This window comes from Colletotrichum higginsianum, chromosome 9 (genome assembly GCF_001672515.1).
Source record: "Colletotrichum higginsianum IMI 349063 chromosome 9, whole genome shotgun sequence".
Classification (NCBI taxonomy): Eukaryota; Fungi; Ascomycota; class Sordariomycetes; order Glomerellales; family Glomerellaceae; genus Colletotrichum; species Colletotrichum higginsianum.
This window is the reverse complement of record NC_030961.1, coordinates 210,662-481,941: the sequence shown is the minus strand read 5'-3', so window position 1 is coordinate 481,941 and position 271,280 is coordinate 210,662. Positions and strand designations below refer to the sequence as shown.

General features: G+C 55.4%; 66 protein-coding genes across 66 annotated transcripts; 28 read left to right on the top strand and 38 right to left on the bottom strand.

Moving 5' to 3' along the window:
• Positions 1–725: 725 nt before the first annotated feature.
• CH63R_12397 (CHCH domain-containing protein) lies at positions 726–1,158 on the bottom strand (the record flags this gene model as incomplete). The annotated part of the gene is made up of 2 exons (XM_018307371.1): positions 726–892; positions 1,053–1,158. The coding sequence occupies 2 exons, from the start codon at positions 1,156–1,158 to the stop codon at positions 726–728; spliced, it is 273 nt and encodes a 90-aa protein (XP_018151788.1).
• A 1,094-nt stretch (positions 1,159–2,252) lies between these two features.
• On the top strand, positions 2,253–6,117 carry CH63R_12396 (uncharacterized protein; the record flags this gene model as incomplete). Its single annotated transcript, XM_018307370.1, has 2 exons — positions 2,253–3,115; positions 3,174–6,117. The coding sequence occupies 2 exons, from the start codon at positions 2,253–2,255 to the stop codon at positions 6,115–6,117; spliced, it is 3,807 nt and encodes a 1,268-aa protein (XP_018151787.1).
• Positions 6,118–7,179: 1,062 nt separating this feature from the next.
• Positions 7,180–8,816, top strand: CH63R_12395 (Methyltransferase; the record flags this gene model as incomplete). The annotated part of the gene is made up of 7 exons (XM_018307369.1): positions 7,180–7,355; positions 7,416–7,501; positions 7,591–7,743; positions 7,786–7,850; positions 7,942–7,979; positions 8,045–8,182; positions 8,276–8,816. The coding sequence occupies 7 exons, from the start codon at positions 7,180–7,182 to the stop codon at positions 8,814–8,816; spliced, it is 1,197 nt and encodes a 398-aa protein (XP_018151786.1).
• A 1,157-nt stretch (positions 8,817–9,973) lies between these two features.
• Positions 9,974–11,424, top strand: CH63R_12394 (WW domain-containing protein; the record flags this gene model as incomplete). Its single annotated transcript, XM_018307368.1, has 3 exons — positions 9,974–10,064; positions 10,177–11,157; positions 11,243–11,424. The coding sequence occupies 3 exons, from the start codon at positions 9,974–9,976 to the stop codon at positions 11,422–11,424; spliced, it is 1,254 nt and encodes a 417-aa protein (XP_018151785.1).
• Positions 11,425–12,590: 1,166 nt separating this feature from the next.
• Positions 12,591–14,117, top strand: CH63R_12393 (DUF563 domain-containing protein; the record flags this gene model as incomplete). Its single annotated transcript, XM_018307367.1, has 1 exon — positions 12,591–14,117. The coding sequence occupies one exon, from the start codon at positions 12,591–12,593 to the stop codon at positions 14,115–14,117; it is 1,527 nt and encodes a 508-aa protein (XP_018151784.1).
• A 601-nt stretch (positions 14,118–14,718) lies between these two features.
• Positions 14,719–15,194, bottom strand: CH63R_12392 (uncharacterized protein; the record flags this gene model as incomplete). The annotated part of the gene is made up of 4 exons (XM_018307366.1): positions 14,719–14,768; positions 14,836–14,911; positions 15,025–15,055; positions 15,118–15,194. 4 exons carry the CDS (start codon positions 15,192–15,194, stop codon positions 14,719–14,721), a joined length of 234 nt encoding a protein of 77 aa, XP_018151783.1.
• Positions 15,195–15,245: 51 nt separating this feature from the next.
• CH63R_12391 (uncharacterized protein) lies at positions 15,246–15,749 on the bottom strand (the record flags this gene model as incomplete). The annotated part of the gene is made up of 2 exons (XM_018307365.1): positions 15,246–15,415; positions 15,488–15,749. 2 exons carry the CDS (start codon positions 15,747–15,749, stop codon positions 15,246–15,248), a joined length of 432 nt encoding a protein of 143 aa, XP_018151782.1.
• Positions 15,750–16,690: 941 nt separating this feature from the next.
• On the top strand, positions 16,691–17,443 carry CH63R_12390 (Major facilitator superfamily transporter; the record flags this gene model as incomplete). Its single annotated transcript, XM_018307364.1, has 1 exon — positions 16,691–17,443. One exon carries the CDS (start codon positions 16,691–16,693, stop codon positions 17,441–17,443), a length of 753 nt encoding a protein of 250 aa, XP_018151781.1.
• A 509-nt stretch (positions 17,444–17,952) lies between these two features.
• On the bottom strand, positions 17,953–20,340 carry CH63R_12389 (2OG-Fe(II) oxygenase; the record flags this gene model as incomplete). The annotated part of the gene is made up of 6 exons (XM_018307363.1): positions 17,953–18,249; positions 18,328–18,425; positions 18,485–18,550; positions 18,606–18,910; positions 19,553–20,068; positions 20,123–20,340. The coding sequence occupies 6 exons, from the start codon at positions 20,338–20,340 to the stop codon at positions 17,953–17,955; spliced, it is 1,500 nt and encodes a 499-aa protein (XP_018151780.1).
• Positions 20,341–20,976: 636 nt separating this feature from the next.
• On the top strand, positions 20,977–21,320 carry CH63R_12388 (uncharacterized protein; the record flags this gene model as incomplete). The annotated part of the gene is given in 2 exon segments (XM_018307362.1): positions 20,977–21,283; positions 21,289–21,320. Coding segments are annotated over 2 exon segments (339 nt in total).
• Positions 21,321–24,178: 2,858 nt separating this feature from the next.
• On the bottom strand, positions 24,179–25,132 carry CH63R_12387 (uncharacterized protein; the record flags this gene model as incomplete). The annotated part of the gene is made up of 2 exons (XM_018307361.1): positions 24,179–24,514; positions 24,584–25,132. 2 exons carry the CDS (start codon positions 25,130–25,132, stop codon positions 24,179–24,181), a joined length of 885 nt encoding a protein of 294 aa, XP_018151778.1.
• A 1,877-nt stretch (positions 25,133–27,009) lies between these two features.
• On the top strand, positions 27,010–28,273 carry CH63R_12386 (Tyrosinase central domain protein; the record flags this gene model as incomplete). Its single annotated transcript, XM_018307360.1, has 4 exons — positions 27,010–27,137; positions 27,191–27,353; positions 27,461–27,944; positions 28,014–28,273. 4 exons carry the CDS (start codon positions 27,010–27,012, stop codon positions 28,271–28,273), a joined length of 1,035 nt encoding a protein of 344 aa, XP_018151777.1.
• A 202-nt stretch (positions 28,274–28,475) lies between these two features.
• Positions 28,476–29,841, bottom strand: CH63R_12385 (LipA and NB-ARC domain-containing protein; the record flags this gene model as incomplete). The annotated part of the gene is made up of 4 exons (XM_018307359.1): positions 28,476–28,901; positions 28,969–29,578; positions 29,638–29,700; positions 29,762–29,841. 4 exons carry the CDS (start codon positions 29,839–29,841, stop codon positions 28,476–28,478), a joined length of 1,179 nt encoding a protein of 392 aa, XP_018151776.1.
• Positions 29,842–31,175: 1,334 nt separating this feature from the next.
• CH63R_12384 (NACHT and Ankyrin domain-containing protein) lies at positions 31,176–34,644 on the top strand (the record flags this gene model as incomplete). Its single annotated transcript, XM_018307358.1, has 3 exons — positions 31,176–33,319; positions 33,383–34,052; positions 34,117–34,644. 3 exons carry the CDS (start codon positions 31,176–31,178, stop codon positions 34,642–34,644), a joined length of 3,342 nt encoding a protein of 1,113 aa, XP_018151775.1.
• Positions 34,645–36,731: 2,087 nt separating this feature from the next.
• Positions 36,732–38,156, top strand: CH63R_12383 (Aspartic protease; the record flags this gene model as incomplete). Its single annotated transcript, XM_018307357.1, has 2 exons — positions 36,732–37,374; positions 37,462–38,156. 2 exons carry the CDS (start codon positions 36,732–36,734, stop codon positions 38,154–38,156), a joined length of 1,338 nt encoding a protein of 445 aa, XP_018151774.1.
• A 717-nt stretch (positions 38,157–38,873) lies between these two features.
• On the bottom strand, positions 38,874–39,082 carry CH63R_12382 (uncharacterized protein; the record flags this gene model as incomplete). The annotated part of the gene is given in 2 exon segments (XM_018307356.1): positions 38,874–38,986; positions 38,995–39,082. Coding segments are annotated over 2 exon segments (201 nt in total).
• Positions 39,083–41,859: 2,777 nt separating this feature from the next.
• On the top strand, positions 41,860–42,638 carry CH63R_12381 (CFEM domain-containing protein; the record flags this gene model as incomplete). Its single annotated transcript, XM_018307355.1, has 3 exons — positions 41,860–41,932; positions 42,029–42,171; positions 42,231–42,638. The coding sequence occupies 3 exons, from the start codon at positions 41,860–41,862 to the stop codon at positions 42,636–42,638; spliced, it is 624 nt and encodes a 207-aa protein (XP_018151772.1).
• A 3,099-nt stretch (positions 42,639–45,737) lies between these two features.
• On the bottom strand, positions 45,738–46,266 carry CH63R_12380 (Endoribonuclease L-PSP; the record flags this gene model as incomplete). The annotated part of the gene is made up of 2 exons (XM_018307354.1): positions 45,738–46,036; positions 46,098–46,266. The coding sequence occupies 2 exons, from the start codon at positions 46,264–46,266 to the stop codon at positions 45,738–45,740; spliced, it is 468 nt and encodes a 155-aa protein (XP_018151771.1).
• Positions 46,267–46,936: 670 nt separating this feature from the next.
• CH63R_12379 (Pfs domain-containing protein) lies at positions 46,937–50,037 on the bottom strand (the record flags this gene model as incomplete). Its single annotated transcript, XM_018307353.1, has 3 exons — positions 46,937–47,563; positions 47,629–47,950; positions 48,029–50,037. 3 exons carry the CDS (start codon positions 50,035–50,037, stop codon positions 46,937–46,939), a joined length of 2,958 nt encoding a protein of 985 aa, XP_018151770.1.
• Positions 50,038–50,390: 353 nt separating this feature from the next.
• On the top strand, positions 50,391–53,271 carry CH63R_12378 (Serine/threonine protein phosphatase; the record flags this gene model as incomplete). The annotated part of the gene is made up of 3 exons (XM_018307352.1): positions 50,391–50,697; positions 50,767–51,688; positions 51,789–53,271. The coding sequence occupies 3 exons, from the start codon at positions 50,391–50,393 to the stop codon at positions 53,269–53,271; spliced, it is 2,712 nt and encodes a 903-aa protein (XP_018151769.1).
• A 7,448-nt stretch (positions 53,272–60,719) lies between these two features.
• CH63R_12377 (uncharacterized protein) lies at positions 60,720–61,324 on the top strand (the record flags this gene model as incomplete). The annotated part of the gene is made up of 2 exons (XM_018307351.1): positions 60,720–61,012; positions 61,057–61,324. The coding sequence occupies 2 exons, from the start codon at positions 60,720–60,722 to the stop codon at positions 61,322–61,324; spliced, it is 561 nt and encodes a 186-aa protein (XP_018151768.1).
• A 2,260-nt stretch (positions 61,325–63,584) lies between these two features.
• On the bottom strand, positions 63,585–63,816 carry CH63R_12376 (uncharacterized protein; the record flags this gene model as incomplete). Its single annotated transcript, XM_018307350.1, has 2 exons — positions 63,585–63,658; positions 63,699–63,816. 2 exons carry the CDS (start codon positions 63,814–63,816, stop codon positions 63,585–63,587), a joined length of 192 nt encoding a protein of 63 aa, XP_018151767.1.
• An 8,525-nt stretch (positions 63,817–72,341) lies between these two features.
• Positions 72,342–72,683, bottom strand: CH63R_12375 (uncharacterized protein; the record flags this gene model as incomplete). The annotated part of the gene is made up of 1 exon (XM_018307349.1): positions 72,342–72,683. One exon carries the CDS (start codon positions 72,681–72,683, stop codon positions 72,342–72,344), a length of 342 nt encoding a protein of 113 aa, XP_018151766.1.
• A 507-nt stretch (positions 72,684–73,190) lies between these two features.
• CH63R_12374 (uncharacterized protein) lies at positions 73,191–74,120 on the bottom strand (the record flags this gene model as incomplete). The annotated part of the gene is made up of 3 exons (XM_018307348.1): positions 73,191–73,627; positions 73,782–73,922; positions 74,006–74,120. 3 exons carry the CDS (start codon positions 74,118–74,120, stop codon positions 73,191–73,193), a joined length of 693 nt encoding a protein of 230 aa, XP_018151765.1.
• Positions 74,121–75,666: 1,546 nt separating this feature from the next.
• Positions 75,667–77,609, top strand: CH63R_12373 (uncharacterized protein; the record flags this gene model as incomplete). The annotated part of the gene is made up of 3 exons (XM_018307347.1): positions 75,667–76,494; positions 76,540–76,887; positions 76,941–77,609. 3 exons carry the CDS (start codon positions 75,667–75,669, stop codon positions 77,607–77,609), a joined length of 1,845 nt encoding a protein of 614 aa, XP_018151764.1.
• Positions 77,610–78,806: 1,197 nt separating this feature from the next.
• On the bottom strand, positions 78,807–80,426 carry CH63R_12372 (Aldehyde dehydrogenase; the record flags this gene model as incomplete). Its single annotated transcript, XM_018307346.1, has 3 exons — positions 78,807–79,397; positions 79,459–79,852; positions 79,945–80,426. 3 exons carry the CDS (start codon positions 80,424–80,426, stop codon positions 78,807–78,809), a joined length of 1,467 nt encoding a protein of 488 aa, XP_018151763.1.
• A 616-nt stretch (positions 80,427–81,042) lies between these two features.
• CH63R_12371 (Tna1 protein) lies at positions 81,043–82,669 on the bottom strand (the record flags this gene model as incomplete). The annotated part of the gene is made up of 3 exons (XM_018307345.1): positions 81,043–81,621; positions 81,678–82,238; positions 82,304–82,669. The coding sequence occupies 3 exons, from the start codon at positions 82,667–82,669 to the stop codon at positions 81,043–81,045; spliced, it is 1,506 nt and encodes a 501-aa protein (XP_018151762.1).
• A 2,036-nt stretch (positions 82,670–84,705) lies between these two features.
• On the top strand, positions 84,706–85,668 carry CH63R_12370 (Quinone oxidoreductase; the record flags this gene model as incomplete). Its single annotated transcript, XM_018307344.1, has 1 exon — positions 84,706–85,668. One exon carries the CDS (start codon positions 84,706–84,708, stop codon positions 85,666–85,668), a length of 963 nt encoding a protein of 320 aa, XP_018151761.1.
• Positions 85,669–86,020: 352 nt separating this feature from the next.
• Positions 86,021–87,518, bottom strand: CH63R_12369 (Fungal cellulose binding domain-containing protein; the record flags this gene model as incomplete). The annotated part of the gene is made up of 4 exons (XM_018307343.1): positions 86,021–86,397; positions 86,529–86,995; positions 87,095–87,299; positions 87,362–87,518. The coding sequence occupies 4 exons, from the start codon at positions 87,516–87,518 to the stop codon at positions 86,021–86,023; spliced, it is 1,206 nt and encodes a 401-aa protein (XP_018151760.1).
• A 1,233-nt stretch (positions 87,519–88,751) lies between these two features.
• CH63R_12368 (Beta-ketoacyl synthase) lies at positions 88,752–96,466 on the bottom strand (the record flags this gene model as incomplete). Its single annotated transcript, XM_018307342.1, has 2 exons — positions 88,752–88,801; positions 88,873–96,466. 2 exons carry the CDS (start codon positions 96,464–96,466, stop codon positions 88,752–88,754), a joined length of 7,644 nt encoding a protein of 2,547 aa, XP_018151759.1.
• Positions 96,467–98,033: 1,567 nt separating this feature from the next.
• CH63R_12367 (uncharacterized protein) lies at positions 98,034–99,834 on the bottom strand (the record flags this gene model as incomplete). The annotated part of the gene is made up of 2 exons (XM_018307341.1): positions 98,034–99,382; positions 99,516–99,834. 2 exons carry the CDS (start codon positions 99,832–99,834, stop codon positions 98,034–98,036), a joined length of 1,668 nt encoding a protein of 555 aa, XP_018151758.1.
• A 7,650-nt stretch (positions 99,835–107,484) lies between these two features.
• CH63R_12366 (Globin) lies at positions 107,485–108,771 on the bottom strand (the record flags this gene model as incomplete). The annotated part of the gene is made up of 1 exon (XM_018307340.1): positions 107,485–108,771. One exon carries the CDS (start codon positions 108,769–108,771, stop codon positions 107,485–107,487), a length of 1,287 nt encoding a protein of 428 aa, XP_018151757.1.
• A 4,220-nt stretch (positions 108,772–112,991) lies between these two features.
• Positions 112,992–114,854, bottom strand: CH63R_12365 (uncharacterized protein; the record flags this gene model as incomplete). The annotated part of the gene is made up of 1 exon (XM_018307339.1): positions 112,992–114,854. The coding sequence occupies one exon, from the start codon at positions 114,852–114,854 to the stop codon at positions 112,992–112,994; it is 1,863 nt and encodes a 620-aa protein (XP_018151756.1).
• Positions 114,855–115,704: 850 nt separating this feature from the next.
• CH63R_12364 (Glycosyl transferase group 1) lies at positions 115,705–118,994 on the bottom strand (the record flags this gene model as incomplete). Its single annotated transcript, XM_018307338.1, has 6 exons — positions 115,705–116,859; positions 117,102–117,304; positions 117,365–117,645; positions 117,722–118,107; positions 118,312–118,745; positions 118,946–118,994. The coding sequence occupies 6 exons, from the start codon at positions 118,992–118,994 to the stop codon at positions 115,705–115,707; spliced, it is 2,508 nt and encodes an 835-aa protein (XP_018151755.1).
• Positions 118,995–134,144: 15,150 nt separating this feature from the next.
• CH63R_12363 (TAM domain methyltransferase) lies at positions 134,145–135,471 on the bottom strand (the record flags this gene model as incomplete). Its single annotated transcript, XM_018307337.1, has 3 exons — positions 134,145–134,610; positions 134,665–134,869; positions 134,949–135,471. The coding sequence occupies 3 exons, from the start codon at positions 135,469–135,471 to the stop codon at positions 134,145–134,147; spliced, it is 1,194 nt and encodes a 397-aa protein (XP_018151754.1).
• Positions 135,472–135,992: 521 nt separating this feature from the next.
• Positions 135,993–136,955, top strand: CH63R_12362 (Alpha beta hydrolase fold protein; the record flags this gene model as incomplete). The annotated part of the gene is made up of 1 exon (XM_018307336.1): positions 135,993–136,955. One exon carries the CDS (start codon positions 135,993–135,995, stop codon positions 136,953–136,955), a length of 963 nt encoding a protein of 320 aa, XP_018151753.1.
• Positions 136,956–138,106: 1,151 nt separating this feature from the next.
• CH63R_12361 (SET domain-containing protein) lies at positions 138,107–139,525 on the top strand (the record flags this gene model as incomplete). The annotated part of the gene is made up of 1 exon (XM_018307335.1): positions 138,107–139,525. One exon carries the CDS (start codon positions 138,107–138,109, stop codon positions 139,523–139,525), a length of 1,419 nt encoding a protein of 472 aa, XP_018151752.1.
• Positions 139,526–139,637: 112 nt separating this feature from the next.
• On the bottom strand, positions 139,638–140,973 carry CH63R_12360 (Beta-lactamase; the record flags this gene model as incomplete). The annotated part of the gene is made up of 3 exons (XM_018307334.1): positions 139,638–140,457; positions 140,535–140,799; positions 140,868–140,973. 3 exons carry the CDS (start codon positions 140,971–140,973, stop codon positions 139,638–139,640), a joined length of 1,191 nt encoding a protein of 396 aa, XP_018151751.1.
• A 3,046-nt stretch (positions 140,974–144,019) lies between these two features.
• On the bottom strand, positions 144,020–144,292 carry CH63R_12359 (uncharacterized protein; the record flags this gene model as incomplete). The annotated part of the gene is made up of 1 exon (XM_018307333.1): positions 144,020–144,292. The coding sequence occupies one exon, from the start codon at positions 144,290–144,292 to the stop codon at positions 144,020–144,022; it is 273 nt and encodes a 90-aa protein (XP_018151750.1).
• A 927-nt stretch (positions 144,293–145,219) lies between these two features.
• Positions 145,220–146,089, top strand: CH63R_12358 (Ser/Thr protein phosphatase; the record flags this gene model as incomplete). Its single annotated transcript, XM_018307332.1, has 1 exon — positions 145,220–146,089. The coding sequence occupies one exon, from the start codon at positions 145,220–145,222 to the stop codon at positions 146,087–146,089; it is 870 nt and encodes a 289-aa protein (XP_018151749.1).
• Positions 146,090–146,924: 835 nt separating this feature from the next.
• CH63R_12357 (carboxylesterase) lies at positions 146,925–148,667 on the top strand (the record flags this gene model as incomplete). Its single annotated transcript, XM_018307331.1, has 2 exons — positions 146,925–148,517; positions 148,608–148,667. 2 exons carry the CDS (start codon positions 146,925–146,927, stop codon positions 148,665–148,667), a joined length of 1,653 nt encoding a protein of 550 aa, XP_018151748.1.
• A 1,960-nt stretch (positions 148,668–150,627) lies between these two features.
• CH63R_12356 (Ethyl tert-butyl ether degradation) lies at positions 150,628–151,238 on the bottom strand (the record flags this gene model as incomplete). Its single annotated transcript, XM_018307330.1, has 2 exons — positions 150,628–150,948; positions 151,026–151,238. 2 exons carry the CDS (start codon positions 151,236–151,238, stop codon positions 150,628–150,630), a joined length of 534 nt encoding a protein of 177 aa, XP_018151747.1.
• Positions 151,239–152,188: 950 nt separating this feature from the next.
• Positions 152,189–162,729, bottom strand: CH63R_12355 (AMP-binding enzyme; the record flags this gene model as incomplete). Its single annotated transcript, XM_018307329.1, has 5 exons — positions 152,189–152,551; positions 152,937–153,210; positions 153,460–153,767; positions 153,981–158,124; positions 158,279–162,729. The coding sequence occupies 5 exons, from the start codon at positions 162,727–162,729 to the stop codon at positions 152,189–152,191; spliced, it is 9,540 nt and encodes a 3,179-aa protein (XP_018151746.1).
• Positions 162,730–169,241: 6,512 nt separating this feature from the next.
• Positions 169,242–170,528, bottom strand: CH63R_12354 (Alpha/beta hydrolase fold protein; the record flags this gene model as incomplete). Its single annotated transcript, XM_018307328.1, has 2 exons — positions 169,242–170,181; positions 170,302–170,528. 2 exons carry the CDS (start codon positions 170,526–170,528, stop codon positions 169,242–169,244), a joined length of 1,167 nt encoding a protein of 388 aa, XP_018151745.1.
• Positions 170,529–172,252: 1,724 nt separating this feature from the next.
• On the bottom strand, positions 172,253–172,927 carry CH63R_12353 (SIT4 phosphatase-associated protein; the record flags this gene model as incomplete). Its single annotated transcript, XM_018307327.1, has 1 exon — positions 172,253–172,927. The coding sequence occupies one exon, from the start codon at positions 172,925–172,927 to the stop codon at positions 172,253–172,255; it is 675 nt and encodes a 224-aa protein (XP_018151744.1).
• A 782-nt stretch (positions 172,928–173,709) lies between these two features.
• On the bottom strand, positions 173,710–177,018 carry CH63R_12352 (SIT4 phosphatase-associated protein; the record flags this gene model as incomplete). Its single annotated transcript, XM_018307326.1, has 3 exons — positions 173,710–174,501; positions 174,584–176,263; positions 176,350–177,018. The coding sequence occupies 3 exons, from the start codon at positions 177,016–177,018 to the stop codon at positions 173,710–173,712; spliced, it is 3,141 nt and encodes a 1,046-aa protein (XP_018151743.1).
• Positions 177,019–181,764: 4,746 nt separating this feature from the next.
• CH63R_12351 (NAD dependent epimerase/dehydratase) lies at positions 181,765–183,101 on the top strand (the record flags this gene model as incomplete). The annotated part of the gene is made up of 5 exons (XM_018307325.1): positions 181,765–182,028; positions 182,100–182,280; positions 182,402–182,574; positions 182,641–182,740; positions 182,800–183,101. 5 exons carry the CDS (start codon positions 181,765–181,767, stop codon positions 183,099–183,101), a joined length of 1,020 nt encoding a protein of 339 aa, XP_018151742.1.
• A 551-nt stretch (positions 183,102–183,652) lies between these two features.
• Positions 183,653–186,046, top strand: CH63R_12350 (Tuftelin interacting protein 11; the record flags this gene model as incomplete). Its single annotated transcript, XM_018307324.1, has 1 exon — positions 183,653–186,046. The coding sequence occupies one exon, from the start codon at positions 183,653–183,655 to the stop codon at positions 186,044–186,046; it is 2,394 nt and encodes a 797-aa protein (XP_018151741.1).
• A 2,993-nt stretch (positions 186,047–189,039) lies between these two features.
• CH63R_12349 (Sulfite reductase flavoprotein alpha-component) lies at positions 189,040–194,152 on the top strand (the record flags this gene model as incomplete). Its single annotated transcript, XM_018307323.1, has 2 exons — positions 189,040–189,835; positions 190,101–194,152. 2 exons carry the CDS (start codon positions 189,040–189,042, stop codon positions 194,150–194,152), a joined length of 4,848 nt encoding a protein of 1,615 aa, XP_018151740.1.
• A 1,317-nt stretch (positions 194,153–195,469) lies between these two features.
• Positions 195,470–196,136, top strand: CH63R_12348 (LITAF-like zinc finger protein; the record flags this gene model as incomplete). Its single annotated transcript, XM_018307322.1, has 2 exons — positions 195,470–195,949; positions 196,062–196,136. 2 exons carry the CDS (start codon positions 195,470–195,472, stop codon positions 196,134–196,136), a joined length of 555 nt encoding a protein of 184 aa, XP_018151739.1.
• A 376-nt stretch (positions 196,137–196,512) lies between these two features.
• On the bottom strand, positions 196,513–196,847 carry CH63R_12347 (uncharacterized protein; the record flags this gene model as incomplete). Its single annotated transcript, XM_018307321.1, has 2 exons — positions 196,513–196,749; positions 196,800–196,847. 2 exons carry the CDS (start codon positions 196,845–196,847, stop codon positions 196,513–196,515), a joined length of 285 nt encoding a protein of 94 aa, XP_018151738.1.
• A 166-nt stretch (positions 196,848–197,013) lies between these two features.
• CH63R_12346 (Nuclear distribution protein PAC1) lies at positions 197,014–198,548 on the bottom strand (the record flags this gene model as incomplete). The annotated part of the gene is made up of 3 exons (XM_018307320.1): positions 197,014–198,192; positions 198,275–198,440; positions 198,511–198,548. The coding sequence occupies 3 exons, from the start codon at positions 198,546–198,548 to the stop codon at positions 197,014–197,016; spliced, it is 1,383 nt and encodes a 460-aa protein (XP_018151737.1).
• Positions 198,549–201,474: 2,926 nt separating this feature from the next.
• Positions 201,475–204,409, top strand: CH63R_12345 (Spindle pole body component alp14; the record flags this gene model as incomplete). Its single annotated transcript, XM_018307319.1, has 4 exons — positions 201,475–201,531; positions 201,651–203,856; positions 203,932–204,314; positions 204,383–204,409. 4 exons carry the CDS (start codon positions 201,475–201,477, stop codon positions 204,407–204,409), a joined length of 2,673 nt encoding a protein of 890 aa, XP_018151736.1.
• An 831-nt stretch (positions 204,410–205,240) lies between these two features.
• On the bottom strand, positions 205,241–205,795 carry CH63R_12344 (uncharacterized protein; the record flags this gene model as incomplete). The annotated part of the gene is made up of 1 exon (XM_018307318.1): positions 205,241–205,795. The coding sequence occupies one exon, from the start codon at positions 205,793–205,795 to the stop codon at positions 205,241–205,243; it is 555 nt and encodes a 184-aa protein (XP_018151735.1).
• A 2,120-nt stretch (positions 205,796–207,915) lies between these two features.
• Positions 207,916–209,375, bottom strand: CH63R_12343 (TdiB protein; the record flags this gene model as incomplete). Its single annotated transcript, XM_018307317.1, has 2 exons — positions 207,916–208,021; positions 208,105–209,375. 2 exons carry the CDS (start codon positions 209,373–209,375, stop codon positions 207,916–207,918), a joined length of 1,377 nt encoding a protein of 458 aa, XP_018151734.1.
• A 977-nt stretch (positions 209,376–210,352) lies between these two features.
• CH63R_12342 (AflN protein) lies at positions 210,353–212,396 on the bottom strand (the record flags this gene model as incomplete). Its single annotated transcript, XM_018307316.1, has 6 exons — positions 210,353–210,709; positions 210,791–211,262; positions 211,376–211,709; positions 211,793–211,832; positions 211,928–212,145; positions 212,207–212,396. 6 exons carry the CDS (start codon positions 212,394–212,396, stop codon positions 210,353–210,355), a joined length of 1,611 nt encoding a protein of 536 aa, XP_018151733.1.
• A 563-nt stretch (positions 212,397–212,959) lies between these two features.
• CH63R_12341 (Peptide synthetase) lies at positions 212,960–230,908 on the top strand (the record flags this gene model as incomplete). The annotated part of the gene is made up of 8 exons (XM_018307315.1): positions 212,960–214,660; positions 214,718–215,795; positions 215,908–217,232; positions 217,320–218,589; positions 218,714–219,114; positions 219,204–219,436; positions 219,496–221,162; positions 221,283–230,908. 8 exons carry the CDS (start codon positions 212,960–212,962, stop codon positions 230,906–230,908), a joined length of 17,301 nt encoding a protein of 5,766 aa, XP_018151732.1.
• Positions 230,909–231,450: 542 nt separating this feature from the next.
• On the bottom strand, positions 231,451–232,708 carry CH63R_12340 (uncharacterized protein; the record flags this gene model as incomplete). The annotated part of the gene is made up of 3 exons (XM_018307314.1): positions 231,451–231,796; positions 231,891–232,378; positions 232,457–232,708. 3 exons carry the CDS (start codon positions 232,706–232,708, stop codon positions 231,451–231,453), a joined length of 1,086 nt encoding a protein of 361 aa, XP_018151731.1.
• Positions 232,709–235,616: 2,908 nt separating this feature from the next.
• On the bottom strand, positions 235,617–236,930 carry CH63R_12339 (BZIP transcription factor; the record flags this gene model as incomplete). Its single annotated transcript, XM_018307313.1, has 1 exon — positions 235,617–236,930. One exon carries the CDS (start codon positions 236,928–236,930, stop codon positions 235,617–235,619), a length of 1,314 nt encoding a protein of 437 aa, XP_018151730.1.
• A 3,325-nt stretch (positions 236,931–240,255) lies between these two features.
• On the bottom strand, positions 240,256–241,874 carry CH63R_12338 (FAD/FMN-containing dehydrogenase; the record flags this gene model as incomplete). The annotated part of the gene is made up of 2 exons (XM_018307312.1): positions 240,256–240,743; positions 240,914–241,874. The coding sequence occupies 2 exons, from the start codon at positions 241,872–241,874 to the stop codon at positions 240,256–240,258; spliced, it is 1,449 nt and encodes a 482-aa protein (XP_018151729.1).
• A 1,609-nt stretch (positions 241,875–243,483) lies between these two features.
• On the bottom strand, positions 243,484–245,197 carry CH63R_12337 (Citrate synthase; the record flags this gene model as incomplete). Its single annotated transcript, XM_018307311.1, has 3 exons — positions 243,484–244,297; positions 244,377–244,782; positions 244,861–245,197. The coding sequence occupies 3 exons, from the start codon at positions 245,195–245,197 to the stop codon at positions 243,484–243,486; spliced, it is 1,557 nt and encodes a 518-aa protein (XP_018151728.1).
• A 1,180-nt stretch (positions 245,198–246,377) lies between these two features.
• CH63R_12336 (Short-chain dehydrogenase) lies at positions 246,378–247,469 on the top strand (the record flags this gene model as incomplete). Its single annotated transcript, XM_018307310.1, has 2 exons — positions 246,378–247,279; positions 247,340–247,469. The coding sequence occupies 2 exons, from the start codon at positions 246,378–246,380 to the stop codon at positions 247,467–247,469; spliced, it is 1,032 nt and encodes a 343-aa protein (XP_018151727.1).
• A 5,463-nt stretch (positions 247,470–252,932) lies between these two features.
• CH63R_12335 (OPT oligopeptide transporter) lies at positions 252,933–256,086 on the top strand (the record flags this gene model as incomplete). The annotated part of the gene is made up of 5 exons (XM_018307309.1): positions 252,933–253,019; positions 253,123–253,778; positions 253,897–254,325; positions 254,429–254,862; positions 255,035–256,086. 5 exons carry the CDS (start codon positions 252,933–252,935, stop codon positions 256,084–256,086), a joined length of 2,658 nt encoding a protein of 885 aa, XP_018151726.1.
• A 1,662-nt stretch (positions 256,087–257,748) lies between these two features.
• On the top strand, positions 257,749–258,454 carry CH63R_12334 (uncharacterized protein; the record flags this gene model as incomplete). Its single annotated transcript, XM_018307308.1, has 3 exons — positions 257,749–257,786; positions 257,837–258,088; positions 258,142–258,454. The coding sequence occupies 3 exons, from the start codon at positions 257,749–257,751 to the stop codon at positions 258,452–258,454; spliced, it is 603 nt and encodes a 200-aa protein (XP_018151725.1).
• Positions 258,455–264,892: 6,438 nt separating this feature from the next.
• CH63R_12333 (amino acid permease) lies at positions 264,893–266,893 on the top strand (the record flags this gene model as incomplete). Its single annotated transcript, XM_018307307.1, has 4 exons — positions 264,893–265,186; positions 265,283–265,340; positions 265,399–266,540; positions 266,636–266,893. The coding sequence occupies 4 exons, from the start codon at positions 264,893–264,895 to the stop codon at positions 266,891–266,893; spliced, it is 1,752 nt and encodes a 583-aa protein (XP_018151724.1).
• A 2,286-nt stretch (positions 266,894–269,179) lies between these two features.
• CH63R_12332 (uncharacterized protein) lies at positions 269,180–269,677 on the bottom strand (the record flags this gene model as incomplete). The annotated part of the gene is made up of 1 exon (XM_018307306.1): positions 269,180–269,677. The coding sequence occupies one exon, from the start codon at positions 269,675–269,677 to the stop codon at positions 269,180–269,182; it is 498 nt and encodes a 165-aa protein (XP_018151723.1).
• Between the last annotated feature and the right edge of the window lie 1,603 nt (positions 269,678–271,280).

Sequence of the window (271,280 nt, the reverse complement as noted above, 5' to 3'; positions counted from 1 at the left end):
TTCTGCGTCTCGTGGGGTTTCCGGGCGCTAGAAACTCTCTGCGTGTAAAGCTTCGATACACGCCGAAACAAGCCAGCTCCTCATGACGTAACATAGCAGGGCGTGGTCGGATCACTCCTCTTGCCATGTTGGGTACTATGGCTCTCTCCGCGTGGGATGGCCGAAATTACGGGCTTGCATCTGGTTGATGATGAAAGCCGTGGAAGGAATCGCGTCCCGCGACTAGAACTCATCTCCCAGGGTCGATAAATCAACCGCCCTTGTTCCACGCTGACCGTCAAACGAACAGCCCGCCCCTATCGCGAAAGGCAAAAGGGAGCCCCAGGGATCTGACACGGTCAAAGAAGTCTGACGCGACGGCCCAGCAGATGTGGTCCACTACCGCTTTATCTTGGTTATATTGTGGCAAGCACTGGGCTGCCGGATATGATACATAGTATACAACACCCGTCCTCTTGAACGCCTCGTCCCGTGTATAATGATATAGCTGTACATTCATCTCGACACGCGGCCCCCCGAGTCGATCTCCAGATTGGAACCTTGTGCAGCGGGTTCTCGATCTGCCGTCCGTTACGCCACTTGATTTGGTCCTCCTCTGACGTCCTGGCAGCCATGCTTCAGGTTCGACGAGATCTCGTGATCGATGCATTGGGTATCGGGGTCGTCGCCTGGAATCTTCCATCCCTCGTCTCGAGATTCGCACTCCCTCCACTTTTTGGCTTCGTTTACTTGCCCTTGGAGTGAGGTATCACCTTGTCGTACATGCGGCCGAGGTGGTAGTTGATGGTGGACGAGGGCTTCTTGGGCTGCTTGGGCTGGTCCATACAGTTGCGCAGGGCGTTCTCGAGAGTGGCGCAGCCGGCGGTGTTGTAGCCCGCGGAGGCCCAGCATGCTGGAGGGGATGTCAGTGGATGATGGATGGTTCAAGGCGGGGGGAAAGGCACTGGTGCACGGAAGGGAGTAGGTGAGAGGCTTCACGTGTTGCGAGATCGCATCACGACATGAAAAGGCTCTCAAACGGTAGAAAGAATAACAGGGGGAGAGAGATATACCGAGGACAGTGGTCATGACCTGGATGCACGGGTTGGCCTCGGGCTTGTTGGGCTGGCGGACGCGGAGGTTCTTGACGGGCGGCAAGCGCTTCGGTTTTGAAGGCATGATGGGCGACTGAAGATTTGTTCTTAGGCGGTCTACAATCTTTAAAATATATCGTCGGAAGTCTTGGGGATGCCTTCGTTTCTAGAGCTCGTTGTCGTCGCCGTCGTTGTCGTCGTTGTCGCCGTCGTCGATGTCGGCCAACAAACCTCCAAATTGCCCGTCGACCTGTCGAAGCATCGCATGACATCGCGAAAGCTTTGATGCGTCCCCGAACAACTTTTTTTTGGACCAATCACGTGGCCTTAGCCTCGCGCAGCATGCCTGAGTAGCATGATTGGCTAAAAGCATGCAGTGGCTTGCGCGTGGTGGGGCAAGACACGGTGCCGAAGGGGACAACTGCACGGGTCTGGGACCCTCACTCCTCACTGTGTACGCCTAGGTACGGCCTGGGTACGTCTCCTGGTACGTACCGGAGCAAGCAGTATTTGGGTGCCTTGGGCAAAAGCTTCGGGAGCTGCCGATTGGCTGGCTAAGCCTAGAGAGTAAACAAAGCCCGTTGCACAGGCGCCGGGGAAGCAGAGAGCCTTCCCAGCCCACCACACCAAATTTCTCGCCTTCCAGCAAGTACCTTGGAAGGCCTTTCTTCCCCCGACCACGCACCACACTCACACACATACCCCCCAATCTCCGCGTCCGCGACAAATCACATAACACGCCCGACATCTGGCCGTTTGACGCCGCAATTCAGTTAAGGTAATTCAAAAGGTACCTATCTACCTACGTTACCCTGAGTTGATCACGACCGTCTTTCTTGCGACGCTTGCAGACGCATTTCCTCCTTCTCGTGCTCTCTCCCGGAGCACGTTCAGTTCTCTTTCTTTGCCGCCAGTGTTCCCACTCTCTTCCGCGTGCGGCTGCGCGCTTTGTTTACTTTTCCGCACTTTTTTCGCCCCCAACTCAACTGGCCATCGCACGCATCGCGCGCGCCGCCCATATTCTTCTCCGCGAACCACGTCCGAGAGCATCTCTCCGCGCCGCGTCGCATCAGAGCACCACCACCCACCGCCATAGCTTCTCACGCTATTGTTGCCATCTCCCCTCCCGTTGGGTCAACCCACTCTTGTCATCCGACCAATGTTTCGCCCCTGGACGCGATGAACATTCCTCGTTTGACCTTTAACCCGCCTTCGGGCGACGCCATCACGCCCCCGTCCTTGCGCACAGTCGACCGCGCCAGCCCTAAGGTGGCCTTGGCCGCCTTCTCCGCGCTCGAGCTTGCGCCTCAGCCCAACGGCAGCATGGCCTCCGGCCTGTCATCCCTCTCCATCGATTTCACCACGCCAACCAAGACTGCTGCCTCGCCCCAGTCCAAGTCCACCACCAAGAAGCAGCAGGCTCCCAAGTTCGCCTCGCTGTCTCTCGCCTCGCCTTTCAACAAGTTCAGCACGGCAGAGACGCCCAGACCGAACAAGAGCAGTTTCTCCACGCACTGGAACGTCACATCCTGGGGCTCGTCGAGCACCAGAACGCCCTCGCCCAAGAAGGTCTCCTTCGCCGACGAAAGTTTCACCCCTTTGAGCGCCTCCACCCCGAAGCAGCACTTGAGTGCCTCGACGCCAAAGCTTGCGCGCGCGCTCTCACCAAAGTCCAGCCCTTCAAAGCCGGCACTTTCCGACTTCTCGGTCATGTCAATTGTCTCACCCGCGACACCCCAGATTTCTGACCATCACTCCCATTCGAACCAGGGGCAGCTCGAGACTCCCACCGCCCTCCAGTCGCTCTCCGATTCCACTTACGACGAAGAGTCCTCAAACCTGAGCAACCTGTTTGGCCCGTCTCCCTCGAGATTTGCTGAACAGGGGCGCGATACTGATTTTGCGTCCGGATCCCCTTTGAAGGCCGACACTACCATGCATGACATTACCATGATGTCTGACTTTACCGTCGCTTCGCCCAGAAAGATTCGGGGCAATGACTTTGCCTCTATTGAGCTTTCAGAAACGGCGAAGAACCTCTGGTTTGTTTCCCCTCATGGCCTACCCTGCACCTTGGCGTTCCTTCGCTAACCCCTTTAGTGGCCCTTTCGATTCCGAATCGTTCGAGGGCATCGACTTCACCTCCACATTTTCCCCTGTTCCTGACTTCCCCCGCCGAGCAGCACGCATTCCGCGTACAAAACAGAACAAGCAACGACGGAAGACAAGAGGTTTGATCTTCGAAAAGGTCATTGTCAGGCGGGTCGCCGAGTCGCTCGCCGTCCAGGAGCTGGACGCTGCCGTTCAGTTCCGGCATATCGCCGTCAAGGGTGAACTGGCGTATGCCCTATGCCCTCGCAAGCGGCAAAGGGTGGCAGAGGCGTGCGACGAAGACTACTCGGAACCGTACTGGCTTGATGAGGAAGTGGAGGAGAGACCCGTGATTAACATGATCGAGGCTCGCCGCGTCCTCCGCAACGACCTCTTCGCCCTACCAGCCGGCCCAAGTGTCCGAGAGCAGCGTCGGCAGTACAAGGCGGACATGGAGAAGTACGGTGAGGTCATGACCTCAACAAGAGGCAAGAGGAATTATGACGGCGAGCCCAAACGGGCTTATAACAACGGCCTGTTGACGCACGCCATCATGAAGCCTCTGCTTGCTTTCCCCATGCCCGACCTGAGTTTCGAATGGGTCCTCGAGACGGCGATCCGCGATTCGAACAAGGCCCACGGGCGCGAGCAACCCAAGCACCGCAACGTCCGCCAGCCCATCGCCGTCTTTGGAGAGTCAGACTTTTCTGTCATCGAGGAGGAGGACGAGCCACAAAGCCCGACGGCCAAGCTCCCCCACTTCCCCTCGAGCGCCACCTATCATTCTCGCGCCAGCAGGAAGAGCCGTTTGGAGCACGGTCTCGATTCGTTGCGGTCCAAACTTGCTGCCTTTGCCACTCAAGAACCCGAGGCCGCGCCATCGTCGCCTCTGTCTTCTCCCATCGGACCCGGTTTCACATTTGAGGTGCCTTCCTTCATCTCCTCGCCCAGCATCATTCACAACAATGTCGACGAAGCCGAAGAGGCGCTTGACGAGAATTTTGAGGCCGCCGCGAGTCCCATCGTTTACTTCAAGGACCGCAGCCAGACGTCACCGTTCAAGAAGCGAAAGTCACTCCCTGCGACGCGCCGGCCCTCTCTCACATCCCTTCTTCGCAGGGCGTCTCTCCCCATCGCCCTCCCCACTGCCGACTCCGACCAGGCTCCCGCGGTGCAGGATCTTCAAGATCCAGCATCCGGTTCGCTGGTGGGTGCTCCCGATTCGTCGGTCGAGCTCCTCGCGGTGCAGAATCCCTTCGTGGTCGATTCAGCATCAGCGGTGGCTGTCGGGGCATCGCCGGCCTCCGCCAGCGGGGCGTCACCATCATCGGCTTTGGCGTTGGCCTCTCCTACGGGGTCGGCGTCTCCTTCGCCCGTTGTCGTCGACGTTAGGGAGAACCCCGACATCTTTGGCTCGTTCCAAGATCGCCCCGGCTCTCCTGTTCAGACCCTCGCCTCCCTGGCCCGTGTACTCGAAGAGGCCAAGGAGACGATGGACGCTAAGGTTCTTGTAAGTAGGGAAGGTGGCCGCCTGATCGTGCGCTTTAAGGTTTCGGACGAGCATTTGGCCCTCTTTGCCGCCGCGGAGGCTTCTGAGAAAGCATCGGAGGAGGCACCTACGGAGGATGACATCGTTGACACCATCACTCCTGCCGAGACCGCTGCCCCTATGTCACCTTTCGCCCAGGCCACCCAGAAGGAGGAGCAGAAGGAGCAGCAGGAGAAGGAATCGAAGAATATGGAGGAGGAAGTGCTGCAGATGCTTGACCAGGCGCCTGCCACGACCTTTGACGACGAAGACTCGGATCTCATCATGCTTAGAGAGTTCATGAGCCGTCACGCCGCCCGCAAGGCCGCCAAGGCTACCGAGCCAACCGAGCCCTTCAAATCCGCCAACCGAGCCCTTTCTCCCGTTTCCGTTCCGGCCCATGCCCTCTCGCCAACAGCCTTTCCTTCGGCCCCGATCATGGCTACCTTTGCGCCCACGCCAGAGCGCGCCCAGAGTATCTGGGCTGATACGCCCGCGTTCTCGGTAAACTCACCGGCGGAGCGTCCTCTCTCTGCCCGACGGGAGTCTTCTCGCCGACCTCTCGGAGCGTTGGATGTCAACAGCCCGAGTCCTAGAAAGGCCAAAAGGAAGGGCGAAGAGCTCCAGGAGCGGGATACATCACCGGAGAAGAACGCTCATCCACCGAAGCGCCAACGTAGAGACAAGACGGGCAAGTCAGGCAACGACGAGAACGAGAAGCCGGAGGACGAGGAGAAGGCGAAACCCATGGAAGACGCGAAGCCCAAAGAGGACGATGGCCCCGTTGCCGGCGTCAGGACGCGGGCCCAGCGCGCCGCCGAGCGCGGAGAGGCGCCTCCCGTGACTAAGATTCCGGTTAGGCACCAGAGATACGCCAAAGTTAGGGGTGGAGACGGAGAAAAGGACCTGGCCGTCGTGACCCGCCAGAACACTCGCGCCAATAAGGGAAGTGCAATGTCGGCGGATGAGATGCTGGAGTACTTGAAGACGGCGCCCGCCGCAGAGGAGACTGGAGGCGCTGTTGTGACAGCCCGCAAGGACGGTAAGAGCGTCCAGTGGGCCGAGCAGCTGGCCACGAGCCAGGCCGAGGAACAGCTGCTTGCGCCTCTGAGTCCCGTCGAGGAGAAGCAGGTGGGTAAGGCGAGGGGCAGACCCAAGGGTTCTTCGAGCAAGACGGCGGGCTCGACCAAGGCGTCGACCAAGACTACGACCAAGACTACGACCAAGACTTCGAACGGCACCCCGAGCTCGACCGCCACGGCGACCAAGTCAACGAAGTCGCGCCAGGCTGGGATTCCCGGACCGAAGACGGATGGGGCCAAGGTCAGCAAGCCGAAGAAGGTGACTGCGGCGGCGAAGAAGGAACTGGGCCTGAGCGCCAACGGCACGCCTGCCAAGCGCAGTGCCCGGATTGCTCAGAAATGAAGGCACCCACGAACAAGAGAGAGTCGTGATGGGTTGATGGAAAATGAAGATGCCTGAAGGTTCACGGATGGCAAAAGGACAACGGAGGGTTGCGGAGGAAACATTGCATATTCCAAACATTGCATCGCATGGCTGGACAGGAGGGAGGCGGGGAATGAAGAAGAAAAAGCACAAGCATAACTGGTATGGCGTTTCGGGAACTGGAGGAAGTTGTCCTTTTGAGCTCTGTTTTATATAGCTGTGAGCTCGGCTCTGGCTTGTTTTGTCTACGCTGTTCGATTTGGAGGGTTTTGCATTCTCGCCCGGCGAGGCGTGTGTCCCGTTTCCCCCCTGTCCTTCGTTTCTTAGGCGACTTCACAGCTCTATACCCCCTACTTTACATTGCTCTTTCTCGGCCATGGAGAAGACGGATAGAGACTTCTTACGAATGATGATGACGAGATTACATCGAGGGAATATTCGCCTCCATTGAGCATGTGAGGATGGCGAAAGTATGAAGAACATAGAGTGAGCCCACTTGGTGGTGTTTTGACATGATGTGAATGACGGGTGGCGTGGGGAGGGACCACAGGGTGCCTAGGCGCGGACAGATATCCATTCACGGGTATCATTGATTTTGTTTAGCCATCACCCCGGCCGAAGTAGACGGGCAGTTTGGCTGTTTTTGGCTTGGCTTTGTTGGTGTCAATCTCGCCAGGATCTCTGGCCCCAGGACGGCGGTTAGAGAGGCGCTGCGTCTCGACCAACTTCTAATCCCAGCCCTCTCGCGCCAACGAGCGCCTCCAATTCGTCACTCAGTGGTACAAAAACTGGAGCGTGTGACCTCCCTCGCCGCCCCCCCCCGGTTCGTCTTGGGAGATTAGAACCTGCGGGTGGGTGTAATTCATCTTCCCGGATGCTGTTTGTTGGGTTGGTTGCCAGCCTTTGGGAGACTACACCGCGGGAATCGTCGGAGAAGGATACTCTACGGGCCACTCACCCCGCCGAAGCAAAAAGCTGACAAACATCATCTACTCGAAGACTGTCCTCGTCGTTACCTTACGTTACCCTAGGTCCGCAAGCATGGCCGATACCCCGGGCATGGCGGCGCTCCATCCCGGCGAGCTGGATGAGGCCGTCGAGGTCGACGAGGGATTTGTTGTTGGTCAAACCCAGACTGCTTACACGGACGAGTCCCAGCTGACAATGGCATCTCCAAGTCGGACGATGGGTCTACTATGGATGATCAAATGTACCGTGTAACCCGTGGCCCTCCTATTCACTTGCCGTCCTGAGATTGATGTTTTTGGGTTTATTAGTGCGAGGTACACTTTGTCGCTCTCCTCGAGCGTCGTCGACTACCCGGAAGAGTACGGCCGGCGCTACCACGCCTTCCGGCCCGGGAGTGAGTTACCGTCCCGACGCGTCCGCTTCTCGACCGACACGCGTGGAGCCGAGACACAGCTACTAATACCTACCGCCACTCCTGGTTAGCCTACGCGTTCCCCAACGACGAAGTCGAGTTGACCCGTCTCGACATGGCACACGCCCTGATGGTTCGGGCGATGGGGAACAGGTTGTACCTGGCGCCTCTGGAAAGGGACAAGGTGCACAGGATCCTCGATATCGGGACGGGCACCGGTATCTGTGAGTGATGTGGTGTTCGACGAGATCATCGATACCCCGCAGTGCTGATGATTGTCGTGTTTTTCCAAGGGGCCATTGAGATGGGTGACATTTTCCAGAACGCAGAGGTAACGAAGGGTTCTTGACTGACCCTTATTTGGAGGCCTTTCTGTTTGGGCTGTGTGGCGTAGTAGGAGTAGGCGTTGACGGCATGAGCAGGTTATCGGCAACGACTTGAGCGCCATCCAGCCCGAGTGGTGAGCGTAGCTAAGCTTGCTTGCATTTGGATTTTGGAGGCCAGGGCTGATTTTAGGTGATGCAGGGTCCCCTCGAACGTCAAGTTCGAGATCGACGACGTCGAGAGCCCCTGGGTCGGGCACAAGAAGTTCGACTACATCATGTGCCGGTACATGGCCTGCTCGATCGGGGACTGGCCGAGTCTGATTGAGACGATATACGAGTGAGTAATATGCCCCCCCCCCTTCCTCCTCCACATGCCCGAGCCCCAATCTCATGCTCGGATTCCCCGCTCGCGCTGACGAGAAGGCCCAAGCCACCTGAACCCCGGCGGGTGGGCCGAGTTCCAGGACATGAGCACCGAGTACTACTCGGACGACGGGACGTACACGGCGCGGCACGCCACGTACGCCTGGAACCAGACCTTTGTGCGGACGCTCCGGGCGGTCGGGCGCGACCCTTGCCCCGGCCCGCAGCTCGAGGGCTGGGTGCGCGCCCACGGCGGCTTCGGCCGGGTGTCGCACCACCGGTTCAAGACGCCCATCGGGCCCTGGGCCAGGGACGCGCACTTCCGGGGCCAGGGCATGCTGAACCTGGCGCAGATCCTCGAGGGCCTCGAGGGCTTCTCGATGAAGCTGTTCTGCGGCGTGCTGGGGTGGCCCGAGGACAAGGTGCACGCGCATCTGGCCGCCGTGCGGCACGAGCTGAAGTGCGGCGCGTTCCACGCGATGCTGGATCTGTGGATGATCCCCCTCCCCCTTTTTTCCCGTGGGGGTGTTGTGTGGCTAATCGCTCGGCGCAGGCATACCGTCTATGGGCAAAAGCCTCCCAGGCCGGATTCACCCGCAGATGATTGAGTGCGTACTTTTGATGCAACAATTAGGGTGTCGTACACGAACGACATAGCGACGGGCAAAAGACACGTCGCGACTCACTCGCAATGGGACGATCCGGCATTGAGAAGATAATCATCCCAAGATATAATCAGTAATAATAATACTACCTTGGCCCCCATGACGATCCGCTCCCTGGACCTACTTGGAAAAAAAAAGAAGAAAAAAACTATCCATCTTCCGTGGTGCATTGTATAACGAGAATAGAATTGAGACAATAGCTAAACCATGGTGGGAGGAGAAAGAGATTCTTCCATCCTCACTCATTCACTGTCACACTCACTCGCTCAATCATCGCCGCTCACTTTAAACGACAACTGAGATGACTCAGATGAGCGCGGCACAGCCCTCAGCCCTACGAGTTGGACGGGTCGTCCCGCGGGCCAAGCTGGGAAAATGGCAGCCGGAACATGGGGGGGTCCCCGTAGATCACTGAGGGCTGAGGGTGCATGTATGCAAAATCGAGGACTTCGTGTGGGATGGATGGACGAGATGAGATGAGATGCATGAGATGGCGACTCAGGCATGGGAGAGTGAGTGGGAGCCATTGCGCTTGCCTCCCTCCAGCCAGTTAGGGCAACAACAAACAAACAAAAAACGAAAAAAAAGAGGGAAGAGAAGCCCATTAAAATGACGGAAACACCTAAATTGCCCGCCTCGAAGACGCGCATCTCACTGCGGCGTCTTCAATATCCCCATAAGACAAGACACACCGACACACCGACATCGACCCTGATCCCCCCGAGGGCCAATCTGGCGTGCAGCCGCTTCTGCAGCCCAAGAAGCCGCATTACGAATCCTCCGGCACGTCGGCGTCGGACGCGGGACCCTGAGCTTGGCCACGTCTGATTTTCTCTCATTCTGCCCCTCGTCGTCCCAGCTTCTGTCTCACTCATCACTCGTCCCCCGTCACCCGTCACTCGTCACTTGACCCCGCGACACGTCTCCGGGAAAAGGGAAAAAAAAAAAAAGATCAGGAAGAAAAAAGTGACTAAAGAAATCCATCCACCCCCAAACCGTCCACATTGCAACCCCCCCGACTGTCGCTATCGCAAGAAGGAAAGACGCCGAAAGAGGCAGAAGGAAGACAACAAAACCTCCCAAATAAAATAAAGGCTACCATGTCGTTCTTCGACAACTTCGACGTTGCCAAGCTGGCGTCGCAGCTGGGCAACTTCAGCATCCCCGATGACCCCGAGATCATCAACAAAGGTGAGTGAGTTAATGAGCGAGCGAGCGAGCGACACGCTTTGCTGCTTGCCTTTGCACCTCGCCCCGCCCCGCCTCGCCTCGCCTCGCCTCTGATCCTGACCGCCGATCGTAGGCCACGCCGACTACGGCTACACCAACCACGGCGCTCACCCCGACGGCTACGACGGCCGGCCGCCCGACGGATACGCCGGCGGTCCCCAGAACGGCGCCGTCGAGTACCGCCGCGACCACCCCGCCGCTTTCGGCTCCAGCGACCCGACACGCTCCGCCTACTCCGACCCCGTCTCCGAGGGCGCCGCCATGACCTCGCTGGCCGCCGGTGTCGCCGCCAGTGCCGCGGCTGGCGCCTACGGATCCCAGCCTCAGTATCCCTCGCCCCAGCCGGGACGCTACGGCGACTCTGGCGGTGACGCGTCCAGTCCCTACCCGCAGTATCAGCATCAGCAGCAGCAAGACGCCCACGGTCGACCGCCGTCGCCGGGGTACGGGCGGCCTCCGTCGCCGCGCCTGCCGGAAGGGTGGGTGAAGCGCTGGGATGAGAACAGTCGGCGGTGGTACTACGTCAACCAGGCCACCGGCACCTCGCAGTGGGAGGCGCCGGCTGCACCTTCGCCCGTGGTGTCGCCCCCGCCCATGTCGCCTGGGTATGGGGGACACGGCGACGCGTCGAGGTACGGTGGCCACTCGCCACAACCGCCCTACTCACCACAGCCCGGATACGGGGGCCCTTCACACCAGCCATCATACGGCGGTCACTCGCCTCAGCCGGGGTACGGCGGTCACTCTCCGCAGCCACCGTATGGGGAGTACGCCGCCGGCGCCGCCGCTGGGGCCGGCGCGGGGTACTACGCCGGTCAGCACTACGGCCAGAGTCAGCAGCACGGCTACGAGCAGCCGCAACCCTACGGCCAACCACACGGACAGCCCTACGGCCAGCCTCACCCCCAACAACCGTACGGCCAGCCCTACGAGCACGGCTACGGCGAGGAGAAGAAGAAAAAGAAGAAGGGCGGTAACGGAAACATGTTGCTGGGTGTGGCGGGCGGCCTCGCAGTCGGCGCTATCGGAGGCGCCCTCATCGCCAACGCTCTGGGTACCTTTCCCCTCTTGAACCCCTTCCCCTCCCTTCCCCAACCCAGGTCCGCGCGGGGGCATCCAGCTAACCGCCTTGCGCACAGACTCCGGCTCCGAATCCGGCTCCGAGCACGAACACCACCACCACGAGCGCCGGTCGTCGTCCGGGTCCGAGGACCACTACCGCGAGCGCTACGAACGCGACGAGAGCGACAGGGGGTCCTCGCACGGTTCGGACGGTAGCGGAAGCGACCGCGGGGAGTCGGACGAGTATTATGACGACTGAGGTGCTTTCCACTGGAACTGTCTTTTGATTCCCTTTTGCTGTAAACCTTTTCTTTTTTTTCGGAGGGGAGGGGAAGGTTTGTAGTTGGCTAGTGGTTGGGACTGGAGTTTGATGAGCAAAGAAGCCTTGGTGGCACATTGAGAACAGACGATGTCGCAAACCAACTGGGAGGCAATCCGTATCGACACTTGGATAGGTTGTGCAGAATCCCCGTCCTAAACACAGTTCAACGTACATCCGCTACTGGACATGGTTTCCACCCCTCCCTCCCTCCCTCCCTCATCAAAGCATCTAAGAAGTCAGAAGTACCCGGACGAGTTTAATAACGTCTTGCGGCTGTATACGAACTCGCTTGCTGGTGCTGAGGCATTGCTTCCCCGCCGCAGCCTATACGAGCGCTGGTTCTGCCTCTCGGCTTACACGACCCGGCCGATCGGAGCGTTGTTTCCGCCCCTCGGCTTTTACAACCAGCCCGGTTAAGGAAATTTTCCGTCGTCTCGGCTTCTACAACCGACCCGATCGATCAGAGAACTCGACATCGCTTCCGCCCTTCCAAGAACACCACAAACGGATCCCAGCATGTTTGTTTCTCTGCAATCCTAGCCTCTATTTTAATCTTCACAGGGAGTGTGTTTTCTCACGGCGGGAAGGGGTCCACACGCATAACAATAAGAAGGTAGATCCTCAGGGCAAATGTGCAGCCTTACTTTAAAACAATTAGAAATGTTCAAACAGATCTAGGTGGATAAAGCTAAGAAAGCGGATGTGAATAACACTGCCGCCGCAGGCAGCAATAAAGGTCCCCTACCTATCACTTCGGTGGTTTCCGGCAAGGTTATGAAGCCAGTATGCCCTAAGATTTCTAATTCAAAGATTGCCAAGTCTGCAAAAAGCAGATCATAGTTCTGCTAACATGCGTCCATCACCAATATAGTTGGCGGCGTTGTTTCTACGCAGATGCTACGCAATCCAAGCAAAACACACAGAGAGCATCACAATTCTTTTGCCAGGGTCCAAATTGAATAGTGGCTGGGTGAGTGACAGACAAGAATGCTCTTCCCTACCTTATTTTCCTGTATTTCTCTCTAACCAACCAAAACAGGGCCATCCTGCCTTCACTCTAGCTACCAGCACGCACCTCTGGCACGATTTCCTCCCCCTTCAACATGCACTCGCACCTTCGACCTATTACCAAGCGGGTTAGACTATCTGTTTTTCTTGCCTTACTCCTGCTGCTTGCCTTCTTCGCATTGTTGAACCCGCCTGCCGCAGTTGGGCTGCAAGAACCCTTCCGATACAACAAGCCCCAGCAAGAATCCGAGGTGTTGACTGAGTTGCCTGAGCTTGCCGCCTCCGGCAGGCCGGAGCAACAAGGACCGGAGCCCGAGTTCTGCACCCAACGCTTCGGCCCCGACTATCTCTACGGCCTCCGCGACCGCGTCATCCAATACTGCTCGCCGACGTCGACATCTTTGGCCGCGGCTGCAAATCTGACTTGCTTCCACAGCCGTACCCAGAACCGAGACGATGCCTTCTGTTTCGCCCAGGGTGCGTTGCTAGACCCCCGGACGAAAACTTTCAACCTTGATTGCGACGTGCGCCGTCCTACCACCAGTGAATCCTCCCGTGGCATTATCCCCTTTACCGGCATCAAAGGCTACTGGTATGATACCGGCCCGGGCGTCTTGTTCCAAAAGTACATCAAGGTGGCACATCGCTCTTCGGCCTCCTCTACGTCAGCACAGATCCAGCCCAGGCCATCTCAAGCCCGACCCATCATCTCTATCCTCTTGAAGCGCGAAGGTGCCTTGAACATCTGGCACTCCCTTATGGAGCTGTGGTCTATGACATTGTCCCTTGACGTACTGCGCCTGACCCCTGACCCCGCCGACCCCACAAAGCCTTTCTTTCATATTCCTGCCGACGCCCCTAGAACCCAAGTCGTCTTCTTGGACGATCATCCTGAAGGGCCGCTGTACCCGTTATGGGGCATGTTTGCAGGGCGTGAGCCCGTCCGTCTCGCCAACATCTTGGAGGATCCCGCCCGGTCCCAAGCCTTTGCCGAGACACCCCAGAACCTCGTCATCCCGCTTGCAGGCTCAAGCAACCCTACCTGGCAGAACGACTGGGAGGAGCGGGATTGCAGAGATGCGCCTCTGCTGAGGGTCTTCACCCGGCGCATCATGCAACACTTTGGCCTCCTCCAGGAGACCGGACGACGGCCGACAGAGGTCCTCAACGTCACCCTCATCGACCGAAGGGGCTCCCGCAAGCTCCTGGACCAAGACGCCCTGCTGGGCGCCGCCCGAGCCAAGTTCCCTGGCGTCAACTTCCAGGCCTTTGACTTTGGCGCGCTGTCGTTCCCCGACCAGCTCCGCGTGGTGCAGTCCACCGACGTCCTGGTCGGCGTCCACGGCGCCGGCTTGACGCACACCATGTTCCTCCGCGAGGGCGGCGCCGCGGTCGTCGAGATCCAGCCGTCCACCATGTCCTACAAGGGGTTCCGCAACATGGCGCAGATGCTGGGTCAGGCGTACGTGAGCGCCCACGCCGAAATGGTCGGGGCCGAGGATCGGAGACGAAATCTTGCAAAGCGGGACCGATGGCACTGGGCCGACGTCCGTCTTGGGGAGGACCAGTTCCTTGAGTTGATTACTGAAGCCATCGAGTCCGTGCGCAGTCGAGGGGCATGAGGGATGCGTTGGGAGGGGGGGTGGATGAGCCATGCCATGAGATATCAAAGTTAATCCCGCATGAGACCAATGTCCATGGGAAACTGTAGCAACCCAATCACAGAATCTTGTTTTTCGCGTACTTCAATTGCCAATCAACATTCTAACTTGATAGTGCGGTGATATAAATAGTATTTTCCTCCTAACCGCCCAGTCAGGGCAGTCCTTCGATGCGCATTTGTTTGCAGCCATGCCGTTCACCACAATGTCGCTTACGACATTGTCGTTAGAATTGAGTGTTGGAATGCTAACTAGATTATTAATAAGAAAATAAAGATAATAGCCTAGCTAGGCTAATTAGATGGCAAGATCCACCTCTATTAAAGCAGGTTTATCTAGCTAGCTATATTACAGCCTTTGTTAACTACTGTCGCACGCCTCCCCGGGGCACGTGCCGTCGGCCTGACTCCGCCCTTAATTCCTCTAATTAGGATAGCTTTCAGCAACTTAAGGAGGTATCTTATATTACCTTAGTAGGTAGGAGGAGTGTTTCTTTCTAGACTACTGTACTACTTTAGACTTTTCTACGCTGCACTCTTTTACTACTTTCTCTCTTTTTTTACTAGAAATATCTCGGAAGGCATGTCTGCCTGAGATAGTCGAGGCAGTGGTCTGTGTCTCTCAGTCAGCGATGCCCGGGTTTTCCTCATGGAGTGGGTGTGCAGGTTGTGGTGCTTACCGACGTGCATCCTATGGATCCTGGGGCTCTCTGATTCATGGTAGTACTCCGGGTCCAGGGCCTTTCTGATTTTGTTCTGTGTCCGCTATTAGATCATGATGATTACAGTTCGGTTTGACGGAAAGGTTGGGATCAGGGTCAACAACAATAACAACAACAGCAATCGTCGAGGAATGAATTGACACCTACCACACAATGAAGGGTGTGCATCACATCTAGGCTTTAGCAGCGTCAGCTTCTGTGCAAAAACACGTGAACAAAGGATGAGATTCGAAAACATACGCTACTTCGTAGTTGCCACTGTCATCTTTCCAAGTTCGTCCTACCATGGTGGAGGCTTCGTTGCCATTAAGATTCATGTATTGCCCTGTGACCGCGTCAGACCCGCTCAAACGCCCGACTGCACGCGCTCACTTGCCTTTTAGCAATGTGTCCCACGCCAAGTCAACCTCGGGCGAGGGCGCCCCGACATATTGAGGCTCGCCGGCGATCGTCTCCCGGTACAGGGTTCCGTTTGGGTGGTAATGAAGACCGCCCGTGAACCGAACCGTCTCGCTGGCCAAGACGCTCTTGACTGGGTCTTTGACACAGTGCCTCTGTCAGCTGCTACAAGTTTCAAAGAATCGTCTAGAGAAGGCTGGGCCAGACATACCCAGCTCGGTAGGGAAGCCTTGAAGGAAGCCGCTGTCGATGCGTCCGGCCTCAAGTTTCCCGTGAAGGAGGACGATGGCGATGGCGAGAATGGGAAATATCACAAACAAGAGCAGAGATGTGAAGTAGAACGCTCTCGAGACAGTCACAACGGCCGGGGAGGAGGTGTTGCGTCGCCAGGAAAGGTGGTCCTCACTTTCACTGTCTGGGCCATCTTCGGCCGTGTCGTATTTCGTCGTCTTGTCGGCCACAAAGGGATTCATGGTCGCGTCGGGGGGGAGAAAAAGACAGCATGTACGAGAAAAAGATACGAGTCCTAAGCCTTTGGTGCGGGGGGAGTTGGGCCAGATGACTTGTCGACGGCGTTGCCCTTGATTATTAGCCTTGCAAACATCCACCGGACTCTTGCATGAATCAGGCTTCCGAAGAAACAGTGTTGATCAACAGACATGACTCCTTGCCAGCCCATTTGGTCTTTGTGTCGGAGGTAATGAGATAGGAGGCGAGGGGAGAGTCGTTACTGGTCTAACTGAGAGAGGAAGCTCCGTGAACTTCGAGTCTTCGGAAGCCGCTAGACGTCTGTTCGAAGCTTCTCATAGCCGAAACGGAAACTAGAGCGGACCCATTAGACTGAGATCGGGTATATGACTCGGCCAAGTTGAAAGTAACTGAGTCGATCATCGATGTGGCAACTTTTGTCATGTTTACGCCCGGGGCGGGTGGGTTCGCTTTACCCTCCGGAGCAGAATTTCTCTGCGATGACGGATCGTCTAAGTGCAGTGTGATAGTTATGTGAGTCGCATGGAGGTGGTTTGCGTTAGTTTAAACTAAGAACGGAAAACTGAGTTTGAAAGCAAGACCGAAACCCCAACCAGTGTGTCAGGCGATTGGAGACAAAGCTTGATTCCGACCTGCAGCGACATGAGTCGAGTTGACCCGGACTGATAGCCTTGAGTTGAGTGACGACTGGAGATAGGATTAACAACTCGAAGCCGCAGCCGAGGCTAATTCACGTGTCGAAGTAAGGGGGGTCAAGGATGTGAGATTCAGTGAGTGCTGTCAGGTAAGCCGGGAACCTCCCAAGCCTTCGCCCACTTACATCCACATCATCTGCGTAGAGGACATCGACAGCCAGGCAAAAGCTCTTCTCTCATGCACGCATTTCTCTACATTGATCTTTACTCCACCAATAGCTGTCGCAGTAATGTCTTTTTACGATTCTGAAGACGCCACTCGCCCCATGCTCGGTGAGGGGGAGGAAGACGAAAAGGCGCTCGATCTATCGCCTATACAACAACAACGACAACGACAACAACAACAACAACAACAACAACAACAACAACAACAACAGCAACAGCGGCGCAGCCAACGCAAAATACTGTCTAGTCTTCTCGTCGGCCTCGCACTGAGCATCGTCTTTGCATTCTCCGTCACCTGGACCTTCCAGTTCATCGTCACCCCTCCCCGCACCAACGCCGAGGGGGTCATCGTGAGCCCTTGCGGCAGCACGTCCAGTGAGGCAAGGGCTCGCGGCTGCCACTTCGACGTGCTCTCGTTCTGCTGGGTCCCGGAGGAGTGCTTCGACAGGGAGCTTACCGACGAGTTCCGTAGAGCCGGGCCGTGGGTGTTTTACACCGATCGGAACAAGACCGCCTCGGTCACGGAAGAGGAGTTCGGCGCCGACGTGCGGCCAGTCTACCTCACCAACAGGCTGCACAAGACGCACTGCGCCTACAACATCCTACGGTTCCACAAGGCGCTGACCGAGGGCCGCATGGTGCACAAGGAGGACGTCTTGACGCACACGAAGCACTGTACGCAGGTCTTGACGCGGGCCAACGAGCCGGACGACATTGAAGTCAGGGCGAAGATTCAGTATCCTGACTGCGGCCATTTCTCAAAGGATTTCCCCGGAAAGGCGAAGGACGATGTCCGCAGCCACCATCATCATGTATGATAGTCAAAGGAGTGGCGTAGTAGTAGTTGCAGTCTGAGCGTTTTTTAGACGCACGCCGCATGTTAAGCTTATCCAAAGATTTGGGTTCTATCACCTTCCCGTGGGAATATCCTCGACCCAAGATGGTGCATTAAGTACCTGAGCTGCTGCTGTGGAGATGCGCATAATTCCTGTTTGTAAAGTTTTGACTTCATGCGAGCTCACATACTCCAATTAGATTGCGTGGAATGTGAATCCCAAAAAATAAGAATAAAAAGAAAGAACCGACTTCGTTAGAAAAACACGAGGAGGTATGAATGGAAAACGACTGTATCACTCGAGCAAATCATCAAGCTTGACATCGGAAACTCGTTCAAATTTCAGTTCGTACATGTAGAAAAGAAAAAACAAGAAGAAGATAAAGAATTGGACCAAAAGCAAAGCCTTTCCCCGCCTGAGCCAAGCTTTTCGCAACTTGACAGCAGCATCCTATACATATCCCGTCCCATGGAACACAGTCAACCGATGCCTTAATCCGTGATCCTCCAGTCACTGGGTAGCGCTCGTTCTGGCTGCCGTGACCATGCCAGCAGCGAGTCAAAATCATTGCAGACGTGCATAACACCACGGTCTGCTACGCGATGGGGGTCCTTGTCCATGTGGCCCTCGGCGGTGGAGTCGGCAAAGCACATCAGAGCTTGCCGGACGTAGTTGAAGCAGTGCGCCTTGTGCTCCTCCCAGGTGAGCGTGACGCCGCTGGAGTAGCCAGGCAGCTGGTTTTTGGGCACACCGGCGGCAAGGAGACCAAAGTCTTCTAGGATGGATTTCTGGATTTCGCCGGCAGTCAGTCAGTGAGGTCTGTCATACGGGACAACGAGAGGAGGCGTAAGGGGGGGTGACCTTACCAGACAGTGTATTTGATGAAAGGCGGCGATTTCAAATAGACCTCCTGCAAAGGGCTTCTGGGCCCCGCTACCGTCATAGGGCGTGGCGCGGACAAATCCTTTGAATTCGTCAGGGAAAACGTGCGACGCACGAAATAGATTGTCGTGGCATACCTACCATGGGAGAGCGTCTGCCAAGACGCGAGTGTCTGATTCAACGTTCCAAGATCGTGGAAAGCCTCGGCTGTAACCTGGTAGGCATCGGGGCCTGATGGTTTCGGGACCCCCCTTGAGCTGACATCTGCTCTGAACGTCAGTTGAAATCCCGTACACAACCTTTGCGAGCTTGGCATCGATACCATGGGGCACGAAATGATTATAATCGCTCCCGGCGCGGAAGACATGAGGGTCCAAGACCTGATTCCTCTGGCTGCTCTCTCTGAGAAGGACAGCAAACGTGGCAGCGAGGAGGATAATGAGCAAGAGTTCCATAGAGCATCGCAAGATCTGAGCCCGAGTGAAGCTGGATTTCCGGCCTACTCTGCCCACGAATTCTTCCATGCATCTCGCATCGCCGCCTAACGAAGAAGGGCCAAGTAGCTTCCTGTTCTCCATAGAAACGAGTTATCAGATAGAAACAAGAAAATGAATATGAAAGTCCGGCCTCGTGTTGATGGGAGAGAGCAACAGGCTGAACAGAACGTCTTGGAAAAGTATAGGGGCGAACAGAAGACAGGCAATTCTAGGCAAGTTCCCTAAGATTTCGCAGATCGATCCATGTAAAACTTTCATAGACCCTTGTTGCGAGGCGATAGTTACATCATGCCTGTACTTTGCAAAACAAAATAGAATTTGAAGCCGTGGTCTATCCCATTGGTTCCAGTGCCGACTGTGCCGCGATCCCAACATGAAACGACAGCGGCGAGCAATGCTCCGCAGTGTAATTCTAGTTGGACATGCAACTGATTCAACTGGTCGAGAAGCTTTCCAAGCAGTCTGAATACCAACTGCCCACGAGAGTGAGTCATTTGCACTTCTCACAGGCTACGAGAGTGATTCCGAAAGAAGATCGACACAGATGTGGAGTGAAGCCATGGAATATAAGGTTATGGTTTAGACACACACCACTAAGTAGTTCTCGGGTCCCATTCGGGCGCGCCGATGACATCTTTGAATACCGAGACCCGCCGAATAACGTGTAAGGGGTTCGGCAAACTAAATCTCCCGACGGGTCCAGATGTTTAACCCGATCTTCTTGCCTCCCACCGCAGGTAATCCGGCATGCAACGTTCGCAAGTCACCGGCTCCGTCGGCGTGAAGGTTGCGCCAAAAGACAGCACTTCCGGGAACCGCCCGCACGGTCAGCGCCGTAGAAGCCGCGCAATCAACGAACTCGCACCACTTCGGGTCTTCGAGGCCCCAGTCGACCGAGATTTTGGGGAACCTGGTCCCGCAGCTGACGCAGTCGACATCGAGGACGGCAAAGAAAGTTGTTTCCCGGTTTGTCGTCTGGTTTCTCGCGGCAGGGTTGGCTGCCCAGTCATAGTGATTCGTGTACTGTTGTCCCTCCAGATACCGCGTGACTTGGAGGTCTTCCATCATGCCAGTATCCACGTATCCCTGGAACTCGGAAGCCCTGGACGTGATACATTGAACGACAGGGTCGTCTGGCGGCAGGTATGCGGTGGAGCTCGTCCTCTCTTGGGCGGCCACAGATCGCCCGTCCGTTCTGATGGCAAGAGACCGCTCAAACCTAGGTTGCCTGCCGAGTCATTAGCAACAGGCGTACGGTCCCCCGAATGAGTCTTTGGCTTACGCAATGGCGACCAAGTGTCGAGATTCTTGGGGTGTGATGAAGTTTTCGAGATGTTGGATGAGTGGGTCGTAAGACAATGTCCGGACCGTATAAGGCGGGCGTTTACAAGGGTTGTCGAGGGGAGCTTTCGGGATGTTTGCGAATCGAGAACTAGCCGAGTACACAACCGCAAGAAGAGCAACGATCAATGAGGTGTACAGAAGTTTCTGGACAGCCATTGTGGGGACAAAGAATATCATCAGAAGGAGGGATATGGAGAGGGAAACTAGAAGCACTGTTCATGCGCAAGGGATTGAAACGTCAATGCAGTACGACAGAAGAGTGGTCTTATATGCTCGAAGGAAGAAACGTCATAGTGTAGAATTTTGCGAGAGTCAGACACTGAGCCTTCGGACTGCCGATCTTCAAGTCCCCGAGTACACTCAAGGTTTGGTCTAGTGTAGGCTTTCCAGTCCATGGTAGACAAGGGTAGCTGCAATGATTCAACATGTCATGACAATCTACAACGGCGCAAGGGTGTTGTGTCGTGAAGTGGATCTCATGCATCCGTGGGAGGATGGCTTCACGCTCGACAGGACACTTTCGGAAAAGAGACGCCAACAGTCAACAGAGGAGGGGAAAACTGGCCGTCTACGATGTCCTGATGGCTTTCCTATCGACATGGCACTGTCACAAAAGAGAAAACGACAGTCAAGAGGCTACGCTGTCTCAATATGCCACCAGTGTCAGTACATAAACGCGGTTCTCGCCCGGTTGTCAAGACCAATGGAACAATCCAACTCACACATCATTTTCATTGCCTACAAATCTACTTACAAATTCGATCATCAGACTTCAAGCCCATACCAGTCATTATGCAACTCATCAAGGCTACCGCAATTCTTGCCCTCGCCGCCAGCTTGGCCGCTGCAGCCCCGGGTTCAAAGGCTAGTAGCGCGGAAAAGCGCCAGACCACCGAATTTGGCCCTTATCCCGAGGACAAGTATTCTGAGAAGAAGCGTCAGACGACGGAGTTTGGTCCTTATCCCGAGGATAAATACACCGAGAAGAAGCGTCAGACTACGGAGTTTGGTCCTTATCCTGAGGACAAGTACACTGAGAAGAAGCGTCAGACGACGGAGTTTGGTCCTTATCCTGAGGACAAGTACACTGAGAAGAAGCGTCAGACGACGGAGTTTGGTCCTTATCCCGAGGATAAATACACTGAGAAGAAGCGTCAGACTACGGAGTTTGGTCCTTATCCTGAGGATAAGTAAGTCAAAGCACCCACTTTTGGGCCACCCCCACATATGGGCCACCCAAAAATGCCTCATCACCAACCTCCTCCTTCATCCTCCTCCAACTTCAAACTATCACATCTTTTTCCAACCTTATGCAAATGGCCTCATCTTTTTAGGGCACCTTATTCTAGGCATTATGAGCCAGTATACAGAAAATGAAGTCAATCAAGCGCTTGAGGCCATTTCGAACGGTCAGAGTGTCAGGAAGGCTGCCCAGCAGTATGGTGTGCCAAGGTCTACCCTTCAGCATCGTCTTCAAGGCACCCAGGCAAGGGCAGCAGCATTTTCTGACCTGCAGAGGCTCACAGTGAGCCAGGAGGCCAAGTTGGCTGAATGGGTGCGAATCCAGCATGCCCTTGGGCTTCCTCCAACCCATCAACAAGTGAAGCATTTTGCAGAAAGAATCCTTCATGCCATAGGGGATACCCAACCTATAGGGAGAGGCTGGGTCCAGGCCTTTATAAGGAGGAATCCATCAGTCAAGGTCAAGAGAAGTTGCCCTATTGATTCAAGACGTGTTAATGGGGCATCTACTGAGGTCATCAGGGACTGGTTCAAGCATCTCGCCATACCAGAGATCATCAGCATCAAACCAGCCAACAGATATAACATGGATGAGACTGGTATCCTTGAGGGCCAGGGATCTAATGGGCTGGTGCTGGGGATGTCTGAGGCGAAGTCTATCCGCAAGAAACAGCCTGGATCAAGGGCATGGGTGTCTATTATTGAATGCATCTCTGCCCTAGGCCACAGACTTCATCCCCTTATTATATATAAGGGTAAGACAGTCCAGCAGCAGTGGTTTCCTCTAGATCTTAGCCCTTATGAAGGCTGGCAATTCACAGCAACTGAAAATGGCTGGACAACAGATGCTACTGCAGTTGAATGGCTGCAGAAGGTGTTTATCCCTCAGACTGTCCCTCAGGGCAAGGGGGATAAGGAGGAGGCTAGACTATTGATCCTGGATGGGCATGGGAGCCACACAACGACTGACTTTATGTGGTTGTGCTATATAAACAACATCCATCTATTGTTCTTACCGCCACACACCTCCCATGTCCTCCAGCCACTTGATCAAGCAGTCTTCAGCCCTCTTAAGGCAGCCTATAGGAAGGAGCTTGGATACCTTAGTCTATGGAATGACTCTACTATTGTAGGCAAGAGGAACTTCCTAGGCTGTTATTATAAGGCTGCCCTTGCAGGTATGACGATGCAGAACATCAGAAGTGGTTGGAAATGGACAGGGTTATGGCCTGTCTCTATGGCGAAGCCTCTGATGAGCTCCCTCCTACTCCCAACAACACCAAAGCCATCAGCATCGTCAGATCAGGTCAGCAAAGGGCAGTCTAGGGGCAAGGAAGCTGAAGGATGGGCATCTGCGTCGTCTGCAGTAGCATGGTCGACGCCAAGGAAGATGAAGGATCTGTCTGGCCAACTGAAGCTATTCACAGAGTTGGATAATGATGCGCATACCCAACGCCTCCTTTTCATGAAGGTGAAAAAAGGCTTCAGCGAGCAGGCCTATGAGCTGGCCACTGCCCAGCATAAGCTGGAGCTTCTGCAGGCCCAAGTTACCAACACTGCAGTAAGGAAAAGGAAGGCAGTTCAGATCAACCCAAACACTAAGTTCGCCAACATCAAAGACATCCAGAAGGCTCAGGTTGAGGCTGGCGATAAAGAGGATATCACAGATGAGTCCAGCGAGGCTGATTTACCTAGTGAGGCTGAAAGCTGTATTGTGGTGGCATCTAGGTGCAGTCAATAGTTAATTGAACATACTGGTGTCGATGGGAATACCCTCATTTTTGGGTGGCCCATATGTGGGGGTGGCCCAAAAGTGGGTGCTTTGACTTACACCGAGAAGCACTGAAGTAAGACCACCACTCTGAGTTTTCCTTTCGATTGGAACTGAGTTCTGACTCGTTTCAGCAGATGACGGTATACAAACCACGGCCGCGACATGAGGATTGATCAAGGCAGCAAAGCTCGGGAGTAACTTCAGATTGTTTCTACTGGAACAAATAAACACCGAGAATCGAGGATTGAGTCTCAATCTCTTAAGTAGCAGCTTACATCTAAGCTATGAATACTTAGTTCACATTGGTGTGGCAGACCAGGTGTACGCCGACTAGATTGACGAAACGTGGCTCTAGCGGGCACTTGAATCAACAATACCACAAACAATTCAGCATGACCTTGGCTTCATTCACTCAGTCAATGACAGAGGCGGCCTTTTGCCAGTAGTTGCCGCCCTTCGTTTCCATGGTATTCTGAAACACGCGCAAGTGTCCCGGATGTCCTGACTCTTGTTGCAGGAAGACTGAGTGGCTGAGCAATGACCGCAGGATGGGCCTTCCAAGGAGTATAGTACTCATCCACTCATTAGAATCCTCTTTCCTAGAGTCCTTACAATGCAACCGCACATTGTGCCTATTTCTGTGCGTCTGCCCGCAATAACATCATATTCAGGGGTAGAAAGCTATTGTAACTTTGCTCTGAGGCTGCAGTGATAGTTTGTCCATGTCATGAGACAGGTCCAGACCAGATTGAGAACTATTGGAAAAAAGGGCAAGAAGACCGTCACGTCCTCGCCGTTTTGAAAGCAGTATTCTGGTTACCACTTCGGTGGCCGTGAAGATGAGAATGAGCTTGCTTGTGTCCTAGATTATTCCAGCCAGTCCATGGGAGATCCGATTCTAATCGACTCTACGGACAACTGACTGAACGACCTGCCGAATGAAGCCTTCCTATTAGCTGGTTGGACCACAAGATCTGGCTAGATGGCCGCCCCAGACGGACTAGGAGAATTCCTAATGGCAGAGTTCCATTCTCGCTGGCGAAGAAGCGCGTAGAGAGCATACACATTGTCTCTGTTAAGTTCTAGGCCGCAACGGGACCGTATGCGCTCTTCCATGGCAAACTCTCGCTTGTCCCACGCCTCCCAGGTCAAGAAACTGTACGGCAGCCAGCTGGCGTGCTCAAAGTCGATGATGATGATCCTTCCTGATGGGTCCTCGGCGTCCTCCAACAAGAAGTTGTCAAAGTTGAGGTCGCAGTAGCAAAGCCTCAAGCCCTCGTGCACGAATCTGGCGTGCGGCAGATCTGGGAATGTCTTCGCACTCCATGTCAGTCTTCCCAGATGTTTCCAGTTAAAAAGAAAAAGAAAAAAAGGAGAAAGTACCTCGGATATCTTTTCGTTGACGTAGGTCTCGAGGTGCTCTACGTCTGAAAACTCATGCGGCGCGTCGGATTCGTCCCTTCCAAAAGTCCAATGCTTGATGCGCCCACCGCCAGCGGGTCCGGGGCGGGTATCTGGCGGCTTAGGAAGTGACAGTAAGAAGCAAATGGCATCCGCAACTCGATTCTTGAGCGGTAGAAGTTCTCCATCCAAGATGCGCTTCTGTTCGTCTTCCTTGTTGTTCTGCTGGTCGTTTTTTGGATGCTCTTCACACGTCTCCTGGGCATCTTCCACGTCCTGCCTCTCGCCATGCTCCTGCTCTTGCGGTGGCTGGGCCAGCGGGTTTTCAGTCGTTTCCTGACCTCCTTGTTGGGTCTCGGATGTCATCTTGTTGTGACGCCCTTGCTGGTGCTCTTGTTCCTGGTGCTGCTGCAGGCTGTCGTCAGATGCCGAGCCTTCCACGAGGCTAACCCCTCGCTCCATTTGCTCAGCATTTTGCCTGCGAATGTCCCTCAGGACTCCGCTAACCGGTACGCCTGTAACATACTCCATGACGAGTATTTCGTATGGCAGTTCGTCGATTTCTGCCTCGAAAAAGTCAAAGACCTTTGGCACTCAGTACATTCGCCTCATGGCGTCGTCCATCTTGGATATCTCGTTGTGTACAAAGTACTGAGTGTTTGCTTCGCACCTTAGAGGCTCGCCCCCAAAACTGTGCTTGACCCAAACGAAGTCGTCGTCGGGTACATCCCTGGGGGAAAACCGAAAGCGTCGAAGGTTCTCGTAAAACGGCCTTTGACTACGCTCCAGAAGGTCTTTTGCGGTCGATTCTTTTCCTCCTAATTCTCAATAGATCGTCATGCTCTTTGTGAAGTGAACATAATTAAGTTAGTTGCCACGGGTCGTTAATGCAGTGTGCCCACAAAGTCACATTGTGGGCGCCTAATTTGGCCTGTGTCGACTGTGTACTTTTAAATGACAAAAACGAGCATGTCTTTGTGCAATCCAGCCTTTTGTTTTCCTGCACCTCCTGTCCCCATCCAGATCCCATCTCTTCGGACAGTTCGGGGGGAAATATCTTGGCGAGCCATAATAAACCCGCGCAGAAATTATGCATCAAAATGGACATGGAAGCTCTGGCTCAGAGATGTTACTGATCCGAGCCCACCTAATTTGAATTGTGTATACGCGGCTCCAAAGGGTCTTGTTTGCAGAGATATTGGTGATGAGCACCATACGTCTAGGAAATGGAGAAGAAACAGTAGTCAATCTTTCTAAGATCTATTCTAAGATCTACTCTACATGAGAGTTCGGGTTGAAATACGCTTGAGAATGGTTACGTGACATCTTCGTGTGGCTTGTGCCATACTACGTGATCTACGAAGCGGTTCTGTCACGACAATATGGCATTTGTGCACAGGCTCGACAGAACAATCAGAGAGGCCTGAACTAGAGAATCCTACTTTTGGCTGGGATCATTAGACAAGAACGGCCTGCCCCAAATGTGAACCGTACGATGTACTTACCTGTATGCTACGCTCCCACTTATTTAGGTTCAATTTCTCCTCTCCCGCTTACTACCAATAAGCCTTCACGCTACAGGGTATCTGCAAGAAGGTTGCCTCTGGTGGCTTAGATACTTGTTAGCTCTCGTGCTTGTGGAGTGGGCTGTGTACACAATATTAATGATCCAAGGCGGCCGCTCTCATTTAGTGCAGGGACCAGTGGATCCTTGGCGTTTCTGTCTGTAGCTGAATCAGAATACCAATTTTGTTCTATGTACAGGAGTAGATTAATGAGTCATGTGTTTGATTTATGGCGTGTGTGCTTCACTGCTTCTCTGGCTGGGCGGTCTCGGCGTTTTACAAAGTCGACCCATGCTCTTGCAGCAACCGACGGGAAACTCCGGACCAAATCGCTAAGGATGCGTGGATCCCAAAGTATGACATGTCATTCACTTCAGTATCGACACGGCGATGTCGGGCTTCTTGGTGACCCGTGATCATGCCCTGCAACTCCAACACTTCGTCCATCACCAACGTCTTGCCAGCCAAGACATCACTGTTCGTCCAAACGCTTCCAAAGCAGCCAGGATTCTGATTGGAAACCCTGCAATATCCTCGTATTCGGCGGCTTGAAGTTATTAATGACAGCAACCAGCATTTACTCGTATCTGATCGCCCCAACTACAATCAAGCGTGCCACTGAACTGCAGTGGATTGAGTCTTGGCGTTTTGTGTGTTGGAAGGCTCTGTATACTCCAATATCTCATGAGTTTTTGATCGGGTGCTGCAAAGGTGAAGATCTAGAACACATTTATATACCTACTCTGCTGCTCTGCGTTTCAAGTTTGAACTACACTACCAACAACAAGAATCATTCCGCCAAAATATCCCATTTCACAGTCTTCCATCTTCCAAATACCCATAATGAAGCGTGGAGTTCGAGCTTTCCTACTCTCGGGCCTTTGTTGCTTTGGGGCTTGTCTTCCTGGAAGCGAGCAGCAACAACAAAAAAGGACAGTGTCATGCGAGGACCCCGTCGTTCGGAAGGAATGGTAAGTCTGCGCTCAACACTCAAGTTTTAATGTACTAAAAGGCATGAAATTAGGCGGTCGCTCTCCGAGGTAGAGCGAAGGTCGTACTTGGATGCTGTCAAGTGTATGATGGAAAAGCCTGCGTGGACGTCTACCTCGGACCTTCCCGGCGTGGCGAACCATTTTGAAGATTTCTTGGGTGACCACATTCTCCAGGCAGACACGATGCATTTCGTGGTATGAAAAACGAGAAGATGAATGGTTCTAAGTTCTCTAGCTGACATGAAGCATCTAGGGCTCTTTTTTTCCCCTGGCATCGACTGCTGTTGTCAGTCTACGAGAAGGAGATTCGCGAATGCGGGTTTCAAGGAGGCCAACCATACTGGGACTGGACTCTTGACGCCGACTCCTTGGATGGGTTCCTCGCCTCCCCAATCTTCGACCCCGAAACTGGCTTCGGGGGCAATGGTGAATGGGTTCCAGGGACTGTCGATAACCCTGAGCCTGGCATGGCTGTACACGTTACATCAGCTTTCACCATGTCTTTCGACGACCGTTCGGGAGGAGGCTGCATTCCAAACGGACCGTTTGCGAACATGACGATTCACATGGGTCCCGGTGTCAGCGTTGAGCCCACCGAGTATTGCGTTCGACGCGATTTCACCCCTTCAGCGTTCATGACGCTCGGAAACAGCGCTGTCGTTTCTGAAATGATGGAAACCCCCGATTTTGGCCATTTCACGGACCAAAGTGAGAAGACCATTCACTCTGCAGGACATCCAGGGGTTGGGGGCATCTACGGAACCCTGACAGACCTCTACTGTAGTCGTAAGTTCCACTCACCGGACTGCAATTCGGCTTTATCTTTAGGCCTGTTCTAAGTTGAACTCAATTTAGCGGGTGATCCCTTGTTTTTCCTCCATCATGCCAACATGGACCGTGCTTGGTGGTCCTGGCAGTCCCGGGACTTGGAAACCCGCCTGACTGATATATCGGGGCCGATTGTGCCTTATGACAAGGAGAATAGACTGGGAGGTAACTACACGCTAGATCATACTGTCCGGGCTGGGACAACGAGCAATGTAACAGTTGCTATCAGATCTTTGATGGACATTGAGGCTGAGGTTTTGTGTTACACCTATAACACAATCTACTAAATAGCTTAGCTATTATTGCTAAGACAGTTAGTTAACAACATGGAAGCGAGGTTTGTACATTTATTCTCAAGTAGATGTTATGTATTATAGCTCTCTCTCTCTCTCTCCCTCTCTCTCTCTCCCTCTAGTATTACATTCTTACTCCCTTTCCCACAGCAGCCTTCAATCCAAATTCCTGCCCCTTAAAGCCCTTGTCTGCCTGTCAAAAGGAAGTCGGCCCCTGAAAAGTATTCCCGGTAACAAACTTTCCATTGCCATGGTTGTTGATGCTGCCAGATATCACGGTGTCCCCTTGGGAATAGGAAGCACCTGACGGGTACCATTGTGCATTTGACCCGTATCCCAGAGGCAGGTGACTGTTTCCTGGCGGAAGATACGCCCCCGTAGCCCCTTGAGATGAAGCAGGGGCTCCGAGCCCCGGCGATGGCATCGTCTGGCTGGAGGCGGTTGGAGCGGCTGCTGCCGATCGCTGGGCCTTCTGGATCGCCCGAACCCATCGTAGAATCTCTGTCGATACTGAAAGATAGCCCGGATCCTCGGCGCTCGAGAACTTGGTCATGTCCATGTGGTTCTTGTGAATACCGATGGAGTTGTACGCTGGCAGAATGGCCGAGTGTTTAGGAACGATCTGTGGCGACTGGGTGTAAGTAGATCTCCCAACACCAACTTTGACGCCTCCAGGGTCAAGTGCTCACCTCGCCAGCGCCCTTGACGGGGAGCTCCTCGTAGAAACAAGTCATCTTGAGGGGCGGGCGGCCTTGATCGGCTCGGTTCCTCAACATGGTGTGGAAGTCGCCCTGGATCAGCGCGAGGACCTCGGACTCGGGCTCGAGCACCTTGAGGATGCTCGTGTTGGTCTTCTTCACGACCGTGGCGATCTGCCCGAAGACGGTTGCCCATCCCGCAAGGGTCGACCCGCAGTGCGGCGTGCCCATGAAACAGACCCCGGCCGTGCTGTCGTAGACGCTCCGGATGTGCGCTTCGGCGCTGTTTCGCGACGCCAGCATGGCGTCCTCAAAGATGAGGCCGCCGAGGCTGTGGACGACGAAGATGACGGGCCGGTCCTCGGTGTCTGTTCGCTCACGAAGCTGCGATATCGCGTTGATGAGGTTAACGGCGTGGTTGCGGACTCTGTTCTGCGAAGCGGCCGCCCAGAAGTGCACCACGTCGGCGTCGTAGCCGAATGTGACTATCCTGGTTCTGGGGACTTCGTCTTTCAGGAGATGAGCAGGCCAAAAGACGCCGGTCGACTTGTCAGTCCATGTAGTTTCGCGATTCCCCGTCAGTCCATGGACGAAAACAATGCTAAGCACGTATTCTTTAGTCCGCTTCGTCATGAATTTTAAACGGGATCAACCGCTCACTCTGCGACTGCGTCTTCGGCGTCGTGGCACTTTTTCAGCCCATACGTTCCTTTGGTAGAATATCTGCGGCTACGTGAGCATCTCATTTGTGGAGGAAGTCATATCTTTTACTCAAGAAACATACCTCGCTTCTCCGGCTGAACCGCCGCTGCCTCCGTCTTCATCGTCGCCAGACCGGTCCTTTGCAGAGAACCGGGTGAGCATGTTGCGCGTTTCTGAGCACTTCGCCTACAGTCAATCAGCGATGGTCAAAATCCTCCTCAGAAGGACGGAAAACGCAGTTTTACTCAAAAGCAAACGCGCCAATTTGTTGAGGGGGGAGGGAGAGGGAAACGAACAGGGGCTGGAAGGATGGATGCATGGGATGCATGCCAGCCCAGCTCCGACAGCCTTCATGGCTCATCATTGGGTCAAAGCCTGTTCTTTGTTCACACCTTTCCACATCCAGCCTCATTTGTTCTATTTCAAGAAAAGGCTGAGACCATCTCAATGTATCAATCACTTGTCGGCCGTGTCGTTCAATGTGGTAGAAGAGCTTAGCAGGCGCTTGTTGATCGCAGTTATTCGCCGCCACCAGCTGGCAGTCGTGTGAGGATCCATCTGACGCCAACCAGGCACTACCAAAGCCTCAGACAAGCGGTAGTTTTCGTTGACTCCTCAGCTTTTGCATGAAGTGTCCTACAATGTGGACGTCCACACTCAAGGGTCTTGAAATTGGGTTGGAGGGGCTGAATGCATGTGCCGCTCCCGGACCTCATGACCATCGTGGGCGTATTTCTTAGCGCCCACTTCTCAACATGTGTAAGTGCTTACCATCTGCAGTCAGACTGTCACGGTAGGATTTCAATTGGACTCGGCCTGCAGCTTGTATCCCAGCCTGCAGATGACCCCGGCCCCCTTGGCCAACCCTTGACAAGGTCCTCGCCACAGCCTTATTCACGCTGGCGTTGTTTAGATTTCCTCACCTTGCCCAAAATCTTGAGATTTTCTCAACCGTCCTTTTTTCATTCTCCGTGCCGATGCGTACGGAAGACCAGTGTCCTCTCAACCTGCGTCTTTGTCGGCCATCGAGCAGTCTTTTGAGCAGTTGAAGTTAGTTACATCGGATTCCCGAACCAAAGTCTGAAGATGGCCAGAAACTTCCACTCCGCGTCGAGCATTATCTCGGGGACGCTTCACAACCATGATTTATCGTTGACCGGAAACAGCTTCCAGGGTAGCCACCTGCATTTCAGTTCGTAAAGAAGCCGTCTCCCATATCGACTATGCCAAAGGAAAACATGGTCAATGGCTATTAACCAAAGTGCTCTGAACCAGACAACAGCAGCGGAGCCAATACGGAGTTGGACTGCAGGAAAGCCCTCTTCCTCACAAACCCGGTCGACGACCATCACGAAGTCGAATCGGAAAAGCCTAGCCTGGTTCGAAAAGCCTGCGAATGGATTCTTAACAACGCCAGCTTCCAATCATGGTTCCACCACGACACGGAGCCACAGCTCCTATGGATATCTGGAGGCTCTGGTATGGGGAAGACGATGATGGCCCTGTTTCTGCTCGACGAGCTGGAGAAGAACGAGGCGTTGCGGGGCGCACCGAACGATGTTCTGTTGTTTTACTTCCTCGACACGAGGAACGAGAAGCGTAATACCGCTGTGACGCTTCTTCGAGGCCTGATCTATCTGTTGCTCCAAGCTCGTCCGGCGCTGCTGAGCCATATTCTACCCGACTTCGAGATCCAGAAGGAGGGCTTGTTTGCACAGACGTCCTTCGAAGCGCTGTGGAGGATATTTGCAAGCATGTTGCGGGACCCGGCCATCGGGACCGTACGCTGCCTGATCGACGGGCTCGACGAGTGCCAAGAAGCCAGTCTGGTCCGCCTCTTGCGAAAGATCACGATCTTGTTTGGACAAGAGCAGCATGCTCACCGGAAGTCTCGTATGGAAGGCGCCCATCTGAAGATGATCCTCATCAGCCGCGAGGCGCCGGCTTGTATCCTTAACAATCTCGCCAGCTTCCCACGCATCGATATTTCCACTGCGCCTACCGGCGGCAAATTTCGGAAGACCATCGTCAACCAGGAAAAGGGGCCGACTGTGACGACGACGACGACGACTTCGCTTGGGGACTCTTCCCAACCCAAAAGAAGGTTGGCACACATAATCAGGTTGGCCATGCAAGAGAGGCAAGCCAGTTTGGAGGCCGAAACAGCCAACGCGCAGAGAATTGACGGCCATAACAAACCCCAGCCCGCGCTTGAACACGGGTTTGCGAGTCTATCCCTGGAGGAGTCTGCTTCACCTCCGCCGCTGAACCACACAGGTCACGGGGCTGCCAGTCAGCAGACCGCGGCGGACCAGTATACGTTCGACCCGCCTGTAGAGGATGAAGACACAGATGAGTCTCAAGACCCATTTGCTGACCCGTCCAACGACCAGGAGTCGGAGACCCATGCTCAGTGGGTTATCCAAGCCCACGTCGAGGCGCAAGACGACGAGGAAGAAATAGAGACCGGACAGGGTTCTCTGGAACACTACATTGATGCTAGGGTTGCCGAACTGTCACGGGAGATGGGATATGACGAGTCCGTTTCCGCCATGGTCGATGCTGGGCTTCGTAGCAGGGGTGACGGCACGTTCCTCTGGGTCAATCTCGCTGTCGATGAGATCAAGCGGCACCCTGTTTCCCAGCTAGAGGATGTCGTGGACCAACTGCTGCCGGGCATCGACAACATGTACTGCCGCGCGCTGCTTCAGATTCCTCCCAGTCTCGTTCCTTTGGCAGCGGCTCTTCTCCGGTGGGTCATCGCTGCTCAGCGGCCCATGTATCTGAGCGAGCTATCGACCGCCCTCACCCTCATGGGCTTCCACTCCTCCGACCCTCCCGAGATGGTCAGGCAGGGTATCGCAGCGTGCGGAGCTTTGCTGTCTCTGACAGAAGACGAGACAGTGCAGATACCTCATCTGTCGGTCGAGGATTTCCTGACGGCGAGAAGCGGTCCACTTTGGAGCGATGCCAACCTCTCCCAGTTCTACGTCGACACAGCTCAGGTGGATGGTGAGATCGCATCTCTCTGTATACGCTACCTTGAGCAAGGGTGTCTCAATGCCGGATGGGTATCGGGCGAAGTCGATGATCAAGCCAAGGCACAGCGGCGAGTTGCCGAGTTTCCACTTCTTGTGTATGCCGTAATGTTTTGGCCGGACCATTTGCGGACGGCATCGCATCCCCAGGTCGACCTCTCCTCGCTCTTCTTCCAGAGTAACTCGGCTATCAGGAAGAGTTGGTGGTTGACATACTACAACTGGACCTCGAAGAAGAGCTTTTATTGGGTGCCTCACAACTTCAACCTCCTCCATCTGGCCGCCTACGTCAACATACCCTACATTGCGCGGCAAATGGAACTCGCTGGCACTCTGGCCCCGCGCCTCGACAGCAAAGATAGTGATGGATACTCGCCTTTGGCCATTGCCGCCTCTGCAGGCAACACGGAGATATTTGCCTATCTATCCGAGCGAGGAGCCAGCCAAGAGTGTCCGGGGGGCGAAGACGTTTTCCGGTTGGCTTGTGAGAAAGGACAGGCCCAGATCGTAAATTACCTGCTGGACGAGGGGTACGATGTCAACAAAATATACGATCCCAGCGGCAAGGATTTGTTCAAGGCCGTTCTTAGTTTTGCTCGCCGGTAAGAGAATTTGATGGTTCCTGCTCGCTGTAATGAGATTGTTACTGACCTGGTGTGCCCAAGGCCCCTCGGTTTCGTCAAGGAATTTAAGACCCTTGAGAGAGACCACTTGTCTCTGTTAACCAGTAACTCCGACTGCGGTAACACGGGCTTGGATCTGGCCTGCGTTTTTGGTCACGCGTCAGTCGCGGAGCTGTTTCTTCGCAGGGGTGCCGACATTTCCATCGCAAGCGAAACCGGCTGGACCGCCCTTCATGCCGCCGCGTGGACGGGGCAACTTGAATGCGTCGTGCTTCTTCTGCAACACGGCGCGGACGTTCTCGTGGCCACTGACGGCGGACTCAATGCCCTCCACTGCGCCGCGTCTCGAGGGAAGACATCGGTGGTCTCTCTCGTCCTTGAGCAAGGGGTGGAGGTCGATGGTCTCACGATAAAGGAGAAGACAGCGCTGCATCTTGCCGCAGCTACCGGGGGCTCCGAGACAGTCAAGGTGCTTGTTGCCGCCGGCGCCTCTACCGAAGCCCTGTCCCAAAAAGGAGAGACGCCTTTGCACGTGGCGGCGCGCAAGGGAAACCCAAAGGCCGTCGAGGCGTTGCTCGCGATGGGAGCAGATCCACACGCTATCAACATGGAAGGAAAATCCCCGGGCGAGATGTTGAAGGGCATCAAAAGCTTGACGGAAGAACAAAAGGAAGCGTTGAGGATAATAGAAACGTTTGGCACGACCGGCAGTGTAAGCCTGGGCACTCGCTCCGTTCGAAACTATTGTTGGTGCTGATGCTAATCACGACTTTCAGATGACGAGCGAGTCGTACCAGGAGGCATCCGAAGCCCCAGCGGCCACAACAATGAGCCCAACCACAGGAGCAGGAAGCCCTTCTCCTGGCCTTTTATCACCGACCTCCACTCTCACATCTTCCTCTCCTTCCAACTCGCTACCAGGCTATTCCACATCTGCCAACCAGGGCCATTCATCACCGCATGAGAGTTGGCAAAACCCTCACCAATCTTACTCTGGTTCATCGGCATACAGCCCCGGCGCGTATTCGTCACCCCCATCGCAGTTCGCGGCAGGTCCGCGACTGTACGAGCCTGCTCTGGCAACAGTCTACCAGTATCCCGGTCAACAGCAAACCCAGCAGCACTACGGACAAGTGTTACCGCCACCGTTTAGCTACACGCCTGGGATGGGTGGGCAACAGGGAAATGCCGCCATGGGGACGTATCTGCAACCACCGTCACAAGTGCCGTCAACCGTCCAAAAGAGAAAGAGTTTACTGAGCTTAAGGGGCTTATCGGAGAGGGCGGAGAGGCTTCTCAAGTAAGCCATGAACCGGCTCTGAGATGCATTCCGCATATGTGTTGTCGCGGAGCGGCTTGTGGTACAATGTCGTTGTGTACGATGTCATTCGAGATGAAGCCGATCCCAGTAACCAGCTCTGGGTATCGGCGGACTGAAAGGTAGCTCCGCTACTCTCTAGCTCAAGGGAAGCGTGCTGTACATCGTAGACTCTTGCTCATGAGTCAGATGAGTTGACTGTGAGACCAATCACAGTCAAGGTAACAATTATTGAAACAGACGCATTTTGCAAAAGCATCTAACAAAACTAGGTTGTCCCCTCCGCCCATTTCGTACGTGCTGGCCGGCGGCGGCTATTGTTTGACGTACTAGCCCTCGATTTCACACATGCTCCAAGCAACTACAACAATGTAAGGTATTTCGAAAAGGAATTATCATGAAAATTTGAAGAAGAGGACATTGGAACTAGCAAGAATCTATAGAACCGTCTCATCTCCTATAATAATACTTTCAGAATTCATGTGCCGAACTCAGGGCTTGTCAATAGTTTAGGCACATCTTCAGGGCATGTCTCTAAACCTGGAAAAGATTTTTGGATACAGCGCCCAAATCAGGAAAACATAATGTTTTGCACACAGGACGTCTTAGACGTCGTAGTCGGCTCTCGCGACAAGCGCTTATCTACACTCCCAATCCCGAACAGAGCAACTGATCGGATACGCCAGACAGATCTGATAATTGTTCCCGTGATGCCCGTCTGTCATAAAGCTCTCGGAGACTTTCTGAAACGCATCAATACCGGAGCAGCTGCCCCGCGATACGCTGCCACATGAGCACTTGTATTCGAGCTGTCTCCCCACTTGCTGTTCTTGTGTTGCTACAGACTTTTGCCGCGATTTCCCAAACACATGATGACACCACAGCGGCAAGCGTTGGATGCCTAAATCCCTATTGTCCATTTTGCTCCGTGTTATGGTCTTGTTCTGTAGCTGGGGCTATGTGATGTACTGTATGTTACTATCACCTAATGAAACAGTCGCGTACAGCCTTTAACCTTGCTTGTTATAGACACTAGCGCGCTCCAATGCGGCGGAACCTCACAACCCAGTTTCAGAGACAGGTGTGTGTCACGGATGAGACGAGCAAGGAACACATTGACAGAGGCCCGCGATTACCGGCAACTACCGAGTCACTGGGCGGCAACACATGATTCAGGCTGCGAGTCACGGCCGCGGCCAACCAGCTTAGACGCGGAAAAAATAATGCGTTGAGCAGGCCGATGCCTGTCAACCCCGGGACAAGCCGGCAAAAGAAGACAAAAGAAGGCACAAGAGCCGCCAATGGACCAAGTAAACTGTAGTGTAGGACCTCAACGTTAGAAGTTGTAGCACAAAGATACAGAGTCAAGAGATTGATACTAGAAGAATGGGTAAAGTAGTAATGAAATTAACTTCTAGCATAGTCTCCAAAAGGAGCTCGCTCTACACCCAGTTCAGACTGATGTTGGAAAGAGACATTGTTAGTTTTACAATAGTAATGATGCGGCAGGATTTTCTTTGCTTTTGATACCCCTAACCAGGACCTTCAAACCTTGTATCCCTTCCCACAGTAATTCTGACACCTCCCCAAACTGCTCGACCCATTTCAACTGACACCCAACTTCGCGTGTAAGCTGTGGATATCTTCTGTACAGAAACTCTATTGCCGCCAGGGGGATCCATCGTCTCGGGATCTGCCATACGAACATCGTCCCATGTTCCCATCTGTATCAGATTGTCTACGGCGGCTGCTGCCTGTACGATGTAACTTGTAAGACAGGAGGCAAAAAAGGGACGTGACTCCTACGAGGATGTTTTCCATGATCCACTTTCTGCAGGCCGAACATCTGTCGTGTTTTGAAGTCACATTTCCACGGAATAATTGTTGAACAGACCGCCCCCTCCTACAGCATTTATATAAGTCGGTGATGGAGTTGGTTGAGATTCGTCTTAGCAATCTGCATCTGCTGTCGCCTTGTCTTTGTTGCTGCTTGGTCTCTATTTCGAACGCTGGAATCGTCTTTATAATACTCGTTCAGAGATTTGGTCTTCTTTTTGTTGCACGCTCTCCCCAATGGCGGATATCCGACGCCCGTTGGCGCTGCTTGTCGGCGCCCTGCTCTCCTCCCAGTGTCTCTCTGCACCCGCCGGCGGGGCGGCTCCGGCGCCGGCCGCAAAGGGACCGGCCGGAGTGGTCCAGATGCCCATCATCCACTTTGACAGTGAGGCGACGGGCATCCTCCCCCTGGTCGACGTGGGCATCGGTAACCCTCCGCAAATGGTGCGGATGATCATCGACACCGGCAGCAGCGACCTGATCGCCGCCGAGACCGGCAGCGCCGTCTGCAAGGACCCGGAGCAGCAGTGCACCAAGGGCAAGTCCGGCCTCACCCTCGGCTCCTTCGACCCGAAGCAGTCCAAGGGGTTCCAGAAGGTGGCCGGGCAGACCCTCGACACCAGCTTCGGCACGGGGGAGTCCTACCAGGGTCCGATGGTCAAGGACGCGCTGACGCTCGGGGGCGCGCAGGTGCCGGCCGCCCAGATCGGGTTGATGGAGACGGGGAAGATCCCGCCAAAGACGCCGTCCTTTTCGGTCTTTGGAGTCGGCCCCGTGGGAAACGAGGGCGCCTCTACGCCATACGTGAACGTCCCGGCTCGTATGAAAGAGGCCGGGGTCGTCAGCAAGAATGCCTACGGTGTATATCTCAACGACTTTAGTAAGCAACTCTCCGATCCGGCTGGCTGTGCGACCTTCATTCGAGAACCCTTGAGTAGGCACGGGAGCTGACGTTTTATCAACTTAGAGGGCTCGGATGGCTCCATCACCTTCGGCGGCATGGACACCGCCAAGTTTGACGGCAAGCTCCAGGACGTACCTCTCATCCCAGATGATCAAGGCAACTTCGGGAAGTTCGTGGTGAGCTTCAGTTCCATGTCAGTAAGCGGGCAAGCCGGTGCCGGCACCCAGGGCGGCAACGGCACGGACAAGAGTAAAGGAAAAAGAAAGGGGGCCCGGGCGGCCAAGAAGGGCGGCGCCCCGGCCGCCAACCTCATCTCCCAGCCATCCCCGGCTCTTTTAGACACCGGCAACCCGGCGCTCAACCTCCCGCTCGAGGCCGTTACGGGCATGGCGAAGGCGCTTGGTATCAAGACCGAGAAAGACGGCGACGCGACCCTTCTCGGCCCGATGCCCTGCAGCTTAGGCAGCGCCGGCATGAACCTCGTTTTCGGCTTCGACGGGGACGCCGTCAAGATGAACGTGCCGCTCGGCATCCTCATGTTTCCCGACACTGGGAATGGCAGCGGCGGCGGCGGCGCGGCGGGCCAATGCCGCATGCCGCAGGTCGTCGGCTTGGAGGGCGGCTTGGCCAACGGGCTCACGAGCCTCGGCGCGCCGTTCTTGCAGGCCATGTACGCCGTCTTTGACACGGACTTGAATAAGATCTCGCTGGCGCAGGCCAAGATGAACGTGACGGAGTCCAAGGTGGTGCCGTTCTGAGGCCTGTTTCTGCTTGGAGTTGTGCGAGATTCTGTGCGAGGTTCGGGTCGAACGGCGTCAGGCACGCAAAGACGCAACTTGATAGCGAGCGGTCATTTTTCAATTGATTTCTGGGCAAATCCTCTCAAGCATGTGGCATCGGTTTCAATTGCTCCCATAAGAGGGGCCAACGGGCGGTTGATCAGACATATGCTCAGTATGGTACTCCCGATCTATGTGAAAAGAGCAGCTTGGCCAGACCGGCTTCTTGTCGAATAGATCAGACTCTGTAAGCTTCTCGACAGTGCTTATGGTCGTGGCTCTCGACGTGTCGTCCTCATGCGTGACGTCGCTTAGCGCAAGTTGATCAAGGACATAGGAGTTGTGCTCGGCAAGTTCCCTCCTGTCTGGGTCTTAGACCTCGCCGTCGAATGGTGTCATGGATCTCTTTCATGTCCTTGATTGCTGCCGTGGCTATGGCCTGGCTGTCTAAGATGTTCTTGGTGTTCGGATCCAGCTGTAGGGAGAAGATGAAGCAGCACAACCCGTTACGCATTAGTATAATCTGCTCAAAGTACAGTTATAACCCAAGCTAGCTGAAGATGACTGAAGGTTTCTGCTGAAATTTCTTGGAGAGCTTCGTTCGGTCGTTTTCTGGTCGGCGGTGGAACTAAGTACATTCACTGAGAGCGAATGCTCGAGTAACTGCTCGACGGCAACAAAAGCAAACCGACCCGTCTAATCCCACTCATTGCGTCCGATGCACTTGCTCAGGTCATCGCTGTGTTTGGCATCGAAAATATAGACGACGTGCTCTTTGAAATACTCAAAGAAGAGCAGCTTCAACATAGCTTCGTACATTTGGGGTTATAAAGGGCCGTGATCGCGCAGAAGACTGAGTGGCTCTTCTCCATGTCGCGGCAGAGCTCTCCCGTGGCATTCACCATAATGGCGGAGGGTTCCGGGGGAAGGCGGACTTGTCGTGGCAATTAGTGTCCGCACCGGTACTCGCAGGTCCGGTTGCGGCCGGCGCGGAAGTCCTCAAAGAAGAGGTGAGTCAACAAATAGTAATCCAGTCAGTCCTCATCGTTATCACAAGCCTCGTTATCACAAGCCTCGTTGACGGAGAGCCGGTCTAGTCATCTGGCGCCGGCCGTGCTGGTGCTGGTCACGGGTTTTGCCTTCTTTACCACAAATTTTGAACTTGTGTGGTCTTTTCAACTTTTTTGCCGCCTTTTCCCTTCGCGTTATTCTTCCTCGGTGCCACGACTTCTCGCGGGACCAAGACCGGGTCCCACGTGACCTTCTCTCACCGGCTTGCCGTGAGTGACAACGATCTCGGCGAGACTTTAGGGCCCGATGGGGCGAACCTTGTCAGATCCCGAGTCCGGATTTAGCTTCTTGATCTTGGGACGGGCTGTTGCTCGCCGGGGGTGGGGATGGAGGGGTTCAAAGGTTTAAAGTTGATCGCTGTCTGCTTCAGCCAGTCGATGAAACGGGCTTGGCAGAGCTTGCAGAGCGTTCAATTTCTACGTTGGAACTGAAATGAAGCTTTGACCAGATAAGGTGGCGAGCTATGGTGTGGCGAGCTGCCGATGGAATGAAATTGTGATGACAACGCAAAAGTTAACCTGCAGTTACTACCGCAGCAACTGTTGCCTTCCTGTATGTAGGCTTTGTAACACAGCCCCCTTCCCGTCAGACGATACGTTAGGTTGCAAACCTTCTGATCGGGCACATTTGACCGAAGTCTATCGGCTTCAATCCCGATTCAAGGTTCGGCTTCAGGCGTTTACTGTCTGACTCAGTTGGCATCTTTCACTCACGTCCTATGTATTCAGTCACAGCATACCTCACAACAGGTAAAACTAGGCTTGTAATCGAGACGATGGCACGAAACTAGGCACGCAGTTATTGGCATCACGACAGATCACAAGTCAGGAACAGCACCACGACTCTACGCGATTTTGCTAATAGCCTTTTCGGTTACTACTATTTTTGACAAGTTTTTTGTACGGAGTTCTGTCGGTTGATTGATTCTGTGGTTTCACTTGGTAGTGTAGTGTGCGGAGCTGATCTGTCCTCTCAACTAGTTGCTGTCACTCTCATCGCCAAGACTCTGGGTTTCCCGTCTGTTGGAGTGGATGAGAGAAAGTCGCTTTTGAAAACCCCCGATTGATCAAACCCGAACTTACACCGTACTGCGGCTACATTACATCGTACCCTTTGGTTTGCAAGATCGGCCGAGCCGGGTGGGCCAGAGCAGTTACTTAGAAAAGGAGGTATGTTAGTTGTTATGACGGGAGCTAGGTAAAAAACTGTGGTTCAGTCGTTCGCCATTCACGTCGTCAAAGCCTTTGTCATCGAATCAAAAAGTTTTCTCTCGACCGCATCCACGACGGCGTCGCAGACTAATCATAAAAAGGCTGAGGGAAGGAAAACATCAAATGCTTCGTCACATACCCCCCAAATCCTGCGAGTCCCGCTGCAGCCCCGTATTTGTACCATGGATAGTACACTACGGCAAAACTGAAATTCATGTTCAGCAGTAATAGAACTTTGATCCTCCGATTAGGTTAAACCCAGATCGGGACTGTAGTCTAGGTATCCCCGCACGTATCAAAGTTACCAAATCGAGGTGTGTCGGATTCGGGTTCCGATGTACTGTGGCTGTTTATTTATCCTTGCCAGGTAGACTGGAGATTTGCAACCACAGAGCCCACACTTAGCTTAGCAACAGTACATTTAACTCACTACACACTCAGTTCTGCTTTGCTGGTCCGTCTGACAAGGGCGGGGGGGGTTAGCTGGCCTAGGGGTAAAACTCACTGCAAAGCATGTTGGTAGAATCGCTTCGTTCTTCTCTTTGATAGGTCGTTCATGCTGGTTGTGGCGTTGGAGCCTTCCTGGATGAACGTTTGGTGCTTATCTCCAACGAAGAGCCGATTTTTGCTGCTGTTGTGCAATTGTGGTTGAGATCCGTTCAGGCGCCGACAGCTCGGTGATGTCGTCCGTGCTCTGAATCCCATAGTCTGTGCTGCGAACTTGAATCAAGAAGTTAGTTACAACGAATGGCCCAGTTGGTTTGCGGAGCTATGGAACCCAAACCTTCACAAGTTTCCAATAGCCGGAATCTTCTTTGTACTCTAAAAACAACATTTGCAGACGCATGCAATGTATGCAGATAACTGAGTCAGTCACATAGACTTGGACCACCAAACTCCCAACATCATAAGCTTTTGGTAGAGCAAATGATCCTTACCAAAAGGTAGCAGTGTGATTGTCCCTCCCTACCTCGCAGAAGGAGAGAAGCAAATCGCATTTAAATACCCCCCATGTTCAGGTTCGTTCGACAGATGTGTGTGTGTGTGTGTGCGCGACGACCCCGACCAATACATTCCCAAGCCTCAACGAAGAGCGGCAAAGCCAATGATTGCGGTCACGGCAGTGACGGCAGTGACGAGAACAACGACGACATGGGCGAATAAGCGGGCGTACCTCACAGAGGACACGAACAACACGAACATCAGCTTTTTCAACTTCGCCACATACGAACTGCTGTACGTCGTCGTGTCTCTCATGACCTTCCTTGATCTGTTGACGCTGTCCTTACGACTTGCGTCTCTGCGGGATCGTCGGGCACGACCCCAAGCCGATGATTATTCGGCAATGCTGGCTTCTGTAAGCGTCTCAAAACAGCCAACAAAGGCCACCGTTTCGCCCAATGGCCGAGTTTTCCACTAATAGGCTCTCTGGAAAGTTGTTTGCCACTGCGACAGGAGTCATTGTTTTGTACGGTGCGTGGAAGCCCAATACCCTTTGGAAATGTGGTTTCGCAAGCATTTCACCGGGCTCTCGAGATTCATACTGAATTGTTCCATCAAAAAAAACAGGAGCCGTCAAGCGTGTCACCGGTCGACACGATTGGGACCCATGGCCTCTGCCAGAAGGACCCTGGCCGAAGAGCGACTACTCGTGGGATACCAAGGACACCGACCATCCAGTGTTCGGCTGGCTATTCCAAATCCACCTCAAGGTACGGTTTCAATCCTCACTCAAAATCTCCTCATGGGACAGACTCATGTGGTACAATAGGTCAACTATGCCCTCAACTGCATTGAAGGTGTCGGCATAGGTGTCGTTCGACTTGCCTTCTTGTTCCTCTTCCGCAAGCTCTTTAGGCACCAAGGGCGCCGATACATAATCCTGATAGATGTCCTTATTGCATTTGTGGCGGCCTTCATGCTAGTATATACACTGGTCGCTATCTTTATGTGCGGCATACATTTTGAGGCGCAGTGGACCAACCACGACACGTCAAAGCAGTACTGCTTCACGTCGATCACTTACAGCTTTTGGGTCTCTGTTGTAACGGCTATCCTCGACATGACCGTTTTCCTGGTACCAATGTACCCACTGTCCAAAATCACATCAACGTGTACGCACCAAGCTGAGAAGGGCGTCCAATCTTGGGGGGATGTTACTGACCCTTCCGCGCTCTAGTGACCAACGAAATGAGGACTTACGTGTTGATTGTCTTTGCATTTGGCTTCTTGTATGTCCTAACTGGATTTCCCTCATCCATCGTATTTTTTTTCTTTCTATTTCTCTCCAATCTCGTTTCTTCAGCCAGAGCTCACGCTAGTTGTCCTAGAGCTGTGATATCGTCAATTTTCACATTAATCATTTACACCCCATGGTACATTTTCCCAAGTAAGTTACCAAATGCCTAGAAAGAGACCTCTAAACTAATTTTACTAGTCGATTACATTTACATCTGGCTACGTGAGCATGGGGCGGGTGACGGTGATGCATTTGGTATGCACAAGAAAACAAACCTTGCCCTCTTGATTTCGTATCACTTTTTCCCCTACCAAGCAAGCCTGCTCTAGCAATACCAGCTATTTTACTGACTGGGAACATTGCGTCTACCACGACAGGCTGGTCCGGAACCACAACGCTTTGGTCCTACACGGAGCTGTCTATTGGCGCTGCCGTGTGCAACTTACCGGTTATATCCCGTTTTCTCATGCGAAGGTGGTGGGGCGCGTCCAGGCAGGCCATAGCACATACTATGAGCCAGGTCGTCACGAGGAACCGGAGAGTGGTACGCCGGGAAAACGACCTCGAGTCGTTTGCACTGGAGAGCGGTACTCTGGATATAGCCGCCGGGACGAGAGGGTCCGTAAACGCGACGAACGACAAGCCAGGACAAGGTGCCATTACCGTGAGGGAGTGCGCACAAAAGAGTGGCTCCAGCAGAGATAATTGTAGTTCTGAAGGCACTGGTCACACCCAAAGCCAGGACAGGACTAACACACAAAGTAATGCGTAAGTCAACATACCCACATCTGGCCCCCCCCCCACATCTGGCCCCCCCAAAAATGCCTCATCACCATCACCAGCCTCCTATTTTCACCAACTTCACCACATCACAACATTTACAGTTCTTAACCAAATGACTTCATTTTTTCTACATAACCTTTTATAGTCCTTATGGGCAAATACACCGAGTATGAGGTCAAACAGGCCTTAGATGCCGTCGCCAATGGCCAGTCTATTCACAAGGCATCATCTGAATGGGGGATCCCAAGGTCAACACTTCGTCATCGACTCCAAGGTGTCTAAGCAAGGACAGCTGCTTTCTGTGACCTCCAGAGGTTATCCCCAGATCAGGAGGCTAAGCTGGCTGAATGGGTGCGAATCCAGCATGCCCTTGGCCTTGCCCCAACTCATCAACAAGTGAGGGTATTCGCAGGAAGGATCCTTCATGCTATAGGGGACACAGAGCCTATAGGAAAGGGATGGATCCAAGCCTTCTTGAAGAGAAATCCATCAGTCAAGGTGCAGAGAAGTCGCCCTATAGATTCAAGACGTATTAATGGGGCATCTACTGAGGTCATCAGGGACTGGTTCAAACTCCTCGCCATACCAGAGATCAAGGGCATTAAACCAGCCAATAGATACAACATGGATGAGACTGGTATCCTTGAGGGCCAAGGATCTAATGGGCTAGTGCTAGGCATGTCTGAGACGAAGTCTGTCCGCAAGAAACAGCCTGGATCAAGGGCATGGGTATCCATCATCGAATGCATCTCTGCCCTGGGCCATGCCCTTGATCCCCTCATCATATATAAGGGCAAGACAGTCCAGCAGCAGTGGTTTCCTCTAGACCTTGGCCCTTATAAAGGATGGCAGTTCACTGCAACAGAGAATGGATGGACTACAGACGACACTGCAGTTGAATGGCTGCAGAAGGTCTTCATCCCTCAGACTGTCTCCCAGGGCAAGGAGGGCAAGGAGGAGGCCAGACTGCTTGTTGTTGATGGCCATGGGAGTCACACAACGACGGAATTTATGTGGCTCTGCTATATTAATAACATCCACCTATTGTTCTTGCCACCACACACCTCCCATGTCCTCCAGCCACTTGACCAGTCAGTCTTCAGCCCTGTAAAGGCAGCCTATAGGAAGGAGCTTGGATACCTCAGTCAGTGGAATGACTCTACTATTGTAGGCAAGAGGAACTTTATAGGCTGTTATCAGAAGGCTCGTCTGGCAGGCCTGACAATGCAGAACATCAAGAGTGGATGGAAATGGACTGGACTATGGCCTGTCTCTATGGCGAAGCCTCTTATGAGCTCATTACTGCTCCCATCAACACCAGGGCCATTAGATCAGGCCTGCAAAGGGCAGTCTGGAGGCAAGGAAGCTGAGGGATGGGCATCTGCGTCATCTGCAGTGGTGTGGTCGACGCCAAGGAAGATGAAGGATCTGGCTGGCCAACTGAAGCTATTCACAGAGCTGGATAATGACGCCAGTACTCAACGCCTCCTTTTCATGAAGGTGAAAAAAGGGTTCAGTGAAAAGGCATATGAGCTGGCAACTGCCCAGCACAAGCTGGAGCTTCTGCAGGCCCAAGTGGCCAATACTGCAGTGAGGAAAAGGAAGGCAGTCCAGCTGGATCCTAACACTAAGTTTGCCACTATCTCAGACGTGCAGAAGGCGCAGGTTGAGGCTGGTGAAAAAGAGGATACTGCAGGTGAATCCAGCGAGTCTGATTTACCTAGTGAAGCTGAAGACTGTATTGTAGTGGCATCTAGAAGAGGGCAGTAATTAAGTGAAAATGGTGGTGATGTTGGAGATGGCTTCATTTTTGGGGGGGCCAGATGTGGGGGGGGGCCAGATGTGGGTATGTTGACTTAACAGCAATGTAACGGTTAACGAGTGTAACGGCCTTCACGTGTGGTGGTCATAATTGAAGTGTAAAATACAACAGGATAAAACAATTGGCAGATTCTGTTCCCAGCCTCAAGATCTAAGCCTGAACTGGGGAATCAAGCAGTAGAGAGTGAGACAGCTTCACTCAGTGCGTTTCGACGCAAGAACCCGTGTCAGAGGTTGTGAATCTGAGAGTGTCCGTATATTTGGCTTATAAGAATAGTCGTTAGACATCTTCTTCACGTCTTACTAACTAGGAAAATGCTTTACTGTCGTTCAGTTCTGTGAGTTGTTTGTGGGTGACGATGTCTGTCGTTGAAATATTTGTAAAACGTCCGCATTGACAGCCAACAGATTTCACGCTCGAGAACATGTTGAGCGTTAGGGGGCCAGAAAAGTCCCCTCCACCTCCACAATATCGTCATCGTTTAGCCTCTGCACTTCGATGATTGTCCTGGGTGGGTGTCTGTTAGGATCGTTGCCCCAGAACTCCGTCTGTGCCTGGTTGCACAGCGGCCTGTAACGATACATGTCCGTCGTGTAGACTACCAAGCGCACTGCCGAGAAACGGTCCGTCCCAGCCAGCTCGGCAAGCTGAATCATGTTGGCGTAGGCCTGGCGGATCCGGTCGATGCCGACCGGCGCAAGAGTGTCGTTGGATGGGTAGATGCCTCGCATGCCTATCATTGTCACTCATTTAGCAACTAAATGCCCGGTTGTCTTGGACCCGGAGCTCCTTACCAGCAATGTAGACAGTGTTGCCTGCCTTTGACATCAGGCTCCATGGTCCAGTGGGTGTGAACAGTGTTGAGGGGTTGTAGATTTCAACGCCCGCAGGGGAAGTATAGTTAGGTTCTAGAGCGAGCGAACTTGCCGCAGACAATAGTGAAAAGATACCAAGGAGTTTCATGTTGGCCTGAGTAGGTCTGCCAATGAACAGACAAGCAATTCCGACATACGAAAAGCAAACCACGATATTCGATGAAGCAGTTATATGCGCGATTATTCCAGAGCGGCCTGCTGTGTTTCCTGCGGCACGTGACATCATACCAAGACTTACTAGCAGGCTCAAGGTCGCGTACGCCTTGATTTTAGTGAGTCCCAGTCTTGGCATTCGTACCATGACTTGTCTTTGCATCTCCTCTAATGCCAACCCCTGATGGCGCTACACTCAACACAACAAATTACAAATACCTAACAGCCAGTATCGTTCATAAAATCAAAAGCACTTTTCGAGAGTTTCGTCTCACAATCAAGTTCTTTGTTCGCTAATTGTTCTACATCTAAGCTGGTTGTAAACCTGGCTTGATGCTGGTTTTTTTTTTATACACACCGAAGAAAAGGGAAACAGAGAGCGAAAAGCCTACGGAAGAGAAACTCGCGAATGACGTATAGACAATTAGCACGGTTAGGTGCCCCAGTTGGAATGAAACAATGTTGTAAGGGATAAAGGGCGTGAATGACTGCCTGTAATTAACAGCGTTTGATTTTACGGCAGACATTAGAGTCTCGGGTTGTCTGTTTGATGGATTGGAATGTTCTCATCCGGTGTCAAGTTACCGGACACCGCTGGGTATCATCTACGTGCTTTTCAGGATGTCCTTGATAGTCCCGTCGATGAAGCTCTTCCCTTTGCCAAAGAGGTTATCGGAGTACAAGCTCAGGTTGACGAAATGATAATCATCACGGAGCTTGCAGCCCGTTCCCTTGTCCGCCAGCCTTCTCAGCAACGCCTTGACGGCCTTCTGCTTCTTCAGGGCGTGTGACTGTTGCGGGAGATGGATTCTCGCATACATCATCAGGAATGCCGTCATGCCCGCCATGATGGGGGTCGCGTACGACGTGCCTGACTTGTTCTTGACGTACTTGGTGTCGTCCTCGCATAATACCACAGGCCATGCCGACTCGACTGCTTCGCCGACAGTAGCCAGGTTGATGTCGTAGTCCGTGGCAGTCGGACTGAAGTGGGAACGGTTGCCATTGGCGTCGGTGGCGTGCACGGCAATGACCTCGGGCTCGCGTGCCGGAAAAGAGCGTCCGAGTTTGCCGCCACTGTTCGAGGCGGCAGCAAAAAGGACCACGTTATTTGCGTAGGCGTTCTGCAGCGCGTTTTCCAACTCGATGTAGCCTTCAATGTCGCGGTCTGGGAACCCAAAGGACATGGAGATGATGTCCACCTTCCATTCAGTGACTGCCCAGTTAATCGCCTACAACACCTCAGGTTAGAGAACTGGTATACTAGGAGAGGTTGCAAAGGACTCCGAATACTCACCTTAGCAATGACACTTGGGTTGGAAGGGTCCTTCTCGGCAATCTTGGCAACGTACAACTCAACGTCGGGGGCGTAGTCGAGAATGAGACATGCTGTGAATGTGCCATGTCCGTTTCGGTCATGCACTTTGCTCTGATGCCTGTCGGTCAACGAGTTGAATGTCCCCTTGACTCTTTCGACGCGAGCTTCCACGTCCGGATGTGTCATATCGATGCCTGTGTCGAGAACGGCGACTCTGACTGGCGTGATGTCCAGCTCGTCTGGAATGAACTTGTCGTAGACAGCCATGTAGTCCGATTTCCACTTCTCGTAACTATAGAATCTGTCGATCATGTCAGTAGGCAGTTGCGCTTACGGTAGTCCAATATTCATGAGCACTGATCTGGTTGTGTGAACGTACGCTTCGCTGCTGACGGCCTCAGGGATGGCCTCGTCGTCAAAGAATTTGAAAGACTTGTAATCGCCGCTCATCGGCGAAGGATTTGATAAAACGGGAAGGACAGTGTCAGAGCCTCTGTTTTGATAAATCAAGATGGGCGGGCTTGGACTGTAGTGATGAGTTCGAGGGTCTAGAGCGCGTGGGCGTGGCGGATAAAGCAAAGGCACCGCCCCAGGAGATGGGGTGTTACTCGGTCGGCCGAGCTGGTCGTCTGCCACCGTGTCATATGCGGACTGCTGGTTGAAGTCCTGTACCGGCTGGTCCCAGCTCGCAAAGTCCAGACTCTGCGCGAACCTGTCGAGATCGTCGATTGGTATTGAACTGTATGCTTGGCTTAGTTCGACCTCGAGAGGCCGGACTATCTCCTCGTAAATTCGTACTCTCAACGTCTCGCTGTCCAATCTATCGCCGTTGTCATCCTCCCAGATTTCTGGGTCCAGACATTTCTCAACGGCCTGGTGAAAGTGGGTATCCTCCGGGAGGTCGTCTTTACAAGCTTGGAATACCAGGTTTGCGTTGATATGTCGGATAAGGTCCGGCTGGGTTTCATCTTCATCCAAAATCACGCCAAAGTTTCTGGCGAGAAGATCGAATGGGGTGACGAAATACACCTCCATCAAAATGATTGCCAACGTGACGAGAGTCGGACAGTGGTGTTGTGCCTGGTAAATCAGATCGTCGAAATCAGTGTCGTCCGGATCGATATCATCTGGGTCGAAGCTGTCTGACCTATTAGTGTCGTTGTCATTGGATCCATCTAATTTAGCGGCATAATGAGGACACGCTTCGAGACTTGAGAGTTTCGTCTGGAGGAAAGGCCGAAGGGGGATAGCCGAAGACGATGTGCGGAAGAACAGAACATCCGAGGAACTCCACGTGGATTTGAGCCACGGTGTATCGTGTAAGTGAAGGACCGCCGAACTCAAAATCACGGCGAGGATTCGCCTCGTTCTTTCGGTCAAGGACCGCGACCCGCTCTTAAGAAAGTATTCCAACGGGACGGGATCCGTCGCCCTGTCAACCAAAGACTCACTCTTCTCTGGTTTCAGTATGAACAGCTTTTCCCGCATGACCTTCAGTTCGAGCCGGTAAGCTCTCATAGTCATGATCTTGGTAATGGGTTCGCAAAGACTTTTGACCTTGGATGGCTGAACCTTTGGTCTGATGATCTTCCTCTGGAGCTGAACTGGCCCGTCACCGAATCGAACGACTGATTCCTTAGGCATGTGGACCCGGGCCTCGTGCCAGTCTTTCTTCATGGACAGAAACATGTTGAAGTCTTGGCCGGCGTCTATAGCCATGTCGCAGGCAGTACCAGCCGGTTGTCGATAGGTTCCCAAACGAAGCCGGGCCCCAAACTCGTGAGCAGGTTCACATGGGCAGTTGTTGCAAGATACCAAAGCGTTGAACATAGACTGCGCGGCTTTCCATACCGCGTAGGATGGTTCTTTGATCTTCTTTTGGGGGGCGAAGTCTTCTGCCATCCACGCCGATGAATTCTCAGGGTACCGCGTTGCTAGTTCCTCTTCGCATGTGGCAAGTGACAGGAGGAAGTTGTTGCATTCTTCGGCAGTCTTTCCGAAACTTAGGCAGGGCTGTATGAGATGAAGCTTCGCGGTGGTGTCTTGCAGCTTACGAACATCTCCCCAACGTCGAATGAGTGTCCGTATCCTTTCACCCGTCGAAGCCTCGGCGGTCGAAGGGTCCAGCACGATGGTCGAGTCCAGGAGACAGAGAGTCCGCTTGGTGAGTTCATCGTCGGACCCAACAGATGCCTGGCCGATGCGGCTTGTGTGGTTTCGTATGATGACACAGTAGGCCGTAAGGCTGGCGTAAAAGATCTTAAGTTGGACATCCTTCTCGCTAGTCCGCAGAACTTGAGCGATTTCTTGGAATGTTGTGTATGCCGCCGACGCCAGGCGTACATCATCGATATCAAGGTCTCTGGGAGACTCCAAACTCTTCGCCATTTCGTTCTTGTGGAATTGCCATGGGTTAGACGCTGGTTTTACGTGATGCCGGGTCGAGTCGAGAGCGCAGATGATGAATCAGGCTGAATAGCCGACATCAAACATGACGCTGGCGCATAGGAGCGGGGAAGTGGCATGATCTTTCCAGCCTATGGAAGCAAACCTCAAAAGATTCAACGCTGACAAAGCAGCTGAGGCCGTGGATCAATCACTCAGTCAATCAGAAGGGCGAGTCTTGTCGAGCTGCATCATCTCATCTGCATGATGGATCTGTCCCCTGAGCCCTCGACAACCAACCCCGCCTCCATCAATCCTCCTCGACCAACATTCCAAAGCCATGCAGTTTGTTAAGAATGGAGGCCTTTGAGAAGAAAGAACAATCGGCACCGACAGAGACGACACCAGCATCGCCGACGATTGCAGACCTCGCCCGGTCGTGTCTAGAGCGGTTTCAAAAATGCCTCAACAAAGCCGCAGACGTCCATCCGCGAGAGCTGACTCTGGTAGAAAACCAGGTCGCCAGGTTCTCGGTCTGGGCGGCGAACATTGGCGTTTTTGCCCCCGGTCGAGGGTCCTTGGACCATCGCTTGCGTGAGGCACCCGACGTCCAAGACGCCGTTGGCGGGCTTTTGGAAGCCTTGGGACTAAGGGCTCTAAGCTGTGTGTATAAACGGTGTCTTTTCGGATGAGGTTAGTAGAAGTGTCATCTGGCTGACCATATCCATTCAGGTCTCGAGATCTTGACTTCACTCAGCCTGAAGGTCTCTGAGCAGTCGCTGGAAGCGGTAGATCCCAGTTTTGACCATGTTCTCGAGGGTGTTTCCAAAGACATCAGCCTTTTGCACAGGTTGTCAAACACTGGCCGTCGAGCCAGCAAAGACATGCACAAGAAAAAGGTAGCGAGCGCATTTCGGATCCGAGACGAGCAAGGCAATGACGTCGAAAGCTTTCTGGAGGCGCTCTTTGCTCACAATGTTCGCGACCAATTCCCTGGCACCAGCGAGGCCATCCAGCAACGCCTCGCTAAGACGATGCTATTGAGAAGGAAAACGATCCTGTATCGAAGGTCTCGTTACGGCAAGACACCGACCCGGACCCGAGAGAAACCTGTACAGCCCGTTGCATCGCAACCCAGAGTCCGATGTCAGCCAGGACAGAACCTACCTCAAGTTACAACAACCGCACAAGAGGCAGAGGCTCCAGACGAAACGGCCAAAAGCGTCGCGAGGTCCGCAGCAGTAACTGCCACAACACTGGCACCTGATCACTTCAAAAAGGCGTCCACCCCATCGGTGGTTTCGCGGTCGAAGACCGTGGCGCTGAGCAGCCATGCTGATTTGCGCTTTCCCCCGGCTCCATGCGGAGCTCTTACACGGAAGCATAATAAATTCAAAGCCAAGAGAGAAGCTAATCTCGCAATTGTTGTCAAGGAGATTGAGGCCAAGGGGGAGCAAGTTGACGGGGCTTCAAGGGGCGTCGAAACGAGAATTGGGAAATCCGGCTTCAACACCGTTGCTGATGCCGAGGCAGCTCATAGAGAAGCATTGAAAGCGCATTGGGAAGAATGTCTCAAAGAATTGGAAGAAATTGTCTGTCCCTTTTGCTTCTGCACGCTGCCCGTTTCTGAAGTCGTCGACGAAAAGAAGTGGAGGTATGTACACAAACATTCAGCCCATCCTAAGCACCTCATCAGGCTGATGCCAGATGAAGCTATCGATTGCTTGTGAGTCACCGTGTACTGATTATTCTAGGGAACATGTCAAAAGTGACCTCGACCCTTACGTTTGCCTGTTTGAAGAGTGCGACTCGGGCGAGGAGCTGTACGCCCATAGCCGCCCCTGGCTCAAGCATATGCGCGAACACACTCTGAGATGGAGTTGCAAGTCAAAGTCTCACGGGCCTTTCACGGCTTCGTCGAGGGCGGACTACCTGAACCATATGCAGGAGTCTCACGCCGGAAAGTTCACTGAAGCCCAGCTTGGAGTCCTTGCTGATAGAAATGGCCGGGCGACTGGGACTCTGTTCCAGACCTGCCCTCTCTGCGGAACGGACGAGGTCGGCAATTTGGATGATCACATCATCGGCCACATGCGAGCCCTTGCTCTCAAGTCTCTTCCCAGTTACGAGGAAGATGACGAGGCCCATTATCATTCAGAGAGCCAACAGAGCAGCGGCTCTTCTGCCAAAGCACCCAGCAGAAGCACCCTGAAGAATGATGGCTGGGACGTATGGTCGTCAACCGACGATACCACAACTCCGAATGGCGAACAGCCCGATACTTTCGCTTCGACAACTCAGGACCAAGTATCTCCAGACAGCCCGGACCCGGAATTGCCTACTTTGTTCCATCAGGACGAGGCTCGCGGAGTTCTCCCGATGGCCGATTACTCGAGAATATTCTCCGGGATACCACGCAACGATCACCGACTCTTTGAGTGGGGCTTCATCGCTGCCATTCGAGGTTCGCCAATCGACCCAGAGAACGATCCAATCATGTATGCATTTCGCAGACAACGATATGCCCTACCGTCATGGCTGGGCATAGACCCTGACTGCGCCGTCTGCGGCGCACCAGCAGGTTTGATGTGTGATTGCGAGGCCAGAGCATTGGATGAATCTGTAGTGCAAGCGGAAAATAGGATGATGTTTCCTATTTACAGCGACATCCGATCGTGGGTGCGAGGCAAGTCACAAGATTACGTTCTCAGGACGTTTAACCGATCTTGTGGGATCGAACAAGATCTGCCAGGGGCCGAACGGAAGGTTCCGCCAGCGGAAGGCGAGACTCCCAGCTTGAGTCAGAGCATGGGAGATGCTCTTTTGCAACCGAGAGGGGAGGAAGATGTTACGCCCGGCGAACTGAATCATATCAAGGCCTCCCCATCGGACAATCAATCCTTTTCACGAGTTGTCCAGGAGCGGCATCTGAGACCAAGGCTGGAGGGGAAAAGTCGTAATGAAGTCTCAGATCAAAGCCAACCGCCCAGGGCCGCCATAACATTGCAGAAGCACGAAGTTGATCAAAGGTGGCAAGAGGTCTGGCAGAGGTTCCCCGAGGTACTGGAATATCATTTTTCGCTTTTGGAGGTCCATTTGCCACCCGACGACGACCCAAACGTCAGCGATCCGCCATTAACTACAATCCCAAAAGAGTCGCGAGATCAAAAGAAAGCCAACTACGCTGGGATTTGGGGAAAGGCGTCCACGGGAGACAAATTTCAACCTTTTAGCTGAATTGCCTCAAGCAAAACGGCAGATGGCAACTGTGTCGGGATGAGGGATGCATAGCGAGATTAGATACCCAACTTTGGCTTTCGGGCATGGATGGCTTTATGGGTATCGTAGTATCGATGCTTTAATTTGCCAATGAGTTCCACTATCGACAGAGTTGTTAGGTGACTCATAGGTGGTAACGACGAGCCTAGCTTCCTAAGTCGACGCCCCCTCGCTTCTCACGATTGGGAAAGTATCCCACCATGTAGTCATTTAGCTGTGTGTTGATGATCCTTTGGTGTCAACACACTCCTCGTATTCCAATCATAACAACGGCAGAGGTGAGATGCGTCGTTCTCGTTTCTGGAAGAAGAACCCCAATGTAGTAGCAGCAATGCGTTGGCAAAAAAATAAAAAGCCTGGCTCCCCTCATTTGGAACTCGTGGGTAGCGCGCAATGTTGGTGGGAACCAACCTTGATCTCATCATTCGGGAAACGTCGTGAACAATACTCTCTTACCCGCGCAAGTATCTTGGCTCATGTTCAGGTAGACACGAGGTATCATATCATTCTTTCGTCAACAAAGGGCCCATGGAGGATGCACGTCAGTCGTTGGCGAAGTGCATTCAACCCTCGTTCGTGAGAGGTCCACGATTGAGAGGGCGTGGGCTACCAAGACTGACAAACGCCCGCTATCTGTCACTTCCGTGGAAATACAGGTTTGGCGATTTAACAAGCCAAGGCAGTTGGCATCAGCTCATGATTTAGCCAAACAGTCAGGACATTACGCCAACAGCATACAACCCAGGGGCCTGGGAAATGGTCCAGACCACATCATTGGGTGAACCAAGGTATGATGGACTTGGCCTTGGAGGGAGATCCACATCGTTTTAATCCATTGCAGGAAGATTGGCTGGGATCTTGTTGCGTTGGCCGTTGGTTGTGATGTTGGTTGTCGAAGATGACTCCAACAAGCTGGTCAATGGCCCACCCCCCCGTGAAAAGTAGCATGGAGAGGCGCATAAAGGCCCGAATCTTTTCGGATTGGCTTTTCTAACTGATCATTTCCCCCCCTCAATTTGGAGATTCCGTACCGTCTCGTTGGGATCTTGGCTTGGTTGTTTGGTTGACGGATTGGAGCAAACTCCATAACCAGCAACTGGCCGCATCCACTTCTACCAAGATAGGGTGTTTGTTTACATGTGGGCGCGTGTGAAAGAGGCGTGCTTGCAACTTGTCATTCCAAGTACGTGCCGCAAGGCAAGCCTGCAGGACTGGCAGTCATCGCATAGTGGAGAGGGCAGCCTGAGTGATAGGCCCCGACGATCTCCAACAGAAGGACAACGTCTCTGCCAAGAGACGCAAGATCGGAGACTATGTGACCGACCTGGCAGACGCAGTTTGCTGAGCGAACAAGCCAATCCCACCAGGCGATGCCCGCCAACGTGGTGTGGGACCTTCATGCACCCGTATCGTGCGGCACAGCTTCGTATTGAATACCTTCCTGTCGCCTAGTCCACCAGCTGCTCTCCACTCGGGTCAAGATTATTGTGTCTTATTGCTTGGCCGTGGTGTTTGCTACTTTGATCACCCCATTACAGGGATGAGAGATGAAGATGGCCTCTCTGATGGTGCAAACTCAAGAGGGTTCTACTCCCCAATCTGTATGTATCACTTCGGTCAGGAAGTGGACTCCCCCTCCCCCCTTGTGTTTGCTCACCGGTGGGATACCTTTGGAGCAGCTGACGGTCCACGCCAGTGCGTAAACCCACGTGTTGGATGGATTTTGTTGCAACGCTAGATTCGCTCGTATGTGACATGACGCCTCCTCATCCGCCCACTTTAAAGCGCCATCGTGTCTCGACGAGGGCAGGAGAACGTGTTGTTCCATTCCGAATTGTACAGGGTGGGCTGCGCCGGGCGGTCCGGCTCGAGACCCGGTCAAAGTCAAATCTTTTGACTTTGAACTGTCAGAACTTCGCCCGGGATGTGGGATATCTCAATCGTCTGTCTACCTACAGTCGTCCGTGGGAGACAGACAGATGCCGAGAATTGTGGAGAGGGGTCAGTAATATGGTGTCGCTTCTTGTTGTCTGACACCTGAGCGGTAAGACGTTCTAGAAATTGGTCAATCTATCCCTCGCAGCGTCGTCTCCAGTCCCGGACAACTGTGCAAGGGGCAATTTCCCCCCTCCAGAGTGCCGCCGATAAGGGACTGATGATGGCCATGTCCGTACAGAGCATTCTGGTCTGAATGGCGAACGATGGAAACGAATGAGTGGCGGGCTTGACGCCCAACGCCCACATTGGGCTGTCCATACTCAAGCAAACCCTTGCCGGGGCTCGTCACATGAGCATTGCCGTCTGCAAGTTGTTTGCGGAGACGGTTGTGTGGTGTAACCCGGTGAGGGAGAGAGAACCGGGCTTTGTTTGTCTCTGTTGCATTCGGAGCGGCCTTGCCTGAACCTCCCTGGACCTTCCCTCCCCCCCCCCCCCCCCTGTCGCACCTGTAGCACCTGTAGCAGAGGCAGGATCGGCATAACTGAGCATGGTGCTTGGCGGGTCAGACGGGGATTTTGAGTCGCATCAGGGCGTTTGTGGCCCCTCCTGACAGCTGCAAGACATCAATTTCGAGGGGCAGTCGAGGTCCCCTAATCCAAGGGTGCTCCGGAGGTCATAGCGATTCATAACGGAGGCACAGAGCGTTTTCCTGGAACTTCGTGGCTGGGAAGCAGGGAACATTACGCTCGGGCACGCCTTGTGAAATGAGGTTGAAGGGGGGGCCACCACGGCATTTTGCCGACTGGCACTGTTTATGCTGGAAATATTTTATGAATCTTGAGTACGACGTCCCCGGCACCTCCGGCACCAGAATCTCAAAGAGAGGCCGGCACCTGCGGTCAGGGTTCGAAGTGGTGCTATTCCGGGTGGAGCTGCGTGCGCATTGTGCTCGACGTCGCATTGCCGAATACCGACGGGGGCCGGCTATAAGTGAGGGTTTTGACTTTGTCGAGAAGGGAACGAGGGTCATTAGATCAGTGGGAGACTTTGGTGTCGCATTGAATGGACATACGCTGAACCAACCAAGCCAAAGGCTGGGTGGTGGTGATGATGAACAAGATGATGATGGTGGTGTTTTGGTTGGAGGAGGATTCAATATGGAGCCTGGTGCCGGTTAAGCAAGTAAGCGTTCAGTGATTGTTCATCAGCACGATTGCATATGGTGACTGCTTATTGCAGTGACAAGTACTTATCACAGATGCACATACTGCGCAATGTACCAATACGGTAGTTTGTAATTATTGGGGAAACTGGGGGTAGCAATATCAACATCGAGAGCCTTCACCGCCAATGTAGAAGGCGCAGCTCAGAGTTTCTTGACTCATATTGTCTGTCCCATGAACAATCCCTTAAGACATCACGCGTAGTCCGATTTCCACTTCCTCATATGGAAGACACGCCATTTCCCTCACCGACACTTTCACTGCCGTCCTGCGTAGTAGGTCTAGGTGCTCCCTCATCTACTGCTGCGCCATGGGGAGAGCTGGAGTATGGGGGCCAAAAGCGGAATTCGTGGCAAAAGCGAACATCTATTCACCAGCATCATATCATGGCCCTTGAGGAAGGAGACAACTACAGCCCGCCACCCCTGTCGACGCCTCTCAGCCCGACCTGGTCGACCGCTTCTCACCGAAACACTGTCAGAACTGACGCGCTCGCTGCACGCCTGTCAGACTTCTAAATCCTCCCGAGCATGGGGCCTTGTCGATCCGACTCAACCGGTGGCAACTCGAACCGAACCTTTCCGGCTTATGGGTACGTCTGGAAAGTGTACGCCGCGAAACCTTCCGAGACTGGTCGGACGCTGTGCTCATATTGGCACCAATGGCATCATCGCGACCGAAACACGTTTGTTGATGCCAACTGTTCTGCTGTGATGAGGACGAAGGGAGGACCCAAGGTCAATAGCCAGGTAGGTAATGAGGCGGTGGCAGATGACGCACACATCACAACGGCAGCGTATTCGCACTTGTCCGAATGTATCGTTGCCGACTCCGAAATTAACGATCCTTCCTCAACCCGTCAAACCGGGTAATTGGGAGGATGGCTACACCATCGCGCGCCAGGCAGTGCACATCTGCCCTTTCGCCCTTTTCCACGGCGGCATACCTCTAAAGGGGTCAGTCGCTCCAAGCGAACCCGGAATTTGGGTCATTGGCACGTCAGCTATGGACGATCCGCGTCGCTCTGAACGCTCGCCAAGTGCACAATGGGAGGGTCTTTATCGTCCCGGCGCGACTGACCTTCCAGACCCGGAACCTCGGTGAGCCAAGTCGGTGGAGATGCTCCGGCCTCTTTTCACGTAGAAGAACTAGGGGGGGGAGTTAGAGCGTGATCCTCTGACGGCGACCCGCTGGACCGGGTGGCCGGTGGATGAAAAACCAAAGTCCCTCGGCGGTCGTTCCAGCTGAAGCAGGTCGGAAACAAGCCCTGGGCCGACCCTGGAACTCACGCCGGCGCAGACGAGTGATAACGACACAGGAGCCCGGGGGTTGGGGGAGGATGTCTGTCGACTCTACCGCATACGTAAACGGCCGTGTCCGTAGAACTAACTGCTTTGCAACCTGCTCACTTTTGCCCCTCCTCCTCCTCGCCAAGATGGCAGGTCGGATAATTGCCGCAGCATTTGGGGGCGCTCCCATTTAGTCGGTAACTGTGGACCTGGTGTTCGGGTACAACAAACATTTGGGGAAGCTCGGCACGACGCCATGGCATGACAAAAGGACACCCGGTGGACCCAATACAGGATCGTCGGCACACTGGCGAACAATGCTTGCGGTGACAATAGAGAGCCATTGCCGTGCGGAGCGGTCTGGAAGTTTGTCCACGCCATCTTTGTCTCGAATGGGCTGCAACCGCGTCTGTCCTTCGTACAGAGTAGAGTGTACGGATGCTGGCCCGATACACGGGTGGTGGTTCAAGGAGGCCCCGCACCGGTCAATCAAACGGGGCCTCTCGGGGGGGAGGGGAGGGGACGTGAGGGAAAAGGTCAGGAGACGTGAACAAGGAGCGGCAAAATAACTTGTCGCGTGATATGCCTCGGAGAAGCTTTGTTGAGTTCGACGGCGCAGCCAAAGTCAATCAGGGTAACGACGAGCTTGAAGAGACGATTTCAATGGGAGGGATATCCCGCATAACCACGGCTTGTAAGTCAAGGACTGCTGCCCCCCCTAAACCTCCCCCCACACCACTCTTATCGGCTGGTGTGTGTGATGATGAAGAGCGGCCGAAGAGGGCGGTCATCCCAAGGCTCAGTGATAATGATATCCCGGCTCCTACTTGTCTTATCGCAGCTATCTGGCCTGGCTTGCGTGTCCGGAGAAAGCTCACTCCTCACACCATCAGAGGTTCGTTCGCCCTTCGAGAAGGTCCCAGGGAACGCTGGGTGGGCGGGCAGATAAGCAGGCGGTAGATCTGCAACGGGGACGGATATGATATGTGACGGGGCCACCACCGGCGGCGCGCGGTATGGGGGCTGGCTGCTATCGCTCAGTTGGCACGTCGTTTCGATTTTTCGAGGCCCTTCACCGGCCGGTCACCTCGCCAGTTCAGTATCACTCTGGCCGACGAGAAGGATGGGCTTCCGTTGACGAGACCGGACGTCCCTCCCGCCTGGGCGGGCTATCCCGCCCCCCGCGACATGTTTTGGGAACCCTTGCCAGCGGAAGATTCTGACGAGAGAATGACAGACAACCTTTGGCAAACATCTGTTGGTCGACTACTACCCGCTTCGACCTGGAGCTGGGCGTGACGACTTGCAGAGAATGGGCCATAGCTCCCTGCAGCTGCGTCCACTCACATGGTTTGTTGTTGAAGGGTGATTTTTGATTAACGCCAGGAAACCCCCCCCTCTTCAACGGCATGGTGCAGGGTCAACTGGAAAGTCAGTCGAGCGTCATTTGAGTCTGTGCTAGACACGCAATGCACCGCAAATCCGGAGCAACAAAAGCAACGGTGCAGCGCCGAGCATCCAGCCCTACCCAGACGTGTCACTCATGTCCGTCCCCTCCCCCTTCCATCTCTTTACCCCCCCGGGGATGCCTCGGTGCGGGCGGGGATCGTTTTTCCTTGCCAGCAAAGTCCCCAATACAGTGCTGCACATGTTGGTGGCTGACATGCTGCTCATGTCCGTTTGACGACGGGATTCACTCCCCCGAGGCCAGCTTGGCGAGCCCAAAAACCAGTTCGTTCGGTCGACAGTCGGCCAGTCGGCCAGTCAGTCAGTCAGTCAGTCAGTCAGTCAGTTTGCACATGCAAAGTTTGTGGGGGGGGGGGGGGGATCGGATCCACAACCTCACCGGTCGTCCAAGTCGAGCCAAGCTGCGAAATGATGGCCCGCTTGCGTTGCTGCAGCAGGACGAAGCTAGCCAAGTGGTAGGTAGTGTAGAGCTGCAGTGCCGCACCCGTCATTGTCAACGTCGCTTGGCCTACTACATGCAGGAGAGCGAGAGCGGCATGATTACGAAGATCTGGTAGGCCACGTTGGTGCCCATTCCCATTTCAGGCGGGGAGCAGGGCGGTCGTCAGTCACATTTTGTGAGAGTCAGTCAGCCCGACTTACACCATCTTACATGCGTCGTCCATGAAGCAGACAGACAGACAGTAATCGTGTGTGTCGAGTAAGCCCCAATACCCGACTCTGATGTGGCTCGGCCATCACCCAGCCGCCGTCGACCGCCCTGTAAAAGGAGGCACCCCCGGACAGACAGACAGACAGACACGACATTTACCGTACCGTTACCGTACCAGCGCCCGAAAAGGCACGCCAATAAGCGTCCCCTCGTGCCTGACCTGACGTCCACGTCTCCAAGGCATCGCTGCCGGACGAGGCTTCCCAATATCTCATGTGCGTTGCTGGCGCTGGACGATGCCCGACTTGTCCCTCCACCAGCGCATCTCGACTGCCTGCCAGCCACCGAGATTGTCTCGTGTGTCTGTGTGTATGTGTGTATGTGCCGTCGTCCATTCCCCGGACAGCCAACCATGGACAGCCAGCCCGGCCATCCAACCCTAGCCCGTAATCACCACCAGTATCAATCACTTACACCACCCCACGACAACCCATCCCCCACCTCTACCTATCACGGCTCGACCGGGACGCGGACGGGGAGGTGAACAAACAGTCAAAAAACTTCAGATGACCAACTCCTTCGCACGCGCTAGAAGGGCACTAGCCCCCACCTTCTACCACTCACTTCACTTCTCCGTATCCCCTCCCACGTTGAGGACCTCCCACGTTGGGCTGGCGTTCCCTCCCCCCCCCTCCTAATGTTCGAGACACGGCGCCACTGTAGAAAGGGGGCACGCGTGGTGGCTTGCGGAACGGGCAGCCTCAAGACCTCTCGAAGCCTAACCGGACGGGTTCTCGTGCTGGTAAGGGGCAACATTAGTAGCATTAGGAGAGCGAGATGCTTGGGTGGTCTCACTTTGGCTCTCTTTCACACACACACACACACACACACACCTTGACCGTTGCTCTACCCCACGCCAGCACCCACTCTCTCGGTGTCGGTGCCGCGAACGGGACCACCTCTCCAGAGCTCTTGTGCCAGGGGACCGGCCCCCTGCGCTTCGGCGGTCCACACCTAATTCCTCACCGAGCTCACCATGGCGTCGTCTTGTTCCCCGTCCGTCGTCTACAATGTAGTTGGGGACCACCGGGGGTGGGCGGCAATGGCACGCGAAAGATGGTCGATGGCCCGTCAGCGTGTCTTCATTGCATCTAATCGCTGCTAAAACGTACAGACACGAGGCAGTGAACAACACGTTTGAGTACCGTACAGCTCAGTGCCAGCTCGAGAGCCTTGAGATGCCCGATGTCACCACAACTGTCACTTCTCAACAAAGCCGTTCCGCCTCCCCCAACCGTACGGCGCCCGATCACAGCACGCCATATCCTCACCGGCCAGTTCCCTCCTTACGTCTTCAACCTGCTGATGCTGCTGCTGATGCTGCTGCTGCTGCTGATCTGCCAGTGTACAACTGCTACCCCTGTCCGCCAATGCGACCCTAATCCCTATCCACACCGCGTCGCCAGTGCTGTGCGTTAAGCCGTCAAGCAGCAACCCTGTGAGGCGCCTGGTGGGTGACAAACTCAGCAGCAGCACGACTAACACATACATATACACGGCACTTTGGACACATCTCCTGGGGCGTGCATGTGGCACCGGTACCGGCTGCGAGGCTAAAGGTTATCGTGTACGGATATGCAGGCTTGTGAAACTGCTCAATGCAGAAAAAGACCACCATTGCAGAAGAACTGACTCTCCGTACAGGTACCACGCCCTTCGTCAGGAATTATTACCGACCCGAGGCAGGGGGTTGAGGAGAGGAAAGGAAGAGTCAACGTAGCAATATGGTGATTCGAGTTTTGGTAGGTGTACAATGTACGGAGCATCTGAATTGTCTCTTTTCTCCTTCCAAGTATTGGTTTGGACGCACTGGCGCCGATTCTAACTGTACTCTGATATGACGAGGTGTGGGGTGTCTACTTGATATTTGACAGAAACCTGTTTGCTCCTCAGCTCTCTTCCTTGCCGCCCTCCCCATCCACCCACCCACCACCGCAACGCGACACAGCGCCCTCTTCCATCAGCCTGGGTTAGGTTGGTCCGGATGTTGGATAAGAGGGGGACGTTCAGGAGAACAAAGGATGGAAAACCGGATGCTTGAACTAGGTATATACGATGTACACTTGGGGGAGGAGTGAAAACTCCGCAAAACTTTGATGGAAACCCCCCCTCCCTGTGCCGGTGTGGGCAAGACTGCTGCTATGTGTGCTAGTAACCCAAACTCCTGGTCCCCGCGCACCCTGTTCCCCAACGCCCCCGATTTCAAACGGTGTTCTTCTTGTTTTGAACACTTAAAGGCTTTTTTTATTTGGCTAGTTTGAAAAAGAAAAAAAAAGGGGAAAACAAAAACTAGAAGAAGACTGCTGCAACAGTCCTCGCCTTGGTGTGGATGTCGACATCTGTACTGTAGATGTGTTGGGTGCGTTGTGTGTACGGTGTACGATGTATGTGTGTGAGAGAGGGAGATCATGGTGGTGGCAGAACGGTCCAGAACCGAGCCTGACGCGGGCCATGTCGGCCAACGTTGGGCGGTGTAAATAGGGATGGGATGGGTTGTCTTCGTCGTCGTCGTCGTCGTCGCCGTCGCCGTCCATTAACTGTTATGATGACGGTGGTGGTGGTGGTGGTGGTGGTGGGAAAGGCTATCCCATCTTCCTTGGACCGGGGAGCGCCGTCCTTGGCCCGGCACCATCCTCGGCGGAAAGCCCCCGAACCAGGTGGACTAACATGTCGATTAAAAGTCCGTCCCTCCAGTCCTCGCTCCATTGCCTCGCGGCTCTTCCCGTCTGGGCCCGTTTCGCTGTGGCGAAAATGTTCCGTCGTGGTTTGTGCGTCCTTTTCGCGTACAATGTACAACCCCCCCAAACTCGCTGGTTGTCGCTGTTTCTTCTGGTTTGTTGCCCGGTTCTTTTGAATGGTGAAAATGCTCGATTCCCCTTTGTTGCGCCGTAAACACCCCTCTCCATGATGATGCTTTGCCCGAAAAACTCCCCCTTGCTGAAGAGAGATGGGGGGAAAAGTTGTGAGAAAAAAAAAAAGACCACTTAAAACGCCCCCCCGTTGGTGGAGATGCAGGTTTGGCATCTCCCTCCCCATAGTTTGTTGCGCTGTTCGTCTTTTCTTTTTTTTTTTAAAAAAACCGAAAGAGCCGGTTTCCGTGTCCCTCCTCTTTCCTGGTCAACACTCTGGTAGTTCAACCTCTCAGGTATTCACCCTTGTCGTCCAGTGTGTCCTATTCGTGGCCGGTATGGTATGTTTGAGTGAGTCGCCTGTTAGACACCCCTCACGGAACGCTACGTTAGTGCGATGCAGCTCCGTTGACAAGGCCAGGGTTAGGCCGTTCCGCAGCCAAGGAATGTTGGTCCTGATGGTGGTGTTGCGTGGTTTGACCGGTGTGGAAACCCTCTTCTCCCGCCCAAGTCTCGGTTATAATAGTTCTGTGGGCTGTGACGAAGTGCGTCCTTCTTGTTCCCAATCTCTTTCCCCCCCGGTGAAGAAAGAGTGGGTTGGGTGGGAAAGACGGAAATATGAGCGAGATGACATTTTTCTCCATGTGCGTGGTCCCGGGAGGCCGGAGGGTCGGTGGGCAGAGATGCGAGATGTGATAGAAGCAGACCCCGAGTGCAGGTTCGTCGTGAGTGAGCGCGGGTTTTCGAGAACACACATTTCCTCGCTGTCACACTCCATCTCTCTCGTGTTTATCTAGAGGCCGACGGGCGTGTTGTTGCGCTTGATCATGCTCTCCCAGACAATGGGTGCTGAGGGCTTGCATTCGCCTGTGGTTGGAGGTTTGTGTCAGTCGTCCGTCATTAGAACAAGGCCGCATCCTCTGCCACATCAGGGCGCGCGGGCTGCTGTCTCTGCCGCTGTCTCTGCCGCTATTGGTGGCAACAAAGTTTGCCGGCCAAATCTCGCTGGCCACTCCTCCTCCCATGCTGGTCCCAATCCCCAATCCCAGGTGTTTGGAGTTGGGTGGAGCGTGCTGAAGGGGGAGGGGAGGGGTCCTTTTCCGTGGCACCATAGAGCAGACAGAAGACCCCTGTCGGCCTTGGGAAGATGAGAGGGCAGAGCGAGAATCAAACGTGGCAGAGACTAGGCCAGTCTGCAGAGGGCAAAAGATGGAAGAAAGTAGGGGGAAGACATACCACAGACTTCGTTTCCTCTGTTGAATCACACAAGTCAGTTACTGTTTGGCAAGACGACAGATAACACTAGGCAAGTCGTCTAAGACGAAGGGGGGGGAGGGGAGGGGATGGATATCGGGACAACCCGACGTACCTGTACTCGCAGTGGGTGACGTGAGGAGGGCAGCGTCGTTGTGTGCGGGCGTAGAGCGGACACCAGCGAGACACGATCCAGCGAACGTGGTTGCAGCGGAATTCTCTCTGGAAACAAACCGCAAAAAGGGCAAAAGTCAGCCTCGTTTCCCGCGAGATGCGAAGCCGAATCTTTGGACACACATACTTGTGTATAGTTGCACATGTTCAGTTGTTCGAGATTTGTAGTTTTTTGATCGGGGGGGGGACTGCAGGACGGGTGTCTGGTTCGACAGCGGGGACTTGCGGGTGTAAGTCGGCGTTCGAGTAAAGGAACGGCGGTGGGAACCCGAATATCGTACAGTTCGTACGGACGGGAAATGTTTGGATAAAAGTAGTGGTGACAAGTGAAATGGTAAAATGGTCCGACTTGTCGACGCGTAGCTGAGGACACGAATAACAAATAATAACAATAATAATAATGCTAAAGACAAGATAAAAAAGGCTGTGGATGAGGTCGTCGTGAGGCAAGCTGGGCCAGATGAGGAGGGGCGGGCGGGCGCGTTCTGTATTTGAAGACGAGCGTTCGTGGTGTGGATTTCAGCGGGATGGGCGAGGCGGTTTGCTGTTCTGTATATAGATAGCCCAAGGCGGCTTGGAGACCTTGAGAATAGGTAGGTAGAAAGGATGGGGGGTCGCCGGGTCGGTCAGTGGACAGCGCTCAGGGAACCCACGCAAGAGAAAGAATCCCTGGGTGGTGCAAGGTTTAGGTCGACAGGTACTCGGAGGTGTAGGATGAATGTCGAGGTCAACGGGGGGGAGAGACTGAGAGTGTGTGTCAAAGGCCAGACCAGACTGGCGGGCCAGTGGGCTTCGACCAGCAAGCATCATGAGCAAACCCCCCCCCCCCCTTGAACCCAGAACCCAGAAGCATGAATGCCCCTTGTCGCTTGCTTGCCGGGCTCCAGCACGTACATCGTGGAACCTAGTCCGGCTCCTTTTGCCCACTGACAAGAACTAAGACTGCCAGGCGGGTCGGGCAGAAAAACGGGTGTGTGTTTGTGCACGAGAGCCTTCATCAGGCTTGTTCGCTCCTGGGTGATCCCTTGGCTCTCAGGCCGGATCCAAGGGGGGTGTGCGTAGGTTTTGCCGTATTAGAGAGTGTGTGCCTTCATCCAAGTCGAGAAAGACAAATCTGCACAGCAAGTAGTAGTGTCATGGACACAGCCAGCGAGCTGACAAGCCGGTCAGACATACGATGTACATCGTATGGACCAGACGGGATGGAGAGAGGGAGTGGCCAAAGAGCCCGAGAGCCCAAGTGGCGTGCGTGGCGTAGAGTGGTTCGGGAGAGCCCTCGTCCAGTGGCCTCTGGTTCACCTTCTCAGGTACGAATCCAAAACCCCGGCACCCTTCGTCTGGCCGTTCTCCTTCTCATCGGTTACTCGGTCAGGGAGGTCTGGTCTGGTCTGGTCTGGATTGGGTGCTGTCCGGTCTCTTCTCGCGCCCGGTCTGCTTCGCAATTCTGCCTCTCAGGTCAGGAACAAAAACCATACGTGGCGTCACTATGTGTACAAGTAGAGTACGGATACCGTGAAGGCTCCGAGCGTTCTGCTCCTGTCACGACCTATCTCGACCCCCCGAGTCCTGACGATGCTCCCCGCGCCAGATGTCCATGGCTTGCATACGATGTACAGGCATGGATGGCTCTACCGTCCATAGGGCAGTTGTCTTACAGGTACTCCCAAAATTGGCTCTGGACGCCAGCCCGCGCGCCCGGGGTGTCGCAGAGATGGCGAAACAGGCCCCGTCCTTTGTAATGTGTGCCTTGGTGATTGATGTATTTGTGTACCCCGTATATACTTACAAGCACTACTGTTTACCGCTTCTTCTGCTCCGTCTGGAAGTCTACCATAGTACACTAAGAGAGGGGGGGGGAGGGCAGACCGACCACGCAAAATCGGCCGGTGACAACATGAATGCCGCTGTATGGTGACAATCCCTGGCCCAAAGGGGGGGAGTCTGCGCTAGACCTCGAACCATGCCGGAAGAGGATGTGCAGAGAAAAGAGAGTTTTCTCCAAGTAGGAGGCTAACCCCTCTTTGGAGATTTGGCCTGGACGTTTGGCGCGTTTCCCATCTCTCATTGGAGCCTGCTTGCTCTTGTTGTTCTCTCTCCCTCTCTCCCTCTCTCATTTGCAGCTTTACCTGCGATGAATATGACCAGTCAACAACAGCGGCCCCTTCCACAGCACATGACTGTTCGGTTTCCTGCAGGGCCTGCAGGGATCGTGGAAGCAGAGAACGTGTGCTCGCTGGGTGGAGGGGCCTGGGTGTGTGTACAAGGTATGAATCTTCAAGTGGCCCTCGACCGACAGGGAAAGCCGAGAGAACGAGACGATCAAGGAGAAAGGAGGAGCAGGCTCCGAGAGAGAGAGGGGGGGAGAGAAGCAATGATGGAAGTGAATTATGCCGACTGAGGGGCGGCAGGTCTTGCGCCCATGCCTGGAGCAAAGGTAAAAAAGAATTGGAGACAGTTGTGCATGGCTCTGCCGACTACACTACTAACAACACGGTACGTGATGAATACTAAACCTCCCGCACCTGCGTCGGGATGGGGATGGGAGACGTTGTAAAGATACTTGCATATTACACTGGAGAGACGCTCAGCAGTGGGACAAGGGTACAATAGATAGTGAAGGTAGGGTTTTGCAGTGTACAACACCGACTCAGCGCTTGGCTTCACCTCGATAAACACGACCAATTGCATAAACACACATACACACATGTATGCATACATACATTCATTCATACATACGGTATAGCACCATACTGCCCGGCAGATGCCGTCCTCGGGCCAAGTTCAGATGGAGAGGCCCCCCCCCCCCCCCCCCCCCCCTTGCTAGCACACTGCCGTCCTTCTTCGTGGCGTTGCTGCTGCCGTCTCTCGTAACAACGCCCGCATGCGCGCGGGGGGGCCCGAGTCAAGCGGGTAATTCCCACGCCTAACGAGTCGCTGGAAAATGAGGTCTCTCCGGGGAAACGAGTCTCGTGAAGAAGATGAGGTACAACATTACAGACAAGTCAACTTCAAATAAACTTTGGCCCGTCCTTTGACTGAGTTTTGCGCATCATGAACAGAAAATGAAGAAAATAAAAATCTCCGATTAATGTAACCAAACCAAAACAGAGGCAAGCAAAAGAGGGCAGAAGAAAGAAGAAAAAAAAGTGTCTGCCCAGTCTTGGATCTCACGCCCGTTGTATACAAGCTAGCTGCATGTCTCGGGTCCAGATTTATGCATGCCTCATGCGTCACGCCCGCCTTGCAGGGCCCCGGTACAGACAGTCCAGCCCAGGGCTGTCTGTGTTTTATTTACTTACGATGTATTCTTCAACCGAATCGATGGGGCTGCGAAGGTTTTCTGACATAGTCACACGGCACGTGGCTTGGCCCCTGTCTCTTCTCCCCCTCCCCCCGACGATCACCAGGCAGAAGAGGTCTGTCAAGGCGAAACAATGGACAGCCCGTACGGTTGGCGCACTTGTCCATCTCGCGCCCCTGGTGGTGGCCCTGTCGGCGGTTTGAAGATGCTCTCAAGGTGCCGGCGCTAGTATGTCTTTGGCAGTTTGGTCATCCCTCCTCCTCCTCTTCAATCCTTTCCCCCCCTGCGCGAGAAACATCCGCCGGGGAATAGCATCATCTCCGAAGGAGATTGATAAGGTCACCGCAACTTTGGCGCCTGACGACATCTTCCCAGCGCACTGGGGGTGCCGTTGATGAGCCTCCCGTATTTGCTGGGGTAAGAGGAGGTCCAAATCCCAATCCCCCTCCCACGAGAACCAGCTTTACCGTTCACACAGAGCCATTGACCGTGTCACCAAAAGCACGTTGTCCCATCTTCGGCACCGTTTCACATCCGCCTTGTCTTGTCTCTCTCTCTCTCTCTCTCTCTCTCTCTCCTTCCCCCTCTCTCTCTCGAGCGCGCGCGAATCCGCTCCGCAAGCTCCGCCAGCTGGCTGGCTAGCTCTCTGTCCGACGGGGCTATCCCTCCACCACGTGGAAACGTCATCCATCTGTCGCCGAACGGGTGACAACGGATGCCATATTACTGTTTATTTGTTGACGGCGGTCCCCAGCAGGACGTGCCAACCCTTTTCCGTGCGCCCCGGCGGCTTGCCGACCGGCCCCGTAGCGGTAGCACCGCGGATGGATGGATCATGGATGGATGGATGGAGGTGTGGTTCGTCCTCAACAGGGAGGACGCCCGTCGGTTTCGTAATGGGCCCGTCTCGTCGACACTCGGGAGAAGGATAAGGAGATGGAGGAGGAAGAGGAGGTGGGAGGGAAGCCTGGATGCTTTTTCCTCGAACCAGAAGAAACCACCCCTTGGCTCCCGGAATCGCTTTCAAAGAGTCTCGACTCTTGCTGTGCTTGACTCAACAAGCCTGCACGGGAGCGTGCCGGCTCTTGATGAAGGCCAAATTAGCCCGCCTGCCACAGCCCCCCCATCGCCCCCATAGCCCTCCCATGTCCCCCGTCCCTTTGTCAAGACTGAGACTATTTGTAAGTAGGCACGACGTGCAACGATCAAATTCCCTCCCCCCCTACCCTCCCTCATAAACGAAAAAGCTTGAGCCCCAGTGACTTAAACCTCTTTTCGATCTTGCCTTAGCCCTTGTTCTTTTATGGTTTCTTCGGCGATCTCGCCGATGCCGCGAGAACGAAGAGACAAGTAGCGTAATCATGTTACAACGCTCGCCTCCTAAACGTCTTCCAGGGCTGCAGATTGCCGCCAAGCGTCAAGGGAAGGGGGAGGGGGCGTTAACTCACGATGTTGACTTTCGGCGGGCAGCGGCCGGTGTCCGTGACTGCAGCACCCTGCTTCTACGCACTTTGGGGGATCGCATCTTGTCCGAAATTGTATTGTTGTAGGCGCACCAGGCTGGTTGGTGACCATAGCCACCGCTTCCTCAGCGCTTGCGTCCCCCAGCGGAGCCGACGTCGGCCTTCCGCCCCGACAAACGACGACGACGTCCCTCGATCGTACGTTGTAGGCGTCGTAGGCGCCTCGCTCGCTTCGAAACGAACGTTTATCGGGATCGGCAGGCGGTGCTTCGCGTGAGAGGGAAAAGGGTTGCATTGCGCCCTGAGAAAACCGCCGCTATGGCCAGCGGAAATGCTTTCTCTCTCTCTCTCTCTCTCTGCTGCCACGATGCCTGCGAGTTCGTCTCTGCGCGCGCGCGTGTGTCAGCGCTTTGATGGCGAACCGAACGGAGCCCGCATCCCATCCCCTTCATGTGCTTCGGCCCGGACCCGAGCAACCAACCGTGTGTGGGAGAGGGAAGCAGGCGGCCTGTTCTGGCGGCACATACCGGACACATACATCATGGTCTCATGTCGTTCGTTGCCCCAGAGGATGGAGGATTCCGCTGGCGCCATCCATACCGACAAGGTGTATCCATAGGTAGTGTGCCGTTGTAATCAAAATAGAGTCGACAACAGTCTTTCCGATGCTCACGCAACTAACACCATCAATGGTCTCCCATACGCCCGAGCAGACAGGGCATTGGTGTATCTCGTACGCCGCATGTGTATCCGTAGAAACCCGCAGAAACCTCGACAGCCAGGTCATGTTCTCCCCCCCGGTCCTAGACTGTTTAAACTTTCCAAGGGGCCTCGGTGGTGCGGGCGTCATGTAAATCCTCCTTGGCCACAAGGAGATGTCGATGAGTGTTCCCTTCTCCACACCGGTCAAGCTGCGTCCAGGGCTTTAGGGGCTTGGGCCCCGCCATCAACTGTCACGAGTGGCATGCAGGGTCGCGAGATTGACCGCTGGCGAGTCAGGCCGAAGAGACCCCTTGGCTAACCAGCACCCGGGGTTTCCAACTTCTTCAGTGGTTGATTGGGTTTCTAGCTCGCTTCTAGCGGGAGAGTTGAAGAACGGGTTGAAGAACATGCCCCCCCTCTCGACGGCACTTGGTTCTGTCCCCCCTGTCAAGGCTATTCCTGTGATGCTGATGCAGAGATACTGTTCGTCAGAACGCCAGACAGGGCGGCTTAGTAGCATAGCATAGTTGATGAGCTGTCAACCGGACTTTTGATAGCTCTGAAACAGATTTCCGCAGTCGAGCGCGCCAAGCGACCTCACGATCATCGGCTGGTGCATGGCCTCATCGGTGGCCTCCTCTCATCCTTATCGTCAACCTCCTCCTCCTCTTCTTCTTCTTCTTCCTCCTCCGCCTCCTCCCCCTTCTTATTATCAACCTCGTACTTTTCCCTTTCTTTCCTCTACCGTCGATAGTTCCCACCGGCCTCGGTAGGGCTATTCGTCTCCTGCTTTGATCCATACTCCAAAGAAATCCGAGAACGAATGGCCGTGGCACTTTTGGATGGCGTGCAATTTCGGGCAACCCTGCCCTGCGCGTGGATTTCGCTTACATAGCGCCGTGGATCTTGACCGGCCGTTCCGTTCCTCTGGAGCAGGCAGCGACGGGGTCTTTCAATTTTTTCATCCATTTATTCACTTCTTGTCGATTTTTATTCTTCCGCTTTCCACTTTCCTCTTTCTCTTTTATCAATACCAGCAGGGTAATGATTAAGAGGACAGGGTGTGAATCATTCCTCATCGTCCTTCATGCCACAACGCTTGTGAACCCTATGCCGGGTTGAACATCCTCCTGGCTCCCCCCCCCCCCCCCCCCCGGCTAGCCAACGGGGCAGTCTCTATCACAGAGACCCAACAGCCTGGCTCGGGGTGGCTCGGGTTGGCATGCATGGGCTGGCGCCATTATTGTTGCGTACCAGGTCGCCGAGGGGGGTGGCAGGTTTGATCCAATCATCTCGAGTAAATCGAGTCCCGGTTGACCATCTCGGCGTTCCCAATGGCATGGATCCGGAATCTGATTTCGTAAAGGGATTGCAGGCGATATTTCCGATATGGGCCTCCTCCTTTTCCTCTCTGGGGCGGTCTTCATTAAACACCGCGGCAAGGCCCCCCCGTCTCCGTCCGGTCGCTGTAACGTAAGTTGACGAGGCGTGGACATTGCCTTCATCTCCATTTTGCTCCCGAAGTGGCGAGTGGTTAGAAACGTGTGGTGTATTAGCGATGGGTGGTGGTGCAGTCGATCGTCAATCACCACCCCGCTCAACCCTTCGGTTTCGTGATTCTTGTACATGTACAGATACGAACTTACATGTATACATGCCTTTCATGAAAACACGACGTGTGTCTCCGAAGACGCGGTAACTTGTCGGAGCTGATATGGCCCTGGTCGCCGATCCCGTCACATGATCCGTTCAAGTGCTCATTGTCATCACGCGAGGTTAGTCCATGGAACGTTCAGTCGTGATAGCTTCTTCATATTCGCTTTGGGGATGAACGTCAGCCAGTGGTGAGATATCCGACGGCGAATCAGGTGCGCGAGACGGCCATCACGAATACTCCGAATTTCCGTCGACTGAGTCATTGCCCAGCATACAGGAATATGAGAGAAAGAAGGCGTGGCTGCTTATTGATTTGCGTTCCCTTCCCTTCGTGCCGACGCGCTGGGCCGTCTTCCACCCGCTGCCGCCGCTCACGCATCTGGCCGCCTCCGGCCACATCCATGCCTGCGTCTGCATCGGTGAGAAGTGACACCGGCTGGCGGGTTCATTGCCCCAGATTTGCCCATTTTGCCTGGTATGGATACGGACATCTTACAGGCTCTTGAAACGGCGCTGTCGTACCGAGTCCTGCGAGCAGAGGCGGAGACCTCCCCTCCATCGGCAGTGTACACTAATGACATAACATACCCCAGGCTGACTCTGTTGATTGGTAATTGAGAAATCCACAGATACCTATCGGGACCTTCTAGGCCGAATTGTCGAGGCTGATTGGTGTGGCTGTCTTTTTACACCGAAATTGGCGGTGGCGATGGCGTCGGTGACTGGCTTTGTTCAAAGACCGGCGGTGGATCAGTGGTCAAGGATCGCGAAATCATGCGTACGGGGTTGACTGACAGTTGTGCATTATGCAGACACAGGCCCCAAATAAGGCAGTCGGTTGCTGTTTGGGAGACCAAAGGGGATTCTTCACGTAGTCCACCATGATGATATTGAAATCTCGTACAAGCCAAAGGAGCCACAGTTGTTTGAGAGGTTCAACGCCCTCCCCCCTGTGTCATCTATCCTTCGTTCATGTACCGGTACTCACTTTGTACGGCAGTCAGGGGCTCTCGAGAGCTTCTCGAAGGGCATCCTCTGCCGTCTCTCTCCCTGGCTCGTGAGATCGACCCACGCTACCGTTCTTTTGGGTCGCCGCCCCATATTGAAGTCTGAAGAGGATGGGGATTGCCGATACGCGGCCCAGGTGAGCCTCTGACCTGCGGAAACTGAGCCGAAGTCGCCGTTCGTGGCGAACAGTTCCTGGCGATCTTTTTTGGGGGGTGTTGCTAGCCAGGCCCATGGAAGTTTGGGGTATCAAGACCGTTGATGCCCAACTCCAGCGGCCGGCCAGAGTAGTCAAGCTAAAGAGGGTCACGGGACACTTTGAGATTAAAAGGCCCATTTTGGAGGCGAACTGGTTGATTTCGTGGCGAAACCCATACAGACCCTGAGGAGCGCAATGAACCGGTGGCTAGGAATCAGTGGTTAGGTGCATCTCAATGCTCGGCCAAGAGTCACCCTCAAAATAGTCCAGGTGCTTCCCCGATACACGCATACTTCCAAGACAGATCGATATCGCACTTGTTCTCATGGGACTTGTCAAGTGGTCCGCCATATTTGCCCACGATATGGGGCCAATGCTCCATCTTCGAAAAAGCTATGAAGTTTCAACCGGCCGGTACACGAGGCAGATTGATTCTAATGGAGGGCCTATCCGCTGTTGAGACTCGGGAATGGGACGAGGCTCCACGTTGAAGTCGTTGAATTGGAGAGGGGACTTTGACTGGCGCTCGAACACGTGGAGAATGGAATTGAAACCCTTTTCTACATGAACAAAGGTAGCCTAACTGGCAGAGGACGCAAGGAAGAACCCGCAACAATTCTGTCAAACTCCAACACGCGAAGATGACTACAGTTTCTTCAAGGTGTATTGCGTCGCGAATTCCGTTGGACTACAAACACCCAACACCCTCTCACTCGAGCTGGATCCCCATCCCCGTGGGACACTGCACGCCTTCAGGCCGACACTCGGCGTCCGCAAATAGTAGATGGTGGCGAACCCGTTCGAGTTGCAGACATTCAGCGTCTTTCTCGTCGAGCTGAAGGTGAACCCGCTCGGGACCGAGCACGCCTCGATCTTGTCAGCCGGCTTCCGCAGCGTGTATATGGGCGCGAAGCCGTTGGTGCTGCACACATTGAGCGTGGACCGCACCGAGGAGAAGACAAAGTCGCTCGGGACCGAGCATGCCTCGATCTTGTCAGCCGGCTTCCGCAGCCTGTACCGCTTGACGAACCCGGTGGACCCGCACACGTTCAGGACGTTCTCGACGGAATCATGCGTGAAGCCTGCGTACCTGTTAAAATGATTGCTCTGTTTTCGTTGGAAGAGCCAGGATACCGTGCAATTACATAGGGGAGAAGGCTGTCGACAGGAAGATGACGGGGCGAGCTGTGAAAAGGGACGAGGACGGGGACGGTTACTTGCCTGCTGCTAGCTGACAAGAGAGAAGATTGTCGCGGGGGTTAATGACAAAATACTGCTTCTTGAAACCGGAGCCGCACTCGTTCAGCACGTCCTGCCCCCTGGTGTAAACTGCACCGTTGGGTATGGTGCAGGACCAGTAGCCAGTGGTGAGTGATCCTACTCCGCAATGTTAGGTTGTTTGTTCTTCAAGCTCAATAGATGGAGCACATGGCCAAGGCAGGAAATCGTTTCGGACGTACCAGCTCCTGCTCGTTTTCCAATCTCCTGGTCTTTGGGATCAACTGGGCTTGAGTTTGATGGAGTGGGAGTGCACAGGGACAGAGTAGCAAGACCAAGGATCAAGAGGGACTTCATGGTGACAGCGTATTGATAGAGACTTTGACCATCTGTAGCTTGTTGGAAGCTTGGAGCCCATTTGAAATAATCTTACGCCGTGGAAAATACTGGGCCTTATATCTTCCATCTCGTACCCGGCGTATGCAGAAGCTGAAAAAGACCATTTTAGATCGAAGCCGTCTCAGCTTTGTTAGTGTACGTGTGGAGGCTAGTCTCGAATTCTGACCTACATCCTCGAAGCCACCTAGGCTAGCTAGGATTTTTGCGCCAATGCTGTTCCCGTCGAGCTACGAATCATGCTTCCCTAACGCATCGGTGATAACCTCAACGACCCAGGTTTGGGTTTTTGAGGCGGTGTACCTATGCGAGATGGATGCGGCAAGCCACAAACAGCCGTGTGAATAAAGTTAACCTCAGCTGACGCTTGATGAGGACCTGTGGCGGGTGGCAGAACGCACATGATGAGAAGAGTGCGGGGTAAGGCATGTCCTAGCTTGTTCAGCTCATGTAGTAGAATCAACTTTGGCAAACGTGGAGGGTTGAATTTTGATTTCAACCCTAGAAGCGTGTCTCCAGAGGCAAAGAAAGGTAGTTGACCTAAACGTAACAAGTTTCTAAAGACGCCCTAAGGATAACCTTGATACTTTTACCATATTTTGATAAGAAGTTGAACAACCTTATTAATACAGTCAACGTCTTAGCTACTACCTAACTCAAGATTATTGAAGAAAAGTCTTTATACTCTAGTAGTATGTAATTTATCTTAGCTACTCATGTATAACACTAATACTATTGATACTTTCCATGCCGCGGGACCTAAATCTAGAAATTGACAGAGAGGATGCACGGGTGGGAGACTCATCTTTCGGGCCGACATATATCCGCCCACCTGGGCTGATCAGGCGTCAATTGAGGGCATTTAAATACATAGCGTAAGGGTATCTCATCACGTGGACTTAGCCCAACCCCGCTCTCGGATTATGGTACTACCGATATGCTACTATTTGACTAAGCAGATAGCCCAACCCCCTAACCGTCTCCTTTCAGGAAGGATACTGAACACTCCTCCATCAATAAAACATTCTGTCTCTATTGCCAGCTTGTGCCCATTTTCAACACGTCAATGCGACAAACACAACGTGGGTAAATGTCCTGCAGCTAAGGGGGCCAATCCGTCATGTAGATAGAGTAGGCCTTAAGTGTGACATATTGCTCGGGAAATGGGCCCTTGCTCAAGTTCACCGGTCGGGGTGGGGTGGGCCGTCATTGCCGGCGCCGTGACAGCGGGGTTGCGTGGGTGGCTAGCGGAGAGGTGGGTCCCCGTAACCCCCCGTAGCCAACAATAGCCACACCGGCAATCAACCACAGCGCCCTCACACGCCCTTTGATTCAGTAAGGTAGGTACTTTGAGTACCTTCTTAGCAGCCTGAGACACACTACCTACTGGTGCTTGGACACTAACAATTCCCTCCCTAGCTAGCAGACCAGTACGCTTTAAAAATGTAGCCTGTCCCCACTTCGATCCTTTCTTTGCTCACTCACTTTTCATTTCAGTCACCCCACGATGGCCTTAGCCTGTGTCCCGTCGCGATGTGGCCTATGCGGCTTCGAGTTTGAATGTGCCGACTGGATGGTTGTTAGTAGGTTGCACTCACCACACCTTTCCGCGATTTGCTTATTGACCTATGTGTATGTAGTGAAAGATGACGGACAACAATCAAGAGTAATGTACCATGCTATACTTTGGTCGAACATACAGGACGCAATTTTCAAGCCATGCCGTTGGAAATGCTCTCATTCGGGCGGGCGAGCAAAAGGCTGCCATGCCAAGTGTGCCAACCAAGTCCCCTCAACATCACTCGCGGTGCTCCTGAAGGCTTTGGCATACCAACACGAACCTTTACCCTTCGAAATTGCGAGACGCATCAGATGGATCTGTCTACAGTATGCGTCAAGAGCACCAGTGTTGAAGCACGCAAAGCCACACTTGCCCCAGGAACTTCGTTTCCAGATCGCAAGGCACCTTCTTCAGGGCCCAACCCTGCACCGATACGCTGCGGAATGCACCCAAACCCTGCTGAAGTACCAAGGGAGTGGCAGCTCTCGCATTTGCCTCTCAGCCGAAATCTGGGCCCGATTCATCCATTTCGAGGGAGGACGGTATATTTCATCCCTCCGCAACTCACGCGATGATGACCACACAGAGTCCATCTTTACCCCTGACCTCACCCAGTCCATCGATTCCGTCTTCATCGCGGAGAATTATCTTGGCGTGACGAAGATCCTGTTTTGCAGCTCTTTCCAGGCTCCGTCTATCAAGGCACGTGACGGTCTTTGGTGGAGGGTTATTCGGCTGTGTGACCATGACCAAACGCTGATCACCCAAACGGACGTAAGTGCTTGCTCCCTTATCATGTACAGAATTAACGAGTTACAGGGCTTTAAGCTACGTACCATCGCACTAGACAACGAGGAGACTGAGTCTCGTGCGAATCATCCTTTGTGGTCCGTTCCTGCTCTGGGACCCGTTCGATCGGTTCAACTAGGAATAGGCCCGCCACCGGCTAAGCTGTCAATGCTGGTATGTAATGAACCAGACGTCATCGCCTATTCGGCGTTTTGGACTGTTGGGATCATGTCTTTGCATGCCCATACCACAGGAGGAGATCTCGCACCCTACAATCGCCATGAAGAGGGAATCTGGTTATATTTTCCTCTCGAGAAGGGAGAAAAGATATCCGAAATCTGGAATCTCTCCCAGTTCCTCGAAGGGTCAGCTCTGATCGTAAGAAAGCCTGCAATCATCCCAAAAGAAACTCTACTTATGTTTTTCTCCAGTTCAAGACAACCCATGGCCGTCTTGCTATTTTTGGACCTCGGTTCATACCAAGAACAAAACCATTGCCTCAGTCAACCTTGCTTGATCTTCCACACCAAGAGAGGGGCAGCCGAATTTTCTATGAACACTCTCCAAGAATGGTGTTCCATCTAGCTTTCGAAACGGCTAAACCAGTGCCTCCTTCACGTTCAATCACTCTCAACCAACCCTTGTCTCAAAATCCAATATCGTCCCTTTCCAAGCCTTACTTCTATTCTGCAGCCAGTCTTGACTGTGTTGATACGATTGTACCCTGTCAGCGGTACATAGACGGCAGACGGCATATCATCGGGCTGCTTCTTAAGTTTCCCGAGGGCCGTCAGTCGTGCGTTGGTCAGATTCGTTTGGATAGCTTGGGTAATCCTATTCAAGCGTACAGCATTCAAAATCTGTGGATTGGCTTCTCTTTGTACCGCCGCAGGCTGTTCGTGTCTGCCTTGACACTTTCAGAACCAAACCTTACTGAGGGCCTCTCGTGGCTAAAGGTACAACTTCATGGCACCTTGGAATGGTGGTTTTCCTCGACGCAATGCCAATTGCATCACATGGGGAAATCAAGCCCAGAACCTAGGCACTACTCGTGCCGCGGTGGTGGAGATTCAGGCAACCTGTCAGGGAGCGATGACTAAGGGGCACATGGGGGGGCACTGGTGGCCCTGTATGCAGGGATCAGCCGGCATATCCATAGTCTGGCGAGGCATTTAAGGACCTCCAGTGAAGCTAGGGGGATAAAGGAGGTTAGATTGGAATAGTTACCCTTACCTATACCTACTTTTCAGTCTATTGAGGGCATTATTATTAACTCTTTTACTCTGTGCGAACCCAGCCTCTGACACAACCCCTCACCCGCGTAAGCAGGTGCTTACAGCCTATTTACAACCACTACCTATTTGCAACTATCAAAGCTATTTAGAGTATCAAAATCAATGCAGTTAATGAGGCGCCTTATTAGTCTTATATATAACTGCTGCAGGCAGTCTTTTGTTAATATACTACTTTCTAGTCTTTTTTTGCAGCCTTAGAAAATACCTTCCTAACAGCCCTATACATCTTTCTATCTGCCACGATCAGTTTCAGTGCTCTGGGGCCAGTATCCGCGTCTTTACAATGACGGACATCGCTCGTCGTGCCACTGACTGACGAGGGAATTGTCCGGGCGTGATGGGCTATTTTTTCCAGAAGGGGCGAGCCTGTTGACACACTAGACACATTCAAAAAGGCACATTCAAAAGGGAAACACAACATCAAAAAAAGTAGAGCTTGTTCTCAAGTCAGACGTCGTTTCGTTCCATGCCTCCAAAAAGCAAAAGACATACAACACCAGGTATTCGCTGATCGTCACCGACTCAACTACTAATCCGGCCCTCACTGGCTTATCTATGGGAGAGCGGACGGGATCCCGAGTTTTCCAGTGGGTATGGTCGTATGTGGTGGAATCATGGGACAACAATATCTATAAAAGCATGGTGGGTGACGATGGGGTAGGATGCATGCACGCCGAGTCGGACGGATCCCATCCCGAAGTTCCCTGTGGATGTACAGGAATAGCCCAGCGTAATTTCTAACCTCAATAAATTTGTGTATAACATAGTGACCTTCACCGGCAAGACTTTTGTGGGTGACATCGGTAAGACCTAATCAAGCTGCTCGTCTTGTCTTGACTTGGCAGGGGGCCGTCAAAAGATTGTAGAAGTATGCTCAAACAAGCAGATGATTATTATACTGCACATGTTGCCGACCTCTCGAATTCCATTGAGGTGAACATGACAAACAGACGTCGGCTGCTTCCTCTTGCGCCGTGTTTTCCTCTTACGGCTCTATCATGCCTACTCCATCCAGGTCACCGACTTGCAGTAGAGAAACTCCTCCAAGCCCTTCGTCCCGTTGAACCTCCCGAAGCCGCTCTTCTTCACACCTCCGTGAGGCAGGGCAAACTCGTCGTGAACCGTCATGGAGTTGATATGGACAGCGCCAGACTCAAGCCTGTCCGCGATTCGGAACGCCGCCCGGAGGTCTTCCGAGTAGATGGAGGCAGCCAGCCCGTACTCCGTGTCATTGGCAAGCTCGACCATGTCATCCTCCGTCTCAAACGTGTAAATGGAGACGCTGGGCCCGAACGACTCGCCGCCGTAGAGGTCCATCGTCGGGTTCACGTTGGTGAGAATGACGGGGCGCATCTGAGTCGGGACTTTCCCTTGGTCCAGCTCGGGTGAGAGACCCAGTGTCTTGGCACCCTTTGACACGGCATCCTGCACGAGGGCTTGGTTGCGAGTGACCGACCCGGCAGTGATGAGCATGGGCGTGTCCGGGGCGGAGCCGAATATCTTGTCCACCGACGCCTTGAAAGCGGACTCGAACTGTTCCGCGACCGAGGAATGAACCAAGATGCGCTCCGTCGACATGCATATCTGACCGGCCTGCTTTATTTGTCAGTTCACCGGGCACACATCTTCAAAGTCCGACGAAGTAGGGACGCACGTTTATGAAAGCTCCGACGGCGCAATGGAGGGCGGCCTTTTCGAGGTCCGCGTCCGCCAGGACCACGGCGTTCGACTTGCCTCCGAGCTCCATGAGCACCGGCTTCAGGTGGCGGCCCGCCTCCGCGGAGACGATGCTGCCGACGCGACTGCTTCCGGTAAAGTTGATCTTCCTGACCGCCGGGTGGGCGATGAGCGTGTTCGTGATGGCGGATGCGTCCTCCGGGCGGTGGAGGACGAGGTTCAGGCAGCCGTCGGGCAGGCCGGCCTCGCGGAAGACATCGACCATGGCCCAGTAGCACTTGGGGAGGAGTTCTGACCCCTTCAGCACGGTGGTGTTGCCCGCCGCCAGTGCGAAGGTCACGGCTCGGAGACCGAGATGGTAGGCTGCGTTCCTGCGATGCATTAGAATCCCTGCCCTGAGGCTAGCGAAAGGGGAGGGGAGGGGAGGGAAGGCTGTGGCGTTTCCAAGCTTCGTGGGACTTACCAGGGCGCGATGCCCAGAACGACGCCGTACGGGCGTTTGTACACGATGGCCCGCATGCCGTCGTGGATCGAGTCGGGGACGCTGCCCGTGCAGGCATCCGCGATCTTCCCCGCGGTGTCCTTCAGGCCCTCGATGGCCAGGCCCAGGATGAAGTCCTGGTAGCCCTGGTTCGCGCCGACCTCTTGGCGCATGTACTCGCCGAGCTCGACGCGCCGCTTGTCCATGATGTCGGCCGCGCGGAGGAAGATGTCACGGCGGCGTGACGGCTTCGTCTTGGACCATGCCGGGAACGCGGCCTGCGCCGCGTCGGCGGCGGCGATGGCGTCCGCTTCGGAGGCGGCCGACGCGGTCCAGATCTGTTTGTTCTCGAGGGGTCCGACCTTTGGAAACGTCGTCTCCGTCACGACATCCTTTCCGTTGATGACGAGGGGGATGGGGCCCTGAGCCGCGTCTGTACCGGATGATTCGCTTGGGGAGCCCATCGTCGGAGCCGAGAGATATCATGAGAAATGGATGCTGCAACTGCGTAGTATTGGAGTAAAAGGCAACGGGCGGCGATCTGGTCAAATCGGGGGTTAAATACCTCAACGTCAAGGGTAGCCTAGCGCTTACTTATGTATGCATCTCCATCAAACTTGGCAGCTCGACCCTTGTGCCTGGACACATTTCCCGCCAACGAATACGTCTCGCGTCTAGTTGTTACACGTACACAACGCAACATCATGGTCGAAGCGAGAGTATCGTACAGGCAAAGGGTTCGCAAGAAGATCATTTTCCTCTGGTTGACTGCGGGGTCGATTTATGGTATCTCAGTTGATAATCTGTTGTTATATGTACATCCTTTCGCAGTGGTTCCCAAGATTGATCTACCGTAACACATTCAGTCAGACCTCTGACATGACAGCCGAAATGCTTCACTGTCTTTGCTGTCTCTATCAAGCTGGCCATATCGAAGAAGCCATCGACTGGCGAGGCGATGGCGTCAACCTTCCCTTTCCCATAGCTGTTGGTGTGGATTAGCTGCAAGGGGTTTCACTAAGGGTCTAACAAGTCCTCGGCGTGACCTTTTAGCGAGACAAAAAATATCTCCCCGTCGCCTTAAAGCCTCCAGCGAAAAGAAGGATGTTTCCATTCAAGCTGCTCCGCCTCCTTCGAGTTCAAAGAAGCGAGCTCGGCGTCGGCGTTCTTCTGATCCCGCCTGCTGTTGTCCCGGCGCATCCATACCCACGCTCCGGCAGCGGTAATCATGATGAGCGTGGACGTCGCAAAGTTCAGACCGCAGCCGATGGGGTAGTTGGGAGCGTCGTTGGGTAAGAAGGACCACGTGGAGACCAGGCTGCCGACGTTGCCAAAGAACATGCAGATCGCGATGGACATGTTCCTGGCCGTGTCGGAGCTGACGTTGGCGCTGGCCTGCGCATGACAGAGGGGTCCGAGAATGAAGGACGTGCTCGCCATGAGGAATACGGCCGCGTACCGAGCCGTTGTCTGCGTGTGATCGGTACACAGGAATATGAGATAGCCAATCATCATGGGCGGCGCGCAGGAGACCATGAAGACCTGGCGTCTGTTGAGCTTCCAGCTGGCGAAGCACATGGACAAGAGGCAGACGGCTCCGAAGGCGTACGGAGGGACAGTCAATAGCTGCTGACGAGTGACACTGGCCTGTATCCATGACTGTTTAGACACCAGATATGGGGGGGATGGGGGTTTCTTAAAAGGGCAAGACGTACATCAGGGTAGATGGACCTGACAATCGTCGGGGCGAAGAGAGCGAGACCCTGGATCGAAAGACTGCAGAACATGAAGCAGATGGACGTGGTGGCCGTGACCGGGTTGATGGCTCCCTTGATCATCTTCGTCTTGCTGATCTTGTCCAAGATGACGGTAGTGCCGATTCTCTCTTCTTTCAAGCGGTTGGCGGCGATCTCACGCTCCTCGGGACTCAGAAAGCGGGCCGTCTCGGGTCTATCAGTCAAGAGGACTAGCGAGAGCAAACCCACGGCGACCGTCAAGATGCCTTCCACGGCAAATATGGCGCGCCAGGATCCCGCAGGAATCCGGGCACCGAAACCTTGGAGTCGTAGAATGGCGGACGCCAGAAGACCGCCGAAAGCACCGGCGAGGGGCCCCATGACGATGTAGAGCGAGAGGCGAAAGGTGAGCTCCGAGTGCGTGTAGAAACGGGAGAGATAGTACGACAGGCCCGGCATGATGCCAGACTCTGCAATGCCGAGGAGGAACCGGCAGGCGGCCAGTTGCGAGTAATTGTTGACATAGGCGCTGGCAACGGTCTCGAGAAGAACTTAGTGTTTGCCACCAAACACAGCAAGCAGACATTCTTGAGGACCAGACTTACAAAGAGGCCAAAGAGAACGGTGAGCCCCGGGAGGTACCAGCCGGGGCCGACGATCTTGCAGAGGACGTTGGAAGGGATCTCGAAGACGATGTACGAGACGTAGAAGACGGTGTTCACCGAGTTGAAGTCGTAGCCGACGAGGCCGAGATCCCTTTCCAGCCCCGCCAGGCGAGCGTTGCCAATGTTGGACCGGTCGATGAAGCAGAACATGAAGATGAGGGCAGCCAGTGGAATGACGCAGAGATCGGTCTTGAGACGGATCCTGCTTTCCACCTTGTGGTCGCCACCATCAGTCGAGATGGCAGAGCCGTGGCTGACCACTTCGATGGTGCTCTCTTTCGTGGAATTGTCCATCTTGGCGGACATGGCGATGGAAGGATAATGATTCGTTGCAAAGCTTTTTATCGATCTTTTTCAAAATGAGTCTTGCGGAAGGAAAAGAAAACGGGGGGGATTCGCCTGCTTTTGGGCACGGAGATGTAAGCATGATATCACAGAAGCATGCAACCGAGACACGCATGATCGGGGATGCAGTGCTACCAATACTCGGCCCGCTGCGCTTTGAGCTCCATGTGAGCTCGGAACTGTCGAGGGGAAGTCTCACTCTTCGGGACCTGACAAGGCGCGGCGATGGATGACCTCTGGAGCAAAGCATAACCGCACGCCGGTGCAACGGTGCCTTGCAATGTTGCGTTTGCAGTAATTACTGCTTACAGTCTTGCCTCGCCACCCCCGCAAGACAAGGAAGGGTTCGGTTGGCCCCAGTGGTGTTTGAGTTAGTTATTGCAAACAGACGCAAGCTGCATGGAATAGGCAAACATGTTTGCTGCTTGCTGTTTGTGGCTTTCTTCGGGTCGTCACTGAGACATGGGGTAGAAGGTTCACAGGCGAGATGCAGTAATCTTCCACATGAAGCCACTCTCAACATGAGTTTGCCCTACCGCGTCGTGTGCGTAGCCATCCATGCAGCTGGCAAAAATACAATACTACCAGTCCAAGGGGATGGCGTCTAAAGCCACAGCGTACAAACACATCAGCAAGCCCCTAGTCTAGCCTGTTGTAGCTGGAGGCACTTTTAATAAGGTAAGGTAAGTCTACCCCTACCGCTGCTCCGCATAGATAGACAACTTGTCGTGTAACCAACCCGCAGCCAGGGCGCGTCTTGATCACACCGTGGTTTTGCGTCGAATGTGGGTGCGCTAGTACCCTATGCCGAAAGAACTTCCCTTTCTTGATTCCCATCTTGACCGCCAACCTTTTGGTCCGGGGTCTGACAAGTTTGGGATACCTAGGCGACGTTCACCTGTCAGTCGTTTGAGTAACACGAACGACAGCATGTGCAACACGGCACGGAAGGCTGCCAGCCCTTAACAGCTGGTGACCAATGTTTCTGTTGCTTTGGAGATAACAACATCACGGCTTGTTTGATGAAGGGCTTTTGGGCACCCTAAACTCACTTGCTCCTTCTAATACTACCGCTCGTGTTTGGGAAATCATATGAAGCCGGGTTGGAACTCGTAGCAAGCGGCATCGGATTAAACATTGCCTAGGATGTTTCCTGTGGATGTGACCCCAAATGACTCTAGAAATGATGCGGGATAGAACGCAGCTACCTACAACGTAATCTCCCATTCTTACGAGGTTCGTGATGCATGAATGACATCTTATCGTCGATGTCTGTGGGCCATCAAGACCGACAGCAGTCGTCAAAGGCTGCCGGCGGTCCACCTCCGATGCTTCGTGCGGACCCCGAAAGGCAGCTCGGTCTTCGGCCCCAAGGAGAATCGCTGCCTTCGGAAACGGAGAATTCCTGGCTCTCAAAAAACGCCGGCGGACAGTTCGTTCTCTGTGCCGACATCCGGTGACGCATAATCTTATTCCACCCAAGCCCACTATTCGGCCTCAACTTGAAGTAGTATTTTGCTCCATCATCACACGTCATTCCGTCTGACGATGCCTTCTTTCACCCTTGGAAAAAGCTTGTTGCGGAAAGGAGGCCTGTTCGTGTCGGTCTCGCCACCGGAGCAACAAACGAATCCAACCAGTCTTTGTTCAATCAACAAAAAGGTACATCCTCGGGACTACAGATTAAAGCCGAGTGAGCGGTTGCTATCAATGTATGCGCGCTCAGCAACCCGCAGCGACCCCACGATAAATGCGTGTCTTCTCGAGGGGGGGGGGGGGGGGACTTACTCATCCACCGGTGACCAAGAGCGCCACTGCACAGTCCTTACTCACCATGGACTAGTATTAGTATATAAACTCAGAGACGCCCTGATATATGCACACCGTTTTGGGCTTTAGTTATGAAAAGGTCCGTCCGTCTGATTACGTGCTTCTACCCGACGTTACTGTCCTCCTCAGCCCATCTCGACCTCATCCTTCCCGGTACCCGCGGCATCATGCACGCGGCCCTCGTCAACTCGTGGGGATCTCCCCCAACCTACACGACCACCGCCGACCTCCCGCTGCCGTCTCCGACCCAGATCCGCCTGCGCGTCCTCGCGGCCGGCGTCCACCGCCTGGTCCTCTCCCGCGCCGCCGGGAAGCACTACACATCGACCACGCTGCCGCACCTCCCCGGCGCCGACGGCGTCGGCGAGGATCCGACGACGGGGCAACGCTACTACTTCTCCGCGCTCGCCACGGGCTCCTTTGCCGAGTTCGTCAACATCGAGCGCGACATGCTGGCCCCCTTGCCCGAGACCGCCGACGCCGTCGCCGTCGCGGCCTACACGAACCCCGTCATGAGCAGCTGGATGGCCTTCGCAGCGCGCGCCGCCGCGGCGACGGCGGTGCGGGAGCCCGGGTTCTCGGTGGCGATCCTGGGCGTCACGAGCGCGAGCGGGAGGGTCGCGGTGGACGTCGCGCGCTCCAAGGGCGCCGGGAGGGTCGTTGGGATCGCGCGGAACGCGGCGGCCATGGCGGAGATGGAGCTTGACGAGCGGATTGTCCTCCGCGCGGGAGGGGAGACGGACTGGTCGAGGCTGGGGGAGGTGGACGTTGTGTTGGATTACGTCTACGGTCCCCCCGTCGTGGATCTGCTCAAGGCGCTGCCCGCCTCGGAGAGGGAGGTGCAGTTCGTCCATGTTGGCTCCGTGTCTGGCGACGGGGACATCAGTCTTCCCGGGGCCATTCTGAGGGGTAAGAGGGTTGCGATCCGGGGAGCCGGTCCGGGGAGCTGGACGATGGCGGAGTATGCGAAGGAGCTTGGGGGGATGGTGGGTGTGAGCTCGGGGTTGAAGGGGGACAACGTTACTGTGATTGGGTTCAAGGATGTTGAGAAGGGCTGGAAAGAAGCCGGGATCGGAAAGAATAGGGTTGTGTTTGTGAGTGAAGATCTTTTGAGTCGTGATAAGATCTAATAGTACGGACTCTGGAGGTTGGGTTTCAGTGATAGTTCAAGAGGCAGATAAACAATCTCGCTTTGTCTTGGAAGACGTCCATTCGTCTCATTTTGAATCTTCTCATAAGTCGAGGGCCTATATCTGAGCTATCGAAACGTTTGAGATGGCGTTGGATAATACTCCTAAAGGCCCTCTCTGGACATGATTTATGACTGAAGGGCATTTCTCCCTGGCAGTTGACAAGTGGACGATGCGCTGAAAATTACACGGGTCTTGCTCAAGCTTGAAACTATAAAGATCACATATGGAGTTTTATTCATAGCCAAACTATATCAAACCAACACAAGTTACACTACGCTATCAAGCAAAGTCAGTAACTTGACATCTTCGTCCCCTTCATCAACAGAATCAACTCACCGGTAAACCACGGCGCGCCGACGGCCTGTGCGACGGCCTGCCCGACGAGACGCTGGATCTGCACGCCCGGGTGGTAGTCGTTGAACCACAGGCAGCTGACGCCGTCGGCGTTGAAGCAGGTGGCGTCGGGTGCGCCGTAGGCCGTCGGGTTGGCGATGGCCTTGTCGAAGGCGGCGGCGGTATCGACGATCCAGGACGTGACCCCGGCGTTCTTAGTCTTGAAGGCGGCGAGGTTGCTGGCGATGAGGTCGTTGTACTGCTTGATGGCGGCCGCGAGCTGGGCGTTGGAGTCGGCACCGTTGGCGAGCATGAGGGGGGTCTTTTGAGTTGCTTTGAGTAGTGTTAGTCCTTTGGTGTCGTCGTCGACTCTTGCGGCGGGGGGGAGGGCATCGACTGCATCTTTCCCACGAGGAGGAGAAGAGGAATCCCGGACGAGAAAGCGAAGTGGAAAGAGAACTCACGTGGCACGCTGAGGAGGACAAACTTCCTGACGCCGGCGTCGTACAGAATCTGCAGCTGCTCAAAGTACTTGGTGAGAACCTGGACGAGCAGCGCCTCGCGGTTCGACGACCAGAACGCGTTGCCGACGTCGTTGACGCCCATCCACACCCCGACCAGCGTGTTGTCGGCGGTCCACGGCGCCCAGGCGGGTCGCGGGGCCAGGCTGCGCGAGAACTCGGCGACCTGGTCGATGAAGCTGAGGACGGTGCTGGTGTAAGGGTCGATGAGGCTGGCGTCGGTGGTGGCGCCGCCGTAGGCGAGGTTGTAGGAGTAAGTCAGGGAGGCGTTGAACTGCGTCACCATGAAGCCGACCCAGTCGAGGCCGCCGCTGGCGGTCCAGCCGGGCAGAGCCGGGTTGCCGAGCGGGTTCTGAGGGTTGGGCTTTGTCGAGTTGATGTTGAAGCCCGTCTGGGAGTATGAGTCGCCGCTGGGAAGGGTTTAGTAATAGTCGCTTGCCTGGTGGGTGAACGGTCGAAGGGGATGACAAGGTGGATAGAGAAAGGGCTCGAGAAGGGGGTTTGCTTACAAGGTAATGAAGTACTTGGGGCCGGACGGGACCGGTACGGGGCCGGACGTCGACGACGGGGCGCGGGAGGACGAGCTTGAGCGCACAGAGGCGGCGGTGGTTGTCAAGGCGGTGGTCGTCACGGCGCGGCTTGTGGTGGTTGAGGCCGGGACGCTGGTGACCCTGGTCGAGGACGCCGCCGGCGTGGTTCCGGGGACGCATTGGTCTGGAAGCAGTCAGCATCATCACCCACCATCTCGGTCGTCTTGATTCATGAGAGTTACTCACAATACCAGGGATTCTGCGAGGAACAGTACGATCCAGCGGCGCAGCTGGTCGAGCCGCCCCAGCCGTTACCGCCGCATTGTCCCCAGACGGGAGCTTGAGCGTTGGCCGTAAGCGCCAAGCTGGCGGTGAAAAGGACGGAAGCCGTGATGCGAGCCATTGTTGATGGAAGACGGAGTGACGCGAGAGAGAGACCAACAGGGGGAAACTAGAGAGCAAGAGCATACATCATGGTGAGCCGTGTGGTTATATAGATATCCCTGACCAGTTCGTTGCCCCTCTCTCTCTCCCTCCCCTGACCTCCGTCGGCCCATCTGCATGCGGAAGAGAGCTCCATTCTGCAAACCCAGACCAAAGCGGGAAGCTGGCAACCTGAACGGGGGCGGGCTCCGAAGCCTGTAGTGGTCATTGCAGCTCCGGGGGATGGCGGGGCAGCCACTCCGTCATTGGCGGGAAAAGGATCGACGGTGGCCCATGGAATCAAGCATCGGGTGCGGAGATTCGTGCCCAGAGTTGAGTTCCTGGCGGGATGGGGTGGGTGGATGGGAGCAGGCGGTCTCGAAAGACCCAGGTCCCCGGATTGCTTTTGGTAGCGAATGGTGTGGCCTGGCCTAAAAAGAGAAAGAAGAGAGGAGAGAGAGTTGGCATAGGAGAAGCGAGACGGGTATCCAGCTGGAGGGGAGGGAATGCTGGGAGGACAGGGTGGGAACGTGGTGCGATGCGGGGACGCGGAGGGAGGGCATCCCCAGTCCGAAAAGAGCAACGGTTCTCCACATCCGTCACCGGATGAGCGGGATCTTGTCTTGGTTCTTGAGCTGCTTTGGGGCTGGGAGATGGAACCGCTTGGCCACGTATCTCGATTTCCATGGCTCAAATCCAAGGACGTCATTTGAGTCTCTTGTGAGCAGGGCAGAAGAACTGAGGATTCTTCTGGGGGAGTCTAATTACCAGACGTTGAATAGTTTCACGAAGAAGACGCAAGTTTCCAAATAGAAGAACAAGCTGCTTACTGATAACTAACGACGCCAACTGAGTATGATAAGATATGTAGAGACCGTGGTATATCGTAGCAAAGACCCTCCAACCCATACGAACAACTCCAGAATGTAGGAAAACAGCACAGAACAAACAGACAGACAACCCTGGAAGACTGGTAGAGAGTCCCAAAACAGGCAGACAACTCCGAGCACGCGTAAACAAAACCCCAAGTCAATCCCAACCACCAAGCCGGCCTTTTCCAGTCCAGTTCGAAGCGCCGTGACTCAACCTCCCATCAGACACAAAGGACCTACTCATCCATACCTTGCGCCTGAAAAAGAACAATCAAACAGGATAAAGAAAACCCCCCAACCGCGTCTTTCTGCCGACCTCTGGGAGTCCGTCCCAAAGCATTTTATGCCTTGCTCTTCTCGTTGACATAGCCCTCAGCAACCTCGTGGCACACTACTCAAAAGTCAGTCTCGAGTCTCGGGGGAACAAAAACAAGAGTTATCAGAAGAGGGGGAGCCACTTACACTTCGCGACGCTTGCGCTGCCGAGGATCTTCATCACCGAGACGTCCCTCTCGACGACCTTCCAGAACCAGCCCCTCACCTCGACGGCGACGAGCGAGTCCATGCCCAGCTCGCCGACGCTGTGCTCGCCCTTGACGCTGCCCTCGCCCTGTCCGAGGACGACCTCGAGGTACCGCGCGAAGCCCTCGGTCAAGACGCGCGCCACCTCGTCGACGCCGCCCTCGACGACGACGGCCCTGATGGCGTCCTTCAGGCTGACCTTGCCCTCGTTCCCTCCCTCGCCGCCGGCTTCTTCGCCATCGTCAAAGGTAAAGTGCGAAAAGCGCGCGTCCCTCTGCCAGTGCAGCAGGTCCTCGCGGTTGACGGCGTACCGGCTCAGCCCCGTCGTGATGTCGTACACCTGGCCCTCGACCGGGCGACCCGCGACGATGGCCTCGAGGAACATGTGGTGGATATCGCGCTCCGAGATGGGCGGGTAGCCGTCCCGCTCGAGGAACGCGTAGATGTCGTTGCGCTCGCGGTGCAGCAGGCCCAGGCCGTAGACGACGCCCATGTTGAGCACCGAGCCCGCGAGGCCGCGGAGGCGCCGGTTCGCCGCGAGCCCGTTCATGTACATGTTGGCCGCCGCGTAGTTGCTCTGGCCGCCGTGGCCGCCGGGGGCCGCGAAGGAGGACGTCATGATGAAGAACTCCATGTCCGCCTCGCAGAAGACGGCGTCGAGGTTGCTGGACCCCACCGTCTTGGGACGCAGCACGCGGTCCCAGGTGTCGACGTCCATCTGGGCGAAGACGCGGTCGTCGAGCACCATGGCGCCGTTGACGATGCCGGCGACGGGGGGCATGCCGCAGCCGCCGTCCTCGGCGGCGGGAGAGGCCAGGCGCTGCTTGAAGGCCCGGACGCTGTCGACGCTCGTGACGTCGAGCCGCTCCATGCGGACCTGGCACCCCTTGGCGGCGAGGTCGGCGATCCATCGCGGCTCCATGTTGGGGTTGCGGCTCGCGAGCACGAGGTGGCGGGCGCCGTGCTCGAAGAAGAGGTTGCACAGGCTCTGGCCCATGTCGCGCGTGAGGCCGACGAGGACGTACGTCTTGTAGGGCCGGAGGAGCTGCGTGCCGAAGAGGGGTTTCGCGACGTGCTGCACCTTACGCTCGGCGCGCCAGTCGAGCATCTGGAAGGGCTTGCTGCTTGCCGTGTGGTGGTCCAGCAGCTGCGGCACCGAGATGGTCTCGAGATCCGGGAGGGCAATCTGAGCCCCCCTGGCGCTCCTGACGTTGGTGATGGCCTTGCCGATGGCCATCTCCCAGAGGTGCTCAATGTCCATCGAGTCCCCGAGGGCGACGACGTGCTCCGAGGTCAGCAGGGAGAAGCGGGAGTGGTACTCGCAGTTCTCGGGGAGGCAGTCGAGGATGGCCTCGGAGAGCTCGCTGCCCTCTGGGAGGAAGTCGATGATGGCGGCGCCGGCGGCCGGGAAGAGGGCCTTGAGCTCGCGGTTGCTGGCATAAGGATGGATATACCGTTGGCCGAAGCCCTTGGTCTTCGCAGATGAGGTGGTCGTGCAGGCGACGACGGTGGCGCCCTTGGCCTCGAAGACCTCCCTCATGCACTCGAGGAGCGCGGCGTCCGGCTCCAGGAGGAGAACGGTCTGCTCCATCATGTCCTCGGCGACGGACAGGGCGACGATGTAGCGCAGGACGAGGCCCAGGAGCAGCTTGGGGTCGATGTTGCTGCTGCTCAGCTGGAAGACGCACGAGTCGGGCACCGTGACGTAGGACGAGTTGGACTTGGCCATGGCGAGGCACAGCTCGCCCGAGGTGACCTCCTTACCGATGCAGACGTGGGAGGCGTACTTGAGACCGAAGTTGACGACCTCGACGGAGCTGTAGGCGACCTGGATGACGCTCTGCTCGGGGATCGCCATGCCGCCGACGCCGCCGATACTACCTTCATCCATGTCCGTCTCCTCGACGATGTTGGTCGTGTAAGCGGCCGAGCCATCACCGGACTGAGACGAGACGACCTCGACGCACTGCCGGAGCGTGTTGACCTCGTCCGAGACCAGTCGCCGCGGGCAGTTGACGCGGTCATTGCCCTCCTTCCAGGGCAGCATGCGCGGCACGAGGCGGCGGCCGTGCTCCATGAAGATCTCGTTCTCGTGGCTCCAGAGGAGCTCGCCGTCGGCGGCGGCAGCGCGGAGGTCCCGCATGCCGAGGCGGAGGAAGGTCTCGGCGACGATGCCACCCGCGTCCCGGCGCGAGTCGAGGTCGAGCATCTGCAGCTTCAGGCTGGGGATCTCGGCGAGCATGGAGCGGGCGAAGCCAAAGGTCGCCGCGTGCTCCGGGTTGCCGGCGCGGGAGTTCATCGTGACCCAGAGGACGACCTTCTCGGGCGCCATGAGGGCGCGGAAGAGGTCGAGGCGCGCCGGGGTCATGGTGCTCATCATGGGCTCGTCCAGGTCGGCGAGGAAGACGACGGAGGAGATCTCGTTGAAGACGGCCGGCTGGAGCGCGTCGATGTCGGCGATGACGTCGATGCTGTCGCACAGGGGGGCCAGCTTCTCGTGGATCTCCGTGGACAGCTCGGCCGTGTTCTCGGCCGCGCCGATGATGACGGTGTGTCCGGCCACCCGGGGGTGTCCCACTACGGAGCCGGGGCGACCGGAAGATAAAAGTGGAGCAAGTGCCGTCTGCTTGAGGTCCGACTCGGCCTGCCGGACGATGAGAGAAAAGTCCGGCGCGAAGAACTGCTCGGCGTTCTTGGAGACCCGCGCGAAGCCGCACTCGTCCAGAAGGTCCGGCCATTCGGGCGGTGTCAGGGGCTCCTCGGCCAGTCTCTTGACGCCGAACGCACGCCGGAGTCGGTCCCGGAGGGGGCTCATGGACTCGTGTATGAGGATGAGGTAGCCCCCGGGCTTCATGAGGCTCCGGACCTGCTTGAGCCTGTCACGCTGCTCGGCACCCTTTATCACGGACGTCGTCAGCACGACCAGATCAAAGGGCTGGAGGGACGAGTTGTTGTTATTGTTGTTGTTGTTGTTGTCGTCCTCGCCGTCGTTCTCCAGGATCCGGGTGTGCTTCTCCGTGTCAATCTTCCTCCGGACGGCCTCGGAAGAAAACCGCGCAAGCAGGTTCTTGTCCGTCTCGGTGCCGACGGTGTACGATACGAACGAGGTGCCGAGGCCGTCGATGACGTGCTCTGTGAGGGCCGTCTCGGGGTCCGTGAGACCCAGCACGCGCATGCGCGGGTAGCGGTGGGCAAGCTGGGAGACGACACGGCTGACGTGGGACCGGAAGCGGTACAGCTGCTTGGCCTCCTGGATGATGGTCGACAACATGGCCGGGAGGACGTCCGGGATGTTCTCGCCCAGCAGGCGGATGAAGCTGAGAGCGTGCTGGAAGGGGGACTGCGCGATGTAGGCGTCGAGGGTCTCGGGCGTGTCCTGCGGCCAGGGACTGGCAGTCGTCTCGGTCGGCGCAGAAGAGGCGGAGGAGAAAGAAGAGACGGCTTTCGTAGGAGAGTGAGGCGTCGCGGGAGGGGTGAAGAAGGTGGGAGACGACGACGACATGGCGATGTCCTTGAGGGAGGCCTCGTCATGGACGTAGAACCGCGCGACCCTCTCGCAGGCCTCGAGCAGCACGCGCTCCGTGGCGACGTCCTCCTGGCTGAGGTCGGCCGTGACCATCTCGTGCTCCGGGTCGAGGTCCATGACGGTCGTCAGGTAGAGCTCCTTGTCGTCTTCGGGCCTCGAGTTGGCGAACGACGCGACCATGAGGCCTTCGACCTGGATCTCCATCTCGCCGCGGGCGTTGTAGATGCCCATGTCGCCCACGAACTTGGTCGTCGCCGTCTTGGTGCGCGGGATCTCCTGCGTGATGACCGAGTCGACTACTAGAGAAGAAGACGAAGCACCCTGCTCGCCACGCTTTGTATCGCAGAGGGCCAGGTTGAAGCGGATCTTGTCGATGCTCCTCGGCAAAAAGGACGTCCAGAGCGACTTGTCGCCAGGCGAGGCCACGGCGGCGAAGACGGAGTGGAAGCAGCTGTCGAGCGTCGCCGGGCTGACGCCGAGGCCCGTGGTGTCGGCCTCGTGGAACCTCTGGAGCGTTGCCGAGCAGAAGTTGTAGCGCCGGTCGATGTCCTCGAGAGCCCGGAAAGGCCCCGTGTAGTCGAGCCCGATCTCCGACATCATCTGGTAGAACGAGTCCGTGTCGGCCGGCAGCGTCTCGGCTGTGGCCGGGTCTCGTGTCGGGAGAGCATCCTCGGAAGGCTCGCCGAGGTAGATGCGCAGGTTGCCCGTGAAGTTCTTCTGCATCGGCGTGACACCGTCTGCGTAGCACGAGGTAATGGTGAAGGCTCCATCGATGACCTTGCCGGCCAGGCGGCCCCCTCCCTTGGTAGAGGAGGAGGAAGGCTGGATGCTCAGGGACACGAGCGTCTCGACTCCGTAGGTATTGGACTCGAGGGAGATGCCGCTCATGAATTCGAGGTCCGTGAGCTCGACAACGGCGGCCGGGCGGCCGTTGAGGACGGCCCTCGCGGCATCAAGGGCCAACACGCAGTACGCAGACGCCGGGAGCAGAGCCTGGCCCTGGAACTTGTGGTGCTGGATCCACGGCACCGTCTCGAGCTTGAGGATGTTGCGCCATCTCAGCTCGAACTCGGTGTCGTCGCGGGTGCGGACGCCGAGCAGCTCATGGGGTCCTTGCTGGCGGAACTGGTACTGGTGGGCGACGCGGGACTCGCGGAAGTGCATCTGGCTGTGGTCCCAGGGGTACGACGGCAGCCCCATCCTCGAGCCGAGGAGGTTGGGCTGGGACGAGTTCGAGACCAGGGGCTTCCAGTCGATGGCGTCGGTGCCGAAGTAGTTCCAAGTGAAGCCGAGGAACTCGGCAAACGCGTGTCTGTCATCCTTCTTGCGGTCGAGGACGCCAGCGTACGAGAGGACACCACCGGTGACTGCCTTGACGGTCTGCTGGACGGGGCCCTTGAGAGCGGGATGAGGTCCGACCTCAACTGCGCTGGCAAACGGCCCCCGAGAGGTGAGAGCAAGTTCGATGGCCTCGTAGAAGGAGACGGGCTTGACCATGTTGTCCCTCCAGTAGCTGCCCTTGAGCTCCTCGATGCTCGGCTCCGTGCCGTCGGCGTAGACACTAGACACCCAGACGGTTGTCGAGTTCCGCTCTCTCGGCTCGATGCCGCAGCCCGCCAGATCCTTCATGTACTGCGCTGCCGGCCGCTCCATGTGCGCCGAGTGGTACGCCGTATCGACAACGAGGAGCCTGGCGAACTTCTTGTCCTCCGTCAACTCGGCCTGAAGCGCCTTGACGGCGTCGACGTCGCCCGAGAGCGTGACGCTGGACGGCGCATTGCTGGCGGCGACCCAGACGCGGCCCCGGACACCGTCCCGCTCGCAGAGGGCCGAGGCCTCGGCGCGGGTCATGCCCACGGCCATCATCATACCCTTGCCGCCATCTTGGCCGCCGGCGAGGTGGGCGGACTTGCCGCGGTAGTAGGAGATGAGCATGGCGTCGCGGGCACTAAGCACGCCTGCGGCATACGCGGCCGCGATCTCGCCAGAGGAGTGGCCGACGACGGTGTGGAACGAGACGCCGAGGCTCGCGAGAAGGTCGATGAGGGCGATCTGGACGGCCGTGCAGAGGGGCTGGGACAGCGCGGCGATGTTGATGCGCGTGGCGTCCTCCTGGTGGATGAGCTCGTCTACGAGGGACCATGTGGGAGGATGGGGGCAGCTCCGGAGGACCTTCTCGAGAGACTCGATGGTGGTGCGGTAGACGGCGTTGGAGTGGAAGAGCTGGCGGCCCATGCCGGACCACTGGGCCCCTTGGCCGGTGAAGATGCCGAGCGTCTTGACCTCGCCGCCGTCCAGCTTGGCCCGGACGCCGAGCTCCGGGTTCGACGACGACGACCCGGCCTTGGCGAGGAGTCCGTCGAGGCTGGCGATGATCCCTTCACGAGAGTCGCTGCTGACGGAGGTGCGGTACGTCAGCGCTGAGCGGTGGGCGTATAGGTTCCAGGCGATCTCGTCGGCCGACTTGTCGGTGTGAGTCCCCATGAAGTCGCGTAGAGACCGGACAACGGCGACAAGGGACTTTTGCGACTTGGCCGAGAGCAGCAACGGGAGTCCAACGGAGGGTGCCTCCAGATCATACGCAGGGGTGGCTCGGATAGCAGCAGACACCTCCTCCAAGGCCGGGGCGAAGTGCCTCGCGACCTGATCGTGGATGCTCGGCTCGTACCGCTCGATGATGGCGTGCGAGTTGGTGCCGCCGAAGCCGAACGAGTTGACGCTCCCGCGGAGCGGCTGACCGGCCGGGGCCCGGGGCCATGGGACAATGTCGACGGGGACGTGGAGGTGGCCGTAGAACGGTCTCACGCTGGGGTTCAGCGTCTCCAGGTGCAGGTTGGGCGGGATCGAGCGGTTGATCATGGCATGGACAACCTTCAGCAGACCGGCGAGGCCCGCGGCACCCTCGGTGTGGCCGATGACCGTCTTGACGGAACCAACGACGAGCTTCTGTTCATCGTCGTCTGCCGCGGCCGATGCCTCGTCGCCGAAGAAGGCCGTCGAGATGGCCTGCGCCTCTCTCGGGTCGCCCGCCTGCGTCCCCGTGCCGTGGGCCTCGAAGTACTGGCACCGGTCTGTCGGGCTCAGGGCGTCCAGACCGGACCGGCGGTACGTGTCCCGGATCAACTCGGCCTGGGCCAGGGGACTCGGCATCGTGATCCCCTGGGTGCGGCCGTCCGAGTTGACGCCCGTCTCGCGGATGATGCTGATGACCGAGTCGCCATCCCGGAGAGCCTGGGACAGGGGCTTGACAAACAGCGCCGCGAAGCCCTCGCCGCGGGCGTAGCCGTCGGCGGACACGTCCCACATCCTCGACTTGCCCGTCGGGCTGAGCATGTGCAGGCTGGCCTCGCTGATGAACTGCTCCGGCGTGATCATCAGGTTGGCGCCCGCCACGCAGGCCATCTCGCACTCGCCGGACCGCAGGCTCAGGACGGCCTGGTGCAGCGCCACGAGGCTCGACGAGCAGGCCGTGTCGATGGTCATGGACGGGCCGCGGAAGTTGAAGAAGTAGGATATCCGGTTCGAGAGGATCGCCCGCGAGTTGCCCGTGGCGAAGTACTGGTTCGACGTGATGTCGTCGCGCTGGCATAGCGTGTCGTAGTCGGCCGTCATGAGCCCGGCGAACACGGCCACCTTGCGGCCGGCGTACTTCTCGATATTGTACCCGGCAGACTCGAGCGCCTCGTAGACAACCTCGAGGATGATGCGCTGCTGCGGGTCAATGGCCTCGGCCTCCTTTGGCGTAATGTTGAAGAAGCCGGCGTCCCAGACGCGGTGGTCCTGCTCGAGGAAGTAGCCCTGCGTGGCGTTTGTTGCGCCGTGGTACTCGCCGTCGGCATGGTAGAAGCCCTGGGCGTGAAACCGGCTTGAGGGCACCTCTTGCGAGAGGTCTCTAGGGTTTGTGAGGAGGTCCCATAGCTTTGAGGGGGAGGTGACGTCGCCAGCAAACCGACACCCCGTGCCGACAATGGCAATGGGCTCGGATTGGGGTCTCTTGTATGTAGACATGTCTGTCTTGGAAGGGAGGTGGTGGGTATTTATATGGATGTATTATGAATTATGAAGAGAGAGAGAGACAGTATGAGTAGAGGCGGATCGCGGGATGGGGGAGGGGGTATAGTCCCGTGAGGCTCGTGTAAGCCCAGCCAGTAACACTTGGACTATGGAATCCAACTGTGTATGTGTGTATGTGTGTCTCTCTCTGTGTGTGTGTGTGTATGTGGGAAGATGTGTGTGGGCGTGTTTTTTGTTTGTGGTAGGGTGGACTTTAAAGAGGAATAGGAATAATAATAGAGAAGAATGGGAAGGGGAACGTGATGATGGATGCTCTCTGGAAGGGAGAGAGTCATTCATGGTGAACGGTGCGAAGCGAAGGGATATATAGAAAACCACCTCTCACTGCAGCGACAGCATCATCATCATCTTCGACGTGCGAGCGACGTGCCGGCCTCCCTGTCAGACAGTGCCGACACTCGATGGGGAAGGGGGCGTGTGTGTCCGTACCCTATTCCCTCCCCTCCCCCATGCCGAAAGAAGAAGAAGAAGAAAAAGCAAGGGAGAAGGGCCCACCGTGCTGTCTGCACAAGCCACGTTCTTCCAAGGTCCGGGGGGGGGGGAGGGGGAGTGTGCCGAAGGAGGGTGTGTGTGTGTGTATGTGTGTGTGCGAATGTCTGTGTGTATGACAGGGTTGAAGGGTTCGGTGTTCATGCTAGTAGAGCAAAGGAGAGAAAAGAGAAGAAAGGGGGTGCGAAGTAGCCGTCGTGGTGGTGGTGGTGGTGGTGGTTCGGAGTTCCATCGCCGAATGTCTCGAACGGCCACCGGCATCGGCGTTGACTAGCCCGGCTAACGGATGAGGACGACGACATAAACGACGACGTCCGACCTATTTAGCCCGCTTCTCATCACCAAACTTGTTCGAGCTTTTTCGAGCTGGCGTCGCTGGCGGCCCCGGGTGGCTTGACATTACAAGTCTCCTTCTTCCTCTTTCGACCACATGGACTGATGGACGACGCCGACAACGTGTCGTGGTGTTTGCTTCGGCGATGGGAGCACCCGAAGCCAGCCGGAAGGCAACCAGAGATAACGACGAAAACGGGGGCTGGGCTTGGGCTTTTGCCTTTCAAGGATATGGCATGTGGAAGGGCGATCCGTTCCGCAACCTTCTCGACTCAGTCAACTGGGTATCATTTGCCTCGCGGATAGAGCATCGGATAAAATATTATAGTCGGTAGTATGGGGAATGGGGAGGAGGAGGGGTACTTGCACATGAAAGACGTCCGTCCTCTTTGTCTCGCTTACTTCCCTTCGGCTTCGAGACCGCTACAGAAACTTCCTCATATGTCTTGAGTCTTTGAGTCTCTAAATCTCCGTGTCTCGAGATATGGCTGGCTCCATCCTTAACTCCAGAAAACTCCGTTTCCTTAAACAAACCACCTCCATCCGTCGTTCACTTTGCCGCTAGGCACATAGATAGAAACCTGTCAAGTAAGAGACAACAACTTGCAGCTTGCAGCTTGCAGCTTGAGCTTGAGCTACGTGACACATGACACATGTCGCCCACCCTCGCCGCCCGTCCTCATCCGTCGAGGAAGACATCCATCGCCTTGCGTAGATCCCTTAGCTCCCTGCCCAGGCTCTCTTCTTGCCTCTTCAGGGCTTGGAATGAGACATCCACCACCCCCGAGAACATCGAGGCCGCCGCGTCCAACACCGCCGCCTTGCCCGAGGAGGCCGGCGGGCCGCCGCTCCCGTCCGCTCGCAGAGCTGGATCGAGAGACGCCGCCGCCCGCCGCATCTGTAACAGAAACTCCTCGGCCAGCTGGATCGTCAGAGACATCTGCAGCGACGGCGTCGAGTCCACTGTGAAGGAACCCACTGTAACGCCGGGAAGCTTCCATGACTGAAACAGAGGGTTCCTTGTCGTTGTCGTCGTCGTCGTCATCGTCACCGCCGTGCTCAGTTGCCCCAGCTGGCCTAGCTCCGAGTGAATGCAGCGGAAGACCTTCTGGTACATGTCCAGGAGCCGGACGTACGTCGACAGCACCAAGAGACAGGTCGCCGGATCCGACATGGAGTTGAGTCGTCTAGCGAGCTGCTGCGAGGCCCCGTCATCGCTTGCGGGAGAGCCCACCGCCTCCGTCACCGGCGGGGACAACTCCGCAAGGAGGTCGGCAAAGTGACGCGAGAGCTGGAACATCTCGTCGATGGGGAAAGGCGTCGTCGTCATCGTCGTAGTGCACAACGAGGAGCCGCCTCCGTCTTCGTCTTCTTCGGGTGTCGACACCATGCTGCTGCTGGATCGACCGGGCTCCTCGGGCGACTGAGACTGGGACTGAGACCCCGCCTGGAAGGGCAGATCCGACGAGAGCTGCAAGAGCCGCGAGTTGACTTCGGTGATGCGAGTCATCCACCCTTCCGGAGACGAGCCCTGCCCGCCAGCGTACGGCCGCAGCGTGATCTGCCGTGCTCTATGCCTCGTGATCCGTTTCTTGGACTTGCGTTGTGGGGTCGTCGAGCCGTGTGGCTTGCTCGGTTTGGGTATCTGCCTGCGTAACGAAGGGCTTCTGGGGTAGATTCCAGAGCCGACCTGGCCCATTTCCGGGGCCATGGGGGATGTGAATGCTGAATCCGAGGTAACGGAGTGGACAGGACTCCACGAGTGGACAATGGCCTCTCCGTGGTCCGTCATCAAGCCATCCATGTTGCCGGTGAAGGTCTGGGGCACTGGCTGCTGCTGCTGAAGTTGGTGCTGGTGCTGCTGCTGGTGATGTCCCTGGCTTGGCCCCGGTTGATAGAGGCTTGCAGAGTGGCCGAAGCCAAAGTCGAAGTCGACCATGTCCAACATGGCATCAGGTGAAACGACAGCATTGTCTTCGAATGCTGCGTTATCACAGATGGACCCAACAGACTGGGTCTTGACAATAGCTACATTGAGGAATGTCGTCAGTAAGGGAGACAGACAGACAGACAGACAAATAGGCTCCTAGACACACAAAAAACAAACAAACGCGCACACATGCACACACACACACACACACACACACAGAAGAAGACTCACATAGGTCGGCGTGGTGTGCGAAAGGGCTCCCGCCGTCGGTCCGTTGCCGCTTGGGTGACGGAACAGCTTGTCTCCGTACATGGTCTCGGGACGTATTCGAGCCGTGGTACTGGTGCTGATGTTGATGCTGGTGCTGATGCTGGTGCTGTTGCTGTAGGTGTTGCTTCCGATAACGCAGGGACGGGCTCGAGGTGCACTCCTCCTTGAGCCGAATACACCGCTCGCATGCCTCGTCGGCGACGCGTTTACAGCTGAGCTTCTGCCTGTGGCAACGGTCGCAGGCCTTCCGGATCGGACCGTCAGACATTGTTACTGCCATGGTTCGGCGTTTGCACAAAAGAGACAGGAACAAGAAACAAGAAGCAAATTTGCGAGGGAATTCCAGAGAGTAGGTATGTCGGGGGTGAGAGAGAGAGGGGGGGGGAGGCGTGTCGTCAAATAGGTCTGGATCCCTATCCGACAGGAAAGTGGGCTCGATCCCTGAACATTAAGACAAGTTTGCAATCAATGCTTTTCTCTCGACAGGGGAGACAAGTACCGAGGGCGAGGTACATGCGAGGGGGGGCCAGGGGAGGGGCGCGGAGGGAGTGAGACGAAGTGAGCAGCGAGAGAGAGAGAGAGAGAGTGAGAGTAAGTGAGAGAGAGAGACGGCACATAGAGACGAACAGACTGACACAGAAGAGGAACCCAAGGAAGATCCATTCCTCGCCGCAACCATAAGCCGAGTGAGAGGAAAAGAGCTCTCTCGACTGCCGGATCACCTGTCATTGGACCGACGTCTGGCTAGCCTTGGGGCGAGATAGTAAAACATGACCATGCGTGGATGAGGGTGCTGGACCTTGTCCCCATCAGACCTTCAACGAGATAGCATCTGGACTAACCGGCCTTCCTTTCCCATGACGATGGAATCAGGTTGGAATTGGGGGACAGACAGATGGATGGACTCTCTGGAAGGGGGGTGGGGGAAGTATCGAGTGTGTGTTCACTATCGACGCTTGCTCGCCGGGGATGGACAGCCAATGGGCACCCTCCCCGGCGGCCCAGCGAGACGGTAAACAGGGCCTGCGTGACTGCTCCTGTTCTTCGATCTGAGTACATCTAGGTCGGGAGGAGGACGACGATGCCTGAAAGAAGAAAACCGAAAACCCACACCCCCCCCTTTCCCCTTACAACTAGTGTAAGCTGGAGGGCAGATGCGCATCCCATCTCCCAGATCCAGAATCGAGTCTCTCTTCTGCACTGCACGCACTGCACTAGACAGCCCAGGGGTCGGGGTTGCAAGGGGGGGAGGGGGGTTCGAACGAGATCGACCGGGGCCCCTGTCTGTGGAGACGATGAAACATGGAAAACGAAAATGTCGGGAGGGCTGAACACCTGATGTAGTGGTGTATCGGGAACGACAAAGAAAAGCTTCTCAAGAGAAGGTGATAGTGGAAGTGAGAGTTAGATTGAGAGTGAGAGTGAGAGTGAGAATGATAGTGAAAAGTGAGAGGAAACATAAGAGACGTCTCCCATCATGCCGGGGGGGCCACATCCGCCAGGCGTGGCGTATATGTCTGACCATCCTACCCGCCGTCGAGGCTTTGCCCCCACCACCCTTCACTCACCACCGCGCGGCATGACCTGTGCGGTCGACAGGAACCACCGGGCAGGCATGCAGAAAGTGGCTGAAAGAGCAGTCGTCAAGGGCTGCGTGTGAGTGCCAAGGAATGGCTAAGGGGGGACAAGTGGTGATCCTGGCTCGAACGGCGTGGCAGATGGATCACGGCCATGCCACTTTTTTCCACCACCGTTCTTCTTCAGGAGACGATGCCGCCCTTGATGCTGTCAGTCAGTCCTCCTCTCTCACCGCACCAAACTTCATATTCCAACACCCCCCTCCCCCTCCCGCTCAGCAAGCTCTGGTGGTCTAGGGCCGGGTTTGGAGAAGTAGACGGATGGCTTGCTTCGCGTCAGAACATGGTCGGCGTGACAAGAGATACACGAAAAAGCGCCGCCATGCCATGTCCGCCTCTCCCCACCATGTCCATCAAGGTCCTATAAGCAGGCTCTCTAGGCCATGCCACAAGGGCTCATCGACGGCTTCACCTAGTCTCCCCATAGTCACCGCGGAACTCGCGTCACGGCCAATGAAGAAGACTCGTCTTGGCCGAAGAGCGCGGTCCAGAACCTCATTCCGTACGTCTCAAGTGATAAGGCTTCGGAGACTGAAGGGCTGGGGCTAGCTAGCTAGCTAGCGACCATCGGGGCAGAGAAAAGACGTTGGGGCCGAGTCGACGTTGGGCGGCCGGCTAGCAGAGGTCGAGCAGGGGGAAAGAAGGGGGAGGGAACCGCCGTCAGAAATTGGTCCTGAAATCAAGTCCGATCGATCTATCGAGTCCTCTCTTACCAAGATGCGACGAGACGTTCGCCGATCGCTGTGAGCGTTGTCAGTTTGCTTGGACCTTTGTTTGCTTGATAATTGTTTGACAAGCAGCCCCGAGCCAACGCGAAAGAAAACAAAGAGACTAGAAATGTTTGCTGCCTGCAATGGTCCCGGCAGGCTGGTTTAATCGACAGGGGACCCTGTGTTGCTGCGTGTCTACGGCCAAAATTGCGTCAGAGATTGCCCGCGGTACTTGTGATGAAATGGGGCGATGAAGCATGCTCAATGACCTCAGATCGATTTAGACGATCTGTCTTCCTGGGCTGGCGCGACAGGGGCACGTGTGCCCCTGCTCGAGTCGGTGAAGTCGGCGACGGAGAGTGCCAGTAGTACATCACTTAGAGAGAGAGAGAGATACCATCGCCGAAGTGGTCAAACGAGATGAGGCGTGAGATGAACATCTTCATCGGAGGGGGAAAGAAGAAAGCAGGGCCATGGAGGAGGATTCGGAACCGCGGTGGGAAGTCGTCATAGACTAAGGAGGCAGCCTTGCAACCAAAGGCCGTTGAATAAGGGCCCGTTGTGGGCTCGGGCAGCTTAGGCCGGTAAGGATACGGCCGAGAAAGGTGGCAGGAAGGCGCCGTCTCTTTGTTGCGCGGGAAGACCAAGTAAGCGCAGTAGGCGGGCGCGCGGCGGTTGACAGCGAGATGACAAGGTGAGGGAGGAGGAGGAGGAGGTGGTGGACGCGGAAGAGGACGCGGAAGACGAGAAAGGAGTCATGGAGGCGCGCGCCGCGAGGAGGTTTGGCTCGGTTCGAAACGCCACGGCCAGTGAGGAACGTGTATTCCCTTGGAGCTTGCGCCGCCGGATGGGGAAGAATGCAGCCCTAGCGCGATTTCTATCGAGGAGCTGGGGGGAAGAGGGGGGGGAAGCAATAGAGCTCGTTGGGTGCCCGTAAAGGTCAAGCTTACGGCTTTGCTAGCAAGGATCTTGGGCACGCTACCCCTCGAGCCGGACCCTTGCAGGCTTGCGGCATCCGCCAGCCCATGATCGAATCCGGATGTCTGATGGGCGGAAGCCAGCTTCGATGGGAGCTAGCGAGCGCTGGGCCGGCGTCATGTTTGGCTGCCGAGGCCTTGCAACATTCGGGTTTGGGCGTTTGATAGGAGGAAGAAAGAGAGAAAGAAAGAAAGGCTGGCCGACACTATTGAAAGTCGCTTGGGGGGAGGAGAGGAGAGAGCTTGGATCCAAAAGCAATGGCAATGCTGAGTGAGTCAAGGGGTATTGCCAGAGAGAGAGAGAGAGAGAGAGAGAGAGAGAGACAAGACACAGCGGAAGAACAGGTACGAGAGTCAAGTCTCGATGCAGAGACTCAAAACTCGTGGCAGCCCGCCGTCTCCTTTCCATGGGCCGTCAGATCGCCCAACAACAATGCATCTCTACAGCCGGTGCTGCCGCAACCCGTTCCGTGCGGTTGAACAGGAGCACAAAGGCGGAGAAAAGACTTGGCAGGTCGCATCATCACCTGGGGTAACGTTAAAGATGCGTTTTATTGGGAAGGCCGTCCGAAGCATAACGCCTTTTCCTTTTTGGGGGCGGCCCGCGTTTCCCGATTGTCGTTTGATGTTTCTCAATTTTTTTTAATTTTTTTGACGGGAGACGGGGAAATCCCTTTGTTATGAAGCATGTGGTTTGGTTCCGTCGAGGGTCGAGGGATGAGGGGAGGGGGCCATTGACGAGGCGATAGCGGCCGAAACGTAAAGTGGCCACGCGCGTTTGAATGAATCGAGCGAGTCAGTGTTGAGAGTAAAAGCAGTTGCGCGAATGCGGGCCGTCCCACGGAATGAAGCTTCAGATGATGCGCTTGTCCATGCTGGCGAGGCATGCGTCCATCTATCTCTCCACGGCTGCTCCCATGCCACGGCCTATGGTCTGTTCCATGGCTCCTTGGCCGTCTGCTTGGCTCAGTCGGCAGCCAGCCGTGGATGGCTTTTGGTGTTGATGCGGTGCGGGTGCGGTGCGGCGCGGTGCGGTGCGGTGCGGTGCGGTGAGGATATGCACACGCTTCCTTGCATCATGACAGCCGCCCTCCACCTCCCCCTCCCTTGGGTGCATCGGGCCCCCAATTGATGGAACCATGGGTCATTCTTCAGCTCCGTGTCCACGAAGGTGGGATCCCAAGGCCAATGCACTGCGACATCAGGTGAGCCGACCCGTATTGGGGGCCAACAAATTGCCATTAGTGACGGGGAAAACTCCCGAAAAGGATGTTCGGGGGGGCGGGTTGCGACGGTGGCACGATGCACCCACCCGTGACCCGAGGGATTGGAAGGGCGCCGAAGGATCTACTTCTCCTCCTCTCTATGGGTGGTGGGGGGAGGGTCTCCCATCTCACCGTCAACCTGGGTTGAAGCTCGTCAGTCATCAGTCGGCCTGGAGCGGCATCTCGGCAGTTCTGAATCGCGACGACACTTGCCCCCGTCCCCACATGTGCCGTTGTGCAAATGATGTGCTGGGGCATGCGAGGGGGGGGGGGGGGGGGGGGGGGGGTGGCCGGCTGAGAAAGAAGTCAGCTAGGCCGGTATGCGAATAGCCTCAAGGTTTTCCGCTGGGTCTTGTCTGGTGATACGATGCACGGATAGAGTTTGAGCACCAGCATTCCACGGTTGCCGGCCCCTTGATAAAAGAAAAAAAAAGAGGCAATGGGCGTCGGAATGCAACTGACCCTTCCAGAACTCTCGCCCACTTGCCCTTTGCTGGGCGCACTTGGCGAGTAGAGAGGTTGCTCGGCTACTTGGAATGGTCATGATGAATTGTGACCAAAGAAGTGTGTGTGTGTGTGTGTATAAGTGTGTGAGATCATCTGGCAGGGGTCCGGCAGATCCCGGGATCTGATCCGGAGATCCATCGAGCAGAAACGCCCTCCGATGTGAGAAGCCAGATGTGACGGCATGCCACGAGCGGCAACTTGAAGAGGCTTCATTCAGCTAGGTAGGCAGGCGGCTGCTCACTGATGACCATCATCGCCGCTTGGATTCGCAGCATGGAGCCCAAACGAGTTAAAAAGGAAGTGGAAGGGGAAAGGGGTGTGCGAGTAAATGAAGAAAAAAGCAAAAAGACTGAGAGAGACTGAGAGTGAAGAAATCAGTAGATCCGGATTGATGAGGGCAACGGCCCCCCCCCCCCCCTCCCCCCCGTCCCCTGTCGCGTCTGTGAACCCCTGTCTTGACGCGAGGAAGGAAAAATGTAGGTGGGGAGAGACATTGAGGTAGGTAGGGGCTAGGTGAACGGGAACTATGCGTGGCCAGCTTTGTGCAGCTCTCAGTGCAAGTGAGCTGCTGAACATTCCTGAGGGAGAACAGCCCTGATGGGAAAACATGTTTGCGGGAGATGACGATGGCAGCGTGGTGGAAGAAGGGCAAAAAGCAGGGTCTCCCGGACATTCCGGGGTTTTCACGGCGAAGATACGTACCTGGCCCCGAAAGAGCGGGTCCAGATGCGGCGGCGGCCGGGTCCGTGCGGATCCCGGTCCACTTGGATCCGGGTGCATACTATGTAGGTATCGCATCTGGAAACACTATAACAAACAAAATAGTCGCATCGTTGGCGTAACGCAAATCAATGTCAGGCGCTGTTTCTCTGCCATGGAGCAACTGTCTTTCAGCCCCTGTCCCTACGAACCCTGTCCGCATCTCGCCCGCCCGCCTGCCGGTCCCGGTCTTGGTTTCTCGTCTTGACTGTTTCGCTCGTAGGCTGTAGCGTGAGTCCGGCACCGAAGCCCCGGCTTCCCGGCTCCCCCCGGACACGTGGTCTCATCAGCCCCGGTCGACGTGTAATCCCTGGGATGATCTAGTCTTTGCAAATTCGATCCAATTCCGCCATTGGCCGGCGGGGACCCTTGCTGCTCGTGATCTCTCTCACACATGTCGAGCTTGCGCGCGAACATCCCCCTCCTCCCCGTCCGCCATGCACACGAAGAAAGTCAGACAGACATCTTGACTCTACCACCGCCAGCAACCTGGCATCAACATGATCCCTGCCTTGCCCCCCGGCCTCGAGGGCTCTTTTGTTCATACACCACTCCCTTCATGTTCCGCCGTGCATTAGTCTGCCTCTTTCTAACCCCCCTTCCCGCCCCTGCGTCGGGGCCGTCGCCCCATCGCATATCATATTGGATGCGGGTTCCAGTCCAGCCCAGACCCGACAGACGGGGAGGCCCGCCTTGACGATTCTCAGATTCTCATGACGATCCGATGCGCTATGGGTCTATGCCGGCTGCCTCACTTGCATCGCTGGATCGCCGGGTCGCGGATCGTGCATCGTGGATCGTCTGAACCCATACGCGCGCCTCCAGCGATCATCCTCTCCTCGCCTCCCCCCCCCATCGCGATGCCCCTGCCGGAAGCGACCCGCACCCGCGCAAGCTCCCGCTCGGGGAACGAAGCCGCCATCTGCAAGCGAAGTCGTATCGTGACGCCCTGGCCCCGGGGCATCGATCGTCATCACAACCGACGACTTACAACACTCGCCACAGCCAAGTTTTCGGGTCCCCCTCCTTTCCTGTCCTGTGCTGGGAAAAAGCAATGTTGTTGAGCATGAACTGCCCCTAGTTTGAGTTTTTCTGCATCACCCAACCTAGTTTATTTTTGGCCCGCGGGTCGTCGTCCCAATCCTCGCGGACGCCATCCTGTCTCGTCCCCCCCCTTCCCGCCAAATGTGCCTCATCCGGTCATTGAGTGAACATGACAGCTCAACGGCCCCCATAAGTGGCGCGATATACCATATCATATAGAGAAACTCCTGGGCCCCAACACGGTCCCGGTCTTCGACACAAAAAACGGACGGACCGTTCCGTTCATCGCACTCATGCCCAAACGGTTGACGTTCTCGGCGCTATCTCGCCCATTCTTCACGGAGCGATGGCCAACGCCAATTTGTCAAGGCTCGTCAACGTGACACATCCCAAGATCCGAGCCTGCGTCTGGGAAACCTTCATTTTCCCAAGATATGAACTGCATCCCACGAGGGTGGGGGAAGGTCTACACAATCACAGAAAGGCTTTTTCCTTCGCAAAGCCAGTCAGCCTCAAAACGAAGGGGGGGGGGGGGGGGGGGGGGGGGGGAACCCCCAACCGAGGGGGAAAAAGCAACGAGAGGCAAACGCTCAGCTCGGGCCACCCCTGAGGACGATCAGGTCTCGCAGAAAGGGGATACCCAAACCAAAAAGTAAACACAACTTTCCCCCCCGACCTCTTTGGTTGTTTTTCCTTCGTCAGCTACGTGGATGGCTTTTCTTTCCATCGAGGCAGGGGGAAAGCGACAGGACGACAACCTGGGAACGAAATTTGTCAAAGATTTGTACAGTCTTGAGAGGTATCTATCTATCAGTCATCCAACTGAAGCAAGGCGTGCGAGAGAAAAAGAAGAACCGAAAACCATAAAAAATAAAAATTCGAAAAAAGACCTCGCCCCGCCGTGTATCATCCCTTCGCAAGATCCCAGTCCTACTCGGTTAGATCATATCATTTTCTTCTCTTTCTTCCCCCCCCCCCCCCCTTCGTGTCTAAAGTCCCCAGTGCGCAAAAAGAACTGCTCGCTTGTCGACTCACTGCTCGACGTCACCCGTCGCAAACAGCTCCAGCTTCACCCTCTCCCTCTCGACGCCCAGGCCCTCGAGCACCAGCCGGACCTTGAGCATCCAGTCCCGCGGCCCGCAGACGTAGTACTCGGTCCTCGCGTCGCCGAGGCCGAGCTCCTCGCGCGGCAGCTTCGTCAGGTCGAGGTGCTGCTCGTAGTCGTACTCGCGGCCCTTCTCGTCGCCCGGCTGCACCTCGCCGAGGAAGATGTGCGCGCTGAGGTTGGCCCGCTCGCGCGTCAGCCCGCGGACGTGCTTGGCGAAGACGAGGCTGCCGCTGTTGCGCGCCGCGTGCACCCACTTCACCGGCCGGTCCGGCGTGTCGGACTCCGGGCCGAGCACCGTGTTGAGGATGGCCATGAGCGGCGTGGCGCCGACGCCGGCCGAGAGCAGCACGAGCGGCGCGTCGGCCTTGTCGGCGCGCGCCTGCGCCGTGTCGAGGAAGAAGTCGCCCTGCGGGTGCGACACCTCGACCTCGTCGCCGACTCGGTAGTCGTTGTGCAGCAGGTTCGATACGAGGCCCGGGACGAGGCCCTTGCTGACGTCGTCCTGGGGCGCGTCGACGACCGTCGCCTCGCGCTTGACGCTGATGCGGTAGTACTCGCCCGCCGTCGAGGCGGCGGCGTCGCTGAGGCTGTACTGCCGCGGCTGGGTGATGCCGCCGAGCTGGGGCACGGGGACCTGCACGGAGATGTATTGGCCCGGGAGGTACTTGGGCAGCGGCAGCTTGCCGTCCGAGGGGGCGAGGTGGAAGCTGGTGACGGAGTCGGACTCGTCGATGCGGCGGACGATCTTGAACTTGCGCCAGTCGGTCCAGGGCCCAGCCTCGCGGTACATCTCGGCCTCGCGGCCGATGAAGACCTGGGCGAGCTGGGCGTAGGCGGCGGTCCAGGCGGCGGCGATGTCCGGGGTCAGGGCTTCGCCGAGGACGGTGCCGATGGCCTTCATGAGGTAGGTGCCGACGATGTCGTACTGCTCCGGGCGGATGTACAGCGAGGCGTGCTTGTGGGCGATGCGCTCGACGGCGGCCTTGAGCTTGGGCAGGTCGTCAATGTAGGTGGCGTAGGCGAGGACGGACCGGGCGAGGGCGCGCGGCTGCTCGCCCGAGGCCATGTTGCGCATGCTGAAGATGTTCTTGAGCTCCGGGTGCGAGTCGATCATGTCCTTGTAGAAGAGCGTCGTGATGGTCTCGCCGTGCACCTTGAGCACGGGCGCCGTCGACTTGACGATGTTGATCTGGTCTTGCGTGAGGCCCATTCTGGCGGTGGACGTGGTGAAATATCGGCCGATGCGGTGGACGGGACGGGCCAAAGTCGGTAGCAGACGGGATGTCTTGGAGGGAAAGGCGAACATCTACCAAGGGAAGTGGATGGTGGCGTTGATGATATTAGGGATGATGATGATTATGATGATGATGATGATGATGATGATGATGATATGCTGCAGGAAAGTTATTCAGCAGTCTGAAGTCTGATGTTTGTTATCGTCCGTGTGTATGTTACACGGGGAAAGGGAATGGCCGGTAAGAAGAAGTCTTGTTGTTGTCTGATGTCTGGATAACCAACTACAGAAGTTTCTCTTTTTATCGTTTCAGATGATGGATGTGGAGGGATGCCCGGCGGTATTTAATCGAGGAACAAAAGAGACAAACGATTGCGAGTTGCACAATGGAGGCGTGTTGTCCGTCGCCCCATGTCGATAATCCACGGCGCGGACGTCGTCGCTCCATTGACAAATATCCATCACCTCAATGGTCATGTCATGGTCCGCGGCGATTATCCCACCGCACCGTCGACGCAGCCCATCCCATGTGATGTGTGCGCGTTGTTTCTGTCCCTCTGTCCCTCTGTAAACCTGCGGGCCTCCACAAAAAAAGTTCTGGGAATTCCCGTATCATGCTTCTCCAGCAGGGTGGCCTGACATCGGGGATGCCCACACACGTATTGTCGAATCTTGCATCTCCGCGGGCGGGCGGCGCGTGCAGCACGATGGTCGGCGGGACGGGATGGGACGGGATGGGATGGAATGGATCATGGGATACCCCTGACGTCTGGCTGCCGGCGGAATCTTCGGCGGATCGGCCGCCTTGGAGTAATAGGAGAGTGAAGAAGGGTGGGTGGACTGCCGATTTAGTTCCGAGTGAGAGAGTTTACAAGAGTTCTCGAGAGGAGAACCAAGAGGAGAACCAAGAGGAGAGCGAGCGAGAGAGTGAGAGACAGACAGAAGAGCCTGAAGAAAGATGGTTTGGTTTACTGGGTAATGAATGGGACGGATTTGCGTCACTTTCAGGGGGTGTAACCGTATCCTTTGCATCTCCATCCAGCTGCTCTTATCGGCACTGAATCGCTCATGTTGCAGTGCGGTCCACTGGACTGGTGCCAGACTTGAGGACAAACAAGCCTTGACGCGTCACATGTCACCATCGTCATATGTATCATTGCTGCTCTGAGCGCCTGGAAGACTGGGACGCACGCTGCATCACCACACTAAGGACCTCGCATTCGCAGTCTGAGGGTGCATAACACCACCCGCAACAAAAAAACCTGCGGTGTGTATCCGTTATTACCGATGCCAGACACCGCTCGACCCCAAATAGGATGCTGAGGACCGCCGTTAAGCTTACCCGCGTCGTGGCGCCGGCGGTTCCTGACACCACCAGGCACACACACACCAGTGACACCCTAAACCTATGTTGTCTATCAAAGCCTAATCCGTCCATCCTAAAGGCTTGGAGTGGTTCGGGTTGCGCACCTTGGTTCCCCTTTAGGACGGACAGAGAGACAGAGAGACAGAGAGAGAGACGAAGATAGTACGCGCAGACGACTCTGTCTGGGTTGGGTTGTCAAACATCTGGCAGATTGGGGCCAAGGGACGGTGGAACATGTGGTGAGGCGTTTCGGGGAACGATGCCACCCCAAGCCCCCTTTTGCGAAAGAGGAGAGAAAAGGCGATGATGCAAGTCTGAGGAGGCAAATGAGACTGAAGAGACAAATGTCGCACCGCCACTCCCGCCAGCATCTCTCTTGGCCATTGGTTTTCTGTCCCAGTGTGTCCCAGTGTGTCCCAGTGTGTCCCAGTGTCTCCCACCGGTGTGTGGTGCACAGCTCAAAGACACGGCGTCGGTTGCTAAAGCCGGCTGAATGCGGAAATGTTCGCTTCTGGAGGCTGACGATCGACTCCCAACCCGATGTCTCTCTGTCGTCACCTTGGTCGCTCAGTAATGTCCATGCATGGACATGGGCTCCGGAGATGCTTGGTGTGTATGTTCTCTGACCCTCTTGCCCCGTCGGTGTTCTGAGGGTTTCTGTCATGAATCCGGAAGCAAATAGCTTCGGCCGGGGACAGCTCACGATGAGTGGCAGAGAGACCAAAGTGAACGAACCACTAAAAAGTTTTTAAAAAATAACAATAAAACAAACAAAAAAAATGATCACCACGAACCCCGCGCTACCGACGGGATGGGCTCACATCACAGATGACTCCCGAACCCTGGAAACACACACCCCTCCATCGTCCATCGACCATCGACGGGGGACCCCGCGAGACATGAGCCGCCATGACAGAACCTGGCCTGATCCTCTCTTTTTCGCCATCCATGGGACCTGGCGATAGCAACAATGGTCAGCAGCCCCTCCCCCCCCCCCCCCCCCGGTCGTCGACTCTCCCGGACGGCAACTTGCGGCAAAACTTGTAAGTGAGCGACCTTGCGCATGTCAACGTTGTCAACATGCCATTCCGCCTAAGCCTTACGACTAACCGGGAATATGGGCAATTCTCCCCCAAAGAAGCACAAGACCAGGATGGGGAACCCGGCCAGAAACGTGGGTGGCCGACATGACGCACGCCCGATTTACCTAATCGAAAGAGGGTGTTCCCGGAGCCCGCACGCTAGAAAAGGCTGCAACATTACACATACACACACACACACACACACACATACTGTACTCACACACACGGATGCTTCCATGGCCGGGTCTTTCCGGGGGGGGTTATACGTCTCTACGGAATTTCAGCGCCGGTGGGCGGGAACGGAACCTTCAGAACCGGATCGTCCCAAGGGGGGGTGTTGAGTTTGCCGAGCATCATAATATTCCGCCCGCGAACCTCTTGCTGGAGCTCCCGGGTGCTCATGATCGACCCTTGACCGTGGCATGGAAGATGGAAGGAGGAGGAGGGAGGGTTCTAGACTCCCCTTCATCAGCTCCCCCCCGGCAACGACCAATTGCGCAAGTCCTAGTGGCATGACAAAAACACGCGCATGAGCCTTACGAGTGACGAAAAGTGAAGCCTCTCGTGGGAATTCTTTAGTAAACAAAACAACCCAAAGAAACAAGAAGGACAAGGGGGCTGTACCCCGATCTTGACAGACACGATCCCACCTATTTTTTTTGCTGCACTCCTCACCCCACCCTCCTTCGCACCTCGGACATCTCGCTATAGCGAGATCTGCGAGGTTCGAGGCGGACAAGTCCCCTGATGCTGGTCACACAATGGTACATTTCGAAGAATGACCGGACACAACGCGGGACTCGGGCGCCGGGGGGGAGGATCCAGGTTTCGTGGCTCCATGCTAACCAAACGTCGACCATGAACTCGGGTCATCCCGCCTCAAGGATGCGCGGTACATGTTTCCAGCGGGGGGAGGGGGGCTTTTGTTGTCTGGGATTTGGAATATTTTCAACGACCCCAAAGCCATTCATTATTTTGGGTGCTGACTGCCATCTGCTGACAAACTGGAACATCAATTCCATGTTGGAAGCTTACTCACGCGTCTTTTTTTCCCCAAACCGAGGCGTCTTAGAGATGACTTTCGCCGTGGGCTGCCGGCGTTCTGCATCTCCTCGGCCGAGTTGATGCAGCGTTCTGCCTCCAGTCTTTCCAACCATACATTGACTTGGGCTTCTCAACCATCCGCTGACCATGGTTGCCCGGGCACGAACGTCAACTTGCTGGCGAGACTGCACCCGCGTACCTCTCTCTCTCTCTCTCTCCCTCTCCTTGCTTGCCTTGGTCATGAACATCCGACAGAGTTTCCGGAACTTTGTCCCGAATAGTAACTTCTCCACCTTCGAGGTCTGTGGTGATGGCAACATCTCGAGACATCATGACTCGCTTCCAACATCGTATCTCAATTCAGTCCTTAAAGGCACGCGACTTACCCACGCAGCACACGTGGTAACGTCTATCAGAGGATCACGCTTCAACCAAATGCGGAACAACAATAATCAGATCTACGTGAAATGTCTTTAGGATAAAGAATACTTAGATACCAACACAATAACGGCTACGACAAAACCACCTCTGTCAAGTTTCCGTGTCACATTGTCCGAGAGAGAGCATCATACAAACAAGAACAGCACCGCCCCGCGACCATTAGAATAGATACATCGAAAAACCAGTACACCATGTCTCCGTCACCAAACATCTCGCCCCCCGCAACTCTCCCATTTCCCGCCGGAACCCGCGCGGCGTCACAATCACCTGGGCTCCCACTCCCAGTACCGCTCCTCGTCGCCGTGCCGCGCCCCCCTCTCCTCCAACGCGCTCCGGTTCTGGCAGCTCGGGCGGTAGTGGTCGTCCTTCAGCCCGAACGGCCACATGGCCACGAAGCAGATCTCGGCCACGCCGCACCCGGGCCTGCACCTCTTCCACAGGCTCCACCCGAGGTCCCCCTTGAGCGTCCTGATCGTCTCGCGCCCTCGCCTGACGGCCCCCGCGAGCTCGTCTCCCGCGTCTCCGTCTGCGTCTGCGTCTTCGGAGCGTCGCCGACTCGTTGCCGCCGCCATCGCCGCCACGACATCCGCCTCCGTAATCGCTCCCGCCAGCTCCGGCGCCGCGTCCAGGACCAGCCCGCGGACGTCAAACAGGTCCCCGCAGATGCGCTCCGCGACTGCTGAGATGGCGACGTAAATCATCTCGTCCTCCCGCGTCCACTCGTCCCTCCACGCCGTCGCCGGCTCCAGGTAATGCGCCGCACACCTTCTCCTTGCCTCCCTGATATACCCCTCCTCCTTCTCCTCCTTCTGCCCCCCTTTAACCGCCGCTTCCGAGTCGAACTCGTCCCACGGGTAGTCCACAAACGTGTTCGTCACGCCCAGAACTTGTCTCAGGAACGCCTCGTCCTCCGCCACGGCTTCATCGTCGGCAATCGCCTCGATGCGGTCCCCGAACCTCGTGACGATGAGGTCCGCCACGCCCTGCCAATCTACTTTCCCGTCCGACCACGCAGCGCCCTTGACGATCTCCCCGACCCTGCCGAGCACCACCTCCCGCTCCTCCCTCGCGAGGCGTCCCAGCCTCGGCATGTCCCTCCGCCCGTTCGGGTTGGACACGTTGAGGGGGTACCAGAGCCCGCTGACCATGCCCCCCAACCCCAACCGCACCCTGCCGCCGCCGATGCCGTCGTACCGCTGCGCAACGGCCCTCGCCCAGTCAAAAAGGCCCATCCCGCCGCCACCCTCGACCTGGTCGCTCCATGGCCGCCTCATGACCGAGACGAGGTCCAGGCCGTCAAAGAAGTCGCAGTAGATGGCCTCGAACCCGATCTCCATTCGGATGACGCCGTCGAGGCCCCACGCCTTGACGACCTCGCAGATCTCCTTGGCGCGGTCGTACTCACCGAACCCGGGCGCCTCGTCGAGGTCGCGCAGCAGAAAGTCCTGCGTATCGAGCGTGCCCATGCCCGTCTTCCCCGCGGCCATGCCGTCGAGGTACAGCAGCTTGAGGTCCCGATTGGCGCGGTACGTGTGGAAGTACCCGCGAACAGGTTCATCCGGGCCCCCGGGGCCTCTCGGAGGTCTCTCATCGCCTTTCTCGTTCTCTCCGACGAGCGGTTTCTGTCCCTCCATCATCGGGATAATCGGCTCGCCTCCAGGCGGTCTCCGAGGTGGTGGTGGTTTTCCCTTGCCCTTGCCCTTGCCTGGCGGCTTCGGCGGCGGCGTCCCCCGTCCCTTCCTCCAGCTCCTCGCAAAATTCTCCGAGTGTTCCATCTCGAACGCGAGCCACTCGAACCCCTCGGGCGTGCTGTTGGATCTCGTGCCGTGGTACATCAGCGTGCCCCGCGGCACTGTGGCGGGGATCAGCCCCAACCCGTTGTGGTGCAGCGAGGACCCCCACTGGCGCAAGGCCGAGTGCACGGCGTTGAAGATATGCACCGCATTCTCACGCGCGTGTTCCGGGCTCGGTGCGAAGTCGGAAGACGACGAAGATGGCGGTGGTGATACAGGTGAGTATTGATGCGCCGCCGAGATGGGCTCGGCCGAGACGAGGACCGTTGCCGGAGATAAGGTTATGCTGTAAACCGCTGCCAGGGCGGCCGCCGCTGACATCAGCTGAACCATGTTTGCTCCGTGATTGTGTGTATAACCCTCGGAGCAGCAGTGGTGATGGCTATCTGGCTGGCTGTCTGTCTGTCTGTCTTGGGAACCAACTATAAAACACAAAAAAACACAAAAATGACTACACAGGGGAAAAGACAAAAAGAAGAAGAAGAAAAGGAAGAAAAAACCCTCAAGATATCCCAACTTGACAGGCCAGCAACGGGAGGTGGGAGCTGACGACTCGGCTTATCTATCCGAAAGGATTCAACTGTAACACCCGCCAGCGAGCGAGCGGGCCCTGTCTACCCGAACGCGCGGCTGGCCGCAACACGACACACATGACTGATTCGTGACCACCACGCCAGACCAGGCCAGGCCAGGTAACTAGCCAGGCTACTAGGCTACAGACTATTCTTTCTCTCACTCGAGATGCCACACTCACTACACTGTCCATACACACCTAGTCGGAAGCCCGATCGGGGGTTTGCATGACCGCTCGGTAACCGATACATTGCACCCTGACTGATGCCGCCTGCCGTCTACCGCCTGTCAACACCTGGCCATCTCTCCCGGCACCAATGTTTGGGCACTTTCACTTTACTGCCAAACAACACATGAATCAGCTCCATGCCTTTCTTCCCACCAACAAACCACAAACCACAATAGACAAGGTAGATCACGACAAGCATCCATCCCTCGATTCGAGCACGGTGTCAAAACCCATCTCTATAACCATGTATCCGTTAACAAAGGCTCGACACATTACTTTTCTCCTGATAAAAAAACCCCTCAATCCCAACTGTCCCCAGTCCACCAATCATAACTCATACCATCGTCGTGCGCAAAATCGACAACCCGTTGCTACATCACACTACTGCGCCTTTTCGCCGCCCTTCTCACCCGTCTCGCCATTGCCATTCGTCTTTCCAGACACTATGGCAACGTCCTTTTTCTGAGTAAAGTGACGCGGCAGACGGTTCTCGCCCTCCGTGTAGGGCTTGCCGGCCTCCTCTCGCGCCATGTCGTTGACCCATCGCTCGGCGCCGCGCAGACCAGGCTTGACACCAACCTCGGCCCACTTCGCGGCGAGATAGAACCAGCCCAATGCGTTCCCGACCGTGCCCACCTCGTCACTCACACCCGTGGCGGCAGCGTAGCTCATCTTCTTGTGCAGCTCATTGTCCGTGAAGAGGTCCAAGAGATGACCGGCCACGGCCTTGAAGTCACCGGGCTCCACCAAGAAGCCGTTGACGTTGTCCTTGACCTGGAGCGGGATACCGCCTGCTCGTGTAGCAATGACGGGCCGGCCGGCGTGCAAAGCCTCAGAGACCTTGACCTCGAACCCCTCGCGTGTCGAGAGCTGGAGGACGACGTGAGCGTTGGCAATGACCGTGTTGAGGAGCTGGTCATTGGGATCTAGGCGCATTATGCTGCAATCCTTGACGAGGTGAGGGTAGTGCTTCTCGAGCTGGTTCATTGTCTGGTCGTAGATCATGCTAGCATCGGGATCGTCAACCGACCCGTTGCCGCAAACGACAAGCTGCGGGATGTCCGTCTCGCCTTTCTCTTCCAGCAGACGACGGAACTCGGCATAAGAGTCAATGACGGTGGGGATGCCCTTGGAGGGATCGAACCGAGCCACCTGGATGATGTACTTGCGGGCGGGCCACTCCAGCTCCGTCATTCCCTGGTTTCGACAGGCGGTGTTGTAGATGTGGCCGTAGTAGCCCGTGTCCCATCTGTTCAGGGGCTTGTTCAGGCCGTCCAGCCAGTCCGTCGTGGCAGGGAAGTACACCACCTTTTCCTTGGGCACCGTGTGAGGCACGAAGATGGGGATGGGGTGGCTGATGAACATGTCGGCATGTTGAATGTTGCTCCACAAGAAGTTCCAGATGTCCTCCTGGGGCGAGCCGGCCTTGGCAGTCAAGTCGCTGCGGATCTGGATGTGGGATCGGTAGAGAACAGGCCGGTCGGGCGTAATCTTCTTGATCAGGGGAATCAAGCCGGGCATTTGAGGGTCGTCAATCTGAATCGCACGCACATGTCAGCAGCAGTTCATGATTAGACCTTGGGCTGTCTGATGCCGGGTGCCGGATGCGGGAAATGTGGGGCGGACCCGATAGAAGAGCTTGTGTGGGGACCATCACACCTCCCATGCAGCCTGTGGAGGGATGGAGGGGTAGCTGTGCGTATGGGGGTGAAGGGGTAGGGGGGAGGAGGGTTTGGAGAAGCCCTAGAGGCGGGGGGAAAGGATTGGAGAAGGCTCACCATGACCACATCGGCGCCACCCTCTTCGGGGGGTCTCAGAGGGCCTCCTTCGGAAAGCCAGTAACGGTTGGCATTCTCCGTGATCCAATCAATGATGGACTGCTTCTCCTCGGCCGAGATGCGCTGGTCGGGATGACTGACACCTTGGAGGATGTTATGGATGTTTTTGGTGATCCTGAAGACACCGGGTCTTGGCTTGGGCACTGGCCATGATGTCAGATCCGTACGATTCTGCAAGAGGTGGACGCAAGGGGAAAACGTACCATACCAAGTCAGGTCAACGCCAATAAGACGGGCAAAGCGGACGAGGGCGTGTCGCATCAAGGCGACACCACCTCCCTGGGGAGTACTGCTGAAGAAGGCAACCTTGATCTTGTTCTCGCGAAGCTTCTTGGCAAAGAACATGGTGGCGTCCCAGGTCGGGGTACCGCAAGTGTCCTTGTGGTTCTGGACCGTATTGAGCTGCACACGGAAGCCAGCGTCCGTCTGAACGACACCTCTCCAGCCGACCTGGAGGAGGGGAACGAGGGACGGACCAAAGTTCCTGTGGATGAGGCGTCACTAACTAGTCCGGTCGAGTGTGCAAGGATTGAAGGGGGAGTACGGGACGGGCAACTTACATGATGCACTTGCGAGCCATAGAATCGGCTTGCTCGTCCACTCGCTTGATGTCCCAGAAGCTCTTCTCCTTGTGCTCGTCGTCGGGGCGCAAGACAACGGGGACGATGTCAAGATCGAGCCAAAGACGCGAGCACAAAGACTGGCTCATGTACTTGAGGGTCATGGGCAGACCAGCACCAATGAACTTGGAGAAGTTTGCATGCTCGTAATCTTCGAGCGTACTGATGATGTAGTCAGCAATGGCATCGTTGCCCGTCTGGGTGGCATCGTCGAGGTTGATGTGCTTGACAGTGAAGTCAATCAGGTAGACCGTGTCGTGGATTGCAAGGGCCACGACAGCTGTGTGGGAGTCGGCGAAGACGGCCGAAATTCCGCAGTAGAGAGTCTGTCAAGCTGGCGTTAGTGGTCAAGCGTGAAATGAGACTAGGGGATGGTGAAGCAATTTGCCATCTCATTGGATTATCGAGTCGAGAGAAGACAGACAATTGAGTCCACGGGCCGATCAATGTCTTGGGCCAGGGCGTGGGTTGCTGAGACATGCGGGGAATGCAAGCTCGCGAACGGACGAGGACGCGATTGACAGACTTACAGTCAGAGCTGGACCGAAATGATTACCCTGGTCATGCATGTTGCTCATCTGTCTCCTGCGGTGCGCCGAGGCGCCCAAGGAGAACTGACGGCCCGGCTGCTTCGGAGTGACCATGATGGCGACTTCCAGGTGTTTGGGTGCTGGAATCTCGATCTGGGGGAAGATGGGGATGAGTAAGGAGGCGAGTGGTAGTTCGAGTGAGTCGTCTACGAGGTGCAATTCGCAGGCCAGAGGGCTTAGGAGGAAGACCAGCAGCAGCAGGAAGAGGAGGAGGATGAGGAAGAAGTTGATGAAGACGGAATCGATGAAGAGAAGAGGGGACGAGGGGCTGCGAGGGTTTTGTGCTGGGAGTCGGGAGTCAAGGCTGCCGGCTGCGAGCTGGTGCCAAAATGGGAGGAGGCGACGGGCAGAGACACACAGCACGAGAAGAGGACCTACGTAATAATGTGAGACGAGATGAGGAGTAAACGGAGGGCAGGAACTGGATAGAAAGGCAAGTGACAGACTGGGTTGGGCAACTGCAAGGAGGGGGGAGGGAGGGAAGAGCACGAGGCGAAGAAAGACGGGAAGGTGAGGAAGAGGATCAAAGGTCGGTAAGGTTAGGTACCTGCCTCCTAACCCTCTACCTACCTACATAGGTACCTTAATAAGGTAGGAGAAGTGCCGGAAAGGGAAGCCACCATGGGGTGATCTTGCCGTATGTGCGTCGACGAGCAGGAGGCTGGAGGCAGGAGACGGGCGACATTGATGGGACAGTAGCAGCAGGAGCAAGAGCAGGATCAGGAGCCTACAGCTCGGTTAGAGCTATGGTCAAGGCATGTGTAACCGTAAGTACCTTGCCTGGTGCAACATTTCTACCGTGTCCGATGAGTGCATCTACTCTATCGAAGCTTAAACAGAAGGAGGGCGGGGGGAGGCAGGATAGTTTCTTAATATACAAGACGACAGTTAACAACAATACGACAATGTGTGGAATGGGAACAGTGGCCAAAGTAGATACAATCAAACACTGACCAAAGCTGAGGAGGGACGCACCTCCCCCAACCGGTACCTGACTACGTGCCTACCTGTCTTTCGGACGGATGACGGCCAAGTGGGGCCGGCCGTGAACGGTCGGGCAATGTCAGGTCAGGTCACTCCAACCACAGCCTGGGCAGAGAAGGCACTTTTGTCTCATCATCTCCCCATTCCTACCTTGCCTAGGTACCTTGGTAGGCCATCTCGCCCTCTGGTTTTGCTCCGAGAAGGGGTACATAAACGTTCGAAGCACCTCCTCAATGAATGCACCATCGTGTACAGATACCTACCTGGGTGCTTTCACGGCGTCGTGTCGCCCCCTCACTCACCTCGCCTTCCCCAATCTCCTAGAAGCTGCTGGCCTGCGTGAATGGTGACGCAAGACCGGGCAGGTGCACTTGTGCCCAGGGTCGAGTAGGGAGCAAAGTCCAACCTCGCGCTAAGTCAAGACCCCCCCATCTTGCGCACCCCCACATCTTGCGCACCATTTTCCCCTCTACACATCACCTTTCCGAATACCCTTACAATTAAATTAATTACAACAACTAACAAAATAAATTATTTTAAAAATACTACTATTTCTACTATAGCTAAATATACTAAAATAGACCTTTAAAAGGCACTAAATAAAATTGCTAAAAGTACTACTATATAGAAGGCATCTTGTATATAGTGCATACTAGAGTCTACCCTTTAAGCCTAAATGCAGGGAATCTGCACCTACTAAGGAGGCTAAGTTACTTTATAGAGGCTTATACTTAAGTAGGAGACTTACTTAGCTAATTAAGTACTTACTTAAGGGGCCCATAGCCTTATACTAAGTTATTAGTAGCTAAAGAATTTAGTCTAATGTATACTTATAGCTACTAGTAATTTTTAACTACTTAAAAAGAATTAAGTTAATAAGTATTTTAAATATAACCCTTCTATTAAGACTCTTTAAAGTAAGCCTATTAAGAACCTTTAAGTAGAGGCTATTATAGCTAAACTTATTTAGGAGTATTTTAACTTATACAACCTCTTAATTATTAAGAATATTCCTCCTTAATTCTAATACAATATAAATAAAATAAGCCTAATAGAAAGTAAAGAGTTAAATAATTTAGTCCTTAAGTCCTTAGAAATATAGAAAATATATTAAATAGGCTTTGTACGTGCACGCAGGTACTTAAAATATAGAGTAAACTAAAGAATAATATTTATAACTATCCTTCCTAACTATAAGATTAGTATTATATAAGATAAATATACTGTCTTATTTGGGCCTAAGTTATTCAGGCTGAGCTAAGAGGTAATTCCCTTGCGCATAAGTAAATACTATACTATCCAATTTATATACTCTTCCTCTAAGCTGTAAGTATTATACAGTTATATAATTATATTATTCTAATACTTACAATTTTTATTTTATAATCTAACTGTATAATCCCTTTAATATAGCTAATTAGATTATACTAATTATTCTATTAATAACCTTATATATAGATTTAGTAGATTAGGCTACTAATTATTATATTTAATTTAATTTATAAGGGAAGTTTTATTAATAGGAGACTATATAATAAAGACTTCTTATACTATAGTACTAACTACCCTATACAGATTTAACCTATGTATATATAAGAGGTAAACTCCCCTTTAAAGGGTTAAAGGTAAAACCCTCTTATATTCCTAGACTTATTAAGGAATCTTATTTTTATCTAAATCTTTCCTGTATACACTATACTTTAATCTAATATGTATACTATTATCTGAGCCCTATTGTATATATAGGGCTTAGGGCTCTACTTTTCCTGCAGAGTAGGGTACCTAGTGACTAATTAGGTCTCTGCAAAATAGTATTCCTGCAGTTAGAATTAAACTAACTATCTGCGTGTAGAGTGTGCAGATACTACTAGACGCTTACTATTGCATTACGCAAGTACTAATTATTATATAATAGATTTAAACTATAAGAATTATTAATAATACTTATAGTCCTTTCTTCCCTTTTTGTATAATTATTCCTTCCTATTTAATTAAGTAGACTAATTATATAGAGGTAGTATTTACCTTCTAACTTTACTTTGCAACTTTACTGTACTTACCTACTCTACTTAGTAAGGCAGCCTATTACCCTTTTCTTCCTCCTATTTTCCTCTTCTCTTTTCTTCCTTACAATTTGCACTAAAATCTCTTTACTATATAAAAATAAGCTTCTATTAAAAAAAAAGAAAAAATAAATAAATAAATAAAGTAAATTAAATATATAAAGCTCTTAATTTCTTTATTAATAGAGATACTACTAAATTTAAGCTTTCTAATAAGGAGAAAAAGTAGAAAACTAAAAATTTAAGTAATTCATACGCCTTAGTACTCTTCTTCTACCTCTATCCTTCTACTAACCTTTTTATACATTAGAGGCTTCCTAATACAGTTGCAATTATATTTCTTATTCCTACTAGAAATTAAATTACCCCTATAAGTACTATTACTATTTATATAGATACTAGAGGCACTTACTAGGTTACTTTACTTACTTTAATAGCTTATAATTATACTTTCTTTATTATACTCTCTATTAATATATATATAATTTTCTTTTCTTATAATTATTAATTTATATAAAATTAACTTTAATATAGGAGGAGGAGTATAAAGTAGCTTATATACTATTTTATAATATTAAAATTTGTCTTCTAGCTAGTAAGAATATCTCTTTCCTCCTTATTAAGATTATTTATTAGGAGGGATACTTTTGTATAATTCTAGTTTAGAATTACAATTAGGCTATTAATACTTACTCTTAGAAGTATAACTATAGTACTAGTACTCTCTAATTCTATACTTAAATTTATATTACTATATACTAGAATAGTACTTATACTAAGTATATTTAGCAGTTGTATAGAGCTTATTATTAGTATTATAATTATAATTTATATAATAATAATAATAATAATAATAATAAGAATTTAAATAAGAATTCTTATTATACTTACTTTTATACTTACTATAAGTAAAAGAATAAAGTTTAAATTATTATAAGTAATTATAAATTTAGAGGAGCCTCTACTCCTATAGTTATTAAGTAATTAATTAATTTTTAAGTCCTAATTTCTTATTATATAGCTTATAGGTAGTAGGCTAAGTAGTTATATAAAGGAATATATTTAAAGTTAATATTCCTAGAGAATATATTAGTATTTAGTATTTTAAATTAAAAAGTAAATAATTAAGTAGTTAATATATAAGAGTAGACTTATATAAAGTAATTATTAATTATACTTCTCTCCTAATTTTTTAATATATACTTTAATTTAAATTTGTAGAGTATTACTTATAATTAATTACTATAGTACTAAGTTTAGCATTTTCTTAGTAAGAGTATTTATAGAGTTATCTTTACTATTAATTTATCTTACCTCTAAAATCTCTTTCTTTTTATACAACTCCTATAGGCTTATAATATTAATTATAAGCCTCTTTTTATTTATAGTACTTAGTTATATAAGGTACTTATATAGGAATTATAAGTCTAAATAAACTACAATTAGAATTCTTAGAGCTTAGAGTATATAAAGAATCTAGTTTAGTATTGTACTAAGGGAAATACTACTATTAAAGCTAATAGTTATTCTATATAATTCGCTTATAAGGATACTTTTAGTAACTCTTTTATACTTTATTAAGCTCTAGTATATAATATTCTCCTAGATTTTAAAGTTAGTAGTTATATAAGTAGTTTCCTCTATAAGTACAATTATAAATTTAAATTATAAAGAAAAATTAGTATTATTTATAAAGAATTTATTTATAAAAATATACATTTTTATATATAAAAGATTTAGTAGAATAAATATAAGACCTTAGTTTAAGTTATTAATTTACTACTTAAGTTATATATTTAAGGCTTTAATATTTTTTACTTCTAGTTATTTTACTTAGGCAGTAATAAATTAATTGTATAAGGCTTCTAATTAGTAAATAAATGCAAAATATACTCCTCTTACTCTCTATAAAATGTATTACTATTAAGTATTATATATATTTGTACTAATAAGCTAGAGTTAATTAACTTAACCCTTCTAAGTAAATATAATAGAGTTATTATACAATTAAATTTATTCTCTATTAAAGTTAATTCCCTAACCTTATTGTAGAATAGTCTTTAGCTTTATATAAAGCCCCTTTTTTAATAACTTAGTCTCTTCTTTCTATAAGAATAATTAAATTGTAAAACTTAGAGTATTATCTATTTATATTATAGTAATTCTAAAAGTATTTAGTTCCTTAGTAGTATAGAGAAAATAGGAGTTATATATAGACTCCTTTATACTTAAATCTACTTTATAGTATTCTAAGTAAGTCTTATACTAATAAAGTTTAGACTCTATAAGTCTATATAATAGTTTTATAATTTAGAGAAGTATTCCTTTAGAATATTAGCTTTTAAGTTTCTTTAGTAGCCTTATAATAATTATATAAGTTAACTAGTTAATAGCTTAAGTATAAGCTTATATAATATTTTATATTTCTCTATAATACTTATAGTATTGTACAAGAGTAAGTCTAAGAGTAAGGAGTAGCTATTAGCTTATTCTTTAAATTATAAGTACTTAAGTAAGGAGTTCTTCATTCTCCTAGTCCCTATAGCTTTAAATTATAAGTCTTAACTTCTTATACAGCTTAGTAAATATATTCTTTATCTCTTATACTATACGTATACTGTAAATATAAATATTACTATACTTATTTAAATTATATAGAATAAAAATAAATACTCCCTAATTAATTAGGGAATTAATCTTAATTCTATTAGACTCTTTATATAGTACTCCTAGAGCTATAATAATATTATTAAGTTAAAGTTTAATAATAAAATTATAGTAGTCCTTTTCTTTCTATAATAAGTATATAACGTAGTTCACAAGTGAGTGAGCCACACAAGTGAGTGAGCCACTTTTCTAGAATTTCGTACAACCTACCTTTCCCTTTATTTTTCTCCACCTACAACTATGGTACAACATTCAAATGAAAGCGATTTAGTCCTAGCGCTAAATGCGCTCAGATCCGACCCAAAATTAAGCGTGCGAAAGGCTGCATCTCACTACAAAGTATCTCGTGCAACCCTCCAACGACGATACCATGGCCAACCTGCTAGACGCGATATCCGACCACCCTGCCAGAATTTAACCTCGTACGAAGAGGAGACCATTGTACAATACATCGTTGACCTGGATTCGCGAGCATTTTCGCCACGCCTTAGTGCTGTTTGAGAAATGGCTGATTGACTGCTTTGCGACCGCGGCGCGCGACGCGTCGGAACAAACTGGGCCTCAAACTTCGTACGACGACGACCTGAGCTCCAGACGCATTTTAATTGAAGAATCAACTATCAGAGAGTCCTCTGCGAAGATCCGGATGCGTATCGCGCGTGGTTTTCCCTCGTACGAAACACAATTGCGAAGTACGGGATAGACGATACCGATATCTATAACTTTGATGAGACTGGGTTTGCGATGGGCAAGATGTCCTCTGAAATGGTTGTTACAGCCTCTGAACGACGTGGCAAGCCAAGAGGAGCACAACAAGGGAATCAGGAATGGGTTACAGTAATCCAGGGCATTGGGTCGTGCGGCTATTCTATCCCGCTGTACATCATCTTTGCAGGCAAGGTCCATCTTGACTCCTGGATGTGCAACAGCCCCCTCCCACCCGACTGGGTAATTACACTTACAGAAAATAGTTGGACGACAAATAAGAAAGGCCTAGAATGGGTACAGCACTTTAATTTCCATACAAGGAGTCGTACGAAGGGTACTTACTGCCTCCTCATCCTTGATGGCCACGAAAGCCACCATTCTGTCGATTTTGAGCTATACTGCAAGGAGCAGAACATTATTACGCTCTGTATGCCCCCTCATTCATCGCACAAGCTCCAGCCGCTTGATGTTGGGTGCTTTAGTCCCTTAAAACGGGCGTACAGCCAAGAAATTGAGGTCCTTATGCGGGTGCACATTACGCATATTGCAAAGGAAGACTTCCTCCCAGCCTTTTATAAGGCGTACGACAAGGCAATGACAACATCAAACATTCAAGCAGGCTTTAGAGCAACTGGCCTTGTCCCGTACAATCCGGAACATGTGATTTCACAGCTAGATGTGAAGCTTCGTACGCCATCACCTCCAGGTTCTTCTGCTGGCTTACCAGCAGCTTGGGTCCCAAAGACGCCAAACAACCCAATTGAATTCAATTCACATTCTGATTTTATTACGAATCGCATCGTACGACATCAGAATAGCTCCCCAACGTCAATTATTAGGTATATGCAGCAGCTGAAGAAAGGAATTATGGTGGTAGCCCATAACCAGGTTTTAATGCAGGCACAAATGACTGAGTATCAAGAGGCAAATGAGCGTATGAGCCGCCATCGCCGTACGAAAAAAAAAACAGCTTCAGAAAGGTGGAACACTTACAATCAATCAGGCAAAGGATATAAAGTCTCAGATTGATGTAACGGAGCAGTTACAGGTAGAAACAGGTCAGAGTAGTGGTCGTGCGAGGAGGACAGAAACACGCGCGCGACGATGTGGCATCTGTGGAGAGACTGGACATAATGCTCGCACATGTCAGAAAGTTGAATCCACCTCTGAAGAAGAGGATTCTGAATAGTTTAAATTAATTTAAGGCGTTGTGGTTGATTTCTCTTACACTTTGTCGTACGGGTGCTAGAAAAGTGGCTCACTCACTTGTGTGGCTCACTCACTTGTGAACTACGTTAATATATATATATAGTAATTATTATATAGTAAGTCTCTAGTCTTTCTTTAGTCTTCCCCTCTTCTTTTATTATTATTATAGAGTTAATTATATAATATTTAAGTTAACTTCTACTTATAAAGATTCTTTACAAAAATAGAGTTTAATATGTATTATATAAAATTAAGTAGAGCTATTAACTATTTTAACTATTACTATATATTTATTTATACTTTAAATTTTATATAGTTTAGTCTAATTCTTATTCTCTCTCTATACTAGGACTTTACTCTAAATAGGGAGTAAAAGGACTTTCTAAATATTAGGACTATTTTTTATATTAATTGCATAATTAATTTTAACTTCTACTTAAATACCTTAAAGTATTTTTATTACTTTCTAAATAGCTTCTGCCCTTTATATAATATTTAGTAAGAGTAGTAAATTCTTATTAATTCTTAAGTATATACTAAAGATAAGGAGGGTTAGTATAATACTGTACAGACTAGTAGTATTATTTAAAGCCTTAATAGTTACTTAGAGAATTATCTCCTTATTTATATTGTATTTAATCTTATAGTATAGAATATTATATATACACTTAAGAAGTATATATACTCTCTTAATTTTACTAATAGCCTAATAGGCTTTAATTAGTATTTTATTATATAAAATCCCTATAATTTTAGTATAATTTTAGAATTCTATAGAGGCAAAATGTATACTTAAATTATATATAATATAGTCTAGTAGACTAATGTACATACTAATTTAATACTTACAAAGGGCATTCTAAGTATTTTATATAAATAAGAATTTTTAGAATATAGCCTCTTAGAATTTAGTCTCTATATTAATAATATAGAGGGTATTTTTCTCCTCTAATTGTATAATATTTATAACTATTTTATAGTTAAAATAGCTTTTATCTTTTAGGGAGAACTTAAATTATCTAAGTACTAAGTTGTACAACTAGTAATAATAGTAAAACCTCTAGACTTTTTCTAAAATAGTAGAGTTAATATTATTATACTTAGTATTTTTTAGGAATTAGTAAAAGTAATCTATATAAGAGTATTCAAATTATCTATAGAAGTATTAAAGTTATCCTTTAGTAAAGAATATACTTACTTCTATATAACTAAAGTTAAAGAATAAGTAGCCCTATTTCTATATAATTAGAATAAGTAGTTTATTCTTTTATATAATAATATTATCTATATTATTAAAGTATACTCTAAGTCTATTAGTATTATATAAGGAAAATAGGAAAAATATTAGTGCATTTAGAATATAATATATTATACTCCTAAGGGGATTTTCTATATTTATAGTTCTTATAAATGCAATTAATATATTTAGTCTAAATTATATATAAGTAGATTCTAAAACTTAGAATATCTTTATATAAGAGTATTCCCTTAAGTATGCAAGTACTTAGAGTTTCCTAATAGTTAAAAACTTAGTAGTACTTATATTCTAAAGTTCTCCTTAGTATACTGCACTATAAGAGTTATACAATAGGAATTAGCTTACTTTTAATATTTTTAGAATTAAGAAGATATCTTCCCCTATTATATAAGAAAAGAAAGCTAAGGACATAAGGAAAATTAATACTTCCTTATTTCTTAAGTTAATATTCTAATCTTTATTATATAAGTCCTTAATAGGATTCTCTCCTTTAAAATCTACTAAATATAAAGTAAAATTATTATACAGCTTCTAATAAAGAATAGTATATACTTAAAAGTATTAGTCTTTTGTATACTTATATTTATTATTTATATAATTTGTAAACTAATAGTTTTTCTTCTTATAAATACAATATCTCTTATTACTTAAATAAATAGGTTCTTACTTTATAAAGAGTTAGCTTTTCCCTCTATTAAATAGTTATTTAAGAGAGCCTCTATTATATAGCTATTTAAAATATCCCTTATAGTTAGAGGTATATTTCCTATTTATAAAGTAAATATTATATAAAGGTATCTTTTAATTAAGAGTAATTTAGAGGGATACTCTAAAGTTAGAGAAGAATTCTTTATATATATAATCTACTTTAAGATTACTTAGAGTAGTCTTAAGCTTAAGTACTCCTTAGTATACTTAGGTAACTTATATATAAAGTATAACTTCTCTCTAAAATCCTAATTTAAGGGCTTATTATACAAGGGGTATCTTATTAAGAAGAGTTTTAAATACTTCTATAAGTATCTTATTAGGATTCTCCTATTTAATTTATATAAAGAATATTATAGTCTAATTAACTTAATAGAAGCTATAATTAATATTAGTATTAAAATACTTATTTAGTATATTATACATTTTATTCTACTTCCTAATTAGGCTAATATAATATAAATAGAATTCTTCTATATAATCTTTAAGAATATTTAAAAATATAGTATAGTATTAATTCTCTATAATATAGAGTTATTAATAGAAGCTAATAAAAACTTTAGCTTTATTATATAAAATATTATATAGTTTATTAGTATAATTTCTATCTTTCTACTATTCCTTTTAAAAAATAAATACTATACTTAACTTGTATAGTTTATTCTAAACTATATACTTTAGTAGAAAATTATAAATACTATCTCTTTAATAGAGAGGTATTATATAACTTTAAAATTGTAGGAAACTATTAACCTCCTAAGTAAACTTTATTCCTAGTAGTATATTTTATATAGTTAATTATTAATTATAGATAACTAATTCTTAATTTATCTATATATTGTATAAGTACTTAATAGAGTCTATTACTAGTTTAGCTGCAGTCTAAGGAATAATTAGTTTAGAATTTTAAATAAGTATATTTATAATTATTAAAATTCATTCTAGTGTAATTATTATATAAAGAGTAAGTTACTTATTCTAAGTATTAAACTCCTAAGTAATTACCTTAATTAAGTCTATATTTTACTATATTAAACTTTATATAGTACTAATATAAAATCTTCTTATTTTAAGAATCTATATAAGCTCTTATTAGTATAGTTAGCTAATATAATTCTATTAAGTTAAAGTCTAATAATTAAACTCTTTATATAAAGTAGTTTTAAGTAGATTTTAATTAATATTAATATGCAGAATTCCTATTATAATATATTTAATATATATAGTTAGTTCTTCCTAATTTAATTCCTTATTAATATTAACTAAATTTCTCTAGAACTTTAAGTTTATTAATTTCTTCTATATAATAAGTAGAATTTTACTTTTAGTACTTATCTCTTTATATATAAGTAGGTAAAATTCTTTCTTTTAGAATTAATTCTATTAACTTACTTCTAGTTCTTCTAAAATAGCTATAGTAGTAACTATATTATATTATACAGTATTAAATTATTATTATTATCTTTTATACTTTAGTATATACTATATACTCTAAATATTATATAATAGGGGTCTCTATTTAATTCTTACTAGAAAGTAATAATAGAGATTCTTTTTATATAATACTATAGTAGTAATTATTTTACTCTTAGTACTTAATTCTTACTAAAAGGTAATAGTAAGTAGGAGTAAGGAATTAGTATAAGATATTTTATACTTATTTATTTAATTCTTACTAAAAAGTAATAATAAATAGAATTAAAGTATATTAATATATAATATTTAGTATATTAATTCTTATTTCTTTACTCTTACTAATTTATAATTATATAAAGTAATCTTATGTAATTACTAAGTAATTACTAATTAGTATTAAATAGACTTTATATATATATAAGTACTTAAAATATAGAGTAAACTAAAGAATAATATTTATAATTATTCTTTCTAATTACAAAATTAGTATTATATAAGATAAATATACTATTTTATTTAAGCTTAAGTTATTTAAATTAAGCTAAGAAGTAATTCCCTTGCGCATAAGTAAATACTGTACTATTTAATCTATATACTCTTCCTCTAAGCTATAAGTATTATATAGTTATTTAATTTAAGAATACTAATTTAACTAGTGTAGAACTAATTAGATTTAGTAGTTAAGACTAGTTATACAATGCAAAAAAAATAGCAGTAAAAAGCCTAATACAAGTACTATACTCTATTCTTATACTATTAACTTAGTAAAGTAGCTTATTTAAGAATATACAGTACTATAGAATTAGTATAGTCTATTAGAGATAGCTTTACTACTATTAAGGTCTATACTATTAAGGTTAAGAACTCTTAACTATAGAGGTATTAAACTTTAAGATGCAGGCTTTTTAAATATATATAGTTAGTAAAGATGGAATCTCCTAGGATTCTCCTATTAACTATACTTACAACTTGTAAAACCTGCAATCTAGACAAATTATCCCTCAGTTGTATAAAACCTACCTTAAAGTAACTAAATTAAATCCTTCTTTTTAATTTAATTAAACTATATTTATACTTTAGTTATAGTTACTTTTAATATAGATAACTCCTTTAATTTACTCTACTCTCTTAACTATAACTCCTTAGAAGTTGTATAGTAGTTAATAGTAGCTTAAATAAGTACTATTATTAAATAATATAGAGGGAAATTATTATATAGTATTATTACTATTAATACTAGAATAGATAATTATACTGTAATTAATATTGCAAGTATTAAATTAGTACTCCTTCTTCTTAATAGCCTAGTAGCTAATTTAGGCTTAATTATTAGAATAAGGTAGGTCCTATAATAGAGGCTCTACTTCTTTATTAGTAGGATAGCCTAATAGTAGGAGGACATTTTAAGGATTATAATAATTAAGTAATACTTAAGCTAACTGTAGGCTGTAATTTGCGCTATTTAGTAGGTACAGTACAATTAATATTTATAATAGAAGTCTAAAAGTTAGAAATAGAGATATTATTAGAAGATTATTAGTAGAAAACTTAATGCAATTATTATACTTAATACGCCTTACTAAATCCTAGAAAAATAAAAATATATTTATACAATGCGTAGCCTAGAAGGGCGTATTATATAGTTATATAATTGTATTATTCTAATAATATCTTTATACTAGCCTAGTATTAACTTTCTTAACTTCTATAATAATATAAATAAGTACTTCTTTATAAAGTAGGAAAAAGCTTAAATTAGAAGAATACAATTATTACTAATTAGGAAAGAGAAATTCTATAGCTAAAAATGCAACTAAATATATATATACTATTAAAGAAGTAAAAGGTATATTCTAACTTAAATTATACTTTTATTAATATTAAAGTAATTATTAAATTATATAAAGTAGCTAAATAAAATATATTTAAGGCTGCCTAAAGTATACAAAAGTAGGAAATTAAATTTCAGTTACTTTAATATAAGTTTTAGCTAGTAAAGTAGTATTAAATAAATAATGGATTAATTGCGCAGTTATCTGCAGGATTTGTAAAGCTGTACAAGATGTAGGGGTGCGCAAGATAGGGGGGTCTTGACTTAGCTGATGAACGAGGGCAACCTTTGGCCCCCCCCCCCCGACTCTGCGCGTAATGGATGCCGCCGTCCGCTAGCCTTGCCTTGGGGTTCTGTCGTTGAGCTTCCATGTCAGGAGCTGTGCGCCGTTACGTTACACAACATCATCCGGTCTTCTTTTCTCCCGAACGGATGAAGTGCAATTGGAACCGTTGTAATCATTGCTTGACCGACTATCCATAAACGTTTGTCATTTGGTTGATTCCCCACAGTAGCGCTTCAACCCAGCTACTGACAAACACCTTCTTCCCCCATCCCGCATTTCATCACCCATCTATCTCCTAGGTAAGCTGCCGCCTTCCTCCTGCCGTCATGCGAGCGACAGGCCCCGCTACGGGCCCCGCCAACGCGCCTTAGCTCCGCTGCCACCACCAACGCCACTGTGTGACCACCTAACCACCCCCTGAGAGAGAGCACGTTAACAGCTTACAGGTCACGACTTACACCGTGGATGCGAGGGACCTTCGACTGACAATGGCACTGATGACATTCTGCTCTCTTTTCCTTTCAACCTAGACGTCTCTATTTGCGAGCCGGGTCTAGACTCGAGCATTGGAGTCCCAGTTGCCCGGCAAGGCCCATTAGATCGCATCCCTCGACTCTCAGAGTCAAACTACAGTCCCCGACGGCAGCCTTCGATGCTCACTGCGCAACCAACAGGAACCACCAAATCAGCCACTCATGCAACCCTGTCAACACCACGTACCATGAGTCGAGCCCTTCATCGTCCCGGCTCTCCTCCTCACCCACGCTGCGAATTAGTCGGTGAGCAGGCTGCCCACCTCGAACAATTGTCACCGGCTTTGTTGACCGTGGGGGGGGGGGAGAGGGGGACGCCACTTCTGGGCCGTGGGACTTCAGGAAACCATTCCTACTGGGCTGCCTGTCCTCAACCACCCACCATGACACTCGGCCAACGGCCACACGATGGCACCCGAGCGGCCGGGCCATGTCATGTTTCCCACATCGACGCGTATCTCATCAATTCCCATCTTCCTTTTGTCTCCCCCGATTGGCGGCTGCCGGCAGCCCTCCTTCTCGGGCACACCCTCGTTTTACCATTCCGAGATTGACGAGAACCAGATTGATGGACGCAGCTCGTCCCGGCATCGACTCAAAGAGTCAGTGTCCGGTGAGGTCGGTCTTTTGCGGATGCCCTAGATGCGATGTTAGCCCCAGGGTTGGCTACGACTTTGATGAGAACTCGGCGACCAGAGCTGACAGGAAGTATCAAGCGGAGGCGAAGCTGGCGAAGCTGGCGAAGCTAGCGAACATCAAGTCCGAGCGGTACACAAGCCTTAGCGCTGGTGTACCCGTGCTGATGGTGACACTAAACTGGCCCCTGCTGCTATTCTCGGGTCCCCGCCCCCGCCCTAGCAGCGGCTGCTCCTGGGTCGATGCAATGTGCTTCGGGGGGGAGGGGGTGGGGGGGGGGCTGAACAACGGTGCTTCTTGTAACGTAGATGCAGAGTGTTCCGAGAATCTTTTCTCTATTATTTGGAATGCACCGTTATAATCACACGTTCGTTGTAGGGAGTGTCTGTGAGTTCTTGATCAGCCGGGCGCCAACAGCTTCTGGCCGAGAAAAGAACACAGCAAGCGTTAACAGCTCCTAACCCCCTGCCCTGACACCTTCAGCACAGCAAGGGTCGCGGTGAATATCTCTGCCCTATGTATCCCTCATTACGCCGCCAACCCTGCCTTGAAGCGCTACAGGGACCGCCCCTGGGCCAGGAGCCGAACATCGCACCGCCGGGTTGCTTTTTCCTGCGGTCCTTTTCTCTCGCTGGTGTTGCTTCTCTCCAAACAATCCGATCAGTACTTGCTCTTGTTTGGGAATCGGACTTGCTTTGCTAATTCTTGGGATTGACCAGCTCAAACATGCTCCACTACACCCGGACGACGAGAGTGACCGTCATGATCATCTGCACCTCACCGAAACAACCCAACCCCGTGATGCAGCGAGGGGCCTTCTGGCCTCGGCAGGCTTCTAATGTCGCTAACATCGTACGATAGCTGCGCACTCAAGCGACTGATCACCTCCAGGGCACCATTTCCCCGGTTTTTGTCAGATCATGTTCTGCTACAACGAGTTGAACTTGGTTGCTTCCAGTGTTGCTCTTGAACCTGCCAGGGCCACTCAATAACGTGGGGGCGGGCTGGAGCATCACACCCTCTCAATGCAACCAAATGACAGACGTGGGGGTGTCATGAACACGGATTGGAGGCAAGATTTCGTCCAGCGCAGTTCAATAGCGCACTTCTTTTCCACGCACATTGATTTAAGAAAAGTCTGTCGGCAACGGAATTCCGTTATAAAAGTAATTAACCGAATCGCGACAAACGAATACGCCGTAACGACTTACGAGATGTCAAGACCTATCTACATTGAGCCGAGAGGTGGACGTTTGGGAGCACCGCGAATGCTTCTGTGAAACATACCTCTAGAAATGGAAGAATATAGGACTGCGCAGATACTATTGTAAGTTGCCTTTCTTTGCGTGTGTCCCGATGATTGCAACAGCCAACTTCAACAGCCCAGTTCTTTGGCGCGTTTTCCGAAAAGAATCCACCGTTCCATTGCGTTGGGGTCTAAGTTCAACCATAGGCTTACTCAAGTTCTTGACTCTTACTCATTTTCGGGTGCGTCTGGTTTCTGGGCCGAAAGAGAGTGGAAGTAAACGTGTGCGTGAATAGCAGGGTTGAGCAAATCCTTGCGCACTTGGATCAGAAAAACCTCAACCTCAACTGGGGACCAACCCAGGCCTCTGGTGAAGGGCCCTATGGTGATGGCATGCAGGCCGTCGTATATCGCCGCCAGACAGTAATCGCCAATCTTTCTCAGGTTATTGTCCTTCGCCCATGGGCCGACGGGGACTTTCTTAACCTCGTGCTGGAGGTTGACAAAACCGGCGTTCTCGACGCGTGTGGGGTAGCTCTCGGCGGCGTTCATCTCGACGCCCAATCGCGCGAGGCCCTCTTTGATGTTGGCCCCCATCTTCGCTGGCGCGTAGTCCGGGCCGATGGTGCCGTCGTCGCAGCCGTACACCCAGCGCATCTCCTGCATCTCGATCCAGCCGCCCGGCTTGAGGACTCTGTTTCGGTCAGCGGGGGAGGGTTTCTGATATCAAGCTGGCGGGCTGACTCACCGGTACGCTTCTGCGAACAGCTCTGGCCACTTCTTGATCGATGGGGCCATGTTTCGGAGGTGTACGTAGTCAAACGTGTCATCCGGATACACCCACTCGACCTCGGCATCGTCGACGATGAACTGCACGTTGGGTGGGACGAAGTCGGGTTGGATCGGACTCAGATCGATGCCAATGATATCGGCCTCCGGGTACTCGTCGCCCACTAGTCACATTCAGGGAATCAGCGTCTCGGTACACATAATACTGGTAGCAAGGGCCGCGAAATGCAGGGAGATACGCACTGTCGATGGCCCAAATGCCAGTGCCGGTGCCGACGTCGAGGACCTTTTGCGGGTTCTCGAGGGGCGCGCTATGAAGACTGCCGCCGCAGAGATGTACGACCATGGCGTGCTTCATGTCCTCGCGCTCCTGCTCGGGGTCGTCATTGGGGAAGTGGTACTGCCCTTCCTTGTACTTGTGATAGCGGCGCCTGTTCTCGAAGTTGTAGTCGCGGATGCTCGAGGTCAGAGATGCAGATGCACGCGAGCTAGTCTCGCTGGCGGTCTGATAACCATCTTCCGCATGGCTGGTATCGTCGTCGACTTCGATCTGTTGGGCAGGGTGGCCATCCTGAGCGTCAACGTCGTCTTGGACCTGCTGAGCAGGATGGCCATCCAGGGGGGCGGTGGTGGTGACGGTGTCGGCGCCGGTGGGAGTGTCGGTGGGAGCGGCAGTAGCAGCGGCGGCCGGGTTTGGGTTCTCTGCTTGGGGCCGAGCCGGCGAAGACACTTCGGGGGCTGCTGATACAGCGCGTTCTTCCGCCATCTTCTCACGACCAATTTATATTTTGAGAAGCAGTGGGAGTTCTGAGGACATTCAACACGAGCGGGGTTTGTTAAATAGGAAGGTCAAGGAGGACTGAGAATGTTGCAAATGCCCCCGCACACAGTCGAGATAAATGTGGGCGTGAAGCAAGCGTTGAAGCAAACACCAACAACAGCTTGTTGGAACGAACTTGACTTGCAACCGATGCATTGCATATATCCCCTGATCCGGAACGTCATCCGCGAAGATAACCCTTGTCGGGGGACGAAGATGATCCCTGCGTCTCTTCCATCCCCACTGTTCTCACTTGCGATCGAATCACGACCGAAGACCAGCCATCGGGGCTCGTCAGCGGCAGCCGAGAACCCCCGAGGCTGACCGATAAGCCACATCTCCTCACTCGGGATGTTCTGGTAGGATCATCTAACAACGTCAGACGAGACTTACCTCTCTGGAACTTGAACCCCCCTCGGCACTCTGCACACAGAGGAAGCTTCAGAAAGCACGATAACCGTCCGACAATGCAGGCCTTCAAGCTCAGTCTTCCGGACGGCAAGACCGTGTCCGGCCTCCACAGCATCCCGCCGGCCACCGACGGAACCGGAACCCGCCCGGTTCACCGCCCGCTCCTCGTTGGACTTCATGGCGGCTGCTTCTCGAGCGCGTACTTTGACGTTGACGACTACAGCGCCCGCCACGTCAGTGCCGCCACGGGGGTGCCCTTTGTCGCCATAGACCGCCCGGGCTACATCGACACGTCTCCCGTCGAGACGATCCCCGAGACCTCGTCCTTTCACGAAGAATGGGGCATTTTCCTCCACAGGTCCATCTTGCCGGCGCTCTGGGACGAGTTCGGCGTTCCCAACGGATGCTCTTCGATTGCGCTGCACTGCCACTCGCTTGGCGCGCCGGGCGGCTGCGTCGCGGCCGCCTTGCACGGTGGCGAGGCGTCGCCGGCCTACCCACTCGCGGCCGTCACCATCTCGGGCTTCGGCAACGCTGTGAGCAACCTCCGCACCAAAGACTTCACACCGCCGGACGATCCGCCGCCGCGGACCATTTCGTTCCCGTACCACATCAAGGACGCGCTCATGTTCCCGCCGGGGACCGCTGACCCGGACGTGCTGGCGCAAACCAGCCGCCTCGACCGGCCGATGCCTTACCGGGAGATGGCCGACATGCGCAGCAGGTGGCTCGCCACGTGGCGGGACAGATTCGCGGGCAAGATCCGGGCACCCGTCCTGGTTGCGCTGGCGGGGCGGGACGGCCTCTGGCTCACCGGCGACGAGGATTTGCGCGAGTACGCGGCGGCTTTCACGGGGAGTAGACGCGTCGAGGGCAGCGTGATCCCCGGGGCGCCGCATAACCTGGAGATGAGTTATTGGTCTCAGGGGTGGTATGCTCGCGTCTTCGGGTTCGCCCTGGAGGGAGCGGCGTCTTTGGCCATCGGCAATGGATCCGAAGAGGCGCCGGCGGAGCAGTGATGTTGGTGTTGATGATCCCGGCGCAGCGCAGCGCAGCGCAGCTCAGCAGGCCGCAAACGGGAGAGACGTTGCGGTCTGTTTGGCTCCACCGATGATTATCCCGTGGTTCCTAGAGCACGGGGACGTCGCATTTCTTCTCTAAGTATTGGGTAGGACTCAGATACAATCATGGCATCGTTTAAGCCTGTCTGATTCGATGAGCTCGGCCAATGGACCATATGGTATAGCGTGAGGTATGAGAGCCCGTTCCCCTTTGCACTTCAACCAGGCACAGTATCTCTAGCAATCCCCTTTTCCCTTAACAAGTCGGACAGGAAGCATGTGCATTGTCGAGACGTGATGACGACGGGATATCATGAGCAATGTCGTCGACGAAGGTTTGGCCGGCGCCGATTAGACGAACTGCCAACAAGGATGGGCCTGCGTCGCGCCGCTGTGGGGAACCTGCAGGGGATCGATCTAGTCCGATGGGAGTGTATGGAGGTAGCTTGTGTGTGCGCAGCTTTGGCTAGCAGCACGATGAACTCGAATAATCGCTTGCACCGGCTAGCTGAGTAAACCGGCCTCGGATGGCATCTTGATGGATTTGCTAGATTTCCCCAAGTGCGGATGTCCTCGGCTGCTTCTCCCCTTGCTGACGTAAGTATCCAAAGACACAGGTACCCTACCCCCGGTGCACCTACCTACCTTAGGTACCTAGGTAGGTGCCCAGAGGAACACTTAGCTTCGGTGAAGTACCCCACCTTCACAATTCCTCACCTTGGTTTTCTTCACCTTGAACTTTTTCTACCCCGCACCCCTCCCTCTCTCGACTTGGTGGCTGGAAATCGAGCGGGAAACATCTAAACGTCCACCAGCAAGACGGCAACCTATCGTGAGCCAAGGCCCTCCCACACCCCCCGTCGAAGGAAGCACGAGCTAACATCATGGAGAGTTCGGCATTGAAGAAATAACTATCCAACCAACCAACCAACCAACCAACCATTCGTCCTACCATCCGTTCATCCATCCATCTCTCCAACCGCACCTTCGACATTCCTCGGCGTGGACAAGACGGACATCTAGGCGCATCTAGGCTCACCTTCGCTCGCATTCCCGACGCATCCATCTGTTTCACTCCTCGTTCAGGCGCCGTCCTTCCATCCCAAACCATGGAAGACCTAGTCGGCTGGGCCAAAAGCCACGGAGCCGCCCTCCACCCGTCGGTCGAGGTCTACAACGACCCCAACACCGGCAACTCGTTCCGTGTCTCCCCCGAAGGCGCCGGCGTCGAACCGGGCGAGACCATTGTCACCTGTCCCTTGGACCTGACGCTGTCTTACCTCAACGCCGCCTCCACGCCCAGCCCAGGCTTCCATCACGAAGGCGCCGCTCCTTCGTCCAGCCCCTTCCCCCCCTCGTTCCTCGCCTCCGTCCCGCCTCACGTCATCGGCCGCTTCTTCCTTATCCACCAGTACCTGCTCGGCAAGGAATCCTTTTGGTACCCCTACATCAAGACCCTTCCACAGCCGCACCACCTCCAGTCCTGGATCTTGCCGCCGCTCTGGCCCGCCGACGACCTCGAGCTGCTCGAGGACACCAACGTCCACGTCGCCGTCGCCGAGATCAAGTCCCGTCTGAAGGCCGAGTTCAAACACGCCATCGCCTCCTTCGCCGACGACCCCGCCCGCCACGACTACACACGCCTCCTCTACAACTGGGCGTACTGCATCTTCACCAGCCGCAGCTTCCGCCCATCCCTCGTCATCCCCGCCGCCCGCCAGCCGACCCTCTCGCTGCCTGAGGGGTGCGCCATCGACGACTTCTCCCTGCTACTGCCCCTCTTCGACGTTGGCAACCACGCGCCCACGGCCGCTATTGCCTGGGACGCCGACGCCGACACGAACAAGTGCACCTTGCGCACACTGCATCCCTACGTGCCCGGCGCTCAGGTCTTCAACAACTACGGCACCACCAAGACCAACGCCGAGCTGATGCTCGCCTACGGCTTTTGCATCCCCGAGTCGGCCCACCTGCACAACGACTACGTCCACGTCCAGAGGCGGGGGGGCGCGAAGCCCGCCGCCGAAGAGAGCGCAGGCGCCGCCGCCGCCGCCGCCAAACCCAGAGACTACCTCATCTCCCTCCGGCCTGTCGCCGATCCGAGCTCTGTGGCGGCAAGATCTGTGCGCCTGCTCTCCGATGTTGACGGGACCAAGGTCTTGCCCCCCTTTCGCCATGTTCAGGACACCATGGTCTGGGAGCTAGTCCTGGCGCAGACGACCCCCGAACAGCGCGAGGAATTGCTACCTGTCCCCGAGGGCGCCGGCCCTGATACAGACCTGGAGCGGCTGCGAAGGGTGCTAACGGGTGATGTCACCGCGGCGTTCCAGCCGGTTCTGTTCCAGACCGTCGCCATCATCCAAAACAAGGTCCTTCAGGAACTCGAGCGACTGGACCAGTCCGAGTTCGAGATGGACGAGGCCGCGGCGACGCGGAACCAGCTCATGGCGTATCACTACCGAAGACAGTGCCGCAAGGTTCTGATGAATGTGCTCGAGTCCATGGAGATGCCAGACGAGTCTGCATGAGAGAGAGCTTTTTTCCTTCTGCCCACGCCACGGGTTTTCCCCGTGGTGCATGACCAGTCTATGCATGCCCGTTCGTTCTATGCAATTTTCTGCTCTAAACATGCTTACTCCTCTACTGGCTGAGGAGCTCCCCGTACACGGCCCTTTCCAGCTCATCATACAGCCTGCTTACAACTGGGTCGCCATGCGGAATAGACTGCACGATCAACGCGCCCGCGACGCCCGTCTCGTGGTCCATCCACCAGTGGCTGTTGCACATGCCGCTCCACTGCAGGCTGCCCTTCTCTCGCTTCCCCGGCGCGTCGCTCATGTTGACGCACCCGGCCAGGCTGTGATTGAGCTCCATGTCCGACGAGAACTCCACCGCGAGAGACCCCCATAAGTCCGCGACCTCCTTGAGCATCCTGGCCTGCTTCTCGTCCAGCTGGGGCACCGCCATCTCCCCCAACGTCTCCTTGCTGACGAGGGCGCCGCTCAGGAGCGCCTGCAGGAACGCGCCGTAGTCCTGGGCGGTGGTCCACAGCCCCGCGCCGCCGCTATCGATGGCGTCCTCGGCGACGTTGCGCGGACCCGGGCCGGGGGCCAGGGACGATCCGTCGCCGCCGCGGTGCTGCCACGCCGCCGTCCGCTCGGCGACGTGGGGCAGCTCTTTGGGCCAGAACCCCGTATCCCGCATGCCGCAGGGCGCGAAGATGTTCTCCGAGAGGTAAGCGCCGAGCCTCTTGCCGGTGATGCGCTCGAGCGCCTGGCCCGCCCAATCGACGGCCGTACCATAGTACCATCCCTCGCCGGGGGTGAACTTGAAGGGCGTGGTGAAACCGTCGAGGTTGGCGTCGAGGTTCGTCGCGGTGCGGCCGACGGCCTTGTGCCACTTCATGAGGTCCGGGTCGGCGACGTCGTAGCCCAGACCGACCGTGTGCGTGAGCAACATCCTTCACAGGGAGTGTCAGTAGAGATGTTCAGATGTGGGGACGAACGGCGGTTGGGGCGTCATCCTCGTTCGACGTACCTCAGCGTGATGGGCGTAGCGTTGTCTTCGAGGATCGGCTGCTCATCCCCGTCGAAGCCGCGGAGGATCTGCATGCGTGCGAGCTGGGGTACCACGGCCCGCATGTCGTCGTCGAGGCCGACAAGGCCCCGTTCGACGAGCTGCATGACGGCAGTGGAGGTGATGAGCTTGGTCATGGAGGCGACGTAGGTGAAGGTATCGATGTCCCAGGAGCGCGCGTCAGCGGCGAAGTCGATGCGGCCTGCTGAGCCGCTGTACAGGATTCCTGCTTTTGGGTCAGAAAACTTGGGCTCGGAACGGAGCCATGGGCCTGGGGACGACGGTGCTGCGTACCATCTTTGTTCACGACGATGAAGGCAGCGCCGAGGACCTTGTCTTTGGTGTCGTCGCCGGCGGCGGTGTACTTCTTGAGGACCGCATCGAGGGTGGATGATGCCATGATGTATATCGGTTTTAGGAGAGATGAGAGGAGAAGTCTGATAGTGCAGTAAGGAGGAACCGAAGGGTAATTGACCGCTGGAGCAAGGCGAGAGAGAGAGTATGCGATTATATATAAAACAACGCTGAACAAGTGGGTTGCTTTATGAAGGTGTTGAATGCAAGGTTCTACTGGCTGGCTGGCCCGGAGGACACGGTGGCAGTCAACGTCTGTTCAGGGAGGTGAGGTTTGCAGTTCGAGATTCGAGGTTCGAGGTGTGACCGGGGGGAGGGGGGGGGGGGGGGGGGGGGGGGGGGGAGGAAGGGGCGAGGTTTTGTCTGGCGCGCCTTTGACCCCCGGGAATGCGAGATGGATCCGGCTGCACTCCCCCAGCACCCTGCACAATGCTGACCGACCCATCATTTCGGGGGAAGGACAGATAATGCTCACCGGCCGATTGAGTCACCGCGGGCGATCGGCATGGGGCTTACTCCGCCGGCCAAGGTGAATGCGATGAAGTGTCCTAAGTGGTGTTGTACGCATTTTGGCCACACTCGACATCAACAGCCTCGAATGGGAGGAGGCTGGGGGGGTTCCCACTCCACGCTTCATCGGCTTCATGCCACCTGTTGCTTTCTGTAGAGAAAAGGGATGTTTGACATCCTGCACCTTAATCTATCGACGGTAATGTCTGATTGCAGCACATTGTAATTCATGCCACGATTAATAGACAATAAAGATGGAGCATGGAACGGGGGCCGAGATGTGTGCACTCGCAATGCAACCGCCCTGTCCGCTCCAGAAGTCCTCGTCTCTGCTGCTGCTGCCGTCGTAAGTTTCTGGCCCAAATTCCACAACAAATGAGCCAGCCTCAATTACTCTTGGTGGAGAGAGAAAGAACCCCCTCATCTTCTCTTTTCCTCCCCCCTCTCGGCTTGTCACGCCGGGGCCGCGGGTCCCTGCCTCGCCGAGTCGGACGGCCCGGTCCCGTGACCCACTCTCCGATAACGGATCCACCAGACCGGCGCCGGAGTCGGAGCAGTCTATCGATGTGCTGATGTCTGACTGCGGCTGCTGCATTGGGTTCGCACTTTGGACCCGCGTTCTTTTTCTTTTTTCCCTGGCACTACTCCTCCTCAAGTCTCGACCAACAGTTACATCGATTTGTGGTCCAATGCATCGCACTTGTCCCGTATGACATATTTGGCAGCCTCACTCTGGGCAGAGCCAGTGGACGCCCCCAAGATGGGCTACGTGTCTGCATGTTGAATGTCATAAAACGCGCCCTCAACAACGCTTCGCCCGCGGGCATATCTGGCCCGTAATCAAAGGCTGCTTCTCCGTCAGAGCCACCGCCATGGCATCCCCAATGCTTATGCCGAAGCCCCATCCAAATGTCGGTAATGCCCAATCAGCGCGGAGGGCCAAAATAAACACCATGTATGTACATGCAGAATTTAGTGGCTTGTAACGCATCTCGTGGGTCAAGAATATCGATTAGGATTAGGCAAGGCAAACAATCTCTCTGTGTGTGTGGGTGTGGGTCGCATGCGCTGAGGAAGGTCGAATTAAATCAGCCATATGCCTACAAGTTGGAGTACAAGACCATCCTCCTAGCCTTCGCAATGGTGGGCTTCCCCATGTAGCGTATACCGAGATTCCAGACGGTCAATCGATACAAACGTGTCGTCATGGCTCTCGAGCTCTACATCCCACCCTGCATCAGAACCCCTGCTAGCCGTCTGCATCCGCCGCGAATCGAGTCGCCCCTCAGAGTCCAGATCGAAGGTCCGCTAGAATCGATCCAAAAGCTGTTCCCGTCTGTGGTATGGGAAATTAGCCTAGTTTCACGGCCGTTTCCCCAGGCAGCCGGTGCAGCCCTTGCAGCGCTGACGTTCCGGCACATTTTTGGGACAGACGTCCGTCCTGACATCCCTGGCGATATGGTCGTGCGGGACGAGTACATGGGATGGGTTAAACTAGATGAAAAGATATTAGAGTAAGACCGAATCTCTTGACTGGATTGCTTGACGCTGACAGACCCGTCTCTCCAAATTAGGGAAATTGACTATTATGGTGTGACGTTCGATCATCTAGTTTCCGATGACGATGTCGATCCGGAAGTGCTGCAAATCAATATCATTGAGACGGACAATGATGATGCCGAGTACGCGAATACATACTTGCCATTCTCGGTCGATGCGTCGGAATACACTGGAAAGAGGGTACTGGCCGTTCCCAGATGCTGCCAGAAACGAAAGGGCACACAAGATCGCCAAAGGGTGAATGATTCGGTTTTGGAAAGGGATGCGCTGCTTTCACGTTGCTGAGGTGAACCATATGAGGTTACGGTCAGCCTTTGCCTTGACCTCGAACAAGTACATGAAGACCAAGACACCCAGTACTTCATGGATAGAGGTGTAAAGAGGCCGCCTCAACACGTTCCATCAGGCACACCAGCGAATGGACACGACGTCAGAGCAGGAATAGAATGTCAAAAATTGGGACAGCTCTCGTACTCTGCGAAACCCCCTGACGCCAAATGCCACGACGCGCAACTCAAGAAGCCTCTCTTTCAAAGCCCACGCGCGGGATCCAAGGGGTAGCTTGTACAGCGCGTTTCTATAGTAGTTTGACAGAACAACAAAACCGGTGGCGGTCGAAGGGGGCATTTTTTCGTCGAAGAGTTTCTGCGTGTTAAGCTCGATGAGGCCCAAGAACCTCGCTTCCGGCCCGTTAAAGTTGCTTTGCTCCGGGAATTGCCCTCAATACAGAGCAAGATAGATGGTGCAGTTGACATATACATCCTACATTCGCGAGGACTGCTCCAGCCAGTCTCTTTCGTGATTCGGTCCCATCTGGATGATGTATATCCGGAGGTATCGACTACCCAGGCTCCCAGTGAGTTCGATGATTTCCTGGAAGACAATAGGAAGTCACGAACTCAAAATGTATATTGAATGGGGTAAATATAGATGATTGTAATAAATTCTACCCTCCATTTTCTAGCTATGCCATGACTAGGCGTCGAGTCCACGCATCTTTTGACGGATGGGGGGCCCGTCTGTCAAAAGCCTCCTTTGCATGGGCATTTATTCATCACGCCACAATTTCCGTTGCACTGAGGGCAAGTCTTTGTAAAGTCGACCGGGCATTTCTTTGGGCAGCGGTACCGCAGGTTGCCCATGCCGTTGGAAAAGTAACCGTCACCGTAGCAGCTCCCGCAGCCGTTGTGCGACCAGACTTTTCCCTTCCCGTCGCAGGTGGTGCACTTGAACCAGGTCCGGCCCGGGGTGCTGTTCCCGGATGCGTCCTTGCAGAGACTGTATTTGCAGGCCATCGTGGGGGTTGGTTGTGCGCTTATTGATTGGGGCCGGAGCTGGGCTTGTTTTGAAAGAATTGGCGAAGCGTCAAATCTTGCAGGTTTTGTATCTGAAAAAGTAGTGATAGACGAATGTTGGATTGATGTTCTCCTTAGCAGAGGCTAAGTTTTGGTAATATATTTCTGCAAAACGAGACACAAGACGATGGTGACTTGGTTTTTATAGTTATTCTCTGACGCTCAAGTATGTGAATATTACGATCGATGACTGGCAAAATTGGAGCACCAGAAATTTACAGTCCAGTTATACGCAATTATAAATATAACCGTTACATGCTGCATCAGGTGACAGAATTCCCGGTAAGGTCGTACGAAAGGCTTGAGTACACACCCAATCACGCAAGTCGGTGTAGATTTCGGTGAGATTCGCAGCCTTACCAGCAGTGCCGGAGCCTCATGTTGTGCCCCTCCCCCCCATCTCGCATGCGTATCTGCGTCATGGTGCTAAAGGTTTGTTATCATGCCACCGGACAAGGCTGGACAATGATGTAAGCCACGGACGAGTCCCTTCGCCTTCGACATGGCGATGCATTGAGCACAGGGACTGTTGGCGTAAGCCATCGGCCAAGGTGTCGACGAAAAACACGTAGGAGATTTAGTAGATAGTCTGGATCGGCCATCCTTTTCTGCCGGGGGTGTAAGTGAGGAAAGAAAAGGGTCATCCATAGACCGAAAGAAAATAGACCCCGGCCAGCCCACTTGGAACACTGTGTGTAAGTGTTTATTCATGTGGTCTAAATCTGCTACGCCACAAAAGCCTGTTGCGGCCACGGCCAGACCGTGGAATAGTCACATGACCTCGACAGTGGAGGGGAGAGCCAAGGCAAGCCAACTTACTTCTGCAACCTCCCTACACACGATCTGTACAGAGGCAACACATATCAAATGGCGGCGTTTGCCCGGAGAGTTAGCAAACTCCTCCGTTTATCCCCATGCGCTCGAATTCAAATCCTCTCGGACCTACACCTCGAAGTCGGACAGCAGTACTCGTCCTATTCGTTTCCCGCATCCGCGCCACTTCTCCTCTTGGGCGGTGATGTCGGGCGCCTGGCCGACTATGACGGATACCTGCGATTCCTCGAGGCGCAAACCTGTCGATATCAGAAGGTGTTCTTAGTGCTGGGGAATCACGAGTTCTACGGTTTGGACTACGACTCTGGAGTCAGTGAGGCACGTCGTCTCTCGGGGGAGTCCTCGCTTTCCAACCGGCTTGTTCTCCTCCACGAGACCCGGTGGGACGATCCCGATTCTCCGCTGACGATCCTTGGCTGCACGCTCTGGTCGGCGATCCCCGAGACAGCACACCTCGTGGTCGAGTCCAAGGTCGCCGACTTCAAAAAGATCAGCGATTGGAGCGTGCAGAGACACAACCAGCTCCACGCCGAGGAAGCTGCATGGCTCCGCCAGCAAGTCGAGCAGATGGAACGGCAGGGCGGCAATCCTGCGAGACGACTCCTTGTTGCGACACACCATGCGCCCTGCACCGAGGGAACGTCTCGGCCAGAGCATTCCAGAAATCCCTGGACGTCTGCGTTTGCGACTGACCTACTGGATCACGGAGATTGGACAGGTGTCAAGACGTGGGTGTTCGGCCACACGCATTATTCGGTGGATTTCGTAAAGAACGACATCAGGCTTGTCGCCAATCAGCGGGGTTACGTGCTACCAGGCAGCATCGTGGTCCAGGGGAATCGGGGCAATTCGACCAAGAGGGCGGCTAATGAATTTGATGATTCATTCACAATCAAGATGTAGCAGGGCCCGATTCCCCAATGGCACCGAACCGGCAAAGGCCGGGCCGGCCCCTCCGGTCGGCCGTTCTAGGCGTCGGAACAGGTGGAGACACGGGGTCCGGCCCGGTGTTATTCCTGTTGCTCGCTCTTGTCAACAACAGTGCCCGTTACTAGGCGTTCATAAGCCAGGGTTTTAACCAAGAAACTCGTTGCATCAGACTTTTTCAAGGCTTGCCCCTTTGCGTCCCCAATGCCTAACATAATGGATACAGAGCGAGGGTGTTTGCTTTAATGGAATCCGAAACCCGGCCTTCCCATTGGTTCTCGAGAGCGTCTCTCAACACGATACGCTGACAGCGTTATTCATGGGGGTGGTTGTCAAAACTACATAGATATGGTCAAGTCAAGACAATCTCGCTTGGGTGGGCAGGGCTCCCAAGTGGATCTAGGGTATCTCGTCCATCATAACAACACAATTTGACGGCAACACCTTCTTCCCTCCTGTGATCCTCGCCACAGAGAGATCGAGTATCTGGGATAAGCCAGCTCTGCCAGCTCTTACAAGCAAGTCACTGTGTCGGCCGCAACTTACAAATAAGCATAATTCCATTGCGGGGGAACGATCTACCGTCACGTCGCATTCGTGATGATCAGTTGCCCTGTGCGATAAGAACGCGGTCTTCAGCGGGGGGCGCGATATGGGGCGGACGGGGGCTTGAGGTCGTATTTTGCAAAGACACTCCACTTTGAAGAAAGGGGGCATCCTCTCTCTGTTAACCTTGGGGGGGGGGGGGTTTCCCTCTCAGCTGAATCTTCATTTTTCTGCATCTCATCAAAGGTTCTCGACGGGGTACATCATGGGCATCGTCAACATGTTTCCGACTGCAGCAGGAATCGCCCTGGCCGCGGCCTGCTTGTCCCCTATGGTGGCGGCCGCAAGTTCATGCAGCAGCAGCAGCAGCGCCAACTCGACGCGGGCAGCAGTCCCGAGCGCCGTCCTCCCCCAAGGAACCATCAGAGGGTTCCGCGATGCCAGCTGCAACTCCGTCTTCCTGGGCGTGCCCTTCGCCGGCACGACGGGCGGCGGGAACCGGTGGCGGGCGCCGCAGGACCTCCCCAGGTCGAACCGGACGTTCGCCGCGACGTCCTACGGCCCGACGTGCCCCCAGGCCATCTCGGGCGACCTCTTCAGCCAGCAGGGCGAGGACTGCCTGAACCTCAACATCTGGGCGCCCTCGGCCGGGGAGAATCTGCCCGTCTTCGTCTACATGTACGGCGGTGCAATGGTCACGGGGTCCAACAGCAACCCGCAGATCCAGGGCTCCAACTTCGCCCGCAAGGGTGTCGTCTACGTCAACTTCAACACCCGCGAGAGCGTCTTCGCGTCCCCCTACTCGGCGGAGCTGGCCAAGGAGGCGGGCGGTAGCGCGGGAGGGTCGCAGAACTTCGGCATCCTGGACGTCGAAAAGGCCCTCGACTGGGTCCGCGAGAACATCCACGCGTTCGGGGGCAACCCGGAGCACGTCGTGTTCGGCGGCCACTCGTCCGGTGGCGTGCACGTGGACCACTATCTCTGGAACCACCCGGACTCGTGGCTCAAGGGCGCGGTGCAGATGAGCGCCAACGCCATGTCCGGCCCGGCCTTCGCGCCCGTCAACGAGGCCCTCGACGCCGTCGCCGCCGAGGTCGGATGCCCCCAGGCCGGCGAGGGCGGCCAGCTGGACTGTCTCCGCGAGGTGGACGTGTACGCGTTCCAGACGGCCAACTTCAACTCCACCTCCAACACCTGGTTCACGCCCGTCATCGACAACATCACGCGGCACGCCGACTACGCCGCGCGTCTCGCGGCCGGGCAGTACGCGTCCCACGTGCCGCTGCTGACGGGCACCTCGGACGGCGAGGGCACCATCTTCAGCCTCGTGTACGGCGCCGAGAACGGCGACTTCGGCTCGTGGATCAAAACATTCAACGCCGACAGCGCGCACATCGAGGACGAAGTGCTGCTGGAGGCGTACAACGCCTCCGACTTCGGGTCCGAGCCCCTCCGGAGCGGCGCCCAGTACGGCGACGCCCGGTTCAACTGCGCCGTCGACTACCTCCTGGACCTGCGCAGCGCCGTGCAGGACACCTGGGTGTACCGCTTCTTTGGGGCGTACGACAACGTCGTCGGGGTCCCCGGCACGGCGCCCACGCACGGGACCGAGGTGCCCATCTTCCACGGCGGCAACGAGTGCTTCGCTTCCCTCGCCGGCGTCACCGAGGCGCAGCAGGCCCTGGCCGATTCCATCCATGACTGGTTCGTCGGCTGGATCAAGGACCCGGCCGCCGGGCCTGCGGGATGGGCGAAGGCCTCGCCAGAGTCCGGCGCTTTGGTCAAACTCGGCGTCCCTGGCGACGAGCTGTCTGCCATTCCCGGATCGAGGGGGGAGTACAACTCTCGCTGCCAGTCGGTACGTGTTTGACTCTGGCACTGGATATTTTCCGCTCCCCTGGCCGCTTTTGATCCTCTTTGCTAACCAGTATCTGTACCAACGCGTTAGGTTTACGGACCTGCGTTTCCCAAGTACCCGGTCGTTCAGTCCGTGGCGGGCATCCTGTGAGGACTTTTGTGATGAGCATCTGGCGGCTTGCAGGTTTGGCTCTCTGGAAACGAACGATGTGAGAAGGATATAGGACCACGGACCGAAGAACTGGTTGAGATCGCCATGAATTCTCGATGTTGTTGTCAAAAAATGAAGTTGTATTAGAATAGTTAACACGTTTCTTTGGGTAGGGTCGCCTAGATCCACGCTCCAGCAGGCTTATGGCCTTTTCAACTTCCCCAAGATTTCCCTAATCGTTCGATCCTTACTAAGACGGAGTGCTTTTGCCGGGATCATGACTCGGTCTTTCTCTCTTACCAGAACGTATTACAGAAATAGCGAAATATCCACCTCGTTGGAGACGACTGGCTGCGTGCTCAGGAGTCAGGACAGGGTTTCTGCAGAGTCTCTGCAGGCATCGGCAGCGGACAGCAACAGCCGCATCTCTACCTCCCTGGTATCAGCATCGCTCACTGGAGCGTCTTTGATTTGCCGGTGCTATACGAGCGGAGGTGGATCTAGGCCCATTGACATTGCCACGGCTAGAGGAAAGTGGTGTGATGTGTGATGTAATATTCCGGCCAACCGGTCCCCCAATCTCTCTTCGGACTACAAGTACGCGTCTTCTCCCATCACCCTGCATATGTATCCAGTGTTTTCTTTTCGCAACATAGAACCAACAGCCATTCCGTCAGGACAGGGAACTGGAGCAAGGGTCCTGACCCGGTCTCATTACCGGACCAATAACGAGCACGCAGACCGTCGTGTCATGCAATTGTTGGATATCATCCTTGGACTGGAAGGAGTCTTATGTGATTTTTGCGCCCGACATGTCCAAATTGGGCTATTTTGCTTTGTTCATATCACCGAAATGTATGTATTCGTAGCATGGTTGGTTTGTCGAAGCACTCGTTTTTGTCGTCGCCAGTTTTCCATCAGCAACTGGTTGTGCAAACCAAGCTGACGGTTCCAACTTCCAAGTTTACATCGACCAGCCGATCCTAGGAATGTTTGTGATTGAGAAGAAGAAATTTATGGAGTGGTTGTTTTCCATAGTCTGGTGAGACCCCATATTTCTACACTCAACCTGCCCCCTGTTCCAACAAGACGCCGTCGACAGGGAGTTCACGCAAACCACATTCCTCAGGATCAACGAGAGTTGTGAAGTCCTCCATCACCCCTCAACTAGCAAATGATCTTGGTTAGTGTCTGAAACAATTCTTAGGGGTTGCACCAACTCGACGGATGTATCCGCGATTCGGCCTTCTTGGTACGTTGGCATCAGTTTCCATCTTCCGGATGGCAACTTGAATTAAGCAACCTGACTGAAAGAAGGAGTCCAGAGGCGCACTGGCAGTGCCACTCAGAGCCAGAAGCTCTTGGTATGGACTTGAAGGTGTCATAACTTGGAATCATCTGCCCATCGTACAAGTACGCAAAAGACCTGATGGGATAATGTAACCTTCCGCGGAGCAGGGATGCCGCCTCCGCTCCCGGGACCCACTCCCGGGACCCATTCCCCCGGGGGCCCTGGTACGGTGTTTGCGGGGGTTCATCCAACCGCATACGACCAGTCACCTTCTTGGTGGTCTCCTGAAGGCCCAACGGCCGATTGATACTTTTTTTCACATGTCCTTCTTCCTCCCGTTCACGTTCTTAATCCCGAGAGGCTTAAAATCATTGTGTGGGCTGGGGCCCTCTTGCGACGGAGAGTTGCCAGGGCGGCAAAATACGTTTTTCAAGACTCGTGCACAAGTCACAGGGGTCTCAGAAACACTCTAACTTGGCTTTGATGACGGAAAGATGGAGCAGATCTGTATGCTCTACAGATTCCTACAAAATACGGCGGTCAACGGACTTGGTAATTTCAGCCTGTGGTTCCAGATGGTCTTGTCAAAGCTTTCAGGTCGATCTGAGCCAGACGCTCCCCCCCCCCCCCCTCTTTCTTTTTTCTTCGTCGGAGCAGCACTGGGTCCCTTTAAAAATAAGACTGAAAGACTTTGTCGTACTTCTCCCTAGTCGCCCGATTACCAACCCAGACGTCCGTTCTCCCGTCCACGATCTCGATGTCGGTGCCGACAAAGGTGGCGACCATGCCGGCGCCGAAGGCTGCCTTGTCGATGAAGACGTGCTCGTCGGGCTCGACCACCTCGAGGTAATACGGGTGCGCGAGCATGGCCGCGAGAACCTCGTCCGACTTGTAGAGGAACATGGCGATGCCGTCAAACTCCACAGGCTCGGTGGCGGCGGGCTCGGTCGAACCCGCTGCCGTAGGGAGGATCTGGCCTCCGACTTGGATCTGAGGCGAGAAGTTCAGCCCACGCAAAAGGAGACAACGGCATTCTGACCGAGGGGGCGGGCGCCCGTCTGACGTACCTGCTGGTAGCGCGTGATGTTGAAATAGACGGCCAAGGGCGCGACCTTGGGCGCGTGCTCGGTCTGCCAGTAGTTCCAGAACCGATCCCGGGTGACGTTGGCGGCCCGCTTGACGTAGGTGACCATCTGGGCCTGGCCGGTATTGGTACAGGAGGCCATGCCGCCGGCGAGGAGCGTGGCCGCGATGGCGAAGGGGACGGCGAGGCGGACCATGTTCTACTTGGAATCCCGGGCGGGAGAGATGTCGAAAACTTGAGTTGAAGTGGTCTGACGCGGGAACGCAGTGGAAAGTGATTGGGTTGGCAGGGAATCCGGGAAACCGAATTATCTGAGAGTTTCAGACAGAGAGGAGTGGAAAGGGGGAGGAGGGGAGGTATGTGTATGTCAAGACTTTTATCCTTTTCGTTACGTTACGTTAGGATAATGTTTGCTTGTCAATTCTCCCTCTCCAAAGAGATGGAAGACCGCTTTTTCTTCTTTTGGTCTCGATCTCCGTGCCTTGTCGATTTGGCCTCTCTCCGGGGGTCATTATATTAACTCTGTTGGCTTGATGCGTGGAATATGGACAACGCAGGAACTCGCGAGAGCCGAGAAGGTGGTGGAGTTCTCCGCATGCCCTTGGACTGTTATTAATCAAACCGTTGGCGCCGTACAGGTAGATGGAGGGGCTCTGGAACCATTTTCATGGAAGCCGCTTCAAGCGAGGCATGGGTGTAAGCCGCCTACAGGCACTACATGAGTCTTCAGATTTGAAAGCATTTCCAACGGCACGGGATGTAGATTTCCTGGTCCTGCGGTCCCTTGAAAGCCAAGAACAGGCGCAGGCACAGGCATAGACATCAGGGTATAGGAGTTTGTCGACCGGGAGTGTGAGGGTCTTCCGTGGATGCATCATGCTTCGCGTTGACGGTTGGTTGTTGGAACCGGAAACTGGAAAAGTGGCGACGTGATAGCTTGGTTTCTTGGCCCTCGGCTCCCTTTCCGAGAAATCATGGGAGACGTGATTTCTCTTCATCCAACTGACCGGAACACTCCGCTCGCGAGATGTCGACAAAGAGAGAAAATTGGTGGTTATGGATAAATGCATTGGGAACCGCAACGGCTTTTCTTCGCGTTATATGCGCGAGCTCACTTCCGATTTCTCTCGCTCTCCCCAGGCCCCTTCATCTCTCACGAGCCTTTTTCTTTTTCGTTTCCTTTTCTCTTGAAGCATCTGCCTCGCGCCTGGCCCCGTCCCGATGGCCGAGTTCCCGGTGACGAATGGCGTGACGACCTTCATCGCGGCGCCGGCGGGCTACCGGGTCGACTTTGAGCACCCGCAGCAGCAAAAGGTGCTCGAGCACTATCTCGTGTTCGGGGTCCTGGGTCCGTTGGCCCTCCTGACCTTGGTCCAGCGGTTCTACACCAAGTTCTTCCTCTGTGACGGCCCCAAGATCGACGATTGTGAGAGCCCCCTTCCCTTCCCCTGATGCCCCCCTTTCGTGCTTAGATCGAGGCTGACGCTGGCGGCCTGGAGTTTTGATACTCTTTGCTTGGGTGAGTAGGACTAATCTCTGATACCACGCCGTCTTCGAAGACTCACTGACCCCTTCCTTTCCAGCTTGCATCCATCGTCATGCAATCGGTGCAAACATGTAAAGACCTGCCCCAATGGTGTTCCAGGCGCAGTCGCTGACCGTCGTAAGGGTCCGTATCGATCGGCGGGCTCGGTCACCACGCGTTCGAGATGTCGATACAGATTTACGAGAAGCACATGCTGGTTCGTGTTCCCCCCTCTGCTCAACTTACACTCGAAGTCCTCGCTCACTCACACACGCTCACACTTCTCCTCAACCCCAGAGCTCCTACATCGTGGCGCCCGTTTTCATCGCCTGCAACGGCCTCACAAAGACGTCGCTGCTGACGGCATACCTCAACATCTCCCCGCAGAGCTGGTACCGACGGGCGATCCTGCTCGCCATCGCCATGGTGGCCGCCTACACCGTCGTCATCGCCTCGCTGCTCCTCTTCCACTGCAGGCCGATCCGCACCAACTGGGACCCCTACAGCCCGGGGCAGTGTCTCAACTCGGCTGTTCTGTACATGGCCATCGCCGTCTCCAACATCGTGTCCGACGTCGTCCTCTTCGTGATACCCATACCCATGGTCCTGCGTCTGCAGATGCGGCCGGCGGTCAAGGTTGGGGCTGTGCTGATGTTTGGCATCGCGTCCATGTATTTGTTTCCCTTTTGTTTTTTTGGAAGCAACTAGACAGAACGAGACTGACTTTCTCCTCCGGCAGAACCGTCACGACTTCTGTTGTCCGCTTGGTGTATATGCAGTCGCTGCTTTCGACAAATGATATTCCGTGGGTCGCAGCGCCGGCGAACGTCTGGTCGTAAGTATGATGGACTGTCAACTGGAGAACACCGCGATGGAAACCCCTTACTTACACTATCCACGTGCCATGACAGCTTCGTCGAGGTGAATCTGTTCATCATCTGCGGCTCGATGCCGACCCTGCGGAGGTTCTTCCGGGCCATGGCGCCCAAGCTGATGGGCTCCGAGGGCTCGGGGGCGAAGCAGAGCGCCCACGCGAGCGCGTCCCGGGCACAGCGGAGTCACTACTCGCAGTTCGACGTCGAGATGGAGAGCCTTTCGAGCGAGACGGCGGTTCTCGAGGAGGACAAGACGAGCGGGTTGAAGGAGAAGACATAGTAATCTGGAGGCCTCGTTCGGTTGAACCGTCATATCAAAGCCAGACTATCACGATATTGTTCCATGAGATAGTTGAAGAGATAATACGATTACGTTTTATTGGATATCATCATGCCTTGAAATCTGCTCGCTGTTGACATAGGAAACCGCTCTTGAAAGGCCGTACATATACAATACTCCAACACTGTTCTTACAACACCATAGACACACACCCAACACCCTTCAACGATGCCCCAACTTGGACCCGGATAAGCTCACGGGACTGACGAGACTGATGCGGCTCAGCACGCTGCCGGCCTTCCTCCGGATCCGGCTCTCCTTCACCGGTGTCGGGGCCGTCGTCGTCGTCGCGCTCAGCGGACTCACCACGTCCGCGTCCTCCTCTTCCCGATCCTCTCCGTTCCCCGGCACGCTCGGCCGCCGGTCCTCCGTCTCCTCGTCGGTCCGGCTGCTCCCCGTCGTCAGGCTCTCCATGCTGCTCCCGTCGTGCTCGACGGCGAGACTCAGCCTCTGCCTCCGCGGTCCGTCCAGCTCCACGGGCGACGCCGGTCTCGCGGCACGTATGCCGCCGCTGATGGCGCCCTCGGCGATGGAGTCCATGAACGGCGCCCCTCCCTGCTGCTGCTGCTGCTGCGCGGAGGGACCGCGGTAGACGTCCACGGAGCTCGACGAGCTGGCGTTGACGCTGGCGCTGGTACTCGTACTCGTACTGCCACCACCACTCACGAGCATCTTCAGCCCGCGGCGGCCCCACGAGGGATGCGTCCTGGACGACGACGATGACGACGAAGACGAAGACGTCGTCGAAGACGAAAAGACCTCGACTATGGTCCTCCGCCTGGCGTCGCGCATCTTGCGAGCCGCCAGCTCGAACTGCTCCGCCATGGTCGGGTGGGCCATGACCTCCTCCATCGAGACGGTCAGGTGGTGCGAGCCGGGCAGGCCGAGGCGCGGGAGCTCCTGCGTCAGCATCTCGGCAAGCTGGAAGGCCGGCACCATGCTGGCCCAGAGGTCGTAGAAGGCGGCGTTGTGCAGCTGGGCCTCGGGGACGCCGAGGGAGCGCGGGTCGAGCGCGGCCGTCCAGACCCGGGAGATGGCGGCCTGGACGGCGGCGCGGTGGGTCCCGGACATGGCGGCGCCGGCGGCGGTGGTGGGCTTCGTCTCCATCTCGAGCCGCGGCAGGGGGATCTGCGGCGGCACGTCGCGGTAGTCGGCGGCCGAGGGGATCAGCGGGTGCAGCATGGAGACGGAGGTGAGCAGCTCGATGTTGGCGCAGAGGGCGCGGAGGGCGTCGGCGGCGAACATGGCGGGGATGCGGTTCTCGCAAAAGGTCAGCGAGATGTCGCCGGCGGCGGCGGTCTCCTGGGCCGAGACGACGTGGAGGTCGTAGACGTCCCGGCTGGCGGCCTCGTGGACGGCGAAGCGGCACTTGACGGCGCCGCCGAGGTTGAAGACGGCGGCGGCCTCGCGGGCGGCGTCCTGGTGGCGGTGCTCGACGACGGTGCTGAAGCGCGTCCAGTAGGGCATCTTGGTGCACTTCTCGACCACGTCGAGCCAGCCCATGTTCTCGAACGGGATGCTCGCGACGCGCTGGCCGTGGACGTGCTTGAGCAGCTCGAGCGGGCTGCTCAGCGTGTCGGCGAACCGGACCCGGACGGGGATCGCGTTGGACACGGGGCCGAGCGTGCCGGAGACGTCGGAGCCGTCGGGGAGCCGGAGATGGCGGCCCTCGACGACCTCGCCGAAGAGCACGTCGCCGCTGCCGGCGAGGTTGCCGAGCACCATGGCCCAGGCGGACTTGACGACGGTGTCGAAGGAGATGCCGATGTTGGCCAGGGACATGACGGAGACGCGCTGGGAGATGGTCTTGACGTTGGCGCTCATGGCCGGCGGCTTGCTGTGGGCGACGACGCGGGTCATCTTGGCCCCGTCGAGCACCGAGGCCCAGTGGTCCTTTGCGCTTCCGGCGGCGGCGGCGGCGGCGGCGGCAGTGGTGGTGATGGTGTTGTTGTTGGTCGCCGAGCGGGCAAAGTCAAAGTAGGTCGCCCTCCGCGGCGGGCAGGACGGGGAGACGTAGATGCTCCGGAGGTGCTGGAGCAGCAGGGAAACGGAGGCGTCGTCGTACTGGGCGCCCGACAGCCGCAGCACGAGGTTGGACTGCTTCCCGGCGTCGACGAAGAAGAACTTGGTCGCGGGCACCTCGAGGTTGAAGGAGCCCGTCTGGTCCCTCTTGATGAGCTTCTCCGTCATGGCCGACACGCGCCAGGTCGGCACCTCGACGCGCTTGAACTCGGGCACGAAGGACTTGAGCGCCGCCTGGTACACCCTCCGCTCGTGGACGACGAAGGCAGTGCGCAGGATGGGATGGATCTTGGCCAGGCAGAGGCACACGGCCTCGAGCTTCTTGGTCTGGACGGCGCCGGTGAAGCTGAAGGTGAAGTAGGTGAGGCTCGCGTTGCCCTTCAGCAGGCCCGTCTCGAGGAACCTGAGCTGCGTGGCCGAGGCTTCGGCAACGTCGCATATGGCCTCCCGGGCGACCTTTAGCTTCGGGGCGATGACGTCGCGGACGAAGTGCTCCTCGAACGGCATCTCCGGTGACGATGCCGATGCCGATGCCGATGCTGGTGCCGATGCCCCGGATGCCGACGCCGACGCCGACGACGGAGCGGCAGAAGTCTCGGTGGACAGCTCCGCCGCGGCCTCAAGGGCGTAATCCGAGCTGAGCGTGATGCCCTGGCAGAGCTCCGTGAGGCTGGCACCGCGGAGAACGTCGGGCAGGGCGATGATGAGCCCCCTTTTCCGGCACGCGACGACGAGCCGGCCGGCGAGGTAGCTCCGGCCGCCGAGCATGACGAAGCTCTGGTTGCCGTGGATGGCCTCGGCCTCGACCCCCAAGACGGACGCCCAGACGGACCGCATGCGCTCCTCGACCTTGGTCAGCGGCAGGGGCTTGATGCCGACGGAGCGGATCTCGTCGGGCGAGGCGACGGCCGACAGGGCCACGAGCTGGTCCTGGGACAGCCAGCCGACCATCTTCTGCAGCTTGCGGCGGTTCACCTTCAGCGAGGGCGTGACGGGCAGGTGCTTGACGGGGACGAAGACGGTGGGCATCATGTGCGACGGCAGGCTGGTGCCGAGGGACGACTCGATGAGCTTCTTGGCGATGTAGGTGCGCTCGCGGGTCGTCACGCTGATCCTCGTGAGGTCCTCGGAGCCCTCGAACAGCCTCTCGCCGAGCTCGACAAAGGCCGCGAGCGACGGCTGCGCGTCCCGGCTGATGATGGACTCGACGGCGAGGTCGACGCCCTGGCCGAGGCACCGCCGGAGCTTCTGCTCGATCTCGGCCACGGGCAGGGGAGCGGCCTGGCCGATGCCGATGCCGCTGTTGCTGCTGTTGCTGCTACCGCCTCCGCCGCCGCCGCCGCTCTCCAGATCATCACGGACACTAGAGACAAAGTCGAGCATGCCGTCCTCCATGTACCGCACGCGGTGGCCCGTCTTGAAGTAACGCGTCCTCGGCTTGCCGTCCTCAAGCGCCAAGTCGGCGTCCTGGGGCAGGCGGCACAGCGGCTGGCCGGGGACGAAGCGGTGGGCCAGGGTCGGGCTCTCGATGACGAGCTCGCCGACGGCGCCGATGGGCATCAGCTTGCGGTGGTCCTCCGGGTTGACGATCCAGAAGCGGCCGAGGAAGGGCGGCGCGACGCGGGTGAGGTCCGACGGCCGGGCGACCTCGAGGACCGACACGCCCAGCGGGCAGACGTCCGGGGCGCCGTAGGCGAGCAGGACCCTCGTGGCGGCCATCCAGGGGCCGCAGGTGTCCCCGTCGAGGCGGCGGGTGCGGAAGCAGACCGTCCGCAGGCTCGGGATGGCGGCCGGCGTCATCTTGCGGGCCAGGACGGGCGTCATGTAGCTCCAGTTGACGTCCATGCGGCGGGCGGCGCCGACGATGTCGCTGGTCCGCTCGACCGAGGACGGCACGCACACGCAGCCGCCGTGGACGAGGGTCGACAGCAGCTCGACCAGCGCCGTGTCGACGCAAAAGGACGAGAGCTGCATGACGCGGCTGTCGCCGTCAAGGCCGAGGGCGCGGCCCTGCGTGACGAAGGCGGACGAGAGGGCGGCGTGGGGGAAGACGATGCCCTTGGCCTCGCGGCCGCGAGACGAGCCCGGCGAGAGGAGGATGCAGGCGGCGTCGTTGGGCGCGGCCATGGGTAAAGGGGCCTCCATGGCGAAGTTGACCTCGAAGAGGGAGTCGTCGACGACGACGACGCCGTCGACGATGGCCTCGAGGTGCTTCCACATCATGTCTGTGGCGACGACGACCTTGGGCGAGATCTGGCGGACAAAGGTCTCGACGTTGGCTCGGTCCTCGGCGTCGATGGGCACGAAGCAGCCGCCGGCTCTGGGGGGGGGGTTATCGTGTTAGTTGGATGTATATATATATATATACATATATATGTGTCATACATATAGATTTGTATAGATATATGTATGAACATGGAAGAGAACAGCACATTACACAGTTACAGTAGTATAATAGTATAAAAAAGACTTACTTCATCACGGCCAGGATACTAATCACTGCCCACTTGTTCTTGTCGAGGATGACCGGCACGGCCACGCCAGGCCGGACCCCCCACTGGCCGAGAAAGGTCGCCAGCCGCGAGACGAGACGGCAGACCTGGCGGTACGAGAGCTCGCCGTCCCAGGCGCAGATGGCCTGGGCATCCGGCCGCAGCCGGGCGTGCTGCGAGACCAAGGCGTGGACGCACCCGGGCGACGCGGCCTCCTTGCCGCCCTTGTCCGCGCCCCAGTCGCTGATGAGCAGCTGGGCGTAGTCCCTGTCGGTGAAGAGGTCGACGCCCCCGACCGCGGCGTCCGGGCCCGCCTCGAGCAGGGAGAGCACCGCGCGGCCGAAGGTGTTGGTGAGGTTCTCCGCCTGGGCCGCCGTCATGAGCCGGTGCGAGACGCCCGTGACGAGACGCCCGTTGACGAGCGTCAGCGACAAGGTGACGTCCATGTCGGGCGTGTTGAAGGCCTGGATGCACGAGAGCCTCATCGGCGGCCGCGCCGTCGAGCTGAACCGGCTCTTCAGCTCGTGCGGCTCCTCCTGGTAGGACAGACACGTGTTGAAGAGGAGGCCGTCGTCGCGCTGGTGGTGCTGCTGCCGCTGATGCTGCCCCTGAAGGCTGAGGGCATGCTGAATCTCCGATATGGGCACGTGCTGGTGTGGACGGCAGGTCTCGACGTCGTCCTGGATCGTCTTGAGGACCGAGCCGACCGTCTTGTGGTTCTCGAGGCCGACGGAGCATGCCGTCGTGTTCTCGAACGTGCCGACGGAGCGGGTGAGCCCTTCCGGGGCGTCTTCCGCCTCTCGGCCGGACGACCGGTAGCCGAAGCACACTCGGTGGGAGCCGGTGAAGGCCCGCAAGACGAGCGCCCACGCCATCTGCATGAGGACGGACCGGCTGATGTCTAGGGACCGGCAAAAGTCGTCGATCTGCGCCATGGGAAGCTCGACGTGGAAGTTGGTGTGTCTCATGGCGCTCGCGGCGTTGTCGTCGTTGCCGTTGCCGTCGTCTAGGAATGTCATCGCCGCCGTCGTCTTAGTCGTCGTCGTCGTCATCAGGCGTGGGAACAGGCACGGCCTCGTCTCCCGGAGCCGGCCGAGCCAGAAGTTGAGGCTGTTCTCCCGGCGGGCCAACGAGATGTACCGGACGCAGGCGGCGTGGGACGGGTCGAGCATCTTCATCGACGACGACGACACCTTGCTGCCGCTCGAGCTGTTGTTACTACTGATGCTGTTACTGTTGTTGTTATACATCCTCTTCAAGTCCCAGACAATGTTCTGCAGGCTCAGGGCGTCGCACAGCGCGTGGCTGATGTCGAGCCGCAGGAACGTGCTGGCGTGCGACTTACACACCGACACCCGGTGCCGCGGGCTCGAGGGCGACGCGCTAATGGGCGGCAGCGCGTCGAGGACGGCCACGGGGTCCTCCCCGCCCTCGGCGTCGACGAAGAGCATGTCGGGCGAGCACCGCCGGAGGACGACCTGGTCAAAGAGCCCGTCCTCCGAGATGCTGTCGATGAAGACGGTCCGCAGCGCCGGGTACCGCGCCACGATGTGCTGCCAGATGCCGCAGATCTGCGCCTGGTCCGCCACGACGCCGTTGGCCGACGCGAGCTCGTACACGGCGTGGCTGTGGCACGTCTCCATGTCCCGCGTCTGGCTGATGAGGATCTCCTGCTGCAGCGCCGTCACGGGCAGCACGTCCTCGATGTCCCGCGCGCTCGAGAGGCCCAGCGCCACGAGCCGGTCCGTGTTGAGCTTCGCGAGGCCCTCGTACGTCGTGTTGAGCATCGGCACGTCCGACAGCGTCAGCTCCTGGCCGCGGTACCGCAGCCGGCCGATGGCCTCGTACAGGAGGTGCTCGTACGTCTGGATCCACTCGGCGATGCGGTCCTGGTGCCTCGAGTGCCGGTTATACACGACCTGCACCGACGCCGCGCCCCGGTCGACCATGGCCGACACCTCGAAGAGGGCGATCCGCGGCACGTCCGGCCCGATGTCGGCCGCCTCGGTCGACCACAGCCTGCCGGGGATCGTCAGCTGCTCGAGCACCCCCTTCTCCCGCTCCAGCTGCTGCACCGATCCGGCGTAGGTGAACATGATCTCGAACGGCCACCCCTCGGTGCTCCTCGCCGCCGCCTCGGGCCCGAAGTACCGCGACGCGAAGTAGCTCCAGCCGCGCCGCGGGATCGACCGTCTCGTGTCCTTCATCTTGCGCAGCACGTGGAGCAGGTCGTCCGCCGCGTCGACCGCCATCGCCACGGGGCACAGCGACGTGAACCAGCCGACCGTCTCGGTGATTTCCACGTCCTGGCTCCACGGCTCGCGGCCGTGCTCCTGGTTCCAGACGACGGGGGGCGCCCGCGGGCGGTCGTGGAACGTCTGGCTGAAGGAGAGCAGCAGCGCCGCCATGTAGATGTCCGACATGTCCGTCCTGAAGACCTGGTTGCACGCCGTGTGCAGGATCGACGTCAGCTCCGGGCTGAGGGTGAAGCTGGCGACCGAGATGTCGGCGTACGTGTTGAGAGAATCCTCGAGGCCCCAGTAGCCGTACTGGCCGCCGGGCAGGACACCGGCGTATTCCGGCGGCATCACGAGCTGGTCCGGGGCTTGGCCGGCGATGTACTCCTCCTGCAGCTCGTTCCACCGCCGGAAGGGCATGGAGCGCTCCGAAAACAGCGTGCCCTCGCGTAGCAGCTCGTCGAGGTCGTGGATGATGATGCGCCACGACATCATATCCACGACGAGGTGGTGCGCGAGCAGGTAGACCAGCTGCTGGCCGTCGTGCGTCCGGAAGTGGTCGACGGCGAAGACGGGACCAGCCTCGATGTCGATCGTCGCCTGCGACTGCGCGACGATGGCCATGACCTCGTCCGTCGTGCTGACCGAGTGGTACCGGAACCCGTACGACCCGTCCACCTTGGGCGCGATCCTCTGCGTCCAGCCGTCGGCGCCGGGCCGGAACCGCGCCCGGAGCATCGAGTGGTGCCCAACGACCGTCGCGATGGCCGCGTGGATGTCCTCCAGTGTCGAGTTGTTCTTGACCCGGAGCAGGAGGCTCTGGTTGAAGCGGTAGCCGCCACCTCCGCCGCCGCCGCCGCCGCCGCCGCCACTACCAACACCGCCAGCAGCAGCTCTGGATGCCATGCGCTGCTCTATGCGCCCGCCGATCCCTGTGTCGAAGTACAGCTGCTGCATGGGCGACAGCCGGAAGCCCTCGAGCGACTCCTCGCTCCACGCGGCGTCGTCGTCGTCGGCATGCCTCGCGTTCTTCCGGTACGCGCGTGCCGCCAACTGGCCCAGCGTCGGGCACTGCTGGACGTCTTCGGGCCTCACGATGACGGACTCGGTCGTCCGGCACGCCGACACGAGCATCATGGCCGAGATGTCGTCGCCGCCCAGCTGGCCGAAGGAGAAGTTCATGCCGACCTGCCTCGGCGGTATCCGGAGCACGTTGGCGACGGCCGTCTGTACGATGCGTTCCATCTCGGTCAGCGGCTCCTGGAAGAGCTCGTGCGACTCGAGGCTCGATATCTGGTGATACATGTCCTGGTTGATGTTCTGGATCCACGTCTGGAGCCGCCGCCGGTCGACGGAACCCTCTCCGTTGGAAGGCATCTGGTCAAGCACGATCCATGAGCTGGGCACGGCGTGAGAGCCCCCGGACGTCTCGAGGGCCAGGCGGACAGCGGCGACCTGGCTCCCGGCAAAGTGCATCTGCGACTGCGGCACGAGTCGGATGCTCGATAGGCTGGACGACTGCGAGAGGCAGCCCGAGGCCAGCGTGATAAAGGCCACGAGCTTGCCTTCCAGGTAGCCGGCCTTTGGTCTGATGACGGCGGCGTTCCTCACCTGGGGCGTTGACTGGATAAAGAGTTCAATCTCGACACCTGGCTTTCTGAGCGGTGCCACGTCGGCGCTGTCTGACGAGTTACGACGGCAGGACGACGATGTTGTTGTCGTTGCTGTCGACTTTGATGTTGATGTTGATGATGACAACGATGTTGTTGATGCTGAAGCTGATGTTGTTGAGCAGGCGCTCTTTCGTCGTCGTCGTCGTCTCCTGGGACTTGAGGCGAAGACATCAGAGGGAGAGGCGCTGTCTTCCTCGGAGTCCTTGGACTCGGGGGGCACGGTCTGAACCTCGACGACCAAGGGGGTGATGCACGTCTGAAGCTCCGCCAGGGTGTGACAGCGGAGGATGTCGCTCGTCCTCACGCCCAGTCCGAGGCTCATGCACCTCTTCTTCAACGCGACGGCGGACGGTCTGTCGCCCCCGAGGTCGCAGAAGGAGTCAAACAGCTCGATGCTGTTCTTGGGCAGGTTCAGCACCGAGGCGGCGGCCGAGATGAGCCTGTCCTCGACGGATTCTGTGTGGAATGACACCATGGAGGTGTCGATCCTGGGGAGGTGTTTTGGGCTGACTGAGTTGGCCATTGCTGGATTGTCTAAGTGTGCGCTCGGCCCGGTCTGATCTGAAGAAGGGGGGAGGGGGGGAAGAGGGAGATGGAGCTTGGGAAATAGCTTTCTCGGGGAGGAGGGGTATCTCAAAAAGGCATCAAGGCGAAATAAAGAAGACGGCCGAGCAGCAAGTGGCCAAATAATACAGATCGGACGTTGGTCTTTTAGGGGTGGCGAGGGTCCGAGAATACGGGGAGCAGCACGAAGCAGGTGATGTCGTTGGTGGGACGAGACGAACAGCCTTCAAGTCGTTTGAGGTTGAGGGCAGAGGGGGGGGCGCTCAGCTTTGGGGGCTTATTTGTTTGTTGGAGTTGCGTCTATGAAGGTGTAACGCGATGATTAAAGACTACATTCCCAATGGGCCACGGATTTGTATGTGCGTGTGTGTGTGTGTGTGTGTGTGTATGTGTGTGTACGTGTGTGTACGTGTGTCGGTTACACGAAGAGAGGGAGAAAGAGAGAAGAAGAGAGGTGGAGAGGCGATGCGGCCGAGGGTCAAGTCGAGAAGAGATTAAAGAAAAAGACTGGACCAAAATACGTGAGGGAGAGAGAGGGGGGAAGAGAGGCGATGATGAGGGTGAAATAATGCAGAATCCGGCTTCTTGGGCAGCTCTATTCATCCTTTGGGATCCTTTCGTGCTCGCTCGAAAAAGGCAGACAAACCAGAGTATCCGCAAAGAGTAAGACCAAGGACGGGACGGCGGAGTGCGCAAGCGATGGATAGATGGCAAACAAGCAGACCAGGTACCTAGTACAGCAGTGCAGGATGAGGGTATGTGATGGGAATAACATAGCAACCAGCAAGCAAGCAAGCAAGCAAGCAATGACCAGGGGGGGGAGGACTGGCATGATGAGGTAGATCGTGCTTTCGCGGCCCCGGCCCCGGCCACTCTGACGTTCTGGGGGGGTGGGAAAGGGTGTCGAGGGCAGCGTGGTGGTGTAAAGGCTTGCGTTTGCGTGAATGACTAACAGGACGAAAGTCTGGACGGACGGACGGACGACGGATGGACCATATGGTGTGTATGGGATGGGTGCGACCATCAACCAGTTGAAGGGACGCATGTGTTTGGTGAGGTATGCCGCGCCACTCCAAGACATGGCATGTTTACTATGTCGCCGTCTGCTGCTACTTACAGGCTGGACTGGATGGACTTTGCATACCCGGATCTAGCTGTACCGGTGGAACGAAACGTCGGGGCCGAGGACGGACCGGGGGGGGCCAGGCATCCGCGGTGAAGAATCAATCCTTACGATCCACGAGAACTCGCCGTCCAACGGTGATGGAGAGATGGATGAGCTGGCTGCGGTGAACAAGGGGAAGTGCTCCGCCCCCCACCCCAATGGAGTTCGATCTGGGGGAGCTCATGTTGCTGCCTTGGGGGGGGCTGCACTGCACGTCGCGCAACGGGAGACTAATCAGCTAGTCTCCTGTCAGCGGCGGCACAGCTCATCTGAGCCACGCGGCGGGGCAGATGAAGCAGCCGTTGTCACCGCGCCGGCAAACGGAAAGAAGCGCGGCAAGGTGAGCATGGTTGGGGGGGCATGGCTGTAGTAGCATGGTTCCGGGCTGAGATGGAAGTGTGGTCCCCCTCCCCCCCAAACCGGATCAGAATAGAGTCCAATATCAGAACCCAGCTGGGAGCAGACTACGCAGCAGATAACGCGGCGGACAACGCGGCGGACAGAGCCTGTTTTGTTTCGCTTCGCGTCGGTCGGTATGCAGGCGGAAGCGGATGGTGAGAGAGAGAGATGAGGGAGAGAGACACACAACACAGTCAGTCAGTTGGGTAGGAAAAGGGAGATGGAGGGATACGTACCAGGCTCCTAATAGCAGGAAGTAGGTACGTTCCCTGTACCGCCTCTCCGGAGTGCGGTACGTACCGCCGGGAGCGTCCACCTCGCTTCCACGGTCCCCATAATTATCCATCCCTTCTTCGGCCAATAAGAGCCTGGCGGGGGGGTCAGTGCTGCGTCAGCCACATCCTTGCCTTTGCGGCGTGGCTGAGTCGGGAGGGCTGCGCGGCTTTATGCAGCTATGCAACCGTATGCAAGTACTGTAACTCTGTATCCGTACACAGCCCGGCCTCTTCAGAATAGAATAGCATCATTCCGCCTCCGCCCAATCATCTTCAGCTCCTCAACTTGTCTATTGTATTGTGTGTGTGTGTGTGTGTGTGTGTGTGTGTGAGGTTGACTGCCCATGTTCGTTGCCGCCATGGCAAAAGCTTCGATTGCTTCATCTTCTTCTCAAACCCTAAACGCCGCAACGCATCTCTCACTCACTCGCACACACACTCTCTCTCTCTCTCTCTCGCTTTCTCTGTCCCCCAATCTTCTCGACGAAACTCAATTCCCCAAGATGGTTCTCTTCTCCTACTCAGCTCCAGGTTTTGAAACTCGAAACTCGCGTCTTCGCAACTAACGGCTTGAGACTGGGCACTCGAACTATTTGACTTTATAGGGATGAGTCCTTCACACTCGGTATGTGATCCTTTTTCCCCTCCTCGACCTCACCTCCAAAAGGGGGGGGGGCTCAGCTTACCCACTCGCATCATGGACATACTTTGGCATCAGGAACAGCCAAGTCTCGTAATCACCCACTTGCGAATCCTCTCTCTCGGCTCGCCATCATCGGACGGAGGCTCGTGTCGTAGGCACGCTCCTGCGGTGGTCAGCGTCGACGGCCAGCCAGACCCTTCGCTTTCCCGGGTCCGTCCCTGCGGCCGGATGGCGAATGTCCACGAAAGCCGGCTGCGAACCCACATTCTTAATCACCATCCACATCCGCGGGACGGACCTTGACTGATTCCCATGGTATTCTTCGCCCTCCTCCTCCTCCTCACCCATCTCCGGTCTCTTCCCGCCCTGTACGCAGTATACCTGTACCGTACTCCACTGCCACCTCCGCCCGAGACGTACGTCGCGTACGCGGCAGCAACCCTCCGGCTCCCCCCCCTAAAGCTCCGGTTAACGTCAACCACCATCTGCCATGAAGCCAATAACCCACGATGCCGGTACTCCCTTTTGAGCAACTGCAGAGCCAAGTACCATTTACATCTGCCCGTCTCTCCCTCGGCCATTTCAAACAAGCACAACGCCGATTCTTTTTTATGACCAAACCCAGCAGCCTCAAGTTGGAAAGGATGCGCGGGACGAAGACACTTCCCCTTACGAAACATGCCAACGCTCATCTGACCCATCCGACCCAGAACTTTCAGCACTCGGCCAACTCTCGGATGTCGAGGCTTAGTAGACAACTTTACTGACCAAAGTGCGTCGACCTCACGGACCCCCTCCTCCCCCAACTGTGACATTCCCTCCCGTTCTGCCGGCTGCCGACCCGCGCCACTCTCGCCCTCTCTCGCCCCTCCGCCGGTCCCCCTCCCCCGTGGTCCGACCACGACGGACCCCGCATATCTGCCATATCTGCCTCGTTCCTCCCATCTTCCCATCTTCCTCGGAAATAAAGGGGGGATAAACAGGCCCGGTTGCATAGCTGGTTGGGGGTTGATAGAGCAAAGACACCACTTGGGGGCTAAGCTCCCCCCCCCCCCCCCCCCTGGACTCGGCTTTGCGACTCTCGACCACCCAAAGAGGGAATCGTCGGAGCCGTCTCGGTCGCCAATCGGCCAACTCTAAGTCTAAGAGGAGCAGCACATGCCTAAAGAAGAAAACAGACATGTTCTCGCCCTCGAGACAAGCTCGTGAAGGATGGAGGGGACCCTACCCCTCCCCCCTCCCCCCTCCCCCTCTGCCTATGATGAGCCCAGCCGAACCGGCCCAGCCTAGACTCTCCCATCGTGTGCGTGACTGGCTGAACCTGATGCTTTCGTTTACTCTGGGGAGTCGTCTCAGACCCAGACCGACCCCAACGCTCCAAACTCAAAAGGCGGGCGGGCCGACCTCACACATCCATGGGTCGAGGTGTAAGCCAGGCCTGTGGACAGTCATCACAAGTCAGCCCGCCGGTGGGCAATCAACTCACATCGCATGTCCATTTGATGGAATGCGCATCTATCTCAACGGCGACAGGCCAAGTGGCCATCGTAACTTGTCGTCGAATTTTGAGTGCTCGGCGATGCATTACATGTCTCGCTTCTCCCCATCGTCACTCGGCCCCGTACCCCGTACCCCGTATCCCGCACCTCCGAGACCTTCCGCCTCCGCCCCGCTTCCCACCGGAGGTCCGGCGCCCACCACCACCAATCGTGAACATCGTAGTCGTGGCCACCACTGACTGTCAAAGGCATCACAAAGGATTTCTTGGCGGGTGGAGATCGCTGCAACACCCAACCTACCTCATCCCCCGATCCAAAAACCCATTCATGCCTTTGTGATATCCCGCCGACGGATCCCGACAGAGAGACAAGTCCTCCGGGGTCCACCCCAAGGCATCTATTCGACTGCCTAGTTCCACCGTTCCACCGGCGGCGTCAATCTTTTTTCTTTTGCCCTAGTACCGTCTCCAACCGCCCGCCCTACTGGGTTGCAGTGTGAGCTGTCACCTCTGCCCACCGGCGACTTCCCGCCCTACGGAAGCGCGCAAGTGGTGTGGTGCGGTGATTGGACAAAGGCCAGGGTTCCTCGCGGCAAAGGGCGCCTGTCGTGGTGGCAGTGCCCTCCCCGGCAACATCCAGGCGATCGACAATAGTAGACCGTAAGCTGCCGAGCCACCCAGGGCAGGGGTTGACGCGCCTCCCCCCCCCCCCCCCCCCCCAATGCCATGCGGGCAGACGGCACGGCGAGTTGACATTCGTACATGGGTGCTTTGAATGATCGATTGTCGTCGAGCAAGGAGTCGATGTGTCCGATAACGCCCCCGTTGATGAAAGGGGTGCGGGGGGGGCAAGCAATCTTGATCTTGTTTGCTCCTTTCACTGCATCCGCATGTTTTCGGGCAGCTCCATCCATAGTCCACAATCGTGGAGATGAAGGAATGTCGCCGCTCGTCGCGTGACGCCGCCCATCAAACATCGGTGACGATGTCGGCGTCTCGCATGTCTTTGCTGTCTCCATTCAGCGGCGCCATCTAGCGATTTGCTGGGAGTCGCGTCCCATTGGTTTTTACTTGCCTTCTTGGTTCGAGTCTCCAGGACCGGTCCCTCGGGTTTATTCTGCCCCCTCACCGGAAACGGGTCTGGTAGACGAGGATCGTTTTGGGGGGTTTATAAGTTACACGGGTTCGTCCTCTCAAAGAACGCCGCATAGTTCGTGCGAGAGAGCTTCGTCGAATGGCTGATATTGCCATTGCAAAAGGACGGGTTGAATGGCTCCATTGCTGTCGAAGCCCGTCTGGAGCTTCACCGCCACCCTAAGGACAGTATTCATCGTAAAAAGACCTTTGTAACTGCGCTGTGTGTACCTCGCTCAAAACAGGAATTTGGGCCCAGTTTGTCTCTTCAAGGTTTTACAACTTACAAGCCCAAAAGACGCAACGACAAAACATAGAACTGTTTGTCACTTGATGTGTCACTTTTCCATCTGTTCCTGTGCCGGAAGGAGAAGGCACAGGGTAGACGGTCCTCTCTGCCATTAAGCTCAAACAACGACAAACTTGGTTGAGAGTCCAGGTTAGGATGGGCCTTTTGTCGACCAAGGCCAGCCAGGGTCGTCGGTGGTGCGACATGAAGTCCATGTCGGGCCATTGACGCGCCTGTGATGTCTGGGGAGCATGGCTCACGAACGATGCGTTTGGGTCATGGAGGGTTTCCAAGGCCGCTCGAGCCTGTACTACAACGTCGAGTCCACTGTCTCAACGCATATACTGGGGACATATCGCCGAACCGTACGTCACATTGCCGAAACAGCGGAAGTTGAAGACAGCAGCATCCTCAAATCTCGGTCAACCATAACCCGAAAGACCATCCAGCTGTCAAAAGCCATGACAAAGCCGGGTTCAAACTCGGCAAAGAATAGCAAACATGGCGGTACTGATGCCTTGAGCCAGCTCAGCTATCAAGTTCTATCAACTCGAGAAGTGTCCATCATGGGTGCAGAAGCTCGGGATAGTGGCACACTACCCACATGCTACATATGCCAGACACTCCAGAGTCCAGATGATTTATACTCTGCATACACACCGGAACAAACAAGATAGGCTTCCTGCGTCCACAAGGCCCGCGAACCTCAAGCTCCTTTTGCTATGCCGGTTAGCCTTGGGTAGCATCGGGGGCATCGGGGAAATCGGGGGCGGCCCCTGTCTGGCCGATCCCCTACCGTTTGATAAGATGCCGTGGGGTCCGGGGGCCTCTCATCACGGCCACGGCTCTCTTCCGTCGATGTCACCGATACCGATGATAGGTTCACAGGACGGACTTTCTTCAAAACGAGGCTATTTCCAAAAAATGCCCAAGCCGTCTACGCAGTATATCTTGTCACCACCAATTCTTACACTCACGCCACTCTGTCTCTTTCTTCAACATGAAACCTAATCCAACAAGAACACCACCACCGCCACCACCAACATCAACATACCAGACGAACCCTCCTCACTTCCACGCCGTCCGCCGCAGCCAGTCCCCGATGACCCCCATCACCTTGACCGCCTTGGCGTTCCCGTCCCTCACCGTCGCCGGGTCCGACACGGCGGCCCCCATCTCGTGCAGGTCGAACGCGTGGATCACGTCCGGCACCAGCAGCCACTTGACGCTGCCCCTCGCGTCCTCCACCTCCCACGCGAACCGCTCGTCGCGCAGCTCGAGCTCCTGCCGCGGCGCCCCCGGCGCCGCCTCGTCCCGGCCGACCCTGGCCGCGGGGGGCCGCCCCTTGCCGCCCAGCTTGCACGCCAGCTCCCACGCCTCGTACGCCAGGTAGTCCAGCTCGGCCGCGACGATGCACACGTTTCCCGGGAAGTCGGCGCGGCCCGCGTACAGCGGCGAGATGAGCGTGTCCCGCAGGTTCGTGCCGTAGGGGATGTAGCTCCAGTCGAACACGTCGGCGAATTCGAGCACGAAGTCGCGCTTCTCGCCGCGGATCCCCGGCAGGCCCGCGCCGACCTTGTACGGCCGGCGGTCGTGCTTCTCCGCCGTCGGCGTGACGAAGTCGGTGGGCGGGTAGATGGGCACGATGGCCCCGGGCGCCGCCGTCGCGTGGTCCCGGACGGACCGCATCTGCGACAGGCACAGCGTCAGGTTGCCGCCCGCGCTGAAGCCGGCGAGCGCGATGCGGCCCTTGTCGATGGGCAGCGAGGCGTCGTCGACGACGGCGAGGTACAGGGCCTCGAGATCGTGCAGGGCGCGCGGCCACGGGGCCCAGGGCGCCTTCCAGTAGTGCAGCGCGACGACGAGGGCGCCGTTGAGGTCGGCGAAGGTGCGGTTCCAGGCGTCGTCGTCGTCAGGGACGCCGATGCAGAAGCCGCCGCCGTGGATCGTCACGAGCGTCGGCAGTGTCTGGGGGGACGTCTGGTCGTAGTTGGACGGGAAGAAGATGCTGCGGAACTGCCAGTTAGCTACCTGATGTATGTATCTATCATCTTCCAGGTTGAAAGACCTTCAGATGAGAGTAACATGGGTAGAGAGAGGTGAGGGGGAATGGGGGGGGGATACATACCGTACAGGCAATGCCTTTCTACAGTCATACTGCTTGATGATATCGGGTCGCTGGGCGGGCGGCCAGAAGTACGACTTCCACGCCTCGAAGCCGGCCTTCTGGAAGTACCATTGCTGCAGTGTCGAGATCTTGGTCCCGTACACGATGCGGTTGAGTAGAGGGGCCACCGGTTGGTAGACGGGCTTGCCGGATTCTGGGTTGTTTGTGAGGCCCATGTCTGCTGCCATTGATTTCTTGAAAGGGGGTTTGGTGTCGTCGCCGCAGCTTTGGGGGGGGGAACAAGGGTTTAAACTATCAACGGTATATGACCACTTCTCGGGGGCCTTGGTGCGTATACGGGGTCCGGAACGAGGCTGCCTTGGTGACGACAGCGACGCGACGACGACAACGGCGACGATGACTACGATGACTACGACTTGAACGGGCTCGGGAAGGTGGACGGTTCCGAGAGACGAAAAAAATAAAATAAAAATACCAGAAGCTGCCAGAACACCAAAGAGCGCATTAGCCAATGTCGTTCTCTCCCTCACCCTCTCTCTCTCTCTCTGTTTCTTTCTTGAACAGACGGGCGGCAACTTCAGACCGAGACGAGACGAGCCCCTCCTCCCCAGGCCAGAAGAGCCATCATCGTGCGTCGTCGGAGGTGAACGGGCCTTTGGGAGGGGACGGGACGGGGAACTAAAGGGCTGGCGCAGTTTCACTAGTTTGCGACCCTGAACGAGCCATTGTGGCGGGAACCGCAGAGACACCGAGTGCCCGCAGACGGCGATGCGCGATGACGAAAAAAATCAGAGCGTTCGGACGGTGCAATACGAACGAGCAGACTCACGGGATAGTGCAGGTGGATGGATGGATGGATGGATGGATGGATGGATGGCGATGAAGAAGAGCAGAGCGAGGGTCGATGGATGATGGATGGCACGCGAAAGATCGTTCTTTTTGACCCTCGGCTCGGTCGGTTTACATGCTTGCTAGCTAATTCGCTGGCGTCATGCTTTCTTATTCCGGTCTGATATTGTTACCGTTGTCATTACTCCCGTTGCTTTTCCCTGTCGGAAACTGAGTGTGAATGAGAGGAATAAAGAGAGAGAGAGAGAGAGAGTGAGAGAGAGTGAGAGAGAGTGAGAGATGGAAACTTGACAGGGATGGGTGGCGGCCACGTTCATGCCGTCGCTGTCATGTCAAACGTTGGCTTCCCGTGCATTGTCCGGACGGAGCAGCTGTTGCACATTTGGTTTGCATGGCTTGCATGTGCTTCGCCTCCCTCCCATGCGTGTTTCTGGTTCCTGGCCGGCCACAGAGTCCAAGCTCAAGCTCTTGGGGGGCTTGGGCGACTTGGAGGTTAGTAACCCTTTCGGGCAGAGTTCGATGACTACCCATGATGACCGTCCCATCCGTCAGTACATGTATGGAACCTCTCCATGTCCTTCTCTCAGCGTCTTCTTGGTTGGAAGTAAACAAGAGTAGTAGTAGTAGTACATGGAGACCGTCTTGATCTTTCGCACGTAGGTAGATAGTCTGGGAAGGGTGGACCCTCCGGCCCGGAGCGACAACCGGAGCTGGCCACCTACCGGAGCTCCGGTCGTTTCACGGAACCCTTCCTCCTACACACCTACCTACCTAAGCCCAAATACCGTCGCCCACTTGGAGATAATTTTACCGGCGAGGCGACATGGCTGGGAGATGATCATCGCGCATAGATTACTCGACCCCTTTCCCCCATCAAAGAAGGCGAAGAAGAACCGCCCAATCTCACCCTGGGAAAACATCACCCTCGTCTCGTCTCGTCTCGTCTCGTGCATGCTCTCTTCCCATTCCAGTCGTGCTGTGTGTGCTCTACGGCATCGTCGCGTACCTAAACAAAACACATAATAGTACAAAACGGCGACCCTCTCTCGTGTGACCGTCTAGCCCGTTGCATTCAAGCCGTCAACGTCCATCTACTTCCATCTCATAGGCTCGACGGCTTCTGCACCACCACTTCGTCATCGTTGTCGTCGTCGTCCGGATCCTCGATGCTCGTCCGCCGCGCAGCCTCAATCGCCGCCTGGATCGGCTTCTCATCGTCCCCCGTCGCCGTCTCGTCCGCAGATGACCCCTTGTCCGCATCCGACTGCGTCCTTTCGTCCCTGCCGTCTTTCTTGCCCGCGAACGGCCACAGTCCGCTAAAAGCCTTGCCGCCGGATCCACCCTGGGACGGGTGCACGGCGAGGGGCTTCAGGATGCTCTTGTCGTTGAGGTCCGTCCCCGGCGCGGCTTCCACCTCGGGCATGGCGAAGTCGCCGAATTCCTCGTCGTCATCGTCCTCCTCCTCATCCCCCTCATCGTCAGAGTCGTTCTGTCCGTCGAATCGTGGGTTCCGGCCTTGCCGTCCTGCACCACGCCACCACGACCTTTGTCCTGATTGACTCCACGCGCTCGTCACCGTTGTTGCTGCTGCTGCACCCGTTCCGCCATGATCGTCGTTGTCCTCGTCGCTCGAGTTTTCTTCGTCGTCTTCGTCGTCTGCGAAAGGGTTCTTCAACGTCTCGCCTCCGCCCGACTCTTCCCTGTCGCCCTTTGCACCCTCACCCTCACCGCCCTCGTCACGAGATGCGGCCGCGGCCGCGTTCTTCTTTTGGTGCATCGCTAACCGGGCTGCCAGTTGCAGTCGCGCCCTTGACGGCGGCGTGTTCAGCGGTGGTGGTGCCGGTGGCGGAGGCGGCGGGATCGATGGCGGGTCGAGTGGCGACGACGAGTTGCCCAGAGGGTCGGTGTAGGCCCGGAACTATGGAGAAGACAAACGAGTTAGCTGGGGCCGGCTCGTCCCGACAACGGCGCGCGCCGGGCGCGAGAAGGCTCCCCCCTGGGGAAGCAGGTTTTCGTCAATGCCGTGATGCTGTCTGTCATACGAGTGAAGGACCCGATTCCCGGCAGGTTGAAGCGGTTAAGAAAAGTCCAAAGTTGCCTGGTATCCCAAGGAATCGACGCCGGCGCGGACGGGGGACACGTAATCCTACACTATGCGTCGTTCCCCTTTTTCTCGCAGTATATCATGAATACGCCCCGACTCCATCGCCATCTATCTCCGTCTCCCTCTCTCTCTCTCTCTCTCTCTCTCTCTCTCACTGGCGTCGTTCCTAGACCTCCTTATTCCTCCGTATCCTCGCCCATGCCATCTCTATTCATTCTCCGTCTAAGCCACGCCATCATGCCGAGGGAAGGTCGAAACATGTACATATCCTCGTCCGACTCTTTGTCGCCGAGCTTTTTCTCTCTGGTTCCCTCGTCGTCCTCAACCACAAGAAATGTCTCTTCGCCGTCTTCGGCCGCTTCATCCAATCCATGTCCTGTTCCGCAGCCGGCGCCATCGCTGGTACCTTCTTGTGTTCTTCGAACACGACAAGGCATTTCACTCCCGTCTGCGCACTACGCATTCCTCTTCGGGTCCTTGTCCTCGTCGGAATCCGGGTTGTTGTCGACAATTGATTGCGTCCAGGGGTCCAGCGCGGGAGAATTCGTCTCACGAAGCTCTGAGAGCACATGACTCACCTCGTTGTTCACATCTTCGTCGTTCTCCTCTTCACCCTCGTCCTCTTCGTCGCTAGAACTGCCAAAGCCGGACATGAGAGTACCTGAGCTGATGGCAAACGGGCCAATGCCGTTGCCGCCGCTCTCTTGGATGTCCGTGTTGCCGTTGAGGCCGGCGTCGGCGAGGGCACTGGAGCCGGTGTTTCCTTGGGAGTTGGAAAAGGACGACCCGAGGCCGGAGAGGCCGACGGCCGCCAGTCCATTGCCAGACATGCCGGCGCGGTTGCCCAGCGCCACCTCAGGACGGACGCCGCCGAGAATGGCATTGTCTCGCTCGCGGGTCTCGGCCAGCGCCCCCTCGACGTAGCTGATCCATCGGGGGTCCATAACCCTTTCAAGGACTGTCTCTGACAGGAGCTCGGGAGGGTGTCGTTCCGTAAACTTGACCACCTCTTCAGCGATCAAAGTCAGATGACCCATGTAGCCCATACGCGTCTTCATCTTGGCCTGCGACTCGTCGCTAGCGAGCTGGCCGTTGATAATGGCCGTCGTGATGTCGGCGGCCTCGAATAGTGACACGGCCAAAGTCGGGTTGTAGCCCCGGTCCATAGGCCCGTTGAATACCTGTTGAACAATGTCATATACCACATTGTGGAGGAAGTTATTCCACGGGTACGCAAAAAAGAAAGACTGCTCTCCCGTGTCAGCTCGGCCACATGCCAAATATGTCACGCTGTACAAAATTATTTTTAAATAAAAAAGCCCAACTCACCAGAATCGTGGGCACAACGCGGTGTTCCACAAACTGAACCTTGAGGTAATCGCCCACCACCGGTTTTACAGTGCTTGGGTCGGGCCGCTGAGGAACTGCAGGCGGCAGGTCACTAACTGCCTTCTCCATGGCATCCTCCGATCCCGCAGGTGCCGGAGCCGCTTCTGGGGCATCTGGGACGGGAGGGGCCACGGGGACCTCCGGAGCCGGCGCAGTTTCGGATTCGGGCTCCTGGCCCGTCTCTGCCGTTTCGACTTTTGGGGCGGAATCTATCACGGACTTGGAGAACAGAGGCGCTGGCACGTCTTCGGGGTGCTGAGGAGGCTCGGGAACGGCAGGGGCTGTCTCGGCGGAGTCTGGTTTGACTTCCGACTCGGTGGCGCTGGGGGTGTAGACAACAGATGAGTCGGACTCGTCGCCCTTTTGGTTATCGTCGGAAATCGTGCTTCGGTCTGCCTTTTCGACTTTGCCGTCATCGTCGTCGTCGTTTAGAGAGAGCTCCTCCACCTTGGTGACGGTAGCATCCTCCGCGGTTTTATCAGCGTCAGCGTCAGAGTTGATTTTGGCATCCTTCTCGGTTTCTGTCACAGCCGTCTCTCTCTCGACCGGAGTCGCTTCACCCTTGACGTCAGCAGATTCAGACTCCTTCTCTTTGTCAGCCGTGGAAACCGGTTCTGCCGCAGCAACAGCCTCTTCGTTCGCGGGGGTCTTGGGCTTGGTCGGCGAGAGGGGCGCGACAACCAGGTCGGGGTCGTCGAAGCGCTGCTCCTTGATCTTGTCGTCGGCGACATTCAGCCTCGGGGAGCTGAGGGGCTCGTCGACAAAGTCGTCTTCGTCTCTGTCCAAGAAGGACGAGGCGGGCGGGGCGGCGACGGGGATCTCTTCCTCGGCCTTGACGAACTCGTGGGACGTGTCCTCATTCATCTCGCGGCTTGGCTCAACCTCTTCGAATCCGTCGTCGTCTGAGATATTGGTTACCTCTAAACGGCGTCCCTCCTCGGGGGAAGAATGCCCGATGCGCATTGTCAAATCGTCGGTGGACGAGGGCGCTTCTTCTCCGCGGTTTGGGGTAAGCTTACCCTCCGTTCTCAAGCGCTGGCGCTCGGCATCCCTGGATGCAATCAAATCTTCGGAGCCGACCTCGTTGAGCAGGCCCATGTTGCTGCAGTGGAGCAACTCGGCCATCAACTCGCACGTCTTAAAGCGGTCGAATCCGAGGGGCTCGATCTTGTCGCCAAAGGTGGAGCCCAGCCGCTGCTTCTTGGTCGGGGTGTTCATGATGAGGTTGACAAAGTCGGGGACATGTTGGGCGAACAGGCGCAGGAGGGTGCCTAGGTAGATTGGGTCGCGGCTCGAGGGGACCGAGTTGGCCTCGGTGCCGACGTCGGGATCGTAGTCCGAGTTGTTCTTCCTGATGACTTCGATAATGATGCCCACACCCACGGTTAGCGGGTTCCCACCTCCTAGCATGTACTTGATCAGCTGCTCGATGCAGGGCTGCGAGACGAGCTGGCGGGTCAGCTCGTTGGGGCCGATGCACTGCTGCTCGTTCTGCGAGGCGTTGGCGGATATGGTGATGATGGCCTTGATGAAGTCGCCGGCGGCCGTCTGGACGACCCAACTGTGTTCGGGGCCGAGGCACGAGAGCAAGGTCGGCACGACATCTTGGGAGTATAGCCACTATTGAGGGGGAAGAGAGAGAGAGACTGCGTCAGTTTCGGAAGGGGCATCACCATCACTCGAGCGGGTAAGCGGCGCAGACTTACCTCGACAACGCCCTGGCCGCCCTCGGTGCGGTCAAGAGCAATGATTTTGAGGAGTAAGTCCATGATCATGGGACACTCGACGTGGCGGAGAAGGTCGGGGACGGCGTCGGGCAGGGACTTGAGGAGGGTGACCATTTCCTCCGTCTTCTTGTCGAACAGGGCCTCGTTGACTTTCGTAAAGTAACTGGCTTGCAGAGGGTCCAAAGGAGTAGGTCGCTTCAGGAAATGCCAAAAGTCGCGGACCAGGGGCTGGTTCTCCATCATGGCCTCGTAGATGGACCAGGTGTCGGACGACAGGACCTCGGCGGCAACGTAGGCATAGCGGTTGCGCTTCTTCTCCTGTTCCTCCTCTTCATTTTCGGTATCGGTAGCCCGCGAGGAAGCACGGGGTCTTGAGAAGGGGAGGAGGCGGCCCTTGCCCTTGGTCTCCTCGGCGGGTTCGTCGGTTTCGGGGGTGGCGACGGGCTCTAGTTTGGGGGCGACGACGTATTCGAGCAGGGTCTTGAGGACGTTATCCTCGCGAAGGTACTCGATGAGCTTTGTGTTGTGCTGCTTGAGCTCCTGGATCAGGTCGCTCTCGTCGAGAAGATCTTCTACGGTGAATTCGGGCTTCTCGAGGATGGTGTCGATGGTGGAAATGTTGGCGTAGCCGCCGAATCTCCAAAACATGATGGCGGTGTTGGCAGGTGATCTATGTCACGGCGCCGGACGAGTCGCGGCGACGATTGACACGGAACGGGGAGACGATCGGGTGAGCAGCAAGCTGGGACTGGGGCATGCGAAGGTCGGTATCCAGCCGGGATTCGGAGTGGTGAGTGGGGGGGATCCCAAAGAAGAAAAAGGAGGAGGAGGACAACGATTCGAGTAGAACGAGTGTCAAATGTCGTCTTGCTTGCGAGAGTGGCGAGGCATGCGAAATGTCGTCGTCGTCGTCGTCGTCGGGGTTAGGTTGGGTATCGGTCGCTCTGATTACTGAGAACTGAGCGACGAACTCTACATTAGCGACGATGTCGGCGGAGCGATGTGGTGACGCAAGTGCGGGATGGGAGGAAGGGTAAGAGGAGGGGGAGGAGGATGATGCGGAATTGGAAATGTGCGTGGGTGGCAGATGATGTCGGCGACGGGGTGGAGGGGCAGCAGACCAGGCCAGGCGCATTGGACCCAAAAAAGAGGAGCTGCTTGACGATGGGAGGGGGTGGAGAGAGAGAAAGTGAGAGATGAGGGAAAATTGGCCATGTAGCCACAGGGTAAAAACAGTAGAAACAGCAAGGAATTAAAGGTGCGATGCTGCTGGTGGTGGCGGGGAACGACTTGGAGCAAAACCCCGAGATGTTCTGGAGAGACCGGCCAAGCCCCGAGTCGCATTCGCAGTCGCAGTCGCAGTGCGCGTACCGGTCTCAACAAGGCAGCAAGCGAAGAACAGGGCAGTTCGTGATGGTGGGAGGCAGCGAGTCGCGGGGGTGGGCGGCCAGGGCAGACTCGGAGAGAGAGAGACAGAGAGAGAGAGAGAGGGTACGTACGTGCAAAAAGTGGGAAAGCTGTACGTCTTCGTGTCGTTTCGTATCGTCTTGTGCTGTCTTGTATGAATGAGTATCCTGTACGCACAATAGAGGCCAAGATGCAGAAGGACCCGTCGGTGGTGGTGCCGGGCCCGTCGTCGTCGTCGGTGGCCGGGTTGAATCGTCGGGTCGATTGGAAAGGTTGTGGATGTGGTTTGTCGTTGTCGTTGTGTGGTAGTCGTGGTCGTGTGCTGGCGGGGGGCAGCGCGGGTGTTTAGGAAGAGAATATACGTGGGTGGGTGGGTGGGCGCAAGGCAAGATTCAGACGGGAAAGATAGCCGACGTCGTCGAGATGGGACTGCCCAGCGGCGGTTTGAGGTACAGTGCCCTGTACCTGGAAATTTGGTAAGGGTAGGGTAGGCGCTAGGTACCAAAGCAAAGCAGGCTGTACCTAAGATGTCAGTGAGGTACCTAACGCGAGGTAGGTAGGTAGGTAAATACCTGGGTACCTACCTAGGTAAGATTATGTAAGACAAAATGCTGCCTTGCTCGAGGGTCGCCGAGTCGAGCCGATTTGGGGGGGAGGAGGGGAGGAGTTGGAGTGTGTCGGAGTGTCCAGCTGACAGCGCCGGCCTCATGTATGAGCTGGCACAAGTGAGTAAGTGAGTGAGTGAATTGAGCAAACAAGTGAGTGAGGAGGAGTGAGTGGGCAGGTGAGCCAACCACAAAATGAGTACTCTGTGTGTGCGTGCGTGTGTGTGTTGTGTGACCTGGCCCTCGGAGCTCTGGGGATGGCTGAGCAGTGCTGACTACTGACCTTGCTGCAAGCCTGTACACCCGGCGCTGGTCTCGGAGTGTCCAAAGCTTCGCTTCCTGTTTCTGTTCTGCTCTGTTCTGCGTGCGCACAGTGTTTGGGACAGGATAACAAAGGCAGCCCTCCATCACATGGATTAAGGGGCAACTGAGCAGTGAAGGCCACACACAACCCAGGGCTGATTGGATCCCAGCCTGGTTGGGTCCAGATTGGGTTGCCTTTTGTTGCCTCCCATCCACATCCACTGCCAGCTGCCAGAAGCCAAAAGCCAGAAGCCAGCCGAGTTACCATGCACATATCGTAGGTATCTCGGGGATAGCCTCTTGCCCTCCCCCCCTCCCCCCCCTCTCTCCTTTCGACAAGGGGAGGAGAGAGCTTGTCGATAGGAGAGAGGAGAGATAAAAAATAAAAGGCAGATAAGGTCGAGGTACCCCCCTCGGTGGGGCCGACCGACGGGGCCAAGCAACGTGCCCTTGCCTGTCTGTGCCTGTGCCTGTGCCTGTGACGGCCCAAGATTCAAGAGGGCCCAGACAAGGAAAGCGGATGGCCAAATGCGATGGTGGCGCCGCCTCCATCAGGTTCCGGGAAATATCTGTCAAAGACACGGTCTCGAACCGCCTCTTCAGTTCCGATCGCGGACGACGACACCAGAAAAAAAGGGAAAAAAAAGAAAGCGATTGTGAGACTGCCCTCGGAGCCGGGCAGGTCGGTTGTTTCGTTGTCGGTGGTGGTGGTGTGCAAGCAGGGAATCAATTGCGTACCTACCCACCTACTACGGCAGGTAACTAACTACCTACCCAGATATGGACTGTTGGAAAGATACTTCTCGGAAGTACCTCGGCTGCCTTGCCCTCTTCGCACATGGCCCCGGAAGGAACAGCTAGGTACAAATCCACTAACAGCTTCCTCGGCTGGACACAGATACATACTGACGGTCCTTCCGAACATTTCAGCGCTTCGAGCGAGAATGTGAGAGTGAGAGCAAGAGTCAGAATGGGGATGAGACTGAGAGTGAAAGTGAAAGTGAGATGAAGAAGGGGAGGGGCGTCTTCCTCCCCATCCAACACCTACCTCCTTTTGCGACACCCGAACTTCCCGCTGTTCATCTCACAACTCATCTCATCTCTCTCATCTTCCGCTTGGGGATCCTGCCGCCATCTGAGAATGAGGGACGTTTGTGCCCCAGCAGCCCAGCAGGATGTTCTCCATCGTGTCGTACGTCGTACGCATTCCTTGCAGAACATCACAACCAAACCCACCCGGCCTGGGCTTTGCGACTTCTGCAACCCCCCTGGTCCGTCGCCACGTTGCTCGTCTCCCTGCAGAACACAGAACACCCGCCCACGTTGTCAGCCGCCGCAACCTATTCGGGGCAATCATTCCCCAAGCACATGTCCCCCTCCCTCCCCTCCCTTCAGTGCCGCCGCTTGTCACCCGTTAAATCATGCCTCCCGAACGCTGGCCCAACCGACCCGTCGGTTGCTGCTGCTAACAACAGTTAACAAAGATAGAGGAATAAATTAATAAACAATAAATGAATAAAAATAAAAACCTTCGGAGGGGTACGCAAAGTCTTTACCACATCTTTTGGTTTCAGTTCTAGACATAGTACTTATACTGTGTTATCTACAGGGTGTTTTTTTTTCCTCTTCTTTTCTTGTCTTCTTTTCTTGTCTTCTTTTCTTGTCTTCTTTTCCTTCCTATTTCCATGTTGTGTGACCTCAAGAGGGACCGCCTTGGCCACTTCGCAAAGTCTTCACCAAAATGGGCAACCCACCGCTGCGGGAGACCACATGCTCCGTCCACCTAAAGTTCGAAACCCTTGTTTTCGGTCCACAAGATCTAAAGTGGGGTAGTTGTTGTTGTTGTTGGATTCCTTTGCCGTCCGACGGTCTGAGTTGACCTGTATCTCAAAACGGAATCGCTGCCAGCTGTTTCGTGGTTGCAGACGAAGAAACGTCCTAGGCCTTCTGCCGACTCAGCTGACCAAGCATAACAACGCCTGGCTTATGAAATCAATATCCCCAGAGTGTCACGATTGCTCAACCTCCATCCAGCCAAATGCGGCCAAGAAGCACACCAAGAGTAAGCGTACCTGCTTGGCACAACTGCGAAGCCTTGTATCAGTGCATTCCAGAAACAACCGGGATTCATGTTCCCATCGTACCAACGTTATCAAGCAAGCAGACCCTCAATCGACTGGAACTCGGACATGCCACACACATTGACTGTGACCGCAACGCCAATTCAATCTTGGTGCGACTAACGAGGCGAGAGTCGCAACTTGAAGCGTTTTGGAAAGCTTGCCTTGCGGTCAGCAACACAAACGGTAGTACTTGTCATTACTACATCGTAGATAGATGCATTTGCCATGCGCAGAAGATTGAACCAAGTGATGTTGGAGGTTTGTACCTCCCAAAGAAACAACGATATTTTTTTCTTCACAAAACGTCAACTATTCCTACGCAGCCAAAGATTCCGTTGCTAAAACACAAAGCCGACTTGTCTACCTTGGCCAGTGATTTGCGACGACGGAAGTAGCTCCAGCTTACGGATCCGACGACGAAAAGATAATGCCATGATCAAAAGAGGCTGCTAGGCACATCTCAAACCCCGTGGAAGCCTATCTGAGAATTGCTTGATAATGAACTATGGCGATGTCTCGGGGCTCCAGATGGTGTCATGCGCTACGTCATTCTCCAGAGCCCCAGCCGATGTGCGGTCCCGGTTCTTCGGCGCATAAGCATCTGCCGCTGTGACAAACACCACCACGCTGACATGAGAGAGAGAGAGAGAGAGAGAGAGTGTGTGTGTGTGTGTGGGAAAGAGGTCTCCGTTTCCTAAGCAAAACCCACTTCTAGTGGAATCTGTAAATGTTAGTAATCGGTAGGTTTTGTCAATCTCCACCGGTAGTTCGCGATATGATGTATCTGCTTAAATAAGAGAGAACGCCGTGAAAGTTTGCGGATCTTGTGTGTCTGTGTACTCTTCAGATCATCAAAATAGTCACTTCCTTGTATAACACGACTCATCACCATCGTACCTCCGCACTCATCGGACTACTTGACCCCTTGACCTGCCTCAGGTTCGTTCAACATCATCATGTCGGACCTCACAGCACTACCCAAGGGATCTCTGATCCTCGTCACCGGGGCCAACGGATACATCGGCTCTCACACCATCAACACGCTCCTTCAACTGGGCTACCGCATCCGTGGTACGGTCCGATCCGAAAAGCCATGGCTCACTGAGCTGTTCAAGAACAAGTACGGCGAGGGCGTCTATGAGCAGGTGGTCGTCCCTCGTCTCGACGACCCGGAGGCTCTCGGGCAGGTCATGACCGGCGTTGACGGCGTCATCCACGTGGTATGAATTCTTCTCGTCAAATCCGGCCAGGATGTGTTTGCCCGTTCGGGTACTGACACCAAAGCGTCAAGGCTTCCGACGTTTCCATGACCGACGACCCCAACGCCGCCATTCCCTGGGTGGTAAAGGCAACCGAGAGCGCCTTGGCGGCCGCGGCGAAACACTCTTCGGTCAAGCGAGTTGTTCTCACGTCTTCCGCCTTTGCAGCAGTGGTCCCCATCCCCGACAAGAAGGGCGTTCACGTCGACGAGAGTATGTTTCCCCCCTTCCCCTTTTGCGTCCTATAGAGGGATGGGAGGCGTTTTATACGCCCCCTGTCTCTGCGGTTTTCACCCAGCAGTGTTGCTAGTGTGGTACTGACCAAGAGTGTCAGCGACGTTCAACGAAGACGCCATCAAGGCCGCCTGGGACCCCAACACTCCCAAGGAGATCAAGCCGGGTTACGTCTATGCGGCGTCCAAGGCCGAGGGCGAGCGGGCTGCGTGGAAATGGGTTGAAGAACACAAGCCCGGGTACACATTCAACACTGTCCTGCCCAACTTCAACGTAAGAGCCCGAACCATCATCACCCGCGGAGTTGTCAGTTCGAAGCTAACATACGTTTCCTCCTAGACGGGAGAGATTCTCCACCCCGAAATCAGGGGCTCGACCATGGGCTTTGCCCGCGACGTGTTGAAGGGCCAAGGAGATATGCTGCTCGCCTTCATGCCGCGTAAGTGTATTCCCCAACGAGGGCAGGGCAAGTCCACGGGCTAACGTGAAGATCCGCAGAATGGTACGTCGACGTCGTTGACGTTGCGCGTCTCCACGCCGTCGCCCTGCTTGCCGACCCGGTCAAGTCGCAGAGAATCTGGGCGTCCGCGGCGCCCGTCAACACGTCTGACTTTATCGATCTCTTCCGCGAGCTGAGGCCGGACAACAAGCTCATACCGGAGAAGCCTGCGAGCGAGGGCCGCGACCTCACCGAGCTCCCTCCGGCAGCCAAGGCCGAGGGTTTGTTGCAGAAGTACTTTGGCCAGAAGGGCTGGACCCCTTTCAGGGAGAGTGTCGAAGCGGGAATCCGCGATTCGTAACTCGAGCTGAATGGGGGAGAGTGCGGTCGGTCTCTAGAATCCTGCTTTAGTGTTTATAACGAGTCGATATGCGATGAGATGGGAATAATCCTTTGAGATTTTATGACAGGGAAAATGGATTGGTGATAGGAACATGCCCAGATTTAAGTTATTGGATATATCTTGCTTCATGTTTTCTCACCCCCCCCCCAGTCTCGCGTTAAGAGCATGACCAGGAACTTCAGCTCTGTGACTAGAATCTGGCCCTAGAATGGTGATTTCGATGCCCAGACTTCATTTTTCTGCCGGTAAAGACCACAGATACATTTTTATATAAGCGTGACCAGAGCCTGAATCGTTATGTGAGATGAGGGAGAGTGCAGGTTATGATGAGTGAGCGAGTGGATGGCCACATCACGTGATGATAAGATAAACAGAGACCCACCCAAGGTCTCGGCCGTGTGCCTGCGGATGATGCGTTTCCTCCAAACCAAAAAAAAGCAGCATCGCGGCACGTCTTTGAACGTAATTCTCCAAATTCTTTGTGCGCCGCTTCGTGCCTAGCTAACAGCATGGCCAGCTTTCCCACGTTCGACCCATCCCGTCTTACGAAGAAGGCGGCCACGCACTACTCCTCCGAGTCGGAAGAGGACGACGACGATGATTACCTTGCCCCCGTCGCGGACCCCTCGCAAGGCGACGACTTTGGCGACCTGAACCCGCGAAAGCGCCGGCGCGTAGGCAACACGAAGGAGAGCGCCGCTCTGGGCATCTTTGGGTCGGATAGCGAAGACGATGGCCCCGGGCGGCGATGGAAGAAGAAGACGCTGCGCAGCAAGGGCATGAGCTTCGTCTCCACGGGCGCCACCACACTCGACCAAGATGACGACGAGGCGAACAGTGCAAACACCAAGGAATACTCGGACGACTCAAACGATAACAACGACGGCAACGACGATGACGATGACGAAGATGAAGACGAAGACGAGGTTGGCGGAGTCGGCTTGGGATTCGGCGGAGCCCAGCGCGGTTTAGGCTTCAAGCCCGCCCAGCACGAAGAGACCGACCAGGGCGCAGCGGTAGCTACCGCTCCTCCCACTCGACCGTTCGCCAAGACCAAGTTCGACGGCAAAAACCCCCTCGGCCGTGGCTTCGTGCCGTCGTCCGCGAACGTGCCCGTCTTGCGAGCCGACGTCCAAGATGCACCTCCCCCGCCAAAGGTGGCCCACCCCAGTGCGTTCGGCCCAAAGGGCAAGGCGAAGCCCAATCCCAAGTCCTTCGGCGCCCGGATGATGGCAAAGATGGGGTACAAGGAAGGAGATGGTCTCGGAAGAGAAGGACAGGGCCGAAGCGTCATCATCGAGGCGCACCTCCGACCGCAGGGCGTCGGTCTCGGTGCGGTGAAGGAGAAGTCGGAGCACGAGAAGAAGGAGGAGAAGCGACAGGCCAAGTTACGAGGCGAGGAGGTGATCGATTCGGAAGAGGAAGAAAAGAAGAGGAAGAGAGAACGGAAGAAGAAAACCGCCAGCGCAGGCGGCAGCAGCGTCAGCACCCCGAAACGACAAAAGCCCAAGTACATGACGGCCGAGGAGATCAAGAAGTCCGCCCCTGGCCTTCACATACCCGAGGCTTTCGCTCCCATTCTCGACATGACAGGACCGGGCAACAAGCTTCTGACCACTGCGTCTGGGCTCCTGACGCCGACCTCCTCTGCAGTCGTCGAGTCTCCCGAGGTGGCGGCTGCTCGCAAGCTAGTCAAGAGAGCACACGCTGATCTGGCAGCTTTCTCGGAGGAGTGGAGGAACTTGGAGGAGCGCAAGACATGGGTCGACCTGGAACTTCGCGAGAGGGAGCAGGAGATGGCGGACCTCGCCTCGGACTTGGGCAGGCTACAGGTCTTTTCCAACATCGTCACCAACGAGTTGCCCTTGGCCACCGAATGGGACGATGTCATCCGTTGCCTGGAGAAGGCAGTCCAGCACATTGGACCAGCCACCGAAGAGATTGCGGACCTCGCTGTCGCGGCCATCCATCCCTTCTTCCGCGAGCCCGACTGGAACCTGTTGGAGCAGCCAACGCGGTATGCCGCAGAACTCAAGGGTCTGGGAGGCATCCTCACAAAGTCGGGCGAGGGCCACAAGACGATGAACAAATGGGACTCGACGGGCCTCCACGCCAACGACCTCTACCGCCAGCACCAAAAGGCGACGACGCCCTACGAGACCATGATGTACAAGCTCTGGTACACGAGGGCCATGTCGGCCGTCCGCGACTGGGACGTCTTCAACCCGGCGCCGCTCCTGGCCGTCCTGGAGGCCTGGACAGACCTGCTGCCCCCGTTCGTGCGAGCGCAGTTTCTCGACGCCGTCGTCCGCAAGCTGGAGACGGCGGTGGGCGAATGGAACCCGAAGAAGAAGCGGCAGAGCCACAAGCTGCCTCACCTCTGGCTGTTCCCCTGGCTCCAGTACCTGCCGTCGTACCACCTCGAGCCCAAGGGCACGGGGCTGGTGGCCGAGGTGCGGAGGAAGTACAGGCAGCTGATCGACGTCTGGGAGTTTGACCGCGGCGTCATCCCCGGGCTGGAGCAGTGGCGCGACGTCCTCGGCGACCAGTGGCGTCCGCTGATCATGAGCCATGTGCTCCCCGCCATGGGACGCTACCTGCGCAGGAACTTCCGGGTCGACCCGAGCGACCAGGAGCCGTACCTCCCGATGCTCACGGGCGTGCTGCAGTGGTGTGACATTCTGACGCCCAAGGTGCTGGGCGAGGTCCTCGTCGCGGAGGTGTTCCCGCTGTGGCACGAGAAGCTGAGCGAGTGGCTCGGCCTGGAGGACGCCAACTTTGAGGAGATTGGGGCGTGGTTCGAGTGGTGGAGGGACGACGTGCTCCCCGAGGAGATCAAGAACCTCAAGTCGGTGCAGGCGGAGTTTGTCAAGGGCTTTGCCACGATTGAGCAGGCGTTGTAGAGCCCCGGCGGTTCTGGCGGCCCTTTGAGGATTCATGTAGACGTCCTGTAGTGGACAACCAATAATAAATACCCTTTCCTGTATGTATGTATGATGCTGGCTTTCTAAGAAATTAAAAAGAATGGCTCATTCATGCGTGACATTGAGACTCTCGGTTGTCATGGCCATCACATTGAATGAGGGCCGATGCCGGAAGCGCGCCATAACCCTCGATGTGATGTCCTCAAAAAACGTCAATAGCACTACCATACATAGCCGCCGCCAACATGGCACATGCCATCCCGGCTCTTCCCACCCACGGCAGTCGTCAGGATGGCTTCCCCGGGGAGAAGAACACTTGCGATGCCCCCCCCCTTGACCATGTTCTGCCCAGCTTGGCTCTCACGCTGTTCACTGGCCCAAGAGAGAAAAGAAGAACAAGAGAGGATGCTTGGGTTGCCAAGCTTCCTGGGAAACAGGACTCGACGTCCAATCCAATCTCCCGTTTTTTTGCTCCTTCGGATGATGACAAGACTTGGCGGGGTTGATGGGGATGTGCTCTGCGGCAGTTGGGGGGTTCGGGCGTTTTTCTTGGCAGTATGTGACACGCAAGCATAACATGATGGACGGAAAGGGGGCGCACACGGCTTTGAAAGGAGGAAGATGAGGGAGAGGCGGAAGGGCGATGATTGGGCAACGTCTTTAAGACAAGGTGTCGGAGGTGCTGCTGCGGTTGTTCGAGAGGGGGCAGCCCTACACTTGAGTGACAACGCCTCTTCTCGTTTCCTGTCAGTGACAACTCGATGGCTTTTAACCCGTCTACGCATGCATACTCCACGAGACCTCAATGGTGGCCAATATGGCAGAGCCGGTCCCCTTGAATGACGGTGCAACTCCAAGTGTGAGACTCGAGCCCCTTGATGACGGGAATAAACGAGGGATTCATTCCTCTGTCTCGAAACACTGCCATCTTGTAGCTTGTCCAACATTGATTATGTAACGAGCACTTTTACATCTCCCCTCGGAAGTGAACAGAGGAGTGGAAGAGTCAAAGAGCCAAAAGCAAAAAAGGTTCGGGAAGTGGGAGCCGCAAACCCTTCACTTCACCCCTGTCTACATGCATGTTCCCACTGTTGTCTTTCACCCTAATGAACTCCTGTCGAGCCCACGTCACCTATTTGAAACAAACGATACCCGTGAAAACCTGGGGTGGCGTCTTTAGCCTCTGAGAGACGTTCTTTCGGAAGTGAGCCCCAGTATGAGACCCGGACAGGCGCCTAGGAGTTTGAATGACAGCGACGTTTGACAGGCATCGCACCTATTTGAATCGTCCTCAACATCTGATGCCCAGCCCATCTAGTACACATCACTTCTTACCGCGCGGAGACATGATGCTGCGTTGTATTCTGTGGCCCCGTTGGGATCCGCGGTCTAAGACGTCGAGGTTGTCATGGGGTCTGGATCGAGGAGCACATCCTGCGGCCCTGGGAGACGAACTTGAAAGGTCCATCCACCTTTGGAGACGCAGAGTCCAGACAAAAGAAACGAAGCTGTCGTAGCTACTACTTACTACACCTCACCTCGACAGACAATTACTGGGCCCGAGCTGCATGTTTTCCACTGCCGACCGCCCACACTGCCCGAAAATCGGCGATCAAACAACCTATGATCCGACGTGATGATGTGCTCTGCGCATGTTCCCGTACCAGACGATCACAGGACCCAGACCGAATAGGACTCGTTTTTCTTCTTCTTTTTTTCTTACACGATAACAAGAGACGCTGCAAAGCATGCAGACGGCCGTCCGTCGCCCCAGTGCCGCCGCCTCACCGTTTCGATGCGAAGAAGAAGAAGGAAGTCCTTGACGCGTTTCGAGGTTTGGGGGAATGTCTCTGTAAGGCATCACCGCCACCCGCATCGACGATATCCCAACCATCACGTCCCATGGGCGCCACGGACCTGCCATCTGTAGTTCAGACCACCCTTCTGCAGTTCCACCGGCACGGGCTCTCTCTCCCATACGACGTTGTGCGGCACTTGGCATCGTCTCATCGCGTCCCGAAACAGGGGCCGTCCGGGGTTCGGGACTAGCCCCCGAATAGCCTCATTGGCGTCTTGCCACGAGCCCCTCCGACGTCCCCGCCGTCCTCCTCCTGTGGCGCCGCCGCCTGAGTCCTCAGATCGCACGGCATTTGGCCATACCTCTGACCCTTGTCTCGCGGCTATACGTGTTTTCTCGGGCTCTGCTGATACCGGCCGGCTGGCCGCTTCAACATCCCCGGCCGACGTAGGCTCCTGGCCACTGTCTCGAAATACGGTTATTTGCTAGCGTGAGGCTTGCGCCGGGGGGTCTCTCTCGAGTCTCATCCGTGGAGGACATGGGTCCTGTTTGGGCTTGTACTGCCAAGTTGGCGCTACCTTCAGCCTGACATCACATCCCCCCTCCCCCCCGGCCTGGTCGACAACATGTCGTGGGAACGTCTGATCGGGAAGAGAGTGGGAGCTCTACATATCAAACGCCTCTCTCCTTTCTGGCGTCCCTTAATGACTCTGGATGATGATGTTCTTGTGGTCTTTTAGGGCGGACATCCCATTCCGAGTTCGCCGTCTGTCTCTCTTTCTCGTTTATTTTTGTCTGCCTTGACGGCAATTCCCTTCTTTCCCCTTCGCCCAGGTGGCTTTGCTTTCTAATCTGGTTCCGTCTTCCAGAGGGCAGGTCCCCGTTGTAATCTACTTCTAATAAAGTCATGTCTGAACGAGGGTGTCCCGTGTCTGGGTCTATGGGCGGTGGAACATGTCCCGCGGGCAGACAACCGGCCAACAACAGACGGGTTGGACCAAGAGGCTGTTCTTTCTCGGGCTACACCCAGCAGGGCGACATTCACGCCGCTTTTGATGTGAGAGAATTAGATTTTCCCACTCTCGATCATCATATGCCATGGCTGACCACATCAGATTCCGAGAGGAGTGGACGTGGACGAGTGGCTACGTGCTAGGTATGATCTCTTCCCTCCATGTCCATCCCCATCCTGCTGCTTACACGCGAGCGTAGAGAACGGAAGGCCATCAACGAGATTGTATACTCAAACATCCCGTCGGCGGACCACATCGCCCAAGTCAAGAACGTCGACACCCTCGTCGCCGACGACCGAGACCTGTTGGCCGTCGCCCTGGGCGCCCCAGCGCGACAGGTGATCCTCCGGGCCGAGGGCATCGGGCCGCAGAGCGGATGGAAGGACGGGTACCTCAGCGCCGAGTACGGCTTCTGCCCGCCCGACTCGAACGAGGCCGCCGGGGCCCTCGCCAGCTGTCCCGGCCGCGTGTGGTCCGACCTCTGCGAGCGGATGCCCGGCTGCGTCTCGCGGGGCCGCGTGCGTGAGTCCGTCGCCGCCCTGCCGCTCGTCGAGGGCACCGAGGAGAACGTGCCGGACCGGGCGCTCTGGGCGGCCGTCGTGGCGCTGGGCATGCTGTGCTCCATCTACCGCTACGAGGAGAAGAACGACGGCTACGACGGCGTCAGCACCAGCTCGGCGTCCGCGAGACCGCGGGTCGGGATGAGCGACGACCTCGGGCCGGAGCTGGTCGGGATCCCGCGGAGCATCGGGCTGCCGTACTGGCAGGTCTCGCGGCGCATGGGACGGGCCATCCCTCACCTGACCTTCTTCGACCAGGCCTCGTACAACATCAAGGTGCGGGATCCGACGTCGGTCCATCCGTACGTCGGCCGGTTCGACAACACGGATCTGCGGTGGCCCATGTTCGGCGAGCGCACCGAGATTGCCTTTTTGAAGGGGTGCGCCGACACGGCAGGTTTGTTGAGTCTTCTCTTCAAGTGTTGTCTCTTGTCAATCTCATCCATTCAGTCTTATCCTCTCACTCTTGCTCTCACTCTCACTCTCGCTCTCACTCACGCTTGTACTCACTCTATCACTCACTGAGATACTCACTCACCCTTTCTCTGTCTCACTTACACACAGACACACACACACACACGCTCTCTCATTCTCTATCCCTGTCTTCATCTTTCTCTTCCTCTCACTAAAACATGCACATGTGTAAGCTGACCCGTCAACAGCCTCCTTCCAGCACGGCCCCGACGCCATCGCCGCGTGCCAGGAACACGTCATGAACCGCGACAGCGAGGGCCTGCTGCGCGAGATGATCCGGCTCAAGGAGATCATCGAACGCATGCCCAACGCCTTCCACTCCATCTCGACCAACCCCAGCTCGGGCGACAACTACGTCTCGGCCGCCGAGTGGGTGCGGTGGGGCAAGTTCTCCGCGCCGCTGTCCAAGAGGTGCCCGGCCGCCTCCGGCCTCCAGTTCCCGCCGTACCTCCTGCTGGACGCCTTTCTCGGCCGGAAGAAGTACGACTCGTTCCTCGGCAACGAGGGCCTCCACCTGCGCGCGTGGCTGCCGTCGAACCTGCGGGCCTTCATCGCCGCCGTCGAGTACCACTACCGCATCCCGGAGTACGTCCGGCAGTCCGGCGACCCGCGGCTCATGGGCGTGCTGGACGGCATCGTCGAGGCCTACACGGGCGAGCGCGGCTTCATGGGCACGCACCGGTACAAGGTGTTCGGTATCCTCGAGGTGGCCTCCAAGACAGGCCGGACCGAGACGAACGGCGCGTCCGGGGCCACGGACGACTCGGGCCGGCCGTGGGAGGAGGTCCACCGGCAGTTCTCGGACGCCATGAAGGAGCGCCTGGAGCCGTACCGCGGCAATATCCCTGTGGAACCGCACGAGATGCGCGGTACCTTTGAGGAGTGCCGGTACAAGTCGCGCATCCTCGCCCGCTCCTTTGTCGACGCGGACCGAGAGCGGTCCATCGCCATGGTCACGCTCGACCTGCATAACACGGGCATCACGTTCCAGCCCGGCGACAGGCTGGCCGTCATGCCCCTGAACAGCTGGGAGGAGTGCGCCAAGGTCGCCGCGGCCCTCGGCCTGGACACGATGCTTGAGGGTCCCGTCCTCCTTGACCGCAAGTGGTCGCGTTTCGCCGAGCATCTGGAGACGGTCTCTAACCACGGCGTCCCGAACCCGCTGACCAGGACTAGGAAGCTCACAGTCAAGGACGTTCTTCGCCGAGGCCACCTGGCGCCGCTGACGCAGGAGCTCGTCCTCAAGGTCCACGCCATGCTGAGAGCCTCGTCCAACACGGTGCTGCAAGTGCTGGCAACAGACGAGTGGCCGGTCCGCGGCTCGCTCGGGGATCTCCTCCAGGCCGCCGTCACGGACACGCCGACGCACATCTGGGACCATGCCTTTGACCTGTCTCACGACGTGCCCTGGCTCAGCGACCTCATCCCCGTCGAGATCCCGCGGACGTACTCCATCTCCAACCACCCCGACGAGCTGCTGCCGAGCACCGTCGACCTCACCGTCTCCCGGGCCGAATACAACCTGTGCGCCACCTTTGCGGGAACGTCGTCAGTTATCTCGCGGTACGGCGTGAGCAGCGGCTACCTCAACCCGCCCGTCGGCTCCCCCGAAGACTTCGTGGCCGACAACGACGACGACAACGACGACGACAACGAGCTCCTAGTCGGCATCTCGCGGCCCATCGCCTTTCAGCTACCCCTGGACGGAGCCGCGCCGTGCGCTTTCTTCGCCGGCGGCAGCGGCATCGCGCCCTTCCGAAGCTTCTGGCAGGCCCGCGCCGGCCGCTCCGTCGGGAAGAACACGCTCTTCCTCGGCGTCCAGAGCCGCGAAAAGTTCTGCTACGAAGACGAGCTGCGCCGGTACGTCAACGCCGGCTTCATGGAGGTCCACCTCGCCTTCTCCCGCGACAACCGCGGCCTCGCGTTCGACCCCGTCGCCCGGGATCTCATCGAGCGCCGCACGGAGCCGCGGTACATCGACGCCCTCATCGCCGAGCAGGGCGCCGGCGTCTGCGACCTCGTCATGTCCAAGAAGCAGGGCGGCCTCGGCGGGCACCTGTACATCTGCGGCTCGGTGGCCGTCTTCGACTCGGTCATGAGCGGGCTGCGCAAGGCCATCTACAACCACCGCACGGCGACCGCGGAGTCGACGGACCTCATCATCAACACGGCCTTCGCCGAGCGCCGCATCATGCTCGACGTCTTCATGACGCCCACGCCGCTGCCCTGCAACCGCCCGACCATCCCGCTCTCGCAGCTGGCCGTCCACACGGGGCACCGGCCCGGAGGGCGGATGTGGATCGCCGTCCACGGCAGCGTCTACGACGTGACGGACTTCTCGCCGATGCACCCGGGGGGCACGCTGATCCTCAAGTCCAACGCCGGCGTGGACTGCACGCGGTCGTTCGACAACCTCGCGCACACCAACAACCCGGAGGTGGCCAGCCTGCTGACCAAGTACTTTGTCGGCCACCTGACGCCCAAGCCCGAGTTCCACGGCGGCGGCTGCGAGGAGCTCGGCGGCCTCTACGACGTGTGGGCGGCGTACCTGCGGACGACGGTCGAGACGCTCGTGGCGCAGCAGTTCGAGATGGACGACATCCTCGGCTCGCCCGAGCTCTGGTTCCAGGGCAGCCTCATCAACATGCTCGGCGTGCGCATCTTCTACCAGTACCAGTCGCGGCTCCTGCAGGGCGGCTTCTCGGCCCTCTTCGGCCCCAAGTTCCAGGAGCTCGTGCTGAAGCTCTCCTTCGCCATGGCCAACACAGCACACGGCGACGGCGGCGACGGTGGTCCGGATGTCAAGCTCCCGGACATTCTCGGCATCATCGCCCGGGCCAAGACGTCGGCCGACGCCGTCGCGACGTCCCGGGAGGTGTCCCGCGTCGGGCAGTTCGTCTGCGACAGCGAGCCGGCGCGGTTCATGGAGCGCGGCATCATGGACTACGCCACGCGGTCGGTACAGCTCGACATGGAGCTCCTCGAGGACATGCGCGACGAGGCGTGCCACGGCATGGACGCCTTCGCCAGCGTCGCGGACCTCGATGCGACGGTGTCCGACGCCCAGCGGGTCACGGCTCTCTGCCGGTTCCTCATGCAGACGCTGGAGCGCATGGCCAGGCGTCTCGAGGTGTTCTACTCGAGGCTCGCGCAGTGCTCCGTCTACCGGCCCGAGATTGAGCGGAACCCGGCCCGCACGCGCTGGGACCTCGTGAGGCGCCGCGTCCGGGACGGGTCGTTCTTCGTCTTGACGCAGAGCACCGTCATCGGCGGCGCGCCGCCGTATAAGTCCGCGCAGCAGGAGACGGTCGTGTTCGACAACATTCTCTCGCAGATCCAGCAGACGATCCGGAACGCGCCGCGAAGGCCGGGATCAAGGTCCGAGTCCGGTCCGGCAGCGACGCAAATTCACTATCAGCAGCAGCAGCAGCAGCAGCAGCAGCACATCATGAAGCTCAACGAGCGGCACCGCGTGAGGACGGAGGCGCCCGTCAACGGCGCGTCAGCGTTCGAGTCGCACCAAAACAGCAACGCGCTGAACCGCATGTCGACCTTCATCGACAAGAACATGCGCGCCATCCGGCGCCTGAGCAAGGTGCCCCGCGACATGAGCTACGAGCAGATGCTGGCGGCGAACCAGCCGCAGTTCCACGCCCACGGCGTTACGACGCCGCCGTCGAGCCGCGGATCCAGTCGGTCGCCTACGAGGGGCCGGCAGTCGTCCGCGAACGCGCTGCACACCCAGAGCGTCGTCCCCCGCTCGCGCGCTCCGTCGTTGGCCGAGGAGTCGATGGGTCGCGTGACGCTCAACCGGCGGGGCACGGCGAGCTCTGATGGTTCGCGGTCCGTCTCGTCCCTCTCTCATCATCAACATCAACATCAATATCACCACCATGGCTATGGTGAGGGGACGACCTACTACCACCACGGTGCATCACACCACTTCCCGCCTACACCCGTCGCTACGCCACCGCCGCCGCCGCCGCTGGACCCCAACACAGCGATTCGGTCGATGGTCAGCCGCCTGAACCTCAAGTCTCGGAGCGCGGCCGGGTTTTCGCCCGCGTCGCCCGCGCTGTCGCTGGACGACAAGGGCCGGATGGCGCGGATGTCAGCGCAGATGGCGGGCGGGTCGACGGCGCACAATGCGCGGAACCGGTCGACGAGCTCGCTGAGGTCGTTCAAGCTGAGGGAGCTGGTGGCGAGCCAGGAGCCGGCCCGGATCGCGCCGACTTTCTGAGTGATTATCGTAGTTGAATGAGCGGAAGAGCGAGAAGAGTGACTGGAGAGGGCTTTGAAATGTATTTGTTCGTCTGATAATGCCATTTTTGATCGGTTTCTCATCTCTTTCACGTACCTAGTGCCCGAAAAGCGTTTTGAAGCATATCCACATGTTGACTTGGCCGGTGTGTACTCACGAAGATATCCAACTCACTTTAGTTACCTACCACTTTTAGTATCACTGTGCAAGATGGACATTCCTTTTTTGGTGTTTAGTTGACTTCTTATTTCAAGAAGTTGATAGTCTGCTTGGCTTGAATCAAGTCGCCGAGGTCCTCTAGTGGCCAGTTTCCAGCCAAAGAAGATAATTGATTACCTCACAACAACCGCTTAGAAAAAAGAAAGATGGAGCAAAACGATATGAATCCGTAAGGCCCAGAGGGGCTTGTGGAAGAACAGAGAGAGATCTCGTCGACATCTACAACAGGCTTGACATTTACGCGATGAGAGAAAGCGCTCCAGCCACAGTCCACTGGCCACAGTCCACAAGCCACAGTTGGGCCCCACTGCACGATCGTCCCAAGTGTGGCGAGTGCGAGTGGGGACGAAGGTGGCTAACGCACTGGGCTGTGGCTGAGCACCCCCACCCCCCGGTCCCGTGCCCAGGCCGGCACGACTGCACATCACTACTTGGCCCAATCATCGCCCCAGAAGCCCCCCCAAGGAGCCCCCAATACAGTATGCCCCGGGCGACATGACGCTCTCGCTCTCGCCAACCGGGCCACGGGCGCCAGAGGCGAACTGCCTGCACGGGTGACCCCGGCCCCGACCTTTGCACCTTGGACGTGTGTGTTATACGTACCTGCATCGGCTGGGCATACGCACATGGGGTGTTCGCTACGGTACGGTACTGGACCGGACGCTCCGCAGGCACACGCCGACAAAGCGAGCGAGGTACCACTTACACCCACACTTATCTGGACAACACCGTGGGCACTTACTTACACCCACCTCTTCATCTGATGTCAACTACGCCGGGTACGAGTGACGAGTGTCCCTCAGGCGTGACGTGACAGGCAGACGGCAACAAGGTTGGTTCACCGTTGCCCGAGAAGCCGCAGGGCTGTGCCACCCATCAGACTTTCAATATAAGTCACTCAAACTCTCGTGTCGTCCCTCTCACCACCTGTCGTTCCCACCTCCACCTTCCCCCCTCCCTCTCCATCCGTACCCTCCCTCTCAGCTTTTATACCCAACCCTACAATCTACAAGCAAAACCAACGACGATAAGAGGTCCTTCACGAGAGGTTCCTCCCGACGCATCATCACACACACCATGGACAGACCGCCACAAGAACAAAAACAACAGCAGCAGCCCGCGGTCGAGGTTCCGGCCCACGACAACTACATGTCGTCCGCCTCCGGCCCGCCGCCTGAATACCAACAACACCACCACCAAGCACCCCTCGACCACCAACAGACCGGCACCGCGATGCCCAAGTACGGTGGCCCCGCCAACACGCCCCCTCCGCGGACCTACGGCGCCTACGAACCCCCAGCGCCCCAGAGCTTCCCGATGCACAACGGCGGCGGTCCCCAGAACTTCCAGCCATACGGCACGCCCTTGCCCTCCCTCGGCCCGCACCCGGCCCCAGTTGAGTGTCCCGAGTGCCACGCCCGCGGCGTCACGGCCGTCGAGTACTCGTCCGGCGGCTTCACCCACGCTCTGGCCGCCATCGTCTGTTTCGTCAGCTGCCTAGGGTGCATCCCCTACTTCTTCACTTCGCTCAAGGACGCGAGGCACAAGTGTTCCAAGGTATGTTTCCCCGGGCAACCTCTTGTGTGTGTGCGAGAGAGAGAGAGAGAGAGAGAGAGAGAGAGAGAGAGAGAAAGAGAGAGTAGAGAATATAAAAGCTAACGACCACCAGTGCGGCATCCCTCTGGCGACGTACCATCGCAGTGGAAAGACCGAAGTCCATTGGCACAACGCCTACAACGGATGAAGAGGCGTCAAGAAAAAAAGACGACATGAAGAACGCGGAGAGCGGTGCGGACAGCCTGTTTCATGAACAACACACCCACTCGGCTGATGCGGTGGATAATAGAACGCTGCCAGATTGATGGCTGGCTTTGGGAAAGTTCGTTAGTACAGGTCATTACTCATTAGTATTACGCGAGGCGCATAGGATACCCTTTCTCCCCCCCCCTTTTCTCTCTTCTGTAATTCGGAGCACATAGTACTAAACCGATTTTCGGCTGGGACCAGTTCCATTATTGAACGTGAAGTCGTTTTCTGTCGCTTCCTTGTACTATTCAGGCTTGGTTGTACTTGGATCACATCAACGCCAGCACTATTTGTCCTGTGGTCGCAGTCTTTTCTCAAAGCACCTTGATTGTGTCTGTATTGGGGCATTGCAAACCCGACCGGTCCAACCCGAACCAAGCCCACGCCACTTGGAAAGGTGAGACTCTCAGCTTGGGTGTTGGCCAGAGGCCTCTAGATGCTGCCCCTATAGCAGACGAGCACGTCAGACAGCGGCGTGGATGTGTAAGGTGAAAGCCCAGCGAGGACACGTTGCGGGTATCTATTCGATGTATGTACAAGCTCCCTAAAATCTATATCATCAGCAAAAGGCATCATGTAATCGTCAGATCGTGCGCCGTACTTTGGTCCCCTTTTTTGACGCCTGCCTCCGGTTTTGCCCCATTCGCATTTGCTTCTCGTGTGAATCGTTACGCCGTGATCCTGCACCTGTTCTCTCGCCGTGGCCGACGGCGGCCTCGGCCTCTCAGCCCCTATGCCTCTCTCGCGCGACGCGAGTCGCCTCGTCTCGGGCTCTTGTAGTGTTGTCTGCAGCTGCTGTTCCTTCGCAAGAATGCTCAGTTGGCAAAGATGCGCACGTTCATGTCGACGCTCCCTGTTGCAATAACACAGCGGATCTGGACGTCCTGAGGCCTCGCCGCCGCCTTGCTCGGTGTCCCGTTGGCGCCGTTGGCGCCGTCACCGTTCGTTGCCGGTTCCCGCACAATGACGGGCGCCCAGCGCAAACACGAAACGAAGTGGGTGTGTACGTCGTCGACCACCTTGACGCACTTGCCTTCCTGGGCCAGATCCCAGCATCGTAATGTCTTATCATCGGACACGCTGAGCAGATACTTGCCGCCCGGGTGGAAGACCAGAGCACGCACCCAGTTGTCGTGGCCCGTGAGCGTCTTGATACAGTTTCCTCGGGCGTCCCATAGCCTGATGGCCTTGTCGCGGCTGCCCGTCGCCATAAACTCGGCCGTGTTCGTTGCCGGCGGCGGCTTCTTGAGGCCGGCCAGTGTCGCCAGATGGGTGTAAGAGGTGGGCGGTGCGAGCGTGCAGCATTCGATAGTGTGCTCGTGGCCAACCAGCATAAGCTTCACTTCGGGATTGGCGACGCTGATGTCCCAGAGGCGGGCCGTCTGGTCGTTTCCGGCCGACAGGAGAAAACGGCCGTCGGGGGATGGGCAGACATCGCGCACCCAGTCGACGTGTCCCCGTAGCGTCTTGACGCAGTAGCCTGTCGACACGTCCCAGATGCGCAGTGTCTTGTCGCGACTGGCCGAAACGAGGAGGTTGCCCGTGGCGCCGGCGGCCCCCGAGGGGATGAACCTGACGGCGCTGACGCTGTGATCGTGGCCGGGCAGCGTGCGGATGTTCTTGTATTCGTCCGAGGGGTCCCATAGCTTGATGGTCAAGTCGCTCGAGCAGGACGCGAGCAGGGTGGCGCCGCGTGGCCCGCCAAAGTCAACGTCCAGCACGGCCTTGGTGTGACCCTTGATGGTCCTCTCCAGCTCGCCGAGTTCCCAGTCCCAGATTTTGATCGTGTAGTCCTCGGAGCCCGAGGCAAGGGAGGAAAACACGGGGTGGAAGGCTACGCTGGTGACGGATTCGCGGTGGGATTCGAGGGTGTGTCGGGCGGGAGAACGAGGCAGCCAGCTGGTAGGATCCTGGTTTCGTCGGGAGAGCGAGGTGGGTGTCGCGTTGTCGATTTCTGACTGCAAGGAAGCGGTTCGAGACTCGAGTTCCATTATCTAGTAGCGGAGAACGAGGTCAGTCAAGGGGAGCCCAGACGGATGTAGGAAGGAGGAGGAATAGGTCGATGGATGGACGAACCTTCTTCTGTAGGCGCACGACACTGGTCCATTTCTTTTCCAGCAGGCCCTCGTACTTCTTTGAGGTGGCAGCATCGAAGGAGTCGCCGATCTGCAGTTCTTCCCTGAGGGCATTGGCGGCATTGGGGAGGTTGCTTGAGGAGAGATACGCGATGATGGCCTTGTGCCTAGGGAGTCTCGGGGTCAGAAGAGGCGCACAATATGGGGAGAGCTGGCGGGGAGGGGGGGAAGACCAACAGCTCTTCAGCCTGGCGAGGGGTCAGGATTTGGCTCATCCTGGCTTTGCGACTGGAAAAAGTACCAGGAGAAGGATGAGAAGCGACGGTGAAGAAAGACGAGAGGGGTGAGGTGCAGTAGGTGGTGCCACAGCAGGGCGCACAAAGCCGAGTCGACAATGGAGAGGTAAGTCGGTGAATGATTTGTTGACGTGTGTCCTCGATGCTTTTGGCGCTCGGGGCTTCGGCGGTGTTAGTAGTAGTGATGTTAGTGGTGGTGGTGGTAATGGTGTTGGTGGTGGTCGTCGTATTGGTGGTCGCAGCAACCGCGATGGGCGCGACACGTGCAGTGCAGTCAAGGCAAACCGGGCGAGAGAGGAGAGAGGAGGGAGAGCTTGAGGTGGAAACTCGTGGGCGAGGCTGATGGATTTTTTGTGCTAGTTCTCGGTCGAGGGAGGGGAGGGGGGGCTAATTTGGAAATTGGCAGCCTTGCCTTGTCAGTCGGATATTTTGTCGCAGCGACGGGAGCGATGCAAAAAGGGTCGGTCAAGACCGAAGGGGAGGCGGGGGGCCAGATGTTCGTGGAGACGGCGGAAAAGCGGTGTCGGTGTTGGTGTTGTCGCTGCTGCTGCTGCTTCAGGGTCGTGTGTCGTGTCGTGTCGTGTGTTGTGTCGTGTTCAGTGCTCAGTGTTCAGGGGTTGGGCTCCCAGCTGTCGGGCAGCATGTCTGTGTCTGTGTCTATGTCCAGGCCTGTGATGTTGAACTGGTGGATTTGTTGACTGTTTCTGGCCAGATATCCCGTGTTGGGAATGGTTGCAGTGTAAGTTGTAGCAACCTGCAGATATCTAAGTAGGTATATCAGGTAGGGAGCGATAACATTAACAGCAACAAGGCGAGACGAGATGCGGCGAAGGGGTCGGGGTCCAGTTTGGAGGCTAAAGGGGGTCACGGTGTGAGCAACAAGCCGTAGCAGCAGCCCTCAGCAGCACCAACAGCGGCAGTGCAGCAGTGGCAGCATGAACAGAGCAGCATCAGCAACAGGCGAAATGTTTCATGTGCTTCGGGCTGCGGAGGGGGCACCCTGAAGAACCGTTCCCCTGGGCCTGCCCTGCACTACTTACTACAGGGAAGTAAGCCACCCAGTAACACAGTGGGAGAGGCTGTGGCTGGTGACATGGTGGACGTGGTTGACACAAAACAGCATGTGGCTAGTGCAGCTGCTGGAGAGAGATCTGAGGCTATGCCAGCTGGTGCCATCCGGTTTGAGACGCCATCCCTTCTTTTTCCCTCCCAAGTTCAATGCAGTGACATCACTTAACTGACTACCTGGCAGATGCATGTTTTGTTTCTATGGCAATGGAACAACACTCCCACTGCTGCAGCCGTCGGCGCGCAAGAGCAGCCCAATGCGCCGTTTCCAGGAAAAAAGAGAGGAGGCAGAGAGTAAAGAGGGACACATGCACAAAGAGAGAAGAGACATGCGCAAGGTATTAGTGACAGCCACAGGATTTTGTGCCGTGCTGGATATCCACACTGCAGTCTGTCTCAGCCGTGGTTTACCAGCTGTTGACTGACCTGGCGCTGTAATAGACAAGTGAGAATAGACAGGGTTTATCCGTTCTTCCACAAGATATCCATGATCCACATCCATGGATCCGCGGTGGCTTACAACCACAGAATGCATGAAATGAACAAGTCTGTGTAATCCTCCCCCTCTGAAGGTGAAAAGAAAGCATTGACTGGCATGCATCATTCATTTCGACTTTTTTGTGGTGAAGAAAAAGAAGAAGAAGAAGCCCCCAGACTCAACCTGCTGAGACCAGGTGACATAACAGCCGTGGCCGCCCCTCATCACCGCTATCCCTTCTTGTCCATTGGCAGTCCACCCAATCTCTCACGTGACCAATGTTTACCTTGCAAAACAGCGACCCAATCATGCCCAACCGCCCCCACTCATCCCCCCACAAACAAGCACAAACGTCAGGTTCACCGTTCACTTTCACTTTCAGGGTCAGGAACAACGGGCCAGGCCAGCTGCCCAATGCTTTTGCAGGCCACACACACACCCACCATCCACTCCCACCCACACTGGGCGGCTGCTGCTGCGTCCCGCCTTTCGCCCTTGTCCCGACAACCAAAATTCCCTGTGCTTCGTCCTCCCGGACAAAACAAAAGAAACATCGTCTTGTATACACATACAGCGACCAACCTACACAACACGACACCTCCACCACCACCACCACCAACACCACCAACACCACACATTCCAGCGTCCCAACCCTCGGACCGACGCCCAACTTGATCCCTCACCTGCGCCGACCGAACACGCGCCACATACGCTACGAAGACTACTGCCGCTTCTAGTCTCTCTCTTGCGCTCTCGTTCGCTCACGACCTCTTGGTCTTTCTCGAAGCCCTCTGTCACAGCCCCTTGCTTCTGCCCTGCTCCTACAACAACTCCAGGAGTGAACTCGGCCATCTTCAGCATCCCTGCCTCCGCGCATATACCTCTCCCGCTCGCACCTCCTACCTCTCTGAACACGAGCTACCGCCTCAACCACTCTTCTCCATTGACTCGACGACCACGACTCCTGCTGCTGCGACAACCTCGCCGTCTGATCTGTTCGCCAACCACTCCGACTCCCATACGCTACCTAATAATGTAAGTCATGTCGGCGCCCTTCCCCCATATCACCACGGACATTTCCAGTCATTGCTGCTGCAGCTGCCCGCCGCCTGCATGCATGCATGCTTGTCGTCCCCTCGGCCCACTACTGTCTTGTCCCCTGATATCGACCTCAATATGGGCCGTCGCGTCAAACCCTCCCGTTCCCTCTCCATGCTGATCAGACGAGTAGCTAGCTTCAGAAAGCCAGATACCCTCGACAAGGACAACTGCTCCCCCGAACCGAGACCTCTTCCTTCTCCTCGCGCCCTCCCGGCCACTACCAATCTTCCACAGCCCCGACAGCAAGCCTCCATTCCGATGGCCGAAGAAGAAGATTTTAGCTCCATCCCCCTCCAGGACAGATTTGTCCACAAGGTATGACGACAACCCCGCGATGCCCCCCCCCCCCCCCCCCCCCCCCCCCCCCCTCTCCCTCGCCTTGCGCCGCCTCCCCTTTTTTGTGACCACCTCTTGCTAATGCTGACGCGCTTCAGGTGTGGAAAGTTCGAAAGCAAGCCTACGAAGATGCCGCCAAGGCCTTTTCTGCCACCGCCGACGAGTACGACAATGCCTTCAGACCCTTTCTCTCCGATTCCGGCATCTGGAAAGGCGCCGTCGCCGACTCCAATGTCGCTGCGCAACAAGATGGTCTTGCCGCATACTGCGCCTTTCTCAAGTTCGGAGGCAAAGAACACTGCACAAGGACACGCGGCGTCACGATAGGGCCCATTTGCGAAAAGGGTCTGCCGTCAACGCGCGCCGCCGCCAAGGACTCGTCGTTAGAGGCCCTTCTCCTGCTCGTCGAGCTCGATGTGGCTGCGCCCGTCATCGAGGAAATCATTCCCGTCCTCTCCAACAAGCAACCCAAGGTTGTCGCCGCCGCCATCACCGCCCTGACCACCATTTACCACAACTATGGATGCAAGACGGTCGACCCCAAGCCCGTCCTCAAAGTCCTCCCCAAAGCCTTCGGCCATGCTGACAAGAACGTTCGTGCTGCCGCCACAAGCCTCGCCGTCGAGTTCTACAGATGGCTGCGTGAGGCCATGAAGCCCATGTTCTGGGGCGATCTGAAACCCACCCAACAGACCGACCTCGAGGCCCAGTTCGAGAAGATCAAGGCCGAACCCGCCCCGAAGCAAGAGCGCTTCTTGCGCTCACAACAAGCCGCCATGGCCCGCGCCCCGCCGCCAGGAGCCGATGGAGAAGAGGAGGACGACGGAGACTACGGCGAGGAGCCCGCCGAGATGGACGCCTTCGACCTGGCAGAGCCCCAGGACGTCTTTGGCAAGATTCCCGCCAACTTCAGCGAAGCCCTGGCCTCGTCCAAGTGGAAGGAGAGGAAGGAGGCCGTCGAGGGTCTCTACGCGGCCATCAACGTACCCAGAATCAAGGACGGCGATTTCAACGAGATCAACAGGGGGCTCGCCAAATGCATGAAGGATGCCAACGTTGCCGTCGTCACCCAGGCTGCGCAGTGTATCGAGGTCTTGGCCAAGGGCCTGAGGTCCAGCTACGCGAAGCACCGCACGACCGTCATGCAACCCATCATGGACCGACTCAAGGAGAAGAAGGCTTCTGTGTCGGATGCCCTGGGCGCTGCCCTGGACCAAGTCTTCCTCGCCACGAGTCTTACTGACTGTCTTGAGGACATCAACACCTACCTCGTTCACAAGAACCCCCAGGTTAAGGAGGGCACCATGAAGTTCCTGATTCGCTGCCTGAGGACGACACGAGACGTGCCCAGCAAACCCGAGATCGCCACGATTGTCGAGTCGGGTAAGAAGTTGTTGTCGGAATCCAGCGAGGGTCTTCGTTCGGGCGGTGCCGAGATCCTGGGTACCGTAATGAAGATCATCGGCGAGCGTGCCATGAACCCGCACATGGAGGGCCTCGACGACATCCGCAAGACCAAGATCAAGGAGTTCTTCGAGACGGCCGAAGTCAAGGCCAAGGAAAAGCCCAAGGCGCCGCCTCCGGCAGCAAAGGCGCCTCCCCCGAAGAAGCTCGTGGGAGGAAAGAAGCCGGCAATGAAGAGGCCGGTCATGCCCGCAGCGGCCCCATCCCCGCCAGTCGAACCAGAGCCCCTTTCGCCGCAGGCCACCTCCCGTCCCAAGCCGGCCGGTACCAAGATGGGCATGCCGAAGCCTTCGGGCCTCGCTGGCCTCAAGTCGAAGCGTCCTCTCGGAGCGCCGGGTACCGGGTCGCCGCGTCGTTCCGCCGCCGCTCCCATCATGCCCGAAGACGACCCCGCCCCTCCGCCACCACAGCCTCGCATAGGGCTTGGACGCGGCGGCCTTGCCGGACGCTCGCTCGCCAAGCCTGCCGCTGCCCCCGTGCAGATGCCACCTTCGTCGCCACCGCCATCTGACGGACTGACAGCGATGGAACGGGCCGAGCTCGAGGAGTTGAGGGCAGCGAACGAGCGACTTACGCGGCAGGTGGAGGATATGCGGCACGAGAGGAGCAAGTACATGTCCGAGATCCAGGAGCTCAAGAACCAGAACGCAGGCCTCATCGAAGATCATACTCGTGATGTTCTCAGCATAAAAGCTAAGGAGACCCAGCTGGTCCGCGCAAGAAGCGATGCAGAGGCCACGGAACAGACCAACGATCGCCTCCGACGTGAGCTCGACCGCCTCAAGCGGGCGCTCAACCACGCCGAAGGCCTCAACTCCAGGTCAGGCATGGTCAGTCCTGGTAAGTTCGACATTTGCGGGTTTCTTTCTTTTTTGATTCATCTTTCTGTGAGCTCGGTTTCTAACTCGGTGATAGGTCTCGCCTCTCCCACACACGATGACGTTGGCATCTACCGTGACGCCTCATACGGCTCATCTTCTGCCCGGCACAACCGCGTTAGTTACGCCAGCAACATCTCAGAAGAGAAGGAGAACGGAGACCATCACTACCCTCGGTCGAAGGCACTCAGTCCCGAACTTAGGTATACGGGCAGTGCATCGTCTGGTCGCGGTAGCCCTGCTAGAGGCTACCGAAGCTCTGCTGCCACTCCCGTTGACGACATGCCGCCACCTTCATACCCGTCTGGCGGAGGCGGAGGCGGAGGAAGCGGCTTCAACTCGAGTAACAATGGTGTGGAGAGCTGGAAACGTGCTGCCGAGGTGACGAGTCAGCTGAAAGCCAGGATCGAACAAATGAAGGTAGGTCGGCTTTCTGGCTCGATCCCCGTATCGCTTGTAGCGAGACATGAACTAACATTGTTTTGCAGGCTAAACAAGGATTTGCTCGTCCCTAAGCTTGGCCAAGGAAACTCGGTGCTTCGCGGCGGAAGAAGGCATTGTGAGATATTGATGTGGATATGAAGGCTGGTTTTGGGTCAAGGCTTGATGGGTACTACAGTACGGTCGGAAGGGGGGGGGGGGGGGGTGGCGGAGGCTTGTTGCTTGTTCTTGGTTGCACATCATTGGCGTCGGATGCATACCCATACCTCATCTAATGTCCGACCCGCGCTTGGAACAGGCATATTTTCTGTCTGTATGAATTATGGATTTCTTGTTCTGTCAACTCACCTGTATAGCTTTGGGTGGCGCAGGTGTACTTAATTCATGATGTTTATGAAACAAACTTGGTTCTATCGCCAACTCACTCACAGTGATGAGGGTTAGCAGGTAGTGAGTGACCGTCCGTCAGTGAGTGACAGAGTGAGTGTGTTGACATAGCAGTGAAGCCTCACGTGGATGGTTTGAATTCATGCTTTTTGGTATCTCATCCTAGGCTGATCAACGAGTGATTGTTTCACACCCTCTCATCCCGTTTAAAACGTCTTCAACAAAACGCCTCATCCGACGTGTTGTCACACGCTTGCAAGTTCCCAATCATTCATCAGATCAGAATGCGCCCAGCCAGAGATACCACTGGCCATCACGACGAATATCCAACCCCCTCCCCACCAAAGAAAGCCAAGTCCGTCCAGCCAAAAACAAAACTCCGGAGACGCCTTTCTTCCCACTTGATCGATCCCGTGGCGCACCTGCGATATGAGAAACGGCAGTTTCGTCCCCAATCGTTCCAAGTAAATCAAACAATCGCCCTCTGCGACAGGCGGCACACGAATCCCCCGCCTCCTTCAATAGTGGTCAACCCATTCACCAGCGTCGTAGTCGGCCCTAAACTTGGGCAGGTAGTCCGGGTTCGGCCCCGACCCCGGCTCCGACCCCGCGGTGTCCTCCTTCTTTTCCGCATGCTCCCCGGACACTCTCGGCTCCGCCGGCTCCCCCGCCTCTTCTCCCCCCGGTTCAGACTGCCCCCGCAACCCCGACGCGACGACTTGCGGCGACGGTCTGTGGACATCCACGTCGGCCTCGACGCGGTCGACTCGGATCGGTGAGTGGCTGCCGCCGATGCGGCCGTCCTCGGGTTCGAGGAGCACGTCGCCGCGTCGCGTGAGGAAGGGGGCCGTCTGCGTCGAGGACTCGGCGACCCGGCCGAGCACGCGGACGGGGTCGACGCGCAGGCTGTTGAGGTCGACGCGGTCGACGCCGATGCGGCCCGTGTGCTGGCCCAGGTCGGTAACGGACGGGTCCAAGGCGTTAGGGGTGAAGAACTTGGCGTCTTTGGGGGTCGGGAGGGAGGATCCCGTTGAGAGGAGGATTGCGAGGAGGCTTGGCGTCGTGAAGTGCATTTTCCACCCTACTTCTTTTTGGTTTTCTTTTCTCCCTTGCTTCTTCCTTTTAATCTTTTGTCGTTTCTTGCTCTTCGGGGGGTTTTGGGAGGCTTCAGCTTTCGATCCCGTTCAAGGGCGAGCTGGATTCAACTTGCAGCTAGTTGACTGATTGTCTCCGCTGGGTTGAGTTCGATGGTAAGCGGCTCAACTGGCCACGATAGGACGTGCATACGACAGTAATCTGAGCTCGTGGAGGGAGAGGGGGGGGAGGGAAAAGAAAGAGACGATTCGTGCGGTAGATGGTTTAAAACGCATGGTCTTAATAGCATTAGCAGGGCAGTGTGTGACGGCACCCAAAGAAGCTTCCTCTGTTTCTCCGTGGTTCCATCGGCTGGAGCTTGGAGGCGGCAGCCGGGCCACAACGGTGTAAGTGCAGCACCGATCACTTCGATTTTTGACAGTTTTCTTTCCCAGACTGGTCAGGGCGTCGAAAAGCTTGTGCGGAGGGGGGAGGGGAGGGAAATGAGGGGAAAGAAAGAAAGAGAGAGAGAAGAAGAAGAGCCTCACATATTGGCTGGGTGCAAAAGAGGGCTCACGGGGAGGCGGGGTCGGCAAGGTTTGTAGTAGGTGTTCCAGGTTTCGATCGAGGCTCACTCGTTCACAGATGAGACCAACCTTGATCAAGGGATGAAGGCGTCGACGGCCGCCGTTGCGCGAGGGGGTCGGTGTCAGTGGCTGCCACGCCGCGTGGTAAAGTTTTGGAGAACCAGGTGGCTGGCTGCTTGGATGCTGGTTCTTGGATCGGACAGCGGCTGAAGGCCATTTGGTCTGTGCCTCGGGATTCGCACGTGGTAAACGTCAAGAATTGATAAGCCATGAGAATGACTACACGTACATGCACAGCTCTAGGCGCAGACTCGAAGAATGATCCCTGTGCCCTCTTGTTGCCCAATCCCCTCCGCTGCTACACTCGCATTAGTTCTGTACATATCAACTACTATTTGTAACGCGGATAGGATGCCAGTAGTTTAGCACCACCACCCTGGCAACTTGTTATAGCAGTCAAAGTGGTCAGCTCTGGCCCCATCTCTAGAGTCCAGACTGTGTGTCTATCAAGGTCTATGTAGATTGTCTTTCCATTTTTCAGAACAACCCATGGTGCCAACAACTTCGTGAGATCTTCAAGCCCTTCGCAGCAGTTTAGGGGTCGGCTCATTCCCTTTTCTGGAAAGCCAGTCTTATCGGCATTGTGGAAGAACCCTAGGCGTTGGCCTGCTCCCTCATTCTGCTCCGAGCTGTAAATTTGTTTCTCCCTCTATGCCTCACCTCTTAGTTGTGTGTCAACCTGGGATGACGAACAGGGAGCTTCTATGATTGATGTAATAAATTGTAGGCTTCTTACTCAGAGACTCCTGACGGTTTCATACATGATGTGGGAGGCACCGAGTAGCTGGTCAGGTCTAACCGTCTCTTGCCTACAACGAGTCCTCTTGTATTAGTTGCAGAGAACTACTTCAACACCTACTCTTTCCTACAGAGCCATGGTTAAAGAGTCAAAAATCTTCGGCCTACCTCAGTGCTGAGTCGAGAAAGAGTTGTGAGTTGTCTTACCTTCTTTTTCGACACGGCTTGCCATCATGTGACTGCAGAGACACAGTGTTTGCTTCCTAAACTTGAAAATTTGGGTTATATTTGATGGTACTCTGTGGTGTTTACAATGCCTACTACGGGACTTCGAACCTTTCTATCTCTATCAGTCATTACTGGGTTTTACAAAGTCACACTATGGGGTAAATCTGGATGAACCCTTGGAAGGATGCATGGCAGTTGAAGTCCGGTTAAGTAACACAAAAATGATCTCACCCCCAGCTGGTGCGCTCTCTCGGCTTTCAATTGGGGGTAGGTGGGTATGACAGTATCATCTTTCAGTAGTCAACTGCATGATTGGTCCTTGTGATCTTGAGTCGAAAATGTCTCGACAGGTGCCTGATTTGCTTGCCATAACACTACTATTGTAAACAAAACCTCAGTCCATCACGTCACAAGAACTGGGATAGTTTCAGTTGCACCAAGAGAATGTCCACCACACCTGATGCCTCCACAGTAAAGAACGAAAAACCATCCATCCACAGGAGCCTTCACCATGGTGGACTGTGATACATGGTCATGTATGAGCCGCGCCCCTTATAGTAGCAATAGGAGATCCAGGTGTTGACGTGAGACGTTGCGAAGTCTGCCTCTGGACTGTGAATGACGTGTTAGTCAGGATGCGTCCATCATGCGGATCAGCGGGGAGGGGAGTGGGAAGGAAAGGATGGAGTGCATACAATACCCGGCCTAGCATCTTTTCGTAGCGGCCCTCTGCCCACTCGAGCCAGTTGAGCTTTCTGAACGCCTCGGACAGGTTGCGGTTCGCTCCGAGGTCGTTCTCGTGAAACATGGAGACTGGCACGTAGACCTTGGCCTGCGGCGCTGGTAGCTGGTCCGAGATCTCCCAGTTGATATCGATGCCCTGGCGGTGCGACTCGACGGCCACGGTGCGGGAGTACTCGTCGTCATGCTGGGAGACGGGGTCATTGAGTAGGAGGTGCCAGACCGACCGCAGCCGCCGTAGACCCTCCAGAGTATCTTCGTCCGTCAGCCGGCCGCCCAGGGTGACGGCGTCCCGGATGCAGGCGAAGGCGTTGCAGCTGGTTCGCGTGTAGAGCTTCACCCGCCCCTTGCCGTTGCTCGGGTCGGCGCAGTCAACGCTAACCAGGTTGAAGAAGGGCTTCGGCCGGTTCGCTTTGGCGCATGCTTGGCACATGCTGCTCGCGTCCTTGCGGCCATCATCAACGCCGTCACCTTGTCCTTGAGCGCCTGCACTGTGCTCTCGGTCTTGGACGAGATAGCGCTCCAGCATACCCAACGCCGCACTCATGTTAGCTCCGCAGCCGGGCAATCCGCGCACTACATCGAGGACGAATTTGTTGTGGTCGGCGAGACGATCCCACTTGGCTCCCATGGCCGAGAGCTTGAGGAGAGGGCAGAAGCCGCACTTCAACATCCTATCTGCACCTTTGAAGTCGACACCAAGAAACACCTTGGGAAGCCACATGCCTGGACGGCTTTGGGAGTTGGCTGTGTCGACTTCCACTTGGCCTTTGAGGCGGAAGGCCTGACCGAGGTGCTCATACCAGCTGGTATCCATCGATGTCATCTGAGAAGCCAGACACGAGAAGCCCCGAGCAGCCCATGACTCTCCAAACGGATCGTTTTCTGTCCCCGTCTCGGGGCCGAGGGGCTCAATGTAGAAGCGGGCTGTCGGTAGTCGATCCTCTGAAAGATTGAAGGATAGTTCAATCGGAGACCCGTTCTTGGTCAAGGCCGACTTGACATGTGGGTGAGGGTGTTTGGGACCCAGTGCCACCGCTGCCGCGCGGACACAGGAGAGATGGGCCGCCTGCTGTTCGGGCGTGTAAGAACCGGCTTCTGAGAGATAGGCATGGAACCGGGGAACGAGGTAACTCGACCAGAAGTCCACATCCTCGGGGCCGGTGTCCAAGCTCGCCGCCGACAGAACAGGTCCTCGGGGTCGGATCAACACCGTTTTCGACATGCTGATGACGAACCCAGTTCAGGAATGAAGAATCGGTTCAGGGTGTGTTGTCATCAGCGGGGGGGGGTCGCAGGACATTATCTCCGCAAGTCAGTTGCCAGCACCCACGATGTATTTATCTCCCCGGAAACAACTTTCCACGAGCAGTTTCGATTAGCATTATGATTTGTTCGCCTGTACACAACCGGTCAAGTGAATCTGTAGCGGAGGAGTTACTATGGTATACGGTAAGTTTTACCTCCAGGCCTGATACTACGCATGGGTAGACTGAGTAGCCTAGCCCTTGTCAAAACGTTGACTAGCTGTAGTAAAGCCTGAGTACGTTGTACGTGAGCAAGTAACCTGATGTACTGCTGCGGAAACTAACGTGACTACACATCTTTGTTCAACCTGGCAGGGAGGGGGGAACTTTCTTTTGGTTTTTTTTAGGCTAACAATCACAGTATACAAGCAGGAAAGTCTAAGCTCTTGAAGTTTCCGCTTTAGCTTCAAATTGCGAGACGCTGAATCAAAGTCTTTTCCGCCGCCGGAGTTGGTAAAGTATACGATGACGTTGCTGTTGGCATGCCGATGAGCGGGTGGCATACCCCTGAGATGCACGAATGGGCCAGTCAAACCTCCTCTACAACCTAGTTGCAGCCATATAGCCAGCCATGTTACCGCATGAACTCACCAGTATCCGAGGGTGATCGGAAGACTGGAAGCTTCAAGCCCTGTCACAAGTCTTAACCTAGAAGTGTGATGTAGTCGACTTTTTTATTCTGCTACGACATTGGCATCGTGGATCTGCAACACAGCAACATACTTTCGGCGCCTCTCCGTTCGCGAGTCCTCGGAAAGCGGTCTTCCGCAGGGAACGGGGTCCTCGGGAGCCGGGTCCGCTTTTCAACTCGAGCGGACGCCGCACAATCCGCCCTCTTCTCCATGGTGATCGTCCGGTCCTCCTGCGAGGCCCTGTTGCAAAAACCTTTTTAGACTTAACTTTTACTAGAATCGCCAAACCTTTCCTGGAAGCGCATCTTCATGCGGTCAACTGGGGAGTGTACGACACGACTAATGTCGTACACCTCTTCGTCCTGCACCCCGTCGAGGCCCTGCTTGATGAAGTTGAAGCGACGGACTGTGAGCGCCAGCACAACGCGCATTTCCAACATGCTGAGCTCTTGACCAATGCAGTTACGGGGCCCGCGCTCAAAGGGGCGGTAAGCAATATGCCGCATCCGTTGTTTTGGGTGCGGGTGTAGCTCACCATCCCCGGCCTCGTCACTAATCAAGTCCGCTTCGGACTCAAGAAAGCGGCCAGGCCGAAAGTCCTCGGCATCAGGCCCCCAGTACTATCAGCCCTTGGTGTCAGCCAGCCATTCCTTGTTTGGCGATTCAGAATTTTCAGATTCCCCCCAAGAAGTTGAACTTACCTCGGGATTCTTCATGAGAAGGAAGTTGTTGACGTAGCATATCGCCCCTGCTTCAAGCTGCACTTGCTCGCCGTCGACATCAATGCAGAAGTCTTTAGCGGGCTCGCGCGTCGTTCCGGAGATACCTCTGAGTCGCAGCGTCTCCTTGATCACGGCAGTGGTGTATGGAAGCTTCTGCAGCAGTTGCGGCCCGTCACGGAGCCGGGACGAAACGCCGGCTAGGTCCGTCCCGAGAACACTGTCGTGTTCGCTACGAAGCTCACTCAGGACTGCCGGGTGCTTCCAGAGGTAGAAGAAGCACCACTGGAGCGCACACGCCGTCGTGTCCTGGCCGGCCAAGATGAGCGTCTTGAACTGGTCGATGGACTGTTGAAACAGAGACGGGGTCCAAGTATCTGATCCGATATATTTCGCGGCGAAGCCGGTCTTGGTGTCGTGCTGGATAATGGAACCAATCCTGGCATCTAGGGTTCTGATTCAGAGAGGATGAGCATCTGTATTTCCAGTAACATGTCTCAAGAGTAAAGAATGATGGGAGGTCTGATGAGAGACCATCGGAATCTAGGGGGTAAGTATCGTACGCACCTCTGGTAGTCTTTCAACTTGCGTCTCGCAGACAGACGCCGAATACCCGCCAGTAAGCCAGACCCAAAGAAATGCGGTTGAAGAGCCACACTATCACGCAAGATGGTCAGCAGTCCGTCTGGCCCTTTCTCCCTCTCACCTTCTGCCGACTTCTGGGAGCCCATGTTGTAACCGACAACACAACTGCCAATCACATCAGTCGCCAGGTCAGCAAGATAATCCCCGAGAGGCACATCCACCCCGGTCCTGGCTGTTTCGAGCAGCCTGGCGACAAAGGTGTTTGTATGATTAATCACTAGGGGTAGTGTTGCGTAAACGACTTTGGGTCGGAAAACTAAAGGGGGCCGACAAAATGCACATTAGCATTTCGGAAGAGAGCCAGATTCGGCAACGTCGTACAAGTCAAAGGGGACTGACGTGGATTAAGTCGCTGGCGTACATGTCGCCATTCCCAACCCTGGACAGTTCCGTCAGGAAAGACAAAACAAAGTAAAAAAAGAAAGAAGAAAAAGGAGCTTAATTATGCATGGTTGGACAGGTTACCATGCTCACCTGAGCCGTGGAAACTGAAGTAGCCCCGATCAAGGTTTTCAGGCTCTCTGGTGTTGCCATCTTCGGCGTCGACTCCAATGCGTCTTGAGTCGCTCTGGTCAGCTGCTCGGCTATGTTTGCGTCGGCAATGCATATCAAAGGTTGTTGACGAGGCCACAGGTCGACAAGGAACCACTTGGGCCTGTCGAGAGTTTTCCAGATGGTGTACAGGCCGTAATCTGCATCAGTTGCAAAGTCAGTCAGTCGCCCACCAGCCCGAATGAAAGGGGAGAAGCTTGCCTAGGTGTCGATCCGGGGCCACCAGGGGGGCCAAGTTGTCCAGGTTTCCGCGGAAGAACGATCGCGGCATCCCGGGCAGACGTTTCCATGAGTTCCGTATGACTGATGTCTTTCTGATGAAGGCTAGCCATTGTAGGAGCATGAGGGCAACTGCTGCCGACGCCGCTAGGATCAGACCTGTAAGATTCATGGCGATGAGTGGTACTCAGAAAAGCGAACCCGACGTATACCAATGACTTGTTCGTGATTGGGCTCTTTTGGAGAATGTACGAGTAACTTGCGGATGAAAGAAAAAGCGGCTCGTATGCGGGATGCGTCGAGGCTAAATGCATCGTTGTCACACATTAAAGAAAGTAAAAGCTCCTGGAGACCCATCTAATTTCGATCCAGAACTGTTATTCTTGTAGGTTGTTTCTAATTAGACTCCAGAGTCTCGGCAAAGACCAACTTTACTAGAGTCTTCCAAGGTACACCAATCGGCCCAAGCCCTCTGTGTGCATCGTATTCGTTTTATCTTTACGGACGCCCACGTCTAACTAAGACTTTTGCAGGCATGTTTCTCAAGAGCTGCTGCAATGTTGAAATTAATCTCCTCTTCATTCTATGAGTACATGGTAACTTATGCAATGGCGCTCGGAAGGGATGCCTTAGTCAGATGTAGAACTGTTAAAAAGTACGTGACAACTCAACTTCATAATCAAGAACTCACAAGTACGGCTTTCTACCAAGATACCAAGACAAGAATAGTACAACATGTCAAGTGTTAGAGAAGAAACAATGAAAACAGCGGCATCAGGCTGCGGGGTCCCGACGGGTGCGATAGAGGACGTTCACGGCGTCACTCCCATGCAGGAGGGGCTTTGGGCAGCCAGTCAACGACAGAAAAATGCGTATAACTACGAGCTCGTCATGGAAGCAAAGGAAGAAGCAGTGGGCAGGCTATGTGCGGCCTGGGCGAGACTGGTCAAGATGACACCGATGTTGAGGAGTTGCCTGGTCTTAACCGCAGAAGAAGACGGACGTGGACGGGCGAGGGGAAAGCGTCACCGGCTCTTGCAAGTGGTTCTTTGCGACAGTTACCTGGAGTCTGAGAGGACTGTTGGCGGTACCCAGTCGGAAGCTGCCCGGAGGCTTGCGGCTCTCGGCATGGCATGGTTCCAGATTGAGTCTGGTATTAGTCCCACAAAGTCGGAACAGACAAGAGTCACAAGGCAATCTTCGACCAAGATGACATTGAGGTTGCACCACGCACTGTTCGACGGCTGGGCAATGAGATTGGTCCTTCAAGAACTGAGGACGTGCTATCTCGGCGAACCCATCACTCCTCCACCGCCATTTCGGCGATTCGTTGAATACCTCGACCGTCTGGAATTGGGAAAAAGAGAAGAGGAAGAGGCTCGTCAGTTCTGGCACGATATGCTCTCGGGCAGCAGTCCGACGGAAATGGTGGTCTGTCCTACTGGTCACGAGCCGACAACGGATGCTATTGCGTCGTTCGTCAGCGAGCAGCCTCTTCTCACGCCTGGTTCGAGGGCAAACCATGAGCTAGACTCGGCGACAACCGCGGCTACTACGGTCACAACGGCAACGGTGGTACAGACGGCATGGGCCATGCTGATGGGGGCGTATGCCGCTACCGATGATGTCCTCTTTGCTGTCATCACCTCGGGCCGTGACGCCCCCGTGCCCGGCGTGCTCGACATGGCTGGGCCGACTATGGCAGCGGTCCCGAGCCGCGTGGTCTTGGACCGAGACATGCCGGTGGAGAAATTGCTCGAGCAAGTCGCTCGAGACTCGCAGGCCGTTCTCCCACACCAGCACTCGGGGATATCGCGCATCTGCCTGGACTACGCCGGCATCACGCGCGTGCCGCAGGTCCTCCTCCTCGTCCAGCCGTCCGACGTGGACGTCGTGGGCTTCGGCGCGAACTTGAAGCAAGACCAGACCGAAGAGGCTGATGACGCTGGAAAACCTGCTTTCGACTGGCGCGTGACGTCTCACGTTGATCTTGTGCATCCGTACGCCCTGGTGGTTGAGTGTTGGATCCGGCGCGGCCGCCCCGGGTCGGACTCGTCTCAGCTCCGATTCACGGCACATTACGACTCACAGCTCTTCACCGAGATGCAAGCCGGACGCCTACTGGAGCAGCTTTCTCACCTGGTCATGACCCTGACCGCCCACCTCGGGAAGCGGGACCCGTCCTCGGATGCTATCACGCGCGTTGGGGATTTCGCGATGGCAAGCCCCAGAGACATGGACTTTTTGCAGCAATTAAATAAGACTGTTCCTCCTCCCGTTGAACGCTGTCTCCATGATTTGTTTGCGGAAAGTCGCAGGCGCTACACCAACGCCGTTGCTGTTGATGGGTGGGATGAAGAGTTCACGTATGCAACTCTCGATGAGTTGTCCAACAAGCTTGCCCAGAAACTAGTTTCTCGCGGTGTTGAAGCCGAGGTGTGTGTTTCTCCGCTGACATGGTTATCAGAGTTGCCTGCTAACAAACCACCCTAGTCCAAAGTTTTGATCTTCTCCCCAAAATCAGCATGGGTTGTGGTTGGTCTCCTGGCCATCTTGAAGGCTGGAGGAGCCTTTGTCCCGTTGGAACCAGCTCACCCGGATAGCCGTCTACAAGACATCACACGTCTCTCGGGTGCTTCGGTGGCTCTCGCACACCCGTCCCTTGTACCGCGTCTTAAAGAACTTGTCCGGTCCAAGTCCGTAGTTGATGTACTGGACATGACGGACACATGCCTTACTGAGATGGAGTGCGTTGCGCCCAACACGGGTCGCACGAGATCATCCCAAGCGTGTCCATCCGACCTCGCATACATCATCTTCACGAGCGGAACCACGGGAGTTCCCAAGGGAGTAGAAGTACAGCACCGAGCCGTGTGCTCGAGCATCGCCGCACGCGTGGGCCCAGCTGCCATGGACATGGCGCAAGGCTCGCGGGTGCTGCACTTCTCTCCGTACTGTTTCGACAGCATGATTGACGAGATATTCATGGCTTTATCCAGTGGTGCCTGTATCTGCGTCGGCCACGAAGATGAGCTCAAGGATGACCTGAGCGGTGTCATCGACAGGTACGCCGTTACCTGGGCCTTCCTCACCCCATCAGTGGCGCGTACGATAGATCCCAAGAGCGTGGCCGCTGCCGGTACGCTAAAGACACTCTCGCTTGGCGGTGAGCCTGTCCTTGCAAACGATGTTGAGCAATGGCGTGGGCATGTTCCACAACTCCGCAACGGATACGGACCAACTGAGTGTTGCATCATATGCGTTGTCGGAGACTTTTTTCATGAACGCAATGAGCCGCCTCTTCACTCGGGCTATTCGTATCTCGGGACGCCTCGGGGCTGCCTTGCCTGGGTTGTTGATCCAAAGAACCCAAGCCGCCTCAGACCCATCGGAGCAGCTGGCGAGCTGCTCGTGGAAGGGCCAAATTTGGCTCGGGGCTACTTGGAAGATGGAGATGCCACATCTGCCAAGTGGATCAAGCCTCCAGAGCTTCCCGTGCTTCTTGAGAATGAGAGTGGTCTGGGATTTCATGCTCGGCGCCGAGCATACCGCACCGGAGATCTTGTTCGCAGTACGTATGATATCCATCTACGCAATGTTGATACCGAATAGGTGGTTTCCTTGCTAACCCGCACGGGATAAAGTGCAAACAGACGGCTCATTGCTGTACTTGGGCCGGATAGACGGCGACAGTCAAACAAAGCTTCGAGGGCAACGCTTCGAGCTCTCCGAGGTGGAGAGTCATGCGTTGTCCGCTCAAGACTTCATGCAACTCGGCGTGCGTGAAGTTGCTGCTTTTGTCTTTGACAGATGTGGCCAGGATCGAGGTCAGCTCCTCTCAGGTGTTCCCACCACAACACCCGGCACGAGGGCTCTCGCGCTGGCTTTTGTACAAAGCCAGCACGAGAACAAGATCCGCAACACGACCGACCCGCGCATCCCTACAACGGATACGAGAGCATTGAACAGAGAACAGATGCCGCAGACATTGGACCTGTCAGCAGGACTCAGAGACAGGGTACGCCATGTTTTCCAAACCTTGAGCGCTGCTCTTCCGGCTTACATGGTTCCGACCTACTGGGTCCCCATCGACAGAATGCCATTGATGCCGTCGACAAAGACAGATCGCCGGAGGCTTGCTCAGCTGATGCAGAGCTTTTCTGCGGAAGAAGTTGCAGTGTTTTCGGCCGAGCATGCGACTCTCGAGCATAAGGCGGCCACAACCTCAGCCGAGAGGAAACTCGCGAGGCTTTTCGGCTCTGTGCTGGATACTGATCCCGAGAAGATCAGCATCTGTGGAGACTTCCTCAGCCTCGGAGGCGATTCCATCATGGCCATGCGTCTGGCCGCGTCCTGTCGCTCGGACGGCTTGTATGGAGTGACCACTGCGTCGATCCTCAGGCTTCGGACTATCGAGGCCCTGGCAAAGAATCTTGGAGGTGATAACATAGACGCGTCACTGCAGGGCTCTGTCAGTGACGATGTAGATGAAAGCTCGCCAGGACACTCGATGATACCTCCAGCCTTCTCTATTCTGAGGTTCCTGAAGATCCCAGAATCCGAGGCAGTTGGAACTGCCGTTGACACCCTTGGTGTGGCTGCGTCATGCATACAGGACATATATCCAGCCACGCCGCTACAAAAGGCACTTTTCACACTTGGGAGTATACATAACAATGCGTACAAGGGCGTCTTCGTCTTTGATATCTCTGCGGCCACTAAAATCGATGTTGTCCAACGCGCATGGGCCGCTTTGAAGGCCGCAACCCCGATCATCCGCACGCGGCTGTTCAGGTTCCGCTCAAATATCTGGCAAGCTGTGGTTCAGAATGACGGTTCAACTTGCACAGTCATCGCTTCGGACAGTTTGGAGAAGTATCTTGAGGAACAACGGAACGTTCTTAGAGAAATGACGTTTGGCTCGGAGCTGTTCTCCGCAAACATTGTTGCTGTGGACAGCAGCCAAGGGCCGCAACAACACCACTTGGTCATTAACGTTCATCACGCGGTGAGTTCATGCTATTTCCTACTGAGCCACAGAATTTAATCCTTGAAAAAATTTCAAATCTGGCTGTTGCTGATACTGCCCGCACAGCTGTATGATGGGTGGTCCATCGGGATCATCATCAAGGAGTTTGAACGATCATGCAGTGACAGCGCGTGCCTGAGCAGGAGTTTCAGCGAGAAGAATGCCTACTCCCGGTTCGTGAACTACATTGTTCAGGTGGATTCTGCTTCCAGCCGCGACTTTTGGCGGGAGTATCTTGGCGACCCTCACAGCACATTTGCCACGTTTCCAGATATCAAAAGCAGGCCACCTTTCCAGCTTGATATGAACCAACGCCACCAGGGCGCCCTCACGGATTCCACGGCCGAGATCAGCTCAAGCCTCCCGGAAAAGGAGTCAAGTTTTACTTTATCAGCTGTCATGTACGCAGCTTGGAGCCAGTTGGCGGCCGCCTACAGCAGTTCTGACGATGTCATCTTTGGCGTGACCAGCCACGGCCGAGACATTCCCGCACTCCCACACAGCTGGGACATCGCTGGCCCAACAATTGCGACATATCCACTTCGTGTGAGGATTCCCTCGAGATCATCTGACGCCCTAGCGCATGACTTTGTTCGGGGAGTAGAGGAGGGGGCAGCGATGATCACGGCCAAGGGATTTGAACACTACGGCCTCGACGAGATCGGAAGAGCCACTGCCAGCGGAGAGTCAGGTGGCACTGCTACATCTCCTTGCTCGTTCCACAGCCTGGTAATAGTTCAGGCTCCGCAAGAGCGAGAGACAAGGAAAGGGATATTTCAAAAGGTGCGGGATGTCGGCGCCAACGCACATCCGTATCCCTTAGTCCTCGAGGTGACCCCTTTGCTCGACACGGGAGAGCTACGCATCACCGCTCACTACGACTCTTCTCTCCTGGATGAAGAAACGGTTCTGCGGCTCTTGAATCAGCTAGCACACGTTGTACAGGAGACGGCCCGACTAGCAAAGCCTGGGACCGGCGCGAAGCTCCGAGATGTCAGCCTTCTAAGCCCTGCTGACGCGTCGTCCATCTTCCTGGACTGGAACGCCAGCTCGTCCCTCCCCTCGCGTATCGACAGCTGCGTCCACGATCTCATCGCTGCCCGTGTCGAGAAGCAGCCTTACGAGCCCGCGGTATGCGCCTGGGACCTCAGCCTCAGCTACACCGAGCTGCAGAACCTTGCCGGCAGCCTGGCCGCTGTCCTGACAAGAGAAGGGGTTGAGACAGGGCAGTTTGTCGTGATATGCGTTGAGAGATCGTCGTGGACGGCGGTGTGTCAGCTTGCGGTGCTCAAAGCCGGAGGTGCCTGTGTGTTGCTTGATCCCAGATACCCAAAAGGTAACGTTTGCCCCCATCCCCAAGGCTGGAGTGAAAGCTCAGCATCGACTGCTACCTCCATTTCGAACTGTTGATGTTCTGTCTGTGCTGACACATGGGTGACAACCGCCGCTTGGTTCCGTAGCTCGAAACCAGGACATAATCTCTCAGTCTCGGGCCAAGTTTGCCGTTGTATCCAACGCAACCAGGGCCCTTTTCTGTCGATCAGATCTCCCTGTCACCACAATTGTCGCCTCTGAGATGCTCCGGTCTCAGTCTGTAGCGGGCATGCCGCCGTCCCCCTCAACCCCACCCACAGAACAACCAGCCAGCACGCCAGTGAGGCCTTCGGACCCGGCTTACTGCGTCTTCACTTCAGGCAGCACAGGCTCGCCGAAGGGCATCGTTATCGACCATGCCGCGCTGTGCACTTCAGCTTCTAGTTACGGCCCAGCCTTGGGCCTCGGTCCTTCGTCTCGCGTCTTGCACTTTGCATCGTGCACATTTGACGTGAGCGTTGGCGAAGTCCTGACAACACTGATGCATGTAAGTCGGCCGTCTTAACATAGACCTTGCGTGTATTGAAATACCGTGATAAATACTAGATATATGCTGATCATTAACTTACTTTTCAGGGCGGCTGCGTCTGCATACCCGACGAAGAGGCAAGGCTGAACGACTTATCTGGCTGTATCAATTCCTTCCGTGCCAACTGGCTATACCTTACCTCTTCAGTCGCGGCGATCCTGAGCCCGAAGGATCCCAGAGTGTCGTCCCTGAAGACGTTGGTCGTTGGCGGGGAGGCCGTACAGCAGCAAGTTGTCGAGACTTGGGCAGAAAGCAACGTGACGTTGATCAACGCATATGGGTAAGTCAAAGTCACGCCTGGCCACGTGTGTAGAAAGACGCTGATATGTTGCTGTAAAGCCCCGCTGAAACAACCATCTATTGTTCGTCTCGTATCGTAACCTCGAGAGACATAGACGCTAGAGACATTGGCAAAGCCGTGGGCTGCCGCATGTGGATTGTCTCCCCCGACGATCATCACAGACTGCTACCCATCGGCGCCACGGGGGAGATTGTCGTGGACGGTCCCATCCTGGCTATTGGCTACCTGAACCAGCCGGACCTGACCGCGGCACACTTCATATCATCTGTGCCTTTTCTCCCGGAAGGCCACAGAGTGTACCGCACAGGGGACTTGGCCTGTTATGCCGCCGACGGCAATTTTCACTTTCGAGGGCGGCGAGATACGCAAGTCAAGGTCAATGGTCAACGAGTCGACTTCCTTGAGGTCGAGAAGCAAATCCTGAAGTTGAAAGAACCACCCTGGAGCGTGCAACACGCGGCCATCGTGTCATTCAAGAGGCAGATCCTCGGTCATACTAGTGCTCTGACGAGGGGAGAGATGTCGCAGTCTGAGGAGCTTGCGGCTTATATCTGTTTTGATGATCCGAAAGCCGTCTCTGAAAGCACGTCACTGGTACCGCTAGGAAGCAATGAGCAAGATCTAGCGACGACAGCTCTGCTTCCTCTCACAGCGGCTATATCTATGAGGTTGTCTCATGTCAAGAGTCGCCTGCAAGACATACTGCCGACGTACATGTTACCCACTGTCTACTTGCCTGTAGCTAGCCTTCCCAGGACGACGTCGTCGAAGCTGGACCGAAAGGCCCTCAAGCAAACAGTAGAAAACCTCTCTGAGGCAGAACTACTCGCTCTATCCGCACAAGTCTTGAGCTCCAGGTCGGATCCAGATGGCTGTCTCACGCTAGAAAGCAAACCCCCAATCTCAAGCTTGAACCTGCCTCGCGATGGCCTCGAGTCGGAGCTGTGGCGCATCTGGAGAAAGGTTCTAAGCCGGGGCGGAAGCATCCAACCCGAAGACAACTTCTTTGCCCTCGGCGGCAACTCTCTCTCGGCAATGCAACTAGTCTGGCAAGCCCGGGCTCAGGGGTTGGAGCTGTCCGTGTCGGACTTGTACAGCAATCCGACCATCTCGCAACTGGCCGAGATTGTACGGGTACGAGCACGAGGCAAAGGAGGAGAAGGAGGGGGAGGAGGCGGACACAACCTACCGACACCGCCGCTTACAGGACGCTTCGAATACCCCCCCGAACCATTTTCCATGGTGGAATCAGAGGAGAAGGCTGCTGTTGAGCTCGAAGCTGTACGACGTCTCGGCATCAGTGCTGATGCTATCGAGGACATATACCCGGCGACAGACAACCAGATTGGACTTTTGCTGCAGACAGAGCAGCGAGCCGGTTTATGGGTGGCAGATGATTGGTGGGAGCTCCCAGATGGTCTCGATATTGACAAGTTCCGCGCAGCATGGGACGCCGTGGTTGATAGATGCCCTATCCTGCGGACACGCGTCCTGCAGGTTGATTCGGGTCCAGCCTCGCAGTCCAAGGCCTACCAGATCGTCCTACGTTCTGAGATTCAATCTTGTCAACATCAACGGCCCTCGAGTATATCTAAGAACGAAGAGTCGCTACATGAAATGGGCTTTGGGACACCTCTTTCTGTATATCGTATCATCACGGGGTCTTCTAGGAGCATGCTCCAGTGGACACGACACCATGCCATTTGTAAGTCACGCACACAGCAGGAGGTTAAGGGGCTGAAAATCTGCACTTCTTCATCTTTTGTCTCTACTCTCAACTAAACCCGCTGAAAAGCAACGCTTACTGACCCCGAGGAATAATCAGACGATGAATGGTCCACTCAGCTCATCCTCGGCCTCGTAGCCGACGTGTATCGTGGCAAAACGCCACGGGACACGCGACCGTTCTCGTACCATGTCCGCAATTTACAGAGCTCGGACAAAGACGCCGCGAGAGCGTTCTGGCTGTCGGAGCTGGCCGGCGTCGGCGCCGATGCCTATCGGGCGTGCTGCTTCCCATGTGAAAGTACACATGGACTTTCACAAAGCCCGACCGTCTCAGAGCCTGCCACACAGAGCCGGATGAGACGGGACTTGAAGCTGCGTGGCCTGAGAGAAGAGACTCATCCAGGAAGCGTCGTCGGCGTCTCCGTGGCGATGTCGACGGTCCTCGAGGCGGCTTGGGCTTTCGTCATATCAGCCTGCACCGACTCGCAGGACACACTCTATGCCGTGGTCCAGTCAGGCCGCACCAACGATACTGATCCTGGCATACTCCAAGTAGTCGGCCCAACGGTATCACTCGTGCCGCGTCGAGTTCGTTTGGACGACCGACAGGAGCTGGGTATCTTCTTGAGAGCATGCCAACAACGAGCACAAGCGGCAGTGCCGTATGAGGGTGTCGGTCTCGAAATCATGAGGAAAGTCCTGTCAGGAAGCCACGCGTCGATCAACAACCTCCTCGTCATACAGGCCGGCGTCGCAGAGGCAGTCCACCACGACAACATTGCTGGCGATGATGGACTCGCCGCTCTGGGCTTGCGTCCGGTGACTACCGAACTTTCCTCGACTGACACGGCTGCGTTTCCATTCGGGTTGGTCCTTGAGTGTGTCGTGCCACGCCTGGACGGTGGCCCAAGGAACAGCCATTTCGAGCTAGTTGCCCACTACGACAACGGCTTCATCAAAGAGGACACAGTGGAGTGCTTGATCTGGCATTTTCAGCATGTGGTCAACGAGATGGTCCAACTACCTCCCGAGACTATCCTCGGAGATCTTTCTATCTGGGGGCCCGATCAAACCAGCCCTCTTCTGCGTCGCCTACGCGGGAACCCTCCGCCGGAAGCCGTGGAGACTTGTGTCCATGATCTCGTGGAAAGGCACTGGCACATCGATTCCCAGCTCCTGGACCATCCTGCCGTCGTCATGCGCACCAGAGGCAGTGATGGACCATCTCATCCGACCTTGACGTACCGAGATCTGGGCAAGTACTCCGGCGTCATCTGTAGCCGCCTCAGCCAGAACATCGAGATGCGCTCGGCATTTGCGACAGGAGAAGAAGATCGGCGGCACCCCTTTGTGGCCATCTGCCTGGAAAAATCAGTCTGGACCATCCCAATCATGATGGGGGTGTGGCAAGCCGGGGCAGCCGTCGTATTGCTGGACCCAGAACTGCCACGATATCGCCTGCGCAAGGCCGTTCAACAGGTCAATGCCGTCTTGGTCCTTGTGTCCCGAGCAACTCGATACTTGTGGGATGAGCTTGATGATGGATACGCCATGGACGGGCCGAACATTACAAGCTTGCTGATGACCCTTCCTCTAGAAGAAGAGGACGACTCTTATTCCCAAGAGGAGACGAAACTCCGAGAATCAAGGCCTGAGAATGCGTGCTACTGTGTCTTCACCAGCGGATCTACCGCCGAGCCAAAGGGCGTCATCGTTCAGCATCGAGCCATATCTACCAGCGCCGTCTACCACGGACTCGAGGCGGCTCTCGACCACACCTCCCGCGTGCTCCAGTTCTCGTCCTACTCATTTGACGTGGCCATTGACGAGATGATCACCACCCTAGTCCACGGCGGCTGCGTATGCGTCGTCGGCGAGGAGGACCGCAAGTCCCCGGCGGACCTGGTGGACGCCATGCGCGAGATGGAAGTCAATGTCGCGCTGCTGACGCCGGCGGTGCTCCAGACCCTCGACCCGTACAGCGTACCCGCGTGCCTCAAGACACTGATGGTCGGAGGGAGCCCACTCAACTCGTCTCTCTTGACGCAGTGGGAGAGCCGCGTACGGCTGCTTGTGGCGTACGGCCCGTCCGAGTGCAGTATCACGGCAACCATGAGCTCGGACGTAGGAAACAGCCCACCTGGAACCATCGGCCGGCCAGTGGGGTGTAGAGCCTGGGTTCTTGGTCCCGTACAGACGAACGACCGCGACGAGGCTACGTCGAAACAAGATCCGAACCCTCGCATGTTGCGTCTGGTGCCGCTCGGTTGCGTCGGAGAACTGGCCATCGAAGGTCCTATCTTGGCCGAGGGCTACATCAGCAACCCAAGACTCACAGCGGAGCGCTTCATCTTCGCTTCGCACGTGGCGGGCGACTTCTGCCGTGTCACGGGTTGCCGCCCGGAAACACGGTTGTACAGGACCGGCGACCTTGTCAGACAGAATCCGGATGGCTCGCTGCTATTTCTTGGCCGGATAGATTCTCAGGTCAAAGTCCGCGGCGTCCGCGTTGAGCTCGAGGCCATCGAGCACTGCATTCTCGAGTTAACCGATGTCCGAGGCGTTGTAGTTGCTTATCCTGAGAAGGGGCCTTTCTCCGGACGCTTGGTTGCCGTTGTTCAACTCCAAGACAGTGACACCCGATATGAGAGCTTTTTGACACCGGCATCTGCCACCGCTGAGTCCAATTTTCAAACCACTCTCGCGTCGGATAGCGTTCTGAAGGGTGTCAGAGGTCACGTCAAGGACCGTCTCCCGCCATCCCACGTCCCAACTGTCTGGGCAACTGTCGGACAACTACCTCTCCTACGTTCCGGAAAGGTTGATCGTGCCGTCTTAAGGAGGCAACTAGAGAATCACGATGCTTTTACCGTTCATCACGAAAGCCCAGGGCAGAATGGCTTCTCTTCCGTGTCAAGAACACCATCACTGAGAGACGACGGCCAAAGAGCATCCACGGGCACGCCTACATACACATCTCCGATCGAGACCAAAGTCAGAGAGTTGATGGGCCAGGTTCTCGGTATAGATCTCTCGTCGGTGCCAAGCACTTCCAGCTTTGCTCGGCTAGGTGGCGACTCTCTACTGGCAATGCAGTTGGTTGCTCGTGCTAGGACGGCGGGCGTTCCGGGTATCAGCGTAGCCAAGCTGCTCGGTGACACGAGCATCGCGGAGTTGGTTCAAGGGGTCTCGGCGGCAGCATCAGAGCTAGGGTCTCGAAACTCACAAACGAAGAGGCGTCCGGTTCGGCGGCCGAGGTTGAGGTCCCTAGAGTCCCCAGAACCACCAGAAGCCACGTACGAACAGTACACCATCGCCCTCACCTCTCCGCAGCGCATGTTCTTCGTCCACTATCCATTTGGCCCAGGCTATTTCAACCAGAGCGTTTCCGTGTCCATACGAAGTCCACGGCCAACCCTCACACCGTCGGACATCCGTGGGCATCTTCTCAGCTTGGTCGAAAGGCACCATGCGCTACGCTCGCGTTTTTGGCGGAGACGATCCAATGCCCCTGAAGGAGACGGCCTTGTCTGGCACTGGGAGAGCAATGTCACAGAAGATACTGCCGGCTCTCTGCGGTTCCGTGCCCATGTGCTCGACGGCGAGACGGTCGACATTGCCCGGGTTGCCCTCGAGACGCACCAGAGCCTCAACATCAGCTCTGGCCCCCTTTTTGCTGCCGACTTGTTCCGTCTGCCGCATGGTGACATGGAACTGTTGTTGGTTGCCCACCATCTTGTCGTTGACATCGTGTCTTGGTCTATTCTCCTCGGTGACCTTGAGGCGTTGCTACTCGGGGCTGAGCTTGGCCCGGATCCAGCATCGCCACCACCTGACTCTGGGATTCTCTTCTCCAAGGCCAGAGATATCACACAACGAGCATGCATCCCGGGAACCTCCGGCAATGAAGAGGAGGCGCTCAAGTTCTGGGGCGTGGACATGCGTGGTTCCTCCGCGGGCTTTGAATCCCTGGCCGGCTCGCGGTCAGTAAGATTTAGCATGTCCCTCGGGAAAACCGATTCGCGCCTCTTGTCCGAAGCCATATCTTCCATTGACCAGCTCGAGATAGGAGACGTCGTCGAGGCGGTCGTGGCCAAGGTCTTTGCAACCTTCTGCCGCGATAAAGGTCGTATGTCCTCGCCCCTTGTTTACGCAGAAGACCACGGACGAGACTTTGATGACGATGGGGGAGGAAAAACCAGCGTCACGAGAGTCGGGTGGCTCACGCGCGTTCGTCCGGTTGATATCTCTCTTTTGAGCCCGCAAACTTCTCTCGTTGAAGCCATATGGCATGCGAGGAGTGGCCGTCAGAAACCTTCAAGCGAAGCTCCAGGATCCACAGCATGGATTCCCCCTCTCCCCTTGGAGCTGGTCATCAACTACACCGGCAGACCGCTGGTACGCGGCGGTTCATCATCGAAATTGACACCCAGCTCGGGGCCCTTGAAGCCCGTTTCGACAACAACCGCTGCCGCGTTGGCCACAGTACCGGACACGGACCCGTGCTTGATGCCGTTAGCTCTCATCGAAGTGCTGGCAGCGTTGTCTGATGGTGAGGAACTGGAACTGACAGTAACCTACGACGCCCGAATCCAGTCTGTCGGTATGGTGCGCTGCTTTTTGGAGTCCTGCATCCGGGTTCTCCATGACGAAGTGATTCCCAATCTCGCAGTAGACTCGGTTTCGAGATGGCGCAGCAACCTTAGATTCCTACCGGGGCTCGGTGACAAGACCACAGAGTACACGACGAGCCAGAGGCGTCGGAAACTGGTGATGGAGAGGCTTGGACTGAAAGTAATGGACGAGATCGAGACCGTCAGGGCTTGCAGTACGGCTCAGACGCAGATCCTCCTGGCCCAGGCCCAGGCCCAGGCCCGGGTGCCACACAGCTCGGTATACCAGGTGCAGGCCCTTTGGGAAGTCTCAACTCTGAGGCTTCACGATCAAGAGTATCGGCCAACAGAAGATTCCCAGAGCCATGCTCCACATGGCCTCGACTTGGCCAGGCTGCAAAATGCGTGTGAGACGGTCGTCAGGCACCATCCCGCGCTGCGCACAGCCTTTGTCCAGCTCCCCGATATGGCGAACCCGGTCCAGGTCGTCTTGCGCGATGGCTGCGCGGATACGGTTTTGCGAGTTGCTCCTAAGGCTTTTCGTCCTAGCGAGCCTCGGCCGGGGGCAGCAGCAACTGTGCATCTCGAGCTCCGTATCAACCATGCATCCTTTGACGGGTCCTCAAGCGCCCTGCTCCTACGGGACATTGCCACGGCGTATACTGGCGAGCTTTTGGATCCTTCCAGTGCCTCAGCGGCTCATGGGTATTTTAAAAACTTGGCGAAAGCCCGAGACGAAGTCCAGATGGCCGACGCGTTCTGGGCACAGCACCTGGAGGATGTGGAGCCTTGCCGTCTGCCCCCACTTGGTTCCGGCCCCGGCCCCGGCCCCGGATCCGGCTCCGGGATCAGTAATCTTGGTGACGCCGACTCGGCTATTGGGTCCTTCGATGAGTCCTTGTCCTTCAAAGGTGAGAAATCCTCTCTTTCCAGCTGGTGCCGGCGGTTCGGAGCAACGACGGCCGTGGCCATCCACACGGCGTGGGCCATGGCCTTGAACGCGTACTGCTATACGAGCAGCACAGAGGCCCATGACGTCTGCTTCGGCTGGATCTCCTCTGGACGAGACGCGCCGGTGGACGGCTTAGAGAAGGCGATAGGAATGTTCGCCAACCTCCTCGTCTGCCGCGTGCAACTCGGGCCGGACACCCTCCTGCGCGATGCCGTGGCCGCCACGGCTCGAAACATGGCCGAGGAACTCCAGCATCAGATCGGCAGGCCGCAACTCCACCGCCACGGCGAGCCTCTCTGCGACACTCTCGTGACCGTCCAGTCGGTATCTCCATCCAGAGATCCGCCAGGCCGTTGCCAGTTGAGCTTCCGGCAGATAGAGGGGCTCGACCACGTGGAGTACTCTCTCGTCCTTAACCTTGGGCTCGCGGGGGACAACGACGACACCATCGACTGTCGTGTCACGTACGACGACTTCAGGATCTCCGAGACGGCAGCTCGTGCCTTCTTTGCCGTTTTCCAACAAGCCTTGACGGCCATCATTACCACCGCGGCCGACAGTGCCGCTATGGTCTCTGATATTGACCTCTTCCCTTCTTTCCACCACGAGCTGGCTCACGATTTCAACAACACCCGCACCAGCGGCAACAATATAGAACGGCTACTTCCGATTGATCACCCGCTTGAACAGTCGTATAATCCAGCCCCTTCGGCCTCCACCGTCGTATCCCTCTTCTCTGACCAAGTACGGGCACGGCCAGATGCAGTCGCCGTCGATGCCTGGGACGCCTCCCTCACGTTCTCCCAAATCGACGGCCTTTCCACGTCCTTGTGTCAACACCTCGTCCATCGTCTCGGTCTCTCTCGTGGCGATCATGTTACCCTCCTTTGCGACAAGTCGGCGTGGGTCGTCGTGGCCATGCTGGCCGTCCTGCGCGCCGGCGCCGCGTGTGCGTTTCTCTCCCCGGCCGACGGGCTCAACAGGCTGCGCAACATGGTGACGGAGCAGATGCGCGCGAACGTCATAATAGCAAGCCCGGCCCACGAAGACAAGGCGATGGCCTTGCTTGGTGACTGCCACCGCAACGACCGCAACAGCAGCCGGGTCGTCGTGTTGGATCCCGACTCGGACGTGTTCATTCGGGATCCCTGCATCAACGCCGCCAAAGGCTTGTTGGATCGCAGCCAGCCAGACGGTGTGGCCTTTGTTCTCTTCACGTCTGGGAGCACCGGCATGCCCAAAGGCATCAGGCTGACGCACTCATCGCTGTGCCTGAGCATCCTCAACTACACCCGCCGTCTGGGCATCTCGCACCGGTCTCGCTTGTTCCAGTTCTCGGCCTACACGTTCGACGTCGGTATCGGCGACATGCTCGCTTCTCTAGCCACTGGGGCCGTTCTATGCGTCCCCTGCGAGCAGGACAGACTCGGTGACCTCAACGGGGCCATCGATGGCTACCGGGCAACTCACGTTATCTTGACCCCCTCCGTGGCCGCCTTTCTGCGACCGGAGCGTCTCGAGAACGGCGGCCTCCGGACGATGGTCCTTATCGGGGAGGTCGCCACGTCAGAGTTGTACAAGACGTGGCACGGCCGCGTCCGGCTCTTCAACGCGTATGGGCCGGCCGAGTGCAGCGTCCTCACCACCGTTCACGAGGTGGAATCCCCAGACGACAACCCTGCCGTCATCGGCGCCGCCGTCGCCCCTCACTGCCGCGTCTGGCTCGTCGATGCCGCGGACCCTTCACGTCTAGTCCCCGTCGGCTCATCGGGGGAACTTCTCATCGAGGGGCAGCACGTTGCCTCGGGGTACTTGAACGACCCTGAAAAGACGGCCCGGGCCTTCATATCTGCTGACGAGGCTCCCGCGGCGATCCGGCCACTGCTCCCGAGGGCCGGCCTTTACCTCACAGGCGACCTGGCGAGGCTCGTTCCGCATCATGGGCTGGTCTTTCTGGGCCGTAAAGACCTGCAGATCAAGCTCAGGGGGCAGCGTGTCGAGATGGGAGAGATCGAATTCCACGTCCGTCGCAGAGCACATGAGTGTCGGTGTCATCTCCGGCAGTCGAGGGTTGACCGTGAAGATGGTGTCAGTATCATGGCGGCCGTGGTTGTCGCAAAGCAGGCCAGTGGTGAAGATGCGTTGGTGGCCTTTGTGTCTCTTACTCCTGGGGGGAGCGAACTCATGTCGGAGGATGACGGTAGGGATCGGGACAAGAACGATGAGGACTCCCGGCTGAGTGACGAGTTCTTCGTCCACCTCAGAAGCCGGCTCAGCCTGGATCTGCCACCCTACATGGTTCCATCAATCTTCCTGCCCATCAGTCGTCTTCCGCAGACGCCGTCAGGTAAACTCGACCGTAAGAAACTGCTGCAACTGGCGACTGAGCATTGCAGTCCTCAAGCAGCCAAATGTTTGGACGCCACACAGACAAACACATGTAGCATTGATGATGAATTGCACCATCCATCGGCTCTTGACAACACCTTCAGTCCGTCACAACAACGCCTGCGGTCTCTCTGGGCCAATGTTCTCAAAGTAGAGGCAGCATCCATCGGCCCCAACGATAACTTCTTCAGTCTCGGCGGTGACAGCATCCTCGCCATGCGTCTTGCGGCTGCCGGCCTCGAGGAGGGCGTCCGCCTGTCCGTCTTGATCATCATGAGACATCCCATATTTTCACGGATGGCCGCCGAGGTTGACCAGAACCAGGGCGTAGACGCCAATCATGACGCAGTCGAGCGTCGGTACGGACATACTGAGGCCTCGCCCGGTGACACTACCGCTGTTGATGACATCTCGGCTTCACTACAGCCTCTGGATGACCAAAGAGAATTCCCCGCAACGAGCTTCCAGGAGGCAATTCTGGCTTTCAACATGGCACCGGCTCGAGGTTTCTTGAACTATTTCATCCTGAAACTCGACTCACGAGTCGACACCATCCATCTCGAGGCGGCCTGCCGTTCTATGCTCGTACGGCATCCGGTTCTACGATCGTCTTTTTCTTACAGGGAAGAAAGGCTATTCCAACGCATCCGCCCGCTGGAGGCGGTCAAAATCCAGACACTCAACATCCCTCATACAGTGAGATCTGAACCCTCGAGCACCATAGACACTCACACCGCCGGATTGATTGACTCTGATCGAAACGCGCCGTTGACATGGGGCGACTGTCTAACAAAGGCCTTCATCATACGGCACCAGGACACAGATGCCTCGAGACTCATCCTTCGCCTTTCCCACGCCTTGTACGACGGCATGTGCCTGTCGAACTTGTGGGATGACCTCAGCTCCGCCTACAACAGCGGCTTCGAACCAGAGTCTGCCACCGACGAACAAGAAGTTGGCTTCGTGCAGTTCGCCTCCGCCGTGGCGGCAGACCTGCCCCAATCTTCTCAGGCGTTCTGGCATGGCCTCCTTCGCGGCTCCGACATCACTCCGGTGGTCCGAAATACACACCAGCGGGAAACGGGTGCTCTCACACAGCCGACTCCAACCCTAGGTCTGATGCAAGGCCGGCAATCTTCGACCGTACCCTCCCGTAGCCTCGTGATGCCCTCCTTCACGCCGGCCTCGGTGCTTAAAGCCGCCTGGGCAGTCGTGCTCGCGGCTAATTCCCCTGGGGTCCGCGACGAGGTTGTCTTCGGCCACGTCGTCTCCTGCCGCGAGACCCTGGCCCCTTCGATGCAGGACGCCGTCGGCGCCTTCGTGAACTGCGTCCCCGTGCGGGTCGACTTGGCGGCCGGAGGTGTTCCTCGCACTATAGACACGGCATATGCGGTTCGGCGGCTCGTCGAGCAGGTTCAGGATCAGCACGTGGCCGGTCTACCGCATCATGCCGTCGGGCTCGGCCAGCTCGTACGGGCGGGCTGCGTCGAGTGGAGGCGTGCGCGCTTCTGCTCGGTTGTCCAGTACCAGAACCTGCCCGTCTCCAAGACCAGGGGTCTGTCTGTTGTCGAGTCCGGACCGCTTCGGGGAACGGCCATCGAGATCGACGGCCGGGCCGGGGCGTACGCCGACGTGTGGGTCACGGCGGTGCCTCTTGATACCGAAAGGACCGAAGTTGAGATTTGTTATGATTCTTCTGTCGTTGAAGACCAACTTTCACAGGTCTTGCTTGAAGGGCTCTGCACGGCGCTGCGAAGCATGTGTGTCTAGGATAGAAGTTGTGATGGCCCTGTCTTCAATTCATTGCAACAGAGGAAGTGTCTGCTCATGGGGATGTGTGTGAAGTGTTCTGGGTGAGCTACAAATGCGGTGTAATCTTGGTCTTTAAATGTCACATTACTTGTACTCCTTCGCACCAACTAGATAAAGCCAGCCATGAACATAAATCTTTCTACTCAGCCCGGCATTGTGTTTGCAGTTACACTTCAACATTAATCAGCAGGTACTGGTTAGTTGCGTTTACAATCATACACATAACATGAAGTCTATTTACTTCCCTTTCCGCAAAGTAGAGAGCTGAAAGCATGATATCTCAGATGCTGAAAGAAATCAGTATCTGGAAGAGCCATTCTACCCGTCGAGATTTCCCTGTTTGGGAAGCCTTCGTTCCTGATCCAGGTTTCTTATTTTTATTTACTCGTTACGGTCGCCAGGGTTGGGAGCAATCAAAACTACATTATATCAAGCTCTTGGGCTCTGACCTTACCCACGACATTAACCAGACACTACAAAGTGAATCGCCGACTGTAGTATCAAGGCGAGGTGAGACACTGCCTAGGTCTCTCCGGGTGAGCCGGTATCGAATGCTTCACACTGATGACGACCGTCTTGTTGATCCCACCCTTGCACACATAATCGGATTCCACATCCCCAAGATTGATCATGGACCCTGACGAACCGGGGCGCGCATAATCCATTTCTGAACTTTCGTCTTTACCCCCATGGACGACGACCAGCTGCTGGCTCGGCTGTGTGCCGTCAAACCAGCCATCGGTTACCTTCCTAGACGCAACGTATCCCCTCGGCGTCGGTCGCTTCGGCTGCGTGGGGTGATACGAGTACGTTGTGAACATGAGTTTGGACGCGAGTATGTCGATACTAGATGAACCACCAGGCCCATGTCAGCAACGGGGAGTCGGACCGAGTAGATGGGGTATACGTGAGGTTCCGGGAAGGAAAAACAAAAACCTACAACATGACAATCGGAAAAAGACACTCCAACGTGTAGGCGAACCGATCGATCTGGCTGGCCGGGTTCGTGGCGCTCTGGGCCGTGATCTGGAATGAGTAGGTCACGGCCCTCATTATGCCCAGGAGGGCCAGCGTCGCGAGACGGACCTCGGTGCTACGCATGAGATACCTGAAGAAGTCGGCCTTGAGGGCGGCCCGGGCCGACGTCGACATGACCTCGGCGAACGTGTTGAGCAGGAAGAAGGCGCTGATGCACTCGAGCGAGGCGATGAGGACGAAGTAGCCGATGTGGAGGTCGTTGACGGTGTTCTGCAGGTTCGCGTTGCCCCTGAGGATGTACCGGACGCGAGACACGGCGATGGCGATGCGGATGGATACGATGGCGATGACCATGGTCCAGAAGAGGGTGTTGAACACGATCCACCTCGTGTCCTTCAGGATCCTTCGAAGAAGGGCGTAGCTGTAGAACGACAGGGCGACTTCTTGGATCTTGAAAGACTCCCGTCAGCTTGACTGTTCATCCATGACCAGCAAGAAGACACAGATTCATCAAAAAGACGGACTCACCACCCAGAATGCATCTCCAACCGCCGAGGCAGCCGCCTTCTGATGGAGTGAGTAGCTCTCGTCGTAATAGGCGTAGTAGCAGAGCCCGTTGGCGATGGCCCCGGCGGCGGACGAGACGATGGGCACCACGATGATCTGCGAGAAGCTCGTGATCCCGATGATGAGGAGGCCAAACATCACGTTGGTGGCGCCGATGGTGCTGAGTATCGACCAGCTCAGCTCGAAGTAGACGGGGATGATGGGCGTCGACATGGTGGCGCCGGCGGAGGAGGCGGTGGTGGTGATGGGATCTCTCGATGCTGCCGCATGGCAGACAGGTGTTACTACCCTGTGTAACGTCGAGAGGGAGGAGAGGGGCTTCAATCGCGGAAAGGGGGAAAGTGAAAGTCGTCGGACGGGTTATTACTCTGAGAAGCCCCGTGGAATCGGGGAGAGGAAGCTTCCCAAAGGCATCCTCGACAAGGTCTCAAGGACAGTTACGCACCCAAAAGGTCAAACCAAACCATGTGTCTGTACATCGTAGAGGGGACAAGGCGCCCCTTGCGGGCGCAGAAACGGAATTCTTGCTGCAACCCACTGCCTGGCCGTTTACATCGTACGTGCTGCTGTCGTCCAAGGTGATCCCTTGTCGTTGCTGTTTTCTGGCTGAAGCCCTTGAAGACTATTGTCACCTATCGACTTTCCCTGCCGTCCAGCTGGTATGCACCATCCCGGGACTGTGTTTTGAGTCTACTTGTACTCAGAGACACATAGCCTTTTGGCAGCCAACCTAAGATGAGAGACCGATGTGCTCGATTGGCTTTGGTTGGCGGCGTAGGGTTCTTTCGTAAGACAATGGCTCAGAGCTTGGCTTGTTTCCCCCCTCTTCCTTAACCCCCCCTCCCCCAATTCTCTTTCTGCTTCTTCCACTTGGCGAGGTTGGTGAGGTTTGTAGAGCAATTGGTATGCAGAGCCCGTTGAAGCTGGGCTCAATACACATGAAAACCCGTCGACGTCCGCGACGACATGAGTAGGTAAAGAAGTACAAGTATGCTCCTGTCCCCCCGCATTTTGCTATAAGATAAAGTTGTTACGGAAACGTTCTGAAGGTTCTTGAACCTTGAGAATCCCATCGTGTCCCATCCCCGCATGTAAGCAGTCCCCGGTAAACACACGTCCGACTTGACCTCGAGCACGTGTCAAGGTTCAACTTTGCAAGAAAGCTTATGGGCACCACCAACAACAACAACAACAACAACAACCCCTCCGACGTGTTCGCCCCTACCACACCATGCGGTCCACGCCTGCGCAAAAAGATGCGACTGCGCTTCCCCACCAAAAAAACGTGGGTACGCTGATCATCACCATGCAGGACAAAAGGGGAGAACCCCGAGCGACTTGCCCGAACCGTAGTCGGGCCCGGGAGGGGCCACGGGTGATTATCTACAGCCTACAGGTACATCGTATGTGTAGACTACTACCGCATGAAGACGTGAAAATGACGACGTTTGTGAGTAATGCTTGGCAAGACCGGCGGCTCTGGAAGAAATCCAACAACCGCTCCAGCATGTCCGTCCACCCACAAGAGCCAGCCACCCCCCCCTCCCACCCAATCACTTACGTGGCTCGGGTTCGCGAATCTCAACCTACCTAGTCAGGTCAGGTAAGGCAAAGTAACAGATGCTGCGGCGCCAATGGCACGGCGAAGAGCATGTTCCATGTCACGTGTGCAACTCTCACAGGGACGAGGTGAGCTAGGTGCCGCGTGTGTCAGATCATTGCAACCTCTTTTCCCCCCTTGCTGCGACGGGATGGGTGGAGTGCTCGTCGAGCTGCAAGTTTTGTTGGTTAGGAGTCACGCCAAGTTGGTGTGTGAGGGAGACGATTTTGACTTTGTGCATCGACCTTTTGAACAGTAAACCGAGCCAGCCCCCTCTTCGATGGCTCGTCATTGGAGGAACCAAAAGTAAACGCAGAAAGTGTTGGAGCTCGGGAGTTCAAGTTAGGGGGGAGGGGAGGGGAGGGGAGGCTCGGCAGGACTGTGAGTGGCGCGCTGGACGGCGTGGCCCTCCGGTCGACCTTCTTCGATGTTGAGGAATGGATGTACGATGTATGCATGGCCAGGACGATTATCCCGCCAGCACATCTGGTTCTTGGTCCCTGGCTAGGCTATACCCGGGTACGGTCACATTTCCACCGTTCCGTGACAGGTAGAATTTCTGTCCGGTTGCTCAGTCGGCCAGGCAGTAACTAGCCGGGAATCAAAGTCAAGAGCAAAAGTCAGAGTGAAAAGTCAGAGTCAAAGTTGGGGTTGGAAATTCAGTTGCAGTTGCAGCCCCGGGAACCGTCCTGTTCGATCCAGTCAACATGGATGGGGGTTGTTCGAAGAAAGGAGAAAAGAAGGAAACCCAATGGCTTCCTCGGTGAGTCTGATGAGTCCGAAACCCTCTTTTCTCGCCGAGGAACAAGCCACACATAGAAAACGGGGGGCGTCGTCCGGCACCTAGACCGCCTCGACATGTCTTCCTTGCTGAACAGCCCTGGCGACGACTTGTCGAGCAAGGCCACAGAACTAGCCGTCGGGATGTTACTCCGCCGATGTTGTAGCAACGTTTTTGCGCAGTGGAGCCTGGCCAAAGTTTCCTTCAGTCGTAACCTTCGCTCGTGGACTTGAAGGGAGCCTAGATGGCCGAAAGGTGGTGTGGCCGAGACGATGTACCTGTATAGCAAATTGTTGAAGTTTGTTGGCGGATCTCAACAGGCAGTCCGTACATTTCGGCCGAGCCTCCACGTGAGTTTCACGTGGTCAGAGGAATATACAACCAGGGTTCTAGCAGGAGTATAACAAACAACACGGTTCAATATCGTTAATCTCGTTATCGCTTTGCTCCCGACGTAGAATCGCGATACGCCATCTAAACGACGAACCCCCCCCATAACGCCCAACACACCATACACACGGTCAAAAACCAACCAACCATACATCTCTACCAGCCAACTGATTTTCTGTGTCTTTTGACGACTGTCCCTGTAAGACGCCGTCCGTTGATCCTGTTCCGAGACGCCGTATAGCCCGTGGCAAAGAAGAAAAGGCTACCTACCCTAGGACGAAATCATCACGCCCCCGTTGCTGGTCCTTTCCGATGGACCGAAAATTGACATCTTCACCCCTTATTTTGTTCTACATCGGAGCCCCTTGGGATTGTGCCCTGGCGCTGTGCGAGGCGGCATCGTCGAAGCCAGAGAAGCCGCTTTCCGACCCCAGCGAGCGGATGCCCGCCTTGGAATCGATGTCGAAGCCCTTCCAGTCGACGTTGTATCCTTCCCCGTCGTCTCCTCGGTTCGTGCAGTTCTGGTCGTGTATTTGTTGCATGCCACCACCATTACCACTATTACTATGACCGCCGCCGCCGGAAGCCGCCGCCGCCATGCTCGACTGCACCAGGTTCTGCGCGGCGCCCGAGATGTACTCCTCGATGAAGGAGCACCCGCAGCCGCCGTGCTGGAGCACCATGTTCTTGAGCATCAGGATCTCGCTGCGCAGCATGGCCGCCTCGCTGTTGAGGGTCCTGTTGACGTTCTCGATCATGGCCTCCTGCGTCTGCAGCTCGGCGATGCCCTTTTGCTTCTTCTTGCGGCACTTGTACGCCGCCTCGCGGTTCCGCGCGCGGATGCGGTTCTTCTTGTCGTTGGCGCCGGCGCCGGCGCCGGGCCGTTCGTCCGCCGTTTCACCGGCGGTGCCGCTCGCTGCCGAGGCGGTCGATGTCCGTCGAGGCGCGTTGTTCTTGCGCGATTTTGCCATGTTCGTCTTCGCCGTCGTCGTTGTCGTTGTCATCGTCGTCGCCGTCGTCGTTGTTGTCGCTGTCGCTTTCGTTTTCGGTGACGCCGCGCGGGTAGTCTGGGCGGTGACCGCCTCGGAGAGTCTGGGACGGCCTCGGCGGCGTTTCGGTGCCTCCTCCTCGGCGACGGCCGTCAACTCCTTTGGTTGGACAACGATTGTCTCTTTCGGCAACCCGCCGAGAACGCGAGGGTCAATCGGGGGCGTTGGCTGGACGACGAAGCTCGTGCTGTGCGGCGAGATGACGGAGCTAGCGGGCGAGGACAGCGAGTCGGCGGCGGCGTTGCTCATGGGGGAGTCCTGCCAGCCCGAAGAGCTCTGCGTCGGTGTCGAGGACTGTCGGCCCACTGCCGACGCCGACGGAGCCGCCTCGGAGACGGAGTTCAGGGTCGAAGGGTCGACGTAGGCCGACTGCGAGGGGGTTGTTGTTGTCCCATATTCCGCCGGTTGCTGCAGGCGTTGCTGCTGCTGCTGGAACAGGAAATGCGTCCGTTGGTTCTGTTGCTGATGTTGTAGTTGCTCACGGCGAAGCTGTCGCAGAATCCCGTCGTCTGTAGAGTTGGCCGCAGAGCTGGGGATGGGTTCGAAAAACGCCGTTCTATTCGGGAATTCACTCTGTCGTACGACATGTAAACCGCCGGCAGAGGAGTCCATCATGTCCGCCAGACAAACCAGCTCTCTTGTGGGAGCGAGCCGGGCTGCGTGCGATTGACTGATTGTGGTAGCCAGGGGAGGGAAGAAAGAGAGTTTGCAAGGGGGTGTGGTCAGTCGTCGAGATTGGTTGGTTGGTTGAGCTTTGGTCCCAGAGTTCTGGAAGAGGTACTGTTTCTTCTTCCGCTAATGATGACGAGGAGGAGGAAGAAGAGGAAGAGGATGATGATGATGACAATGGTGATGATGATGATGATTCAATGCCCCAACGCAGTTGTCGGCGCGTTGTACAATTGACAGGCTCTTGGTTAACTAAACACAATACAGACAAGAGGGATTTGTAGTAGGAGAAGGTGGAAGTTTCAACTCAGGCGGTTGACCAGGAATCACTAATATGTGCAAAGACCCATGAGGGAGGGGAGAGGCATAAATCAAGTACCTTACGGATACACCACAACAAGAAAAAAGGAGCGGGGAGAGCTCGTCAATCCTGCACATACACAGCAACAGGCCAACAGCAGCAAGACAGGGCACATTGCATAAGACAGGGCAGGACAGGACAGCACTCCGTAGAGCACAGTACACAAGACAGTACAGTACAGCACAGCACAGCAGTACAGGACAGGACAGGACAATACACTACAGGACGGCACGGCAAAGGCAAGGCAAAGGACGGTAACTCAGTTCGGAATATGGATGGATATACAGTGGGAAGAAAGGGGAAGGTCGGTGCCGGATCCCAGGTTTGGGACCTGTCAGAAAAGCCGGCGCGTCCCCTCCCCCCCCCTGGAAATGATGATTCCGTCCAACCAGGGTTCCAGTTGAGTGAGAAGATGGCGGCTTGCAATCACAAGCCACTTTTTATTTTATTTTTTGGCCTGGGCTGGCTGCCAGCGGGAGGCTTTCCGGTCCAGTACGGACACACTACGAACTTGGTGACCAGCTAGTTGGTTACTTGTAGTTAGGTAGACGGCACTAGGTCCAGCTCGGACGGATCATTGGAAGCCAAGACAGGATGATTGTGGACCCAAGACTGTACGATGACGACTCGAACCTGGTGTTGGACCTGCTTTCGTCCCCGCTAAGCAAGGTTGCCCGGAGGTGACCTCCGGAGAACAAGGATGAGTCAGCTCGCGTTGGATATTGGATGTTAGAATGGTGCCGGACTTTATTTCGGCGCCCAATCAAGTCTCGAGAAGATTCGAATTCTTTTGGCTGATCGGCGGGGGGGGGGGGGGTTCGCTGGGTGCCCAACTTGTCTGTGTGTTCACTCCAACTTGGAATTCTTGCTCAGGAACACGGTAACCCTACAAGGTGAATGACGGTCTCCGTCGAGATCTACATCGTGCAGAGTACATCATCTCCATCTTTCTTCACGTTGAAACCCTCCCGGTCATCCATCCTTCCATCCATGGAAAGACTTACATCGTACATTGCCGGAGGCCCTCCGAGTCCATCACTGTACCTGTATCAGTCCCTTTCACAACCCCTCCCCCCCCCCCCCCCCCCCCCTCCAGCTTTCCGAGACTCCGAGCACCTTTCATTGGTTGATGCTGTTGCTCTTTTTGATCGAGAGTGGCAAAACCCGTGCAAAACTGTCAAGAAATGGGCGGTGGTTCTTATGATTGGCGAGCCACAATTTCTCTCTCTCTCTCTCTCTCCCCCTCCCCAGCCAAGCAGGCTTTCATGTCTCACATCTGCCGTCGCAGCCACACTCCAGCTGCTCCACCGGGGACGTGACCAATCCAGTGCCGGTCTCTGCAAGCAAGCCGACCACTCTGGGTTTTCAGCCGTACAAATGTTCTTCCCGTCATGCGTCATGGCGTCATAGTGTGGCGGCGTCGTCTGCTCCCGGCATCCCACATCCCCGTTGGCTATCTGGTGCCGGGTTGATTGCTCGCTTGCTTGCTTGCTTGCTTGCTGATGGCTTCCCCTTCAGGGACGACTGCGGCGGATGGTCCCAGTAAAAAAAAAAAGAGGCCAAGAATCCCAGAGCCGTATCGTGCCATGTTTACTAATGATGGGCTAAACCACCTCCCCATCCGGGAAGGGGGAGCGATGCGGCCTTTCTAAGTACAATAGACCAAGTCAAAGCTAGTTGGCCAGACTCGGAACGGCCGCTCGGTCCGCGGACGGCGCCAAACCCCCGATGGGCTTTTCAGATCTCGATCTCTGAGAATCCCATGTCCTCCGACTTCCTGCTGTTGTGCACAGTACGCGTCAAACCGCCTCCACTCATGAGGGGAAGTTGTGTCGTCTCCTATGTACCGCGTAGTCCCCGGAGCAAATCCTCCGTGCCATCATGGGCCCGCGGTTGTTCGTCTTGAGACTGTTCCCCACAGTCATACCGTTACCCCCCAATTTCCATCAGTGAATCACTGATGAGAGAGGAGTGGCTTGTTTATCCAGCTGAGAAAGTGAGAGAGACGCAAAACAACAGTCTCCCCCTTGGCCATTTTCCCAGGCCGGGTCTCTTCCCGAGGCAAACACAATTCGCCGCCATCGTTCCCCAATACCCTCCTCCTCTACTTACACACTGCCTACAAACCACACGTTTGTCAGGCAGCGGCACATCGTCGCCGCCTCGGCGGAAACCTCATCAGATGTATGGTGAGCGAAGAGGTCGCTCGTCGCCCTGGGAACCGTCTCAAAGGGCCACGACAACGGGACATTACCAGTACGTCTAGCAACCGATGGCCGGCCGCCGGTAGCCAATGACACAACTACCGATAGGCTGGGACCTCGGGATCGTCATTCGGGAGCTTTCACGCATGATTGATCGATCAGTTGATTGCTTTGCATTGCTTATCTTGGGCGGTGCTGACGAAAATCCCGACATGCATCACGTTCTCGATCCCCCCCCGGCCTTCTGCTCGTCCAAAACCCCCTCGAGGAAATGCCATCTTGATCCGGCTGGACTTCTTCCCAAATTGGTTTGGAGATCGTATGGCCGTTCGCCTTTCTTTCTTTTCTGTCTTTCCTCCTTCTTCCTTGTTTTTGCAACCACAACACTTCTTTCGGTGTTCCTCTTTTACCAGTTCGTTAACTGTTCCGTTCCAGCTTACCAGCGCTCGCGAATCGACCCGATCGATACCCCCCCCCCCCTTCCAAGACCATGTTCAGGGTTCAATCGACTTTCTGGACATTCATATACCACACGTATGCAAATGTTTCCCATCGTGACAGACAAAACTGCCATGCCCCGGTGAATCCAAAAGATGTCGATCGGGATATTGCAGCTCTTCATGAGTGATTCAGGGCTACGGACATGGACACAAATTCATCACTCCCGGTCCAAAGCCAGTCTCGGTTCAACCCAAACCCCCTAGATTCAGAGTAGATCGAGCCGCGGGTACCCAGTCTTGAACAGGTTGCCGGGATCAAACTTTCCCTTGACCTCCTTCAGCCTAGCCAACGTCTCCTCGCCGTACGTGGCCACCCAGTCCATGTCCTCTTCGGGACCCAGATTGCGGTGCCCGTAAGGCAGCGTGAGACCCTGCCTCGACAGGTCGTCCACCAGCCCGTCCGCCCACCTCTTGTACTCGCCGAACTCGGCCGCCTGCGCCGTAGCGTCGACCACGCCGGCCGAGGGGTTCGCTATGTGGTGCCTCGTGCGCAGGGGATAGCAGGCGCCCGTGTTCTCGTCGAGCGCCCGGCCATGCGCGCTGTGGATGACGGTCCCGCACGTCGGCGCCGGAGGCGGATGCTTCCCAAAGACGCTGGCCACCTCCGGCGTGAAGCATTCAAACGTGCGCAGGCGAGGCCGCCAGTGGACGTTGGTCGGCGAGGGGATCGTGTTGAAGAAAGTATAGTCGTCAACTGCGTGCGAGTTCACCAAATGAGCCACACTGAAACTGCCATACCAACCCGTGCGTGTTCCAAAGTGATCCGGGGTATCAAGCCAAAACAACAGAGGGGAAACAGGGGGGGGGAGAAGAAGAAGAAGAAGAAGAAGAAGAAGAAGAAGAAGAAGAAAAAAGACCCCCTACCTGCAGCAACCGTGTTGAGGACCGGTGTCCCGAGTCCTTTCATCTTGTCCAGAAACGCCCACCCGCCGTCGAGGTCTTCGTTCTCCGACGTCCAGGCAAACAACCACGCGATGACGGGCCCGACGCCGGGCAGCGTCATGTGGGATACCTCGCCTGTGAAGTTGACCGGCACCTCATCCTCCTCCTCCTTCTCGAACTTGCCGTACCCGGCCAGCACGTCGCCGGCCTGTTCGCTGGGGAACCCGAGGAAGCCCGCCAGGAAGCCCGTCTGGGGGTACAGCTTGACCCGGAGCTCGACCACGATGCCGAAGTTGCCGTTGCCGGCGCCGCGCAGGGCCCAGAGCAGGTCGGCGTGGTCGTCCGTGTCGACGGCCTCGCCGTTCGCGAGCACGACGCGCGCGCCGAGGATCTGGTCGACGCCCAGCCCGTAGAATGCGCTCGAGTAGCCGTACCCGCCACCGAGGGCCCAGCCGGCCATGCTCACCGTCGGACACCAGCCGTGGGGCGTGAGGAGGCCGTGCTGCTGGAGGAACCGCGAGAGCTTGATGCCCAGGATGCCGCCGCCGACCCGGGCGGACTTCCTGTCCTCCGCGACGGAGACGCCGTCCATGCCCCTCATGTCGACGATGACCCCGTCTCTCCCCTGCGCCTGGGCGGCGGTCAAGTCGTGCCCGCCGCTCCTGATGCCGAACGGGATCCCCTGGGCGCGCACCTCCTGCACGACGGCCGAGACTTCGGCTTCTGTCCTGGGACGGATGACGGCCAGGGGCTGCTGCACCATACTCGCGCTGAAGAAGGACCGGACGTCTTCGTAGCCCTCGGCGGAGAGGGTGTACATCAGAAGCTCGGGATGTCTCTCGGCGAGGCCTTGCAGTTGTGGCGCGTCCGAAGCCAGCTGGCCTTGTGTTGATGCCGTGGGGTGAGAGGAGCGGAACTCTTCAGGGGCTTCTAGTGCGACCATCGTGTAACCGTCTTGATGAACTTGTGTACGGTGGAACGAAACTGACGACTCGTACGAAATCCTCTTTGGCGGGTTGTACGGATTTTGCGAGTGAGTGTACGAGACTGACGATTTTCAGAGACTCCTTTGCCAACTTCTTATATGAACTCTGCTTGCCTGCCCTCCCCCACCCCCCCCCCTCTCCCTCATTGGGTTCAAGGCTGGTTCGCTTCTTCACATGCAGACTTGCAGCAAGGGCTCTCATAGGCGACAACGATTGGGTAGCGAACCCGAGCAACACCGTCAACCAGAAGCGAGCTGGCTGACGTGAGACTGGATTTGATTGAGTGGCCTATCCCCCTCACTCAATGAGGCTCTGCGAGAAAGGGATCGCCTGGCAAGTGTCAGCGCTAGACTGTCGCAGGCCTCGTTTGTTGGTCGGCTGAGGCGTTGACACCGTTGGATGGATCCCTTCGGTGAGGACCATGGCCGATTTTACCAGGATCTTGCCTGGTAGAAAAAGTTGTCCCTTTTGCATGCGGGCCAATGGTGGCTTCCATGGATTGAGATAACCCTCACCACCAGATGCGGTCAAGCAGGACTTTTGCACGACGTCTCCTCGACGACGCCCCAGACCGCCAGTGATGTACAGAATAATACTTACCTTGACAAGTGTTGACTACATAGGGTCAAAAGAAGGCTGAGGAGTTGCCCAAAAGAGACCAATCTTTCGAAGATGAGTATGTTTGTTAAGAAGAGAAATTTACCAAAACAAGGCAAGCCAGGCTATAGTGCACACAGCCGTGGAAGATACCCCGTCGCAGCGAAGAAAGAACATGTATGTTTGATCCGAGGTCCGTCTACCCAATATCCTCACCGCAGATCATTGATAATGGTTTGTGGTTGGCATCACAAATGTGCCGAGTGGGCGAACTCGAGAGCAGCCGCCCCTAGAACCTCACAACAAGCACCCTTCCAGGGACTTTTATTTCCAAGGAGAGAAACCTGTAGACACCCACCGCCCGCTCGCCCCATTTTTTTCAGTGTCACCGACCGCTGAACCCGTCGTCGTTGTTGACCGGATGGTAGCCATGTATATGTATGTATATATATCCTCCTTGGTTGCGTCGTTCCTCAAGTCGCTCCAGCCCGAGTCGACCTCATGGGGGCCGCACTGCCGGATTAAGTCGAGTTAGTCTTGAACTCGTCCTCGGTCCCTTGCAACTCCTGAAGACAAACAGACCCCAAGGGGAACTCACCCCCTGATGTGCTCTGGGCCTACAGCGGGGTAGGGAGAGTTTCGAGGGCCCCTACGAAGATCACTCACCCCGCCGTGCCCCCCCCGAGGCACAACCGGCGCGGCCGCGCATCTCGAAGGAGGCGACGCCGTCGACATTTGCGGAAACGGAGGCCTTCGATGGCGCTGTGCACGGCAATGCCGGAATCACCATATGAGACCGAGCAGAGACGCCGTCGAATACGTCCTCCGGGATGCTGCTGCAGGTACAAGATGGTGGCCGCAGTACCCGGGCTGAGGAGGCCATAGACGATGATGGATGAGGTACGCATGTTGACCGAGGTGGAATATGGTGTCTTGATATTTGAGACCAAGTTTGCCGAGAGCCCGGTTTTAAACAACAACCGCACCAACGACATCTTGGGTTGATGAAAACCTTCCTTGATGTGATGAGGCCGGACTGTCCAGCCGCCATCTGCTCCGCGGGGACGCCTTGGTAGGCGGCACTTTGGCGACGTGCAACACCAGCTTCTCAAACACCTTGACACCTTGTGAGCTGTGGGCGAGTTCCACCCACATGACCTCTCCCAGCCTCGCCTCGGCTTCCGGCCACGTCGCGCCCAGGGAGTCGCGCAGGGACGCGAGCTTGGGTATCAGCCACGCGTCGTCGTCTTCGTTGCCGTCGAAGACGGATATGGCGCCGGTGACGAGGGTCCAGGCAACAAGGAGCCTGACGGCGGCGGTCGACGCGTCGGCGACTTCAAACTGCCGGCAGACGGACCGGAGCTGGCTGGTCAAGGCCGCCAGCGGGATCTTGGCCCCGTGGACCTTGAGGAACAGGGTCGTGATGTAGCTGCTCATGCCGAGGCGGAACATGTCGGCCACGCCAGCCCTCGTGGCCGGCTCCAGGTAGAGCAGACGATACTGGACGGAGGTCATCAGGTTCTGGAACACGTGCGGTTCGATCTTTTGGCCCGTCTCCGCGAGGTAGTTGGCCAGGAGGGAGAAGTCGTGGAGGTCCTGGAAGACGTTTCCCAGCCGAGGATCGAACGAGTCGGCGAGGAGGCGGATGCGGCACCGATCTCGGCTGCGTTGGAAGCCGGCGGGCAAGTCACCGAGTTTGCGGCCCAAGGACGACCCCCAATCGATGCCGTCTCTGTAGTAAAGCGGCTTCTCCCCTGTACATAGACTCCAGCCGATGTCCACGCTACTCGACATCAGCTCTCTGGGCCGAACCCTAGCCCTAAGCTAACACAAGGCTGAGTGAAGGCTGTCTTGTCACTCACCGGCAAATCTTGACCTGCAGCTGCAGGTTGTGCCCAAAGCTCTCGATGCCGCCTCGCAGCTCGACGATCCGGCGCAGACCCCTGACGTGGGCCGTGGCGCCGTCCCTGTCCCCAAAGATCTCGGACACCATGCACATGGAGACGACCGTCGCGATGGTGGAGTCTGCCAGCGCCAGGTCCTTGTCCGTGATGTGCTTGTTCAGGAGCTTCAGCGTCCTCCACACGTGGAAGTTGGTCCTCTTGCTCGTCTTGCCCTCGACTGAGTCGTGCAACAGGCCGACGGTGAAGAGCATGGAGTTCAGAAAGGCGGCGTCGGAGAGGAGCCAGTAGAACCACGGCGTCTTGCTGGCGTCGAAGCTCAGACACCACTCGATCGGGTACATGGTCTCCTTGATGAACCCGTAGTCTGTTGGGAACACGGGGGCAGGGTTGAGTGTGCCTGTCTGTAGTGGACGCAACAGGTGGTTTGGGAAATCTCACTCACATTCAAACAGCATGGACCGGGAGATGTCGTCCACGTCTTCGGCAAACCGAAACATGTCCAGGTCGTTGGACGCATGCAACACTTCCCGCTGGGATGCCCGCTTGTTGTCGTTGTACCTGAGTGCCACCTCGGAACCCGGTCGACCAACGGGGATTGGCAGCGCCTCGGGTGACTCCGTCTCCTGAACAGACCCGGCCGTGTCAATGTCATATGCGGCCCACGGAGCCGCCGCACGCTTCGGAGCGGCGCGAGACGCTCGCGTATTTTTGCCTCGCATGACATGGCTGCGGATGAGCTTCCGGTCCTCCGAGTTGGGTCTCCCGGACGTGTCGGTCATGACAAAGGCGAAGCCCGTGGTTTCTGCGACAGTCACACAACGTTAGACCCGGGTTTCTTTCTTTATTCCCCTCTCTCTTTCTCTCTCTCTCTCTCCTTCTCGCGCTCTACCGGGTTCGAGGGAGGCATACTAGAGCGCTTCTGGTTACCCATCGTCGTATCGGACACAGCGGAGTTAACCAACTACAAGCAACCAGCGGGGAACGAGAATGCCGAGGACCGATACCGTCTCCTCCTCTCTAGGGCTTTCCGAGAGAGCCAACAGAGGGCGAGATTTGCGTCAGGGACGAAGCGAACAGGCTGGGTGGTGGGACACGTTCGAGCCGCGTTAGACCCTTGGGATAGGTTGGATCGGACTGAATCGACAGTGCGACGCCGTCGAGAGCAGATGGGAGATGCAGCAGCAGTACACACCGTTTGCCCAAAGTGGAAAGCAATCTAGAGGAGGAAGAGTGACAGCTCGAGAGCGGGCAAGATGTTGAAGAGAGAGCCGGAATGTCGGGTCAGCCAAGCTGCGGTGTTTCTGGTGGGCGGCGCAGTCGATCAAGAGGGGAGAGGGGGGGAAGAGGTCTCAGAGACACACGTTCGCCAAGGGTCGACTGTTGCCTTCTTCCGGCCTAGTGCTGACGTTCTTCTAACCGCCCATCGCCCAACACACGTGATGCTCGTGAGACAACTGACTGTGACGAACTTGGCGCCGAGAGAATCGGCCCCGCGAAGCCAGCCACACGCGCCGGCGGAGCTCCCGGTTCAGACCATCTAGAAGCTTCTTATATAGTTACAACAGTGTGTGCCCCGTCCAGGGGCTAGGTCTTTTCCTTTCTCAAGAAATTGATATTGATTTATGTTTCTGTGGAATGTATTTCTGTTCACAATAACTAGCTAGTTGGGTCAGCAATGTCGTCGTCGTCGTCGTCGTCGTCGTCGTCCACGAGGCATCGCTGCCTGGGCACAGCCGAGCCGGCGATAGGCTCGGCGATGCCATCATCCATTGTGAAATATAGGACGCTGTGACTTCCGGCGCCTCTGGAGCTATATAAAAGCAGACAGCGAGTCGACCGTGGCTTTCAATACCGAATCCCACCGTATCGTAGCAAACACCGACATCATCGACATCAACATCAAGACATTCAGCAATTCTTCATCAGCATTCAGGGCCATATCCTCATCGACCGTTCGTAATGACAAGCTCCATCGACCTGGCTCCTCTCACCATGGGGGCGGGGAGGCTCTTCGTCACATCCCAGTTCTGCGCCACGGCCCGCACGCCGCCAAAAGATCTCTCCCTCGCGGGACAGACAGCCATCATCACCGGGGCCAACGTCGGTCTGGGCCTGACGTGCGCAGGCCAGCTGCTGGAACACGGCCTGTCTCGCCTCATCATCGCCGTACGGTCCATGGAAAGCGGGAAGGCTGCGGCCAAGGCCCTCGGAGAGAAACACCCCGCCGCCGCCATCGAGGTCTGGGCCCTGGACATGATGTCGTACAAGTCGATCCAGGCGTTCGCGGACCGGTGCTCAACGCTATCACGGATCGACGTCGCCATACTGAACGCCGGAATCGTGAGGGAAAGCTTCAACCTCTCGCCCGAGGGCCACGAGGAGATGGTCCAGGTCAACTATCTGTCCACCGTCCTCCTTTCCGTCCTACTCCTGCCTCTGTTGAAGGAAGAGAAAACCGCTGGGAGGCCCGGCCGGTTGACCATTGTCAACTCGGGCGCCACCTTCAGTGCCAAGTTCCCGGAGCACGACAAGGTGCCGTTAATAGCGGCGTTGGACGACGAGACGAACTTTGACCTCACCGATCGATACCAGACATCCAAGCTCCTGGGCCAGCTCGTCATCGGCGATATCGTCGAGTACGTCCGTAAGGAGGACGTCGTCGTCAATCTAGTTGACCCGGGCTTGTGCAAAGGATCGGGGCTTCATCGGCATCTGGGCGGCGGACTGAGGGCCGTCTTCGGAGTAGCCAAAGCCATGACCGGGAGAAGTCTCGAGGAGGGAGCTTCGACGTACCTTGATGCCGCTGTGGTCCGGGGAGACGAGACTCACGGCAGCTTCCTCATGGATTGGAATATCCATCCGTAAGAGCGCTCTTTCGGAACGAGTTGTTGGAGAAGCGATACTAACGGAAAGTCGCACAGATTCGCCACGTTTGTGTACACACCAGAAGGAAAGGCCAGCGGGAAACGGCTTTGGGACGAGACTCTTCAGGAACTGGAATTTGCCGGGGTGCACTCGATCCTCCGCTCCATGAAGTCAGATTCGTCATGAGGGACCCCCCTCCTTCTCCCGTTCACCCGGGAATGTGCGGACATGACACATCACGTCGGACGTGGTTCGGTGATGTCCAGAAGGCCTGGCTGCAATTGGGGTTTTTGGCAGACAGTCAGCAAGTCCTTGGCAACTAGAGTGTTCATGAAGTAGGTTCGGTTGTATCTGTAGCAGTGACGATAATACCCAACTCATCTCGATCAACAATAGTTCCCTCGGACTGCGTCACTTGTTGCAAAAAGTCCCTGCATATCTTGTTGTAGGTAGGCCTCCTGTGCCGCAGGTGGACCGCAAGCATCATGATCTGGTGGCAAGCTGCGGGCGATTAGGAAATGACCGACACTTTGATACGCCCGTCGGAAGTCCCAGCACAAGAGGCAACAGGCATGGCGTGCTCAATGACACCACTAAGTCTATTCGTCACAGGCCGCACCTGGAGGATCGCGAACAACAACGTAGGTGAGGTGATGGATGCCTAAGACTGGATAGATGGCTCGCTCAGTCCGGGTCAAGTTCACTGAGACGCAAGGACTACACAGGCGGGAGGCGACACCACACGAATCAAACACACGATCGCCTGTTCTCGGAATGCTGATCACGGAGATGGACGCCTCTCAACTCTCTTCCGTGGTCCGCGAAGGTCTGGCCTCGGTACCAGAACCTTGGGACCTGGACACAGGCAGACCCTTGTCCCGCAAGACCAACTCAGAAGTCAATGTTCATCTGCTTTCAATTGGTCTGACCACAAACACCTTCTTAGTTGAGATGAAGCCGAAGGATCGCTATCTTCACACTCGAGACAGGACAGACGAGGGGGTCGTGAGCTCACGCGATGGTGGTCGTCGGGCAAGAAACACGTCTAGAGGCATGACGATCTGATCGTCGTGAAGCCCACGGTAGGGTACTGACGGATATCGATCTCGCTTTGGGACGATACAACTTGTTTCTGTAAATGGAAGTCATCGTTGACAACCGGACAGGACTCGGGTCGCAGCGGAGAGGGGGAGAGGAGGCGTTGCTCGTCAACCATCTCTGCAAAGCAATGAAGCGGCGTAACATCCCCTTTGGGCCATGCGTCCGATGCCAAGAGGTCGAGGCCTGGAAAGTTCCCAGCCGACTTGTCGCTGCAAGCCAAGGAGGGCACCGGCCAGGGAGTCCCAGAACGCGATGATACGGCGGTGCCGCATCGCTCGATCGAGGCGGCAAAGATAAGGGGGAAGGGGGGGGCAAAACCCTCGGCCTCTCTCTTCAGCTGCGATGGCCTCTCTCTCTCTCCTCCCCCTAGACCCCCAAGACTTTTTACCAAGACGGCAAGCTGTGCCTAGACGGAGGATTGGCGTTGCCAAGTATGGAGTACTTCAGTAGGACCTCAGTAGGAACTCAGTTGGGAACCCAGACGCCCGCGAACGAGCCGAGCGTGGCGTCTGCAGCGATGTGCGCCATCCCGCGTCTTGGACGAAGCTTCGTTTTGAGCCTCTATCACGTAGCCTGTACAGAGTCAAATGTCAACACACGAGAGAAAAGAAAGATGGGAACGCTTGGAGCTCCCTCACGGAGAGGATTCCCGGGGAAGAGTAGAGTAGCGACGCGCCCGAACCGAGTCGTTGGGGGCGAGTCATTAGAATCTTAGAGCTCGCAACGCCAAGGAACTATCTTTGATGGGCTCGTGTCAAATACGGGAGCTTCTTTTTTCAGATGATCACACACATGGCTGGTGGGTGATTGAGAGGTAAAAGTGAGAGTGAGAGTGAGAGTGAAAGTAGGAGTGAGAGTGAGAGTTAAGGCTATCACGCCACGATGGCACCCAGGATGCGACGACACGCGAGCAGCATTGTACGCGCGCACCAATTGCAGCGTCCGGATATGACCTGCCGAAAAGAGGCAACCTGGAGAAGACCCGCCCCGGCCGGGGTTTGACGAGGACATCCCACGACGAGCACCTAGGCTCTCGTACGACGGGCGGGCGAGAGATGGCTGGGTAGGGTTGAGTTGAGTTGGGTTGGAATGGGGTTGGGGTTGGGGTCGGCTGGCCATGATCCCAGTGCCGCAGGACAGAGAGACAGACATTGCCACGGACGGCATCTCTTGTCGGAAAAGTATTGAGACTGTAGCGCCCTCGAAGGAGTTCCGCCCGGTTCGAATGGCTCTGGACTCTCGAGATCGAGAGTTCGCCGAGTCTCTATCGGCTGCCCGGCGTATGGAGAACGACTCACTGCCCAAGACAGAGCGGGCGAGCGAGCGAGCGAGCAGCACGAATCCTCCCGCAATCCCATTGTGCGGGTGGATAGCAGCAATCTGGCCAGCGCTTGACCCATCTAATAAGCTGCCGATACCAGGAGACGCGGGCCTAGGAGGGAGCGGGCATGGATTGTGGCTGTCAAAAAGTTCCTCTCAAAGTAGATTCATGCATTCATCCCTCATCATCCCTCTTCACCCGGGGGGGGCGAGTGAGCGGGAACTTGCCACCTTGCGGTTAGCCAGATAGATGACTTATGATACGACTCTGGGTGGAAGGAGAAGGAACCTGGCCCGGTGAGTGGCCGGTTCATCCGCAAATCCACGGACATGTTTCCATCTTCCCTCTTGGAGTTGGAGTTGGAGGCCGATAAGAGGGGGAGGGGAGAGGGGAAAGGAGAGGGATCCAAAGAGACATGGGGCCGGCGGTGGGGGTTGGAACGCGCGGCCAGGGTTCACTCACTGACTCACTCCACTCCTTAACGATGTTGCGAACGGACGAGCCCCTAGAAATCAGCAGGGCGAGGGGACACCGACGAACGCCCTGCCGCTGAAAGACGCAATGCTATCGTTGGATGCCTTCATGTTCCGTTGCCTCGGACGCACGTTGCCGGCGATTGTCGTCGCCTCCCGAGTTCCCCCCCCTCCCTTCGCGCGCGCGCGGGCGAGATGGTGTGCGCAGGCCAGGCTTGGCGTAACGACAAGCTCTCGGAGCAGATCTCTTGACATTTCTTGTCCTTCTCGGATGGCACGTCTTGGACGTCTTGGGCGTCTGGGGGCCATGTCGTGATGGTCTTGGGCGGGAGGGCTTGGAAAGCTTGTGAGTCTTGGAAGAGACTCAAGAGGGAGGGGGGAGACAGAGAGAGAGAGAGGAGGGACGGGACGCAACTATCCAGGGTCTTTTTCGGGGGTGTTGGATCGTTTCGAGCAGACTGCCAAGCGGGATGTTGACTTAATTAGCGCATCACCCAATGGACACCAGCCGAAAGTAGTACATCGTATGCATCGTACTCTGTCGTAAAGGGCCGAGGAAGGGGGTTGATTCGTCGTGTGTCAACCGTTCAACCATCCTGTCCAATGCAAGCCAATGACTGAGAGTTTGTTGGATAGACATTCAACCATCCGCCCGTCCTTTTGCGCATCTGGAACGTAACGTAGCAAGTAGTGAGCAGTCCTTCCATGGAGTGAGTAAGTAGGGTACCTACCTAGCTACTTACATCAACCATGTCGAGGCTTCTTCGGTGCGTCTTCTACTGAGCTGCCGTTTCTCTCCCAGAGGCCGTGTGTCTTTGGCCAGCTGCCGTCGCCCGATGGTCGCAAACCCCTGCTAGCTCATCATCGTGCCATCTTATCGTGTGCTTGTCTAGGCTCCCCCCGGGTTCGCCCACAAGGGAAATGGAGCCGAAGACGACTCCTCCGCGGCGGCCCCATTCCACCACGCCATGTCAGCGGAGGAGCGCACACGAACGGATGGTGACACCCTCGCACGAGACAGCGAAAGGCCAGTGCTTAGACCAGAGAGAGAGAGAGAGAGAGAGTCCAGGACGATCCCCGGGATGAAGAAGAAACACAAAGACGGTCAGGCGGGGGGGCGGTCACTTGCCATGCCCACACCAAAGCATATCCCCCCCCGCTATCCGCCACCAACATTCATGGGGAGGGGGGAGAGATTAGGTTGATTGACGATACTTTCGGAGACCCGTTGATGTTGGCCAACGCCCTGACGCAAACTCAATTCGACAGTGAGAATGAGTCCACTACCTGCGCTCATCCTGCGAGCGTGTGTGTGTGTGTGTATGTGTGTGTGTGTGTATGTGTGTGTGTGTGTGTGTGTGCACGCGCGCTGTACACCACCAACAGAAGCCTTCGCGATGACGGGGGCATGGGCGACGATACAAAAGAACCAGCGCCGGCGTCTTTTGATTGGCAAGCTCGGTTCTGCAAACGCCGCAGCCGCACATAGTCGTGCTTCCAAAAAGTTCCTCTCCTCTGGAAGACTCAGTCAGTGTTCGACCTTCCTTACTCGACCAAGCTACCCCCGGTGCATCACCACCACCGCCGCCGCCGCCGCCGCCGCCGCCGCCCAGGCTGAGCCAGCGGGAGGGTGTAAAAAGACTAAGACGAGGTAGATATCCGGCGGGCTGGGACTCTGTGTACAGATACAGCGGCGGTAGCATCGGCGGTAACAAGAGCTGCAAGTGTCAAACGCTGCCAGTCCAGTCCAGTCTCACCCATGTAAGTGAACGGGGGTGGTCCTCCTGCAGGTTCGTGGGTATCGAATAGAACTGGGCCCGATGGCTGGCCCGGGAGGCCAAGAGGTGTGGTAGCCATTATTCGTCTCTGCTCACTCATACCAGGTCATGGCCGGGAAAGGCAGAGAGAAGACGAACCGTCGAGGACCTCCAGACAAGCTCACTCTTCAAGAGTTTGCCTTTCTCCCCCCCCCCCCCCAAAACAGCTTGTTGCTGTGTGACTTCATCTCACAGTCCGTCATTCAGTCTTCAGAAGCAGCTTGGCCCATGCTGAAATGACAGCCTTACCCACACCCCCTCGACACACACAGACACACACACTTGGTTCAGCGCGGGTCGAGAGAGCACGGCATGCAAAACGATCCCTCCAACAACGTGCCGGACCCTTTGTTATCGGTCTTGTCGAAATGCAGAAGGTAGACTGCCCCATCTCCAGGGTTGCACCAGTCAACCACGAGGAGGGAGGTGAGAGGGAGGGGCGAGGCCTCGGACAAGACGACCCATGTCAGTCACATCACCCTTGCTCCCGGAGAGACGAGGTCTCTGTTGCCATTGCAGCTTCCCTTCTCAGAGCAAGGGGGATCTTTGCTGCATCTTTCTGGGGATCGTCTCGTGGCGACACTATCACTGTCACTCTAACCCACTCTTCTCTTTGCCTCTCTCTCTCTCTCTATTTCGCTTCGGTATCCAGGCCGTTGGGAACCAACCCATGGGGGGAGCCATGGTCCCACCGACGATAAGCATCTCGTGTGACAGACAGACAGACTGACTGACTGGGGGATGGTCGACTCGTCGAGATGGGATATTAAAAGGCAGAGACATCCTCGTCCTCTGTCATCCGCTTGAGCTTGCTTCCGGTCACTGGCAAATCTCCAGCCCATAGAGTCAACGGGTCCATCCAACGATCCCGCACTTTCAACCTCAACCTCAGCAAAGGGTGAAGAGACTTTAACAGACTCCCCAGCGCAACACCACCATGTCCGACATCCGCGAGGAACGGACCCCCGGCCAGGGCCACGGCCACGGCCAGGACGGCGTCTTCTCGAGCGAGAAGTCCGCTCCTGTAAGTTCATCTCTCCCACCTGGAGTGTCCATCGACTCGACTCCTCAACCACCATGACACGAGATAAGTAAGCTAACCAAGTCTTTTTTTCCTTCCCCCTCAGTTCGTCCAAACCAACTTTGACGAGGGCGACTTCAATGGCCACGTCGAGAAGGACCTGAACGTCACCGAGGACGACCTCCTCGAGGCCAAGGAGCTCGCGTCGCAGCTGTCCCTCGAGGAGGTGCGCGAGATGATGTTCAACGTGCACAAGATCCACGAGAAGGACCCCAACTTCCCGCTCGCCATCATCGAGAAGATCGAGGACTTCCTCGCCAACGACGACGTGTTCGAGAACCCCGAGAAGCACGAGACGCTGATCCAGGAGATGAAGCTCGAGGCCGCCCTCATCACCGGCAACTCGCCCTACGCCGAGGTCCGCGCCGTCGTCGACAACCACGACGACCCGACCATGCCCGTGTCGACCATCCGCGCCTGGACCATCGGCCTGGTCTTCTCCGCCCTGCTCGCCTTCGTCAACCAGCTCTTCTCCGTCCGCTACCCGTCCATCACCATCCTGGCCAACGTCGCCCAGCTGCTCGCCTACCCCTTCGGCAAGCTCTGGGAGAAGACCCTCCCGGACGTCGGCTTCACCCTGGCCGGCCAGCGCATCTCGCTCAACCCGGGCCCCTTCAACCGCAAGGAGCACATGCTCATCACCATCATGGCCAACGTTGCCTACAACATCCCTTACACCAACTACATCATCTGGACTCAGTGGTACGTATTTTTTCCCATCCTTCTTCTTCTTCTTCTTGTTCTTCTTCTTCTGCTTCTCGGTCTTCTTCCCTATACCCCCCCCTGGTGGTTGTCAACATCTCTCTAACGCTCCCTCAAGGCTTCCCAAGTTCTTCAACCAGTCGTGGGCCTCCAACTTTGGCTACCAGCTCCTCATCTCGCTGTCCACCAACTTCATCGGATACGGTCTCGCCGGCCTCTGCCGTCGCTTCCTCGTCTACCCGTCCTACTGTGTCTGGCCCGCCTCCCTCGTCACCATCGCCTTGAACTCGGCCTTCCACACCGACAAGAACTCGGCCGTTGACGGGCCCTTCCGCACCGTCTGGCGCGCCAGCCGACAGAAGTTCTTCTACATGGCCTTCGCCGCCATGTTCGTCTGGTTCTGGTTCCCCAACTACCTGTTCACCGCTCTGTCCTCCTTCAGCTGGATCACGTGGATCGCTCCCAAGAGCCGAAACCTCGCGACGGTGACTGGCTTCAACAGCGGTCTCGGTATCAACCCCTGGCCTACCTTTGACTGGAACATCCTGTGAGTAGCCATCCCGCGGTCATTAACCATGATGATGATGATGATGATGACGACGACGACGACATCTTGACTTTTTTTTGCTAACTATCGGACTCCAAAAAAGCCTGTACGACAACACCGACCCCCTGATGGTCCCATTCTTCTCGACCTTCAACAAGTTCCTCGGCGCCTTCTTCTCCATGTTCATCGTCTTGGCCATCTGGTACACCAACACCTACAACACGGGATACCTGCCCATCAACTCCAACAAGGTCTACGACCACTTCGGCTCCCTCTACAACGTGTCCCGCGCCGTCAACGAGCACGGCCTCTTCGACAAGGAGGCCTACGAGGCCTACTCGCCCCCCTTCCTCGGCGCCGCCAACGTCATGGTCTACATGTTCTTCTTCGCCATCTACACCGCCACCATCACCTACGCCTTCCTCTACCACCGCCACGAGATCGTCCTCGGCTTCAAGGCCCTGGTCGGCAGCTTCAGGAAGAACAGCGATGTCGAGAAGGACCAGGTCCTCGATGTCCACAACCGTCTCATGAAGGGTGAGTCCGTCCTCTTCCCTCTTTCCTCCATTCTCCCTCACACGAGCGAGCATTGGCGTTCCGCGCCGGACTGCTATGGAAAATGTTTCTACCCACTGCCCGTCCAGCCTTGCCCAGCTTCATTCCACCCTCTCACCCATAACACGTCACGGTCCGCTAACAAAACGCCTAGTCTACCCTGAGGTCCCCGAGTGGTGGTACCTGACCACAGCCGTCGTTGCCGCCGGTCTCGGATGTGCCGGAATCGCCGCGTGGCCCACGTACACGACGGTGGGCGTCGTCTTCTACGGTATCATCCTCTGCCTCATCTTCGTCGTCCCCGTCGGCATCATCAAGGCCATGACCGGTATCGAGGTCACCCTCAACGTCCTCGCCGAGTTCATCGGTGGTTCCTGGGTCGAGGGCAACGCGCTGGCCATGAACTTCTTCAAGTCCTTCGGCTACGTCACCTGCGCCCACGCCGTCTGGTTCTCCAACGACCTGAAGCTCGCCCACTACGTCAAGATCCCGCCCCGCCACACCTTTTGGGCTCAGATGATTGCCACCTTCATCTCGACGCTCGTCTGTCTTGCCGTCCTCAAGTTCCAGTTCTCCATCGAGAACATCTGCACCGAGGATGCCGCCAACAAGTTCACGTGTCCCGGCGTCAACACCTTCTTCACCGCCTCCGTCCTCTGGGGTACCGTCGGCCCCAAGAAGATCTGGGGCGCTGGTGGCCAGTACACAGCGACCCTCCTCGGATTCCCCCTCGGCGTCTTCATCGTCCTCTTCTTCTGGGGCCTCAACAAGACCTTCCCCAAGTGGAAGTGGGTTCGCCAGATCCACCCCGTTGCCATCATGTACGGATGCCTCGTCTGGGCTCCTTACAACATGTCCTTCGTCTGGCCTTCCGTCCCCATCGCGTACTTCTCCTGGGTGTTCCTCAAGGGTCGTTTCTTGGGTTTTTGGTCCAAGGTAAGCCTCCTCCCGATCTCCATTACACCGGTCATTTTGACTTCGGTTGCTGACATTGATCCCCAGTACAACTTCGTTCTCTCTGCCGCCTTCTCTTGCGGTATTGCCATCTCCGGCATTGTCATGTTCTTCGGCCTTCAGTGGCAGGACGTTGAGATCGACTGGTGGGGCAACAGTGTCGTCTCGGATGGTTGCGAGGGCAAGGCATGCCGCCTCCTCACTCTCGCCGAGGGCGAATACTTTGGCCCCCGTATCGGCGACTTCCATTAGACGAAGTCGTTCCTGTGCAGTAAACCGGGTTCTGGCTGTCGGGGGTTGCTCTCGAAGCCTAGCGATCTGCCATTTATGTATCTGAAGAATGTTTGCAGGCCGGCAAGTTGCCGGGTAGACCTGTGTACTGTAATGTCTTTCAAAAGAAACCCCTCCTAGGAAGGGAATATAGTTAATGCCATGTCACCATGACGATATTCTGGTACATCCGACTTGGGCTGTATTGTTGCTTTCGTCCTACACGTGCAATTAGATGTCTTGACACCGCCAGATCCTGCGGTTAACTTTACTGGCTTGACAGAGACGCATCCCCTACCAGGTATATATGGTCGTGAATGTTGGCCGAGCTGGCTTACACGTGCTTTACGGAAATCTTGCCCGCCGAGTAGATAATAGTAATCATGTCGAAGAATGGTGTGCCATATGGTATCATCGATCAAGGTTGATTATTGTCGTGGATTTTCATGATTCTTTTGGAATTTGAAGCTCCCGACGAAGCAGCTTGCTTGCTTTCAAGCAGCGTTCGTGTAAGCGTATATATACCACGGCGCAGCGCTTATCTCCCCGAACGTGGAGGCCGGCCGGCACCGGATCGGCGTGGCTGTGTTGGAATAGACGAGCCGAGAGAGAGGCATTGTGGGGTGCTCGGAATCGAAAGGTGCCCATTGGTGTCTCCGCGGATGGAGTTGCGGGTGTGTTACGGGACTTCGAGTGAGGGTAATGTGAGTTTGGGGCCTTCCAAGCAAGTAATCATCATGGTTCAGCCAGTGATCGGGGTACCATAACGGCTGTCGATGCCGACCGGGAATCTTCAGGTTATGATGGTCATACTTCTCAAGGCATCAGCCAAGCCGAAATGCGAGAAGACTTCCATTTTTCTAACATAGTTCCGACGTACCCAACGTATTGGATAATGTTGAAGTCTTCTGAGACAAGATGGAGAAGATGTGCCACGAGCGTGGCGAGACATGAAAGCGAGCGGCTACCAGTGTTGGCACTGCGATGGGAGGAAAACAATTCTCATTTCAATTTCCAAGAACAGTAAACAGAACAGTGATCAAGATTGGAAGATAAGTACCATCTTCGGATCAGCTTCCGGACAACTTGAATTGGGGTGTACTGGGATGACTCTCGCACTTTGACTTGAATGAGACCGCAGTGTAGGCTTAAGGACCTCGGGATGGCCAGTTAACTGCCGTGTGATGTCGTCAGACAACGACACACCGTTGAGTACCACGTCCAGCCGGTCGAAGGACTGCCGGCGAGTTGGATTTGACATTGGCCGAGAGGCCTTTACTCGGAGCATGAGTTGCCCGGCTGTGTGCGATTTCTCTGGCTGATTATGCGCTGCGTAGAAGTCCTCATGTGAAGAGAACGCAGGGCGACTACACCAAGAAACCACAACCTCTCTTACTTGAAATGATCGAAAGCCAGACGTTTTTGACAGTAGGAATGCCGGCATAATCCACGGTTGAATGTTTGCCTAGCATAGAGAGCCACTATGGGGTATCTCTATTGCCAGCTCGCCAGGGACTCGGTCATAGTCTACCCCCCGATGATAGTCCCAAGAGACGTACCGTACACGAGAAGAGACTGCTAAGCTATTAACAGCAGAGAGTTAACGGCGGCTCACTAGCTTATTGTGAAAAGACTGAGATCAAAATGAAAGAGAAGCATCCCGGCAGTCGCCTGCAAACCTGGTACCACATCGAGCAAGATATTCCATCTCCTACATCACTAACATCACCAGTTCGCGACACAACTCACACCTACGGCCTCCTCCCGGGACTGGTGAAGCAACACGCGCCGTCATTCGAGAAGCAACAGCCATCGCGGAGGGAGAAGCAGCACCCCCCCCCCCCCCCCCCGCTGTCACTGCAACAACAGTCGGGCGTGTCTCTCAGGCTCGTGAGACACGGGGTCCGTCATCGCATACCCCTCGTCTGCCTTTTCCTGCTACTGCTGATGCCGCTGCCGCTGGACTCGCATCCCAGGCAGCGGCGTAAGCATACACCCCCTTCTAAACCGCGCTTCCCCCCCGCGGTTCCCTGCCAGAACCCCGCTTGTGTCATCATTCATGGAGCTGCTGCAGGAGCTCCGCGACACGTTGACGTCGGCGTCGCCCAGCTCGCGGAGGGAAGGTCGAGACGAGCGAGGATGGCGAGGTGAAGACGGTGGTCCCATGATCTGCGCATGCGGGAGTGGAGCCGTTGGAGGACGGCTGATACGGCGGATACCGCATCGTCCTGTTCCTGGCAGTGTTGCAGTTGCCGTGGCGGTTGTTGTCGTTGTCGCTGCTGGTGCAGTTGTTGGCCATTGTAGGAGTCGTCATCCCCGTCGACAGGGAGATGAGATCGTCTGCCGTTAGACGTCAAGCACAGCCAGGTCAGAGACCCTCCTTGGACGGGTCCATATTTCTTTCTGGGGAGAGTTTTGTTCTTCCTATAACGTAAAAAGTATATGGGGGGGGGAAAAGTAAAAATACAAAAAAAAAAAAGGGAGATCGCGGCCAGCGTCGGGTCGTGTCGTGAGATGGGCAGATCGCGGGGAAATGGAGCCCTTTCGCCCTTTCGTCGCGTGCGTGATGTGCGCCGTGCGTGCGGGCGATGGAGACTCGGTGTGGAGATGCCGGGTCTTCGGGGTCTTTGCGAGTCTTGTACGTAATGAGGTGCTCGTCAGGCGTTTCGATCAAGTAATGGATGGGGTTCCCGAGACGTGGATTCGCGGGGAAATGGGGTTTGGGGTTTGAAGAGCCGGATATCAGGCAATGGATGTTGTTTCTTGTCGTCGATGAGAAGGTTCAACGGAGTAGGAGTAGTTGGCTGCCAGCTGAGTGAAGAGGACTTCAGAGACTTCAGAGAGGACTCCACAGAAGAACCCCAAAGAGGAACTCGTAATCATCAAGTTGGCACCAAACCCAAAAAGGGGGGGGGGGGTTGTTATCGCTTGGGTGATGGACTGACAAACAACTGTGGCTGCATGTTCAACGTGGCTTGTGGATTGCGGCACAACATCAACTGGGGGGGAAATCATTCATTTCACTCAAATTGGCACGTTCACGCGTGACGTGACATCCCGGACGAGTCTCTTTGCAGTGGCTCATGCTGGCCGTCTTGGGCTGCTCATCGTCGCTGGTCCAAGTATGCTCCGCCCCATGTACGGATGCGAATCTCGGAGTTGCTGGTGTCATGTCAATGTCATGCATGGCCTGCTTCAACCAACTCCTCGACGCCTTCGTCCGCCTTCCAGAATGCTTCGACGGCGTCCCCGGCAGCAGACTAGACCCGACATGGCTGCCCAGTGTCCTCCAGCCGTCCTCCTGCAGCCTCATAGGGCTTCGACTGCCCTTGCCTATGCCCAGGCCCATGCCCATGCCTGGCATTCCGCAGAACACCTGTCTAGGGCTTCTGGAAGAACACCGACAAGCGTTGTTGACAGTCTAGAGATAAGAAGCCGGCGCCATGCTACCACATCATCGACCGGGAGCCAGTAGAGGCGCTGGCCAAGACCATCCTTCCGCCGCCGGCTGCGGGCGTTCAGCCCAGGGACAGAACGACACCCCCCCCCTCCTTCAGACGTGGCATCACCTTATCAGTGTGCAGCAGCCCTTGGCCATGCCGCCACGGAGATCATCGAACAGGCTCAGCCCAAGTCTCGGGCGACTAGGAGCGGCAGCGGCAGCGGCAGCGGCATTCCTTCCTCCTGGCCTCGCTTCCCTTTCCCCTCCCCGCGGTCTTGGGCTCTTCTTAGCAGCAAGCAGGACAGGGCCGTTATCGTCAAGGGGCCGCGGTCGCCTTGCCCTCAGCTTCGATGGCCGGAAAGAACGAGAGAGAGAAAAGGAGAGAACACGGCAGGGCGAGGGAGACACTAGGCGATTCCAAGACGGGATTGTCTCCCTCTTGGCGCATGTACAGGACATGATATATTTTCTCCGACCCGGGCCGCCCTGCAGCAGCAGCGCCTTGTCTTTTCAGCTGGCGAATGTTGAGGCTGCAGATGGGAACCAACCCAACGACATGTCTTGGACCAAATGTTCGTCAAGAAGAGGAAACGTTTCGTGAGTACTTCTGTGGTCAGCGGGACGCACTCGTCACATATATCTGGCCTGGCTTTCAACAGCTGGCTGCGTGGGCGGGTCAACTCATAAGAATGAAAATTAAAACCGAAACTCGGCTTCCGCGCGTGCATGAGGAGTCGTCCTCGTCGTTGTCGTCGTCTTCAACGTCTTACTCGCGGTAAGTCGGGTTCGTCGCCCCCTTTCTTGTCGGATGTCGATCAGTCATTGATAGGAACCGGCACGGATGAGGGTGGTTGTCCACACACACGTACACTCACACACATACACACGAACGCATTGCTGAGTCCGTCCGTCTGGTCCCGATATCTGCCCTTGCTGCGAGATTACACAACTATCCTATCCTATTCAATCCAATCCAACCCAACCCAATCCAGTTATATCCAATATTCGGAGCGGGTCTTTTTTTGAAATCCCACAAATGCGATACACTACCAGACTTCGGACAGTCCGAGTCCCACCCGTCACCCGCAGTCTGGAGAGATAAGAACCGAGGAGCAGAGGCCAACGCGTAACAGGAAGCTATTACGTACGAGCAACCGTCTTGCGCGCGAATGGGGTGCCTCACCCAGCTTCCCCAGAGGATGCTAATTTAAAATCCGTCACCTTGGATTGGGTTGTCTGGACTCTGTCGTCCTTCTCTCCACTCTTGTTCGTCCGAGGATAGGGGGGGGGGGGGCTTGGAAATAGGTCGCAGGTGTGTCTCTTTGCGCAGACCGTGACATGATTGACATGGCAGCAGTAAGCAAACCACTTCGGGCTTCAGAGGTTCACATGTGATGACAACAGAGGCCGTGTCTGGTGTAGCATCGTCCCGGTCGTTCTCCGTCTTGCTTTGCCCGGTTGCAACCCTCGAGCCAAGAAGACCGAATGGAGGGCGGGGGGGGGGGAGCTTTTGCCTCTTCAGGTGGTTACGGATGCTTTGTACCGCTCCAGGCAATCTTGGGGACGGGGCGTCTACGACTGCCACGCCGCCAATGTGGGTTAGTTTCTTGGTTGACAAACTGGGGGGGATGGGAAGGAAGGTCGAGTCGACTGCGAGCGCGTTGCGATGGCACCGCGATCGGAGCCAGGCTGTGCAAATGTTTCCACTGCTTGTTTTCCTTTTTTACTCTCTTTTTCTTCTTCTTTTCTTTCCCCCTCTCGCTGGGCGGCGGCTTTGCTCTGAAGTACGTTGACAACACATTCGATAGCCTCCAGTGGAATCCTTGTTCAGAACTGCTGTGAGTATATGCATACGTGACGAGACTCGATAACTTTACTAGTCAACAGTGCCACGTCGGCTTGTGAGTGTGCAGTTAGTTTGGTGAGATGCTGAAGGACACTGCTTCATCCCGTTGTGCCGGGGACATCCTCGCATCTGGCATCTCTCTGGCGCGACTGAGTCGTGCAGTCTTTCTTGCTCCGAGGTGCGCCCCATCACCCCGGCGCAGGGCGAACCACCAGAGGGACAGCTCTACGAATAACAGTGGTCCGTCTCATTCTCGGGATCCCCCCCCCTCACCCCCCTTGACCGACACGCACGTCGGTCGTTCTGGGCAGCAGCTTGGATTAGGATACGACAGCACGCTTTTGGGTGATTTCCCGAGTTCACCCCAATTACACTGGAGCAACGCCAGTTTGTCAGGGGGGGCCAGGGTGGGCCATGGACGCATGGGTAACGTTATGGGACATGGTCCGCGACGGGATCCGCTCTTGGATGTGGTGCCTCTGGGGTCCTCTGGAGAAGAGAAGTGAGTGCATGCAGGGCAGATAAGCGTTCCGTCTACAGCGCAACGTGCGGTTGGTGGGCTTTCTGATATCGGAAGTGCAGATAAGACGGGCGGATGAATGACTTCACACTGACTTTGAAGATGCGACTCGAGGGAGTCTCAGAGACACTCGGGCCGTCATGACTGTTGACGAATCAAGGCGCGGAGAGACAAGGGGCCGAGGCGTGAGGTGAGATGAGATGAGATGAGATTAATGGGAGTGAGGCCTTGAGGGGGTTGGTTGGTTAATGGAAGGACGCTAGAAGATGCGACCGAAGGTCTTGATCTGGCCCAAGGAAGACCATGATGACGGGGATGGGCATGCCAACTGGTTCTCTGTCTGTCCTCGGCTCCCGGGGTTTGGCTGTTCGTTCGTTTCTCATAGTACTTACTTCACTTCCTAGACGGCCACTAACAGCATCCTCGTTGGCGGCTTCTCACCTACACGAAGCGATGGCGCACTGATGGCTCGTTCGAAACGAGCCGGCAAATGGGATGAGCCGTGGCCCGTCATCCAAGTCTCTCTCATGAGCGGGCTCATCATGGTTCCGGTGCAACCGCGATAGGGCCAACGCCGGCGAAGACGTGACTCTTGTTTTGTTGGTGGTGGTGTGTGCTGCTGCACATGGAGGAGCGGGAACGGCAACGCACCTGGAGATATGAGAGATATCAGACAGGGGGGGGTGGGATCCAATCTCCTAGAAAATACCCCTCCCCTGTAGCTTGCAAAGAGCCTGTTCCAAGTTTCCGTAGTCGAAACGAGGTATGTAAGCCGGAGGGCGGAAACGGGCCATAAGATGGGAGCTGTTCCCCTGGAGGAATGGTCAAAAGCAGAACAAAGAGACAAGAGAAGATAGACAATGACGATGACGCTGTGCTGCGCGGCGAGGGGGGGGAGATTGACAATCGTCGCTCAACGCTTGACACAACGATGCATTCACACACACAACCCATCACGCGACGGCAACGACAACGGTAACGAAAGCTAGCGTCACAAACAAGACGCTAGAAGCCTCACGAACGAGAGCGTGTGTGTGTCCCGTCCAGCTGCACGATGTCGGGGGTCTGTTAGTCTGCAAGGGAGCCGGGAGGGAAACCTGGGGGGGTGGCGGCCAAGATCAGCTCCCTCCGCCTTGGCCCACTCACACATGTAGCGCATGCCCAGGGTGTGATGCCCAGGCAGCATCCGTCCGGATACCCTAGACCAGCGGGCGGAAGTCGTTGATCAATGATGGAGGACGAGGCCGGAGTGCATTGCTTGGCGACGCAGGCCTACCAAGGGGGGGAAACAGCCCGTTTCCCGTGAGTGCCGTGCCGAAAAACCAAATCCTAAAGAGCCGCTGCTGCAACCCTGGCGGGAGGAGTGAAAAACGACGGCTAGCAAGATCACTAATTGAGTGAGTGAGTGTGTGTGTGTGTGTGTGTGTGTCTGGCTGTCGATGATGCACGACTCAAGCAAGAGTGCAGTCACCATAACAAGAAACGTACACTGGTCTACCTGTACAGAATCAGTCTCACTCGGATCTCTCTCTGGCTAGCCCATTTCACTCTCACTTCCCTTCCCCTCACCGACCTCTTCCCCCCAAACCTCCTACTCCCAGAGACTCGTGCTCTTCACTCCACTTGCACTGCAAGTTCCCCCACCCCCCTTGTCCACCAGTTCGAGGGGGGCGAGACGAGAGGAGAGGATCAGGGAGGGAGGGTCCGGTGGAATAATGGACCCTCCAGATAACGTTGAGGAGAAAGCCACACGCGCAGTGGGCGGATCGGCCGCTTTTTCGGAGCCATTTGCTAACAACTTCAAGTGACAGCGTGGCCATTGGCCAACCAGCGCCGCCCGCGCTTATCTGGGGAGACGGGGACTTGTCATGGCCCATGGACTTTCGGCTCTCGACTCTCAGATGTTCTACCGCCCGGACGGGGGGGAGGGCAACGCACGGCTGTCAGACTGTCTCACTGCTCGGTGGAGACAGAGAGAGAGAGAGAGAGAGAGAGAGAGAGAGACAGAGAGCCATGAGAGTCTGTCAGTCAGTATCAAGACTGGAGACTCGAGACTGGAGACCGGTTTGAACCAGCTGTGGGAATCCCATTGTTGTGGTTCCCGTCCTTGTCAGTTGCCTCCTCTTGGTGTCGTATCCGAAGTCCCATCCTGCATGCCGGGAAGCTGTCCGCGCCCAGCCCGCCCACGCACTAGGGAAGACTCGACAACGGGCCTGCTCTCGTTGGTTTGTCTTGGGCCAGAGGACGATGTAAGTAGTGTTGGGTGGTGTACGTATCGAAGCACGACCCAAAGCCAACTCGCCCCCCTCCCCCATCTTCATCCCATCCCATTCCATGGACCTTGACCATACTTGTAATGCGACAGGAAATCGAGGGGGCGACTGTGTCCAGGATGGCCTGCCTTTTGAGCCCGTCCTTGCCAAGATTTGCCTCTCTCCCCCGTCTGTCGATACAGCTAGACACAACGAGAGGCAAAGGCGGACACAGAACAGACCAACCCGAGCCCAACCCGACTCAAACTCGGATCCAGCCAGCCCTGGACCCTCCCTCACCTTACCTTATCCTCTATCCTCTCTCTCTCGTGTGGTAATTATCCGTCGTCAACGGAGTGCAACCTGCTCACCCCCTTCCTTGCACGACTTGGATCCGCTTGCCGCCCTTGACGAGAACCCTTAGTCCTTGCGCGCGCGCGCACCGGTTCCTCTCTTCACACCGGCATCTCTCCTTCATATAAACCTCTCTTCTCCCCCTTCCCCCTCGTCTCATCTATCCAGAGTCGGTTCGGCACTTCCTCTCCGTCCTTTCTACCATTTCCTCCTCCCTTTCCCTCTTTCCCCCCTCCCCCCCAACGGGTCGTGCTCCCGCAAATCGTTCTTCGGAACAGATCGTTGTCAACTTGTCTGTTGACACACACCCACTCTCGAGACCACACTTCCGTTGAGAGACGAGAGAGAACACACACACGACCATCACATCCACCATGGCTCCTCAAGAAGGGGTCCTCCCCACAACGGTCGAGGCCGATGAGAAGGCCATCGGCGGCCCTCCCGGCTACGACTCGAGCAGCGGCAAGGCCGTCCGCGGCGCCATCAGCGAGGAGGCCTGGGCCACCCGCGCCGGCCTGAACCTGACCTCGTTCAAGAAGCGCGAGTATGGTCGCGGCATCGTCGAGCTCGACCGCGCCATGAGCAGTCGCCATCTCCACATGATCGCCATCGGCGGCTCCATCGGCGCCGGTTTCTTCGTCGGTTCCGGTGGTGCCCTGAGCAAGGGTGTACGTATTTTTGTGTCCCGTCCCGTTGGTCGTCGTCGTCGTCGTCGTCGTCGTCAATGTGTTCTTCGAGTTGTCTTTTGCTGACCCGATCTGCAGGGTCCCGGTTCCCTCTTCATCGACTTCCTTCTCGTTGGTATTATGATGTTCAACGTCGGTACGTCTTGAGCGATTCCATTGCCCCGCCCCGCCATGAGCAAGATGTGCAGTTCCAGCTGACGTGGTGAAATCAAAAGTGTACGCCCTTGGTGAACTCGCCGTCATGTACCCCGTCTCTGGTGGCTTCTACACGTACTCGACTCGCTTCATCGACCCCTCGTGGGGCTTCGCCATGGGCTGGAACTACGTCTTCCAGTGGGCCATCGTCCTCCCGCTCGAGCTGACGGTATCCGGTCTCGTCGTCCAGTACTGGAACCAGGACATCAGCGTCGCCGTCTGGATTACCCTCTTCTTCATGGTCATCGTCATCATCAACATCTTCGGCTCCATCGGGTATGCCGAGGAAGAGTTCTGGTCGTCGTGCCTCAAGCTCGCTGCGACCGTCGTCTTCATGATCATCGCCCTCGTCCTCGTCCTCGGCGGCGGCCCGGAGAGTGGTCGATACAGCGAGTACTCGGGTGCGAAGCTGTGGTACGACCCCGGCGCCTTCCGCAACGGCTTCAAGGGCTTCTGCTCCGTCTTCGTCACGGCCGCCTTCTCCTTCTCCGGTACTGAGCTGGTCGGTCTGGCCGCGGCCGAGGCCAAGAACCCCGTCAAGTCGCTCCCGGGCGCCATCAAGCAGGTGTTCTGGCGTATCTCGCTCTTCTACATCCTGGGTCTCTTCTTCGTCGGTCTGTTGATCCCCTCCGACGACCCCTCGCTGCTGTCCGAGTCCTCGTACTCGGACGTCAAGGCCTCCCCCTTCGTGCTGGTCGGAAAGTACGCCGGCCTCAAGGGCTTCGACCACTTCATGAACGTCGTCATCCTCGTGTCCGTCATCTCCATCGGCGTGTCGGGTGTCTATGGTGGATCGCGTACGCTCACCGCCCTGGCCCAGCAGGGATACGCGCCCAAGATCTTCACCTACATCGACCGCTCCGGACGTCCCCTGCCGTCCGTCTTCGCCATCCTCATCTTCGGCCCGTTGGCGTATGTCAACCTCAACGCCAGCGGACCCGTCGTCTTCGACTGGTTGTTGGCGCTTTCGGGTCTGGCCGCCGTCTTCACCTGGGGTTCCATCTGCCTGGCACACATCCGCTTCCGCAAGGCGTGGGCGTACCACGGCCACACGACGGACGAGATTCCCTTCAAGGCCATCGGTGGCACCATCGGCTCTTGGATCGGTCTCTTCCTCTGCTTCGTCGTTCTCGCTGCTCAGGTATGTTTTTTTTTTTCCCCTTCTTCCCCATTGCCTGTTCACTCTTCTGTCCAACCAACATGGGGAAAATCGGAATGCTAACGGAAGGGAAATAGTTTTACACTGCGATTGCCCCTCCCGGTACGAGCGAGCTCAATGGTGCTGAAGGCTTCTTCAAGTCGTACCTCGCCCTCCCCGTCGTCATGCTCTTCTGGCTGGGCGGTTTCCTCTGGAAGCGCACTGGCTGGCTCCGCACGGCGCAGATGGACGTCGACACTGGCCGACGTGAGCTCGACTGGGACGAGATCCACGCTTACCGCGCGCGCATCGCGGCGTTGCCCAAGTGGAGGCGCATCCTTCACCATGTGTGGTAGTCGAGAGGCAGTTGATGAAAGGAGGGGGGAAGGCAAGGAGACGAAAAAGGAAACGCCTTGCGCGCCTGCGCTTGCAAGAAAAGCGTGGGCAGTGAGGCTCGTTACCCGTTCATGTACATTGTAATGATAAGGAGGGGGGAGTCCAGTTCTATGATTGACGACGTGCCTCATGGAACGAGGCGACTCATCCTAGTAATTGTTAGCAGAACCAAGATACCACGAGTGTTTTTTACACATTAAAAACATCCATACCCCTGGCTGGAGAGAGTGGTATCAGGAGAGGCTCGCGCATCGTGATGCTGGATGAGAGCTGTATGTTGTCGGTGGATGTCGTGTCTTTTGACTATCCACGTGCCCGCTCGCATATGAAGAAAGGATTGAGAACAAGAAGAACAAGTGTGACAGAGGTCGGTCTGCCAGCCTGTTATGTGTTATGTGCTTTCTGGTCTTGCTGGCCACTGTAGATGCCAAGACGCTGCGGGCGTTCTTGGGGTTCAAGCATCCCCCCCCCTCCCTCCCTTCGGAGAAGAGGTGCAGGCAGGCAGACCGATAGCGGTGATTGCACTGATTGACCAACTCCGGAGAAGTTCACCCATAGGGGGAGGGAGGACCAGGGCCTGCCTGCGCCGTCATAACGATATGCTAGGGGGGTTTTTTCTTGGGCTGTCTTGGGCTGTCTTGGGTGACTGGCGACAAGATACGGGCGACCAACCCAGAAGAGCAGGTGGCAAGGGCGCTATCGGCGTTAGTGGCTGCAGATGGTTGGCGCAGACGATACGATATCTCTCGGCGTAGGTCTCGGCGTGGGGAGTGTGGTTGGGAGACGTGAGCGGCATCCTCGCCGGATCCAGTGTCTGTCCGCTGCTGGGAGATAGGAAGCCAAGCGGCCAAGACAGACAGGTCTTGTTGTTGGTGTAGTAGAGGATCGAATCGTTCTCGGTTGGAGTTCCTTGCAGAGGATGCCGCGGTAGCGGCGTTGGCATCGTTGGCAGTGGGAGTGCCGATGCTGGTGTGTTGCCCGACGCTTATGGTGGTGATGGTGGTGGATCGCCGGGCCGGAGTTGTTGACTGACTGACTGACTGACTGACTGACTGACTGACTGACTGACTGACTGACTGACTGACTGACTGACTGACTGACTGACTGACTGACTGACTGACTGACTGACTGACTGTCTGACTGTCTGTCTGTCTGTCTGTCTGTCTGTCTGTCAAGTTGGAGATAGTGTGTCATTCACTGGCTGACCAGGCGGCCAAGTTCCAGGCCAGGCATCTCATCTATCCGCGCCCCGGGCTGAGCATATGTAGTAGCTCCGGCAACTGAAGAGGATCAGGGAGCAGGATTGAGAGAAGAAAGAGAAAACATGCAGGGCAGGGCAGTTGCCGCTCTTCTTGTCTCTTTTCCTCCCTGATCAATGTCGTGTGGGCTGGCTCTTATGGCCCTTACGCGCTTCCTAGGTGTTTAAAACAAAACTCAATTGGCGCGACAGGGTGACAAAGACGCCTTGTCCATTGTCATTCTGGCGCCCTTCGACCCCGAATCTCTCCACAAGCGCCCCGCTCACAGCTGTCTTGCAGGGAACCCCCCACCAGCAAAACACAGCATCCATCTTCTAGTCCGCCCTCCTCCTCTCCGACCCAGTCACTCATCAACCGCTTCAACTACCTCTGCACAGCCAACTAACTGTCAGTGTTATAAACAACCCACAACACAAGAGCAGGATTCTCTGCTGACTAACCCGACTGTCGCTTAGACGGGCCAGCTGTCCAGCCATAGAGAACTTACTGTTGGGCTCGATCGTCTGTTTACAAACGACTACATCGTACAACTCCCGACCCCTCCAACACATCGCCGCCAACCCCCATCCCTTTCTTCCCTTGCCCTTCAACACTACCTTCTTTCTCTCACGCCTCACCTCTTTTCGACAGGATCTCATCTCCTTGGAGCACACCGTTGTTTCCGTTTCTTTCGACTTGCCTGCATAATGTGACACATTGTACAATCCATCCTGCATATGCTTTGCCCCTGTTGGGACTTTGCCGTGCCTTGGAGTGCCAGCACGTTAGACAGAAACAAGTTTTAGTTGCAGTTTTGAAAAAAATAACCTCGTCAATACCAGGCTTTGTATTTGTTTTGTCTACAGTTGTTCCCCCGTCTCCCCTCCCCTTCCTTTCTTCCACCTATAGAGACTGTCGTCCTTCCTCCCAGGTTCTCCGTTAGCGGTAAACGCATGTTTCTTCGAGCCCACGAGTCACTGGCTCGTCTCGACCAACTAGCCAAAAGATTTAACCCGAGGTCACATGAAGGGGACCGTTGCCGTCGTCAACAGGGCACCCAGGTCCGTCAGACTCGAATTCAACCACGCAGGTAGCATCGATGCCGATGGCAATGCCGATGAAGTTGGTATCCTTCTGCTGGGTGCCGCTGCCAAGGACGGTGCCGTCGTGTCCCTTGACCTCGCATGTCTCAGGGGCGCCACCAAAGTCCGACTTGCAATGGAAGACACGCGCGTTGTCCCAGCAGTCGCCCTCGATGGTGAAGGTGCGGCCGTCGCCGGTGTTGTAACAAGGAGAATGGTCGTCAGGGTAGGCCTGGTCGTAGACGGCCTCGCCGGCGTCGTTGAGAATGGCAAAGCCGGTGTAGCCGCCGTTCGTACCACCGCCCGAGGGGCCACCAATGGCCCCGAAGGAACCCGATGACCAGACGACGCGGAGATGCTCGGCGTAGGTGCTGGCCGTGAGGGCTGAGAGCCCGATGAGGATGTTGCGGAGAGTAGAAGGCATGTTGGTGTTTGTAACTGGAAAGTTTTGATACTTGTTGAGTTTGTGATGAGTGATGACTGAAGAGTGATGAGTGAAGAGTGAAGTGCTGTGGTGGTTGATACTCTTTTCTCGACGGCTTGATCGAAGGGCTTTATACTTATTCCAAGTGTTGTAAACTCGGCGCATACTACAGCTCCAGTTTGCTAGACGTCTTTGAATCTCAACACGCTGATGTCATAGTATCGAGCTCCTTCTCAACTCGCTCACGATGCAATTCCTCTGTTCCCATGAAAACTGGACCAGCAGTGCCCTCGGTGAAAGCAAAACAGGTCGCAGCTGACCCGATGGGGAAACTTTGGTTCCGCAAAAGGAACACGCCTCCGCTAAAGGAATACACTATTTCCTGCCTAACCGTAGCAGGGCTGTTTCTTTGCCCACATGCGACGGGGCTGGGCGGCAAAACTGGGACTCGGTCGCTGATGATCTCATTGATTCCTGGAGTTGGTTTGAATGTTGTTACTCTATGGAGTTACAAGGCTGGGAAAGGCGGGAACCGATCTGCTACGTCCAACCGGGGGAGAATGGAGATATGGACACACGGAAGCCTTCCGAGTTCCGTTTTCAGGCTCCAGTGAATTGAGTCAGTTTAGGGGTTCCAGTGACGCTTGAACTAGAGTTGCTTGCCTGTTAAATTTGTTCATGTGCACATCGGGCTCATGCGGTAGATATCAGACCTCGGCCAAGACAGTCGTTCAATTTCAGCAAGAACAGTTGATAGAATTCTTAATAGTTTGTTGCTGTAAGGAATCGATATGTGCCGAATAGTTGCACAGCCTATCTGAAGACACACTGAAGTCGGCCATACATATCACGGTAAACAACGGGGATGGACATAACCCCCTGATCTACCAAAGTCCTAATGCATCCAATCCCTTGACCCACCAATGCGATGTGATGCTTGTTCGCGCTCCCGAGTCCGAGAACGGAATGCGAGAGCTGAAAGACCTGAAAAAGTGCGTGCACTAGGCAGCAGCAGGCAGCACTTGAAGTGGTACAAATTGGGCAATTGATTGACAGGACGATGCCCGTGGTTATGGAGTTTCTACTCCATTTGTGGAGTGTCAATTCTGGACGGATTGTCCCCATCGTCTCGGCCGCGCTAACACGGAAGGATCATGAATGATCTTCGTACCCGTAGCCTAGCAAAGCATTACAACCACAAATCCGAGGCAGCAAGCCAAAAGAGGACTCTCCTTAGTCACACAGTCGGTGTAACGCTCAACAGCAAACGGAGGTGGCCTTGTTTGTCACAGAGACGCCTCTCAGTACCCAGACACTGGAGAGGCAAGCAAACGGCTGTTTGCCTTCACCGTCTTCAGTCGGTTCCGCGTCGGTTTCACTATGTTCCGCCACGTCCGTTTCAGGGAGCAATGCCGTCCACTTCAGGCTGGCGAGGCTATCACGAAGAGGCTACCTCCACTCCACCTAGACGAGACTACTGATAGTGGGGACGAAGTAGTGGCTGGGTCGGTGAAGTCCAGCGAATACTTGGTGTTGATGCTTTTTGTTTTTGTCTTTGTTGTGGACATTATCCATTATACTGATAAGCATAAGTACTTCAGAA